Source organism: Hyla sarda, chromosome 4 (assembly GCF_029499605.1).
Source record: "Hyla sarda isolate aHylSar1 chromosome 4, aHylSar1.hap1, whole genome shotgun sequence".
Taxonomy (NCBI): Eukaryota; Metazoa; Chordata; class Amphibia; order Anura; family Hylidae; genus Hyla; species Hyla sarda.
In genome coordinates this window covers 343,512,498-343,797,060 of record NC_079192.1, presented here as the reverse complement: position 1 = coordinate 343,797,060, position 284,563 = coordinate 343,512,498, and the positions used below count along the sequence as shown (strand labels likewise).

The 284,563-nt window shown below is 43.4% G+C and overlaps 1 protein-coding gene across 5 annotated transcripts; it reads left to right on the top strand.

Moving 5' to 3' along the window:
* Positions 1-79,918: 79,918 nt before the first annotated feature.
* LOC130267178 (uncharacterized) lies at positions 79,919-250,164 on the top strand. 5 transcript variants are annotated; one of them, XR_008843085.1, is made up of 4 exons: positions 79,919-80,049; positions 139,304-139,520; positions 161,496-161,682; positions 249,483-250,164. XR_008843085.1 is itself a non-coding variant. In XM_056516529.1 (4 exons), the coding sequence occupies exons 2-4, from the start codon at positions 139,310-139,312 to the stop codon at positions 161,662-161,664; spliced, it is 426 nt and encodes a 141-aa protein (XP_056372504.1). In that variant the 5' UTR covers positions 79,919-80,049; positions 139,304-139,309; the 3' UTR covers positions 161,665-161,682. The 5 variants fall into 5 exon arrangements, 1 of the variants encoding a protein (XP_056372504.1); XR_008843086.1 differs by lacking the exon at positions 161,496-161,682 and adding an exon at positions 149,920-149,965; XM_056516529.1 differs by lacking the exon at positions 249,483-250,164 and adding an exon at positions 149,920-149,965.
* The last annotated feature ends 34,399 nt before the right edge of the window (positions 250,165-284,563 follow it).

Genomic DNA, 284,563 nt, shown 5'->3' with positions numbered 1-284,563 from the left:
CTAAAAACGCTACACTACACAACACAACACATAATAGAGTAAAACACTGCATATACACCCCCTTACACAGGGCAATGTTTCCAAAACGGAGCCTCCGGCTGTTGCAAAACAACAACTCCCAGCATTGCCGGACAGCCACTGACTGTCCAGGCATGCTGGGAGTTTTGCAGCAGCTGGAGGCACCCTGTTTGGGAAACACTGCCATAGGGTAATTTTAGTGAAGGAGGCAAGTGTAATTCTTGCATCAGGGTCTGTCCTTATGCAAATCCCTAATTTAGGCCTCAAATGTGCATGGCACTCTCTCTCACTCTGGAGCCCTGTCGTATTTCAAAGCAACAGTTTAGGGCCACATATGGGGTATTCCCGTACTCGGGAGAAATTTGGGGGCCTTTTTCTCCTTTTACCCATTATGAAAAGAAAAGTTGGGGTCCACACCAGCATGTTAGTGTAAAAAATAAAATTTTGTAGCCCCTTACTTTAAATTTTCACAAGAGGTAAAAGAAAAATAAGACCCCCAAAATCTGTAACGCAATTTCTCTTAAGTACAGATATACCACATATGTGAAGGTAAAGTGCTCCACGGGTGCACAACAGGACTCAGGAGTGAGAGCGCACTATGTACATTTGAGGCCTAAATTGGCGATTTGCACAGGGGTGGCTGATAATTACAGCTGTTCTGACTTAAACGCAAAAATAAAAGCACCCACATGTGACCCCATTTTGGAAACTACACCCCTCAAGGAACGTAACAAGGGGCGCAGTGAGCGTTTACACCCCACAGGTGTCTGGAAGATTTTTAGAAAAGTGGTCCGTGAAAATAAACGTTATTTTTCATTTGCACAGCCCACTGTTCCAAAGATCGGTCAGATGCCAGTGGGGTGTAAATGCTCACTGCACCCCTTATTACATTCTGTGAGGGGTGTAGTGTCTGAATTGAGGTCACAGGGGGGGGGGGGGGTTTCCACTGTTCTAGCAGCATGGGGGCTTTGTTGACGCACATGGCCCCCGACTTACTTTCCAACCAAATTCTCTCTCCAAAAGCACAATGGCGCTCCTTCCCTTGTGAGCCATGTTGTGCGCCTGGAACACTTTACGTCCACATATGTGGTATTTCCATGCTGGTGTTACCACACATTTTTTTTTTTGGGGGGGGGGGGGGCTTTTTCTCCCTTTAACCCTTGTGAAAATAATTTTTTTTCTGAAAAACAAACTTATTTTTTATTTTCAAGTCCAACTTTAGCGAAAATTCATCGAACACATGTGGGATGTAAAGGCTCACTGTACCCCTTGTTACTTTCCTTGAGGGATGTAGTTTCCAAAATAGTGTGCCATGTGTTTTTTTATATTTTTTTTGCTGTTCTGGCACTATGAGGGCTTCCTAAATGCGACATGCCCTCCCAAAACCATTTCAATTCGCCCTCCAAAAGCCCAATGTTACTCCTTCCTTTCTGAGCCCTGTAGTGCACCCACAGAGCACTTTACATCTACATATTAGGTATTTTCTTACTCAGGAGTAAATGTGCCCCAAAATTTGTAACCCCATTTCTATCATTACCCCTTGTGAAAATGGAAAAAAATGGGGCTACAAGAACTTGTTAGTGTAAAAAAATAAATAAAAAAAATTAGATTTTTAATTTCCTCCTCCACTTTGCAGCTATTCCTGTGAAACACCTAAAGAGTTAACAAACTTTCTGAATGTCATTTTGAATACTTTGAGGGGGTGCAGTTTTCATAATGGGGTCCATTATGGGGTATTTGTAACATAAAGACCCTCAAATTTACTTCAAAACTGAACTGGTCCCTGATAAATTCAGACTTTGAAATTTTCGTAAAAAATTGGAAGATTGCTGCTAAACTTTGAAGCCCTCTAATGGCATCATAAAGTTGACATGTTTTTACTTTTTGAAGACAACATAGTAGACATATTATATATGTGAATCAATATATAATGTATTTGGCATGCCCATTTTCCTTACAGATAGTTTTAAAGGTAAAAAAAAATGCTAAATTTGAAAATTTTTCATTAAATTTTTGAATTTTTCAGCAAGAAATTATGCAAGTATCGACGAAAATTTACCACTAATATAAAGTAGAATCTCTGAATCAAATTCATAAGTAAAAGCATCCCAGAGTTATTAATGCATAAAGTGAAAGAGGTCAGATTTGCAAAAAAAATGCTTCAAAATGGGCTTTGTCCCCAAGGGGTTAAGATTTCATGATCAATACCGATACTGGAGGTATAAAAGTTTGCTTTGAAAGATTTATCAGACCACCAATGGCACGATTGCAGGGGTCCAATATATCTAGATGGCGGCCAAAGCTCCACTCACCTGTTCCAGGGACGGCTCTGGTGGTTTTCTTCTAGGATTTGCCTATGCATAGCACTGAACAGTAATAGTAATCTAATAATTGCTAAAAAAAATAGTCACAATTAAAAAGTAAAAAAGAAAGGAAAAACACATTTAATGTGAAAAAACCTTATGCCAATAAAAAAAAAATCACATATTTTTCCCATTTTACTAATAAAAAATGTAATTAAATGTTTGGTATCACCCATGTGGAAATGTCTAAACTATTAAAATATGATCCCATATGGGGAACAGTGTAAACTTAAGTAATACCCCAAAAAATGCAATTTTGCTAAAAAAATATAAATCACGTGCGTGTGTGGGGTCATTTCTACGCATTGCACATTTTGGTAAAGATGACACGTTCTCTTTATTTTGTAGGTAAATATGATTACCATGATACCCAATTGATCTAAATTAATTTATGGTTCAACAGGGTGTAAATGAAAGCACTCATGATGTGTAAATGAAACCACATCATGATGCAGAAAATGTTCTTCAGACTTTATTCATGAGACTTGGTGCACAGAGGGGGTGAAGATGCAGGGTGGCAGGATGGTGAAGACAGGGGCTTGGGAAAGCACCGTTTGGTGTGTAACGTCGCCCCGGCGTCTTGCCTGCCTTCACCATCCTGCCGCCGTGCATCTTCACTCCTCCGTGCACCAAGTCTCATGAATAAAGTCTGAAGAACATTTTCTGCATCATGACGTGTTAAGTGCTTTCATTTACACTCTGTTGAACTTTAATTTTTTTTCTACTCGGATTTTATATGAATTAATTTATTTTACTACTTCAAAAATAAATCTGTGGGGAGATGTAGCTTAAGTTTGTCACAAAACCCACAATTACACCACAAACGTATTATACACCAGCCCACACCTAACTTACAAAACTGACTGTAGACAGAATTTTTAAAAAGTCACACATTTTTTGCACAACGTGTTAAAAGCTCTCATAAAAGTCACAGATTTCAGTCATTTAACTACTTAAATATTATACCCACCTATGCCCGATTGCCTGTTTTCCTCCTTATTCGGGTGGCAGACTTGGTGCACGGGCGGCACTCCGGGAGCATGCTGGCATCAAGGCTGCTGCTACCTTACGCTGCCCAGCTGTGAACAGGCTCCTGGATTGCCACCCATACATCAAGCCCTGCCCAAATATGAATGATAGCAGGCTACAGAACGGGGATTCCCTTTAAAGGGGTTGTGCGCTGCCCTGCAGTTCGGAGCTCCGCTCACAGCGTCCGGAAGTTCATTACTCCGAACGCTGTGTGCGGGCTTCCGTGTTCGCAGCAGCCGGGCGTGACGTCACACCCGGCCCCTTCGTGACATTTTGCCCGCCCCCTCGTGACGGTCGCGCCCCCTTCCTATAGACTTTCGTTGAGGGGGCGGGCGAGACGTCACAAAGGGGCCGGGTGTGACATCACACCCGGCGGCTGCGAACACGGAAGCCCGCACACAGCGTTCGGAGTAATGAACTTCCGGACGCTGTGAGCGGAGCTCCGAAATGCAGGGCAGCGCACAACCCCTTTAAGGGTGCATCACGTGCATATTTTCTGTTGAAGTCAATGGACAGCAAAATCTGCAGCAAAAATATGCACGTGTGAATTTACCCTAAAGCAGCTATCAATAGTAACCTGTAGCCTGTCTGATTGACACCACCGCAATGCGATCACAGGGTGCAGATTAGTTACTATGGCATCTGGAGGCCTTCTAAAGGCCTCAGTGTCTGCCATCTTTACCTTGGGCAGACTGTACTAGCATTTAACTAATATAAATGATCAATGTAATGCAATAGCATGAATTAGACATCTTATGATTGCCTAAAAAGCCCCTCTCCTGATATAAATTTGCATACCTCTCTTTTCCCATTTTTTTTAAATAAAAGAAAAAAGCTAAAGATTTTTGGCATTGCGGCATGCAACATTTTCAGAAGTATTTATATATAAAGTTATTCTGCATGCTGAAAGGCATAAACAAAAAAAAAACTTGAGTTGCTGATTTGTTACATAATGTATCAGAACAAAATAGATTGATCAAAAAGTCCCCTAAAATGGCAACAATAAAAATAACAGATCACAGCACAAAAATTACCCTCACGTAACCCCATAGACAGAAAAAATAGGGGTCAGAATAGGGTGATTTTAAAGGGGTCTTCTGGCCTTAGACATCTTATCCCCATCCAAAGGATAGGGGATACGATGTCTGATCACCGGGATCTCGTCAGATGCTGCTCCCAAGAGGTGATGTCACTGCCATGCCCCCTTGTGCCGTCATACCTCTCCCCTTCAATTCACGCCTGTGGGACGGTCGTGACATCATGTCTCGGGAGCAGCACCCGACACAGAATGCCAAGTGCTGCGCGGAGATCGCGGGGGGTCCCAGCGGGTATGGATAGGGAATAAGATGTCTAAGACCGAAATACCCCTTTAAAGGGGTACTCCGGTGGAAAACAATTTTTTTTTAAATCAACTGGTGCCAAAAAGTTTAACAGATTTGTAAATAACTTTTTATTTAAAATCCTTAATTCTTCCAGTACTTATCAGCTGCTGTATGCCATATGAAGTTCTGTACAGTAGTTATTTTCTGTCTGACCACTGTGCTCTCTGCTGACACCTCTGTCCATGTCAGGAACTGTCCAGAGCAGGAGCAAAATCCCCATAGCAAACCTCTCCTGCTCTGGACAGTTCCTGACATGAACAGAGGTGTCAGCATAGAGCACTGTAGTCAGACAGAAAATAACTTCCTGTGAAATATACAGCAGCTGATAAGTACTGGAAGGATTAAGATTTTTAAACAGAAGTAATTTACAAATATGTTTAACTTTCTGGCACCAGTTGATTTAAAAAAAAAATGTTTTCCACCAGAGTACCCTTTTAAGTATCTTAATTTAAAAAAAAATAGTATTCCTGTAAGTGTACTGGCCTACAAATATACATTTTATGGTAAATTGCACTGTTTAAAAATAGCACGCACCCCTCCCCACAGAAAGTGTCACGATTGCATGTTTTTATTTTTCAATTTCACCTCACAATTTATTTATTTTTGGCATGAATCTTATGGGGAATCAAAGGTGTCGTTACAAAGTACAATTGGTCCTGCAAAAAACAATGGGGGAGAGGGTAAATGAAAGGTGTCGTTACAGTATTAGTATTACTGTAGTGCTACAGGAGTCCTGGCTGGCTGTGGAGTAAAGTTTGAAAAACAGTACAGAACTGTGCAGAGAACCATGGTTGACTACGGTTTTGTGCACAGGAAAAAAATGCATAAAACTGTACAAATAAAAAAACTTACACAACTGGATACATCTAGTTGTGTAAGTTTTTGTATGGTAGGTCAATGTATATGGTTTACTATACGGTTATATTTGCGGTAGTCAAATAGAAAACGTATACGGCAACGGTATAGCAAAATCGTGATGTGAATGTACCCTTAGCAAGGGTGTCCTATTATGTGTCTTATCATTTTTATACCTATCTTATCCCTAATGATTTTATCTCCACCTGTATCATTTAGCCTTATTTATTATACCCCAAACTAATAGTGGGGAACATCTATTATATTGGCTTGCTATTATTGTTTTCTAATGTACCTATATCTACAATAATTATCTGGAGCCTGTGCAAGGGCCCTGTGCTTGACTTCAGTTATTCTATGTAATACATTGCATTTTATTTAATAAATACTCATATTTCATTGTACTGGATCTAACTATCTTCTTATCTTGTATACCTTTTTGAGGACTGGTCACATATCTAATTTTTGTACTAATTTCTGGCCTATTTGGGTGTTCACGATTATTTCTGTCTATTTATTAAAATATAATGTTAATGATCCTGTATGGTGAACGGCATAAAAAAGACAAAAGTCCAAAATTGGTCCTTTTTTGTTATATCACATCCCAGAAAAATGGAATAAACAGTGATAAAAAGTCAAATATACGCAAAAGGGGTACCAATAAAAACTACAGATCACATCCCAAAAAATAAGCCTTCATACAGCCCCGTATATGAGAAAATGAGAAAGTTATAGGGGTCAGAATAGATTGATAATAAACATACTAATTTTGTTAAAAAAACTATTTAAAAGTAGTACAGTAATAGAAAAGCACGCAAACATGGGATTAATTTAAATAGTATTGACCCACAGAATAAATTATACATTTCAGTTTTACTTAAAGTGTACTGCGTAAAAACTAAAACTCTCTATAAATTGCAAAAATACAAGATTGGAACAAAATACGGTTTGAAGAAAAAAGGAGAACCCTCGTCGGCGCTGCTCGGATGGTGCAATAATGTGGATGGTAACCAGAGTATTATGTAACAATATTTTATTGAAACACATACAAATGGGGGTACAGACTGGACAAGACGCGTTTTGGGAGTGCTTCCCTTTTTCAATTGTGGACATATGCAGTCTGATGTGACAGGGGATGTGGTACACATAAATACATTTACAATCTGGCACCAAAAACATTCCGGCACAGGTCAAAGGTTAAACATAAGAAAAAAGTTATGTTGCATATTCATTTTGAATAAAAAAGGTCATATTTAAAAAGCAATATAGAAAATATTGTGTTTAGTTTTTGTAAAATATTGGAATTCACTCTAGTCATTGTAAATCCACTTTACAAAGTCTAACAGTTATGTACTAGTCATGGTAGCCACGGACTCAGAACGAGGCTTGGGCTAGCTAGTGTTGATAGTGAGGCATGGTCTAAATGGCCGTGGTTCGTGTTTGCCGCTGTTTGCCTATGTGAAGTAGGCGGCCAATCAGAGTATAGATACACGATGACGTACTATACCGTCCTTATGGGTAAGTCGGGATTTGTACGTGCCGCTTATTTCAATGCAAAGTTGGCGACCAATCGGATTGTGAGATTAGGGTGACGTATTGTGTTGATGTTGTAAACGCTTCATTTAAGTCAATTATAGGTTTCTTAGGTGACGTGGGCAGGCAGTTTGACCAATCTGATCACTGCCTACCAGATAATGTAAAGTCTATGGAAGAAATTGCTGCGGGATGGAAGGTTTCTGATAGGTGGACGCTTGAACCAATGAGGGCGTTGCCTACTCCGTCTTGTATTTGCAGTAGAGGGCGGGTATGCTCAGCATTCCTGATAGACGCTTTAGCCAATCAGAAAGTCGCCTACTTTATCATATATTCCCAATGGGGGATACAGGGTATAATCAAAGTCCCTAATAGGTGGGTTGTAGATGTTTGTTCAGCCGATCACTCCGGCGCCTAAGGAAGAACGGATTGACGTAAGGGTGACACCGGCAAGGTAAGTGAATATATCCTGAGAATTTATGTGGGATTTTCAATACATTAAGTCCCTGAGGGATAAGGGTTTTAAGCTTAAAAATCCAGTAGTTCTCCCTCCTGCATAATTGGGTGTAGTGTCGGTGGCAAGTGATCGGTACATCGGATAAAGACTTCTTCACACAGATTATCCTCCATTGTGAATACATGATAAAGTAGTCGACTTTCTGATTGGCTAAAGCGTCTATCAGGAATGCTGAGCATACCTGCCCTCTACTGCAAATACAAGACGGAGTAGGCGACGCCCTCATTGGTTCAAGCGTCCACCTATCAGAAACCTTCCATCCCGCAGCAATTTCTTCCATAGACTTTACATTATCTGGTAGGCAGTGATCAGATTGGTCAAACTGCCTCCCCAAGTCACCTAAGAAACCTATGATTGGCTTAAATTATATGTTCGCTCACATTCATAATACTTGTGTTTACCGCCACACAACCACCCTTCAGCTCATCAATTGGTTGAACAGCCGGCTAACTTTGTCTCCCATTGGTTGAAAGCGCGCACCACGTGACTATATAAACAAAAGAAGCGTTTACAACATCAACACAATACGTCACCCTAATCTCACAATCCGATTGGTCGCCAACTTTGCATTGAAATAAGCGGCACGTACAAATCCCGACTTACCCATAAGGACGGTATAGTACGTTATCGTCATCTGATTGACCGCCTACTTCACATAGGCAAACAGCGGCAAACACGAACCACGGCCATTTAGACCATGCCTCACTATCAACACTAGCTAGCCCAAGCCTTGTTCTGAGTCCGTGGCTACCTTGACTAGTACATAACTGTTAGACTTTGTAAAGTGGATTTACAATGAATAGAGTGAATTCCAATATTTTACAAAAACTAATTACAATATTTTCTATATTGCTTTTTAAATATGACCATTTTTATTCAAAATGAATATGCAACATTACTTTTTTCTTATGTTTAACCTTTGACCTGTGCCGGAATGTTTTTGGCGCCAGATTGTAAATGTATTTATGTGTACCACATCCCCTGTCACATCAGACTGCATATGTCCACAATTGAAAAAGGGAGGGCTCACTCCCGAAACGCGTCTTGTCCTGTCTGTACCCCCATTTGTATGTGTTTCAATAAAATATTGTTACATAAGACTCTGGGTACCATCCACATTATTGCACCATCCGAGCAGCGCCGACAAAGAGGGTTCTCCTTTTTTCTTTAAACTGTATTGTTCCGCCGAGCGCTCCGGGTCCCTGCTCCTCCCCGGAGCGCTCGTGGCGTCTCTCTCTCTGCAGCGCCCCGGTCAGACCCTCTGACCGGGAGCGCTGCACTGACATTGCCGGCGGGGATGCGATTCGCATAGCGGGACGCGCCCGCTCGCGAATCGCATACCAATGATTGGTGCCTGGCCCAATCAGCCTAATTAGCTTCCACCTGCTCCCTGTCTATATTACCTCACTTCCCCTGCACTTCCTTGCCGGATCTTGTTGCCTTGTGCCAGTGAAAGTGTTTAGTGTTGCCTTGTGCCAGTGAAAGCGTTTAGTGTTGTCCAAAGCCTGTGTTCCAGATCTCCTGCTATCCTCTTTGACTACGAACCTTGCCGCCTGCCCCGACCTTCTGCTACGTCTGACCTTGCCTCTGCCTAGTCCTTCTGTCCCACGCCTTCTCAGCAGTCAGCGAGGTTGAGCTGTTGCCGGTGGATTCGACCTGGTTGCTAACGCCGCAGCAAGACCATCCCGCTTTGCGGCGGGCTCTGGTGAAAACCAGTAGCAACATAGAACCGGTCCACCGACACGGTCCACCCCAATCCCTCGCTGACACAGAGGATCCACATCCAGCCTGCCAAATCGTAACAGGATTACGATCCCGCTGAGGTGCCGCTGCCAAGTCTCGCTGACCTATCCACGGTGGTCGCCCAGCAATCGCAGCAAATTGCCCAACAAGGACAGCAGCTGTCGCAGTTGACCGCCACGTTACAGCAACTTCTGCCACTGCTACAGCAGCAACCATCTCCTCCGCCAGCTCCTGCACCTCCTCCGCAGCGACTGGCCGCTCCTAGCCTCCGCTTGTCCCTGCCGGACAAATTTGATGGGGACTCTAGAATCTGCCGTGGCTTTCTGTCTCAATGTTCCCTACATATGGAGATGTTGTCGGACCAATTTCCTACAGAACGGTCTAAGGTGGCGTTCGTAGTGAGTCTTCTTTCTGGAAAGGCCTTGTCTTGGGTCACACCGCCCTGGGACCGCAATAATCCTGCCACAGCCACAGTCCAGTCCTTCTTCGCTGAAGTCCGTAGTGTCTTCGAAGAACCAGCCCGAGCTTCTTCTGCCGAGACTGCCCTGCTGAACTTGGTCCAGGGTAATTCTTCAGTAGGCGAGTACGCCATCCAATTTCGTACTCTCGCTTCCGAATTATCTTGGAATAACGAGGCTCTCTGCGTGACCTTTTTAAAAAGGCCTATCCAGTAGCATCAAGGATGTGCTGGCTGCACGAGAGATTCCTGCCAACCTGCAAGAACTTATCCATTTGGCCACCCGCATTGACATGCGTTTTTCTGAGAGGCACCAGGAGCTCCGCCAGGAAAAAGACCTTGATCTCTGGGCACCTCTCCCACAGTATCCTTTGCAATCTACCTCTGTGCCTCCCGCCGAGGAGGCTATGCAAGTGGATCGGTCTCGCCTGACCCATGAAGAGAGGACTCGCCGTAAGGAAAAAAATCTATGTCTGTACTGCGCTAGTACCGAACATTTCTTGGTGGATTGCCCTATTCGTCCTCCACGTCTAGGAAACGCACGCACGCACCCAGCTCACGTGGGTGTGGCGTCCCTTGGTACGAAGTCTGCTTCTCCACGTCTCACTGTGCCAGTGCGGATTTCTCCTTCTGCCAACTCCTCCCTCTCAGCCGTGGCCTGCTTGGACTCTGGTGCTTCTGGAAATTTTATTCTGGACTCTTTGGTGAATAAGTTCTGCATCCCGCTGACCCTCTCGTCAAGCCCCTCTATATTTCTTCGGTCAACGGAGTGAAGTTGGACTGTACTGTGCGTTACCGCACAGAACCCCTCTTAATGTGCATTGGACCCCATCACGAAAAGATTGAATTTTTCGTCCTTCCCAACTGCACCTCTGAAGTCCTCCTCGGTCTGCCATGGCTCCAGCATCATTCTCCCACCCTTGACTGGACCACCGGGGAGATCAAGAATTGGGGTTCTGCTTGCCGTAAGAAATGCCTCACATCTGCTCCCAGTCCCGTCTGTCGGGCCTCAGTGTCTCCTCCTGTGCCTGGTCTCCCCAAGGCCTTTCTGGACTGTGCCATGCCTCCTCATAACCCCCGTCCTGGTGACACTCTGCCCCGTGACAAGCTTCACCCTCTGCCCCCCCTCCCCATTCCCACTTCTTCTGAACTACCTGCCACTGGTATAGCTACCCAGGACTTCTTTTTTCAGAAGGAGACTCAAGAGGCGTCCCCTATGTTCTCGTCTCTTTTGAAGGGACAAGGAGACAAAAAGAGGGGGAGACCTAAGGGGGGGGGTACTGTTACGCCGAGTGCTCCGGGTCCCTGCTCCTCCCCGGAGCGCTCGCGGCGTCTCTCTCTCTGCAGCGCCCCGGTCAGACCCTCTGACCGGGAGCACTGCACTGACATTGCCGGCGGGGATGCGATTCGCGAATCGCATCCCAAGTCACTTACCCGTCCCGGTCCCCGGCTGTCATGTTCTGGCGCACGCGGCTCCGCTCTCTAGGGCGCGCGCGCCAGTTCTCTAAGATTAAAAGGGCCAGTGCACCAATGATTGGTGCCTGGTAAAATCAGCCTAATTAGCTTCCACCTGCTCCCTGTCTATATTACCTCACTTCCCCTGCACTTCCTTGCCGGATCTTGTTGCCTTGTGCCAGTGAAAGCGTTTAGTGTTGCCTTGTGCCAGTGAAAGCGTTTAATGTTGTCCAAAGCCTGTGTTCCAGATCTCCTGCTATCCTTTTTGACTATGAACTTGACTTGCCGCCTGCCCCGACCTTCTGCTACGTCTGACCTTGCCTCTGCCTAGTCCTTCTGTCCCACGCCTTCTCAGCAGTCAGCGAGGTTGAGCCATTGCCGGTGGATACGACCTGGTTGCTACCGCCGCAGCAAGACCATCCCGCTTTGCGGTGGGCTCTGGTGAAAACCAGTAGCAACTTAGAACCGGTCCACCGACACGGTCCACGCCAATCCCTCGCTGACACAGAGGATCCACATCCAGCCTGCCGAATCGTAACACATATTTTGTTCCAAGATTTCTGCCGACCCCGCGAGGACATCGGCCGCAACCCGCAGGCTGCAGCTCCGGATTATCGTTCACTACCCCAACACGGAGGGATTACATGCATGAACCCAAGGTTCACTTAAGGTGAGCATATTACCTAACCATTCGCTTTAACAAGTATCATCGGAATTACATGAGGCGCTGTCCTCCCTTTTTTTGCTGTTCTAAAAATACAAGATGGCAGTGTAATTCACCTACCGTGTTTCCCCGAAAATAGTACCTACCCTGAAAATAGGCCCTAGCCGGATTATCGGGGTGGGCTGCAATATAAGCCGTACCCCGATAATAAGACCTAGACCAGTGGTCTCCAACCTGCGGACCTCCAGATGTTGCAAATGTTGCACATTTACACCCCCCCCCCATTATCATCATGTGATATGCGCAGCTCCCGCATATCACATGATGATAATGGGGGGGGGGGGTAAGTACCGTGGAACCGCCATGTTGTTCAATGTGCATACCATAGATAAATAAGCCCTACCCTGAAAATTAGCCCTAGTGTGTTTTTTGGGGCTAAAATTTATATAAGACCTGGTCCTATTTTCGGAGAAACACGGTATGTAAAAGATGTGAAAAATGCATGCTTCAGAAATAACCAGATACTTTCTCTAAGATATTGACAATAATTTACCACCAAACTAGTATCCCTAACTTCTAATGAAAGCAAGACTTTAGCAATATACACAAATATTTATTTATATAGTGCCAACAGATTCCGCAACACTTTACAATTTTGGAGGTACAAATAAAAACAAGTATCAGCATTTACAATATTACACACTAAATATTCAAACAGGAGGAGTGAGGACCCTGCTTGCGAGAGCTTACAGTCAATGAGGTATGGGATTGAGACAAAAGTGTTTTGTTGATTCAGTGGTACAGTCATGTTTTATAAATAGAGTAGGTAACATAAAGGTTGGTGAACTAGTTGCCAACTTATCTATGAATGTCTAAACTGCAGAGAGTGAAGGTGGTGGTAATGGGGGGGGGGATAGGGGGGTGTCTACAAGACCTAGGGGTCTCAATAGGGAGCAAAGTGATATTAGTGGAGACCAATTAGGGAATGCTATAGGCCTGCATGAAGAGATGTGTCTGTAGGGCAGGTTTTAAACTGGATGTTTGGTATAAGTCTCAGAATTTGGACTATCGCATTTCAAATAATTGGTGCAGCATAAGCAAAGTTTTAAAGATAGGAGTGAGTGGTTCAGATTATATAAGATGTTAGTGTTGGATCATTAGCAAAGTGGAGAGCATGTGTATCATGGTAGACAGAGATGAGGGAGGAGATGTAGGGAGGCGCAGCAATGTAGAGAGCTTTGTGGGTGAGAGTGAGGATTTTGTACTGTATTCTAGACTGAATAGGTAACCAGTATAGTGACTGACACAGAGAGAATGAGTCTGGCTGTGGCCTGGAGAGGGGAGAGTTTAGAGAAGGAAAGGCCTATTAGTTAAGAGTTGAAACAGTCACAGCACGAATAAATAAAAGCAACAATGAGAGTTTTAGCTGCTTCAATAGTAAGAAACGAGTGGATTTTGGAGATTTTTTTTTAAAGGGGGAAAAATGACAAGAATGTAAAAGTGATTGAATACAGGGAGTAAAAGACAGATCAGAGTAGAGTGTAGCATAACTCCGAGACAGGGGGCTTGCTTTCTGGGAGTTATGGTAGTACCATACACAGAGATGGAAATGTCAGGTTTAGGTAGACTACCCTGTAGAGAAAATACAAAAATTCCAGTTTTAGAAAGATGTAGTTTTAATTATGGGGACAACATGATGTTTGAGGCAGCAGAGAGAGAAAGTCACTGGTATTTTGTAGGAGTGCAGGGATGATATCACAGGAAAAGGTATTGAGCTGTGTGTAATCAGTATAGAGATGGTACTGGAAATCAAATCGTGCAGACAGAAAAGAGGCGAGGACCCAAGACTCCTATCTTCAGGTTGTGTGTGATATTGTAAATAAGTTCAATTGAAGTAAATGGAGCCAAGTTTTAATACCATACACATTAGTTCTGTTTGGAAAACTCCTTTAGGGTACATTGACACGTACAGGATCTGCTGCATATTTTTGCTGCATATTTGCTGCATCTGATTTTGCTACCCATTGAAGTTAATGGATAGCAAAATCAGTTGCAGAAAATATGCAGCAGATACTGTATGTACTGTACGAACATACCCATAACCCCTTAAGGACCAGGCCCATTTTGGCCTTAAGGACCAGAGCGATTTTTGCACATCTGACCATTGTCACTTAAAGCATTAATAACTCTGGGATGCTTTTACCTTTCATTCTGATTCCGAGAATGTTTTTTCGTGACATATTCTATTTTATGTTAGTGGTAAAATTTCATCGATACTTGCATCATCTCTTGGTGAAAAATTCCACAATTTGATGAAAAACTTGCATTTTTATAACTTTGAAGCTCTCTGCTTACCAGGAAAATAGACATTCCAAATAAATTATATATCGATTCACATATACAATATGTCTACTTTATGATTGCATCATAAAGTTGACATGTTTTTACTTTTGGAAGACATCAGAGGGCTTCAAAGTACAGCAGAAATTTTCCAATTTTTCACCAAATTTTCAAAATCTGAATTTTTCAGGGACCAGTTCAGGTTTGAAGTGAATTTGAAGGGCTTTCTTATTAGAAATACCCAATAAATGACCCCATTATAAAAACTGCACCCCTCAAAGTATTCAAAATTACATTCAGTAAGTGTGTTAACCCTTTAGGTGTTTCACAGGAATAGCAGCAAAGTGAAGGAGAAAATTCAAAATCTTCATTTTTTACACTCGCATGTTCTTGTAAACCCAGTTTTTGAATGTTTACAAGGGGTAAAAGGAGAGAAATCTTCCTAAAATGTGTAACCCAATTTCTCTCGAGTAAGGAAATACCTCATATGTGTATGTAAAGTGTTTGGCGGGCGCAGTAGAGGGCTCAGAAGGGAACAAGCGACACTGGGAATTTGGAGAGTGAGTTTTTTGCTGAAATGGTTTTTGGGGGGCATGTCCCATTTAGGAAGCCCCTATGGTGCCAGGACAGAAAAAAAAAACCTCACATGGCATACTATTTTGGAAACTACACCCTCAAGTAATGTAACAAGGGGTACAGTGAGCCTTAACACCCCACAGGTGTTTGACGACTTTTCGTTAAAGTTGGATGTGTAAATGAATTTTTTTTCACTAAAATGCTGCTTTCCCCCCAAATTTTACATTTTTACAAGGGGTAATAGGAGTAAATGACCCCCAAAATTTGTAACCCCATCCCATTATTGAAATACCCCATGTGTGGACGTCAAGTGCTCTGCTGGCACACTACAATGCTCAGAAGCGAAGAAGCGCCATTGAGCTTTCGGAGAGTGAATTTGTTTGGAATGTGAGTCAGGGGCCATGTGTGTTTACAACGCCTCCCCGTAGTGCAAGAACAGTGGACCCCCCCCCACATGTGACCCCATTTTGGAAACTACACCCCTCACAGAATTTAATAAGGGGGGCAGTGAGTATTTACACCCCACTGGTGCTTGACACGTCTTTGGAACAGTGGGCTGTGCAAATGAAAAATTAAATTTTTCATTTTCACGGACGACTGTTCCAAAAATCTGTCAGACACTTGTGGGGCGTAAATGCTCACTGTACCCCTTATTACATTACGTGAGGGGTGAAGTTTCCAAAATGGGGGTCACATGTGGGGGGGTCCATTGTTCTGGCACTATGGGGGCTTTGTAAACATACATGGCCTTCAATTTCAGACACATTCTCTCTCCAAAATCCCAATGGCACTCCTTCTCTTCTGAGCATTGTACTTCGCCTGCAGAGCACTTTACATCCACATATGGGGTATTTTCTTACTCAGAAGAAATGGGGTTACAAATTTTGGGGGGATTTTTTCCTATTTTCCCTTGTGAAAATGAAAAATTTAGGGTAACACCAACATTTTAGTGAAACAATTTTTTTTTTCATTTTCCCATCCAACTTTAATGAAAATTCTTCAAACACCTGTGGTGTGTTCACGCTCACTGTACCTCTTGTTATGTTCTGTGAGGGGTGTAGTTTCCAAAATGGGGTCACATGTGGGTATTTTTTTTTTTGCGTTTATGTCAGAACCACTGTAACTATCAGCCACCCCTGTGCAAATTACCAATTTAGGCCTCAAATGTACATAGTGCGCTCTCACTCCTGAGCCTTGTTGGGCGTCCGCAGAGCATTTTACACCCACATATGGGGTATTTCCGTACTCAGGAGAAATTGCGTTACAAATTTTGGGGGTCTTTTTTTTGCTTTTACCGCTTGTGAAAATATAAAATATGGGGCAACATCAGCATGTTAGTGTAATTTATTTTTACACTAACAGGCTGGTGTAGACCCCAACTTTTCCTTTTTATAAGAGGTAAAAGGAGAAAAAGCCCCCCAAAATACCCCAGAAATACAGAAATACCCCATATGTGGCCCTAAACTGTTTCCTTGAAATACAGCAGGGCTCTGAAGTGAGAGAGCGCCATGCACATTTGAGGACCAAATTAGGGTTTGCATAGGGGTGGACATAGGGGTATTCTACACCAGTGATTCCCAAACAGAGTGCCTCCATCTGTTGCTAAACTCCCAGCATGCCTGGACAGTCAGTGGCTGTCCGGAAATGCTGGGAGTTGTTGTTTTGCACCAGCTGGAGGTTCCGTTTTGGAAACACTGCCGTACAATACATTTTTCATTTTTACTGGGGGGGGGGGGGGCAGTGTAAGGGGGTGTATATGTAGTGTTTTACCCTTTATTTTGTGTTAGTGTAGTGTTTTTAGGGTACATTCACACTGGTGGGTTACGGTGAGTATCCCGCCAGGAGCTTGCGCTGCGGAGAAAAATTTGCCGCAGCCCAAACTTGAAGCAGGAAACTTACTGTAAGCCTGCCTGTGTGAATGTACCCTGTACGTTCACATGGGGGGGGGGGGGGGCAAACCTCCAGCTGTTTCAAAACTACAACTCCCAGCATGTACTGACATACTGTGCATGCTGGGAGTTGTACTTTTGCAACAGCTGGAGGCACACTGGTTGGAAAACCTTCAGTTAGGTTCTGTTACCTAAGTCAGTATTTTCCATCAGTGTGCCTCCAGCTGTTGCAAGACTACAACTCCCACTGTACTGATCACCAAAGGGCATGCTGGGAGATGTAGTTGTGCAACAGTTGGAGGTACGCAACTACAACTCCCAGCATGCCGAGACAGCTGTTTTCTGTTTGGGCATGCTGGGATTTGCAGTTTTGCAACATCTGGATGGCTATAGTTTAGAGACCACTTGCACAATGATCTCCAAACTGTGGTCCTCCAGATGTTGCAAAACTACAAATCACAGCATGCCCAGACAGCAAACTGCTGTGTGGGCATGCTAGGAGTTGTAGTTTTGCAAGATCTAGAGGGATACAGTTTAGAAACCACTGTATAGTGGTCTCAAACTGTAGCCCTCCAGCTGTTGCAAAACTACAACTCCCAGCATGCCCAAACAGCTGTCTGGGCATGCTGGGAGTTGTAGTTTTGCAACATCTGGAGGGCTACAGTATAGAGACCACTGTACAGTGGTCTCAGACTGTAGCCCTCCAGATGCTGCTAGGCAACTCCCCGGCTTCCGTACGATCCAGGGAGCCGCATAGCCGTCCTCTTCTGCTGCCACCGCCGATCGCGTCCCGCTGCCATCGCAGATGGGTAAGTGGACTTTGGCGGGGAAAGCGAAAGTTAACCCCCCCGCCCCGATCTGCTATTGGTCGTTGCTTTTGATGACCAATAGCAGGGATAGGAGGGGTGGTACCTTCAGGGGGATCGTGGGTGTCTTAGACAACCGCGATCCCCCTTATATTCTGGGTCACCATAGACCCGTATGATCCGGAATAGGCGCAAATCACAAGTGTGAATTAATTTGCGATTTGCTACGAGCACCGACATGGGGGGTCTGATGACCCCCCTGGGCATTTGCGCGGGGTGCCTGCTGATCGATATCAGCAGTCACCCCAGTCCGATCCCTGCCCGGCGCGCGGTGGGGAACGAAATTCTTCATGACATACGCGTACGTCCTTGGTCCTTAACAGGTTAAGATAGGTTGGTAATTAACTGTAGAGGGCAGGTGCAGAGATGTTTTTTCAGTAATGACAGAATGATTGAAGGAGGGCGGGAAATACCAGAAGAGAAGGAGATGTTAACATTTTTAACAAGTGACAGATGATAGCTGGAGAGAGAGACTGGAAGAGGTGTGAAGGAATTGGGCCCCTAGTGAAGGTAGTGTGGCAGAAGGAAGATAGGAGAATTGAGAATTCGTCCTTAGTTACTGGCTCAAAAATTGAGTGATGAAGAGGAAGTGTAGCAATGAATGGAATCAGAACTATTGGGGGACTAGAAGGTGATTTTGTGAGGGATGCCATCTATTTTAATTTTGGAATAAGAGGTCAGGTCTTCAGCTTTGAGGTCAGTGATAGTCATCTGCACTTTAGGCCTAAGAAGGGAGTTGAATTTGTTGAAGAGTCATTTGGGGTTGTTGGACTGAAAGATGAGGGAAGTAAAATAGGCTTGTTGAGCAAGGTGAACAGCAGAATAATAGGTTTTCAGCATGAATTTATACTGTAGATGGTATGCTGAAGTCTTATTTTTTCTCCACAGACATTCAGCAAACCTGGAGCACTGCAAAAAAAAAACAAGTTCTTTGCGTGTGCCAGGGTTGTTACTGTCTGTGTGGATTTTGGGGGGTGCTGCTTTGCCCAGGGTAGTTTTAAGGGTGTCATGGTAATACTGGGCTGCTAGGTTTGGCAGGAAAAGGAAGATATTGGGTCAGTTAAGACTGTAAAGTGTCTATAAATTGATGGCCAGAGAGCTCATAAGGAGAGTCAGTGAAGTTTGAGAACGAGCAAAGTCTTGAGAAGACCAGCGTATTCCCATTCTTGTGTGTGGGAAACTCAGTAAGCTGTAAAAGGCCAAAGGAGGAGGTTAACGATAGAAATTGGGAGGCAGATAAGGAGATTGGGTTGTCAGTACTGGGTCCGCTTCTTTTTAAAATGTTTATAAATGACCTTGTAGAGGGATTACAGAGTAGAATTTCAATATTTGCAGATCACACTAAACTGGAAAAGAGGATCACCACAGGGGAGGACAATATAATATTACAGAGGGTCCTGGGGAAGCTGGAGGCTTGGGCATAGACATGGGAAATTAAATTTAAAGTAGATAAATGTAAGGTTATGCATTTGGGTGCTAAATAATAACACAATAGGTAAAACTTCTACAGAAAAGTGCTTGGAGGTACTGATGGACAGTAAGCTTAACTTTAGTGACCAGTGCCAGGCGGCTGAGGCCAAGGCTAACAAAAGTCATGGGATTTATCAATAGAGGCATAGAAGCTTGTGACAAGGGCATATTTTTGCCTCTGAATAAAGCATTGGTCAGACCACATATGAAGTATTGTGTCCAATGCTGGGCACCTGTATATAAGAAGGGCATGGCAGAACTGGAGAGCATGCAGAGGAGGGCAACAAAGATAATAAATGGTATGGGAGGATTACAGTACCAAAACAGGTTATCAAGCTTGGGGTTATTTAGTTTAGAGAAAAGACGTCTTAGAGGTGATTTGATCACAATGAGTAAATGAATGGACAGTACAAAGATCTTTCTAGTGATCTTTATATACCGAGGCCAGTAAACATGACAAGGGGGATCCTCTACACATAGAGGAAAGAAGGTTTCAGCATCATCAGACAGGGATTATTTACTGTAAGTGCAGTGAAACTAAGGAACTCTCTGCCACATGATGTAGTGATGTCTGACTCAATAAACAAGTTCAACGGGGTCTGAATGTTTTTTTTTTTAAATATAATATTATGGATAGAATATGGATAGAATGTTGATCCAGGGATTTAATCTAATCACCATATTGTGGTCGGGAAGGAATTTTTCCTCTGTTATGGAGCGATTGGCATCAGCCTCATGGACTTCTTTTTTGCCTTCCTCTGGATTAACACAGTAGGGTTTTAGGTTCAACTCGATGGACTTTTTTTTCTCAAGCTATATTATTATGGCCAAAGGTCCCTCCTGCTGTATAATCCCTTTAAAACCAAGCATCAGAATAGGGAAGAAGGGGGATTTTGGTGACTTTGAACACGGCATGGTTGTTGGTGTCAAATGGGCTGGTCTGAGTATTTCAGAAACTGCTGATTTACTTGTCCGACGTATCGGGCTAAGTCCAACAAGGTTAAAAATTGACTAAATTTTCTCCAGCTCAAACATGGAGCAGAAAAAGCTACTACCAAAGTAAAAAAAGGAAAAATTGCTTACGTGAAAGAAACTTATCAACGGGCTGAAAGCAGTTGATAAATAAGTCACACATAAGCAAAAAAAAAGTGAGGAAAAAATTACTAAAAAAACGAATACATAAGCAAACATTGATAAATGTCCCTCTATATGAAGTGTAAACTGCTTCTTTCAAAGATCAACTTTATATCAAAAGAACAAAAATATAAAAGTGTTCAGGATAGTGCCTAAAAAGTAACTTTTATTTGGATGATTAAAAATCACCCAAAAATGTGTTTAATTCCAACACCATTAAAAATTGAACATATGTAGACCACCAGGAGCAGAAACCTTCTAGAAACAAAGGAGACGCTCAGCCTGTGCCACAGCTAATTAGTAACTGTTGGTTACCAAAACTAGCAGCGTGTCATACCACTAATATATTATGCCACTGACGCGTTTCTGCCATATATTTAAATGGCTTCCTCAGGGAGGCATACAATATGTACAGAATAGGTATGTCAGATTAATATAAAAATTTTATATGTATACAATTGGTGTATCAAATCAATCCAAAAATATTAAATAGGTCCTTGGCATAGGAAACAGGTCATCCATCTGCAAAAGGAATATTCTCCTATCCCTATATATCCTGTAGGGAAAAGCAGCAAATATACATAAATGGTAAAGCTCTGTCCCTATATTATATGCCAGGACTCTGTCCGTTGGTCCACGGATCCCTGGCTCCGTCCAGCTCTATTCACTCCGGTGTGTGAACTGTCGGCGTCGGTGGTATAATATATTAGTGGTATGACACGCTGCTAGTTTTGGTAACCAACAGTTACTAATTAGCTGTGGCACAGGTTGAGTGTCTCCTTTGTTTCTAGAAGGTTTCTGCTCCTGGTGGTCTACATATATTCAATTTTTAATGGTGTTGGAATTAAACACATTTTGGGGTGATTTTTAATGATCCAAATAAAAGTTACTTTTTAGGCACTACCCTGAACACTTTTATATTTTTGTTCTTTTGATATATTTGAATGCTGGGTAGATATACGCTTAATCGCGGTCTGATGTGGGACCTAACATATTTACGTCTGAGTGATTATTAAAGATCAACTTTAAAATACATTAAATTGAGTTACTTGGAATATGTTGACGTAAATTGCAGCATGTTCCCATTTCTACAATAACAAAAGGCCGATAATGAGAAAGTTCCAAAACAATCTAAAGGTTACGGCCAAGTCTCACAGTAAATGAGACAAGATTGCCGCTATTGTCTAACAAAGCCAAAATATGTGACTGTTGTTGACATACTGGTAGAGGTCACATGTCTCATTATATCTGTGTGATCACTGGTAATTTTCCTGGAGATGGTGATATTAAAGATAATGCATAGTGCCATCTGCAGGGGAATTGCACAGTGCTGTTGTCGTAGATTAACTCATCGTTCTTGTACATAATGTATATACCGAAGCATAGAGAAATAACTCAGACAGAGCCATTGTGCTTTAGCGTTCTGTGTGCTGTCCACTCACCTTTATTTCAAATCGTTCAAGCTTATATCACCTTTGTCATTAACATAAGTTCCCACCCTCCCTAGTGGGCTGTTCTAGCATATAGGGAGTGGGCAAATATCATGGGGAATTCAGACGATGGGAGGGGGAAATGAGAGAGACCAGATAGGGGAGGAGTGGACAAAATAACAGGAATGTGGGGGGTCTTTATCCTAATTGGGCATTTTACATATACAGTATATAAGATTTATATATACACACATATAAATCTATCACAGTCCCCCCTAAAAATGACCAATTTTCCCTTTCCCTAATTTCCATCATCCTAACTCATCTGCCCCAATGTGTTTTCTCGAACGTTTCACTGTACTTTAGACGACCCATGGCTTATCCATGGACCCCCTTAGCCTCAGACTTTACACATATGGATTTACTGTCCCTATGGGTCACTGGTGTTATAGATGGCATTGAAGCTCTGTAATGGGGTATAGGCTTCATCTGTAATCTCAAAGTCCACATTTGTCATCACTGGCATGGTATTCTTGTCGGTCGTCTCACACTTCTTCTTCTTTAGGCAAAACACAACACACAACAAAGCAAGATTATTAGAATTATGAGTATGATTATTTTACCGGTCCTATATTGGCTGAGATATACGCGCAACAAGTCTCCCAGACATCTCGTATACCCCCCTTTTTCCTTTTACACCATACATCATATCTAATGCCGTACCATTTTGGAATATGTTAGCGGATGTGGCTCTTAGTTGTTCGGCCTAACCTTGAAAAGCATTTACAAAGAAATGTATTAATCTTAGTTGGTTATAATAGATATAATTAATTTTACTCATGGAAATCTGGGATATTATTGACTCAACTCCGTCTTTTTATTTGACCTCTAGCTATAAAACTCATCTGGGAACCCCCTTGGGACTCCTTTAACCCCTTAACGACGCAGGACGTATATTTACGTCCTGCGCCGGCTCCCGCGATATGAAGCGGGATCGCGCCGCGATCCCGCATCATATCGCGTCGGTCCCGGCGCTAATCAACGGCCGGGACCCGCGGCTAATACCACACATCGCCGATCGCGGCGATGTGCGGTATTAACCCTTTAGAAGCGGCGGTCAAAGCTGACCGCCGCTTCTAAAGTGAAAGTGAAAGTGACCCGGCTGCTCAGTCGGGCTGTTCGGGACCGCCGCGGTGAAATCGCGGCGTCCCGAACAGCTGATCGGACACCGGGAGGGCTCTTACCTGCCTCCCCGGTGTCCGATCGACGAATGACTGCTCCGTGCCTGAGATCCAGGCAGGAGCAGTCAAGCGCCGATAATGCTGATCACAGGCGTGTTAATACACGCCAGTGATCAGCATAGGAGATCAGTGTGTGCAGTGTTATAGGTCCCTATGGGACCTATAACACTGCAAAAAAAATTAAAAAAAAAAGTGTTAATAAAGGTCATTTAACCCCTTCCCTAATAAAAGTTTGAATCACCCCCCTTTTCCCATAAAAAAAATAAAACAGTGTAAAAAAAATAAAAAATAAACATATGTGGTATCGTCGCGTGCGTAAATGTCCAAACTATAAAAATATATCATTAATTAAGCCGTACGGTCAATGGCGTACGCGCAAAAAAATTCCAAAGTCCAAAAAAGCGTATTTTGGTCACTTTTTATATCATTAAAAAATGAATAAAAAGTGATCAAAAAGTCCAATCAAAACAAAAATCATACCGATAAAAACTTCAGATCACGGCGCAAAAAATGAGTCCTCATACCGCCCCGTACGTGGAAAAATAAAAAAGTTATAGGGGTCAGAAGATGACATTTTTAAACGTATAAATTTTCCTGCATGTAGTTATGATTTTTTCCAGAAGTGCGACAAAATCAAACCTATATAAGTAGGGTATCATTTTAACCGTATGGACCTACAGAATAATGATAAGGTGTAATTTTTACCGAAATATGCACTGCGTAGAAACGAAAGCCCCCAAAAGTTACAAAATGGCGTTTTTTTTTCGATTTTGTCGCACAATGATTTTTTTTTCCGTTTCGCCGTGCATTTTTGGGTAAAATGACTAATGTCACTGCAAAGTAGAATTGGCGACGCAAAAAATAAGCCATAATATGGATTTTTAGGTGGAAAATTGAAAGGGTTATGATTTTTAAAAGCTAAGGAGGAAAAAACGAAAGTGCAAAAACGGAAAAACCCTGAGTCCTTAAGGGGTTAATATACACAAAGGGATCAAAACTCCCAGCAGGGGCTGTGCGTTTTCCTCTAAAGTGTGGTTTAGATTTCTTTGTAGGTTTGATAATGGAAGTGTGTATAGGCAGACGTGTCTTGACTAATGTGTGTTCCCCAGTTTAATTCCTTTCTAATTTAACTCTAAACTTCATATCCCCAAGTATCCCATACTTTACGATAGCTACATTTACTCATCCGGCTAGTTAGATCTATCCTTTCTATAATCTTACACCAAGTATTCCTTTCCTTTATAACATTATTACTCACTGAAATACTTGTTGCACCCCGCTATCCTAACAATCCTAACAATCCGTTGTAATTATCTTTCCCTTTGGAACAACCATGGTTATGTACAGACATAGATTTAACAGTTATTAGAGATACATCTATACGGGATCATCATATGCAATCTTCTCTTTCCTTACTTATTTCCTGCATAGGTTTTGAAGAAATAGGTGACAATTACAGAATCACAAAAGGTTCTTAATTGTATACTTTACTGTATCTATGGTTAGGGATCAGTACAATTAGACAAGGAGATACTGATATTTACCTACCCCAGGCAGTTAGATGAAGTCTACTCATATTCTCTGAAACAGGTAAGATGTTTATGGAGCGTGTTGGTCAGGTACCTGTTATTGTTTTTACCTAGGTCATATGTCAGATGTAAATGATGACGTTTGTACAAACCTTCTTTCTGCATTGTTGAATCCTGAGGCGACCCAATGTACTGACATTACTACGCACATAGCTCCCCTCTGCTTAGTGTATGGGGTCATATATGTTACCATGGGGTAGAAGACTGCTGGCATATACATTTTCTTACCAACTCTTTCCGGATGCCATCTTTGCCCTGTACCACCTCTTTCTTCTTCCATTGGTCTCTCTCAGCATGCATAGCTGGTTCCTGCAAGAGACCTAACCAGAAAATTCCACATTGCCCATCCACCTGTACACTTTGTACTATCATTGTGGGGTAAAAGGAGCGCTGCAGCTTTGGCAGCCTCCTTCACCATCCAGTCCCCTTGGCTTTTGGGGCTGTTTCCTTCATGTGTCTCTGATCTTTACGATGGCCATTTTCTCTGGCAGCTCTTGGACTTTGAACACTTGAATTACAAATTTACAGATTGGTTCGCTCAATGATTCAACAACACTCTTACGCCAATAGGCCCATACTTGTGGGCAGTAATTAAAGTGTACCCGTACTCATTGTGTCATGCCTTTAGATATCTTACACATCTCAGTGAATACCTTCAACTCTATTTCTCTGAACCACCAGCTCAGATCGAGTGGTTTATTGCAGTAGAACTTCATTCTGCGCGTGGTCACCATATATCCTGTCTTATGTATTACATCTTTACATTACTTAGAACAAACTTACATTTATGACTCAGCATTAACCATGGATTCTCTGATATCCTATCATGGCTCTTGAATTTTTTATTTATTTAATGATTATTTTATATTTATTGATTTATTTATTTAAATTATTATTATTTTTTTAAATTTATTAATTTTTTAATCTTATAAATTCAAGACAATCAGCATCTTCATATTACACTAAATATCATTATAAACGTTATTCACTTAAAATTGATATTATTCAAATAAATACAATGTAGAATGTATAGGTATATCACATTGTGTATGCATTATAACACATCCAAATTTAAACAGTAGATTTGTAGTTCTTTCAATTTAATGTGACAGTGTTTCCTTAGACCAAGGCTGCTCTGTCAATCTTCCTATAAGCCCCGCATTTCTCCTCCCACTCCTCTATGTCACTGGTCACCACCCCTTTGAGTCTGGCTTTTTGTCTTTCTTTCAGTCTCTTCATTCCTCAAAAATTCTTGACCAATCAGTGCCTACATGGAGACATACCATACACATGTAACATGTAACAATACCAACATTTACAAATATTCAACATACAACACACACACACACACAGGGCCCACATTCTCACCAAAAATAAAATGTAAAAGAATAAAAATATATACAGAGCTCTTTCAAAAATTGGGAAATAAATCATCTTCAATGCGCATTATTTATAATCAATAAACCATTAGTTGATTTTAAATGATTAAAGTAATATTCATTAATTAAACAGTGATCACTTTTTCATTTATTTTACGTTTTATTTTATTCTCCTTGGCCAAACTTCTCTCGTTACTCCTATAATATCAGATAGTCAATTGCATTTCCTTATAAATTTCCTTTTTTTTTTATCCATCTTGCATTCCTGCGAAAACAAACTTATTAAGAGATTAATAAAATATCATCAAGTAGTTTCATTGTGACATAATCATGTACATTCACAGTTTCACCTAAATCCACTCACTGATCATACTCCGTGTATTTCTAATTTATCATATATGTTTCAATTGACTAGGTGTGTTAAAAATGGCTGCAGGGGACTGGAGGTGAGAACTAATTGTATGAACTAAAATGGCTGCTGGGGGAGGAACTTCACTTTTTTTTTAAATGTATTTATTTATTTTTTTGGAGTGTAACATGGCTGCCCCCCATAGGAGTGAACACGTGGCAGAGACTAGCAGCCTCATGGAAAGAGAGAGAGGAAAAGAAGAAAGAGAAAGAAACATGGAAAATCTGGGTTATGATCTTAAGGTGTCACTCCATAAGGGATTCTTAGCTCCATAATAATAGTATTATACAGACCAATTTTCACAGTCCCTCCCCCCTGCTTAATACAAAGACTGTCTTAATTGAAAATATGATAATTTTCACCATCCTGTCACCAGTTTATAAACAAATGTATGTCTGTACATCGTTGTTAACTTCAATACCTAAATATTTGCATCATACTTTCAGTCCACACCTCATGCCTATCTATTTACTACACATTCTTTTGCCTATCTATATCCATTCAGAGAACTTCAACATAACTAAGTCAAACCACAATTGTTCTCACACTGTTATATATAACTGTATATTACACTGCTCTCTCTCTCTCTCTCTCTATATATATATATATATATATACCTTCTTATCCCATCAACCATCAATATATTTCAAACTTGCAACTGCCTTAATATCTTTAATTTATCAATTCCATTTTGAACTCACCACATGCTTTCCATCAAACTTCATTTCCTTCACTTACAATTCTGTGTAATTTCCTTCCCCCACTTCCTCTCCATATGCAATCCTATAAGTGAGATCAGGTTTCTCCTGCACATTCCAACCCTGCAGCTATATAGCCCCCTCTGTCTCCTAAAAACCAGAAACCAACAAGCTTAGGGTTTCCCCAGCTGTTGCAAACTAAAACCCTTTCAAAAAAACCTTAATTTTAGGAGATATCTTTAAAACACTAATATATTAGATTTGGAATCAGAAGGGAAGTTATTTCCCCCTCTTCGTCTGAATTAGCTAATTTCCATGGACACATTAAGACAAAACAAGACAAGACACATATCAATCAATTCAATCAGTTATAATGGGACAAGTTCCAGAAGTCTGCTATTGCCGGGAAAATCCCTTGTACCCCCAGTTCTAGACAAGCTCCAATTATGACGTTATACCAGGCGACCAGCACCATATCCGTCCTGGATCACTTATCTATTTATGACTCTTCTGTCCTAAGCATTCTGATGATGCCTTAACATCCCAATGATTATTTACGACAACGTACTCCGCAACTTAACTCCCCAATGAACAGTGCCAATTCTACTTGTTCACTCACACACACTTCATACACACTCGGGTAGTAAGATAGATACATTATGATATCTTATACATGGGTAATTGGCTGGACGAGAATTTATCTGTCTTTCTCTGTTAGGTCACATGCAAGTCAGCTAGATCAGCATGACAAAACAAAGGGGAGACATGGGTGCTTTTGGCTAAGTATAAGAAGTATGTCCTACCGTACGCCTGGAGTTGATCAAATCCCATCTGCGTCCGTCTTTGTTCCATCGTCTGGTCTGACTGCAACCTGCACATGAGGCCTATAATCCAGGCCCCACGTTGGGCGCCATCTGTTGTAGATTAACTCATCGTTCTTGTACATAATGTATATACCGAAGCATAGAGAAATAACTCAGACAGAGCCATTGTGCTTTAGCTTTCTTTATGCTGTCCACTCGCCTTTATTTCAAATCGTTCAAGCTTATATCACCTTTGTCATTAACATAACTTCCCACCCTCCCTAGTGGGCTGTTCTAGCATATAGGGAGTGGGCAAATATCATGGGGATGTGCCTTGTCCTCGTGTCTCTCAACTTCTTGTAACTTCTTCACAAGTCTCTTTTGTTCAGTATTCAGACAATGGGAGGGGGGATATGAGAGAGAGCAGATAGGGGAGGAGTGGACAAAATAACAGGAATGTGGGGTCTTTATCTTAATTGGGCATTTTACATATACAGTATATAAGATTTATATATACACACATATAAATCTATCACAATGTCAGGGGGAGGGGGGGGTGTCTCCCTCTTTCCTGGGGAGGCCATTTATCTCCATTGGTTAAGAAGTTCATACCACAGTGTTACTTGATTGACAGCGAGAGATCATAAAAGCACTTGGGAACAGGAAGTAGGACGGTTGATGGGAACAGAGGAGACCAGAGGATGCCATGAGGTAGTAAACCGTCTCCACCCACCCCAAGGGGGGCGCATGCCAAGATGAGGGCTCTGAGAGACCGTCCCAGGTGCTGCTGTGTGTCATGGATAGATACCCAGTAACTAAACAATAGCTACATATTATGTCTCTTTCTCTCTTCTTTGTTTTTATAAACAGTAGCTATTTTTGGACATGCAGCTGGTAATGACAAGTTAAAAGGGTATTCCAGGAATTTCTTTTTATTTGACTATGCTACAGGGGCTGTAAAGTTAGTGTAGTTCATAATATAGTGTATGTAACTGTGTGTGACGGTTTTCTCCCAATTCTTATGTGATTTTCACCCCAATATTTATTTTTAACAGCATTCAAAATGACTGTTGTCTTAGATTTTTCCCAGGTTGCAATGTGGCAGAGACCTGACCTCACTAGTCAGCTGATGACAGGGAGCCTGTCTGCTTCAATGGGTGGAGTGATCGCTTGGTGGGAGAGAGATCAATCTGCAACTAATGCAACAGCTGTAGGCACCCTGATTGAAAACCACAGGTCTTTTGAATGGATGCAGCTCATTTATATTTTAATGGGTGGGGTGGCTGATGTGTGGGAGGGAGAAAAATGGAATTATGGGATTTGTAGGCTAAAGAATAAAACAGGAAATACCAGTTCAGAAAAAGTTAGCCACAATATTCTGGTAATCTCACAACATAGCCATTTAGCCCCAAGACAAGCGCAGATCCTTCCTAAGCATGTCCATTACTGTTTGCTAGGTACGTATTAAAATCACCTTATGGTGGATAACCCCTTTAAATCTTAGATGTTTAGAATCATAGTTAAGATGTTGATGTCATTATGGCAACTGAGATAGTGAATAGATATATTAAAGGGGTTCTCCGGTGCTTACACATCATTTCCCCTCTCCAAAGGATAGGGGATAAGATGCCTGATTGCGGATAGCTGTCACACCCCCTCCCGTAGGCTTGCATTGAGGGGCGGAGCGTGACGGCCCAGTGGTCGCTGGTAATCAGAACCAGAGCGAACACGCTCCGGGGACTGATTACAAACGGGGTGCCGCGTGCAAGATCACGGGGATCCCCAGCGGCGGGACTCCCACGATCAGGCATCTTATCCCCTATCCTTTGGATAGGGGATAAGATGTGTAAGCACCGGAGAACCACTTTAAATCTCCATGTTGAGATTGTAGTAGGTTTAGTATACAGAGATCATCCAACTTTCTTCTGCAGAGAAAGGGGGCGTGGCCTATGCGTATCAACACATCAACATTAGTGCACATATAGCATAGTTGCCAATCCTTCGCTACCTATTTGTCATAAATAAAATATATCCATGGAGTTTCTCATAGGAGCTCCTGTCAAATTTAGTACCATTAGATTTATATATATTGTGCTGTATATAAATTGTTGTACCGGTTCTGTGTGGTTAGACAGATAGACTAGTGTTAAAAATTGTGCCACTTATATCCCCCAATAGTGTTAATGATTGTGTCATTTGTATTTCCTATATCTAAAGAGTAGGGGGGAATTGCCTGTTTTGTATTTGTTTTTGGTATAATATTCTCTTGGGGTGTGATGCCATAGATTTGATTTTATGTGGTGACCATCATAACCAAAAAATCTACATAGTTAATAATTAGAGATGAGCGAATTTTTGAAAAACTTGATTCGGCCAATTCGCCCAATTTTGCAAAAAAATTTTGTTCAGTCCAAATTTTTTTGTGGCTAATCGCTATTGAAAACAACTATTTCTGGCCTACAGAGAGCCTCAATAGGGATTTAGAACTCTTTGCCTTGCTGTAACACGCATAGGGTGTGTGCTGGGTTAGTGAAATAATACTGTTATTCAGTATTCAGTAGTGTCGCAATTAGAATCACTGTTGCAGAGTGGCACAATGGCTGGAGGTGGCATTAGTATAAGGAGGCCACATAGTGGCTGAATGATACAGCATGGAGGTGGCGGCAGCATGAGGAGAACATATAGTGGCTGAATGACACAGCGTGGAGGTGGCGGAAGACTGAGGAGACCATATAGCCTCAATAGGGGTGTAGAACACTTTCCCTTGTCCTAACACGCATAGGGAGTATGCTGTGTTAGTGAAATAATACTGTTATTCAGTATGACATGCAGATTACAGGCATCGCTAATAGAATCACTGCCACAGAGCGTCTGGATGTGGCAGCAGGGAGACCATATGACGTCAAAATTGAAGAGAATAAAGAGAATTTTAGTGTAATTTTCATTTAGTTTAAATTGAATTTATTTAATTTTATGAAATTTTTTGAGTACCCATTCTGGTGAGCATCAAGCTGGCGGTCCTCAGGCGAGATACCACCTGTTCCAGCCCCTCCCTCTCAGCACCCCGACTGTGAAAGTGCAAATGTTTCATTTAATCAGTTATGGCTCATTGTTATCGCTCTATCGATTTTTTTCAATTTAAATTTGTGTGGTTATAAAATACCAAATCAACAAGGAGTCACATGTCACATGGCAGAACAATGACAAAGCTTAGAGGTGGCAGCAGCATGAGGAGACCATAATCTGGCAGAATGACACAGCCTGGATTGGCGGCAGCAAGAGGAGATGATACAGTGGCTGAATGACAGCCTGGAGTTGGCGGCAGCATGAGACCATAGGGCCTCACGATCCCTAAGATAAAAAGATGAATTTTCAAATTTAAATTGAAGATTTATGGTAGCTAGTGCTACCTTAAACATGTTTAAGTAATGTACAAGCAGCATGAGGAGACCATATAGTGGCTGAATGACACAGCCTGAAGTTGGCAACAGAATAGGGCTTCACAATCCCTAAGATTAAAAGATGAATTTTCAAATTTAAATGGAAGATTTATGGTAGCTAGTACTACCTTAACATTTTTAAAGTAATCTACAAGCAGCAGGAGGAGACCATATAGTGTCTGAATGACACAGCCTGGAGGTGACGGCAGCATGATGAGACCATATGGTGGCTGAATGACACAGCCTGGAGCTGGCGGCAGAATGAGGAGACCATATAGTGGCTGAATGACACGGCCTGAAGTTGGCGACAGCATGGGGAGGAGACCATAGGGCCTCACAATCCCTAAGATAAAAAGATGAATTTTCAAATTGAAATTGAAGATTTATGGTAGCTAGTGCTACCATAAAAATGTTTAGGTAATGTCCCAGCAGCATAATTAGACCATATAGTGGCTGAATGACACAGCCTGGAGTTGGCGGCAACATGAGACCATAGGGCCTCACAATCCCTAAGATAAAATTTTAATTGAAGATTTATGGTAGCTAGTGCTACCTTAACCCCTTAAGGACACATGACGTACTGGAACGTCATGTGTCCGCTCCCGATCCATAACGCGGGGCCACGGCATGTCCCCGCATCATAGCCGGGACCCGTGGCTAATAGTGCGCGGCATTGATCGCTGTGCTGCGCGCTATTAACCCTCTAAAGTGAAACTGAAACCATGTTGGTTATCTCAGTAGGCTGTTCGGGATAGCCGCGGCGAAATCGCGGCATCCCGAACAGCTTACAGGACAGCAGGAGGGTCCCTACTTGCCTCTTCGCTGTCCGATCGCCGAATGACTGCTCAGTGCCTGAGATCCAGGCATGAGCAGTCAAGCGGCAGAATCATCGATCACTGGTTTCTTATGAGAAACCAGTGATCAATGTGAAAGATCAGTGTGTGCAGTGTTATAGGTCCCTATGGGACCTATAACCCTGCAAAAAAAGTGAAAAAAAAGTGAATAAATATAATTTAACCCCTTCCCTATTAAAAGTTTGAATCACCCCCCTTTTCCCATAAAAAAAAAAAAACACAGTGTAAATAAAAATAAACATATATGGTATCGGCGCGTGCGGAAATGTCCGAATTATTAAAATATATTTTTAATTAAACCGCACGGTCAATGGCGTGCGCGCAAAAAAATTCCAAAGTCCAAAATAGTGCATTTTTGGTCACTTTTTATATCATGAAAAAATGAATAAGAAGCGATCAATAAGTCCTATCAATGCAAATGGTACCGTTAAAAACTTCAGATCACGGCGCAAAAAATGAGCCCTCATACCGCCCCATACGGAAAAATAAAAAAGTTATAACGGTCAGAAAGTTACAAAACAGCGTTTTTTTCAATTTTGTCTCACAATGATATTTTTCCGTTTCACCGTAGATTCTTGGGCACAATGACTGACGTCATTACAAAGTAGAATTGGTGGCGCAAAAAATAAGCCATCATATGGATTTTTAGGTGCAAAATTTAAAGAGTTATGATTTTTTAAAGGCAAGGAGCAAAAAACGAAAATGTCATTCAGCCACTCTATGGTCTCCTCATGCTGCTTGTACATTACTTAAACATTTTTAACCCCTTAAGGACCGGGGGGTCCTTAAGGGGTTAAAAATGTTTAAGTAATGTACAAGCAGCATGAGGAGACCGTATAGTGGCTGAATGACACAGCCTGAAGTTGGCGACAGAATAGGGCTTCACAATCCCTAAGATTAAAAGATGAATTTTCAAATTTAAATGGAAGATTTATGGTAGCTAGTGCTACCTTAACATTTTTTAAGTAATGTACAAGTAGCATGAGGAGACCATATAGTGTCTGAATGACACAGCCTGGAGGTGGCGGCAGCATGAGGAGACCATATGGTGGCTGAATGACACAGCCTGGAGCTGACGGCAGAATTAGGAGACCATATAGTGGCTGAATGACACGGCCTGAAGTTGGCGGCAGCATGGGGAGGAGACCATAGGGCCTCACAATCCCTAAGATAAAAAGATGAATTTTCAAATTGAAATTGAAGATTTATGGTAGCTTGTGCAACCATAAAAATGTTTAGGTAATGTCCCAGCTGCATAATTAGACCATATAGTGGCTGAATGACACAGCCTGGAGTTGGCGGCAGCATGAGGAGACCATAGGGCCTCACAATCCCTAAGATAAAAAGATTAATTTTCTAATTTAAATTGAAGAATTATGGTAGCTAGTGCTACCGTAAAAATGTTTAAGTAATGTACAAGCAGCATGAGGAGACCATATAGTGGCTGAATGACACAGCCTGGAGTTTGCGACAGCATGAGAAGACAATAGGGCTTCCCAATCTCTAAGATTAAAAGATGAATTTTCAAATTTAAATTGAAGATTTATGGTAGCTAGTGCTATCTTAACATTTTTTAAGTAATGTACAAGCAGCATGAGGTGGCTGAATGACACAGCCTGTAGGTGGCGGCAGCATGGGGAGACCATATGGTGGCTGAATGACACAGCCTGGAGTTTGCGGCAGGATGAGGAGACCATATGTTGGCTGAATGACAAAGCCTGGAGTTTGCGGCAGCATGAGGAGACCATATTATTGCTGAATGACACAGCCTAGGGTTTGTGGCAGCATGAGGAGAGCATATGGTGGCTGAATGACACAGCCTGAAGTTTGAGGCAGCATGAGGAGAACATATGGTGGCTGAATGACACAGCCTGAAGGTGGCAGCAGCATGAGGAGACCGTATGGTGGCTGAATGGCACAGCCTGAAGTTTGTGGCAGCATGAGGAGAACATATGGTGGCTAAATGACACAGCCTGAAGGTGGCGGCAGCATGAGGAGACCACATGGTGGCTGAATAAGACAGCCTGGAGGTGGCAGCAACAGCATCAGGAGTCCTGAAAGTGACCCGGTGAAAGAGTGGTGCAGTGGATGGCAATACCAGTACCCGATACTGACCTGGAGTTTGCGACAGCATGAGGAGACCATATGGTGGCTGAATGACAAAGCCTGGAGTTTGCGGCAGCATGAGGAGACCATATTGTTGCTGAATGACACAGCCTAGGGTTTGTGGCAGCATGAGGAGACCATATGGTGGCTGAATGACAAAGCCTATAGTTTGCGGCAGCATGAAGAGACCATATTGTTGCTGAATGACACAGCCTAGGGTTTGTGGCAGCATGAGGAGAGCATATGGTGGCTGAAAGACACAGCCTGGAGTTTGAGGCAGCATGAGGAGAACATATGGTGGCTGAATGACACAGCCTGAAGGTGGCGGCAGCATGAGGAAACCATATGGTGGCTGAATGGCACAGCCTGAAGTTTGCGGCAGCATGAGGAGAACATATGGTGGCTGAATGACACAGCCTGAAGGTGGCGGCAGCATGAGGAGACCACATGGTGGCTGAATAAGACAGCCTGGAGGTGGCAGCAACAGCATCAGGAGTCCTGAAAGTGACCCGGTGAAAGAGTGGTGCAGTGGATGGCAATACCAGTACCCGATACTGACCTGGAGTTTGCGACAGCATGAGGAGACCATATAGTGGCTGAATGACACAGCCTGGAGTTTGAGGCAGCATGAGGAGAACATATGGTGGCTGAATGACACAGCCTTAAGGTGGCGGCAGCCTGAGAACATATGGTGGCAGAATGAGACAGCCTGGAGGTGGCAGCAGCAGCATCAGGAGTCCTGAAAGTGACCCGGTAACAGAGTGGTGCGGTGGGTGTCAATAACATTACCCGGTGATGAAGGTGGGTGAAGAAAGGTCTGATGCGGAGGAATGTTTGTAACTGGGGAGTAGCGCCTTAAATCTGTTTTACACTATCCATGTGTGAAGTGTTGGTGTGGTTAATCTACTCTGATACATCAGGCTTTGGTGGGTGGAAATCCTGGCTGATCCATGCCTGATTCATCTTCTCAAAGGTCAGTTTCTCCACATTATTCGTGGACAGACAAGTTCTCCTTGGGGTGACTATGGCCCCCGCGGCACTTAACACCCGCTCTGATGGAACACTACTGGCCGGGAAGGACAGCTTTTTCAGGGCAAACTCTACTAGTCCTGGTGACTAATAATGTGGCTTCCTCAAAGGGCCTGAGCAAACAGCAGGTGTCACTTATGAGCTGCCACTGGTTGACATTAAAGTAAACTGGGTAGTCCCTCTATCCGCTTGGATCATCAAGAAATCAGTGATGGCTTTTCTCTGTTCATATAGTTGGTCCAACATATGGAGGGTGGAATTCCAACGCGTGGCAACGTCGCAAATCAGACTATGTTGGGGGATACCATTCTGACACTGCAGCTCAAGGAGGGTGTGCTTTGCTGTGTACAAGTGGCTGAAGTGAATGCAAAGTTTTCTTCCCATTGTTAGGATGTCTTGCAAATGGGGGGAACACTTTAGGAACCGCTTGATAACCAGATTGAACATGTGTGTCATGCAGGGCGCATGGCTCAGCCTTCCTCGTCACAGCGCAGACAAGTTGTTCTTCCCGTTGTCAGTCACCATGGTTCCCATTTCCAGTTTTCGTGGAGTAAGCCATGCTCCGATTTCTTTATGAATAACTTTTAGCAGTTCCTCCCCTGTGTGACTCTGTTTGTGGCTGTGCAGGAACCACATTCACCCAGTAGGCTGTAAAGGACATGAATTGTTCCAGACCATAGTTACAGCTCCAGACGTCGGCACTGCCGTGCACTTTGATACACACCGACAGGCCCAAGGACTGGCCCACCTTTTCTTCTACACATCTTGCATGTGGCTATGTTAACCTCCTTCGGATACTTGATGAAAAACTGCCACACTGCCAATATCTGATTTTCCCACCAACAGACTGCACTAATTGACTGCTACTGCCGCCGTCTCCAGAAACCCCTGTTCCACTACCTCCCGGGAAGGTAGGCTGGTGCGAAGCAGGTGATCTCCCCGAGCACGTTTGGCTCCAGAATTTCCACTTTTGCCACCATGCTGACTGCCAACCATGCTACCACCTTGCTGGCTCAGCTGCTGCCTCACGGGCAACCTGCAACCCTCTTCTTCTTCTGATGATGAAGCCCCTTCTGCACCCAGCTTCCAATTGTGATCAGCTTCATCATCATCATCAAGTGTCTGCACAAAAGAGAATGAGGGAATAAAAGAAAAGAGGACAGCGCCTCGTGTGATACCGTAAATCAAGTGAACCCAAGTGGATCCCCCAACAGGGTGTGCTCTCACCTGGTGACCCTCTTGAGGGTTAAGCGTGTCTCTCCTTTTGAGGGGTATTTGTTGGTGTCCGTGCTGCAGTCGAAGGTGCCTAGACCGGTGTCCTGTGCAGGAACCCGTGAGGTGCTTGGATGAGGAAAGAGAAAAAGAAGGCCCTTGCATCCGGCGCTGTTCGGTCCAAAGATGGTTCAGGGAAGACGTAGGTTACATTAAAATAGTTTATTTAAATGTAATAATAAAACTATTTTAAAAAGCATGCAGGCAATGACGTGTTTTGGGATCAGCATATCCCTTCTTCAGATTGCAGATGTATATAGGAAAAATAAAAATGGACATTAAATAGACAGCAAATGGGCGCCAAAGAAGATATTCCAGGTCAGAGGGCGTGTATCTGACCCGTATCTGGATCGGAAACCACTGAAATGTCACTAGACTTTACCATTGTGGAGACACATTAAAAAACATAATATACAAGACATATTTTGTGGGAATAAAACAGATACATATATGAACACTGTGTCATGATTGATGAGTTAGCTTTTGTATACAATGTATATGGAATGGCGTCTGAAGCGCTGGGAACATATCCCAAAAGGGGGCTTGGAGCGCATAGGCCGGACAACATAACAGGTATTATTGAAACATGATTAGCTGAACGAAGGAGAATTAGAAGAACTCAGTGTTCAATAATATTGAATGATAAAGCAGAATCAGAGGTTCCCGGGACACGTTTAAATAAATTTGCAGGCCTGAGAAACCTATACAGCCAATAGAATTTGAAAGATGATGGGAGGGGGCATGACTGGGAAAAAAAACAGCGACCAATCGGATGTAAGAAAGGCATATACACAAACAGATACTTGGTTGAAATGTAAACACAGGTCACGTGTTAGGTATAAACCACTCCGGGAAGGAGTTTCTGTGATGAGTGAAAGGGATCAGCCAATCCAAGGGTAAGAGGAGGCACTGGCGACCAATCGGATTGTAGAATGTGTATATATAGTAATATAATAGTTTTAAGAGGGACTTGAGGGGCGGAGGGAACAGCCATGTTATCGGTAACAGAAGGGAAGAATGGAGGAGCTACCATATTAAGGTAGGTGGAGCGTGTGCATTAATGATGATTAGATTACATGCTCAATATACTCATTGAGACCTGACGGTTGTAAAGTTTGTAGACGGAAATCCAATAGTTCTCCCGTCGACGGAGACTAGTGAATCTTTGATTAGTGTCCTCCAGAATATGTTCGATTGGCGTAATCCGGAATTCAGAGAATTGGCAATCATGCACCGCCATAGCATGCCTTGACACACTGTGAAGAGTGTATCCATTTTTCACATTTGATCGATGTTTATTGAGTCGGCAGCGCAGGGATTGGATGGTACGTCCTATATATTGAGGAGAGCAGGAGCACTCCAAAAGATATATAGTGTATGATGTATTGCAGTTCATGAAAGTTTTATATTAAATGTTTCTTGTGTTATATTTGATTTGAATGTTTTCTTAGTATGATTAATTGATTGACAGCATTTACATCTTGCTGTGTTACATCTATAGCTTCCTACCACAGGTGGCATAGATGGAAATATGGGAATGGTAGTTTTCAGATTCTTCAAGTGGCTCGGAGCTAGAATATTTTTGAGTGATTTGTTTTTCCGGTAGGTGACATGGGGATTAGGGGGAATAACATCTTTCAGGTACGGGTCCAGTTTGAGGATGTCCCAATGTTTATTTAAAATCTTTTTGATGTTTTTATGATCGCTTGTAAAGGTGGTAATGAAATTACAGGAGAAACTGATGTTGTTTTCTTTTTCATCTTTAGTTGATGATGGAAGTAAACAGGTCTGTTGATCCAGGGCTTTTGCTTTTCGGAAACTGTTTTGGATCAAAGATGTTGGATAGCCCTTGGACTTAAATCTCTTAGTTAAGATTTTACTTTGTATGGTATAATCCGAGAGTTGTGTGCAGTTTCTCCTTATCCGTTTATATTGACCAAAGGGAATATTGTTTAACCACTTGTGAAAATGAGAGCTGCTGTAGTCCAGATAGCTGTTGCTATCAACGGGTTTGAAATACGTTTTGGTGTTTATGGAATTGTCTGGAGTGTGAAATACAATGATGTCCAAAAATTCTGCATTATTGGGATAGATGTTGTGGGTGAAATGAAGATTCCGGGTATTATTATTCAGATCCATGATGAAATTGTTGAGAGAGTTGAGGTTAGTGTCCCAGATAATAAATATATCGTCGATAAATCTTCTGTAAATTATGCAATGATGAAATAGAGGATGTGTGTAGACAACTTGATGTTCAAAATGGCTCATAAAGAGATTTGCGAGACTAGGTGCGAAACGCGTGCCCATCGCCGTGCCCCATTCCTGTTTGTAGATGCGATTATTGAATGAAAAATAGTTATGATGAAGTATGAACTTGATACCATCTAAAATAAAAAAAAAATTGTGCGGTAGGCATCTTGGGGTCTGAGTCCAGGAAGAAAGATACGGCTTGTATACCTTGATCATGATCTATTATTGTATATAAGGATGTTATGTCCATTGTTAAAAAACAATATGAATTTTTCCAGGGGATATTGATCACAGAATTTATGAAATCGGCAGTATCACGAAGGTATGCAGGTATAGCAATGACAAATTGCTGTAACAGGATATCTATATACTGGGAAAGATTGGATGTAAGAGAATTTATACCGGAAATAATAGGGCGTCCTGGGGGGTTTGCAGTATCCTTGTGGATTTTTGGCAAATAATAGAATAAGGGGGTGTCAGGTTGGGTAATGGTAATGAACTCGAATTCTTTTTATTTAGAACACCAGAATTGTAGCCTTGTAGGAGATATTCGTTAAACTCACTGCAGTATATGGAAGTGGGGTTATGAGGTAGCTGTATGTAAAAGGTGGTATCGGACAATAGACGGTTAGCTTCAAGGAGATAGTCTGATCAATCCAGTAGCACAATGCCACCCCCTTTGTCAGCCGCTTTAATTATAATTGAGTCATCTTTGGACAAGGTGGTTATGGCCTCTCGTTGCTTCTTAAAGAGATTGGATTTATATCTGCCTGTGGTTTTAGAACATATTTGTTTGAATTCGGAGATAACTGCTGCTGAGAAGGTATCCAGAAAGGAACCTCTATGATGAATTGGATGAAAAGTGGATGGTGGTTTTAAACCTGTAGATATAGGAGCCGGATCCAGGGTGGTAACATAGGGTTCTTTTGACATAATAGGTGGAGTGTCATTTTTGGCAATTATGTTAAAATGCCGTTTTAGGGTTAATTTTCTCATATAGTTGTTTAGATCAAGAAACAGATCAAAATCTTTAGATTTTGCTGTAGGACAAAATGATAAACCTTTTTTAAGTACACTCTCTTCAATCTCGGTCAAAACATGTTTAGAAAGATTAAAAATACGGATAGTGTTTAGTTCTGATGATCCGGCAGAGGTGTCCGATGATTTGATTTGTTTCTCTTTTCTCTGTCTTTGTTTCTGTCCTCCTCAACATCCTCTCTTTCTTTTCTTTTGGATGACAGAGGGGGTGCTAGATGGACTGTCTCTGAGGATTGGAGGAGCCCTTGGATCGGGAGTGATATCGACGGGGTGAAATTCATATTGGGAGGGAGCCCTAAAAAAGACAGATTGGCTCCAGAGTTGTTTAGAATCAGTGACGATTCTGGGGTAGTAGATTTGTACTGAATGACTGGTACAGGTTCAGTATACGGTGTGTAATAACATGTATTATGAGGGTTATTGGTAGGTGATGGAGATGCCAAACTGCCGGTGGGATGAACTGTAAGTATAGAATCACTGAGGGATATAGTGGATATATCAGAGATGGGCGATTGTTCGAATCGGCCAGATGGGATATTTGGTTTATTATTAGTATTGTTGAGCAGTTGAAGTAGTTCTTCTGGGACTATTATAGGATCGACGGGTTGGAAAACAGGTGAAGTGGGCTGAGGAACCGGATTATGACTTGGCATGGATAAAATGGGGATAGGGTTGTTGTAGGATTGATTGGGTATAGGTGGGTGCAATCTTGGTTTGGGTACCGGTTTATTTGGGGTGAGGGATGGGTTTGGAGAGTGTTTTAGGACGGGGTGCACAGTTTTTTGATGTGGTTTTATTGTGCGCTGGTCTGTTGGGAGCAGGTTTGGGTTTCTCCCAGAATCTTATATTGTTGGTTTTATAATCAGTTTGATCCCTGTTCAGTTTGTGTAGTTTGGTGGTTACTAGCTCTTTTTCATATTTATTGATCTTGTGTTGGATTGTTTGATTAGTTTTTTGATATTCAGAGGTGTATTGAAAAGGTGTTAAATCTACTGCTTAGTAAAAGGCAGTTATCCGTAACCCGACGTTGGTGTGTTTATTTACTCCCCGTGTCGGGCCCAGGAGAAGCTGTCTCTACCTCGGACCGTTTATAGGCTAATGGTGCCCTGGCATCACAAAGTGATCAGGTATTCCTTGCACCCCAGTGTCGCCACGGTACCAATTGCTTCCCTGTCAACAGGAAGAAATGTCACACTGGTTGTCTCCTCATAATCTGATATTGGGCAATGTGGTCGCTGACAATGGTAAGAATATTCTGGCTGCTCTACTGCTAAGTATCATGACACATTCTCTGTGTATGACACGTGCTAAAGCTGTACCGGCAGGAGAAAGTGGTGACTGATAACCTAATACAACAGATGGACAGCGATATGAGCCACTGTGACTTCAGCTCAGGTATTGGTAGCTGATCAGAGACATCTGATGCATGTTCAGGCCTCGAAGGGGCAGCAAGATTTCTAAACATGAACAGGGGAATGAATGATATGTTGCTAATATTCCTTTTGGAGCAAACACCCACTAGGATGATTGAGCAAGGGGTGAAAGAAGGTTCCCATCTGAGTTGCTGCAGATGTGCAGGAGGATGTCATGGAGGAGTTGGATAAGGATGAGGAAGTGGGATCTGAGGAGGATTTAGAGAATCTGTCGAAGCGATAGGGAATGAGGAACCAATTCAATATGACATTGATTATGATGACAGTGACTACTACGATCTTGGTGACAAACCATGGCAGTATGGGATGAAGGTGAAAAAAGCAGGGCACTTAAAAAAAGCTGCCTTCTGTGAGGGAAGATACACAGCCAGCTTGCCATGACTTTCCAGCAAAAACCTGCCTAATGGGGGGCCACTCTGCGGAGTCAATACTCCACTACTTCTGCCAGTGCTACCTCTTCAGGAGGCAGCAAAAACATGATGAATATATTGAAAAAACGTGAGCTGAAACCCTTTGCCTTTTTTACTACATGATGACTATGTTTTTACATCCAGTATGCCAACCTGACATAAATGATTACCAAAGGGATGTTCCCGACTACCTGAACAATCAAGGCGAATCCTACCTGAGCTGTACCCTTTCATTGGCAGACACTATCGGCACAGACCCCATGGACTTCTGGGTCACCAGAACTTGGCCAGTTTGCCATGTGTGATCTGTCGTTTCCAGCCTTCAGAGTAGCATCAGAGAGAGTATTAAGTGCTGTAGGTGACATTGTCACTCCTAAGCAAATAACATGGAATTAGGCATAGATCAATGAGGAATTGAAACCTCCTGTACCTGATGCCACTGATTAGATGCCATTGCTGCTGTCGAATGGTTACTACTACCACCATTGCTGTCACCTCACAAGTACTACCACTATCCCTACTGACAACTACTACAACTACCAGTCCAGCACCCCTGCTGCCGACTCACTACAACTACCACCAGTCCACCACCCCTGCTAGCACCCACTACTGGGCCTACATAAGCACAGATCCCCTCTCCTGTACTTTTACACTTTACTAATGCAACTACATTTACCACCACCCCTACTGCTACTACTACACAACTAGATGATCCCAAAAAAGGGATAATTTTTTGGGGCTTGTTATTTGTAGAAAAGACATTGCTTCTGCACATGTGATATGCAAAACCTGCTACTACTCCCAACAAGGAATCATTTTTGGGTGGCTTTCATAAAACCATTGCTTCTTTACTTGCCAGGACAAAAAACGGTTGTTACTCCCAACAAGGGATAATTTTTGGATGGCTTGTAAAAAGCAATAGCTTCTTCACTTTTCAGGACACCAATCCTTTTACTACTGCCAAAAAGTGATCATTTGTAGACCACTTGTAAAAAGCCATTGCTTCTTCACTTGAGAGGTGCAAAACCTGTTGCTATTCCCAAAAACTGAGAATTTTCGGATTGCTTGGAAAAAGCCAATGCTTCCTCACCAGATGCAAAACCAGTTGCTACTCTGAAAAATGGATAATTTTTAGACTGCTAGGGAAAAGCCACTGCTTGTATAGAAGTACAAATTACAAATATAGTTCCTGTGTGGACATTCTGATGTGTGAACATGGTCTAAGGTTGAATGTCCTGATTTATGCACTGAGAGCTGAGAAATAAATCAGATGCAACATGAGCCTCCTGTCATTTAAAACTAACAGCCCTTGTCTACACTGCTAAATATCTGCCTAGGGAAGTACCGGTCGGAAGATCTGTCTGGAGCAGACAGAAATCATTGACAGTAGAACCGCGCGGTTGTGCGCTATCTCCATAGAAGGCAGACCGACAGAATTCCACCAAAAGAATGAACATGCTTTTTTTCACAGTGTTTACTGAGAAGCAGAATTCTGTCAGCTAAATTTTAGCAGTGCTGACATGGCTTAAATCCTCCTAGTACGGTGAGCCTCCTAACATCTCCCTATGTATAAATTTACAAAGACCAGTATATGGTGGGTAGACCAACAATCATGAACTATAAGGACACCTAGGTGACCCAAAAAGACCCAGGATTTCCCATATACCAAAATAAAGTAGTGCTCAAAATTTATTAATACACGTGGATGTGCGCGAACACTTCAAATTTTCACCGCCGATGTGCTTGCGTAGTAGAACCTGCACACAGACTTAGTCTTAATCTATACAGCATTTCACCATTATCTGTATTGAATATCCACAAGAAGCAATACATACCAACTTAGTACAGTTTTATTGAATGTTGTCTAGATGATTTCACTGGTCCTCAATCCAAACTTATAATACTTTTCTAAATATACTTTTTTGCACTATGAATTATGATCTCATGCTGCTATTATTTTTTTAGGACTCTTTGTCCATAACAAGGTAAGTATCCTTCATATTTAAAGACCAATGCTATCAGGTCATACAATAAAATTGTTATATTGATCATAATGACATTAAAGTGAAGATGACATCAGTAGTGCAACCTGCTTATAAGCTAGTATGATCCTCATAATACCAGATCCTTTTTATGTCAATAAAGGAGTGATGCTTTTACATCTAGTAGATTATGGTCCATTTTCAGCCCCAGCATTTAAAAAGGCAATGTATTAACCCTTAAGGACCAAGGGCGTACAGGTAAGCCTTTGCTCCCTGGTACTTAAGGACCAAGGGCGTACCTGTACGCCCGTGGGAATTTCGGTCCCCGCCGCGCAACGGGCGGGACTGGGCCGGGATGACTGCTGATATCAATCAGCAGACACCCCGCGCAAATGCCCAGGGGGGTCATCAGACCCTCCCATGTCGGCGATCGCCGCAAATCGCAAGTGAATTCACACTTGCGATTTGCGGCTATTCCAGGTCATACAGATCTATAGTGACCCGGTGACCCGGAAATAAAGGGGATCGCGAATGTCCCAGTCACGCACGATCCCCTTGAAGCAATAGGAGTGAGGGGGCAGAGGTGCCACCCCTCCTATCTCTGCTATTGGTGGTCTAGATGCGACCACCAATAGCAGATCAGGGGCGGAGGGGTTTACTTTCGGTTTCCCCGTTCTGCCCACCCACAATAGGCGGGGCAGGACGGGGAAACCGACAGGGACCGGCGCCGAAGATTCACTTACCCATCGGCGACGGCAGCGAGCGACGATCAGCGGCAGCAGCGGGCGACGATCGGCAGAAGAAGAGGATGTCGACGCAGCTCCCTGGATCCGACGGAAGCCGGTGAGTTACTTAGCAACATCTGGAGGGCTACAGTCTGAGACCACTATAGTGGTCTCTAAACTGTAATCCTCCAGATGTTGCAAAACTACAACTCCCAGCATGCCCAGAGAGCTGTTTAGGCATGCTGGGAGTTGCAGTTTTGCAACAGCTGGAGGTCTACAGTTTGAGACCACTGCACAGTGATCTCTATACTGTGCACCTCCAGATCTTGCAAAACTACAACTCCCAGCGTGCCCACACAGCAGTTTGCTGTCTGGGCATGCTGGGAGTTGTAGTTTTGCAACATCTGGAGGTCCACAGTTTGGAGACCACTGTGCAGTGGTCTCTAAACTATAGCTCTCCAGATGTTGCAAAACTGCAACTCCCAGCATGCCTAAACAGCAAACAGTTGTAGTTGTGTACCTCCAGCTGTTGCATAACTACATCTCCCAGCATGCCTTTCGGCAATCAGTACATGCTGGGAGTTCAAGTTTTGCAACAGCTGGAGGCACACTGGTTGGAAAATACTGAGTTAGGTAACAGAACCTAACTGAAGGTTTTCCAACCAGTGTGCCTCCAGCTGTTGCAAAAGTACAACTCCCAGCATGCACGGTCTGTCAGTACATGCTGGGAGTTGTAGTTTTGAAACAGCTGGAGGTTTGCCCCCCCCATGTGAACGTACAGGGTACATTCACACGGGCGGGTTTACAGTTCGTTTTCTGCTTCAAGTATGAGCTGCGGCAAATTTTTCGCCGCAGCGCAAACTCCTAGCGGTAAATTCACTGTAAACATCCGCCAGTGTGAACGTACCCTAAAAACACTACACTACACTAACACATAATAAAGGGTAAAACACTACATATACACCCCCTTACACTGTCCACCCAATAAAAATAAAAAACGTATTGTACAGCAGTGTTTCCAAAACAGAGCCTCCAGCTGTTGCAAAACAACAACTCACAGCATTTCCGGACAGCCACTGACTGTCCAGGCATGCTGGGAGTTTAGCAACAGCTGGAGGCACCCTGTTTGTGAATCACTGGCGTAGAATACCCCTATGTCCACCCCTGTGCAATCCCTAATTTAGTCCTCAAATGCGCATGGCGCTCTTCACCTTGTCGTATTTCAAGGAAACAGTTTAGTGCCACATATGGGGTATCTCCGCACTCGGGAGAAATTGCACTACTAATTTTGGGGGCTTTTTTCCTTTTACCCCTTATGAAAAAGAAAAGTTGGGGTCTACACCAGCCTGTTAGTGTAAAAAAATAATTTTTTTTACACTAACATGCTGGTGTTGTCCTTTACTTTTTATTTTCATGAGAGGTAAAAGGAAAAAAATACCCCCAAAATTTGTAACGCAATTTCTCCTGAGTACGGAGATACCCCATATGTGGGCGTAAAATGCTCTGTGGACGCACAACAAGGCGCACCATGTACATTTGAGACCTAAATTGGTGATTTGCAAAGGGGTGGCTGATTTTACAGCGGTTCTGACATAAACCCCAAAAAATAAATACCCACATGTGACCCCATTTTGGAAACGACACCCCTCACGGAATGTAACAAGGGGTATAGTGAGCCTGAGCACCCCACAGGTGTTTGACACATTTTCATTAAAGTTGGATGGGAAAATGAAGAAAAAAATTTTTTTCACTAAAATGCTGGTGTCACCCTAAATTTTTCATTTTCACAAGGGAATATAAAAAAAGCCCCCCAAAATTTGTAACCCCATTTCTTCTGAGTAAGAACATACTCCATATGTAGATGTAAAGTGCTCTATGGGTGCACTACAATGCTCAGAAGAGAAGGAGCACGATTGGGATTTTGAAGAGAAAATTTGTCCGGAATTGAAGGCCACTTGTGTTTACAAAGCCCCCATGGTACCAGAACAATGGACCCCCCCACATGTGATCCCATTTTGGAAACTGCACCCCTCATGTAATGTAATAAGGGGTGCAGTGAGCATTTACGCCCCACAGGTGTCTGACAGATTTTTGGAACAGTGATCCGTGAAAATGAAAAATTTAATTTTCCATTTGCACAGCCCACTGTTCCAAAGATCTGTCAAACGCCAGTGGGGTGTAAATGCTCACTGCACCACTTATTAAATTCTGTGAGGGGTGTAATTTACAAAATAGGGTCACATGTGGGGGGGTCCACTGTTCTCTTTCCAAAAGCTCAATGGTGCGCCTCCTCTTCTGAGCATTGTAGTTCGCCCGTAGTGCACTTCAGGTCAACTTATGGGGTACCTCCATACTCAGAAGAGATGGGGTTACAAATCTTGGGGGGTGTTTTCTGCTATTAACCCTTGCAAAAATTAGAAATTTGGGGGGAAACACACATTTTAGTGAAAAAAATATATATTTTTTTTACATATGGAAAAGTCGTGAAACCCCTGTGGGGTGTTAAGGCTCACTTAATTCCTTGTTACGTTCCTCAAGGGGTCTAGTTTCCAAAATGGTATGTAATGTGTTTTTTTTTTTTGCTGTTCTGGCACCATAGGGGCTTCCTAAATGCGACATGATCCCCGAGCAAAATTTGCTCTCAAAAAGCCAAATATCACTCCTTCTCTTCTGAGCATTGTAGTTCGCCCGTAGTGCACTTCAGGCCAACTTATGGGGTACCTCCATACTCAGAAGAGATGGGGTTACAAATTTTGAGGGGTATTTTCTGCTATTAACCCTTGCAAAAATGTGAAATTTCGGGGGAAACACACATTTTAGTGAAAAAAAATATTTTTATGCAAAAGTCGTGAAACACCTGTGGGGTATTAAGGCTCACTTTATTCCTTGTTACGTTCCTCAAGGGGTCTAGTTTCCAAAATGGTATGCCATGTGTTTTTTTTTGGCTGTTCTGGCACCATAGGGGCTTCCTAAATGCAACATGCCCCCCAAAAAACCATTTCTGAAAAACGTACTCTCCAAAATCCCCTTGTCGCTCCTTCGCTTCTGAGCCCTCTACTGCGCCCGCCGAACAATTTACATAGACATATGAGGTATGTCCTTACTCGAGAGAAATTGGGCTACAAATATAAGTATACATTTTCTCCTTTTACCCCTTATAAAAATTCAAAAATTGGGTTTACAAGAACATGCGAGTGTAAAAAATGAAGATTGTGAATTTTCTCCTTCACTTTGCTGCTATTCCTGTGAAACACCTAAAGGGTTAAAACACTTACTAAATGTCATTTTGAATACTTTGGGGGGTGCAGTTTTTATAATGGGGTCATTTGTGGGGTATTTCTAATATGAAGACCCTTAAAATCCACTTCAAACTTGAACTGGTCCCTGAAAAATAGTGAGTTTGAAAATGATTCAAACATAAAGTAGACATATTGGAAATGTGAATAAAATTTTTTCATTTTGAATATCCATTTTCCTTACAAGCAGAGAGCTTCAAAGTTAGAAAAATGCAAAATTTTCATATTTTTCATAAAATTTTGGGATTTTTCACCAAGAAAGGATGCAAGTTACCACAAAATTTTACCACTATGTTAAAGTAGAATATGTCACGAAAAAACAATCTCGGAATCAGAATGATAACTAAAAGCATTCCAGAGTTATTATGTTTAAAGTGACAGTGGTCAGATGTGCAAAAAAACGCTCTGGTCCTAAGGTGTAAAATGGCCTGGTCCTTAAGGGGTTAATAAACACAATCTTAATAATTATTACTTGATTCACAGGCAGGATTAATTTGCATTTAAATGAATGCTGTCAATGTAAATCCCTGTATGTGTATGTAAAGTATACAGTGGTTTGTGTAAAATGCAAGGTGTGTGTGTGTGTGTGAAGTATACAGTGATGTGTGTGACCTGCATATGTGTGTGTGAAGTATATAGTGATGTGTGTGACCTGCATATGTGTGTGAAGTATACAGTGATGTGTGTGACCTGCATATGTGTGTGTGAAGTATACAGTGATATGTGTGACCTGCATGTGTGTTGTTTGAAGTATACAGTGATGTGTGTGACCTGCATATGTGTGTGAAGTATACAGTGATGTGTGTGACCTGCATATGTGTTTGAAGTATACAGTGATGTGTGTGACCTGCATATGTGTGTGAAGTATACAGTGATGTGTGTGACCTGCATATGTGTTTGAAGTATACATTCATGTGTGTGACCTGCATATGTGTGTGAAGTATACAGTGATGTGTGTGACCTGCATATGTGTGTGAAGTATACAGTGATGTGTGTGACCTGCAAATGTGTTTGAAGTATACAGTGCGTGACCTGCAGTGTATGTGTATATACAGGTTAGTGTGTACACTATGGGGGAGATTTATTAAAACCTGTGCTTCTTTAATTTTTGAAAAGGCCTCTGAAAAATGAAAGAAGCGATCTCATTGGTTGCTATGGCCAACTGGTCAACTATTCTTCTGCACAGGTTTTGATAAATCTCCACCTATATCTTATCATGAGCACAGGAAATTTTGGGACTGCACAACAGAGAAGTCAAGCTCCTTCCACCCATGTGAATGATCACATGGGAATTACATCACCGAAGGTCCTCTGCTCTGCTCTCCCATCTCATACACAGCCCGATGTGCAGCAGTTTCAATCCCTTCCCTGATACAAGGAGGAGGGGACAGGTAGCCATCACCCTTATTGCGGTGTTGGAGCCTGGTCACAGCTGTGACCTTTGTGACTTCTATAGCTACGCCACTGCCTATAGCAACCACTCAGATTGCTTCCTTATTTTTTAGAGGAGTTTCAAAAAAATTAAGCAATTTAAATGGAGACAAAGGATGAAGCGGCACTCCAGAGGATTACAATCCAAAAAAGTTAATTTATTCACCCATCAGTACAGATAAAGGGGTACTCCGGTGGAAACCTTTTTTTTTTTATATATCAACTGGTGCCAGGAAGTTAAACAGATTTGTAAATTACTTCTATTAAAAAATCTTAATCCTTCTAGTACTTAATAGCTGCTGAATACTACAGAGGAAATTGTTTTGACTTTGGAACACAGAGCTTTCTGCTGACACCATGACCACAGTGCTCTCTGCTGACATCTCTGTCCATTTTAACCCCTTAACCCCTTAAGGACCAAGGACGTACCGGTACGTCCTTGGTCCTGCTCTTCTGATATAACGCGGGGTTACACAGTAACCCCGCGTCATATCACGGCGGGCCCGGCGTCATAGTGAAGCCGGGACCCGCCTCTAATAGCGCGCAGCGCCGATCGCGGCGCCGCGCGCTATTAACCCTTTAGCCGCGTGCTCAGAGCTGAGCCGCGCGGCTAAAAGTGAAAGTGAAAGTTCCCGACTAGCTCAGTTGGGCTGTTCGGGATAACCGCGGCTAATCGCGGCATCCCGAACAGCTGACAGGACAGCGGAAGGGCCCCTTCCTGCCTCCTCACTGTCCGATCGCCGAATGACTGCTCAGTGCCTGAGATCCAGGCATGAGCAGTCATGCGGCAGAATCGTTGATCACTGGTTTCTTATGAGAAACCAGTGATCAACATAGAAGATCAGTGTGTGCAGTGTTATAGATCCCTATGGGACTTATAACACTGCAAAAAAAAAGTGAAAAAAAAAAGTGAATAAAGATCATTTAACTCCTCCCCTATTAAAAGTTTGAATCACCCCCCTTTTCCAATAAAAAAAAACACAGTGTAAATAAAAATAAACATATATGGTATCACCGCGTGCGGAAATGTCCAAATTATAAAAATATATCATTAATTAAACCGCTCGGTCAATGGCGTGCGCGCAAAAAAATTCCAAAGTCCAAAATAGTGCATTTTTGGTCACTTTTTATATCATTTAAAAATGATCAATAAGTCCTATCAATGCAAAAATGGTACCGTTAAAAACTTCAGATCACGGCGCAAAAAATGAGCCCTCATACCGCCCCATACACGGAAAAAAAAAAAAGTTATAGGGGTCAGAAGATGACAATTTTAAACGTATTAATTTTCCTGCATGTAGTTATGATTTTTTCCAGAAGTCCGACAAAATCAAACCTACATAAGTAGGGTATCATTTTAATCTTATGGACCTACAGAATACATATCAGGTGTCATTTGTACCAAAAAATGTACTACGTAGAAACGGAAGCCCCCAAAAGTTACAAAACAGCGTTTTTTTTTTCAATTTTGTCGCACAATGATTTTTTTTCCTGCTTCACCATAGATTTTTGGGCAAAATGACTGACGTCATTACAAAGTAGAATTGGTGGCGCAAAAAATAAGCCATCATATGGATTTTTAGGTGTAAATTTGAAAGAGTTATGATTTTTTAAAGGCAAGGAGCAAAAAACGAAAAATGCAAAAACGGAAAAACCCCCGGTCCTTAAGGGGTTAAGGACCCAGCCAATTTTCACTGTAGGACACGGACATTTTTTGCACATCTGACCACTGTCACTTTAAACATTAATAACTCTGGGATGCTTTTACCTTTCATTCTGATTCCGAGATAGTTTTTTCGTGACATATTCTACTTTATGTTAGTGGTAAAACTTTGTCGATACTTGCATAATTTCTTGGTGAAAAATTCCAAAATTTTATGAAAAAATTGACATTTTTGCATTTTTAACTTTGAAGCTCTCTGCTTATAAGGAAAATGAATATTCCAAATAAATTATATATTGATTCACATATACAACATGTCTACTTTATGAATGCATCATAAAGTTGACATGTTTTTACTTTTGGAAGACACCAGAGGGCTTCAAAGTATAGCAGCAATTTTCCAATTTTTCACAACATTTTCAAAATCAAAATTTTTCAGGGGCCAGTTCAGTTTTGAAGTGGATTTGAGGGGCCTTCATATTAGAAATACCCCACAAATGACCCCATTATAAAAACTACACCCCTCAAAGTATTCAAAATGATATTCAAATGGTTTGTTAACCCTTTAGGTGCTTCACAGGAATAGCAGCAAAGTGAAGGAGAAAATTAAAAGTCTTCATTTTTTAAACTGGCATGTTCTTGTAGACCCAGTTTTTGAATTTTTACAAGGGGTAAAAGGAAAGAAATCTTCCTAAAATGTGTAACCCAATTTCTCTCGAGTAAGGAAATACCTCAAATGTGTATGTTAAGTGTTCAGCGGGCGCAGTAGAGGGCTCAGAAGGGAATGAGCAACAGTGGGATTTTGGAGAGTGAGTTTTTCTGAAATGGTTTTTGGGGGGCATGTCACATTTAGGAAGCCGCTATGGTGCAAGAACAGCAAAAAAAAAAAAAACACATGGCATACCATTTTGGAAACTAGACCCCTCAAGGCATGTAACAAGGGGTCCAGTGAGTCTTAACACCCCACAGGTGTTTCACAACTTTTTGTTAAAGTTGGATGTGTAAATTATTATTTTTTTTTCCACTAAAATGCTAGTTTTCCCCTAAATTTTAAATTTTTACAAGGGATAATAGGAAAGAATGCCCCCCAAAATGTGTTACTCCATCTCTTCTGAGTATGGAAATACCTCATATGTGCACGTCAAGTGCTCTGTTGACGCACTACAATGCTCAGAAGAGAAGGAGTCACATTTGGCTTTTGCAAAGTAGATTTTGCTGAAATGGTTTTTTGGGGGGGAGGTCCCATTTAGAAAGCCCCTATGGTGCCAGGACAGCAAAAAAAAAACAAAAAAACACATGGCATACTATTTTGGAAACTACACCCCTCAAGGAACGTAACAAAGGGTACAGTGAGCCTTAACACCCCACAGGTGTTTGACGACTTTTCGTTCAAGTTGGACGTGTAAATTATATATTTTTTTTCACTAAAATGCTGGTTTCCCCCCAAATTTTACATTTTTACAAGGGGTAATAGGAGAAAATGACCCCCAATATTTATAAACCCATCACTTCTGAGTATGGAAATACCTCATATGTGCACGTCAAGTGCTCTGTTGGCGTACTACAATGCTCAGAAGAGAAGGAGTCACATTTGGCTTTTGCAAAGTAAATTTTGCTGAAATGTTTTTTTGGGGGGAGGTCCCATTTAGAAAGCCCCTATGGTGCCAGGACAGTAAAAAGTCCCCCACATGGCATACTATTTTGGAAACTACACCCCTCAAGGAACTTAACAAGGGGTACAGTGAGCCTTAACATCCCACAGGTGTTTGACGACTTTGGATGTGTAAATGTTTTTTTATCCTTATTTTCCACTAAAATGCTGGTCTTTCCCAAAATTTTAAATTTTTACAAGGGGTAATAAGAGAAATGCCCCCCAAAATATGTAACCCCATCTTTTCTGAGTATGGAAATACCCCATGTGTGGACGTCAAGTGCACTGCGGGCGGACTACAATGCTCAGAAGAGAAGGTGTCACATTTGCAAATTTAGCTGAAATGGGGGGGGGGGGGGGGCATATCGCATTTCGGAAGCCCCTATGGTGCCAGGACAGCAAAAAATCCCCCACATGGCATACTATTTTGGAAACTACACCCCTCAAGGAACGTAACAAGGGGTACAGTGAGCCTTAACACCCCACAGGTGTTTGACGACTTTGGATGTGTAAATGTTTTTTTATTCTTATTTTCCACTAAAATGCTGGTTTTTCCCAAAATGTTACATTTTTACAAGGGGTAATAAGAGAAATGCCCCCCAAAATGTGTAACCCCATCTTTTCTGAGTATGGAAATACCCCATGTGTGGACGTCAAGTGCACTGCGGGTGGACTACAATGCTCAGAAGAGAAGGAGTCACATTTGCAAATTTTGCTGAAATGGGGGGGCATATCTTATTTCGGAAGCCCCTATGGTGCCAGGACAACAAAAAAAAACCACATGGCATACTATTTTAGAAACTACACGCCTCAAGGAACGTAACAAGGGGTACAGTGAGCCTTAACACCCCACAGGTGTTTGATAAATATTCATGAAGTGGGATGTGAAAATAAAAAACTTTGCACAATGGCAGGTCATATGGTCACGGGCAGCTAAGTCCTCGACTTGTATCACACATAAAGCGAACCAGTACAAAAATCTTACTACATTGGTATCACACGCCTGAGCTGCTGCACCGCCTCTTCCCGCAGCTTTCACCCTCTTGTTGGAGGTGTAATAGAGATATTGGTTCTATACCACACATATTTTGGGACTGCCCACTTCTAAGACACTTTTGGCTGGAGGTGCAGTCACTAGTTAGGAGGGTTATAGGGTCCCACATCCCACTGTCAGCGGAGACATATCTTCTGAACACCCCCCCCCCCAGCGGAATCACTACCATTCAGTCTAAACTCTTCTTACATATACTCACTGCGGCCAAGTGTCTTGTGGCTCAGTGGTGGAGGAAAACTGATAGCCCCCCATTCCAGATACTACTAGATAAAATCGCAGATATACGGAGAATGGTAAATATGTCCGCCATGGTGGAAAACAGACTGGATGCTTTTGATACTTTGTGGCGCCGGTGGGATGAATATGTGGAGTCCCTGAGAGTGGTCTGAGGCAGTGGACAGACCCCGAGGAGCTGGAGACGAGCAAATACTTCTCTATTCTCTTTATCTTCCCTACTTATTCGTCCCTTTATCTTTACCTTCCATACTTACCTGTCTTTTTCTCTATTAACTTTCTACCTCTTATAAACTTTTTACCTCATGTTTTATTTTTTACATTATTTTACATCTTCTTCATTGCATATTGCCTGGATTATTGACCATAAGCTTAGGTGTAATGGATCCGGAGTCAAGAGATATTATTAGTATCCTCTAATAGCACTTCATATTATCCTCGCTTCATTCTTTATTATCTGTTAGATAACGGCTTTTATCTAAGCTTCATGTCTCTGATGTGGGGTCTTCCCCGGATACTCACAGAGCCGACCTGAAATAATCTGGACTTTACAACATCTTTACAGCCGGATCTATGTTATCATATTGTAACCTGGTCTTATTAATATGTAATGACTGTTTATTATTCTATGTACTTTTATTTTCTTATTCTCAAATATGTTTTAAAGAAAAATTCTTTAATAAAAAAACAGTTATAAAAAAAAAGAAAAATTGGATTTTTTTTTACACTAAAATGCTGGGGTTACCCCAAATTTTTCATTTTCACAAGTGGTAAAAGGAGAAAATGTAATTGTAAATGTGTAAATACATTTCTTAGGAGTAAGGACATACCTCATATCTTGGCGTAAATAGCATGCACACCGGTCTCACCGGAGATCAGTTAGGGTCCTTGAGCTTTGGCTTTCTCCTATGGAGCCAGAACAGTGGGACCCCCCCCCCTCAAGGGGCATTACATGGGGTAAATAACTAGGGTACACTAATAACTAAAATGGGGTACAGTGGGACATAAAATTATAAATTATGTTCCCAGAATGATGACCCAGAGCATAGCCAAAACTAAAAAATATGCCCACCCCAAACCCTGTGCTCTGAATCATCATTCTGGGAATGTGATGTGTGTGGCCGTCCCTAACCTGTTGCCTCAAATGCGCACCCCGCTCAGGTGGAGAGAGAGCGCTGCGCATTTGAGGCAACATAAAAAGTCCCCGATGATAGTGACTCAGTGACCCATGACCCATTTTTTGTAAAAAAATACCCCCAGAGGTCTTATCAGTTTTTTTTTTTTTTGTTTTTTTTACAGATGAGACATTATTTTGGGCAATTTAGTGGTTTATGGGGTTAAAACTTGGAATGTACTCTGGACTTGGTACATTGGGGTCAAATTATGGAAAATTAAAATGAGAAGGGAAAATGTAGTACTCCATGGAAGTGTGATACTCCCTGAAGCAATCCTTAATGCAGAGGCCCGGATGATCGGGGCAAATGTCACATTGAGTGGTGGCATCCTTCCATATCCCCCTCTTGTAACACACTATGCATCTTTTCTGGGTTCGTCCCTTCTTTCCAGTGTGGGGGACTTCACCTGGAAAGTGTTGGCCTGGGACGATCCTGGCACCTATTACTCCAGTTCCTTGGGAAGTCCGGCCTGCTCTTTCCCGGTCACCAAAGATCAGGACCTTTAGGACTTCTTCTTGGAACTGGAGGAATGTCCCTGTGTTGCCAGTGTGCTGGGACAGTACAAAAGCGTTGTACATGGCAACCTGTACCATGTAGACCGCAACTTTTTTGTACCATACCCGTGTTTTGCGCAAGGCCATGTATGGCTTGAGGACTTGATCAGAAAGATCAACTCCCCCCATATACCGATTGTAGTCCAGAATACAATCAGGCTTGAGGACCGTAGTTGTGGTACCTTGCACAGGGACAGGTGAGCTGCCGTTGCCATGAATAGTGGTCAGCATAAGGACATCCCTCTTATCCTTATACTTGACCAACAACAGGTTTTCATGGGCAAGGGCACGGGACTCACCCTTGGGAATAAGTGTCTGCTGAAAATTTAGAGGGAGGCCTCTCTGGTTTTTCCCCACGGTCCCACAAGCGGACGTCGATCTGGCGGCAAGGGATGTGAAGAGAGGGATGCTGGTATAAAAGTTATCCACGTACACGTGGTAACCCTTATCCAGCAATGGGTGCACAAGCTCCCAAACGAGTTTCCCGTAAACACCCAGAGTGGGGGAACAATCTGGGGGTTCAATACGGGAATCTCGTCCCTCATACACTCTAAACTTGTAAGTGTACCATATCGCGCCCGCTTCGAGGGAATATACTGGCGGAAGATGAGTCTCCCCTTAAAACTGATAAAAGACTCATCAACCGAGAGGTCCCTGAGCGGTACGTAGGCCTCCAAAAATTTGGCCCCAAAGTGATCGATGACCGGCCTCACTTTGTAAAGCCGGTCATGGGCAGGATCACTTCGGGGTGGACATGCCTCATTATCTGCATAATGAAGGCATTTCCGAATGGCCTCGAACCGCTTCCGTGTCATGGCCATACTGTAAAGCGGGGTCTGGTATAGGACGTCCCCGCTCCAGTAGTGCCTGACACTAGGCTTTTTGTCCAGGTCCATATGCAGCAAGAGGCCACAAAATGTCCTCATCTCTGCTGCATCAATGGCGCGCCATTCATTGGGCCTGGCCAAAAAAGAATCAGGGTGGTGGGCGATGAACTGCCTGGCGTACAGATTCGTCTGCTCCACCATTAGATTGACCAGGCCGTCACTGAAAAAATAACTGAAATAGTCCAATTTAGTGAACCCGGCCGTGTCAATACGGATTCTGGAGTCGCCAACAAACTCCGGAACCCGTGGCTGATAACCCTCTGGGGGTCTCCAGACAGGTTCACCGGAAGGGGGCTCCGGTAAACTTATCTGGGGGGTCGGACTCCTGGTACCAGCGGCATTGTCGCTTGTACTAGTGCCGGCCACTGGGCCACTATCATGAGGGGTGCGTGGCCTCGCCTGGCGGTGTCTCCGCTGCCGTACAGGGGACTCATCATCACTACTAGATGATGAGGAGGACGATTAAGAACACAGGAATGTTGGATCTTCATCGTCCTCACTGGCAAATTCGGAATCGGAGGCAAGAAAAGCGTATGCCTCCGCTGCCGAAAATGCCTGGCGAGCCATCGCCTTTTTCTACGGTGGCGGGGGTGGGGGGTGGGGTGGCGGTGTCGGGGGGGTGGGGGAGTGTTGGGGGGGGTGGGGAGTATGTACTGTGTGTGATTGGTGTAACTATAAACTGTATGGGGGGAAAAAAGCGCTGCGACCAAAAAAACGAATGGGGGGCCAAATGCAGCGCCCTGAACCCCTAATAGGGCCCGGGTCACACTGAAATATTGCGGCGGACCCCTGGGGACCTATTTGGGGGTCGGGGGGGGGATTTTTTTTTAAACTTTTTTAAACTTTTATTTTACTTTTTACCCTACCTTTCCCTGGGCTGTATTCTTTCCCTGATCTATGGGGGGCTTCTTTTCTTCTGTGGGGGCTCCGATCTCAGCAGAGGGGGGGTACAGGTCTTCCTCCAGCAGCTCTGACCGCTGACTGAACCCAGCCAACCGCGGGAGCTACAGGAGGATGCGGTTAACCCCTCCCCTGCCGGCTGCTATTGGCTGGATGATCGTCCAGCCAATAGCAGGGATCCTGGGGGGGTGACAAAATCGCCACCTCCCCATAGATACAGGAGGTGATCGGGGGTGTATTCAGCGGGTCGCAGGGTCACCGGAATCGCAGCGATTCACAAGTGTGAATTTGCTTGCGTTTTTTTTGCGATCGCCGATATGGGGGGGGGTCTAATGACCCCCCTGGGTGTTTGCACGGGATGCCTGCTGAATGATTTCAGCAGGCATCCCGGTCCGATCCCGGCCCGGCGTGGACCGGAATTGTCCATGACGTACGCGAACGTCAAGGGTCCTTAAGTACCAGGGTGTCATGACGTACGCGTACGTCAAGGGTCCTTAAGAACTGTACAGAGTAGAAGAAAATCCCCATAGCAAACATATGCTGCTCTGGACAATTCCTAAAATGGACAGAGATTTCAGCAGAGAGCACTGTGGTCATGATGTCAGAAGAGAGCTCTGAGTTCCAAAAAGAAAAGAATTTCCTCTTTAGTATTCAGCAGCTAATAAAGGATTAAGGATTAAGATTTTTTAATAGAAGTCATTTACTAATCTGTTTAACTTTCTGGAACCAGTTGATTTAAAAAAAAAAAAGAAATTTTTCCAACGGAGTACCCCCTTAACCCCTTAAGGACTCAGGGTTTTTCAGTTTTTGCACTTTCGTTTTTTCCTCCTTACCTTTTAAAAATCATAACCCTTTCAATTTTCCACATAAAAATCCATATTATGGCTTATTTTTTGTGTCACCAATTCTACTTTGCAGTGACATTAGTCATTTTACCCAAAAATTCACGGCGAAACGGAAAAAAAAAGTATTGTGCGACAAAATCGAAGAAAAAACGCAATTATTTTTACTTTTGGGGGCTTCCGTTTCTACGCAGTGCATATTTCGGTAAAAATGACACCTTATCATTATTCTGTAGGTCCATACGGTTAAATTGATACCCTACTTATATAGGTTTGATTTTGTAGTACTTGTAATCATAACTACATGCAGGAAAATTTATACGTTTAAAAATGTCATCTTCTGACCCCTATAACTTTTTTATTTTTCCACATACAGGGCGGTATAAGGACTCATTTTTTGCGCTGTGATCTGAAGTTTTTATCGGTATGATTTTTGTTTTGATCGGACTTTTTGATCACTTTTTATTCATGTTTTAATGGTATAAAAAGTGACCAAAAATACACTTTTTTTTACTTTGGAACTTTTTTGCGCGTACGACACTGACCGTGCGGTGGAATTAATGATATATTTTTATAGTTCGTACATTTACGCACGCGGCTATAGCACATATGTTTATTTATTTATTTTTTTACACTGTTTTATTTTTTTTATGGGAAAAGGGGGGTGATTCAAACTTTTATTAGGGAAGGGGTTAAATGACCTTTATTAACACTTTTTTTTAACTTTTTTTTGCAGTGTTATAGGTCCCATAGGGACCTATAACACTGCACACACTGATCTCTTGCACAGATTACTGGCGTGTATTAACACGCCTGTGATCAGTGTTATCGGCGCTTGGACATCGAGGAGGCAGGTAAGGGCCCTCCCGGTGTCCTGTAAGCTGTTCGGGATGCCGCGATTTCACCGCCGCGGTCCCGAACAGCCCTACTGAGCAGTCGGGTCACTTTCACTTTAGAAGCGGCGGTCAGCTGTGACCGCCGCTTCTAAAGGGTTAATACCGCACATCGCCGCGATCGGTGATGTGTGGTATTAGCCGCGGGTCCCGGCCGTTGATGAGTGCCGGGACCGACGCGATATGATGAGGGATCGCGGCGCGATCCCGCTTCATATCGCGGGAGCCGGCGCAGGACGTAAATATACGTCCTGCATCGTTAAGGGGTTAAACCCTTAACCCTTTAAGGACCCAGCCAATTTTCACTGTAGGACCCGGCCATTTTTTGCACATCTGACCACTTTCACTTTAAGCATTAATAACTCTGGGATGCTTTTACCTTTCATTCTGATTCCGAGATTTTTTTTTCGTGACATATTCTACTTTATGTTAGTGGTAACATTTTGTTGATACTTGCATCATTTCTTGGGGAAAAATTCCAAAATTTGATGAAAAAATTGAAAATTAAATTTTTTTTTTTTTTACTTTGAAGCTCTCTGCTTATAATGAAAATGAATATTCCAAATAAATTATATATTGATTCACATATACAATATGTCTACTTTATATTTTCATCATAAAGTTGACATGTTTTTACTTTTGGATGACATCTGAGGGCTTCAAAGCATAGCAGCAATTTTCCAATTTTTCACAAAATTTAAAAAATCAAAATTTTTCAGGGACCAGTTCTGTTTTGAAGTGGATTTGAAGGGCCTTCATATTAGAAATACCCCATTATACCCCATTATAAAAACTGTACCCCTTAAAGTATTCAAAATGACATTCAAAAGGTTTGTTAACCCTTTAGGTGTTTCACAGGAATAGCAGCAAATTGAAGGAGAAAATTCAAAATCTTCATTTTTTACACTTGCATGTTCTTGTAGACCCAGTTATTGAATTTTTACAAGGGATAAAAGGAGAGAAATCTTCCTAAAATGTGTAACCCAATTTCTCTCGAGTAAGAAAATACCTCATATGTGTATGCCAAGTGTTCGGCGGGCGCAGTAGAGGGCTCAGAAGGGAAGGAGCGACAGTGGGATTTTGGAGAGTGAGTTTTTCTGAAATGGTTTTTGGGGGGCATGTCACATTTAGGAAGCCCCTATGGTGCCAGAACAGCAGAAAAAAAAAAAACACATGGCATACTATTTTGGAAACTACACCCCTCAAGGCACGCAACAAGGTGTCCAGTGAACCTTAACACCCCACAGGTGTTTGACAACTTTTCGTTAAAGTTGGATGTCAAAATGATTTATTTATTTTATTCACTAAAATGCTAGTTTTCCCTCAAATACATTTTTTTTTTACAAGGGGTAATAGGACAAAATGCCCAATATTTGTAACCCCATCTCTTCTGAGTATGGAAATACCCCATGTGTGGATGTCAAGTGCTCTGCTGGAACACTACAAGGCTCAGAAGAGAAGGAGCGCCATTGAGCTTTTGGGAAAAAAAATTGTTTGGAATGGAAGTCAGGGGCCATGTGCATTTACAACGCCCCCCGTGGTGCCAGAACAGTGGACCCCCCCACATGTGACCCCATTTTGGAAACTACACCCCTCACAGAATTTACTAAGTGAGTATTTACACCCCACTGGCGTTTGACAGATCTTTGGAACATTTTTCATTTTTAGGGTGCGTTCCCACAGGGCGTATACGCAGCGTATTTGACGCTGCGCAAAATTTACGGCAGCCGCGGGAAATACGCTGCGTATTCCTTGCTCACTATACACACAGGGCTTTCCGGCGGCAGCCCAATGTGTATAGTGAGTTTGGGAGGCGGAGCCGCGCGTCACAGTAACGCCGGCACACGGCCCCGCCTCCAAAACTCACTATACACATAGGACTGCCGCCGGAAAGCCCTGTGTGTATAGTGAGCAAGGAATACGCAGCGTATTTCCCGCTGCTGCCATAAATTTTGCGCAGCGTCAAATACGCTGCGTATACGCCCTGTGGGAACGCACCCTTATGGACCACTGTTCCAAAAATCTGTCAGACACCTGTGGGGTGTAAATGCTCACTGTACTCCTTATTACATTACGTGAGGGGTGTAGTTTCCAAAATGGGATCACATGTGGGTATTTCTTTTTTTGCGTTTATGTCAGAACCGCTGAAAAATCAGCCACCCCTGTGCAAATCACCAATTTAGGCCTCAAATGTACATAGTGCACTCTCAATCCTGAGCCTTGTTGTGCGCCCGCAGAGCATTTTACGCCCACATATGGGGTATTTCCGTATTCAGGAGAAATTGTGTTACAAATTTTGGGGGTCTTTTTTTCCTTTTAATGAGTACGGAAATATCCCATATGTGGCCCTAAACTGTTTCCTTGAAATACGACAGGGCTCCGAAGTGAGAGAGCGCCATGCGCATTTGAGGACTAAATTAGGGATTGCATAGGGGTGGACATAGGGGTATTCTACGCCAGTGATTCCCAAACAGGGTGCCTCCAGCTGTTGCTAAATTCCCAGCATGCCTGGACAGTCAGTGGCTGTCCGGAAATGCTGGGAGTTGTTGTTTTCCAAAAGCTGGAGGCTCTGTTTTGGAAACACTGCCATACAATACGTTTTTTTGTTTTTTATTGGGGGGTGGGACAGTGTAAGGGGGTGTATATGTTGTGTTTTACCCTTTATTATGTGTTAGTGTAGTGTTTTTAGGGTACATTCGCACTGGCGGGTTACGGTGAGTTTCCCGCTAGGAGTCTGCGATGCGGTAAAAAATTTGCCGCAGCCCAAACTTGAAGCAGGAAAGTTACTGTAAACCTGCCTGTGTGAATGTACCCTGTACAATCCTCCAGCTGTTTCAAAACTACAACTCCCAGCATGCACTGACAGACCGTGCTTGCTGGGAGTTGTACTTTTGCAACAGCTGGAGGCACACTGGTTGGAAAACCTTCAGTTAGGTTCTGTTACCTAACTCAGTATTTTCCAACCAGTGTGCCTCCAGCTGTTGCAAAACTAGAACTCCCAGTATGTACTGATCGCCGAAGGGCATGCTGGGAGATGTAGTTATGCAATAGCTGGAGGTACACAACTACAATTCCCAGCATGCCGAGACAGCTGTTTGCTGTCTGTGCATGCTGGGATTTGCAGTGTTGCAACATCTGGAGGGCTACAGTTTTAGAAAACACTGCAAAGTGATCTCCAAACTGTGGTCCTCCAGCTTTTGCAAAACTACAAATCACAGCATGCCCAGACAGCAAACAGCTGTTTGGGCATGCTAGGAGTTGTAGTTTTGCAAGATCTGGAGGGATATAGTTTAGAGACCATTGTATAGTGGTCTCTAACTGTAGCCCTCCAGCTGTTGCAAAACTACATATTCCAGCATGCCCAAACAGCTGTCTGGGCATGCTGGGAGTTGTAGTTTTGCAACATCTGGAGGGCTACAGTTAGAGACCACCGTATAGTGGTCTCAAACTGTACCCTTCAGATGTTGCTAGGCAATTCACCGGCTTCCGTATGATCCAGCCGCACGACATCGCCGCCCGCCAAAAAAATTGTGGGGCAAAATTGGAAGAAAGAAGCCATTTTGTAACTTTTGTGGCTTCAGATTTTACACGGTACACGTTTCAGTAAAAAATGACACCATATCTTTATTCTGTAGGTCCATATGGTTACAAGGATACCTAATTATTATTTTTTTTATTATAACTACCGTATTTATCGGGGTATACCACGCACCGGCCTATAACATGCACCCTTATTTTACCAAGGATATTTGGTGTATACCCCGATAGACCCCCAGGAAAGGCAGGGGGAGAGAGGCCGTCGCTGCCCGCTTCTCTCCCCCTGCCTTTCCTGGGGTCTAGAGGCCTGCTGCCGGCCCTTCTCTCCCCTGGCTATCGGCACCGCTGCCCGTTCTGTCCCTCTGACTATCGGTGCCGGCACCCCATTGCCGGCGCCGATAGCCAGGGGGAGAGAAGCGGAGCCGACAGCAAGGGGGAGAGAAGGGGCAGCGGCACCCATTGCCGGCACCGCTGCCTCCCCCCATCCCCGGTTGCATAAGCGCTCCTTCAGGCCTCCGGCGTGCGTCCCCTGTGTCGTTGCTATGCGCTGCACGGCGCGGCGCATTACGTCAGTGCCGGAGGCCTGAAGCAGCGCGGACCCGACCCCGGCAACAGGTAATTATGCAACCGGGGATGGGGGGAGGCAACGGGGCAGCGGCGCCGGCAATGGGTGCCGCTGCCCCTTCTCTCCCCCTGGCTGTCGGTGCCGCTTCTCTCCCCCTGGCTATCGGCGCCGGCAATGGGGCGCCTGCACCGATAGTCAGGGGGACAGAACAGGCAGCGGCGCCGATAGCCAGGGGGAGAGAAGGGCCGGCAGCAGGGCTCTAGACCCCAGGAAAGGCAGGGGGAGAGAAGCGGGCAGCGACGGCCTCTCTCCCCCTGCCTTTCCTGGAGGTGTATCGGCGTATAACATGCACATAGACTTTAGGCTAAAAATGTTAGCCAAAAAAGTGTGTGTTATACGCCGATAAATACGGTACATGCACCAAAATAAGTATGTTTAAAATTCTAATTTTTGACCCCTATAACTTTTCCATTTGTACATATAATGGATGTATGAGGGTTCATTTTTTGCACCGTGATCTGGTTTTTTTCGGTACCATTTTTGTTTTGATGGGACTTTTTGAGTGCTTTTTATACATATTTTTAGGGTATACAAAGTGACCAAAATTATGCAATACTGGACTTTGGTATTTTTTTTACCTGTACGCCATCGACAGTGCGGTTTAATTAACGTTATATTTTTAGAGTTCGGACATTTCCGCACTGAACTGTATTAGAAATCTAAGGATTGCTATAAATGGTCCCCTATCGGGACAAAAAAAGTATACTAAAAAGTTTACAAAAATGTGTAAAAGCCCCTCCCCCAATAAAATTTGCACCAAATAGTGCTAAAAAATGTATAAACATATTATTATATTTTAAAATATAATGTTAAAAAAATAATGTTAATGATCCCGTATGGATAACGGCGTAAAAGTTATAATGTACTTTTTCATCACATTATATCCCCCCCCCAAAAAAAAATACATAAAGAGGGATTAAAAACTCACATATAAAGTGGTACCAATAATAACTACAGATTACAGCGCCTTCAAACAGCCGCTTCTATGGAAAAATGTGAAAGTTATAGGTGGTCAAAATAGGGCAATTTAAACCTTAAGGACCCAGCCTATTTTTACCTTAAGGACCCGGGCATGTTTTGCACATCTGACCACTGTCACTTTAAGCATTAATAACTCTGGGATGCTTTTACTTTTCATTCTGATTCTGAGATAGTTTTTTCGTTACATATTCTACGTCGCTGTCAGATACAGGCTATACCATAGGGACGGGCTGCACCTCAATGGGGAGGGTGCAGCTGTGCTTGGGGAGAAGATGGCTAGAAGGGAGGAGGAGTGTTTAAACTAGGGACTGGGGGGGGAGGGAACATACAACGTAGCGGGGGAAGATAGTGTAGATAGAGAGGGGTTACTTAGTAATATACCTGGGGGTCGAGCCGAGGGAGGGGTTAGAATAGTTAATAGGGATAGGCTTCATAGGAAGAAAAATTATACACTATTGTATTGCATGATGACTAATGCCAGAAGTCTGTCCAATAAAACAGAGGAACTGGAGGGTTTGATGTCTGGAGAAAAGTATGACATAGTGGGTATAACAGAGACTTGGTTGGACGATAGCGGTGACTGGGCGGTCAACATACAGGATTATAGTCTATTCAGGAAGGATCGGACAAAACGGAAAGGGAAATCATGTGAAATCAAGTCTGAAGGCCGAACTGTGGGAGGATATATGGGAGGGAAACGATAATGTGGAGTCATTATGGGTAGAAATATATGGAGATAAAAATAAAAAAATTCTGGTAGGGGTTTGTTATAAGCCGCCAAACATAACAGAAGAGGTAGAAGATCAATTACTGAAGCAAATAAACAAGACAGCAAATCAGAATGAGGTGATAATAATGGGGAACTTTAACTATCCTGATATAAACTGGGAGACTGAGACCTGTGAATCTCATAAAAGAAACAGGTTTCTGACTATAGCTAAAGACAATTATCTGTCCCAAATGGTACAGGGCCCGACCAGAGGGGGCACCCTACTAGACTTAATATTAACCAACAGACCTGATAGAGTAACTGATGTGCAAGTAGAAGGACACCTAGGAAATAGTAATCATTATATAATACATTATAACTTGTTCTTCAATAAGGGAAACTTTCGAGGGGCCACAAAACAAGGAACTTTAGGAAAGCAAAGTTTGATCAACTCAAAGAAACCCTTAACAATATAAAATGGGATAATGTTCTCAAAAATATGAATACTGATACTAAATGGGAGACTTTTAAGAATTTCTTAACTTCTCACTGTAAGATGTATATAACCTATGGGAATAAAAGAGTCAGAAATAAAAGAAAACCAATATTGATGAATAAAAATGTTAAGGGGGCAATAAATGACAAAAAGAAAGCATTTAAACTACTAAAACAGGATGGCAGTGAAGAAGCATTAAAAGCTATAGAGAAAAAGTTAAAATATGTAAAATACAGATAAAAGCCGCAAAAATAGACACAGAAAGACTCATTGCCAAAGAGAGTAAAACTAACCCCAACATGTTCTTTAACTATATAAATAGCATAAAGGTCAAAAATGAAAGTGCAGGCCCTTTACAAAAGCATGAGGAAGAAATTATAGACGGGGATCAGGAAAAAACAAATATAGTAAACAAATTCTTCTCCACTGTATTCACCGAGGAAAATAAAATGAAATACAGTGCCAGGTGAAATACAGTGGGATAAGGTAAACTCCCCAGTACAGGTCACCTTTCAAACCCAGGAAGAAGTACAGTGCCACCTAAAAAAAATCAAAATAGACAAATCACCAGGTCCAGATGGCATTCACCCCCGAGTTCTAAAGGAATTAAGTATTGTAATAGACAGACCTCTATTTTTAATATTCAGGGACTCTATAGTAACAGGTACTGTTCCCCAGGACTGGCACATGGCAAATGTGATGCCAATATTTAAAAAGGGAACAACAGGTGACCCCTGGAATTACAGACCTGTTAGTTTAACCTCTGTTGTATGTAAATTGTTTGAGGGTTTTCTAAGAGATGCTATTTTGGAGTATATTGATCAAAATAAATGTATGACATCATATCAGCATGGTTTTATGAGGGATCGGTCCTGTCAAACTAAGAATGTGTGTAAGTTGGTAAGTAACTGGCTCAGTGATAGGAAACAGAGGGTGGTTATTTTTTTTTTTTTTTTAAAACTTTATTTATAAATTTTCATATAACACAAACCAGTACAGTTAAGCACCTATTAAAGGAGCAGAACCAACAGAACAACAGTAAGGTCCTCAATATATAAAGTATAAAACAAGGAATGAGAGACCACCAATACAATCATAATCATAATACACATATCATAATACACATATCAGAGTGAGATACATCGTGCATATACGATTAGCTAATCTACGACCCTAATTGAGGTCGAACAACTGTCCGTCCACTGGGACAGAGTAGCTATACGGCTATTAGAAGCCCCACACCTCATCGCTATCAATCCCTCCAACACGAGGTTACTATGCACCTCCGCCAGAATGGCAGGAAGACCCGGCACCTCAGTCGACTTCCACCTCCGAGCAATGTGAGCCCTCACAACTGTCAGAATATGATATAAAATGGTCATATAATGCGGGGGAACTTGTTCTAGGGACAGGAATAGTAGTGCACTCTCTGGGCCCCATGAGAAGGGGCAATCCACTAGGTTGTCCAATAACTTCTTAATTTCGGTCCAAAGAGGTGCAATTAACGGGCAAGTCCACCACACGTGTAGCAAGGTACTACTTTCCCGGTTACATCGCCAACACACTGGGGAGGTGGTAGGGTATATTTTAGCCAGACGAACCGGCGTGTAGTACCATCGGTATAGGAGCTTCCTAGAAGCTTCGAAATGATTAACACATTTAGAATATTTTTTGTGCATGTCAAAGACAAAGCTCCACTGCTCAGCCGTGAATCTGCGTGCCAGGTCCTCCTCCCATCTGGACTTAAACGTAGTGTCCATTTCCCCCTCCTCCTCAGTCAAAGCTACATAAGCAAGGGAGATACCCCTAGTGAAGGAGTCCCTGCACAGGAAATGATGTTCATACGCAGTGCGAGGCCGAGAGCTATCCCAAGGGAGGGATCTCAAAAAATGTCTAAGCCTCAAATATTTGTAAAAGTCTTTCTGTGATATAGAGAACATGCGTACAATATCAGTGAAAGGCATCAACCCATTAGCATCGCTAATCAATGCCACAGTGAGGATGCCCGCATCTATCCAGGGCTTAAAATCTATATCTAGAATATAGTCTCCTATAGCAGCTAAAGGGATATCCTTCACCCTAGGTGGACAAAGACTTTTAATTCGCGCCACCTTACTCCACAACCTGATAGCAGCCGCAATAGTAGAGAAAGGAGAAGAGGGAGCAAAGGTAGGGTTAAAGCGCAATGCCCAGAGAAAGTTATTAAAATTAGAAACATTGAGGACAGCAGCTTCAATATCTACCCACAGGGGGGGAGCGTCCTGCCACCACCATTTTTTAAGCTGATCGAGTAGAACAGCGTGATAGTACATTTTAAGGTTCGGCACCCCCATACCCCCCTCATGCACAGGGCGATACAATATATTCGCACCAACCCTAGGATGCTTACCATCCCAAATAAATCGTAAGAGCATTCTCTGTAGTTGTGAGAGGAAGGAGGCGGGCACTATCATCGGCAGGCATCTAAAAAAATATAAAATTTTAGGGAGCAGCATCATCTTAGCAGTGGCAACACGTCCCGCCCATGAGACAGGAAGCCTGGAGAAGTGATCAATTTCTTTGGTAAGCAGGGACCGCACAACAGCAAAATTAGAAGCAATTGTCTTATCAGGCAACGCAGTAAGGACTATGCCTAGGTAAGGAATCTGGTCAGTGACCCATTGAAAGGGATATTTAGCTTGTAGTACTCGCTGTTGCTCAGTGGGTATCTGCAATGGTAAGATACACGACTTTGTGGGGTTAATCTTATAAAAGCTAACTCGACTAAAGGCATCAATAATGTCCATAACTGGGCCTAAAGAGCTCAGGGGGTTGGAGAGACTAATGATAACATCGTCGGCAAACAAGCCAATCCTGTGGTCTACTTTACCTATTTGAATGCCCGCAATGTCTGGGGAGTCCCTGATGGATTGAGCAAGCGGCTCCATAACTAAGGTAAATATAAGGGGGGATAGTGGGCACCCCTGTCTAGTCCCATTGCTAAGTGAGAAACTATTAGAAAGGGTACCCATCGTGTAAATTCTAGCAGATGGGAGCGTATATAGTGCCATAATGGCGGATTCCAAAGAGTGGGGAAAACCAAACTTACGCAGCACACTTCGCAAATATCCCCAGTGCACTCGATCGAACGCCTTCTCCGCATCAAGGGATAGCAAGAGAGAAGGCGTCCGATCGGAATGCGCTTTTGTGATGATGTCGAGAAAGCGTCTCGTACCATCCACCGTTTGACGACCCTTGACGAAGCCAACCTGGTCCCTGTGAATTAGGTCCGGCAAAACCCTATTCAACCTGGCAGCAAGAGCCAGGGCATACAATTTAATATCACTATTCAGGAGAGAGATTGGTCTGTAATTCAGGGTAGAGTCCAGTGGCTTACCAGGTTTAGGTATGGTAATGACCAGAGCATCCAACATCTCCTTAGGGGGCACACCGTTCTCCTTAATACGGTTAAACGCTCTGGTCAAAAAGGGAGCTACGGAAGGGCCAAATCGCTTATAAAATTCATTTGTAATACCATCAGGGCCAGGTGACTTCGAGGGCTTGAGGGAACGCACACATTCAAGAATTTCTTCTGTGGAGAAGGGAGAGCAAAGATCAGATGCTTGGTCCGCGGACAGAGAGGGAAGGGACATAGAGGACAGAAAAGAAGAGATAACTGCTTCATCAGGCTGTGGAGTAGCAATGTCATGTTGAAGATTGTACAATTTGCTATAAAAATCTGCAAAACAATTGGCTATACTTTGAGGATCAGTAACTATAGAACCATCAGATTTAGTAAGGAAGGGGATTCTCCCTTTGTCCTGACGTTTTTTAAGTTGTTTAGCCAGTATAGAGCCAGATCTATTACCCTGCCAATACCATGTCATTTTGAGCCTTCTCAGTGCCATCTCATAGCTGTGTAAGGAGAGGGAGTGTAGGGTAGCACTAACCTGAGAAATTTCTCCTACTAGTGATGGAGAGTACGAGGTCTTATTGCGCCTATGTAATTCCGCAAGGCGCTGTTGGAGTTCTAATGTTTTGGTCTGGCGGAGCTTCCTATCATAGGCTGTTTGGCTAATAAAGTGGCCCCTAATTGTAGCCTTAAACGCACACCAAAGCATGGGGTCTGTGACATCACCAGTATCATTAATGCGGAAGTAGGCATCAACCGCCAACTTGGTCGCTTCAGAGTATTCAGGATTATGGAGTATTAGTGGGTTAAGTCTCCAAATATAGGTCGGGCGGGTGCTATGCGATTCTTTAATGGTTACGCTTATGGGGGAATGGTCCGACCATTCTATGGGCATAATTTGGGCCTCTGAAACCAATGATAGGAGAGAGTGGGAGGTAAGGGCGTAATCTATTCTGGTGTATATCTTATGCACATGAGAAAAGAAGGTGAAGTCCCTTTCCGTGGGGTGGGATATACGCCAAACATCATATAGGTCATTTTGGGACACACTAGTGAAGAAACCTGTGGGTTCTTTTTTCAAACTGGGCGAAGTAGAATCTACACTAGGCCACATGGTCATATTAAAATCTCCTAGCAGTAGGCAGTGTCCCTTTCTCAAGGACTCCAATTTGCGCAAGAATGCCCTGAGGAAGGTACACTGTTTCGCATTAGGCGCATATAAGGAGCCTAAGGTATATTGAACATTGTTTAGTAAGCACACAATAATTATAAAACGACCTCCATCATCTATCACAGAGTGCTGGACAGTAACCGTCAGGGTGTTCTTAAATGCAATCGCCACTCCTCCCTTTTTGTGAACAGCATGCGCTTGATAGATATGTGGATATCTCTTATTTTGGAGTCTATGGGCATCTAGGGCTAATAAATGGGATTCTTGTATACAGAGGATATCGGCCTCCAGGCGTCTAGCCTCCCTCCACACCAGAGACCTTTTATACGGTGAGTTAAGACCCCGCACATTCATAGACACAACCTTAATAACCATAGTTAAAGTATACATCAACGCAAAGCAGAACCATTAGCACAGTAAACTGAAAAGGAGCAGGTACTCCCGTCGAAGAGGATACATCTACACTTAGCAGCTCGCAAGAGGAGCCTCTCATATCCATTATCAGAGAAAGTAAGTGATGGAGGACCAACGGGACAGAAAACAAGTAAACAGAACGAACAACAAAGAACAAATAAATTGAGCAAGCAGTAGTAAAGACCATGTGGTAGGTCTTAATGGGGGTAGGTAAGTACATTCGACTGCAGTTAGGCCAAATGTTTAAACATTCAGGAAAAGTATCCAGAGCACTAAGAGGATAAGTAACCCAAAAGATGGGGAAGGATACCCCAGTCGCAAGCCAGTGAGACAAGTCGGACAGGCCTGTCTAAAGGCAGAGGAACAGTTCATGTCTTGATTTTTTTCTTGCGGTGGGAGACAACCTTCCATTCCTCAGCTATCTTTACAGCATGTGGTATGTCCAGGGACCTCTGAGCAGTCAGATCAACAGGCAAGTTCCATTCCGCACACAGTTGCAAAAGGGTCTCCGGGGAAGAGACCACATGTTTGGACCCCTTATTGGTGATAATCAATTTCACAGGGAATCCCCATTTATAAGAGATCCCTTTTTCTCTGAGAGCTTTAGTCCCTGCACTGAACTCACGTCTCCTGGCTAGAGTGGCAGCAGATAGATCCGTGTAAAGTTGGAGTCCCGAATACCTATCTGGTAGGGAGGGCGAGGAGCGCGCCGCCAACATCAATTGCTCCTTAATATGGTAAAAGTGAAGGCGCAGAATCACATCCCTTGGTGTAGCAGCAGGTAGGGTTTTGGGCTTAGGGAGCCTGTGGACTCTGTCCATTAGCAGATCTAGAGTGGAAGCCTGAGGCAACAACAATGCAAAATAATCCGTTAGGAAGGTGTTGAGGTCCTCCGTTTTCACAGACTCCGGCACCCCTCTCACCCTCAAATTGTTTCGGCGAGACCTGTCCTCCATATCAGCTATCTTAAGTTGAAGAGCGGCAACCTCATCCTCCAGGCCATTAGCTAAGTCCACTACTTCATTATGAGAAGAGGTGAGTTCCGCCATCTTGTTCTCAATGTGCGATGTGCGGTGTCCAAGAGAGGAGATCTCATGCTGTATATTGGACACGGCTGCCTTAATGTCACCCTGAATGGAGGTATGTAACTCAGCGAGAAGCCCCCTCATAATAGGTTCAGTTAGGGCCGCCGACGGAGAGCTCCCATCAGGGCCTCCTGGGCCTCTAGTATGCAGGGTCCCCGCTCCCAGCGGCTTGGAGGAGATCGGGGAAAACGGTACCTGCGGGTCCTGCTGCACCGAAGGCGACCAGCCTGTCAGGAGAATCGGAGGAGTTGAAGGAGAAGCCTCCAGGGCGCAGCCCGTCTGAGAGGATGAAGACGCCGGTGAGGCACTTCCAGTAGCCGGAGACGCTGACCCGCACTGAGCCGCGCCATCTTGTGAGGCCTCTGCAGCAGGAAAGAACGCCGTGAGCTTCAGTGGGCTCTTTTTCCCTCGCCTCCGGGTCATCATCAGGTGCCCCGATAGTTCAGGTACCGGTGGGCACAATTGCCGTAGCGATATGCTCAGGATCAATGCTGTTTAGCCGCTATTAGGCCTGGGCTGCAGCGGAGCACAAGGTTTATGCGACCGCCGCCATGCACTGCAGGACACGCCCCCCCACAGAGGGTGGTTATTAATGGTACTTATTCTGATTGGGTGACTATTACTAGTGGGGTACCACAGGGGTCAGTTTTGGGTTCTGTTCTATTTAATATATTTATTAATGACCTTGTAGAGGGGTTGAATAGTTAAGTAGCAATCTTTGCAGATGATACTAAACTCTATAAAGTGGTCAACACAATAGAGGATAGTGCACTTTTACAAATGGATCTGGATAGTTTGGAGGTTTGGGCTGAGAAGTGGCAGATGAGGTTCAACACGGATAAATGTAAGGTAATGCACATGGGGAGGAAAAATCCGGGACGGGGTTATATATTAAATGGGAGAACACTTGGGACGAATGACGTGGAAAAGGACTTAGGAGTCTTAGTTAACAGTAAATTTAGCTGTAGTGACCAGTGTTGGGCATCAATAGGAGCATAGATGCCCACGACAAGGAAATAATTCTACCGCTGTACAAATCACTAGTCAGACCACACATAGAATACCGTGTGCAGTACTGGGCACCAGTGCACAAGAAAGATATAGTGGAGCTGGAGAGGGTTCAAAGACGGGCAATCAGAGTAATACGGGGAATGGGATGACTACAGTACCCAGAAAGATTATCAGAATTGGGGTTCTTTAGCTAAGAAAAAAGAAGGCTTAGGGGAGACCTAATAACTATGTATCAATATATCAGGGAGCAGTACAGAGATCTCTCCCATGATCTATTTATACCCAGGACTGTATCTATAACTAGGGGGCATCCTCTAGGTTTAGAGGAAAGATGGTTTCTACACCACCACAGATAGGGGCTCTTTACTGTAAGAGCAGTGAGACTGTGGAATTCTCTCCCGGAGGAGGTGGTCATGGTGAACGCTGTAAAAGAGTTCAAAAGGGGTCTGGATGCATTTTTCGAGAATAATAACATTGCTGGTTATGTATACTAGATATTTAGGGACAGCATGTTGATCCAGAGATTTATTCTGACTGCCATATTGAAGTCGGGAAGGAATTTTTACTTCTACTATGAGGGTTTTTTTTGCCTTCCCCTGGATCAACTCAGTAGGGACTCATTAAAGGACATGTCCGGTGCTCACTTTTCTTATTGTATCCGTTCCGGGCTGCAAAAGAAAAAGAAAATAAGCTTTCTCTTGCCTGCCTACGCTCCTCCGGTGCTCTGGTACAGGCGTTCGGTCCCCGGGCTGTATTCTTCTTACTTCCTGTTAGCCCGGCACGTCACACGGAGCTTCAGCCTATCACTGGCCGAGGCGGGACATCGCTGCGGCCGGTGATAGGTTGAAGCTCCGTGTGACGTGCCGGGCTAACAGGAAGTAAGGAGAATACAGCCCGGGGACCGAACACCTGTACTGAAGCACCGGGGGAGCCTAGGCAGGTAAGAGAAAATTTGTTTTCTTTTATTTTTCAGCCCGAAACGGATAAAATAAGAAAAGTGAGCACCGGACATCTCCTTTAAGGATATAGGTTGAACTTGATGGACTCTGGTCTTTTTTCAACCTTATGAACTATGTTACTATGTAATGTTAGTGATACATTTTTGTCAATACTTGCATCATTTGAAAATGTTGCATTTTTTTTTACTTTGAAAATAGACATAACAAATAAACTATAAATTGATTCACATATACAATATGTCTACTTTATATTTTCATCATAAAGTTGACATGATATTACTTTTGGAAGACATGAGAGGGCTTCAAAGTTCAGCAGCAATTTTCCACAAAATATTAAAAATCTGAATTTTTGAGTGACCAGTTCAGTTTCTAAGTAGATTTGAACGGCCTTCATATTAGAATTACCCAATAAATAACCCCATTATAAAAAGTACACCCCTCAAAGTATTCAAAATGATATTCAGAAAGTGTGTTAACCCTTTAGGTGTTTCACAGGAATAGCAGCAAAGTTAAGGAGAAAATTCAAAATCTTAATTTTTTTTACAATCGCATGTTCTTGTAGACCCCGTTTTTTAAATTTTACAAGGGGTAAAAGGAGAGAAATCTTCCTAAAATTTGTAACCCAATTTCTCTCGAGTAAGGAAATACCTCATATGTGTATGTCAAGTGTTCGGCAGGCACAGTAGAGGGCTTAGAAGGGAAGGAGCGACAATGGGATTTTGGAGAGTGAGTTTTTCTCAAATGGTTTTTGGGGGGCATGTCACATTTAGGAAGCCCCTATGGTGCCAGAAAAGAAAGAAAACCAGCATGGTATACTATTTTGAAAACTACAACCCTCAAGTAACCTAACAAGGGGTACAGTGAGCTTTAACACCCCACAGGTGTTTGACGACTTTTCGTTAAAGTCGGATGTGTAAATAAGAGGTAATAGGAGAAAATGACCCCCAAAATTTGTAACCCCATCTCTTCTGAGTATGGAATACCACATGTGTGGATGTCAAGTGCACTGCGGGCGAACTACAATGCTCAGAAGAGAAGTCACATTTGGCTTTTGGAAAGCAAATTTTGCAACTTCCGCGCGAGGGGGTACCCACGGACATACTTTCAGCCTTTGGGGGTACAGTCACCAAAAAGGTTGAGAACCACTGCACTAGAGGGCTCAGAAGGGAAGGAGCGATAATGGCATTTTTGAGAGAGTATTTTTCTGAAATGGTTTTTGGGGGGCATGTCGCATTTAGGAAGCCCCTATGGTGCCAGAACAGCAAAAAAAAAAAAAAAAAAAAAACACATGGCATACTATTTTTGAAACTACACCCCTCAAGGAATGTAACAAGTGGTAAAGTGAGCCTTAACACCCCACAGGTGTTTGACAAATTTCCACTAAAGTTGGATGTGAAAATGAAAAATTAGATTTTTTTCACTAAAATGCTGGTGTTACCCCAATTTTTCTGGTGTTACCCCAATTTTGCTGGTGTGACCCCATTTTGGAAAATACACCCCACACAGAATTTAATAAAGGGTGCAGTTAGCATTTACACCCAACTGGGATTTGACAGAGGGTTTGTTCCAAAAATCTGTCAGACACCTGTGGGGTGTAAATGCTCACTGCTCAAGTTATTAAATTCTGTGAGGAGTGCAGTTTCCAAAATGGGGTCACATGTGGGGGGTACATTGTTCTGGCACTATGTGGGCTTTGTAGACACACATGGCCTTCAATTTCAAACACATTCTCTCTCCAAAAGCCCAATGGCGCTCCTTCTCTTCTGAGCATTGTAGTTTGCCCGCAGAGCACTTTACATCCACATAATGGGGTATGTTCTTACAAATGGGGTTACAAATTTTGTGGATCTTTTTTCCTATTCTCCCTTGTGAAAATGAAAAAAGTAGGGTAACACCAGCATTTTAGTGAAAAAAATTATTTTTTTCATTTTCACATCCAACTTTAATGAAAATTTGTCAAACACCTGTGGGGTGTTTAGGCTCACTGTACCCCTTGTTACGTTCCGTGAAGGGTGTAGTTTCCAAAATGGGGTCATATGTGGGTATTTATTGTTTTGCGTTTATGTCAGAACCACTGTAAAATCAGCCACCCCTCTGCAGATCACCAATTTAGACCTCAAATGTACATGGTGCACTCTCACTTCTGAGCCATGTTGTGCACCCGCAGATCACTTTACAACCACATATGGGGTATTTCCGTACTCAGGAGAAATTGCGTTACAAATTTTGGGGCCTTTTTTTCCTTATACCGCTTGTGAAAATTAAAAGTATGGGGCAACACCAGCATGTTAGTGTAAATATTTTACACTAACATGCTGGTGTAGACCCCAACTTTACCTTTTCATAAGCGGTAAAAGAAGAAAAAGCCCCCCAAAATGTGTAACGCAATTTCTCCCGAGTACGGAAATACCCCATATGTGGCACTTAACCGTTGCCTTGAAATACGACAGGGCTCCAAAGCGAGAGAGCACCATGCTAATTTGAGGCTTATTTTTGGGATTTGCATCCGCCCCAAAATACCCTAAGGCAGTGTTTCCCAAACAGGGTGTCTTCAGTTGTTGCAAAACTCCCAGCATGCCTTGACAGCCAGTGGCGGTCTGGCAATACTGGGAGTTGTTGTTTTTCAACAGCTGGAGGCTCCGTTTTGGAAACAGTGCCGTACAAGATGTGTTTTTTTTTTTAATGGGGAGGGGGACTGTGTAAGGGGGTGTATATGTAGTGTTTTACCCTTTATTTTGTGTAGTGTAGTGTTTTTAGGGTACATTCACAAGGGTGGGGGTTTACAGTGAGTTTCTTGCTGGGAGTTTGAGCTGCGGCAGAAAATTTGCCGCATCTCAAATTTGCAGCAGAAAACTGGCTGTAAACCCGCCTGTTTGAATGTACCCTGTACATTCACATGGGGGGGGGGGGGGGGGGCAAACCTCCAGCTGTTGCAAATCTACAACTCCCAGAACGTACTGTCTCTCAGTGCATGCTGAGAGTTGTAGTTTTGCAACAGCTGGAGGCATACTGCTACAAGTCCCAGCATGCCCTTTGGTAGTCTGTGCATGCTGGGAGTTGTAGTTATGCAACAGCTGGATGCACACTTTTTCATAGAACAAATGTGCCTCCAGCTGTTGCATAACTGCAACCTCCAGTATGCACAGACTACCAAAGGGCATGCTGGGAGTTGTAGTTGGAACTCCTGCTGTTGCAAAACTACAACTCCCAGCATGCCCTTTGGCCGTGCATGCTGAGAGTTGTTGCTAAGCAACAGCAGGAGGTGAACAGGCCTCACCTCCTGCAGTATCCTGCCGTCGGGATCGCCACCGATCCTGCCGCCGGGACCGCCGCAGCTGCTCCTGAGGGGACCCCCGCCGGGCCAGGGAGAGGTAAGAGACCCCCGCCTGCCCCGATCGCTGCCCCGATCACGGCCCAGCAGGGCAGTGATTGGTCGGTCATAACAGAGTTATGGCTCTTACAAGGCGAGGAGGAAAATCGAAACTGCAAAAAAAAAAATAATAATTTAAATTAAAATTGTCCTTAAATGGGCACGGTCATTAAAACGATTTTTTTTTGCTATTGCACTCCTTATGGTAAATAAAAAATCTTTCTAATGTAATGTAAAAAAAGTTGTCTTTGTTTAATTTGTGTTTAAAAAAGCTGCCACTAGCTGCCCTACTTGTCACGAGCACATTTCCCTCTATCTCTGGCACAGACTTTGGACTCCTGCTGGCCTGGCAGAAGTCCAAATTCAGGAAATGCAGTCTGGAGTGCTGAGGGGGGTTTTATGCAGCCTTAGCCAATCATAGCTCATCTCACACACTGAATTGCTCTGGGCTGTGTGTAGCAGAGTGAGGGAGGAAGTTCTCCCCTGTATGGCTTCAGATGATGTCACGCCTGCTGGGGAATGCCCTTTCCCAGTCCGTGTATCTGACTGAGCCTTAGCAGAAAATAAAGAGCGATATCAAGGTATAGGTATAAAATTATAAAAATAAAGGCAAGGGAGGGGGGTTATCATGATGGGGCCAGTGAACTCAGAGGATTATAAAATGTAATCATGACAGGTACTCTTTAAGGCCAAAATGTGCTGTGTCCTTAAACCCTTAAAGGGGTACTCCGCCCCTAGACATCTTATCCCCTATTAAAAGGATAGGGGATAAGATGTCAGATCGCCGCAGTGCCGCTGCTGGGGAGCCCCGGGATCCCCGCTGTGGCACTGCGCTATCATTACAGCACAGAGCGAGTTTGCTCTGCACGTAATGACACGCAATACAGGGGCCGGAGCATCGTTACGTCACGGCTCCACCCCTCGTGACATCACAGTCCGCCCCTTTCAATACAAGTCTATAGGAGGGGGCGCGGCGGTCGCATTAAGGGGACGGGCCGTGAAGTCACGAGGGGCGGAGCCATGACGTCATGTGGGTCCGTCCCCTGTACCGCCCGTCATTACTCACAGAGCGAACTCGCTCTGTGCAGTAATGATAGCGCAGTGCCGCAGCAGGGATCCCGGTGCTCCCCAGCAGCAGCACCGCGGCGATCTGACATCTTATCCCCTATCCTTTGTATAGGGGATAAGATATCTAGAGGCGGAGTACCCCTTTAAGGACTCAGGGTTTTTTGTTTTTTTGCACTTTCTTTTCTTCCTCCTTACCTTAACCCCTTAACGACCACGGACGTAAATGTACGTTCTGGTTTGGCAGTACTTCCCGCACCAAGACGTACATTTACGTCTTGTGTATGACCGCAAGCATCGGAACGGTGCTCGCGTCATACACGGCAGGTTCTGGCAGCAAGCAGCAGCCGGGGACCCGCCGATAATGGCCGACATCCGCGATTGTGCGGATGTCCGCCATTAACCCCTCACATGCTGTGATCAATACAGATCACGGCATATGTGGCAGTGCGGTATTTTGAATGGATGATCGGATCGCCGCGGCGATCCGATCATCCAGCATGGCGATCCGATCATCCGGCCTCGGCAATCCGATCATCCAGCATGGCGGCCGGAGGTCCCCTCACCTGGCTCCGGCCGTCTCCCGGGGTCTTCTGCTCTGGTCTGAGATCGAGCAGATCAGAGCAGAAGATCACCGATAATACTGATCGATGCTATGTCCTATGCATAGCACTGAACAGTATTAGCAATCAAATAATTGCTATATATAGTCCCCTATGGGGACATAAAAAGTGTAAAAACAAAAAGTTGAAAAATGTAAAAATAAAAAGTAAAAAAATGTGAAAAATCCCGCCCCCAATAAAAATTTAAATTGTCAGTTTTTCCCATTTTACCCCCAAAAAGCATAATAAAAAAATAAAATAAACATATTTGGTATTGCCGCGTGCGTAAATGTCAGAACTATCAAAATATAATGTTAATGATCCCGTACGGTGAATGGCGTAAACGTAAAAAAAAAATATTCCAAAAATGCAGCTTTTTGACACATTTTATTTAAAAAAAAATGTTATAAAAAATTATCTAAAGGTTTTATATATGCAAATGTGGTATCGATAAAAAGTACAGATTACGATGCAAAAAAAATGAGCCTTCATACCGCCCTATATACAGAAAAATGAAAAAGTTATAGGTGGTCAAAATAGGGCGATTTGAGATTACTGATTTCGTACAAAAAGTTTAAGATTTTTTTTAAGCGGTACAAAAATATAAAAGTATCTAGCCATGGGTATCATTTTAATCGTATTGACCCACAGAATAAAGAACACATGTCATATTTACCGTTAAGTGTACAGTGTACAAACAAAACCCTCCAAACCCTTTAATCTAAATTTCCTCCCTAAAAATTTTTTTGGGGGGGTTTGCCGTACATCTTATGGTAAAATAAGAGGTTTTATTACAAAGTACAATTGGTCATGCAGAAAACAAGCCCTTATGTGGGTCTGTAGATGGAAATATAAAAGAGTTATGGATTTTAGAAGGCGAGGAGGAAAAAACAAAAACCCCAAAATAAAATTGGCCTGGTCCTTAAGGTGAAAATGGGCTTGGTCCTTAAGGAGTTAAAAAAAATCATAATTCTTAAAATTTTGCACCTAAAAATCCATATTATATCAGCTGCACAAATTCTGAAGTGTGAATTTGTGAACGGAAACCCATTCACTACACTATACATTTTAGCAAGTGGAATTTCCGCCTGCAATTTCAAAGCGGAATTGCAGGTGGAAATTCTGTAGTCTGAACCTAGCCTTACACCGTGTGAACATGGCCTAACAAAGAACAATTGTTCTTGCATTACGCAAGCCTTATATGGCCCTGTGGATGGGAAACTGAAACGAGTTCTAACCTTTAAAATGCGAGGAAGAAAACATGAAAATGAGCCGCGACATGAAATGGTTAACAAAAGTACATTCCCAACATATCAGAATTTTTATTTATTTTTTATTACTAATACAAATCCCCCCAAAAACTTAGAAAATATATATAATTTTTTCCCATGGTTTATATACAAGAACATAGTGAGTAAAATGAAACCTGTATCCCAATCTATGTATAGGCGTTCGTTCACACTCTGGTGACATAGCACCCTGTATTCTCATCCAGCGATGCCGCATCACGTGCTCAGAGACTTCAACAGCAGCACTGACTAGGGAGGAAACGCTGAAGCTGGTCATGTGACTGGACCATACCATGTGACTCATTCGTCATCAAACCTGTCAAGAACGACTTCAGTCTGGACGTAACCATCTTTTCAGGGCGCTTGCATGTTTGCAGCCTAGCTGGTATGTAATGCGCGGCCGGGGGGAGGACTTTGTGGTTCCTTGGTGTGGAGTTTGCATTGTGCTTTCGAGACATTTTGTCTTATATGCTGCAGATCTATGTACTGTTCAGCAGATGTCTTTTTGATGTTTAACCCCTTGCGTTCAGGTTCTAAATTACTATCTAGCAAGGTCACGCTAGTTTGTCTAGTCCAGTGTTTTCCAGTGTGCCTCCAGTTGTTGCAAAACTACAACTTCCAGCATGCCTGGACAGCCAAAGGCTGTCCAGGCATGCTGGGAGTTATAGTTTTGCAACAGCTGGAGGCACACTGTTTGGAAAACACTGGTTTAGTCATTCTCCATTAGCACCTAGTCTCTGTTCAGTGGAAATCCGCTATTCACTATCACATGTCTACTCTCTTATGACACCTAATGGTTTGTCACTGAACTGTAAGAGTACAGTGATCCCTCAACTTACAATGGCCTCAACATACAATAGTTTCAAGATACAATGGTCTGTTTGGAACCGTTGTAACTGGGAACCAGACTCAACATACAATGCTACACACAGTCCAGATCTGTGAAACATGTCAATGGCTGGAAGAACTGACCAATCAGAATGGGCATCTACTGGTAAAACACCTATATTACTGAAGTGTATGGACTGAATTCCTGTCTGGTAGCGCCACCTACAGTAAGGGGGGGATACAACATGTTCTGTACTACTCTTGAAAAGGTACTCCGGCGCTAAGACATCTTATCCCCTATTCAAAGATTGGGGATAAGATGCCTGATCGCTGGGGACCCCCGTGATCTTTCGCTCCGGGTCTGTTGACTGGCGATCACAGGGCAGGGGTGTTGTGACATCACGGCCCCGTCCCTGTGTGATGTCACGCTCCGCCCCCTTAATGCAAGCCTATGGGAGGGGGGCATGACAGCTGTCACGCCCCCTCCCATAGGCTTGTATCGAGGGGGCGGAGCGTGACGTCACAATACTCAGGCCCCGTGATCGGCAGTCATCAGACCCGGAGCGAACATGCTCCGAGGGCTGATGGTAATGGGGTGCTACGTGAAAAATCACGGGGGTCCCCAGCGGCGGGATCCCCGCGATCAGGCATCTTATCCAAAGGATAGGGGGTGAAATGCAAAAGGATTTTTAAATGCAAAAAAATGTGCAAATGCACATTTCTTGCGCAAATATACACCTCCTCGGCGGACACATACCAAAGTGTTCTAAAGCATCTGAGGATTATATTAACTATTTTGGGGCAGTTAGGACTACTACTCCCATCATGGACAGACTCTGCCGATGATGGGAGTTATAGTCCAGGGGCTGAGGAGCAGATCGCACTGGGTCATTCTCCAGAGACCCACTGCGATCCGCATTTATTAACTGTAAAAGCAGGCGGCACATGCGACTACACTGCACTGCCCGCCGTCTCCTGTATACTGTATCACATTTCGTAATCCCCACCCACGGGAGCTCTGATTGGTGAATGTGCAAGTTCCATCCCTCAGCACTGCAGTACTACAACTACTCCCATCATGGGACAGACTCCCATGATGGGAGTAGTAGTCCAGGTGCTGAGGGGCAGATCGCATCGGGTCATTCTCCAGAGACCCACTGTAAAAGCTGGCGGAACATGCGACTACACTGCTCTGGCTCCTGTATACATCTCTCATAATTCATAATCCCCGCCGCTGGGAGACAGGAGTTCTGATTGGTGAATAGCTTTTCACCAATCAGAGCTCCCGTCTCCCGGAGGCGGGGTTTATGAAATATGAGAGATGTATACAGGAGCCTTGAGCAGGTGGGCAGCACAGTGAACCGCGTGTGCCGCCAGCTTGTTAACCTAATAAATGCGGATCGCAGCAGAATGATCTGCACCTAAGCCCCTGGACTATAACTCCCATCATGGACGGAGTCTGTCCATGATGGGAATGGTATTCCTAAAAGTGCCACAGCCAGGGGATGTGAAAGTGCCATCCCTCAGCGCTGCGGTACTACAACTACTCCCATCATGGGACAGACTCAATGCCATGATGGGAGTAGTAGTGCAGGGGCTGAGGGGCAGATCGCACCGGGTCATTCTCCAGAGACCCGCTGCAATCTGCATTTATTAACTGTAAAAGCCGGCGGAACATGCGGCTACACTGTGCTGGCCTCTGGCTCCTGTATACATCTCTCATAATTCATAATTCCCGCCACCGGGAGACAGGAGCTCTGATTGGTGAATAACTTTTCATCAATCAGAGCTCCCGTCTCCCGTCGGCGGCCATTATGAAATATGAGAGATGTATAGAGGAGCTAGTGGGCAGCGCAGTGTAGTCGCGTGTGCCGCCAGGTTGTTAACATAGCTCCATGATGGGAGTAGTAGTCCTAAAAGTCCCGCAGCCGGGGGATGTGCAAGTGCCATCCCTCAGTGTTGGGGTACTACAACTACTCCCATCATGGGACAGACTCTGTCCCATGGTGGGAGTAGTAGTCCAAGGGCAGAGGGACAGATCGAGCTACACAGTCCAGGCCTTACTCTGTTCTCATTATGCGTTTTGTATAATAGGAACAGAGCTTTTCTGGCAGTGTGTTCCCAAACATGGAGACTCCAGCTGTTGCTTAACTACAGCCCCCATGATGGGAGTTGTAGTTTAGCAACAATTGGAGGCTCCCTGTTTATGAGCACGCTGCATCCCAGGGAAGAGTGCAAAAAATGTACTAACCCATATTTCTTTTTTTTCTTTTTGACATCAGATTCAGTGGACTGTGACGATGACCAGCGTTTTTTTTTTTTTTTAATTTCAATAAAAGGGTTAACGAGGGCTGTGGGGGATTCCTTTTTTTTAAATTTTTTTTTTTTTTAATACATTTTTTTTCCATTGTGTTGTGTTTTTTATAATTGAATTTTCAGCCTTAGTAGTGGAAGCTGCCTTATAGACGAAATCCATTACTATGCCATGACTTAGTGTTAGCCCCGAAATCAGCTATCGCTAACCTCTAATTACTACCCTGGTACCCACTGCCACAGGGGTGCTGCGAACAGCCGGTACCAAGAGGCCCGGAGCATCAAAAATGGCGCTCCTGGGCCTAGGCGGTAACAGGCTGGCGTTATTTAGACTAGGGAGGTCCAGTAACAATGGTCCTCGCCCACCCTGCTTCTTTGGCATCTGGCTGATACTGAAATAAATTTAAAAAAGTGTGTGGTTCCCCCATTTTTTCATTATCAGCCAGATACCAACCAAGCAGCAACAGCCTGATGTTACCAAGGTGGGCAAGGACCATTGTTACTGGCCCTCCCCAGCCTAAATAACACCAGCCTGTTACCGCCTAGGCCCAGGAGCACCATTTTTGACGCTCTGGGCCTGTTGGTACCGGCTCTTCCCGGCACCCCTGTGCTGGTGGGTAACGGTGAGCAATAATTGGGGGTTAGTGCTAGCTGATTTTGGGGCTAATGCTAAGCCCTGGCTTAGTACTGGATTCTGTGTACAAGATGGTTTCCACTACTAAGCCTGAAAATTCAATTATAAAAAAACACAACACATTGAAAAAAATTTTTTATTAAAAAAAAGACACTCCCCCACAGCCCTCGTTAACCCTTTTATTGACATTTAAAAAACGCTGTTCATCATCGCAATCTGCCAAACCTGACGTAGTCCTCCGCATTCACGTATCTAAAATAAGAAGAAAACAAAAACAATAAAACTGCAACAATTTCTGTGATTTCTACACTATCAAAAAGCTGGTGTGAATTCTTTTATGTAAATTGGACTCTCACCCCTTCGAAAATATCATGTAAAGCAGGCAATATACGTAGACACGCCCACTTTTACAAAACTGACAAGAAAAGTGTAAACTGCAGCACAAAGCTCTATGAAAATGTGGTCGATACTTTTCGTGCCAAAATGAATATATTTTATTTTTTTTTGGTGCTAAATTCTTCGAGAATCTCCCCCTCTGTGTACTTTATAAAGATTTATGATTTTACTATTGTGCAGTTTTGTTCAGCGCACACTGCTGCTCCAGCAATTCTAGCTATGTGAGCAGTGTACTGCAGGAAAATGCCACTGCTCTGTGAAGTGTACGGTAGAGCGAGGGGGGGGGGGGGGCATTTCTATATTTGCACAAAATGTATCAAATGAGTGCACACCTTTAGAAAATCTTAAGCAAGAGTGTAAATTAGACAAGCAAGTGTAAAGGGGTAGATCTGTGTCTACAATAGAAACCTAATGTTAAATGTCCCCCATTGCGTGTACTGTACAGGACCCTGAAGAAGCTTCTGTCCTCTACATAGACATTGATTTACAGCTTCCAGCTGCTCTTTCTTACTTTTCTTATAATTAAACCATAAAAAATTTTTTGTTAAAAAATAAATAATAATTGTTTGTGCACGTTGCCATATTCTGAGAGCTGTAACTTTTTTTTAAATTTTTTCACTAATAGCGTTATATTAGGACTTGATTTTTCCGGGATGAGTTGACACAGTTTGACGTACCCTTTTGGGGTACATATTATATTTTGATACGTTTTTATTTCATTTTTATCGAGGTCATATTACCAAAAAATTTTAGTTTTGGCGACTTTTTTTTATTAAAAAAATGTACGTTATAGACTGGTACAAATGACATGGACATTTTATTCTTCAGGTCAGTATGATTATGGCATTACCTAATTTATATACTTTTTAATGGTTTATTACATTTACACTATAATATTTATTTTTGTTTAACCCCTTGGGGACGGAGCCCATTATAACCCTAAGGACGCAAGCATTTTTTGCACATCTGACCACTGTCACTTTATGTATTAATAACTCTTGGATGCTTTTACTTATACATTTGATTACGAGAGAGTTTTTTTTCGTGACATATTCTACTTTATGTTAGTAGTAAATTTACGTCAATACTTGCATCATTTCTTGGTGAAAAATGGTAAAATTTCAGGAAAAATTTGAAAATTTTGTATTTTTCTAACTTTGAAGCACTCTGCTAGTAAGGAAAAGGGACATGTCAAATAAATTACATATTGATTCACATATACAATATGTGTACTTTATGTTTGCATCATAAAGTTGACATGTTTTTACTTTTTGAAGACATTAGAGCAGTGATTCCCAACCGCGGTGCCGCGGCACACATGTGCCGCAGGATTTTGCCGTGATTTTTAAAAATTTTTTACTATTATTAATTTTTAAATGTCCCGCCCCGGCCTGACGGCGCAGGGGGGAAGGGAAGTCTGCGTGCGCACTGCGCACACAGCGTCCCCCTGCGTCTGCCGCGTGACCCGTGTTCCCCTCCTTCCCCCTCTGTTCCCTGTGTCCCCCTCCTTCACTCTCCGTCTCCTGCGTCCCCCCTCTCCCTTGCGGCGCAGTGAGCCGGATATGGTGCCCTGGGGCGGAACGAGCTGCACCAGCGCCGGACTCCCGTGCCTCCTGTGGAACTGCAAGCTGCGCGGGCCGGCTTGCTTAAGGTACCGTACCCTTTCCACCCCTCTGTTCACCTTCTCAACCCTGTCTAAATCCCCCCACCGTTACCCAGGTCCACCCTCTACCCCCCCCCCCCCGACCCCGTCACTCATGTCCACCCCCCCTGTCAGCCATGTCTGCCTTGTTTACCTCCCTGTCCATCTCTATCACCCATGTAATCCCTCCCTGTCACCCATGTAATCCCCCCTGTCACCCATGTCCACCCTCCCTGTCCATGTCCACCCTCCCTGTCACCCATGTCCACCCCCCCCCCTGTCACCCATGTCCACCCCCCCCCGTCAGCCATGTCCGCCTGGTCCACCTCCCTGTCCATCTCTATCACCCATGTCCACCCCCCCCCCCTGTCACCCATGTCCACCCCCCCTGTCACCCATGTAATCCCCCCCCCTGTCACCCATGTAATCCCCCCCGTGTCACCCATGTCCACCCCCTCAGTCACCCATGTCCACCCCCTCAGTCACCCATGTCCACCCCCCTGTCAGCCATGTCCGCCTTGTCCACCTCCCTGTCCATCTCTATCACCCATGTCCACCCCCCCTGTCACCCATGTAATCCCTCCCTGTCACCCATGTCCACCCCCCCTGTCACCCATGTCCACCCCCCCGGTCACCCATGTCCACCCCCCCGGTCACCCATGTCCACCCCCCCCGTCACCTATTTCCACCCCCCCCCCTGTCACCTATGTCCACCCCCCCCCTGTCACCTATGTCCACCCCCCCCTGTCACCTATGTCCACCTCCCCTTGTCACCCATGTCCACCCCCCCCTGTCACCCATGTCCACCCCCCCTGTCACCCATGTCCACCCCCCCCTGTCACCCATGTCCCACCCCCCCTGTCACCCATGTCCACCTCCCCTGTCACCCATGTCCACCTCCCCTGTCACCCATGTCCACCCCCCCCTGTCACCCATGTCCACCCCCCCCTGTCACCCATGTCCACCCTCCCCGTCACCCATGTCCACCCTCCCCGTCACCCATGTCCACCCCCCCCGTCACCCATGTAATCCCTCCCCCGTCACCCATGTAATCCCTCCCCCGTCACCCATGTAATCCCTCCCCCCGTCACCCATGTAATCCCCCCCCCGTCACCCATGTCCACCCCCCGTCACCCATGTCCACCCTCCTGTTCACCCATCTGTCCCTTTGTTACCCCAGTCCACCCCTCTCTGTCACTCCTGTCCCTCTTTAACCCCCTTGTCCACCCCTCTGACCCCCTGTCTCCTCTCTCCACCCTCCTGTCACCCATGTCCACCCCCTGTCCACCCCCTCTGTCACCCCTATGCCCCCGTCACCCATGTTCACTCTTCTACACCCATCTATCACCCTTGTACACCTCTCTGCACCCCTCTGTCACCCATTTACACTTCTCTACAACCCTCTGTCACCCATGTACACTCCTCTGTACCCCTCTGTCACCCATGTACACTCCTCTGTACCCCTCTGTCACCCATGTACACTCCTCTGTACCCCTCTGCCACCCATGTACACTCCTCTACACACCTGTCACCCATGTACACCCCTCTGTCACCCATGTACACTCCTCTATACCCCTCTGTCACCCATGTACACTCCTCTACACCCCTCTGTCACCAATGTACACTCCTCTCTACCCCTCTGTCACCCATGTACACTCCTCTCTAACCCTCTGTCACCCATGTACACCCATCTATCACACATGTACACTCCTCTGTCACCCATGTACACTCCTCTCTACCCCTCTGTCACCCATATACACTCCTCTCTACCCCTCTGTCAGCCATGTACACCCCTCTATACCCCTCTGTCACCCATGTACACTCCTCTACACCCCTCTGTCACCAATGTACACTCCTCTCTACCCCTCTGTCACCCATGTACACTCCTCTCTACCCCTCTGTCACCCATGTACACCCATCTATCACACATGTACACTCCTCTGTCACCCATGTAGACTTCTCTACACCCCTCTGTCACCCATGTACACCCATCTATCACACATGTACACTCCTCTGTCACCCATGTACACTCCTCTCTACCCCTCTGTCACCCATGTACACTCCTCTCTACCCCTCTGTCACCCACGTACACTCCTCTACACCCCTGCCACCCATGTACGCTCCTATACACCCCTTTGTACATTCCTCTACACCCCTTTCACCCATGTATGCTCCTCTACACCCCTGTCACCCATGTACACTCCTCTACACCCCTGTCACCCATGTACACTCTTCTGCATCCCTCTGTCACCCATGTACACTCCTCTATACCCCTCTGTCACTCATGTACACTTCTCTACACCCCTCTGTCACCCATGTACACTCCTCTACACCCATCTGTCACTCATGTACACCCATCTGTCACCCATGTACACTCCTCTACACCCCTCTTTCACCCATGTACACTCCTCTACACCCTTCTGTCACCCATGTACACCCATCTGTCACCCATGTACACTCCTCTACACCCCTCTGTCACCCATGTACACCCATCTGTCACCCATGTACACTCCTCTATACCCCTCTGTCACTCATGTACACTCCTCTATACCCCTCTGTCACCCATGTACACTCCTCTACACCCCTCTGTCACCCATGTACACCCATCTATCACCCATGTACACTCCTCTACACCCCTCTGTCACCCATGTACACCCATCTATCACACATGTACACTCCTCTGTCACCCATGTACACTCCTCAACACCCTCTGTCACCCATGTACACTCCTCTCTACCCCTCTGTCACCCATGTACACTCCTCTCTACCCCTCTGTCACCCATGTACACTCCTCTACACCCCTGTCACCCATGTATGCTCCTATACACCCCTTTGTACATTCCTCTACACCCCTTTCACCCATGTATGCTCCTCTACACCCCTGTCACCCATGTACACTCCTCTACACCCCTGTCACCCATGTACACTCCTCTACACTCCTGTCACCCATGTACACTCTTCTGCACCCTTTTGTCACCCATGTACACTCCTCTATACCCCTCTGTCACTCATGTACACTCCTCTACACCCCTCTGTCACCCATGTACACTCCTCTACACCCTTCTGTCACCCATGTACACCCATCTGTCACCCATGTACACTCCTCTACACCCCTCTGTCACCCATGTACACCCATCTGTCACCCATGTACACTCCTCTATACCCCTCTGTCACCCATGTACACTCCTCTACACCCCTCTGTCACCCATGTACACCCATCTGTCACCCATGTACACTCCTCTACACCCCTCTGTCACCCATGTACACCCCTCTGTCACCCATGTACACCCATCTGTCACTCATGTACACTCCTCTAAACCCCTCTGTACACTCCTCTACACCCCTGTCACCCATGTATGCTCCTCTACACCCCTGTCACCCATGTATGCTCCTCTACACCCCTGTCACCCATGTATGCTCCTCTACACCCCTGTCACCCATGTATGCTCCTCTACACCCCTGTCACCCATGTATGCTCCTCTACACCCCTGTCACCCATGTATGCTCCTCTACACCCCTGTCACCCATGTATGCTCCTCTACACCCCTGTCACCCATGTATGCTCCTCTACACCCCTGTCACCCATGTATGCTCCTCTACACCCCTGTCACCCATGTTTGCTCCTCTACACCCCTGTCACCCATGTATGCTCCTCTACACTCCTGTCACCCATGTATGCTCCTCTACACCCCTGTCACCCATGTATGCTCCTCTACACCCCTGTCACCCATGTATGCTCCTCTACACCCCTGTCACCCATGTATGCTCCTCTACACCCCTGTCACCCATGTATGCTCCTCTACACCCCTGTCACCCATGTACGCTCTTCTACACCCCTGTCACCCATGTACGCTCCTCTACACCAATGTCACCCATGTACGCTCTTCTATACCCCTGTCACCCATGTACGCTCCTCTACACCACTGTCACCCATGTACGCTTCTCTACACCCCTCTCTACACCCCTCTGTACACTCCTCTAAACCCCTCTGTCACCCATGTCCACCCCTCTACACCCCTCTGTCACCCATGTAAAAAAAAAAGAAAAAAAAGCTTGGCGCCTAATAGGTTTGTTTTGCAGGTTTAACGGTGAAGAATTGTGTGTGTGTGTGTGGAAGAAATCGTGATGATGGCCCAGACCAGATGGAGAAGAGAAGGCAACGATGCAAATTAGAGAAGACGTCATTGGTGAGTTGCTGTATAAAGCAGGACTTTAAACTACATACCCACTGATAAATAGATATAGTGCATTGCGTTTTTTACTGTTTTTTCCTTTTTTTTTTCTTGCTCGTCAACCTCGGTAGCGGTGCCCCGTGGAAAAAAAAATTTCCAACGTGTGCCCCGACCCGAAAAAGGTTGGGAAACACTGCATTAGAGGGCTTCAAAGTATAGCAGCAATATTCCAATTTTTCCTGAAAATTTCAAAATCAGAATTTTTCAGGGACCAGTTAAGTTTAGAAGTGAATTTGAGGGTCTTTATGTTGGAAATCCCCTATATTGTACCCCATTAGGAAAACTGCAGACCTCATAGTATTCAAAATGACATTCATTCAGTTTGTTAACCCTTTAGGTGTTTCACAGGAATAGCAGCAAAATGGAAGATAAAAATCTAAATCTCAATTTTTTACACTAAAATGTTATTGTAGCCCCATTTTTTTCATTTTTACAAGGGGTAAAAGGTAAAAAGGCCCCTCAAAACTTGTCATTTATTTTCTCTCGAGTAAGGAAATACCTCATATGTGGCTGTAAAGTGCTCTGTGGGTGCACTAGAGCCTGGGTTCTCAACCTGCGGTACTCATACCTCTAGGGGTACGCCAGGGGTTGTTTGGGGGTATGCGAAGCGCTGACAAATTCCGGCCATGCATTGGCCAGTATTTGTCAGCGCACAGCCACGGCAGCTCACTGTACAGTTGCTACTGTACGTGAGCTGCGTGGTTGCCAAGGAGACGTGTGACCTTCCCTGACGTTGCGCTGAGTTGCCGCACAACGCAGGAGGACGTCACACGTCAGTGAGGCCCCGCCAAACAGGACATGCTGTGTGAAGGAGCAGGCAACGGGACCGCAGGACGCCAGGTAAAAAAAAAAGTTAAAAACAACTGTATGGAACTGAGGGGGGGGGGGGGGGGGGGGAGGGGCGACTGTATGGGACGGAGGGTGAATGTATATGATGGAGCACAAGGCATTAAGATGGAGGGGGAGAGGGATAATGGTGGAGGGGGGATGTGGAGTAATAAAGCACAAGGCACTAAAATGTAATGCCTTGTGCTTTAGTACTCCTCACCCCCACCCCCTCTTCCATTATCCCTCTCCCCTTCCATCTTAATCTCTTGGGCCTTTTCCCTCCATCTTAATCCCCTTGTGCTATTATTCCCCCCTCCTTCTGATCCCCTTTTGCCATATTGGATAATAATGGCAAAAGGGGATTAAGAAGGTGGGGGAAAAATGGCAAAAGGGGATTAGAGGGAGGGGGAAAAATGGCAAAAGGGGATCAAAGGGAGGGGGGGAATAATGACACAAGGGGATTAATATGGAGAGGAGGGGGGGGGGGTGATTATCCCCCCTCCATCTGAATCCCCTTGTGCTATTATTCCCCCTCCATCTAAATCCTCTTGTGCCATTATTCCCCCTCCCTCTGATCCCCTTTTGCCATTTTCCCCCCTCCAACTTAATCCCCTTGTGCCATTATTATCCGATATGGCAAAAGGGGATCAGAGGAAGGGGGGAATGGCGCAAGGGGATTAAGATGGAGGAGGGAAATGGCGCAAGAGGATCAGAGGGAGGGAGGAATAATGGCACAAGAGATTAAGATGGACGGGGGGTTGATTATCCCCCCTCCATCTTAATCCCCTTGTGCCATTATTCTCCCTCCATCTTAATCCCCTTGTGCTATTATTCCCCGCTCCCTCTGATCCCCTCTTGCCATATTGGATAATAATGGCACAAGGGGAGTAAGATGGAGGGGGAATAATAGCACAAGGGGACTAAGAGGGACGGGGGTGGGGAATAGTGGCACAAGGGGATTAAGATGGAGGGGGATAATAGCACAAGGGGATTAAGATGGAGGGGGAATAATAGCACAAGGGGATTAAGCAGGAGGGGGAATAATAGCACAAGGGGATTAAGATGGGGGGGAATGCATTAGTATGAAGGTAAGAACAAGCCTTTTGTCCATGGGTACCCGCAGACATACTTTCAGCCTTTGGGGGGTACAGTTGTAAAAAAGGTTGAGAACCACTGCACTAGAGGGCTCAGAAGGGAAGGAGCGACAATGGCATTTTGGACAGCTTATTTTTCTGAAATGGTTTTTGGGGGGCATGTCCCATTTAGGAAGCCCCCATGATGCCAGAACAGTAAAAAAAAGTCCCTCAAGGAACATAACAAGGGCTATAGTGAGCCTTAACACCCCACAGATGATTGACAAACTTTCCTTAAAGTGGGACGTGAAAATGAAAATTTTGATTTTTAACACTAAAATGCTGGTGTTACCCCAAACTTTTCATTTTCACAAGGAGTAATCGGAGATAATGTCCCCCAAAATTAGTAACCCCATTTCTCTCGAGTAAGGAAATACCCTGTGTGGATGTAAAGTGCTCTGTGGGTGCACTGCAGGGCTCAGAAGGGAAGGAGCGACATTGGGCTTTTGGAGGGCGAATTTTGCTGAAATGTTTTTTTGGGGGCATGTCACCCCCATGATGCCAGAACAGTAAAAAAAAAACAACCACATGGCATACTATTTTGGAAACTGCACCCTCAAGGAACATAACAAGGGGTTCAGTGAGCCTTAACACCCCACAGGTAATTGACGAACGTTCGTTAAATTGGGACGTACATTTTTTTTTATTTCAATAAAATGCTGGTGTTACCCCAAATTTCTCATTTTCAAAAGGGGTAATAGGAGATAAAGCCCCCCAAAAATGTGTAACCCCATTTCTTCTGAGTATGGAAATACCCCATATGTGGATGTAAAGTGCTATGTGGGTGAACTACAATGCTCAGAAGAAAAGGAGCGCCATTGGGCTTTTGGAGAGAGAATTTGGTTGGAATGGAAGTCTAGGGCCATGTGCGTTTACAAAGCCCCCATGGTGCCAGAACAGTGGACATGTGACCCCATTTTGAAACTACACCCCTCACAGCATTTAATAAGGGGTGCAGTGAGCATTTACACCCCACTGGCATTTGACAGATCTTTGGAACAGTTGGCTGTGCAAAAGAAAAATGTAATCTTTCATTTTTATACTCACTGGAACCCTTATTGCATTCCGTGAGGGGTGTAGTTTCCAAAATGGAGTCACATGTGGGGGGGGGGGGGGGGTCCACTGTTCTGGCACCATGGGGGCTTTGTAAACGCACATGGCCTTCAATTCCAGCCTAATTCTCTCTTCAAAAGCCCAATGGCGCTCCTTCTCTTCTGAGTATTGTAGTTCGCCCACAGAGCACTTTCCATCCACATAGGGGTATGTTCTTACTCAGAAGAAATGGGGTTACAAATTTTGGGAGACTTTTTTTCCTATTGCCCCTTGTGAAATTGAAAAATATGGGGTAACACCAGCATTTCAGGGGGAAAAAACACATTTTTAATTTTCATGTCCAAGTTTAACAAAAATTTGTCGAAGACCTGTGGGGTGCTAAGGCTCACTATACCCCTTGTTACGTTCCGTGAGGGGCGTAGTTTCCAAAATGGGGTCACATGTGGGTGTTTTTTATTTTTATTTATTTTTGCGTTTATGTCAGAACCACTGTAACAATCAGCCACCCCTGTGCAAATCACCAATTCAGGCCTCAAATGTACATGGTGCTCTCTCACTCCTGAGCCATGTAATTTTTATTTTTTTATACTAACATACTGGTGTAGCCCCCAACTTTACCTTTTCATAAGGGGTAAAATTTGGAACGCAATTTCTCCTGAGTACGGAAATACCACATATATAGCCCTAAACTGTTGCCTTGAAATACGACAGGGCTCTGAAGTGAGAGAGCGCCATGCGCATTTGAGGCCTAAATGGGGAATTTGCAATAGTGGCGGACCTGGATACAAGGATGGGGCTTGTCTCCACCAAAACCCTACAGCAGTGTTTCCCAAACAGGATGCCTCCAGCTGTTGCAAGACTCCCAGCCAGCCAGGACAGTCAATGGCTGTCCGGCAATACTGGGACTTGTTGTTTTGCGACAGCTGGAGGCTCCGTTTAGGAAACACTGTCGTATGAGATGTTTATGGGGTGTATATTTACTGTTTTACTTTGTATTATGTGGTAGTGTAGTGTAGTGTTTTTAGGGTACACTCGCACTGGCGGGGGTTCACAGTGAGTTTTCTGCTGGGAGTTTGAGCTGTGGCGGAAAATTTGCCACAGCTCAAATTTGTAGAAGGAGCCCCAAACCTTCAGCTGTTGCGAAACTACAACTCCCAGCATGGACTGACAGACCGTGCATGCTGGGAGTTGTAGTTTTGCAACAGCTGTAGGCACACTGGTGAGGAACCACGGAGCTAGAAAACATATACAGTTCCATGCAAGAGAAAACGCAACACAATTCTTTAAGATTTTATAATGCTTCTTTAGTAATTTCTTAGTATCAAAAAATGACAATGGAGAATATGTCAAAAAAGTTGATAATCACCCAGGTGCACCAAACTACCGGACGTGCTAAACACTAGGAAAAGCTTCAGGATTCCTTCATCCCATTACAGGTTCCTTTCGGCTCATACTCCTTCCTCTCCCCAGTGGCCCCATCTTTGGTTATATTTTCATGGCTATATTTGAAGAGTTGTTTGTAGGTTCCTTCCCGCAAAGTGGACACGTCGTCACATGGCTCAGGTATGTTGATGACGTGTTCATGCTGTGGGATGGAACACGCAAAGAGTTGGATACATTTGTGTCACTATTAAATCAGTGTCACGAATTGATTGAATTTACCCTGGAGGCTGATCTCCACAAGATTCATTATTTAGATGTCGAAATCTACAAAGAAGGGACTAGGTTACAAACTACCCTATATAGGAAAGATGCAGATAGAAATAACTTACTGTTAAGAGATAGCTTCCACGCACCACAAACTTTGAAAGGGATACCAAAAAGTCAATTCGTCAGGGCTAGACGTATATGCAGTACTGATGAAGAATATGAGAGGAACAAAGAGAAGTTTGTTCAGAAATTTACAGAAAGAGGTTATCAAGAGAAAGAGGGGGGAAGAGTTGGAGAGGAGGTACAGAGAATTCCTAGGGATGATATACGCAGAAAGAAAAAGAAAAACCATAAAAATAAAAAACAAAGAAGATTTGGTGTATATGGGTACCTATGATAAACATGCCCAACTAATTAAAAATACTATAAAGAAATATTGGGGACTGTTGAGAGCAGATGTTAAATTCGGTAAAATGATTGGCGACCCTCCCCGGTTCGTCTATAGAAAAGGCAAATCTTTAGCCAACTGTCTGATCAGAGCCGACTTGAAGAAAAAGAAAAAATCCAAACAGGCTTTTATTCAGTCAAAAAAGATGGGGACTTTCGCCTGTCTTTCATGTTCAAATTGTTCTAGCATCATTAAAAGCGACCACATACTTCATCCTCTATATGGGACAAAAATTCCCATTGGAGGATGGTATGGTTGTGACACTAAACAGGTAGTGTACCTACTTAAGTGTTCTTGTGGGAGAATATATGTCGGCCAGACCATGAGAAATGTAAAATTCCTGATTGCGGAACATCGTTGTGCAATCCGGAATGCACTCAGTTAAAAGGTACAGGAGAGTAATAAATATGGAGAAACGGGAGTCGCCAGACATTTTGCCGAACAAAGACACGGAGTCAGTGAACTCAGTTGAATGGTTATTGAAGAAATACAAGGAACATCAGAAACTGAAATTAAATTATTAATTAAATGTGAAGATTATTAAAATGTTTTTGGATTGAAAAACTTGAAGCATTGAGCCCGAAAGGGTTAAACGAATCTTATAACTTTGGTGTATCTCTGTGAGGTACCATCTTAAATACTGTTCCTAGTTTTATATAAATTTGCATGTACGATTTTAATTTGATTTTTCTCGTTTTTAGAGTTGAACTCTCACGTGAATTAATTGCTTATTTAATGTGGTGGAGGGTGCACGGTAGGGATACTTGAAAAAGGAGGAGGCGCCTCCGAAACGTCGTGAAAGTGTCGGCGCAAGCTTCACCTGTTCCCCTTCGTGAGAGGAAGGAGTATGAGCCGAAAGGAACCCGTAATGGGATGAAGGAATCCTGAAGCTTTTCCTAGTGTTTAGCGCGTCCGGTAGTTTGGTGCACCTGGGTGATTATCAACTTTTTTGACATATTCTCCATTGTCATTTTTTGATACTAAGAAATTACTAAAGAAGCATTATAAAATCTTAAAGAATTGTGTTGCGTTTTCTCTTGCATGGAACTGTATATGATTCAGTGAGTTAGGAGTCCTCACTCAAAAACGCTCAAGACTTACCCAGTGTGAATAGGTGGCAAAACATTTTTCATTTATGCTAGAAAACATACTCTAGCTTAGTGATTACAACCCGTGTGCCTCCAGCTGTTGCAAAACTACAACTCCCAGCATGTACGGTCTGTCAGTGTATTCTGGGAGTTGTAGTTTTGCAACAGCTGGAGGCACACGGGTTGGAATCACTGAGTTAGGAAACACACTCTAGCACAGTGTTTCCCAACCAGTGTGCCTCCAACTGTTGCAAAACTACAACTCCCAGCATGCACTGACAGCCAAAAGGCATGCTAGGAGTTGTAGTTATGCAACAATTGGGGAAGAACAGTTTGGAGATCGCTAAGTAGTGGTCTCCAAACTGTAGCCCTCCATATATTGCAAAACTTCAACTCCAAACATGCCCAGACTGTCCAGGCATGCTGGGAGTTGTAGTTTTGCAACTTCTGGAGGGCCACAGTTTGGAGACCACTGTGTAGTGGTCTTTAAACTGTGGTCCTCCAGATGTTGCAAAACTACAACTTTCGGCATGCACTGACTGTCTGGGAATGCTGGGCATTGTAGGTTTGCAACCTCTGGAGGGCTACAGTTTGGAGACCATATAGTGGTCTCCAAACTGTGCCACTTCAGATGTAGCAAAAACTACAACTCCCAGCATGCCCAGCCTGTCAGAGCAAGCTATAAGTTGTAGTTTTGCAACATCTGGAGGACCACAGTTTGGAGACCACTACACAGTGGTCTCCAAACTGTGGCCCTCCAGATGTTGCAAAACTACAACTCCCAGCATGCCCAGACAGCCTTTGGCTGTTTGGGCATGTTGGGAGTTGTAGTTTTGCTACTTTTAGAAGGCCACAGTGAAGATCACTTACCAGCGATCTTCTCTGCAGCCTCCTCTACCACCACACTTTCCGGCATGCCTCCTCCTGCTGCCGCAGCTCCCATGCCGCCGCCGCCACTGATCAGATGCCGCTGGCCATGTCCCCCCCTGCTCTGCCTGGACTTCGATTGGTGGGCAGAGCGGGGGAAATGAACATTAACCCCCCCTCGCCCCCAACTGCCATTGGACGGTCAGACCTGATCGACCAATGGCAGGGGATAGGAGGAGGTGGCACCCTTGCCACCTCGCTCCTATCCTTTAGAATGGTCGGAGCTGTCTGTGACAGCTCTGATCACTCTTATTTTCCTGGGCGATCGGGTCACCCCCAGTCATTTGCACGGGATGCCTGCTGATCAATATCAGCAGTCATCCCGGTCTGATCACCGCCCGGCGCCCTCAATCCTTAAGTACATTTATACTGCACTGTATTTTGCCTATGTCTGTCAGTGTTACACTGACAATCCTCTATTGTCAGGTCTCCGTTTGCCATGGCTACCATTGGCGCCTTAAGATCGCATTGCGAGGTGCCGATAAGGAACAGAGGGACCGCAGCATCTATAGGGTTAACTCCGTTTCGAAGTACAGCTCCAATCCTGAGTGCTGCAGCTGGTCTCCTCTTACGGGGTCACTCCTCTCCTCCAATTGCTTCACTGACTGTAGTACTGGAGGATGCTTGAAGGAGGAGACCCCGCAAAAGTCATTTGCAGTTGCTGGCCGGGGACCGCTACAATTAGTCCCTGGCCGGTTTCAGTGATGCTTGGCCAGAAGGCAGACCAGAGAATATCGCTGGTGCTGGCTGGGAGCTGGTAGGGGAGCTCCAGTGGCCATTCTGACTCATCAGGGTGCAGGAAAGGCTACTGCTATCTACATGGGGGGGCTACTACTACCACCACCTACAAGGGGGGCTACTACTACTAGAGATGAGCGAACTTTTCAAAAATTCGATTCGGCCGATTCGCCGAATTTTCCCGAAATGTTTGATTCGATCCGAATTTGTTCGCGGTGAATCGATATTAAAAAAGGCTATTTTTAGCCTTCATACAGCCTCTATAGGTAACAGCAACCTCCAAATACTCCCAAAGGACTTCAATAGGCGCAGAAAGGATGAAGGTAATAGATGTATAGATGATAGCATTTATTTGCAGAACAACGCGTTTCAACGCCAGGACGGGCGTCTTTCTCAAGTTCATGAACTTGAGAAAGACGCCCGTCCTGGCTTTGAAACGCGTTGTTCTGCAAATAAATGCTATCATCTATACATCTATTACCTTCATCCTTTCTGCGCCTATTGAAGTCCTTTGGGAGTATTCGGAGGTTGCTGTTACCATTACACCTATGTGGTGGCGGGACTGGCTGCATTTTGGAAACTCTTAACAGTGTTGTGCCTGGTATACTAGCACAACCTACCGGGTAAGCGCTTCCAGTAAACTACTGTGAAATTCAACTTGCCCGGTTAATGCACTATGGATCGCTTCTTTTTCTTTTGTAACAGCCTCTATAGGGGTATAGAACACTTTGCTGTGTCCTAAAACGCATATGGAGTGTGCTGGGGTAGTGAAATAGTACTGTTATTCAGAATAGCATGCAGATTACCGTCATCGCTCTTAGAATCACTGCCGCACAGCAGCACAATGACAGAGCCTTGTGGTGGCATCAGTGTCAGGAGACCATATAGTGACTGAATGACATAGCGTGGAGGTGTTGGCAGCATGAGGACACCATATAGTGGCTGAATGACACAGCGTGGACATGTTGGCAGCAAGAGGAGAACATTTAGTGGCTGAATGGCACAGCGTGGAGTTGGCTGATGCACTAGTACACTACACACCAGGGCTTCACAATCCCCCCCCAAAAAAACAACACAATATATGACATTTTTGACAAAAATTTCTCATAGGTAGCACCCGCTATTAGAGATGAGCGAACTTACAGTAAATTCGATTCGTCACGAACTTCTCGGCCCTGCAGTTGATGGCTTTTCCTGCATAAATTAGTTCAGCTTTCCGGTGCTCCGGTGGGCTGGAAAAGGTGGATACAGTCCTAGGAGACTCTTTCCTAGGACTGTATCCACCTTTTACAGCCCACCGGAGCGCTGGAAAGCTGAACTAATTAATGCAGGAAAAGTCAGCAACCGCCGAGCCGAGAAGTTCGTGACGAATCGAATTTACTGTAAGTTCGCTCATCTCTACCCGCTATCCATAAATTTGAAATTTCCAGACCCAGGCCCCACATCTGCGGCATCAGGAACCCATATATTGCCTGAAGGACACAGCCTGGAGTTGGCTGATGCACCAGTACACACCCGGTCTTCACAATCCCCTCCAAAAAACAACAACATTTTAGAAATTTTTGAAAGAAATACCTTTGTCTAAGAACAAGCGCATATCCAACAGTTCACAAGACTCTATAATGCAGGACGGTGGACCACCCAAATAGATTCTTCTCAAAAATAATAAACCACACAATGTTTTTTTTACAAAAACTAATTCAATATGTGTGTAAGCGCATCTGTCTCCAAAAGATCAGTTCACCAAAGGACTTTTTTCGCCCAAAATGATGAAGCAGAGTTAATCCCTGTCCGTATTTATTTTATTTTTTTTATTTTCCTAAAAAAATCACACGCAACAAGTGTTCCGTTGTGTAACGATTAGCATTCTGGAAAATGCAATTTTATTACTGATAAAATTATCAGTAAATAAAAATAAAAAAAACACGGTAACTTCCGGTTCCGGCGCCATGCAGTGAAGACGCACGGAGAGCTAGCTCCCGCTCCGCACACGGTTCCACGGCTCTATTTACCCGCAAACACCGAGGCTGCAACCTCTTTTGCTAAGACTACGGGTGGCTAGCTCTATGGACAAGTTCCTGATGCCTATGGGGCGCACAGATTCAAAGAAAAGGAGACAGAAACCCGGGGGCTCCCGCGGCAGCACGCGCAACATGGCGGAGTCTCCCTCCTCCAGCCGCGCTACCTCCCCGTCCCCTTCTGAAACGGGGTCTATGGATGGGGGCGAAGAATATGACCTCCCACAGCTGGACTATAACAGATTGGCGACTGAGGTGCTAAATCGATTGCCCCTAAAGTGCAGGAAGCCATCATTGCCACTATCCAGACGACGCTGGCTCAATTGCAACAGCAAGCCGCACAGCATGAGACCCACATGGCGCAGATTGAGGACCGGGTGTGCACGTCTGAGGATGCTACCTCTAATGTGGTGAGCCGAATTCTCACTCTTGAGACTGAATGTAAAAGACTTAGTGACAAGGTCTAGGATCTGGAAAACAGGTCCAGACGGAGCAACCTGCGGATAGTAGGGCTTCCTGAGACGGTCCCATCCAGAGACCTGGGCTATATCTGCGAAATTGCTTTACCGAAGGCTCTGGGCTTGCCGCGGCCTCTAATAGCGCCGCCTCTAATAGCACGCAGCGCCGATCGCGGCTAAAAGTGAAAGTTGCCGGCTAGCTCAGTCGGGGCATCCCGAACAGCTGACAGGACAGCGGGAGGGCCCCTACCTGCCTCCTCGCTGTCCGATCGCCGAATGACTGCTCAGTGCCTGAGATCCAGGCATGAGCAGTCATGCGGCAGAATCATCGATCACTGGTTTCCTATGAGAAACCAGTGATCAATGATAAAGATCAGTGTGTGCAGTGTTATAGGTCCCTATGGGACCTATAACACTGCAAAAAAAAAGTGAAAAAAAAAAAGTGAATAAAGATCATTTAACTCCTCCCCTATTAAAAGTTTGAATCACCCCCCTTTTCCAATAAAAAAAAAAAACACAGTGTAAATAAAAATAAACATATATGGTATCACCGCGTGCAGAAATGTCCGAATTATAAAAATATATCATTAATTAAACTGCTCGGTCAGTGGCGTGCACGCAAAAAAATTCCAAAGTCCAAAATAGTGCATTTTTGGTCACTTTTTATATAATTTAAAAATGAATAAAAAGCGATCAATAAGTCCTATCAATGCAAAAATGGTACCATTAAAAACTTCAGATCACGGCACAAAAAATGAGCCCTCATACTGCCCCATACACGGAAAAATAAAAAAGTTATAGGGGTCAGAAGATGACAATTTTAAAGATATTAATTTTCCTGCATGTAGTTATGATTTTTTCCAGAAGTCTGACAAAATCAAACCTATATGAGTAGGATATCATTTTAATTGTATGGACCTACAGAATAAAGATAAGGTGTCATTTTTACCGAAAAATGTACTACGTAGAAACGGAAGCCCCCAAAAGTTACAAAACAGCGTTTTTTTTTTTCAATTTTGTCGCACAATGATTTTTTTTTTCCGTTTCACCGTAGATTTTTGGGCAAAATAACTGACGTCATTACAAAGTATAATTGGTGGCGCAAAAAATAAGCCATCATATGGATTTTTAGGTGCAAAATTGAAAGAGTTATGATTTTTTAAAGGCAAGGAGCAAAAAACGAAAATGCAAAAAGGGGTTAAGGTCCAAGGCCAGAGGCACCAGGGAGGCTAGTAGTTCCTGAAAGACACAATGAGTCTGGAGCATGCATTTGCAGTACCCAAGAGGTTTTCATAACCCCTTACATTTAAAGATCAATGTTTACATTTGCATTAAGCATGTATTTAGCTATTGCTAAACTTCAAAAAATGATAGGCCCAAGGAGAGAAGCTTCAGTTTTCCCCATATTAGGAGCATAGTTGTCCCCCAGATTAGGCAGCATAGATGTCGCCCAGATTAGGCAGCATGCATGTCCCCCAGATAAGGAGCATAGTTGTCCCCCAAATTAGGCAGCATAGATGTCCCCCAGATTAGGAGCATACTTGTCCCCCAGAGTGGGCAGCATAGATGTCCCCTGGATTAGGAGCATACTTGTCCCCCAGATTAGGCAGCATAGATGTCCCCCAGATTAGGCAGCATAGATGTCACCCAGATTAGGCAGCATAGATGTCACCCAGATTAGACAGCATAGATGTCCCCCAGATTAGGAGCATACTTGTCCCCCAGAGTAGGCAGCATAGATGTCCCCCGGATTAGGAGCATACTTGTCCCCCGGATCAGGAGCATACTTGTCCCCCAGATTAGGCAGCATAGATGTTCCCTGAGATTAGGCAGCATAGATGTCCCCCAGATTAGGCAGCATAGATGTCCCCCAGATTAGGCAGCATAGATGTCACCCAGATTAGGCAGCATAGGTGTCCCCCAGATTAGGAGCATAGATGTCCCCCAGATTAGGAGGCATAGATGTCACCCAGACTAGGCAGCATAGATGTCCCCCAGATTAGGAGCATACTTGTCCCCCAGAGTAGGCAGCATAGATGTCCCCCAGATTAGGAGCATACTTGTCCCCCAGATTAGGCAGCATAGATGTCGTCCAGATTAGGATCTTAGTTGTCCCCCAGATAAGGAGCATAGTTGTCCCCCAGATTAGGCAGCATAGATGTCACCCAGATTAGGCAGCATAGATGTCTCCCAGATTAGGCAGCATAGATGTCTCCCAGATTAGGCAGCATAGATGTCTCCCAGATTAGGCAGCATAGATGTCTCCCAGATTAGGCAGCATAGATGTCCCCCAGATTAGGCAGCATAGTTGTCCCCCAATCAGCGCAGGCCGGTCAGAGCCAATCAAAGGGCCGTATGTGGCAAGCGGCCCGTACAATGCCCAGGTCTGCCCCAGAGTGTTTCATAACCAACCACAATAGAGAAAATTTTGTTGTAGGAGCATGGTCAATCTACTCAGACCCATCTGTCATTGGTAGCTGGAAATCCTGGCTGATCCATCCCTGATTCATCTTGACAAACGTCAGTCTCTCCACATTTTTAGTGGACAGACGAGTTCGCCTTGGAGTGACTATGGCCCCGGCTGCACTAAACACCGCTCTGACCGGGCACTACTGGCCGGGCAGGACAGCTTTTCCAGGGCAAACTCCGCTAGTTGCGGCCATAAATCGAGTTTGGCTGCCCAGAAGTCCAGCGGATCCTCAACGGTTGTTGGCAGGGTCATGTCGAGGTAAGCCACCACCTGCTGGTTCAGGTCCTGCTCCATGTCCACCTGCTGCTGATGAGTAGCTTCACTATGCTGCTGAAGGAAGCTACTCATCAGCGACTGTAGACTCAGGCTGCTGCTGATTCAGCCGGTACTGCTCCTGCCACCCCTCCCCTCCCCAGCAGCCGTGGCAGTGGAAGGTGAGCGCAGAGGGCCCCCCGAGTCAGACCTGCGAGAGGATGGACGATGTGGCAGATAGGCATCGGCCAACCGACTACATAGAAGCTTCCTGAAGTAGGTCAGTTTGTCCTCCCTCTCAGTGGGTGTAAAAAAGGCCCCCATTCTGGGTCGGTAGTGAGGGTCTAATAAGGTGGAGATCCAGAAGTCATCGCGCTGACGAATTTTAACAATTCGGGGGTCACTACGCAAGCAACTCAGCATGCATCGTGCCATTTGGGACAGTGACTCGCTGGGACTACCTGCCTCCATCTCCACTGCATACTGCCACGGTGTGTCTGGGTCCTCTGTCTCGCCTCCCTCGTAATAACCCTCCAGCTCCTCTGGCTGCTCCTGCTCCTCCTCTCCTGTCCAATGACCAGAAACACCGGCCATCTCATCCACCGTAAACTGTGCTCCGCTCTGCCCCTCATCATCCTCCTCCAGTTTATCCCCCACAGGACTCATGTAGCCTTCTGATGTAGGCGCAACGTCTCAATTGCCGTGACCAGCCATGTTTTCAATCATTTTTTGGAGTAAATGTAGGAGTGGAGTTACGTCGTTCATGGCGTAATTCGAGCGACTAACAAAAAATGTGGCTTCCTCAAAGGGCCTCAGCAAACGGCCAGTGTCACGTATGAGCTGCCACTCGTTCACATTGAAGTTACACAGGGGAGTACTTCTATCTGCTTGTATCATCAAAAAATCCGTGATGGCTTTTCTTTGTTCGTATAGTCTGTCCAACATATGGAGGGTGTAATTCCAACGTATGGCAACGTCACAAATGAGACTGTTGTGGGATACTGTTCTGACGCTGCAGCTCAAGCAAAGTGTGCTTGGCGGTGTACGAGTGGCTGAAGTCTTGTAAATGGGGTGAAGACTTGAAGAACTTCTTGACAACCAGATTCAACACGTGTGCCATGCAGGGTGAATGGTTCACACTTCCTTGTCGCAGCACGGCCACAATGTTCTTCCCATTGTCGGTCACCATGGTTCCCATTTCCAGATTTTGTGGGGTAAGCCATACTCGGATTTCTTCCCTAATGAACTTTAGTAGTTCCTCCCCTGTGTGACTCCGTTCACCAAGGCAAACCATGTGAAGGATGGCTTGACACAGCTGTGCCCTACACACGTGGTACGATGAAGGGCCACCAAGATTTGGACGTGCAGTGGAGGCCGAGGACACGGGGAAGGAGGAGGCGCACACTGTAAAAGGACCAACTGCCTGGGAGCGAGATCATGGAGGAAGAAGCGGTGTGACCTGTCCAAGTTGCTGTTGTGGCTGTGCAGGAACATTTACCCAGTGGGCCGTAAAAGACATGTATTGTCCCTGCCCGTAGTTACAGCTCCACACGTCGGCGCTGCCGTGCACTTTTGAACACACCGACAGGCTCAAGGACTGGCCCACCATCTCTTGTACAAACTTATGCAGGGCTGGTACTGCCTTCTTTGCAAAGAAATGACGGCTTGGGACTCTCCACCTCGGCTCGGCACAAGCCATCAATTCCCTGAAAGCTGCAGAGTCCACCAGTCTGAAAGGGAGGGACTGCAACACCAGCAACTTGGACAGGAGCACATTCAACTTCTGCACCATTGGATGAGTGGGCGCATACTGTTGTCTCTTGGACATGGCTTCGCCGATCGATTGTTGGCGGAATGGCTGACTACGAGCGGAAGAAGCAGGAGCGCAAGAAGGAGGGTTTTGACACAATGCTCCCTTCGGCTGAGGTGGTGGAGCCTTGGCTGGATGACGGAGGGAGCGGATGGCCACTGGGTGATGCGGCAGGCTGGACCACTATATCGGAGCCACAGTTATCCCAGGCCGCTTTATGGTGGCGAATCATGTGTTGACGCAGGGCCGTGGTGCCGAGATTGGGACCCTGGCCACGCTTCACTTTCTGCCGACAGATTTTGCATGTGACTACGCTAAGGTCCTCCGGATTGTTTATGAAGAACAACCACACCGCAAAGTAGCTGATTTTCCCACCCGCAGTCCGCACTATTTCACTGCTATTGGCGCCATCTCCAGGAACCCCTCTTCCACTACCTCCCTGAATGGTAGCTTGCTGCAAAACAGGTGGTCTCCCCCTGGCACGTTTGGCTCCTGAATTTCCACTACTGCCACCACCACGCTGATTGCCAACCGTGCTACCACCTTGCTGCCTCATAGACAAAGAGCAAATCTCTTCTCCTGATGATGATGAAGCCCCGGCTTCTGCACACGGCTCCCAATTGCGATCGGCTTCATCATCATCATCAAAAGATGTGTGCACGTCACTGATGTCCTCCTCGTGTTCCACAACAGTGTCTGCCTCAGGACCCTGAACAATTGAAACACCGCCTCCCACGTCACTCTCCGCATCACATCAGACGCATGTCTCCTCACATTCTTGGCTGCCCATTAGCTGCTGACTGTCCTCTATTACATCGTCCTCACTAAATAGTGGAGCTGAACCCAAAGCATGAGATACTTCTTTGGGAGAGGGAACAGCATAGGACAAAGGCAATGGGATTTCGGGGTTGTGTCTGAGGAACCCACCGACTCTTGACTGGGCTTGTCAGATGTCGCTTGCAGGGCCGGATCATCATTGGCGCTCATGGTGCACCTGCTTCAGGCCCGCAGTGGGCCCCCAGGGCCGCCATCAGGGCAGTACAGGCAGTACTGCTGTCAGGGCCCCGGACCAAGTGCACTGTGTACTGGGGGACCACTGCTGCCGACTCTGTCACTCTCCTCCCGCACTGCATGTTAGTAAAAAGAACAAGCATCTTGCAAAGCAGTAGGGCTTGTTCTTTTTACAGAGCTAAAATCATGGGAGGCCATCCCCTCCTCCTACCTGAACTTTGCAGGGCCTACCTGCTCCCAGGCTCAGCAGTACCCCACACATGTGCAAGAAGATGTACGGGCCTCTCTCCTGGGCCCCTCCCCCCGCTGCTCAGTAAATTCCCCGTCCTCCTGCTGTACACAGCTCGGCAGTCGGGGAATAGGAGGAGGGGGAGGCTGCAAGCTGCACAGTGCTACAGCTGGGAGCAGAAGTCAGGCTTGGGGGCTACACAAAATGTGGACTCCCTGGAGCTGTTCAGTACTGCCTAAAAAGTAAGTGTGCTTTTGTGTATGTGTGTATATGTCCTGTGCCTGATTGTGTATATGTCCTGTGTCTGATTGTGTATATGTCCTGTGTCTGATTGTGTATATGTCCTGTGCCTGAATGTGTTAATGTCCTGGGCCTGATTGTGTATATGTCTGTTAATATTATGAATGTATATATGCAATGTGCAGGTGTTTTGTATCTGTGCAATGTGTGTGTATCCATAGTGTGGAGCACTATATGGGTATTTGGGGGCTCTCTTCAGGAGACTGGGAAAGCTGGGTGACTGGTAGTGCACAGTGCATTGCTCACACTACTTCCTCAGCTTTATGTACTCTTTGTCACCCAGCTTTCCCAGTCTCCTAAAGGGAATATCAGTCTGGTGAAGCAGCCACATTGGAGAGGAGACATGGAGTGAAGTAACAATGTCCCACTAGTACTTCCCCAGCTTTATAACACTCCTGAATGGCAGAATACTAGTATGACATCTGGTACTTCATGTTTCCAATATGGCTGCTTCACCAGACATATACGTCATGTCCATTTACATGCTAAAATCTGGCCATATTTTGACTTGTAATGCTGCACATATTTGGGAGAGATGGATCAAGACTTGCACAGAGGAAAAGTTGAACAGTTGCCCATAGCAACCAATAAGATTACTTTAATTTTTGAAAAGGCCTCTGAAAGCGATCTGATTGGTTGCTATGGGCAGCTGCTCTACTTTTCCTCAGCACAGGTCTTGATGAATCTCCCCCCTTGTGCTGTAAATGGCCAAAGATATGACCCAAATTCAAAGTTTTTTTTTATACTTTTGCTTTTGGTTAGGGGGGGGGGGGGGGGGGGGCTGGGGGTGGCCAGACACTATGGCTGTATGGGGCCCTGAAATTCCTGATGGCAGCCCTGGGAGCCCCCATCACATTCTGGACATCCCTGTGTCCCGAAAAATCTTTTCAGGACACAATAGTGCCCCAGTTACCGGGAGGTAGGGCACTCAGGGACGTCACTGATGTCCCGTGCGTGCGCCCATAGAAGAGCGGAGCAGAGCATCGAGGAGGACACGCGCATGGTAAGTCACCACTCACCAGTGGCACGTCATCTTCACTGCTCCGACCACCGCTCCTCTCCGGTCCCAGGACCTACTGCTATGGCCCATAGGCCCTAGCAGTAGATCGTGCCACCAGACCGGAGGAGCGATGGTCGGAACACTGGGGCAGTAAACAGGCATACAGCCTCCAGCCATACTCTGTATATGGCTGAAGGCTGTATGTCTGTGGGGGAACTGTTCTGCACCTAATGTGGGGGAACTGTACTGCACCTAATGTGGGGGAACTGTACTGCACCTAATGTGTGGGAACTATACTGCACCTAATGTGGGGGAACTATACTGCACCTAATGTGAGGAACTGTACTGCACCTAATGTGGGGGAATTGTACTGCACCTAATGTGGGGGACTCTACTGCACCTAATGTGGGGAACTCTACTGCACCTAATGTGGGGGAACTCTACTGCACCTAATGTGGGGGAACTCTACTGCACCTAATGTGGGGGAACTCTACTGTACCTAATGTGGGGGGAACTGTACTGCACCTAATGTGGGGGAACTGTACTGCACCTAATGGGGGGGAACTATACTGCACCTAATGGGGGGAGGGAACTGTAGCCCTAATGGGGGGGGGGGACTGTACTGTACCCCTAATGGGGGGGGGACTGTACTGCACCCCTAATGGGCGGGAACTGTACTGCACCCCTAATGGGTGGAACTGTACTGCACCCTTAATGGGGGGGCTGTACTGCACCCCTAATGGGGGGGGGGACTGTGCTGCACCCCTAATGGGGGGGGGGGACTGTACTGCACCCCTAATGGGGGGGGGACTGTACTGCACCCCTAATGGGGGGGGACTGTACTGCACCCCTGATGGGGGGGGACTGTACTGCACCTAATGGGGGGGGGACAGTACTGCACATAATGGGGGGAACTGTACTGCACCTAATGGGGGAAGGGATCTGTACCCATAATGATCATAATGAATTGCTCCATCTTCCAGGCAGCCTTAATCTGGCCCTGGTCGCTTGTGATGATGGGGATGAGTGTGCAAACCAATTGACGAGGAGAGATGGGTCGATGACACGACCGCTGGGTGTTAACGGGAGCTTAGGCCTATTGCTGCGACTCCTGCTGCCACTCGTCCCAAGTCTGCTGCCAACTCTGCCTGACGTATGTAGGCCTCTGCCCCTTCTCTGTGCACGTCCTGGCACTTCCCTGCCTGACATACTTAGTGCGTTTATGAGGGTATAGAACAACAGCAGGCAATTACTTACGGCTGTCCTTTCAAAGTATATAGGCCCTAGACAGAATAACAGTTACTTAAATAGTACACTCCTTTGTTGTATGTATGCCCTTTGCAATGATGAGCGCACTGGTATGCGTATTTCTACGCAGAAAAAAACACATTTTTTTTTAAATACACCAGCAGGTGTATACTAATGTGTGGAATAGCACTGAATTTAGCACAGAGACAGAATAACAGGTAGTAAATAGTACACTACTTGGTTCTATGTGTGCCCTTTGCAATGATGAGCTCACTGTTAAGCGTATTTATACGCAGAAAAAAACTATTTTTTTTGTTGTATACACCAGCCGGTGTATACTAATGTGTGGAATAGCACTGAATTTATCACAGAGACAGAAATACAGGTACTAAATAGTACACTGCTTGCTTGTATGTATGCCCTTTGCAATGATGAGCGCACTGTTAAGCGTATTTGTACGCAGGGAAAACTTTTTCTTTTCTTTAATACACCGACAGGTGTATAATGTGTGGTAAAACACTGAATTTAGCACAGACACAGAAAAAAAGGTGGTATATGGTACGCTATTTGCTTGTATGTAGGCCCTTTGCAATGATAAGGGCACTGTTAAGCATATTTGTACGCAGGAAAACCTTTTTTTTTTTTCTTTCATACACCGGCAGGTGTATAACGTGTGGTATAACACTTAATTTAGCACAGAGACAGAAAAAAAGGTAGTATATGGTACGCTACTTGCTTGTATTTAGGCCCTTTGCAATGATAAGGCCACTGTTAAGCGTATTTGTACGCAGGAAAAACTTTCTTTTCTTTCATACACCGGCAGGTGTATAACGTGTGGTATAACACTTAATTTAGCTCAGAGACAGAAAAAAAGGTGGTATATGGTACACTATTTGCTTGTATGTAATAGGGATCGACCGATATTGTTTTTTATGGGCCGATACCGATAACTTATACCGATATTCCTGTATAAGTTATTGGCTATTTATCCCCCTGCGACACCGCTGCAATTCATTGATTTAAAGCGGGCGCTTTAAATCAATGCACTGCAGTGGCTTTTGCGGTGCCATAGGCCACCGCCCGCTTCTCTCCCCCTACCTGTCAAGGTGGTCTGGGCCATCCATCCTTCCTGTAGTGTCCGGCGGCATTCCGGGTGGAGGGTGAACTGGTCCGGGCTGTCCTTCTTCTCCGCGGGTCATCTTCTCCACTCCGGGCAGGCTCCGGCCTAGTAACGCAGCATAGACGACGCTTCGCAGTGACGCCCGTGCGCAGCGACGCACCTGACGTCACGGACGTAGCGGCGTCTATGCAGCGTACTAGGCCGGAGTCTGTCCGGAGTGGAGAAGATGACCCCCGGAGAAGGACAGCCCGGACCGGTTCACCGTTTTTTTTTTTCTTCAATACACCGGCAGGTGTATAACATGTGGTATAACACTGAATTTAGCACAGAGACAGAAAATAAGGTAGTATATGGCACGCTATTTGCTTGCATGTAGGCCCTTTGCAATGATAAGGCCACTGAAAAAGCGTATTTGTATGCAGGATAACCTTTTTCTTTTCTTTCATACACCGGCAGGTGTATAACGTGTGGTATAACACTGAATTTAGCACAGAGACAGAGTAACAGGTGAAAAATGGTAAAAAGGCACTAAAGTCCACACTAATATGACTTATTTCTGAACAGCAGCAGGACCCAACTGGGCAGCACCACATAATTTTTTTTTTTTACAGGGATTAAACCCTAAATTGCACTCTGTCGCACAATTGTGAGAATCAGATGTGTGGAGCAACAGAAAAAAGTCAATTGGGCTGAAAAAAGAGGAGATTAGATGCTCCATACAGGTAAAACAGCTGTGAGATCTATGACGCAGGTGACTGCTATGCAGCACCTCTATGCCTGCTATATGGAGTAAGGAGAATACGAGGTTTTGCTAGAATCGTTCTCGGTCAGAACTGCAGCAACACTGTGCCCTGTATCTTTCCCTAATGCTGATGTCACCGCTACTCGTAGCGGTCGGATGCTGTATAACGCCGTTGTATGCGATCAGCACACAGACGTGCAGTCACTTCCTTTCCCTAGGGAAGATGGCCGCCGATTTTATAGGGCTGTGACATCACAGGGGTCAGTGAACACTGATAGGCTGCATCTGACATGTGATTCAGGGTCAGCCCGCCTACCTTGATTCCCGCGCCAGCTTCCTGCCCTCCCATGGTGCCTTGCCCCATGTACTGACATGTGGAGCCCCCATCTTAGGTCTAAAACAGCCTAGAACGCAGGAAAATGGAGTTTAATAAAGCGATTCGTGCGATCGAATCGCGACGAAGTTCGTATTCGATCAGAATCGAATTTTTCCTCAAATTCGTAACAAATTCGGGTTCGTCAGATTCGATTCGCTCATCTCTAACTACTACCTACAGAGGGGCTGTTACCAACTAGCTACAACTAGCTGCTAGATGGGCTCACTAAACTGGGACATCACCCGATGGTGCTGTGAAAGTTTGAAATCATCAGGTACATATACGTGATCCTTATACAGGGCTGTATGAGGGCTCATTTCTTACACCGTGATCTGTAGTTTTTATTGTTCCCAATTTTGCGTATATGTAACTTTTTGATCACTTTTGATTATATTTTTTGCGATGTGATGGGTCTAAAAAGCAGCAGTTTTTGACTTTTTTTTGTGTTTACACAGTTCGTGATACAGGATCATTACCATTATATTGTAAAATTTTGTACCAATCTTTACTTTTTATTTAATGTTTTTTTATGTAAGTTTTCAGTGTTTAACACCTGATTGCTATTACTGTTGAGTGCTACTCATATGCATAGCACTGATCAGAAATATTGAAGATCTTTTCCTCTGGTCTGCCAGAAGAGAATATCGCTGGTGCCTGCTGGGAGCTGGTAGGTGGAGCTCCAGTGGCCATCCTGACTCATCAGGGTCCAGGAAAGGCTACTGCTATCTACATGGGGGCTACTACTACCACCTACAAGGGGTCTACTACTACCTACAGAGGGGCTGTTACCAACTAGCTACAACTAGCTGCTAGATGGGTGGGGGCAAGCAGAGAGGTACTCAGTGATGAGGAGGGAGGACAAGCAACCATCACTGCTGGGGCTTTTGGAGACTGGGAATGTTGGGTGACAGGCAGTTTCCTAGCTTTATGTACTGCACGGCACCTGGCTTTCCCAGTCTCCTGATGAAAATATATGTCTGGTGCAGCAGCCAGTTTTGTCCTATGAGACTGCAGCATAAAAACAAAGAGGACTGCAATGGAGCAGTTATTGTGAGCACTGGAGGAGAGCTAGTTTTGCTGAAGGGGTTCTTGAACTTTGTTTGCTCCTGTGCAACAATATTCGTAGTCAAATAGCTGGTGTGGTGTATGTAAACAAACACATATGTGGTAAATGTCCAAATCATTAAGATGTGATGTTAATTAAACCACACGGTCAGTGACGTAAACGTAAGATAATATCATAATCCAGAATTGCATATTTTTGGTCACTTTGTATACCGTGAAAAATTCATAAAAAGTGATCAAAAAGTCCCATTAAAACAAAAATGGTACCATTGTAATCATATGGACCTACGGAATAAAGGTAATGTGTCACTTTTACTGAAAAGAAGCCCCCAAAAGTTACAAAAATTGCATTTTTCAGTCCACAAATTTATTTATTTTTGCTGTAGATTTTGTTGTGAAGTGGTGCAAAAAACAAGACCTCATGTGGGTCTGTGGGTGAGAAATGTAAAGCATTATAACTATTTGAAGCTGAGGAGGAAAAAATGAAAAGTTTGAAAATGAAAAATTCTGCCCGCCGTGTGTCACCAGTGGTCCCGCCTCAGCGGTTTTCTATGTTAGTTTGTTGTCCTGTATGTGTCCCCCACTTTCTTTAGTCTTCCGTATGTTTTGTGTATCTCCATTCTTTTCCCCCTTTCTTCTAAGGCCCTCTTTTCAAGGTTACCTCTTCTTTTCATTTACATCGTTCTGATTCTGTTCCTATTCTCGATCCCTTGCTAACTGCTGGGCCCCTTTTTACCTAGTCAGGTCCTTCTGGTTTAAGTCAATTGGCAAGGTAATTCAGAATATTTCGACAATCACGTGTTAAATTTGTTGTATACTCTTTGCCTGGGCTTTAACCCCCGCCCTGCATTGTTGGGATAGGGGAGATACGAGAAACTTTCTCATATGCTTTCGTTCACTGGAACGTATTTGTCTTGTTCTTTTGTTACCCGTGTTATTTTTCATCCCCTCTGTCTGATGATATTTCGGTCCACAAGACCGTATTGTGCTAAGTATTTCCTGTATTGGTGTACCCACCACATCTACCTTAATAAACTTTTTTGTTGAATTGTAAAAAAGAAAATTAAAAATTCCTGTGTTCTCAAGGGTTTAAGGACAAGCACCTTAAATAGGCAATCTCATTAAAACGAATTTTTGCTATTTCACTCCTTATGGTAAATAAAAAATCTTTCTAATGTACTTTGTTTAAAAAAAAATGTTTTCTTTGTTTAAAAAAAGCTTCCACTAGATGTCTTCCTGCTTGTCAAGAGCACATTTTCCCCCCATCTTTTGCACAGACGTTGGACTCCTGTTGGCCTGGCAGAAGTCCAAAATCAGGAAATGCTGAGGGGTGTGTGTTCAACCTTATCCGAGCTCACCTCAGACACTGAACTGCTCTGGGCTGTTTGTAGCAGAGTGAGGGAGGAAGTTCTCCCCTGTATGGCTTCAGATGTCACGCCTGCTGGGGAACGCCCCTTCCCAGTGTGAATCTGAGACTGAGCAGAAAATACATAGCAATATCAAGGTAGAAAACTAACAAATACTGAAAATAGTACTGTACTCTGCAGTGAACTGGGAGGATTATAACATGTAACAAGACCATGAGAGGTACTCTTTAAATGTACGGTGCTGCAGTGACTAACTTCGCACACAACGTTGTACATTTAGGCCAGGTTCAAACTACAGAATTCTGACTGGCAATTCTGATGCATAAAGGTTCACATGCAGACGAATGGCTTTTCCATTAACTCATTCACACTGCGGAATTTTATGGTCAAAATTTCCAACAGAAAATTCTGATCGAAAAATTCTGCCAGGACATTGAACCTGCTTAATGTTCTGGCGGAATCTGCAGATATTGGCCCTCATTTACTATCACCAAACCGACAGCATTTGTCGGGTTTATGTTGTCGCACATTGTCTGCGCCATGGCGCAGACAATGTGCGCCATGTTGCGACACTAATTCCCGAACCACCCGACTCGGCTTGCTGAAAAGCCGAAAAAGGGGCGTTTCCCGACCAAAACCTTACTTTCACACAGATTTACCAATTTTTCCGACAACATTACTCGGGTTTTGTCCTTTTTTTTTTCCCGACAGCTGCAAGCTGTTGTAAAAAACATGTTGACGTTTGTACAAAGTAGTTTTTTATGTTAAGAGATATATATATTTGCCCACCGCACAGCGCAAACATATGCCCCCAGCAGCGCATGTATATACAGTACATATGCCCCCGTCACAGCGCAATCATATGCCCCCAGCAGCGCATGTATATACAGTATATATGCCCCCCGCACAGCGCAAACATATGCCCCCGGCGCATCTATATACATATGCCTCAAGCACTTTCAAGGACAAACATTTTATTAGCAGAGCATCACTCTGGTAAGCCGCTGCACGATGCTCTGCTAATGCTCTGCTTGTCAATCATAGTGCTTCAGAGGCATATGTGTATAGAAGTGAAGTGGGGAGCAGACATATAGCCGTATCTGGTTCCCACTTCGCTTCTATACACAGTCCTCAGCAAACACCTCAGCTGCCCCATCGCCTCCCCATCCCGGGTGTTATAATTACGTGTTCCCCTGGGCCGCGCTTCTTCTGGCTCCGGCGCTGTCACTGTGCGCACTTACGGTGACGTCGCGTTTGGTGACGTCACTCGTCATTGCGCATCGCAGCGCACAGCCACAGCGCCGGAGCCAGAAGAAGCGCGGGCCCGGGAACAGGTAATTATAACACCGGGGATGGGGGAGGCGATGGGGCAGCTGAGGTGTTTGCTGAGGATTGTGTATAGAAGCGAAGTGGGGACCAGATACGGCAATATGTCTGCTCCCCACTTCACTTCTATACAAATATGCCTCTGAAGCGCTATGATTGACAAGCGGAGCATTAGCAGAGCATCGTGCAGCGGCTTCCCAGAGTGATGCTCTGCTAATAAAATGCTTGTCCTTGATAGCGCTTGAGGCATATGTATATAGATGCACCGGGGGCATATGTTTGCACTGTGCGGGGGGCATATATACTGTATATACATGCGCTGCTGGGGGCATATGTTTGCGCTGTGCGGGGGGCATATATACTGTATATACATGTGTTGCTGGGGGCATATGTTTGCGCTGTGCGGGGGGCATATATATATATATATATATATATATATATATATATATATATATATATACATGCACTGCTGGGATCATATGATTGTGCTGTGCCGGGGGCATATATAAAATTTACCGTGCAACACAATTTCTAACCCGTGCGACACAATCCGTGCGACACATTAGTAAATCAGGGAGAAAAATACAGGGATCAAATGAAGAAACACTCAGAGATAAACCCGACACTCTTAGTAAATGAGGGCCATTGCCATCTATCTGAAATGTCAGGCTGGATTTTTTCAGACGTAAATTCCGACCAGAATGCAGAGGAGTTCCAGCTACTATGAGTCGTCGGGGGCTCACCAGTAATGGTTAACATAAGCGATCCCGCTGCTGTTTGCCATTAACCCTATAGATGCCATGATCAATGCTGATCATGGCATCTATAGTGAAAGAAGAGGTTCCATTTCAACAGGCAGAATGACCGATCTTCTTGTGCAGTCTGGAGAGCCAGGCTGTACAAGAAAATCGCTAATAGTAGAGCTGGGCTGTATGACCAAATATGTGTATCACGGTATTTTTGTAACTTATGGCGGTTCCACGGTATATAACGGTATTTCTTTCACCCCCCCCCCAAATCATGTTACCCGCGAGCGCTGTTCTGCTCCCCCCAAATCATGTTACCCGCCAGCGCTATTCTGCTCCCCCCCAAATCATGTTACCCACCAGCGCTGTTCTGCTCCCCCCCAAATCATGTTACCCGCCAGCGCAATAGCTCCCCCCCAAATCATGTTACCTGCCAGTGCTGTTCTGCTCCCCCCCCCCCCAAAATCACCCCCCCAGCGCTGGAACTCTATACTGTACGCCAGTGGTTTCCAACCTGCGGACCTTCAGATGTTGAAAAACTACAACGGCTGTCCGGGCATGCTGGGAGTTGTAGTTTTGCAACAGCTGGAGGTCCGCAGGTTTGAAACCACTGCTGTATGCTGTATCCCTGGCTGCAAAAGATAAACAAAATAAACTTTAACTTACCTACATCGGCCTTACTCTGGGGATGAGAACGTCTGAGAGCCGTCAGCCTATCACCGGCCGCAGCAATGTCCCGCCCTGGCCAGTGATAGGCTGAGCCCACTGTCATGTAAGAAGCCGGCTTCTTACATGACAGTGGGCTCAGCCTATCACTAGCCGGGGCGGGACATCGCTGTGACCGGTGATAGGCTGACGGCTTTCAGACGTTCCCGTCCCCAGGAACAGTGTGAGGCCGACGTAGGTAAGTTAAAGTTTATTTTGTTTATCTTTTGCAGCCCGGGCATAGGGATACAGCGTGTAGCAGTGGTCTCCAACCTGCGGGCCTCCAGCTGTTGCAAAACTACAACTCCCAGCATGCCAGAACAGCCGTTGGCTGTCCGGGCATGCTGGGAGTTGTAGTTTTGCAACATCTGGAGGTCCGCAGGTTGGAGACCACTAGCGTACAGTATAGAGTTCCAGCGCCGGCGGCCCCCAACAAAGAGGAGGAGGGCAGTGCTTGGGGGTGACATATGTGAGTAGTACCCCGGTGGGCTGATCATTGGGGGGGGGGGAGCAGAACAGCGCTGGTGGGTAACATGATTTGGGGAGAGCAGAACAGCGCTGGCGGGTAACATGATTTGGTGGGGGGGAGCAGAGCAGCACTGGCGGGTAACATGATTAGTTCCCCGATGTGGGGACAGCGCAGCAGCGCTGGGCTGATAATTCATTCATTCCCAAGGGGGAGGGACCAAACCGGTATTGCGGTATGGGAAAAATTAATATCGTGCAGCACGAAAATTTCGGTATTCGGTATGAACCGGTATACCGCCCAGCCCTAGCTAATAGTACTGACCGGTACTATGATATTGCTATTAATAGTTCCCTATAGAGACTTAAGATGTGTAAAATAAGTTTCCAAAAATATAGAAAAACACTCCCCCTAATAAAAATATAAATCACTCTCTTTTCTAATAAAAAAAATGATAAAAAATGAAAAAAAAAAATACATATATGGTATCGCCACTTGCATAAAATTTCCAAACTATTATAATATGTTTATTATCCTGCACAGTGAACAGTGTAAACTTAACCTGTCCAGGACACAGGGTGTACAGGTATGCCCTTGTGCCCGAGTCCTTACGGACGCAGGGCTTACATGTACGCCCTGGTTCTGTTACCTGCATTTAAAATACGCTCACTGGTTGAGCGTGTATTAAACCCGGTGGGTCCTGACTGCTATCAGCAGCCAAGACCCAGGGTTAATGCCGGTGCAGTGCGGTAGATTGTGATTTGCCATAGATTGTGATGGAGTGACTCAGCAGTTTTCCCTGCTCGAGCGCTCCGCCTCCATTACATTCTATCTGCTGACACTCGCACACCACCCCCCAACCATTGGTTACTGCGGGGGCTGGGGGGGGTGTGCGCGAGTGTCACGTGACATTTAATCATCAGGCATCGCAGCTCACGGCAGTCTCACTTGGGCTATCACAAGGAGAGGATCTCTCCCTGTGATAGCCCGAAGCTGCACGGAGCTCTCATGGCCTCTGTGGCCCGATTCCGAGAGCGGAATGGAGCCACAGAAGTCAATCCATTTACTGTGTCCTCCCTGTCAGCTTGTGTGCCCCCTCACCCGCCAGCGCGATCACTATGCACCGCTAACGGGACCCCTGTGCCCGCTAGCAGTGTTATGTGTGTCCCCGCCAGCGCAATGTTCACCGCTAACTACTTGCGTATTTAGCGTACCTTAGTTTTACCGCAGTTTTAGTGTATTTAGCGTAGTGTAGTGTTAGCGCAGTTTTAGTGTATTTAGCTTAGTGTAGTGTTAGCGCAGTTTTAGCGTATTTAGCGTAGCTTAGTTTAAGCGCAGTTTTAGTGTATTTAGCGTAGTGTATTGTTATCGTAGTTTTAGCGTAGCTTAGTGTTAGCGCAGTTTTAGTGTATTTAGCGTAGCTTAGTTTTAGCACAGTTTTAGTGTATTTAGTGTAGTGTTAGCACAGTTTTAATGTATTTAGTGTAGTGTAGCGTTAGCACAGTTTTAGCGTATTTAGCGTAGCGTATTGTTAGCGTAGTCTTAGATTAGTGAGCGCAGCGTAGTCCTAGAATAGTTAGCGCAGCGTAGTATTAGTCCAGTTCTAGCATAGTTGGCGTAGTTGTACACGGGTAGTGTAGCTAACTTAGTTTTACAGGCAGATAAAGCATAGTTTAGATAGTTTAGCGTGGGGTGTAGCTTAGCTTAGTAATAAAGTAAAGTGGCTACAACTCCCAACATGCCCAGACAGCCAAAGGCCGTCCGGGCAGGATGGAAGTTGTAGTTTTGCAAAAGTAGCAGAGGCAGTTGCGCTCTGCTATGTTAATGCAGTATACGGCCACCTGTATAGATGGCTGTATACGGTGATCACAAGGCCACTTACCCACCTCCGTTCCTGCTCCGTCTCTGGACGTGTAGCAACGCAGGAAGATGACGGAGCTGGAACGGGGTGGTAAGTTAGGCTCTCCAGGTACTAATCCATTTTTTGTGTGTTTTTCTTCTCATTTCAGATACGTGAATGCGGAGGACTACATAGGAATCGGTGGACTACGACGATGACCTGCATTTTTTCTTTTCTTTTAATAAAATGGTTAACGAGGGCTGTGGGGGAGTGTTTTTCCTAATAAAAATGTTTTAACTTGTGTGTGCTTTTTTTAAATTACTTTACAGGCTTAGTAATCGAAGCCGTCTTGTAGACGGAGTCCATTACTAAGTCGGGGCTTAGCGTTAGCCCCAAAAACAGCTAGTGCTTACCCCCAATTATTACCCCGGTATCCACCGCCACAGAGGTACCGGGAAGAGCCGATACCAACAGGCCCAGAGCGCCATATATGGCGCTCTTGGGCCTAGGCGGTAACAGGCTGGCGTTATTTAGGCTGGGGAGGGCCAGTAACGATGGTCCTCGCCCACCTTGGTAATGTCAGGCTGTTGCTGTTTGGTTGGTATTTGCCTGAAATTGAAAAGACGGGGAACCCCCCCCCCCCTTTTTTTTTTTTTTACTTGTGTGGTTCCCCGTCTTTTCATTTTCAGCCAAATACCAACCAAACAGCAACAGCCTGACGTTACCAGGGTGGGGGAGGACCATCGTTACTGGCCCTCCCCAGCCTAAATAACGCCAGCCTGTTACCGTCTAGGCCCAAGAGCGCCATATTTGGTGCTCTGGGCCTGTTGGTATTGGCTCTTCCTGGTACCCCTGTGGCTGTGGGTACCGGGGTAATAATTGGGGGTTAGTGCTAGCTGTTTTTGGGGCTAACGCTAAGCCCCGACTTAGTAACGGACTCCCGTCTACAAGACGGCTTCTACTACTAAGCCTGTAAAGTATTTTAAAAAAAGCACACACAAGTTAAAACATTTTTATTAGGAAAAACACTCCCCCACAGCCCTCATTAATCATTTTAGTAAAAGAAAAGAAAAAATGCAGTTCATCGTCGTAATCCACCGATTCCGATGTAGTCCTCCGCCTTCACGTATCTGAAATGAGAAGAAAAACACAAAAAAAAAATGCATTAGTACCTGGAGAGCCTAACTTACCACCCCCGTTCCAGCTCCATCATCCTCCTGCGTTGCTACACGTCCAGTGATGGAGCAGGAACGGAGGTGGGTAAGTGGCCTTGTGATCACCGTATACAGCCATCTATATACTGCATTGTATACTGCATTAACGTAGCAGAGCACAACTGCCTCTGCTACTTTTGCAAAACTACAACTTCCATCCTGCCCGGACGGCCTTTGGCTGTCTGGGCATGCTGGGAATTGTAGCCACTTTACTTTATTACTAAGCTATGCTACACCCCACGCTAAATTATCTAAACTACACTTCATCTGCCTGTAAAACTAATTTAGCTACACTACAACCGTGTACAACTACGCCAACTATGCTAGAACTGGACTAACACTACGCTGCGCTAACTACTCTAAGACTACACTGCGCTCACTACTCGAAGACTACGCTAACAATACGCTATGCTAAATATGCTAAAACTGTGCTAACGCTACACTACACTAAATACATTAAAACTGCGCTAACACTACACTAAAACTGCTAAAACTAAACTACGCTAAATACACTAAAACTGCGCTAACACTAAGCTACGCTAAAACTACGCTAACACTACGCTAAATACACTAAAACTGCGCTTAAACTAAGCTACGCTAATACGCTAAAACTGCGATAACACTACACTAGGCTAAATACACTAAAACTGCGCTAACACTAAGGTACGCTAAATACGCTAAAACTGCACTAACACTACACTACGCTAAATACACTAATACTGTGCTTAAACTAAGCTACGCTAAATACGCTAAAACTGCGCTAACACTACACTACGCTAAATACGCTAAAACTGCGCTAACACTACACTACACTAAATACGCTAAAACTGCGCTAACACTAAGCTACACTAAAACTACGCTAACACTACTCTACGCTAACTACACTAAAACTACGCTAACACTACATTACACTAAAAGTGCGCTAACACTACACTACGCTAAATGTAAAACTGCGCTAACACTAAACTAAAGCTACGCTAAAATTGAGCTAACACTACGCTACGCTAACTACGCTTAAATCGCGCTAACACTACTTTATACCTGTGTAAAACTACAACTCCCAGCACCTTTAGCTGTCTAGGCATGCTGGGAGTTGTGGTCCTTTCACTGCACTACAACTCCCAGCATCACTGCGCAGCCTTAAGCTGTCTGGGCATGCTGGGAGTTGTGGTCCCATCAGCTAAACTACAACTCCCAGCATGCCCGGACAGCCTTCAGCAGGCGGGGACACATAGCACTGCTAGCGGGCACAGGGGTCCCGTTAGCAGTGAACATTGCGTAGGCGGGGACACATAACACTGCTAGCGGGCACAGGGGTCCCGTTAGCAGTGAACATTGCTCACGCAGGCGGGGACACAACACTGCTAGCGGGCACGGGGGTCCCGTTAGCGGTGAACATTGCACTGGTGGGTGACACTGACTGTCAGCTTGTGCGAGGGGCACACAAGCTGACAGGCGCAGTGGGGAGGACACAGTAAATGGATTGACTTCTGTGGCTCCATTCCGCTCTCGTAATCGGGCTACAAAGGCCATGAGAGCTCCGTGCAGCTTCGGGCTATCACAGGGAGAGATCCTCTCCCTGTGATAGCCCAAATGAGACTGCCGTGTGCTGCGATGCCTGATGATTAAATATGTCATGTGACACTCGCACCCCCCCCCCAGCCCCTGCAGTAACCAATGGTTGGGGGGTGGTGTGCGAGTGTCAGCCTATAGAATGTAATGGAGGCGGAGCGCTCGAGCAGGGAAAACTGCTGAGTCACTCCATCACAATCTATGGCAAATCACAATCTACGGCACTGCATCTGGCATCACTGATCGGGCTGAAGCCCGGCATTAACCTTTTAGACACTGCAATCCAAGTTCATTGCAGCATCTAAAATGAAACTGAAAGTATCCCGGCAGCTCAGTGGAGCGGCGGTTGGAATGGCGGGTCCTTACCTGCCTCCTCCCCATCCAATCGGTCCTCTGTTGCTCCAAGCCTGCCATGCACCGATAACACTGATCAATGCTATGTGATGGCATAGCATTGAACAATGTATGTAATCAAAAGATTGCATGGTGTAGCCCGCTATGCGGCCTAAAAAAATAAAAAAAATTATAAATGTGAATAAGCCCATCCCCTAATAAAAGTTTGAATCCCTCCAATTTCCAATTTTTTTAAAAATAAAATGATGTAATAAAAAAAAAAATGATATGTGGTACTGCCACTTGCGTAAATGTCTGAACTATTAAAATGTGAGGTTAGCTAAACCGCATGGTCGATAGAGTACACGTAAAAAAATACCAAAGTCTAAAATTGTGTATTTTTGGACACTACATATACCATACAAATATTAAAGGGGTACTCCAGTGGAAAACATTTTATTTATTTTTTTTAATCAATTGGTGCCAGAAAGTTAAACAGAGTTGTAAATTACTTTTTTATTTTTATTTTTTATTATTAAATCTTTAAGTTTTTTCATACATATAAACAAAAAGAAAAAACTATATACTACAACTCCTACACCAGGTGCATAACATTCAATACAATCATACATACATTCATACTAAACCATACATACATAGACCCCATCACCAAAAATATATTTCTAACAAGAGGATAATGTAACACAAAGTTAATACACACACAAAAAATATACTAAAATAAGATATCTATTCCTCTATCCATTTTAGTCCATTTACTCCATCTATCAAATTGCATCTCACGTACTCCTAGACGCTTACTTATGTGCCCTTCCATCATAAGATTGTGATAGACAGTCATTTTAACAGCTGATAGATCTGGTATGTCAGCAGATTTCCACCGCTGGGCGATGAAAATTCTGGCTACCTTGAGGACATAGTATATAATAGTATATTAGTGGCATATCGGTATTTTGTCTAGGGTTAAAAAAAAGTAATGCCACTTCCGGTTTCCACATAAGAGAAAAGGGAAGTGAATGACCTAAATAACCCTTAACACTAGACCAAAAGGGGTGGATAAGTTCACAGTCCTACCAAATGTGCAGTAATGTACCAATAGCATTGCGTTATCTCCAACAATACTTTGAGGATGAGGGATATAGTTTGGCTAGCCTATCAGGCTTATAATACCACCTGTAGAGCAGGTGAAGATTCAAAGTGATTAACACATCTAGACATCTTCCTATGTATATCAAAAATAAACCTCCACTTCTCCTCTGTAAATTTTTTGCCTACATTTCCTTGGTACGCGGGCTTATTAAGCTGCACCAACTCCCAATAGGCAATAGAAATTCTTTTAGTGAACACCTTATTATTTAAAAGAAACCTTTCATACCTCGTTCTACTTTCATCCTGGGGCCATTTAAGAGAACCCAAATAGTGACGTATTCTTAGATATTTGTAGAATTCCTTATGGGGAAGTGAGTACGTAGTCGCTATAGAAGAGAATGAAAGTAGACCCGAGGAATCAATTAATTGGGAAATATTGGTTATATCTAATTTTATCCATAAGGTATAATCCAGGGATAAGAAGGATATCTGATATCCGCAATGGAGTTAAACTGGATAAAAAAGCTGAAGATGGCGCTGCTCGTTCATGTCAATTCACAGGAGTCCAAATGTATGGAGTATAAAAATGTTATTGACACAAAATACAATATGGACAGGATATTAACAAAGTACAAGGCTCTTTCCGGAGTAAATTCTCCCTTTGTCAATTGTAAAAAATGGCTGTCTGATCTCCGCAATGGACACAAGATCTCAGTACACTCCAGTTTACGCCATATTCTTATTGCTGCTTTAACGGAAGAGTACATAGATGTAATTGAGTAACCATGATTGAAAGGCAGGGTCCAGAGGAAGTTTCATTAAGATGAAAAGCCCAAAAGATCAGATTCTATATCCACCTAGTGTGGGGATTCATCTTGCCACCACCATTTTTTCAACTGATCTAATATAACTGCATAATAATATAGACGCAGACAAGGAACCCCCATTCCCCCATCTCTGACTGAGTAGTATAATAACTGGGCATTAAATCGTTTATCCTTCCATAGAAATTGTAATTTTGGGTAGCAAGACCATCTTTATTACTGCTATGTGACCAGCCCATGACACCGGATGTGTAGAAAAATCAGAGATGTCCTTAACTATTTGTGATTTAAGAAGAGAGAAGTTTACTAGAGCCGTTTTAGAGGGAGAAGCAGTTAGTACAATCCCCAGATAAGAGATCTGGTCCTCCGACCAAAGAAATGGAAAGCCAGTACAGATAAAGCCCTGTACATCAGCAGAAAGAGTAAAGGCAAGGAGAGTTGACTTGGTGGGGTTTATCTTATAGTAACTAGCTTTTACCAAAATCCGACATTCTTATGTATTGAGCAAAGAGCTCCATCAGTAATGTAAAAAGTAAAGGAGAGAGGGGGCATCCCTGTCGGGTACCGTTACTAAGGATGAATTTTTGAGAAACTGCCCCTGTACTAAATACTCTTGCAGTAGGATGGGAATAGAGCGCCATAATAGCCTGTTCAAGTTTGGACGGAAATTGGAATTTATGTAGGATCTGGCGCAGGTAGCCCCAGTGTACCCGATCGCACGCCTTCTCCGCATCCAAAGAAAGAAGCAGAGAAGGCGTTCTGTTAGCACTGATGAGGTCTGGTGCCATCAAGTGTCTGGCGGCCTTCAACAAAGCCAACTTGATCTTTAAAGCGGTACTCCGCCCCTAGACATCTTACGCCCTATCCAAAGGATAGGGGATAAGATGTCAGATCGCCGGGGTCCCACTGCTGGGGACCCCCGGGATCTCTGCTGCGGCACCCCGCTATCATTACTGCACAGAGCAGACTCGCCCTCGGGACGTCACGGCCCCTTAATTCAAGTGTATGGGAGGGGGCGTGATGGCCGCCATGCCCCCTCCCATAGACTTGTATTGAGGGGGCGGGCTTTTACAGCACGAGGGGGCGGAGCCGTGGCATAACGATGCTCCGGCCCCTGTATTGCCCGTCATTATGCACGGAGCGAGTCTGCTCTGGGCAGTAATGATAGCGAGGTGCCGCAGCCGAGATCCCGGGGGTCCCCAGCATCGGGACCCCGGCGATCTATGGATAGGGAATAAGATGTCTAGGGGCAGAGTACCCCTTTAAAGACCAGAGTGGGTAGAATTTTATTAAGACGGGCCGCCAGTACCATAGCATAGAGCTTTATATCACTATTGAGTAATGAAATAGGCCTGAAATTTACTGTATTGTTTGTTGGTTTACCTGCTTTGGGAATGGTGACCACCAGAGTAGGGATCGACTGATTATCGGTTTGGCCACTATTATCGACCAATATTCACGATTTTGGGCATTATCGGTAACGGCAATTACCTTGCCGATAATCCGATAATGCCCTGCCCCCCGCACCGCCCGAACTGCATCGCGCTGCACAACCCACCGCGCCGCGACTGTCCCCCCCAACGAACCACCCCACCGCGTCTCACCCCCCACCGCACTGCCCCATTGCCTCCCCCATCCCCGGTTTTATAATTACCTGTTCCCGGTGTTACGCTGTGCGCAATGCCGAGTGACGTGACGCGATACAACGTCACCGTCAGTGCGCACAGTGACAGCTCAGGAGGACGCCAATGGAGCCAAATGTGGAGTGGACCCCTAGAACAGGTAATTATAAAACCGGGGATGGGGCCGGCGCGGTGGTGGTGGGGAAGGGGGCGGTGAAATTTATCATTTCTACAAAGGGTAATGGGAGAAAAATCCCCCCAAAATTTGTAACGCAGTTTCTCCCGAGTACGGAGATACCCCATATGTGGCCCTAAACTGTTGCCTTGAAATACGACAGGGCTCTGAAGGGAGAGAGCTCCATGCGCATTTGAGGCCTGAATAAGGAATTTGCAGTAGGGGTGGACCCGGTTACAAGGATGGGGCTTGTCTCCACCAAAACCCTACAGCAGTGTTTCCCAAACAGGGTGCCTCCAGCTGTTGCAAGACTCCCAGCCTGCCAGGACAGTCTATGGCTGTCCGGCAACACTGGGAGTTGTGGTTTTGGAACAGCTGAAGGCGCCGTTTAGGAAACACTGTCATATGAGACGTTTTTCATTTTTATTGGGGGGGGGGGGGGGCGACGTGTAAGGGGGTGTATGTGTAGTGTTTTACTTTTTATTATTTGTTAGTGTAGTGTAGTGTTTTTAGGGTACATTCACACAGGCAGGGGTTCACAGTAAGTTTCCTTGAAGGAAACCCACTGTAAACCCGCCCGTGTGAATGTACTCCCTACATTCACATGGGGGGGGGGGGGCGCCCCAAACCTTCAGCTGTGGCAAAAGGACAACTCCCAGAAGGCACTGACGGACCGTACATGCTGGGAGTTGTAGTTTTACAGCACCTGTAGGCACACTGGTCACTGGTGGGGAACCACTGAGTTAGAATACAGACTCTAGCTCTGTGATTCCAACCCATGTGCCTCCAGCTGTTGCAAGACTTCAACTCCCAGCATGTACAGTCTGTCAGTGCACTCTGGGAGTTGTAGTTTTGTAACAGCTGGAGGCACACGGGTTGGAATCACTGAGTTAGGAAACAGACTCTAGCTCAGTGTTTCCCAACCAGTGTGCCTACAGCTGTTGCAAAACTACAATTCCCAGCACGGCCAGATAATCATGGATGTTGGGCGTGTAGTTCTGCAATATCTGGCCCTTCAGATGTTGCAGAACTACAACTCCCAGCATGCCTGGACAGTCTGGGCATGCTAGGAGTTGTAGTTATGCAACAACTGGGGAAGAACAGTGGCCTCCAAACTGTAGCCCTCCAGATGTTGCAAAACTACAACTCCAAGCATTCCCAGACTGTCCAGGCATGCTGGGAGTTGTAGTTCTGCAACATCTGAAGGGCCAGATATTGCAGAACTACACGCCCAGCATCCCTGACTGTCTGGGCATGCTGGGAATTGTAGTTTTGCAACATCTGGAGGGCTACAGTTTGGAGACCACCATATAGTGGTCTCCAAACTGTGCCACTTCAGATGTTGCAAAACTACAACTCCCAGCATGCCCAGACAGTCAGTGCATGCTGAAAGTTGTAGTTTTGCAACATCTGGAGGACCACAGTTTAGAGACCACTACACAGTGGTCTCCAAACTGTGACCCTCCAGATGTTGCAAAACTACAACTCCCAGCATGCCCAGACAGCCTTTGGCTGTCTGGGCATGCTGGGAGTTTTAGTTTTGCAGCTTTTAGAAGGCCACAGTGAAGATCACTTATCGCGATCTTCACTGCAGCCTTCTCAGCCGCACTTTCCGGCCTCCGCTCCTCCTGCTCGTGCCACTGGTTCCTGAGCCGCCTCCGACGCCTCCTCCGGTCCGGGTAAGCCGGGCCATGCCCTCCCCCTCTCCACCCGTGTTCCCCCGCTCTGTACCGACTTCCGATCGGTGGCAAGAGCGGGGGAAATGAACTCTAACCCCCCTGCCCTCTCCTGCCATTGGTGGTCAGCCTGACCGACCAATGGCAGGGGATGGGAGGGGGTGGCAACACTGCCACCTCGCTCCTATCCTTTAGGCTGGTCGGAGCTGTCTCTGACAGCTCCGATCAGTCTTATTTTCCGGGAGGTCTGAATTGACCTGCGATTTGCTGCGATCGCCGATATGGGGAGGTCTCACGACCCCCCTAGGCATTGCCACGGGATACCTGCTGATAGATATCAGCAGTCATCCCGGTCCGGTTACCGCCTGGCGAGCGGCAGTGATTGGAAATGCCGAGGGCTATGGATACGCGTGACAGGACGCGAGGGCGTATGCAAACGCCTTTCGTCCCCAAGGAGTTAAAATCTCCCATCACTATAACATGACCCTCAACTACTTTTGGTATTTTGCCGAGTAGACATTTAATGAAGGTACATTGACTCCTATTAGGGGCATATACTTCGACAAGAGTACAATTCACATCTGAGTCCGACTATTTCCTCAGATATCAACAAGTTCTTTTTATGACGGGATGACATTAACGCTTAAGGATGTTGTTTTTCAATATACAATAATACACAGGTAATATAACATTTTGCAGATTTATTGGTTATAAGGTTATAAACATAAATGAGTAATAAACACAATGATATATGCAAATGAATATCAATTAGATATATTAGTAAACATTACAAGCTTGTTAATTGACTACATATAGTAGAACAATACATGTGAGTAGTAAGTAACTTGTTACAATAAAACAAAATCTATCATATAATTAAATGGTTAAAGGGGTACTCCGCCCCTAGACATCTTATCCCCTATCCAAAGGATAGGGGATAAGATGTCAGATTGCAGGGGTCCCGCCGCTGAGGACCCCCGGGATCTCGGCTGCAGGACCCACCTTTTGCAGCTTCTGCAAACGCTGGAGGCTTCGGCTCCCAACCACGGTGATGTGAGATCGTGACGTCACGACTCAGCCCCCGTGTGACGTCACGCCCCGCCCCCTCCCAGCTCTGCCACTGCTACAGCTGTCATGCCCCCTCCCATAGGCTTGCATTGAGGGGGCGGAGCGTGATGTCACACGGGGAAGAGCCCGTGACGTCACAATGCTCCGGCCCCGTGATCAACAGCAATCAGACCCGGAGCGAACACGCTCTGGGGACTAATTTTAACGGGGGGGGGGGGGGGGGGCGGCGTGCAAGTTCAAGGGGGTCCCCAGTGGCGGGACCCCCGCAATCAGGCATCTTATCCCCTATCCTTTGGATAGGGGATATGATGTTGAAGCACCAGAGTACCCCTTTAATACCTCACTCTGTCCAGAGGAACCTCATTATATAAAGATTGGCATACTAATTATAGACATATCAATATGGAATGCTAATTACACTCCCCGCCCCCTTCTAACCAACTACAAATCACATGACTCCATGAATGGGCAAATCCATCTAAGGATATAAACATGGAAGAACTATGATATACTTCCATCCCATTCTGGACTATTTTCTATACATGATCTTATATCGCTAGACTATATTGTAGGATGAAGAACTTGAAACAAGTTTCCTGTGTGGGAAATATACTTCACACCTAGCTTGGCGAGTAGGAGTTCTATCAATATGTCTAAGCAATAATTTAATGCTTTGATAGATTGAGTCCTGATTCTTCTGAAGGTAGAATGAAGTCTCAAAATATCCTAAAACTATAATCTCAATATGGAGATAATTATTTAAATTTATTGGCCAAACTAAATTGTATAATTCCATCCACATTATCCAAATTAGTCTTAATTAAATGGAATACCATTTTTGTGTCTCTTACCAAATCTATGTAATAACCTCGCTTCTGCTCTGAGGAACACTGAACGATCCATCTCATCATCATGGATAGCCATTGGTCTGATACTGTGTGATCAGTCTGTCTTTTCTGGGATCTCACATGGCTTTTCCACCCTATTGGACCTCTTTCCTGTGTCTTTGTGTGTTCTTTACAGCACAGTCCACAGTCTAAAGTCCCTAACATCTGGTTTGCCAGACTTTTTAATTAGTTAGACACACCCACCTAAATTGAAATTCCCCAATGAATGTAGGTTGGATGTGTACATATGGTAATGACTATGACATCAGTATATTACAGAATGCATTGAGAATATCACCCATAATGCCTTTCCTGTCGGTGTAATGTCAACTACCCATACGCTAGGGGGTGCTATTGCATAAGCAATTAGCATCATTACCATTAAGGGTTAACTGTCCAATGTTGGTTTCAAACCCACATTCCACACTTGACATATGGAGCCATAATTAACAATTCATCTATAAGTAATTAAAACCTGGATTCTCATAGACATCTTGGAGCCTACCTAGACATCCAAATTTATTAGAGAGATAAGAATATCATGGAGGTCTCTTCCACACAGACATGTGCATCTCTCTGTCTTATCTAAACAGCCATAAATATCTGAAGAGACAACAAGTATTTTACTCCCAGACTGACACTTGAATAGGAGAACTTTAGAATACACTGTGGTCTGTTTAGAACATACACAAAATGTCCGACATCATGCTATTAACATATTAAACATAGTGATTCATGAGGCGTATACTTAGCATGACAATGTACAACATAAACAAAGTTTTTGTATCTGACAGTGCCCATTTAAATGGCCCCTTTTTTCCACTTTACCCCAAAAAGTGTAAAAAAAAGTATTTGGTATATCGCCACATGCGTGAATGTATGAACTGTCTAAACATAATGTTAATAATCCCTTACCGTGAATGGCGTAAATGTTTATGAAAAAAAAAGTCAAAAATTGCTGCTTTTTTGTCACATCACATTCCAAAACAAAATAATAAAAAGGGATTAAACTACAGATCATGGCGCATATAGCCTCGTATACGGAAAAATTTGAAAGTTATAGGTGGTGAAATATATTATTATAGTTATAGGTTATTTTAACCCTTTAAGGACCCAGCCATTTTACACCTCAGGACCCGGCCATTTTTTGCACATCTGACCACTGTCACTTTAAACATTAATAACTCTGGAATGCTTTTAGTTATCATTCTGATTCCGAGATTGTTTTTTCGTGACATATTCTACTTTAACACAGTGGTAACATTTTGTGGTATCTTGCATCCTTTCTTGGTGAAAAATCCCAAAATTTTATGAAAAATTTGAAAATTTTGCATTTTTCTAACTTTGAAGCTCTCTGCTTGTAAGGAAAATGGATATTCCAAATAATTTTTTTTTTATTCACATATACAATATGTCTATTTTATGTTTGCATCATAAAATTGACGAGTTTTTACTTTTGGAAGACACCAGAGGGCTTCAAAGTTCAGCAGCAATTTTCCAATTTTTCACAAAATTTCCAAACTCACAATTTTTCATGGACCAGTTCAGGTTTGAAGTGGATTTGAAGGGTCTTCATATTAGAAATACCCCACAAATGACCCCATTATAAAAACTGCACCCCCCAAAGTATTCAAAATGACATTCAGTCCGCGTTTTAACCCTTTAGGTGTTTCACAGGAATAGCAGCAAAGTGAAGGAGAAAATTCACAATCTCCATTTTTTACACTTGCAAATTTTTGAATTTTTACAAGGGGTAAAAGGAGAAAATGTATACTTATATTTGTAGCCCAATTTCTCTCGAGTAAGCACATACCTCATATGTCTATGTAAAGTGTTCGGCGGGCGCAGTAGAGGGCTCAGAAGCGAAGGAGCGACAAGGGGATTTTGGAGAGTACGTTTTTTTTAAATGGTTTTTGGGGGGCATGTTGCATTTAGGAAGCCCCTATGGTGCCAGAACAGCAAAAATCCCCCACATGGCATACCATTTTGGAAACTAGACCCCTTGAGGTACGTAACAAGGAATAAAGTGAGCCTTAATACCCCACAGGAGTTTCACGACTTTTGCATATGTAAAAAAATAAAAAGAAAATTTCACTAAAATGTGTGTTTCCCCCCAAATTTCACATTTTTGCAAGGGTTAATAGCAGAAAATACCCCCCAAACATTGTAACCCCATCTCTTCTGAGTATGACGGTACCCCATAAGTTGACCTGAGGTGTACTATGGGTGAACTACAATGCTCAGAAGAGAAGGAGTCATATTTGGCTTTTTGAGAGCAAATTTTGCTCGGGGGCATGTCGCATTTAGGAAGCCCCTATGGTGCCAGGACAGCAAAAATCCCCCACATGGCATACCATTTTGGAAACTAGACCCCTTGAGGTACGTAACAAGGAATAAAGTGAGCCTTAATACCCCGCAGGAGTTTCACTACTTTTGCATATGTAAAAAAATAAAAATAAAATTTCACTAAAAGGTGTGTTTCCCCCCCAAATTTCACATTTTTGCAAGGGTTAATAGCAGAAAATACCCCCCAAAATTTGTAACCCCATCTCTTCTGAGTATGGAGGTACCCCATAACTTGACCTGAAGTGCACTACGGGCGAACTACAATGCTCAGAAGAGAAGGAGTCATATTTGGCTTTTTGAGAGCAAATTTTGCTCGGGGGGCATGTCGCATTTAGGAAGCCCATATGGTGCCAGGACAGCAAAATAACCCCCACATGGCATACCATTTTGGAAACTAGACCCCTTGAGGAACGTAAGAAGGCGTAAAGTGAACATTTACCCCCCACTGGTGTCTGTCATATCTTTGGAACAGTGGGCTGTACAACATTTTTAATTTGCACAGCCCACTCTTCCAAAGATCTGTCAGACACCAGTGGGGTGTAAATTCTCACTGCACCCCTCATTACATTCTGTGAGGGTTGTAGTTTCCGAAATGGGGTCACATGTGGGGTTTTGTTTTTTTTGCGTTTGTCAAAACCGCTGTAACAATCAGCCACCCCTGTGCAAATCACCTCAAATGTACATGGTGCACTCTCCCTTCTGGGCCTTGTTGTGCGCCCCCAGAGCACTTTACGCCTACATATGGGGTATCTCCGTACTCGGGAGAAATTGCGTTACAAATTTTGGGGGGCTTTTTTCCCCTTTACCTCTTGTCAAAATGAAAAGTATAGGGCAACACCAGCATGTTAGTGTAAAAAGTTTATTTTTTTTACACTAACATGCTGGTGTAGACCCCAACTTCCCCTTTTCATAAGGGGTGAAAGGAGAAAAAGACCCACAAGATTTGTTAGTCAATTTCTCCCGAGTACGGCGATACTCCATATGTGACCCTAAACTGTTGCCTTGAAATACGACAGGGCTCCAGAGTGAGAGCGCCATGTGCATTTGAGGCCTGAATTAGGGATTTGCATAGGGGTGGACATAGGGGAATTCTACGCCAGTGATTCCCAAACAGGGTGCCTCCAGCTGTTGCAAAACTCCCAGCATGCCTGGACAGTCAACGGCTGTCCGGCAATACTGGGAGTTGTTGTTTTGCAACAGCTGGAGGCTCCATTTTGGAAACAGTGGCGTACCAGGCGTTTTTCATTTTTATTGGGGAGGGAGGGGGGCTGTGTAGGGGTATGTGTATATGTAGTGTTTTTTACTTTTTATTTAATTTTTTGTTAGTGTAGTGTAGTGTTTTTAGGGTACAGTCACACGGGCCGGGGATTACAGAGAGTTTGAGCTGCCGCGCAAAATTTGCTGCATTGCAAACTTGCAGCCCGATACTCACTGTAAGGGGGGGGGACCTCCAGCTGTTGCAAAACTACTACTCCCAGCATGCCTGATAATGTTTGGGAGTTGTGGTTTTGCAACAGCTGGAGGCACACGGGTTGGGAAACACTGAGTTAGGAAACAATGTTTCCCAACCAGTGTGCCTCCAGCTGTTGCAAAACCACAACTCCCAAACATTCTCAGGCATGCTGGGAGTAGTAGTTCGGCAACATCTTTAGAGCCAGATGTTGCCGAACTACAACTCCCAGCATGCTTGGAGTTGTAGTTTTGCAACATCTGGAGGACTACAGTTTGCAGACCACTAATACAGTGGTTCCCAATCTGTGCCTTTCCAGATGTTGCAAAACTACAACCCCCAGTATGCCAAAACTGTCCAGGCATGCTGGGAGTTGTAGTTCTGCAACATCTGAAGGGCCAGATGTTACAGCACTACAACTCCCAGCATGCCTGGACAGTAAGGGCATGCTGAGAATGTGTAGTTTTGCAACATCTGGAAGGGCACAGTGGTCTCCAAACTGTGGACCTCCAGATGTTGCAAAACTGCAACTCCCAGCATGCCCAGACGCCAAGGGCTGTCTGGGCATGCTGGGAGTTGTAGTTTACAGGGTCCTATTACAGCAATGCATGTCGCTTTACGGCGACGTGCATTGCTGTAAAGGGCCCGACCGCGGCTGAAGATCTACTCACCTGTCGCCGCCGCCGCCATCTTCCTCGCCGGGATCCGGGTCTTCATGGACGAGGTAAGTACCGGGGCCGGTCCCCAGCACTCCCCCGTCCCCCGCAGCGTCCTCCGGTCTTCCTCCCGTCCTCTCCGGACTTTCAGGGGCCGGGCAGGACGGGAGGAAGTAACCGCCCCCCCTCCTGCGATTGGTCGGTTAACTAACCGACAGATCGCAGGGAATAGGAGGAGGTGGCAGGCTTGCCACCTCGCTCCTATACGTTAGCATGGTCCTGGCTGTCTGTGACAGCCGGGATCATGCGAAATTACCGGGCGGTCGGGTCCCAGAGACCCGATCAGCCCGGTATCGCCGCAGATCGCAAGGGCGATTTCCCTTGCGATTTGCGGCGATCGCCGACATGGGGGGCCTACATGGCCCCCCTCGGCGTTTGCCCTGGATGCCTGCTGAAGGATTTCAGCAGGCATCCAGTTCCGATCTCTGCCCGGCGCGCGGCAGAGACGGGAAAACGCCAGGACGTACGGGGACGTCCTGGGTCCTTAAGGCCCAGGGTGCGGGGACGTCCCCGTACGTCCTGGGTCCTTAAGAGGTTAAACATACTAATTTTGTTAAAATAGTTTTGCGTTTTTTTTCCCTTTTTTTAAAGCAGTACAATAATAGAAAAGTTGTAAACATGGGCATCATTTTAATCCTATTGATCCACGAAATAAAGAAAACATGTCATTTTTTCCTTAAAGTATACAGCGCGAAAATGAAACCTTCCAAAATTACGGTTTTCTTTTTCATTTCCATACCCAAATTATATATTTTTTGTTGTGCCATACATTTTATCTCATTACAAAGGACAATTGGTCGTGTGAAAAATTATCCCTCGTATGGGTCTGTGGATGGAAATATAAAAGATTTTTAGGAGGAGGGAAAAAAACGAAAATGCAAACATATAATTAGCTGTGTCCTTAAGGGGTTTAAACATGGGTATCATATTGACCCACATAATAAGGTTCACATGTCAGTTTTTCCACAAAGTACACTGCGTAAAATTGAAACCCACAAAAGTTGCAAAATAACATTTTTGTTTATATATATTTTTTTTCAGTTTCTTATTGAAAATGTTTTCTTTTTTTCTTCTTTGCCATCCATTTTCTGGTAAAATGAAAGATGTCATTGCAAAGTTGAATTGGTCCTATAGAAAATAAGCCATCATATGGCTCAATGGATGGAAAAATTTGAGTTATGAATTTCAAAACAAGAGGAGGGAAAACAAAAACTCAAAAATGAAAGCAAACTGTGTCCTCAAGACCATAATGGGCTGTGTCTTTAACCACTTAGGGACCCAGGGCGTACAGGTACGCCCCAACGCCCTGGCACTTAAGGATCCAGGGGGGCATACCTGTACACCCATGGACCGGGATGACTGCTGATATCTATCAGCAGGCACCCCGTGCAAACCCTGAGACCCCCCCCCCCGTGTCAGTGATCGCCGCAAATCGCCGGTCAATTCATTTGCACTAATATATGTACTTGTTTTTATATTATATTTTATATTTATATTTTCATATGTTTGATTCAGTATTTTAGTGTGATCACTAGTATGCACTTTTATTACTATTTTGCACCATAAATTTGTATTTTTGCACTAATTTAATCTATACACTTTATATTTATATAATATAATCATGTTATATGTTTCTACGCATTTTATTTTTATAATTTTCACTAATTAAATAACTAATTAATTATTTTTCACTATTTATTTCAATATATATATATATATATATATATATATATATATATATATATATGCACACTTTTCCACTATCATGTATTTCTCTTTTCTTCACTATATATACATATAGCTTATAGTATATCACTATGTACTATATCTCATTATTTTGTGTTTTTTATGACTCATTTTTTTTTACTAATCACTATTTCATTTCATTATATATATATATATACTCTTCTATACTATTATGTATTCTTTTATTATTCATTATATACACATATAGTTTATAATGTATTTTATCATGTATTTACATTTTCCACTATGTTTTCTTCTTTCTCTTTTTTTCTCTATGTTATTAATTATGTATTAAGGGGAATAGGGCCGGCCGCGGGTAGGGGTTTTGTTTTGCTTAGTTTATTTTATACTTTATATTGGTATTTTTGTGTATTTTTTCTCTGGTTTTCATGCATGTAGCACTTTACCAATATAAAACAGACAAGTCCCGATTTTGTGCCGGTGCGCATGCGCGGGTTATCCGGCCTCCGGCCTTCCTTGCGGGCGTCATTGCGGGGGCCGTGTCATGTGACCGATCAGCTGTTTGTTGGTCGGGCCACCTGACCGGCACTCCGTGACGCGATGCCGGAAGTGAGCGGAGTACGGAAGAGACGGCGATACATGCGCCGCAAACGGCTGGGCGTCTGCAGATGCAAACAATAAGGTAATGATAGCTGGCCTTTCATTGGTACACACTGATATAAATACTGTGATCATTCTGGAGGACAACACTCCTCGACAAAGGTTTGTCCGAAACGCTGCGTTGGGGTGGTGACACCCTGCTCCCCGGGACCGTGCATTGTTTAAGTATGTATTTACTACTATAGGGCTGTTTTTCTTTTTCTTTGTTGCTCTCCATTATACTTATTATGTGTCATTACTTTCAGTGAACGGGGTACAGTGTGACACCTTGGTGTTTTTTGTTTTCTATCCCCCATTGAGTGTGTTATGCCTCCAATGTGTTTTTAAGTATATGGGATTTAATAAACTTTGGATTTTGTATATTTCTATAAAGTGACTCCATTTTCTTTTGTTGTGCTAATATGTATGGGAGTTCATACTAGCTGTTGTGATTTGGGTTTATTTGCACCCTGAGTGCGTTACTATTAGCAATTGGATTATCTTACAATTTTTAAGGCAATATATTTTGATGTTTACAGTAACCCAATTTTTGGTGTTTTTTGTATTTATAAATATATAATTTATAGTACGCTACTAATCAGGAAGACTTAAATTAAGTTTCCTCGTGGCAATTATTATGTCATGTGGAGGAGCAGAGAAATCCCATTAGATATGATCATTGCATTGATCCACATAAGACGCGCCCCGTTCATCTGCAGTAGAAGGAGGTGTGGCTTATAAACTACTATTACATCTCATAATTGAGGTTATATATAAGCCAGGTCTGCTCATATACATAACATAATTCTGCCCACATTAAAAATGAGGTAACTTAATCAAATAAGAAACCTGTGTATCTTACCGAGAGTACTTCTGGATGAAAGAAAGATGGCTATCCGGGGTCCATGGAAACGCCTGAAGTCATAACCGGTTATCAGAGAAGAATGGGCTTATGGCATCTAGCTCTCTCCCTGGTTCTTCATGGCTCTGCCCCTTCAGGTAGACTCTAGGAACTTCTGTGATGAGGATGGGCCCCGCTATCTGTGTCCTCTTCTCTGTTCTAGTCCTCCCTCAGTTTTTAACCTGTTTCCTATCTTAAGGATCCACCCAACAAATATCATATTATCCAATGATGACTGGTGGGTGTGTGTATGGAGATCAGGGCTAGTCACATGTCTAGTTAAATGACATCACAGCTAAACATGAATTTACTATAATTGTGTCATAGATGCAAAGGATTATTTTGTGGCCACCTTATCACCTGTATACACATAATCTATGACAAGACAATGTTGATACTTCTCAGGCATCTCAAATAGATGACCAGAGATACAGATAAATAGAATGCAAATATAACCCACTGTTAAACACCCACACACCTGTATCTGGGTGTACTGAGAAGACCCCCATTGGAGTCAAGATAATAGACAATGAGTTTCACTCTCCAGGATTTTCCTTGGAGACTTGTTTTAGGCAGATAACACCTTTACAAACATTCTGTGATCTTTCAATGAACTCTGTTTAGGCCTTCTTAGAATTCATACAACATGGTGGACACTTTGCCATGTTATTATTCTATTAAACGTAGTGATTCATTATTATTATTATTTTTTGGCCTACAAGCGGTAAAAGGAAAAAAATACCCTCAATATTTTTAATGCAATTTCTCCTGAGTACGGAAATACCCCATATGTGGGTGTAAAGTGATCTGCGGGCGCACAACATGGCTCAGAAGTGAGTGCACACCATGTACATTTGAGGTCTAAATTGGTGATTTGCACAAGGGTCGCTGATCTTACAGTGGTTCTGACATAACAATGCCCCCATAGTGCCAGAACAGTGGAAACTACACCCCTCACAGAATTTAATAAGGGATACAGTGAGCATTTACACCCCACAGGTGTCTGACAGATTTTTTGGAACAGTGGTCCTTGAAAATGAAAAATAAAATTTTCCATTTGCACAGCCCACTGTTCCAAAGATTTGTCAAATGCCAGTGGAGTGTAAATGCTCACTGCACCCCTTATTAAATTCTGTGAGAGGTGTAGTTTCCAAAATGGGGTCACATGTGGGGGGGGTCGTCCACTGTTCTGGCACCACGGGGGGCTTTGTAAACACACATGGCCCCGACTTCCATTCCAAACAAATTCTCTTTCCAAAAGCTCAATGGCGCTCCTTCTTTTCTGAGCATTGTAGTTTTCCTGCAGAGCATTTTACATCCATATATGGGGTATTTCCATACTTAGAAGAAATGGGGTTACAAATTTTGGGAGGCTTTTTCTCCTATTACCCCTTGTGAAAATGAAAAAATCCAATTTTTCATTTTCACGTCCAACTTTAGCGGAAATTTTTCAAACACCTGTGGGGTGTTAAGGCTCACTGTACCCCTTGTTACGTTCCTTGAGGGGTGTAGTTTCCAAAATAGTATGCCATGTGTGTTTTTTTTTTTTTTTTGCTGTTCTGGCACCAAAGGGTCTTCCTAAATGCGACATACCCCCCCCAAAACCATTTCAGCAAAATTTTCTTTCCAAAAGCCAAAATGTGACTCCTTCTCTTCTGAGCATTGTAGTGCGCCCGTAGTGCACTTGACGTCCTCACATGGGGTATTTCCATACTCAGAAGAGGTGGGGTTACAAATTTTGGGGGGCATTTTCTCCTATTGCTCCTTGTAAAAATGTAAAATTTGGGGGAAAACCAGCTTTTTAGTGAAAAAAAAAATGTCATTTACACATCCGACTTTAACGAAAAGTCGTCAAACACCTGTGGGGTGTTAAGGCTCAATGTACCCCTTGTTACGTTCCTTGAAGGGTAGTTTCCAAAATAGTATTTTTTTTTTTGCTGTTCTGCCACCATAGGGGCTTCCTAAATGTGACATGCCCCACAAAAACCATTTCAGAAGAACGAACTCTCCAAAATGTCATTGTCGCTCCTTCCCTTCTGAGCACTCTACTTCGCCCACCGAACACTTTACATCCACATATGAGGTACTTCCTTACTCGAGAGAAATTGGTTCACAAATTTTGGGGGTCTTTTTCTCCTTTTACCCCTTGTAAAATTTAAAAAACTTGGTCTACAAGAACATGCGAGTGTAAAAAATTAAGATTTTTAATTTTCTCCTTCACTTTGCTGCTATTCCTGTGAAACACTTAAAGGGTGAACACAATTTCTGAATGTCATTTTGGATACTTTGAGGGGTGCAGTTTTTTATAATGGGGTCATTTATGGGGTATTTCTAATATGAAGGCCCTTCAAATCCACTTCAAAACTGAACTGGTCCCAGCAAAATTCAGTTTTAGAAATTTTTGGGAAAAATTGGAAAATTGCTGCTGAACTTTGAAGCCCTCTGCTGTCTTCCAAAAGTAAAAACATGTTAACTTTATGATGAAAATATAAAGTAGACATATTTTATATGTGAATCAATATATAATGTATTTGTTATGTCTTTTTTGCTTATAAGCAGAGAGTTTCAAAGTTAATAAAATGCTAAAGTTTAAAATTTTTCAGCAAATTTTGGAATTTTTCACCAAGAAATTATGCAAGTATCGACAAAAATTTACCACTGACATAAAGTAGAATATGTCATGAAAAAACAATCTTGGAATCAGAATGAAAAGTAAAAGCATCCCAGAGTTATTAATGCTTAAAGTGACAGTGGTCAGATGTTCAAAAAATGCTCGGGTCCTTAAGGGGTTAAGTGCTGTATAGTACCGTTTTTTTACGTTACAGTTTTGTACATGAGACTAAATAAAATGTTTGTTCTGTTAGAGATGTGGGCTTTATCAGTAATTTCTCAAAGGTAAAACCCTTGTTTGCTAATTGCTGATTTTCTGTTTTATGCTTACAGTTCACAATGAATTATGAAAATCCTCCACCCTACTCGGGGGTTAATCCACCTCAACCTTACCCACCATTTGGACAGCCACAAGGTGGCCCAGCTCTGTATCCTGGTTATCCACCCAATCCAGCAGGATATCAGCCAGGGTATCAAGGATACCCTCAGTATGAATGGCAAGGTGGTCAACCTCCAGCACCAGTATATATGGAAGTTCCTAAAAATACAGGTATATACTTGGTTATATTGACTTGATATACTGTTGTTTGCTTTTAGTAACTGAAAGGGGTATCTCATAACACTAATTGTGTTTATTTAAGAATATGGTGGTCCAACCTATAAAACCCCTACTTATTCTAATTTTTTTTTAAAGAGCCCTCTTTGCCCAGTGATGTCCCCAGATACCCCAGTGCAGGCAACTACAGCACACGGACCTCCCTTCCATCTCCTGCCCATTGCCCTGGCTCTCCTCATGCACTGAGCAACCACTGCTTGTGTATCTCCACCTCTCCCATAGACAGTGCATCACAGGGGGGCAGGAGATCACAGGGGGCTCATGGGTAAATCTGAAGAAATGGAGTTAAATTTTATTACGTGAAGTCACAATTGTTATCAATCACAATTCAACTAAAAGAAGGCAAAATTGTAACAATTGTCTTTTATTGAGGACATTGGGTAAACATAGCACATAGCAAAAAGAATAAGTAAGTGGACCTATAAACACATAGCAAAAAGAATATGTAAGTGGACCTATAAACATATAGCAAAAAGAATATGTAAGTGGATCTATAAAGTTAAAGCCGATATTTGAACTCCAAAAATTTTAAGCCATTATGCCCGGGCGCAGAGAATATAAAATAACAAAGTGGGTTCATCAACGACTGGTCCTTCAGTGACTCGGTATCTCGCTCTGCTCCTCTGCCATCTTCTTCCTGGTCGGGCCGTAGTCAGCGTGTCACACTGAAACTCAGCTAATCGCTGGCCACACAGATGTCCCGTCTCGGACGGCGATAGGCTGAGTGGCAGTGTGTTGCTTTGCACCCTGGCGACCAGTGCTGTGGCTCAATGCATTAATTACACTGCTGCTCAACCTTTTTGCCAGTCGAGGCAGGACATCGCTGCGGCCACGGATTAGCTAAGCTTCAGTGTGTGGCACTTACCATGGCCAACGCAGAAGACAACGGCAGAGAAGCAAATGAGATACCAGGACACTAATGGAGCTCCGGCAGATGAGTCCCCTTTGTTATATTATGTGCTGGGCACCTGGGCATAATGGCTTAACATTTTTCTAGTTGAAGTATCTTCTTTAATAACCTGTAGATCTCCATTTTGCCTCTCGAGCAATCATTTCTTTTGTTCGACTTTAAAAACTTGCACTGGAGCCTCACCTCATAGTTTTTGCCTTGAAGCTTATGTACACTGTATGGGCAAGAAGAGAGAGAGTGAGGATAGGAGGTAGTGAGCTAGGTCAGCAGAATAATAGATTAGGTCTTGCTACAATGGTGCTGGTGGAAGGGAGGTTGGAATGGCTAATATAAACTGCAAAACATGCTTGTTACTACAGTTTAGATGGATTTTCACTCGCTTATAAACATTTAGGTAGACAGCATGACTGTTAATAGTATTAAAGAATTGACAGGTCCTACAAAAAAAAAAAAGAAAGAATGCTTAAATAGGGTGTTGAGAGTAAAAAAGACCTAGACATGCAATTTCAGGGGTGTTTTTTTTTGGCTTGTTGGACAACCACTCTAAGATTATGTTCACACAATATTATAATTGTATTTTCAGGTTCAAGAGTGTGACTGTCTCATTCTGCTTTTAACCCCTTAAGGACACAGCTCATTATGGTCATTATTAAGGATTGGAGCATATTTGGGAACATCTGACCACTATCACTTTAATCATTAACCCCTTAAGGACTCAGGGTTTTTCCGTTTTTGCACTTTCGTTTTTTCCTCCTTACCTTTTAAAAATCATAACCCTTTCAATTTTCCACCTAAAAATCCATATTATGGCTTATTTTTTGCGTCGCCAATTCTACTTTGCAGTGACATTAGTCATTTTACCCAAAAATGCACGGCGAAACGGAAAAAAAAATCATTGTGCGACAAAATCGAAAAAAAACGCCATTTTGTAACTTTTGGGGGCTTTCGTTTCTACGCAGTGCATATTTCGGTAAAAATTACACCTTATCATTATTCTGTAGGTCCATACGGTTAAAATGATACCCTACTTATATAGGTTTGATTTTGTCGCACTTCTGGAAAAAATCATAACTACATGCAGGAAAATTTATACGTTTAAAAATGTCATCTTCTGACTCCTATAACTTTTTTATTTTTCCACGTATGGGGTGGTATGAGGACTCATTTTTTGCGCCGTGATCTGAAGTTTTTATCGGTATGATTTTTGTTTTGATCGGACTTTTTGATCACGTTTTATTCATTTTTTAATGATATAAAAAGTGACCAAAATACGCTTTTTTGGACTTTGGAATTTTTTTGCGCGTACGCCATTGACCGTACGGCTTAATTAATGATATATTTTTATAGTTCGGACATTTACGCACGCGGCGATACCACATATGTTTATTTTTTATTTTTTTTACACTGTTTTATTTTTTTTATGGGAAAAGGGGGGTGATTCAAACTTTTATTAGGGAAGGGGTTAAATGACCTTTATTAACACTTTTTTTTTACATTTTTTTTGCAGTGTTATAGGTCCCATAGGGACCTATAACACTGCACACACTGATCTCTAATGCTGATCACTGGCGTGCATTAACACGCCTGTGATCAGCATTATCGGAGCTTGACTGCTCCTGCCTGGATCTCAGGCACGGAGCAGTCATTCGTCGATCGGACACCGGGGAGGCAGGTAAGAGCCCTCCCGGTGTCCGATCAGCTGTTCGGGATGCCGCGATTTCACCGCGGCGGTCCCGAACAGCCCGACTGAGCAGCCGGGTCACTTTCACTTTCACTTTAGAAGCGGCGGTCAGCTTTGACCGCCGCTTCTAAAGGGTTAATACCGCACATCGCCGCGATCGGCGATGTGTGGTATTAGCCGCGGGTCCCGGCCGTTGATTAGCGCCGGGACCGACGCGATATGATGCGGGATCGCGGCGCGATCCCGCTTCATATCGCGGGAGCCGGCGCAGGACGTAAATATACGTCCTGCGTCGTTAAGGGGTTAAAGGGGTTATCCAGGAAAAAACTTTTTTTTATACATATATCAACTGGCTCTAGAAAGTTAAACAGATTTGTAAATTACTTCTATTAAAAAAATCTTAATCCTTTCAGTACTTATGAGCTTCTGAAGTTAAGGTTGTTCTTTTCTGTCTAAGTCCTCTCTGATGACACCTGTCTCGGGAAACGCCCAGTTTAGAAGCAAATCCCCATAGCAAACCTCTTCTAAACTGGGTGTTTCCTGAGACAGGTGTCATCAGAGAGCACTTAGACAGAAAAGAACAATCTTAACTTCAGAAGCTCATAAGTACTGAAAGGATTAAGATTTTTTAATAGAAGTAATTTACAAATATGTTTAACTTTCTTAAGCCAGTTGATATATATAAAAAAGTTTTTTCCTGGATAACCCCTTTAACCCCTTAAGGACTCAGCCCATTTTGGCCTAAAGGACTCAGACAATTTAATTTTTACGTTTTCATTTTTTCCTCCTCGCCTTCTAAAAATCATAACTCTTTTATATTTTCATCCACAGACTAGTATGAGGGCTTGTTTTTTGCGCGACCAGTTGTCCTTTGTAATGACATCACTCATTATATCATAAAATGTATGGCGCAACCAAAAAACACTATTTTTGTGGGGAAATTAAAACGAAAAACGCAATTTTGCTTTTTTTGTAAGGTTTTGTTTTCACGCCGTACAATTTGTGGTAAAAATGACGTGTGTTCTTTATTCTGAGGGTCAATACGATTAAAATGATACCCATTATTATATATTTTTATATTATTGTTGCGCTTAAAAAAAATCACAAACTTTTTAACCAAATTAGTACGTTTACAATCCCTTTATTTTGATGACCTCTAACTTTTTTATTTTTCCGTATAAGTGGCGGTATGGGGGCTAATTTTTTGCGCCATGATCTGTACTTTTTTTTGATACCACATTTGCATATAAAAAACTTTTAATAAATTTTTTATAATTTTTTTTTTAATAAAATGTATTAAAAAAGTAGGAATTTTGGACTTTTTTTTTTTTTTCGTTCACGCCGTTCACCGTACGGGATCATTAACATTTTATTTTAATAGTTCGGACATTTACGCATGCGGCGATACCAAATATGTCTATAAAAAATTTTTTTACGCTTTTTGGGGGTAAAATAGGAAAAAATGGACGCTTTACTTTTTTATTGGGGGAGGGGATTTTTAACTTTTTTTTAACTTTTACTTTTACATTTTTTTTTTACACTTGAATAGTCCCCATAGGGGACTATTCATAGCAATACCATGATTGCTAATACTGATCTGTTCTATGTATAGGACATAGAACAGATCAGTATTATCGGTCATCTCCTGCTCTGGTCTGCTCGATCACAGACCAGAGCAGGAGACGCCGGGAGCCGGACGGAGGAAGGAGAGGGGACCTCCGTGCGGCGTTCTGATTGATCGGATCCCCGCAGCAGCGCTGCGGGCGATCCGATCGTTCATTTAAATCGCGAACTGCCGCAGATGCCGGGATCTGTATTGATCCCGGCACCTGAGGGGTTAATGGCGGACGCCCGCGAGATCGCGGGCGTCGGCCATTGCCGGCGGGTCCCTGGCTGCGATCAGCAGCCGGGATCAGCCGCGCATGACACGGGCATCGCTCCGATGCCCGCGGTTAAGCACAGGACGTAAATGTACGTCCTGGTGCGTTAAGTACCACCTCACCAGGACGTACATTTACGTCCTGCGTCCATAAGGGGTTAATAACTCTTGAATGCTTTTCCTAATCATCCTGATTCCGAGATAGTTTTTCGTGACATATTCTACTTTAACATAGTGGTATATTTTCGTCGATACTTGCATCATTTCTTGGTGAAAAATGTGAAAATTTCATGAAAAATTTGAAAATTTGGCATTTTTGAACTCTCAGGCCGATAGCCGATAACTTATACCGATATTCCGGTATAAGTTATCGGCTATTTCCCCCCCCCCCAAATATCCGTGGTAAAATGTGTGTGTGCGGATAAACCCTGATAAACTGTTTCTGGCCCTGCAGAAGCCGCTGCAGATCAATGATTTAAAGGGGGCGCTTTAAATAAATGAACTGCAGTGACTTTTGCGGGGCCAGAGACCGCCGCCGCCACCCGCTTCTCTCCCACTACCGGTCCTGGGGTTCTGAATCCAACCACCGCCACTGCCCCCCCCCTGCCTATCCTCTGGCCATAGACCACCGCCGCCCACTTCTCTCCCCCTGCCGGTCCTGAGTCCAACCACCGCCGCTGCCCCATTGCCTCCCCCAACCCCGGTTTTATAATTACCTGTTCCCGGGGTCCGCACTACTTCTGGCTCCGGCAGCGTCCTGAGCTGTCACTGTGCGCACTCATGGTGACGTTACGTTGAGTACGTCATTCGTCATTGCGCAGTGCATATAGCGGCGGCGGTCTCTGGCCAGAGAATAGGCGGGGGGAGGGGGGTTAGCAGCAGTGGTTGGATTCAGGACCCCAGGACAGGCAGGGGGAGAGAAGCGGGCGGTGGCGGGCTCTGGCACTGCAAAAGCCGCTGCAGATACAGATAACTTCCACAATCGTGAATATCGTCCGATAATATCGGCAAAAACGATTATTGGTCGATTCCTACTGTGGAGTCCCACCTTGTATGTATTGCCTATCACTAGTCTTACTGCTGCTATTTTTCTGCACTGGCACTTTGTTTTTCTCATATGTTGCACTGTGTGTAGCTTTTTGCATACTGCACTTTGATTATTTTTTAAGTGTGAGTTTAGCACACATGATTGGCAATTGTTAGCCTAAGTCATTTTGCCCCTTCTTCTACATCACTTTATTGCACCTTATTTCACTCCTTTTTCCTCTCATGCAGCAGCGACCTTATTTATTTTATTTTTTTTACTATTTTTATCATATTTTATTCTGTCCTTGTGTGCAATATATTTTGGTAATGATGAATTGATTCAATAAAATGAATATATTTTTCACATGAATTTTACTCATTTACTCTATCTCAGATTTTATTTGTGGTTATTTGCATCCACATGTAGTGCGTTTATAGGTACCGTGTGTGTGTGTGTGTGTGTGTATATATTTATATATATATATATATATATATATATATATATATATATATATATTATGTTATATTTATTTAACTTTGAAGCTCTCTGTTTGTAAGGAAAATAGACATACCAAATAAATGATATGTTGATTCACGTATACAATATTTCTACTTTATGTTTGCATCATAAAGTTGACTTGTTTTTACTTTTGGAAGACATCAGAGGGCTACAAAGTTCAACAGCAATTTTCCAATTTTTCACAAAATCTTTAAAATCTGAATTTTTCAGGGACCAGTTCAGATTTGAAGTGGATTTTAGGGTGCCTTCATATTAGAAATACCCCATAAATGACCCCATTATAAAAACTGCACCTCTCAAAGTATTCAAAATGACATTCAGGAAGTTTGTTAACCCTTTAGGTGTGTTACAGGAATAGCAGCAAAGTGATGGAGAGAATTCAAAATCTTCATTTTTTACACTCGCATATTCTTGTAGACCCATTTTTTTTTAAGTTTTTTTACAAGGGGTAAAAGGAAAAAAAGGCCCCCAAAATGTGCAACCTTTTTCTCTCAAGTAAGGAAATACCTCATATGTGGATGTAAAGTGCTCTGTGGTTACACTAAAGGGCTCAGAAGGTAAGGAGCGAGAATGGGATTTTGGAGAGTGAATTTTGGTGAAATGGTGTTTGGGGGGGCATGTCGCATTTAGGAAGCCCCTATGGTGCCAGAACAGCAAAAAAAAAAACAAAAAAACACATGGCACACTATTTGGGAAACAACACCCCTCAAGGAATGTAACAAGCAGCACAGTGAGCCTTTACACCCCACAGGTGTTTGACAAATTTCCACTAAAATTGGACGTGAAAATGAAAAGATTTTTTTCACAAAAATGCTGTTGTTCCCCCAAATTTTTCATTTTTACAAGGGGTAATAGGAGAAAAAAGCCTTCCAAAATTTGTAACCCCATTTCTTCTGGGTATGGAAATACACCATATGTGGATGTAAAGTGCTCTGCAGGCGAATTACAGTGCTCAGAAGAGAAGGAGCACCATTGAGCTTTTGGAGAGAGAATTAGTTTGGAATGGAAGTCGGGAGCCATGTGCATTTACAAAGTCCCCATGGTGCCAGAACAGTGGACGACCCCCCACATGTGACCCCATTTTGGAAACTACACCCCTCACTGAATTTAATAAGGGGTGCAGTGAGCATTTACACCACACTGGCGATTGACAGATCTTTGGAATAGTGGGCTGTGCAAATGAAAAATTACATTTTTCATTTTCACGAACCACTGTTCCAAAAATCTGTAATACACCTGTGGGGGGTAAATGCTCACTGCACACCTTATTACATTCCATGAGGGGTGTAGTTTCCAAAATGGAGTCACATGTGGGGGGGTCCACTGTTCTGGCACCATGGGGGCTTTGTAAACACGCAAAGCCCAATGGAGCTCCTTCGCTTCTGAGCATTGTAGTGCACCTGCAGATCACTTTACATCCACATATGGGCTATTTCCATACTCAGAAGGAATGGGGTTACAAATTTTGGGGGGCTTTTTTCCCACTATTTTCCCATGTGAAAATGAGAAATGTAGGGTAACACCAACATTTTAGTGAAAAAAATGTTTTTTCATTTTCACATGCAAATTTAACAAAAATTTCTCAATCACCTGTGAGGTGTTAAGGCTCACTATACCCCTTGTTATGTTCCGTGAGGGGTGTAGTTTTCAAAATGTTGTCACATGTGGGCATTTATGTTTTTGCATTTGTCAGAATCGCTGTAAAATCAGCCACCCCTATGCAAATCACCAATTTAGGCCTCAAATGTACATGTGCGCTCTCATTCCTGAGCCCTGTTGTGCGCTCGCAGAGCATTTTACGTCCACATATGGGATATTTCCTAACTCTGGAGAAATTGCGTTACAAATTTTGGAGGTCTTTTTATCCTTTTACCTTTTGTGAAAATGAAAAGTATGGGGCAACACTACAATAACATGCTGGTGTAGACCCCAACTTTCGCTTTTCATAAGGGGTAAAAGCCCACCAAAATTTGTTAGGCAATTTCTTCCGAGTACGGAAATACCCCATATGTGGCACTAAACTGTTGCCTTGAAATACGACAGGGTTCCGAAGTGAGAGAGCACCATGCGCATTTGAGGCCTAAATTAGGGATTTGCATGGAGACTCCGATACTAAAAATACCTCTGATACCAAAAATGTACATATCATGTTTGTGTCTATGATCTATATTTCTCTCAGACTTAGCTTCATTTCTGAATTACCTTAATGTTGTCGACCAGAATCAGGGGGGGCGGGTCCCTTTCTTCTCCTCCTCCCCCTCACTCTTCTCAGTCACTGGTCTGGGGAGTGAGCATCCGTAACACTTTCCTTTCTGGTTTTATGCTATACACACACTGTGTGCTAACAGCTTTTGCAAAACTACAGCTCCCAGCATGCTCACACATCCTTTGAGTTGTAGTTTTGCAACAGCTGGAGGCATATGATTGGTAAAACTCAGATTTACAGCAGTGTTTCTGCAGGCTGTGTTACTCCTACTGTTGCAAAACTACAACTCCCAGCATGCCCACACTTCATTTGTGCAGCCATGCTGGGAGTTTGTTTTACAACAGCTGGAGACCTATGATTGTAGTCCCCCTGTATTAGATACATATACACACAAATTGACTTCATTTATTCATACACATGCACATTACCTAGACAACACAGATTTACACACATACATATATATCCACACACACATATATACATGCTGAGACACTTACTTTTTAAACAAAAAATCCTCCATTCAGTCCCCATCTTCAGTCACCATCTTCTTTCATCATCTGCTCATGCAGTGTATTCACGCCCTTCCTCCCTCCTCCTCACACAGGAGACTGTGAAGTAAACACAGACAGTGAGGGATCCAATCACAGCAGCTTTAGGTCTACAGACCTGTCAATCATGAAGTGGGTCCATGATGTAGGTGATGACGAGTGGACACAGCCAGGCTGGAATGTATCCCAGAAGGCAGGGAGGCAATTCTTTGACTGGCTTTTTCAGTATGAAATACTGAAAGTTTTTTTTTTTTTTTATGAAAGCAATTGTAAAACCTATTGGTTTTGCATGCTTTACAACATATCAAAAGTTTTTATATCTGACAGTGCCCATTTTACTCAGTGTTTCGCAACCAGTGTGCCTCCAGCTGTTGCAAAACTACAACTCCCAGCATGTACGGTCTATCAGTGCATGCTGGGAGTTGTAATTTGCAACAGCTGGAGGTGCACTGGTTGCGAAACACTGAGTTAGGTAACAAACTCTCAGTGGTTTGCAACCAGTGTGCCTCCAGCTGTTGCAAAGCTACAACTCTCAGCATGCACAGCCGAAGGGCATGCTGGGGCTTGTAGTTATGCAACAGCTGGAGGCACACAACTACAACTCCCAGTGTGCCCTTTGGCTGTCCGTGCATGCTGGGGGTTGTAGTTTTGCAACTGCTGGGGCACACTTTTTTTTATAGAAACTACTACCCCCAGCATGCACAAACTACCAAAGGGCATGCTGGGAGTTGTAGTTGTGCCTTCTGCTGTTGCATAACAACAACTCCCAGCATGCCCTTTTGTGCATGCTGGGAGCTGTTGCTAAGCAACAACAGGATGCACAGTCTTACCTCCTGCTGCTGCACTCTGGCCTCCTTTGCCTGTCCCCACTGCCGCTGACTGCGCTCCTGGGGCCCCGATCACACCGCTGATGCCGGGGATCGAGGACCCCTGGTCCAGGTAACAACTCCTGCCACCCGCTCTCCAGAATAGGGGCGGAGCGGGTGCCGTTAGGGACACCCCCACAGCAGGAGTCCTGATTCCGGCCAACAAATCAGGATGATCATGAGGTGGCACTATTGCCACCTCACTCCTGCTGCTAAAGGGTGATAGGTGCCGTCTTGAACGGCACCTATCACCCTTTTTTTCCGGGTCACCGGGGACCTGATTGACCCGGAATCACCGCAAATCGCCAATCTGAATTGATGTCTCAGGACCCCCTCAGGGGTTTGCACGAAGTGCCTGATAAATGATTTCAGCAGGCATCCCGTTACGTTCACAGTCGGATTACCGGCGGTGAGTGGAAACATCCAGGGCATACAGGTCCTTAAGTACCAAGACCTCAGGGTGTATCTGTACGCCCTGTGTCCTGGAGGGGTTAAATATAACATATTGATTGCAAAGCCTGTATAATAGTGTTTAAAGGGGTATTCCAGTTTTTTTTTTTTTGCCTATGCTACAGGGGCTGTTAAGTTAGTATATTTCATAATATAGTGTCTGTAGTGTTTGTTTCATGGTGGTCTCGCAATTTTGCTGTGATTTTCACCCCAATATTTATTTTTAACAGCATACAAAATTTCTCAGGTTTTCCCAGGTTGCGGTGTGGCCAAGACATGACATCACTAATCAGGTGTGTAAAGGGGGCCTCTCCTGCTTCAATGGGTGGAGCGACCGCTGGGTGGCAGAGAGATCATTCTGCAACTAATTGTATTTTTGCAACAGCTGTAAGAAAACACTGGTCTTTTGAATGGAATGCAGCTTGTTTGTGTTTGAATTGATGGGGTGGATGATGTATGGGAGGAAGGAAAGTGACCTCACATTTACAAACAAGGAACTATGGGACATGTAGTTTGAGAGAACAAACTCCAACTGGAAATACCCAGTTCACAAAAAGATAGCTAAAGCGTTATGGTAATCTCACAACATTTTGCCCCAAGACAAGCACAAATCCTTCCTTAGGCTGTCCATTACTGTCTGGCAGGTAAGTACCAAAATCTCCTTATGGTGGATAACCCCTTTAATGTTGTGTCCCCTCAAAATAACAGAGCTTGTGGATGTTATAGACCTGGCACTCCCCTGCTTCCTTTTGAGGATGACACACAGATGCTCAATAGGGTTTAGGTCTGGAAACATGCTTGGCCAGTCCATTATTTTTACACTCATCTTCTTTAGAAAGGTGGTGATCTTCTTGGAGGTGAGTTTGTGGCCATGATCATGCTAGAATACTGCCCTGCGGCCCAGTCTCTGAAAGGAGAGGGATTTTGTTCTGCTTCAGTATGTCACAGTATATGTTGACATTCATGGTTTACTCAATTCCAGAAGCACTCATGCAGCCCCAGACCATGACATTTCCACCCCCATGCTTGACTGTAGGTAAGACACGCTTAGTTCATAAGTTCATAAGGTTAAAAAAAGACAAGAGTCCATCAAGTTTATCCTATATCCCTAATGAGTTCCTGCTGAGTTGACCCAGAGGAAGGCAAAAAACCCTCATACTAGAGGTAAAAAAAATCCTTCCCAACTCCCAGATTTGGCATTCAGAATAAATAATCAGATAAACATTCTGTTCCTATAAATCTAGAATCCATATTCTGTAATGTTATTACTCTCTAGAAATGCATCCAGGCCCCTTTAGAACTCTTTCCTGCCATGTGCATAACCTTACATTTATCAGTGTTGAACTTCATCTGCCACTTCCCATCGTAAACCTCCAACCTATCCAGATCTATTTGGAACAGTGCACTGTCCTCTATTGTGATAACCACTTTACAGAGTTTAGTATCATCTGCAAAGATTTCTACTTTACTATACAATCCCCCAACAAGGTAATTAATATATCAAATAGAATAGAACCCAAAACTGACCCCTGTGGTACCCCACTAGTAACAGTCACCCAATCAGAATAAGTACCATTAAAGGGGTACTCCGCCCCTAGACATCTTATCCCCTATCCAAAGGATAGACCCGGGATCACCCGCTGCGGCACTGCGCTATCATTACAGCACAGAGCGAGTTCGCTCTGCACATAATGACGGGCAATACAGGGGCTGGAGCATCGTTATGTCATGGCTCTGCCCCTCGTGACATCTCGGCTCGCCCCTTTCAATACAAGTCTATGGGAGGGGGCGTGGCGGTCGTCACGCCCCCTCCCATAGACTTGAATTAAGGGGACGGGCCGTGATGTCACGAGGGGCGGAGCCATGACATCACGCTGCTCCGTCCCCTGTATCGCCCGTCATTACGCACAGAGCGAACTCGCTCTGTGCTGTAATGATAGCGGGGTGCCGCAGCGGGGATCCCGGGGCTTCCCAGCAGCGGGACCGTGGCGATCTGACATCTTATCCCCTATCCTTTGGATAGGGGATAAGATGTCTAGGGGCGGAGTACCCCTTTAATAACCACCCTCTGTTTCCTATCACTGAGGCAGTTACTTACCCATTTGCACACATTTTCCCCCAGCCCAAGCATTCTCATTTTATGTACCAATCTTTTATGTGGCACCGAACCAAATGCTGTGGAAAAATCAAAATATACAACATCCAGCGATTCCCTCTGGTCCAGTCTGGAGCTCACCTCTTCATAAAAGCTGATCAGGTTAGTGTGAGAGGACCAAACCCTCATTAAGCCATGCTGATATGGAGTCATCCATTTATTTTTATTAAGATACTCCAAAATAGAATTTCTTAGAAATCCCTAAAACAACTTACATACAACGGATGTTAAAGGGGTACTCCACCTCTAGACATCTTATCCCCTATCCAAAGGCCATCACGCCCCCTCCCATAGACTTGCATTGAGGGGACGGGGCGTGACGTCACATGGGGCGGAGTCGTGACGTCACAGACTTCCGTTCCGGTGGTCAGGACCCAGACCCTCCAGCGCTTCCGGAGCAGAAACAGGTGGGTGCCGCATGTTATATTGTGGGAGTCCCCAGCGGGGGGACCCCCGCGATCAGACATCTTATCCCCTATCCAAAGGATGTCTAGGGGTGGAGTACCCCTTTAAACTAACAGGTCTTTAATTCCCAGGTCACTTTTTGACCCCTTTCCCAGGTCACTTTTTGACCCCTTTGCTATGCGCCAGTCCTGGGGAACTGTCACTGTCACTATAGAGTCCTTGAATATTAGAAATAGGGGTCTGTCTATTATTTTACTTAAAGGGGAACTCCGGTGGAAACAAGTGGAAAAAGGATGTTTCCAAATCGACTGGTGCCAGAAAGTTAAACAGATTAGTAAATTACTTCTATTTCAAAATCTTAATCCTTCCAGTACTTATTAGCTGCTGTATACTACAGAGGAAATTGTGCAGTTCTTTCCAGACTAACAGTGCTCTCTGCTGACACCTCTGTTCATGTCAGAAACTGTCCAGATTAGAAGCATATCCCCATAGAAAACCTCTCCTGCTCTGGACAGTTCCTGACACGGACAGAGGTGTCAGTAGAGACCACTGTGGTCAAACTGGAAAGCCCTTCACAAATTTCTCTGTAGTATACAGCAGCTGATAAGTACTGGAAGGGTTAAGATTTTTTTAATAGAAGTCATTTACAAATCTGTTTAACTTTCTGGCACCAGTTGATTTGAAAACATTTCCTTTCCACCGGAGTTCCCCTTTAACTCCCTTAGAACACGGGTGGGAATGCCATCTGGTCTATTTTGATTTTTTGTAGGCGGCCCTGCACTTCTTCCTGGGTTAGACCGGTGACCTGTACTAGGGCGTTTATCTTATCTCGCTGTATTTTACCTGGCATTTCATTTTCCTCTGTGAACACAGTGGAGAAGAATGTGTTTAATGTATTTGCTTTTTCCTGATCCCTATAATTTCTTCCTCACTTTAATGTTAACCTTTTTGCTATTAATATAGTTTTACTCTCCTTGGCAACAAGTCTTTCTGTCTCCACTCTTGCGGCTTTTGTTTTTTACATAGGCTTTTGTTTTTTACATATTCTACATTTTTCTCTATAGCTTTTTAATGCTTCTTCTCTGCCGTCCTGTTTTAGCTGCATAAATGTTTTTTTTTTTTTTTTTTTTTGTAATTTCCCCCTTTTATTGCCCTCTTAACATTTGTATTCATCCACATTGTTTTTCTCCTATTCCTGACCCTTTTATTCTCGTAAGGTATGTACCTATCACAGTGAGAATTTAAAATATTTTAAAAGTCTCCTATTTAGTGTCAGTATTCTTGCTTTTGAGGACATTATCCCAATTTATATTGTTAAGGGCCTCTCTTGGTTGATCAAACTTTGCCTTCTTAATGGGGTACTCCGGCGCTAAGACATCTTATCCCCTATCCAAAGGATAGGGGATAAGATGCCTGATCGCGGGGGTCCCGCCGCTGGGGACCCCCGTGATCTTGCATTCAGCACCCCATTACAATCAGTCACCGGAGCATGTTCGCTCCGGGTCTGATTACTGGTGATCACGGGGCCCCAGAGCATTGTGATGTCATGGCCCCACCCCCGTGTGACGTCACGCTCTGTCCCCTCAATGCAAGCCTATGGGAGGGTGCTGCGTGAAAAATCACGGGGATCCCCAGTGGCAGGAGCCCCACGATCAGGCATCTTAGTTGTCTTAGTGCCGGAGTACCCCTTTAAAGTTAATTGTTTTTGTGGCCCCCTGAGAGTTATAATGTATTATATTATCCAAAATGTGCAATATGTAGCAAAGAACAAGGCTGCACTCAACAGATCCTCTCGGCGTACTTTTATTCTTCCGACTCTGAACTTTACAAAGCTGTGGGTGCAACAGACAGGTGCGTGTAACAGCGACACGTGTTTCACGCGAAATGCGCTTCTTCTGGCTCTCATGGTAAAGTGTTGGAGTAGTGGGGAGGAAAAAACCTTGGGTACAACTAGTGTGAAAATCTGGGAAATTTACACCCACTATCTAACTATCATTGGGACATAGACGGAACTTGCAAATGACACCCAGATTAACAATTACTGCAGCTAAATGTCACAATTTCTTCTGAGCAATAAGGTACACTTTTTATTGTAGGTACGACTACTTCTATTCTTTTCTATTCTTCCTACTAGTTTAAGTTTACGAAATAACAAACTATTTACAAAAAGACCGACATATCTGTTTTATCATTGAGGCCCGCATTCGTCCGCAAGATCCATTTTGCCTCTTGCTGTAGCAATATTTTCTGTCTGACACCTCCATTATAAGGGGTTGACACCAATTCTAGACCTGAAAACTTCAATACTTTAGCATCATCATTGTGGTTCATCTTTACATGCTCACTTAGCCTAGGTGATCCAATGCCCGTGCAGATGGAGCGTAAATGCTCTCGTATTCTAGCATTAAGGCACCTTATTGTTTTGCCTATATAAAAAGAATCCACACGAGCATTGGATCACATAAACCACAAATTTGCTTTTACAAGTTATGACATTTTTTACAGAACAATCTATGCCCCCGATTTTCAAATATTTTGCCTGTGAGTTAAATTCACAAAAAGCGCATTGCCCACAACGATAATTTCCTTGCAAGAGTTGCTCACTTAACCAATTGCTCTTAACTTTTTCTCTGAATTGGTTTGAACCTAATTCATTGGCTAATGCTTTATTACGCCTATATGAGAATAGTGGGCCATTTTTTGCTTGTTCCGCTAAATCTGAATCTGCTTCTATGACTCCCCAAAATGTTCTAATGGCATTCTGTATCTTGAAGTCCATATCTGAATGTTTGAAAGAGAATACAAATCTCTTTTTTGCAGTTTGCGGTTTCTTTTTTGCCAAAAAGATCCTTTCTTGAGATATATTTTGCTCTTTCAAACCCTGTCAGTATGGATTTCTTGGGATACCCCCTCTCTTCAAGTCTGATGATTAAATTGTTAGCTTGTTCATCACATTTTTCCTTAGTATTATTTATCCTTCTCAACCTTATAAACTGCCCATAAGGTATAGCATTCTTGATGTGCGGGGGATGATAGCTTTTATAGTGCAAAAGTGCATTTGTGGCAGAAGGTTTATCTGAGGAATAGTATGCCACGATGATGAAAAAATTTGATTAAAAAAATGGTAGCAACACAGGCGGAAATAAAAGATAAAAAAAAGAGACAAATTTATAAGAGACAAATTAGATTATGAGAATGGAAGAATATTCGAGTGGAGCGCAAAGAGAGTACAACGGTGTAAGTTCTGGTTCAGTAGAAAGAATTACCACGACTACGGAACAACGGACTCTGACTCAAGTCTATCTGATGGAGCAAGAGCCCCTCAAAATAAGAATAATCCAAAAGAAGTGGCCCCTTTAGAAGAAAAGTCCGCCGGGGAGGGCGGAAGAAAAGACAACCGCGACAATAATGCGCAGAAAACAGGTCACATGGAAGGACTAGTCATGAATAGCGCAGTACAATGTAGTAACTCAGTAATTAATTTGTCAGATCAATCAATTCCTCTAGAATATTTAAATTTATTGTCCAAGGGTCTGAATTATTGTCTGCATGAAAATTTTGATGAAGTAGAATTCCAAATAGATATATTTAAAGCATTACGTAAAATGAATTTGAGTAAGCATTTTTGTAAATCGGTCCGCCCCAACCAAAAGCAGGAGAAATACCCTTGAAAATAGGTCCCTTAGGCTTTAGAGCCGTTGCAAAATTTGAGGAAAGTATTGTGGAGGGGGTGGAACTACTTGTAGGGCTTACAGAAATTGGGGAAGGTGAGATGAGGAATGAGGACCCCAACGAGTCTTATTTTTCAGGGGGAATCAGGTCTACTTTTTGTCCCCCTGTGCAACCTGGTGGAGCAATCAATAGATTTGCCACATTGGTCACACAGGAGGTCAAATCAATTATCTATCCCAAAATAGGTGAGAATCTGACTAAGATAGAAGAACGAGCATTAAGGTAGCTTAAGAACCAGAAACATTTGATTTATCGTAAGGCAGACAAGGGAGGCAACCTAGTCATATTGTCAGATCAGCAATATAAGGAGAAAGCAGAGAGACTTCTCTCTGACAAGAGGGTGTACTCTCCATTAAGGAAGATCCTACCCAGAAATACCAGACCAAATTACAATCATTATTACGTAAATATGTTGAGAGAGGAGTGATTTCAATACAAACAGCAGAGAAATGATACCCAAAATTTCCAAAAAAGCCGCACTGGTACTATATCCCTAAGATACACAAGTCACCGACCCGACCCCCTGGAAGTCCTATCGCCTCTGGGATCGGGTTGGTGACTGAGGGACTTTCTAAATACGTTGACTGGTTATTACACCCCCTTTTACAAGACCTACCTACGTATTTGAAAGACACTGGAGAATTTTTGTCGACAATTGAAAAAATTCCCTGGTTTGGAAATTGTAGCCTTGCCTCTGTTGACGTGGAGTCCCTCTACACCGGGATCCCCCAAGACCTGGGTGTCCGGGTGGTGGAGGGGCTCCTCATCGACATGGGCAAGGATAAAGACATGGTGGAATTCATTGGGGACTCTTTGCATTTCATATTACAACATAATGCTTTCCGATTCAATAATAAATGATACCAGCAGGTATCTGGTACAGCAATTGGTATGCCCGTTGCATGTACCTTTGCAAATTTGTTTTTGACAGCATTTGAAAAATTCATTAATAATATTTTAAGATTCATGGATGACATATTTGTTGTCTGGAGCGGAGATCACCAGCAATTTGAGTAATTTTTAATATACTTAAATGATAATGAATTCAATATGGCGTTTACTTCAATTTTTGGAGGCACTAATTTGGACTTTCTTGACGTGCGGGTGGAAATAAAAAAATGGAGAAATAGTTACATCCAACTTCAAAAAACCTTCTGCCACAAATGCACTTTTGCACTATAAAAGCTATCATCCCCCGCACGTCAAGAATGCCATACCTTATGGCCAGTTTATAAGGTTAAGAAGGATAAATAATACTGAGGAAAAATGTATTGAACAAGCTAACGATTTAATCATCAGACTTGAAGAGAGGGGGTATCCCAAGAAATCCATACTGACAGCGTTTGAAAGAGCAAAAAATATCTCAAGAAAGGATCTTTTTGGAAAAAAGAAACAGTAAACTGCACAAAAGAGATTTGTATTCTCTTTCAAACATTCAGATATGGACTTCAAGATACAGAATGCCATTAGAACATTTTGAGGAGTCATAGAAGCAGATTCAGCGGAACAAGCAAAAAATGGCCCACTATTCTCAAATTATCGTTGTGGGCAATGCGCTTTTTGTGAATTTAACTCACAGGCAAAATATTTGAAAATCGGGGGCATAGATTGTTCTGTAAAAAATGTCATAACTTGTAAAAGCAAATTTGTGGTTTATGTGATCCAATGCCTGTGTGGATTTTTTTATATAGGCAAAACAATAAGGTGCCTTAATGTTAGGATATGAAAGCATTTTCGCTCCATCCGCACGGACATTGGATCACCTAGGCAAATTGAGCATGTAAAGATGAACCACAATGGTGATGCTAAAGTATTGAAGTTTTCAGGTCTAGAATTGGTGTCAACCCCTTATAATGGAGGTGACAGACAGAAAATATTGCTACAGCAAGAGGCAAAATGGATCTTGCGGACAAATGCGGAGGGTCCATTGGGCCTCAATGATAAAACAGATATGTCGGTCTTTTTGTAAATAGTCTGTTATTTTGTAAAATTAAACTAGTAGGAGAAATAGAAAGGAATAGAAGTAGTCTTACCTACAATAAAAAGTGTACCTTATTACTCAGAAGAAATTGTGACGTTTAGCTGCAGTAATTGTTAATCTGGGTGTCATTTGCAAGTTCCGTCTATGTCCCAATGATAGTTAGATAGTGGGTGTAAATTTCCCAGATCTTCATACTAATTGTACCCAAAGTTTTTTCCTCCCCACTATCCCAACACTTTACCCTTATCCTGAAGCGGAATTGGGTCTGTAGCAGTACCAGAGAGATGGCGTCCTGGTTGCCATGACTCCTGGTCATGCGGAATGCACCTTAGTGACGCCGGCGCTGCCCATTGGTTGGAATGAGTTCTGACCTGTGGGTTGGGCTGAGCCCACGTGGGTCGGCCTGTGTGACGCGGGGAAGAGGCGTAACAGGAACGCCGGATCTCTGAAGATTGGATGGTTCCCAGAACGAACAGGTATCCGTGAAGATTGGATTTGAAACACTGGTGAGTTAGTTGTTGATTGAGAAGGGGAGGCAGATCGTATATAAGACGGAAGTTGCAGGTGACACTGAGAGCCAGAAGAAACGCATTTTGCGTGAAACACGTGTCAATCTTACACACACCTGTCTGTTGCACCCGCACCCTTGTAAAGTAAGTGGGAAGAATAAAAGTACGCTGAGAGGATCTGGTGAGTGCAGCCTTGTTATTTGCTACATATTGCACATTTTGGACTGTGTCATTTATTTGGCTTTGCACCGCCAGCCAGCGTACATACAGCCCATACACATGTGGATTCCATCCTCCAATACAGGACACTCAGTCACTAAGTGCCAGCCCTATCTCTCTCCATGTTTGAATGTATTATATTATGATCACTATGTCTATCTACCTGCACATTAGTTACTTTTTCAGGTCTGTTGGTTAATATTAAGTCCAGTAGGGCCCTGCATCATTTGGGACAAAAAATTGTCTTTAGCTATAGTCAGAAACCTGTTTTCTTTGAGATTTACCTGTCTCAGTCTCCCAGTTTACATCAGGCATTAGTCAACATGCATTTCAAAGGTGTGTATTTTTTTTCCTATGAAGCCTATCCCTATTAACTATTCTAACCCCTCCCTCCGCTTCACCCCAGATACATTGATAAGTCCCAGCTCTCTATCAACACTATCTTCCCCCTCTATGTTGTAGATTCCCTTCCCCCATTCCCTAGATTCCCTCCCCTCCATTCCTTACCTGGTTGCCACCACACACGCTTGACACCATCTGAACCAAATTAGTTTATCTTAGTCTCATCGGACCACAGGGCATGATTCAAGGAATCTGTATACTTAGTCTGCTTGTCTTCAGCTAACTGTTTCTGGACTTTCTTGTGCATCATTTGCATTCTGGGACAACAGCCATGCAATCCAATTTGATGCAGTGTGCAACGTATGGTCTGAGCACTGACAGACTGACCCCTACCCCTTTTACCTCTGCAGCAATGCTGGCAACACTCTGTTTTTTCCCAAAGATAACCTCTGGATATCTCCCTGAGCACGTGCACTTAATTTCTTTGGTCGATCCACGGTGAGGACTGTTCTGAGTGGAACCTGTCCTGTTAAACTAGGGGCTCCAGTCCGAATAGAGCGCACATGCTCTCGGAAATGGACTTGGAGTGTCCTGATGGTCTTGCCCACGTAGAACTTGCCACAGGGTCATATTAGAGCATACACGACATATGTAGATCTACATGTTATGAGTTATGTGATTGTGTGGCATAGACCCCCTAGCTTCACAATATTACATGAAAACGGGTGTACACTGGGGGCAGGACCGGCAAGGGTAAATGCCCTTCAGGGAATGACTGGTCAGCGACATCGTCCCTGATCTACATATGTCGTGTATGCTCTAATATGCTCCTGTGTCAAGTTCTACGTGGGCAAGACCATCAGGCAACTCAAAGTCCGTTTCTGAGAGCATGTGTGCTCTATTTGGACTGGGACTAGAGCCCCTAGATTCATTGCCCACATGAACCAAGTACACGGCGGAGTCCACACTGATTTAAAATTTCTAGGATTAGAAAAAATTCTAACTCTCCAGAATGGAGGTGACCAAGAAAGAGTCCTCCTCCAAAGGGAAGCCCGTTGGATTGCGCGGCTTAATGCCACTGGCAACATCGGGTTAAATGATCATAATGAATATAGATATTTTCTGTAACCCCTTAAGGACCAAGCCCATTTTCACCTTAAGGACCAGGCCAGTTTTATTTTAGCGTTTTCGTTTTTTCCTCCTCGCCTTCTAAAATCCATAACTCTTTTATATTTCCATTTATATTTATAAATTTTTTTATTGAGGAAATTTTAATGAAAACCACAGATTTGCACATTTTGGAGGGTTTTGTTTTCGCACTGTACACTTTACTGTAGAAATTACGTTTTCTTTATTCTTTGGGTCAATACGATTAAAATGATACCCATGGCTAGATACTTTTATATTTTTCTACCGCTTAAAAAAAATCTAAAACTTTTTGTACAAAATCAGTAATCTAAAATTGCCCTATTTTGACCACCAATAACTTTTTCATTTTTCTGTATATAGGGCGGTATGAGGGCTAATTTTTTTTCGCCGCCATCTGTTCTTTTTATTGATATCACATTTGCATATCTGAAACTTTTAGATAATTTTTTATTAATATTTTTTAGAATAAAATGTGACAAAAAAGCTGCATTTTTGGACTTTTTATTTTTTACGTTTATGCCGTTCATCATACGGGATCATTAACATTATACTTTACGCACGCGGCAATACCAAAAATGTTTATTAAAAACTAATTTTCATGCTTTTTGGGGGTAAAATGGGAAAAACTGACAATTTTCATTTTTATTTGGGGAGGGGATTTTTCGCTTTTTTTATTTATGAATTTTTTTAAAATTTTCTACTTTTTTTTTAACACTTTTTATGTCCCCATCGGGGACTATCTTTAGCCATCATTTGATTGCTAATACTGTTCAGTGCTATGCATAGGACATAGCACTGATCAGTATTATCGGCTATCTCCTGCTCTGGTCTGCTTGATCTCAGACCAGAGCAGGAGACTCCGGGAGACGGACGGAGGCAGGTGAGGGGACCTCCGTCCGCCATTACATATGACCGGATCACCGCGGCAGCGGTGGGGGCGATCCGATCATCTATTTTAACGTGCGCATTGCCGCAGATGCCGTGATCTGTACTGATCACGGCATCTGAGGGGTTAATGGCGGACATCGGCTGTTCCCGGCTGCTGATAGTAGCCGGAACCTGCCGTGTATGATACAAGCACCGCTCCGATGCTCGCGGTCATACACAGGATGTAAATGTACATCCTGGTGCGTGAAGTACCGCCAAGCCAGGACGTACATTTATGTCCGTGGTCGTTAAGGGGTTAAATAATATTCATTACTTTGCTTGTATGTAATGTTTGTCATTGCTGTATACTCACTGTGCTTGATGTTCGTCTTGTTTTTCTTTTTTGATCTCCATAATTGGTCACATGACCGCCCACACGGTTACATGATTATGTTTTGTATCAGGTTTCCATGTGACTGCAGTGCGCCGCCCCTATTAATAGGGACGCGACGCACACAGACGCTATTCCGGCTAGAGGAAGTGCGCGAGCCGCACAAAACAACTTGTTCCAGCAGCCCCGTTCTCCACTACAGCTCCCCCGCCTGTAGCCTGTACCCTGCCTCCACTGCTTGAATAAAGATTACCTGCTTGGTGAGTGTCTCCTCTCTTGCTTCTTTCACTTGATGGATGTTTGTCTTCTGTTTGACTGAGCACCACCGTTGCAGGCTTTGCTGTCAGTAGGTCCTGCAGTGTCTTTCCGTGCTTCCCTCTGGGCTTAGTCTCATATGTGCCGGCTTCTCTTCTCTGCTGCGAACAATGGTATCTTTTGATAGTCTAGCTGATATCCTGCAGGAAGTGAAGTTCTGAGTGCGAGTAAAGGTATTACTTTTGTTTTTCCTAGAGAACCCCTTTCAAACCTTGTATGAATTGTCAGGTGTTTTTTCATTTGGATGCAATACAATTCAGTGAGAGAAAAAAAAAACTGACTAAAATTTACGTGCACAAAGCTTAAAACTATTTTAGTAATTAAAAAACATATGGCAACACATTTCTTTTCTCTGCCCTCACATTCTATTTTATCAAAATTCAATTACAATGCCCTCTATCATATCATTAACCCATAGAGGACACTGGAAGTACCTGTATGCGTGCCTGGGACTTGGTGCACCAGGACATACATGTATCCTTTAACCGTGCGGTGATGGGGCCAGGATGGCTGCTATTATCTGACTGCAGCCATCCGTGCACATCAGTTCTAATCACAGTGCTTCCTAGCCAATCCGTCCTTCAGTAGCCCGAAAGATGAGGGTGATTAGTGTCTCAGAAAGCACCAATCACTCTTGTTCATTAGGTGCAAGGTGCCAGCTCCAGGATCAACAAGATTGGTCAGTCCATCCAACCAATCACTGCCACCAGCAGGAGGTTTAACCTCCTCTTGCTTCACTCTGCCTTCCCACACCAGAGAGAGCCGAGCGGAGCCCCATCCATACTGGGACCTGTGGTGCATCATGCACCATCCTGTGCCATCCGACCTCTTCATAGCCTAGGGACAACGTATATCTGGCAGGAAAAGTTAGGAGTGTTTTTAAAAACAAAAAAGGGGGTGGGGAGGGTTTGCTGCAGTGTGCCCCCAGTAGCGGTCCAATGTTCCACCTTCCACTATGTGACCTAAGTGCATAAGTTTACATTTATCCACATTAATCTTCATTTGCCCTGTCTGTGCCCAAGCCTCCAGCTTCCCCAGATCCCTCTGTAATATTATGTTATACTCCTCCGTGGTGATCACCTTATCCCATTTAATGTCATTTTCAAATCTTTAAATTCTACTCTGTAATCCATTTACTAGGTCATTATAATAAACATATTGACAAGAAGTGGACCCAGTACTGACCCCTGCAATAACTCACTGTAACTGTTACCCAACAAGAGTAAGTTGATGCCCATGCCATGCTTCCTTTCACCAAGCCAGTTGCTAACCCATTTACAAATATCCTCCCCTAGTCCAAGCATCCTCAATTTATGTACTAATCTTTTGTGTGGCACAATATAAAGTGCCTTAGAAAAATCCAGATATACAACCTCTACAGCTTCGCCCTGGTCCAATCTATAACTGACCTCCTCATAGAAGCTGATCTGATAATCTGACAGGACACATCCAGCATAAACTGAAATAAAGTAGAATAATGGCGCTCGAGGTCCTATTAATATATGCACACTGATGATATTATAATAGCTGTAGTTTAATTAATATGGTTGAATTGTAAATAGAAAGCATGTAAAATACGATAAGAATATAAAAATACAAAATAAAATGCTCAAATAGTACACTCGCAGGGCCCTTATGGACGAACAACTTAACCCCTACAGGACCCATGAAGTAACATTACGTCACGACACCTTGGGTCTTAAGGATCCCCGCCGGGCGGGGATCGGACCGGGATGCCTGCTGAAATCATTCAGCAGGCATCTTGTGCAAATGCCCATGATCGGATCCCCCCCCCCCCCCCGTGTCGGTGATCGCTGCAAATCGCATGTGAACTCACACATGCGATTTGCGGCTATTCCGGTGATGCGGGTCACGACCCGGAGATACAAGGGGATCAGGGGTGTAGGACCCACTGTATATATGGGGAGGTGGCGATTTCGTCACCCCCCCAGGATCGCTGCTATTGGCTCGACGATCGTCCAGCCAATAGGAGCTGGCAGGGGAGGGGTTAACAGCATCTTCCCGCAGCTCCCGCTGCTGTCTGAGTTCAGTCAGCGGTCAGAGCTGCTGGAGGAAGCCAGGGACCCCCCCTCTGCCAAGATCGGAGCCCCCTCAGGAGATAAGAAGCCCCCATAGATCAGGGAAATAATCCAGCCCAGGGAAAGGTAGGGCAAAAAGTTTAAAAAAAAAGTAAAAAATCCCCCCCCCCGACCCACTAATAGGTCCCCAAGGGTCTTCTGCAGTTTTTCAGTGTGACCTGGGCCCTATTAGGGGTTCAGGGTGCTGCATTTGCCCCCCCCCCCCCCATTTTTTTTGGGCTGCAGCATTCCCCCCCCCCCCCCATATTACGGTGTGTGATTTCTAATCACACACCGTTATACATAGTAACACCACACACACAGTACATACTCCCCCCACCCACCACCGTAGAAAAAAGGCGATGGCTCGCCGGGCATTTTCGGCGGCAGAAGCATACGCCTTACTTGCCCCTGACTCTGAATCTGCCATTGAGGACGATGAAGATCCAACATTCCTGAGTTCTTCATCGTGCTCCTCATCATCTAGCAGTGATGAGCCCCCCAGAAGGCGGCGGAGATGCTGCCAGGCGAGGCCACGCACCCCCGATGATAGTGGCCCAGTGGCTGACACTAGTCCGACCCCCCAGACAAGTTTACCAGAGCCCCCTTCCAGTGAACCTGTCTGGAGACGCACAGAGGGTTATCAGCCACGGATTCTGGAGTTTGTTGGCGACTCCGGAATCCGGATTGACAATTCTGGATTCACTGAAATTGATTATTTCAGTTATTTTTTCAGAGACAGTTTTGTCAATCACATGGTGGAGCAGACGAATCTGTACGCCAGGCAGTTCATCGCCCACCACTCTGATTCTTTTTTGGCCAGAGCCAATGAATGGTGCGCCATTGATGCATCAGAAATGAGGACATTTTGGGGCCTCATGCTGCATATGGGCCTGGTCAAAAAGCCAAGTGTCAGACAGTACTGGAGCGGGGATGTACTATACCATACCCCACTTTACAGAACGGTCATGACACGGAAGTGGTTCGAGACCATTTGGAAATACCTTCATTATGCAGATAATGAGGCATGTCCACCCCGAAGTGATCCCACCTATGACCGGCTTTACGAAGTGAGGCCAGTCATCGATCACATTGGGGCCAAATTTTTGGAGGCCTACGTACCGAATCGGGCGCGGTATGGCGTGAAGCTCTATAAACTTTGTGAGAGTACCTCCGGGTACACTTACAAGTTTAGAGTGTATGAGGGATGAGATTCCCGTATTGAACCTCCAGATTGTTCCCCCACTCTGGGTGTTAGCGGGAAAATCGTTTGGGAGCTTGTGCACCCATTGCTGGATAAGGGTTACCATGTGTACCTGTACAACTTTTATACCAGCATCCCTCTGTTCACATCCCTTGCCGCCAGATCCACGTCCACTTGTGGGGCCATGCGGAAAAACCAGAGAGGCCTCCCTTTAAATTTTGTTAAGACGCCTATCCCCAAGGGTGAGTCCCGTGCCCTGACCCATGAAAACCTGTTGCTGGTCAAGTATAAGAGGGATGTCCTTATGCTGACCACTATTTATGGTAACGGCAGCTCACCTGTCCCTGTGCGAGGTACCACAACAACGGTCCTCAAGCCGGATTGTATTCTGGACTACAATCGGTATATGGGGGGGAGTTGATCTTTCTGATCAAGTCCTCAAGCCATATAACGCCATGCGGAAAACACGGGTATGGTACAAAAAAGTTGCAGTCTACATGGTACAGGTTGCCATGTACAACTCTTTTGTACTGTCCCAGTACGCTGGCAACACAGGGACATTCCTCCAGTTCCAAGAAGAACTCCTAAAGGTCCTGATCTTTGGCGACCGGGAAAGAGCAGGCCGGACTTCCCAAGGAATTGGAAATATAGGTGCCAGGATCGTCCCAGGCCAACACTTTCCAGGTGAGGTCCCCCACATTGGAAAGAAGGGACGAGCCCAGAAAAGATGCAGAGTGTGTTACAAGAGGGGGATTTGGAAAGATACCATCATTCAATGTGACACTTGCCCCGATCATCTGGGCCTCTGCATTAAGGATTGCTTCAGGGAGTATCACACTTCCATGGAGTACTAAATTTTCCCTCTTCATTTTAACTTTCCACAATTTGACCCCAGTGTACCAAGTCCAGAGTACATTCCAAGTTTTAACCTCATAAAACCACTAAATTGCCCAAAAGAATGTTTCATAAAAAAACAACAACAAAAAAAACTGATAAGACCTCTGGGGGTATTAAAAAAAAAAAAAAAAAAGGGTCATGAGTCACTGAGTCACTATCGTCGGGGAATTTTTATGTTGCCTCAAATGCGCAGCGCTCTCTCTCCACCTGAGCGGGGTGCGCATTTGAGGCAACAGGTTAGGGACGGCCACACACATCACATTCCCAGAATGATGATTCAGAGCATAGGGTTTGGGGTGGGCATATTTTTTAGTTTTGGCTCTGCTCTGATTCATCATTCTGGGAACATAACCTTTTTTTATAATTTTATGTCCCACTGTACACCATTTTAGTTATTTAGTGTACCCCAGTTATTTACCCCATGTAATGCCCCTTGAGGGGTGTCCCAATGTTCTGGCTATATAGGAGAAATACAAAGCTCAAGGACCCTGACTGATCTCCGGCACCTCTCAGACCAGTGTGCATGCTGTTTACGCCAAGACATGAGGTATGTGCTTACTCCAAAAATGACATTTTCTCCTAATACCACTTGTGAAAATCAAATTTTTACTTTTCACATCCCACTTAAACATTTATCAAACACCTGTGGGGTGTTAAGGCTCACTGTACCCCTTGTTACGTTCCTTGCGGGGTGTACCGTATTTATCGGGGTATACCACGCACCGGCCTATAACACGCACCCTCATTTTACCAAGGATATTTGGGTAAAAAAAGTTTTTTACCCAAATATCCAGGGTAAAATGAGGGTGCGTGTGTGTGCATGCATATACCCCGATACACCCCCAGGAAAGGCAGGGGGAGAGTTTTTTGTCTTGGTTATGGTAGGACATATTCGCCGTCTGAGGTCTGTGCTGCGATCCCTGTCTCGGCTGTTTTTAGGTGCTATCATGGTATACATTTAAGAGACCTAAGTTATATGCTACATTTTTATATATATTTTCTCGGTTTTGACCACTTAGGTCGTTGATGATTTACAGGGTTTTTCCCTTACATTTGCATGCGATATGATTGACACCATTTAAAGTCAAAACTGGGGTCCCTTATGTGGCTTGTGCTAGTATTTATGGTTTGCGGAATACATGCTTACCCGCAGGTTCTCATGTGTATGTATACTTAAACATGAGAACACGAGAACACGATTTCATGGCAGCCTCAGTATATGCTCATATATATTCTTTCTATCAGTGGTCTCGTGCACATTGTACGTTCTGTGCGTCTATGCCTATATTTATTCATTTTGTATTTATTGTTTACTCACACCTTTATACAAATTTTTCATTTATTTATTTATTATTTTTTTAATTATTTTTTTGATTTTTGTGTTTGGACAGCTATACGGTCCATAGTGGTTGCGCAGTAGACATCTAGTATTTAACCCGCCTAATCTAAAAATATGTTTCTTATTACTTTCGCAGCATTTACTGTCATATTTTGCTATGGGGTAAATTCCCATGTATATCATTACACTTATATGCGTTTTTTGTATATATAGGTTGGGGTTCACAATATGCGTTTTATTTACTTCTATATTTTTTCTTAGTGTGCTCGGGGTTTTTCCAATGCTGACTATGTTATGTCAGTCCAGCCACCCGGGTATGCTCCATGAGAGGCCATTATACAATAACACTGCACTGTTTGCATGCATTAAACGTCATCATACGTACACTCATATGACAAACAGGTCACTCATGGGTTAATCAGCCATCTTTTTTAACTTAATTAGATCTTACCTGGCCGCACCCTCCTTTCTTTCTAGCTACCTTCCATTTGCCATGTCACATCCTGTTTGACGGAGGCGGGGAGTTTTTCCACGGTGGGACCCGACCATATGCCATTGGGTATTTAAACCCCCGTGTGACAAGGTACCAACGCCATGACTAAGAGCAACTGCTCGAAACGCATCGGCGTTTCACCCCCCTTTTTATTTTTAAGTGACATGTCACTTGCCACCTTGTGGCGAATTTCCATGTTTTAATTAGTTGCCATTAAAGGTTAAGTTTTACTGGATACCTCCACCCAGGAGCTGGACCCCCTCCACTCTTTCTCTCAGTTTCAGGGGGAGAGAGGCCGTCACTGCCCGCTTCTCTCCCCCTGCCTTTCCTGGGGTCTAGAGCCGTGCTGCCGCCGCTTCTCTCCCGCTGGCTATCGGCACCGCTGCCCGTTCTCTCTCCCAGACTATCGGTGCCGGTGTGCGTCCCTTGCTATGCACTGCACGGCGCAATGGCGAGTGACGTCTTTGCGCTGCGCCGTGCAGCGCATAGCAACGACGCAGGGGACGCACACCGGAGGCCTGAAGCAGCGCGGACCCGACCCCGGCAACAGGTAATTATGCAACCGGGGATGGGGGGAGGCAACGGGGCAGCGGCGCCGGCAATGGGTGCTGCTGCCCCTTCTCTCCCCCTGGCTGTCGGCACCGCTGCCCCATTGCCGGCGCCGCTTCTCTCCCCCTGGCTATCGGCGCCGGCATTGGGGCGCCAGCACCGTTAGTCAGGGGGAGAGAACGAGCAGCGGCACCGATAGCCAGGGGGAGAGAAGGGCCGGCAGCAGGGCTCTAGACCCCAGGACAGGCAGGGGCAGAGAAGCCGGCAGCCCTGGCGATCTCTGCACCTGCACAGCTGCTGCAGTTCATTGATTTAAAGCACCCGCTTTACACTTTACACATCCAACTTTAACGAAAAGTCGTCAAACACCTGTCTCCAAAAGCGCACTGTCGCTCCTTCCCTTCTGAGCCCTTTAGTGCACCCGCCGAACACTTGACATACACATATGAAGTATTTCCTCACTCGAGAGAAATTGGGTTACATATTTTAAGAAGATTTCTCTCCTTTTACCCCTTGTAAAAATTCAAAAACTGGGTCTACAAGAACAGGCCAGTGTAAAAAATTAAGATTTAGAATTTTCTCCTTCAATTTGCTGCTATTCCTGTGAAACACCCAAAGGGTTAACAAACCATTTGAATGTCATTTTGAATACTTTCTGGGGTGCAGTTTTTATAATGGGGTCATTTGTGGGCTATTTCTAATAAGAAGGTCCTTCGAATCAACTTCAAAACAGAAGTGGTCCCTGAAAAATTTCGATTTAGAAAATTTTGTGAAAAATTGGAAAATTGCTGCTATACTTAGAAGCCCTCTGATGTCTACATCAATATACTTGATAATTATGCAGTAAGCTAAAATAAAAGCTATAGTTTCCAGGATTCCATTTTGACTCCTTTTTGAATATCAGTATCACATTTGCTAAGCTCCAGTCCTGTAGAACATTACCTGTCATTGGTATAGTCTTTAGATATAAGGAATAAGGGTCTTTCTTGAGTTTTATATTCCTTCATAACCCTACAAGCATATCAGTAGAATAATTGCTATTTTTATTTCTCACACATTGTATTACATCCGTTCCTGTAAAATCGATTTATGAAACACCTGTGCAGTGTAAATCACCACTTTAGACCCCAAATGTGCATGGTGCTCCCTCACTCCTGAGCACTGTTGCATTTTAGTATAAAAAAATCTATTTAGCGTTTTTATGACCCAGTTTAAATGTTGTTACATTTTTTGAGAGGTTAAGTTTCCAAAATGGTGTCACATTTGTGAGGTTTCTGCTGTTCTGGCTGGCACATTGAGTTCTTTGTAAATGCAACATGGCCTTTGACTTCTATTCCAGCCAAATCTTCCCTACAATAGCCTAATGTCTCTCCTTTCCTTCTGAGCCCTGCTCCTTCCCACAGAGTACTTTACATTCACATATGGGGTATTTTTATACTCTGGAAAATATTTTTTGTGTTATTTTTTATCCTTTTACCTCTTGTGAAAATTAAAAATTGAGGGTTACACTAGCATTTTAGTGTAAAAATAAAAATAAAGTAAATGTTCATTTTCACGGCCCAATTTTCAAAAATTGTGTCAAAAACCAGCTAAATGTAAATGCCCACTGCACCCCTTAATACATTTCTTGAGGGAATGGAGTCATATCCGGAGGTGGGGGAAGGATATGGGGGGATTCCACTGTTCTGGGCACTATGGGGGTTTTGTAAATGCAACATGACCCCCCCCCCCCCCCCAAAAAAAAAAAAAAAATTCCAGCCAAATTCTCCCTTCAACAGCCAAATGGCGCTACTTTTCTTCTGAGCCCTGCTGTGTGCCCGCAGAGCACTTTACCTCCACATGTCAATACATGGGAAAAATTAGGTTAGAAATTATGTGGGGAAAAAATAGGGGTTACACCAGCATTGTAGTGTTACAATTTAAATATTTCCTTTTAATGGCCCAATGTTTAAAAATAATGCTTACTGCACTCCTTGTTACATTCCTTGAGGGGTGTAATTTCCAAAATGGGTCACTTTATGGGGAATTTCTCATGTTTTAGCACTCCAAATCCTCTTCAAACAGGAAATGGTACTGGGAAAAATATCCAGATCAAAAGGAGGCATAACAATCCACTAGATGCTCCTTTATGTCTGAGGCCTATGGTTAACTCTAGGGCCTATGGTTGACTCTGATTGCACTAGGGCCACTTATATTTGTTAAGGATCATGAGTGTATATACATGTCCAATGGCCCTTAACCGGGTATGACGTGGGCTCCTGACTCGAGCCCGCATCATACCGGCCAGCCCCCAGCTGATTCCTGTAGCTGGGGGCCGGCGTTAATAGCCGACATGCGGGTGGCGATTAACCCTTTAGATCGCCGCTGTCAAAGTTGACAAAGTGTCTAAAGGTTCCTGTATTCAGTCCCTGGTGGTCCAGTGGAGTGGATCGCCCCCCTGCAGCGCGGGGGGAGGGGGGGGCAGCAGCGTAGCCTGAGGGCTTACCTCTCCTTCCGTGTCGGCACCGGCTCTCTGAATGATACAGCCTGGCAGGGCCAGGCTTTATCATTCGAGCGCAGAGCACACAGTTGAATGGGATTGTATGTAATCCCATTGATCTGTATGAGGAATCAAATGATTCCTCCTAAAAGTCCCCTAAGGGGACTAAAAGTGTAAAAAGAAAAAGTTTTAAAAAAAAGTTTAAAAATACATACATTAACCCTTTCCTTATTAAAAGTTAAAATCACCACCTTTTCCCAAATTCCATATAAAAAATATATTAACATAATAAAAATAAACATATCTGATATCGCCGCGTGCGTAAATGTCCGAACTATAAAAATATATGGTAAATTGAACCGCATGGTTAATGGCATACGCGCAAAAAAATTCCAAAGTCCAAAATAGCGTATTTTTGGTCACTTTTCATACCATAAAAAAGGAATAAAATGCGATCAAAAAGTCCGATCAAAACAAAAATGGTACAGTTTAAAACTTCAGATCACGGCGCAAAAAATTAGCCATCATACCACCCTGTACGCGGAAAAATAAAAAAGTTATAGGGGTCAGAAGAGGACAATTTTAAATGGATAAATTTTCCTGCATGCAGTTATGATTTTTTCCAAAAGTACGACAAAATCTAACCTATATAGGTAGGGTATCATTTTAATCGTATGGACCTACGGAATAAAGATAAAGTGTCTGTTTTACCGATAAATGTACGGCGTAGAAACAGAAGCCCCCAAAATTTACAAAATGGTGTTTTTTCTTCAATTTTGTCGCACAATGATTTTTTTTCCCATTTTGCCATAGATTTTTGGGTAAAATGACTGATGTCGTTACAAAGTAGAATTGGTGGCGCAAACAATAATCCCTCATATGGATTTTTAGGTGCAAAATTGAAAGTGTTATGATTTTTAAAAGGTAAGGACTAAAAAAATGAAAGTGCAAAAACAGAAAAACACTTGGTCCTTAACCCCTTAAGGACCCGGGCGTTTTCCGTTTTTGCATTTTCGTTTTTTCCTCCTTACCTTTAAAAAATCATGACTCTTTAAATTTTGCACCTAAAAATCCATATGATGGCTTATTTTTTGCGCCACCAATTCTACTTTGTAATGACGTCAGTCATTTTAGCCAAAAATCTACAGCGAAACGAAAAAAAAAATCATTGTGAGACCAAATTGAAAAAAAAACAAAACGCCGTTTTGTAACTTTTGGGGGCTTCCGTTTCTACGTAGTAAATTTTTCAGTAAAAATTACACCTTATCTTTATTCTGTAGGTCCATGCGATTAAAATGATACCTTACTTATATAGGTTTGATTTTGTCTTACTTGTGGAAAAAAATCTTATCTACATGCAGGAAAATTAATACGTTTAAAATTGTCATCTTCTGACCCCTATAACTTTGTTATTTTTCCGTGTATGGGGCGGTATGAGGGCTCATTTTTTGCGCCTTGATCTGAAGTTTTTAGCGTTTTTTTTGCATTGATAGGACTTATTGATCACTTTATTCATTTTTTCATGATATAAAAAGTGACCACAAATGCACTATTTTGGAATTTTTTTTGCGTGTACGCCATTGACCGTGCGGTTTAATTAACGATATATTTTTATAATTCGGACATTTCCGCACGCAGCGATACCATATATGTTTATTTTTATTTAACCTGTTTTTTTTTTTTATGGGAAAAGGGGTGTGATTCAAACTTTTAAAAGGGAAGGTGTTAAATTATCTTTATTCACTTTTTTTTACTTTTTTTTTTGCAGTGTTATAGCTCCCATAGGGACCTATAACACTGCACACACTGATCTTTTACATTGATCAGTGGTTTCTCATAAGAAACCACTGATCGATGATTCTGCCGCTTGACTGCTCATGCCTGGATCTCAGGCACTGAGCAGTCATTTGGTGATCGGACAGCGAGGAGTCAGGTAGGGCTCCGGCTTTCTTGTAAGCTGTTCAGGATGCCGCGGCTATCCCGATCAGCTCCCTGAGCTAACCGGCATGCTTTCACTTTCACTTTAGACGCGGCGTTCAACTTTGAACGCAGCGTCTTAAGGGTTAATAGCGTGCGGCACCACGCTCAATGCCACGCGCTATTAGCCACGGTCCCGGCCGGGCCCGACGCCGTGGCCCCATGTTATAGATCGGGAGCGGACTGATGACGTACCAGTACGTCATGGGTCCTTAAGAGGTTAAGGGGTTAAATCCATTGAGTTAGGACAATAAAAACTGATCTCCATTTTTGTGTTAATATCTGGCGTGTTAGGAAGAAAATTGGATAAACTTGGAATATCTGCAAAGAAAATGGAGATTTTGACATGGTGCACCTTCACTCTGCTGCCATTCCTGTGAAACTCCTAAAGTGTTAAAGGGATATTCCATGAAAAAAGGGATATTCCATTTTTTTCATGTTAACTGGCTACAGAAAGTTAAGCAGATTTGTAAATTACTTCTATTAACCCCTTCCCGACCTATGACATACCTGTACGTCATGGGTGGCAAGGTGTTCCCGACCCATGACATACAGGTACGTCATGAACATTTTTGCCGCTACTCGCGGCATCTCGCAGCGCCCGGAGAGATGGTGGCTATCACTGATAGCCAGCCATCTTACCATGCGACCACGGGGGGTTTCATCCCCCACCCCCCCCAGCGATCGCTGCTATCAGCTGGTCAAATCTGACTAGCTGATAACAGCGTTTCGCTATCAGAATACTTAGCAGCGCGGTGTGTGAGTCCGGATCACGGGGATCGGGACACACACCGCTCTGCTAAGTGTCCCTTACCCGTCCCCCGGCGTCACTTACCCGTCCGAGCTGTGTCCCGAGCGGTCCCGGCGTGCGACGTCCTCCATGCGGTCCCGGCGGCGCTGCGTCCCGGAGGTGAGTTTCCGGCAGCAGTTCGGTATCTTCATTGGCAGCAGTGAGATCGCCGTAAAGCGATCTCACTGCTGCCTCTGGGAGTTTCAAAACTGCAACTCCCAGCATGCCCAGACAGCCTTTGGCTTTCTGGGCATGCTGGGAGTTGTAGTTTTGCAACATCTGGAGGTCCTCAGTTTGGAGACCACTGTATAATGGTCTCCAATCTGTGCTCTTCCAGATGTTGCAAAACTACAACTCCCAGCATGCCCAGACTGCCCAAGCATGCTGGAAGTTGTAGTTCGGCAACATCTGATCCTTCAGATATTGCCGAACTACAACTTCCAGCATGCCTGGGCAGTCTGGGCATGCTGGGAGTTGTAGTTTTGCAACAACTGGAGGCACACTAGTTGGGAAACATTGTCCGTTTCCTACCTCAGTGCCTCCAGCTGTTGCAATTGTTGCAAAACTATAACTCCCAGCATGCACTGACAGACCATGCATGCTGGGAGTTGTAGTTTTGCAACAGCTGGAGGCACACTGGTTTGGAAACACTAAGTTTGGTTGCAAAACAATTTAAAGTTTATTACTTAACTTAGTGTTTCCAAACCAGTGTTCCTCCAGCTGTTGCAAAACTACAACTCCCAGCATGTACGGACAGCCAAAGGGCATGCTCGGAGTTTGCAACAGCTGGATGTTTGCCCCTCCCCCCAATGTGAATGTACAGGGTACACTCACATGGGCGGAGGTTTACAGTGAGTGCTGCAAGTTTGAGATGGCGCAAATTTTGCGCTGCAGCTCAAACTTCCAGCGGCAAACTTGCTGTGAACCTCTGCCCATGTGACTGTACCCTAAAAACACTACACTACACTAACACTAACCTAAAATAAAAAGTAAAAAACACTACATATACACATATCCCTACACAGCCCCCCCTCCCCAAAAAAATTTAAAACGTCTGGTACGCTACTGTTTCCAAAACGGAGCCTCCAGCTGTTGCAAAATAATAACTCCCAGTATTGCCGGACAGCCATTGACTGTCCAGGCATGCTGGGAGTTTTGCACCCTGTTTGGGAATCACTGGCGTAGAATACCCCTATGTCCACCCCTATGCAAATCCCTAATTCAGGCCTCAAATGCGCATGGCGCTCTCTCACTTTGGAGCCCTGTCGTATTTCAGGGCAACAGTTTTGGGACACATATGGGGTATCGCCGTACTCGGGAGAAATTGACTTAAAAATTTTTTTTTTCTTCTTTAACCCCTTATGAAAAGGTGAAGTTGGGGTCTACACCAGCATGTTAGTGTAAAAAAATAAATTTTTTACACTGACATGCTGGTGTTGCCCTATACTTTTCATTTTCACAAGAGGTAAAAGGGAAAAAAGACCCTCTATATTTGTAATGCAATTTCTCCCGACTACGGAGATACCCCATATGTGGGCGCAAAGTGCTCTGGGGGCGCACAACAAGGCCCAGAAGGGAGAGTGCACCATGTACATTTGAGGCGATTTGCACAGGGGTGGCTGATTGTTACAGCAGTTCTGAAAAACGCAAAACAATAAATATCCATATGTGACCCCATTTTGGAAACTACACCCCTCACGGAATGTAATAAGGGGTGCAGTGAGCATTTACACCCCACTGGTGTATGACAGATTTTTGGAACAGTGGTCTGTGAAAATGAAAAATAAAATTTTTGATTTGCACAGTCCACTGTTTCAAATATCTGTCAAACGCCAGTGGGGTGTAAATGCTCACTGCACCCCTTATTAAATTCCATGAGGGGTATAGTTTCCAAAATGGGGTCACATGTGGGGGGGGGGGTCCACTGTTCTGGCACCATAGGGGCTTCCTAAATGGGACATGCCCCCCAAAAACCCTTTCAGAAAAACTCACTCTCCAAAATCCCATTGTCGCTCCTTCCCTTCTGAGCCCTCTACTGCACCCGCCGAACACTTTACATACGCATATGAGGTATTTCCTTACTCGAGAGAAATTGGGTTACAAATTTTAGGGTGATTTCTCTCCTTTTACCCCTTGTAAAAATCCAAAAATTGGGTCTACAAGGAAATGCGAGTGTAAAAAATGAAGATTTAGAATTTTCTCCTTCACTTTGCTGCTATTCCTGTGAAACACCTAAAGGGTTAAAACACTTACTGAATGTCATTTTGAATACTTTGGGGGGTGCAGTTTTTATAATGGGGTCATTTATGGGGTATTTCTAATATGAAGACCCTTCAAATCCACTTCCAACCTGAACTGGGCCCTGAAAAATTACGATTTGGAAAATCTTGAGAAAAATTGGAAAATTGCTGCGGAACTTTGAAGCCCTCTGGTGTCTTTCAAAAGTAAAAACTTGTAAAATTTTTTATGCAAACACAAAGTAGACATATTGTATATGTGAATCAATATGTAATTTATTTGGAATATCCATTTTCCTTTCAAGCAGAGACTTTCAAAGTTAGAAAAATGCTAAATTTTCTAAATTTTCATGACATTTTTAGATTTTTTTTACCAAGAAAGGATGCAAATATCAGTGAAATTTTACCAATAACATAAAGTAGAATATGTCACGAAAAAACAATCTCGGAATCAGAATGATAAGTAAAAGCATTCCAGAGTTATTAATGTTTAAAGTGACAGTGGTCAGATTTTCAAAAAATGCCCAGGTCATGAAGGTGAAAATGGGCTGGGTCATGAAGGGGTTAAATAATCTTAATCCTTCCAGTACTTATCAGCTGCTGAACTTGAGTTGTTCTTTTCTGTCTGACAACAGTGCTCTCTGCTGACACCTCTGTCTGTTTTAGGAACTGTCCAGAGTAACAGCAAATCCCCAAAGCAAACCTCTCACTCTCACAGTTCCCGAGACAAACAGAGATGTCAGCAGAGAACACTGTTGTCAGACAGAAAATAACAACTTAACTTCAGTTTAACTAACTTTCTGAATGTAATTTTTAATTCTTTGAGGAGTGCAGTTATATGGGGGATTTATATGGGATTTCTAACATAAAGACCCCTTAGATTCACTTCAATACTGAACTGGTCCCTGAAAAAATCAGATTTTTCCATTTTTGTAAAAGCATTTCTGTAAGCCTCCTAATATCTTCAAAAATTAAAATCATGTCTACTTTATGGTGGCAATATAAGGTAGACCTGTTGTATATGTAAGTCAATGTGTAATTTACTTAGCATGACCCTTTTCCTTTCAAGCAGATAATTTCAAATTTAGAAAAATAACAATAAAAAAAAAATTCAGACTAGTGAGCTAAATTAAGTGTAATAAAAATAAATAAATAAAGGTGCTAGACACATAAAAATTAGATTTGCATGGTCAGGAATAGGTACTGGGTGATATATAAAAAAAAAATTTTTTTTTGTTGGATCTGACAGGTTCGCATTAAGCCAAAACGGGCTTTGTCCTTAGGGGGTTAAATTCTGTCAACTGACAATAAGACGTTTTTTTTCTGGTCCTTCACTAATAACAAAAAAATAAAATTTAGAGGCAATTTTTAAGATTCTAGGATGCACAACATTTTCTGAAGCATATTAAGGGTATTATATAAAGTACAATGTAAAGAATAGAATTTATTACAAAGCAATATTGACAAAACAGCCTTTTAAGCTGTACTATTTCCAAGTCATTTAAAAGTGTAATCAGAACTCTGAAATGTAATATAACTCCTTTTTGTATACCTGTGTATCTACCCTTCAGATGTACTGAGTGTGTTTCAAAACATATTTAACTAGTATGTTTGTACCATGCGTGCATGCACAGAAATAATATAGCAGTTCAGGTTTATTTTACAGACTAGTCCAATTGGATAAGAATGGACTATTCATTTCAAATTGCTGGCAATACCACAGTTACAATAGGATACTTCAAAGAATTACGATCAGTAGAACTAGTAAGCTGTATCTGTGCAAAAAACAGCAGAGCTTCTCATAGGACAGTACGTTTGATACAGTGAAAATTCACAATGTACTAAGTCAAAATGAGAGTCTGTTTTGCTCACCTTTTAAGGTTGTGTGATAGACACAACCACCTCTTATAGCATGAAAATATGATGCAGCCACCCGGGTATCGGCGATACGGAGACCCACGCCGATCATGGAATGCAGTGTTAGAAGAAAACTTAAAATAGGATCAATCCGCATTCAAAGAATTCACAGTAAACATGTAAAAGTGAAACTGTACGTTTATTCAGCCAACAAACAGACGCGTTTCGAGACTAGCACTGTCTCTCTCTCAATGTTAAAATGGCATATGCAGGTTAAAAGATCTACAGGGTATTTATAACAAAAAATCCCTAAAAGCAAATGATTAACAGGTGTGAGGATTTGACTCTTCCAGCTGAAGGGCGCATACTGATGACGTGTTGTATACCTTTTGACTGACACCTTCACTTCCAGTGTCCATAAGTATTAAGTGAATGTTTAAAAGACCATAGTTCTTTAATTAAAACTTTTCATAGATTTTATGTTCAAACGGATTCTGAGAGTGAATGCCCTCAATTTGACACTTCATATGACCAGTGGGGATCCCACCTCAACGGAGAATTTCAGTCCATTTATTATATTGCTGATGGATCGTATAGTCAATGCGCTTGTCAGCCCGCACACATCCGCAGATGTACGGGGGCTTAGTCATGAATTTGAATAAAGGTGCGGGGGACTATTGCGCTGTGAGAGCATGGAAAGTTCACGCATTGCGTCTATTAGCAATAAACAGCAGATCGTGGAAACACACAGTACGAGACTGCAGTGCTGTGGAAACAGAGTGAACTGCGCATGTGCCAGCTGTAGATGTATGTCAGATGTGATGTTTGGTGTGTTACGAATTAGGGGTGACTGCAGCGCTGCAGAAAGGGAGTATTTTGCACATGCGCCGACTTTCAGTCTAAAAACAGTTTCAGTATTCTTCAATAATACTAGTGACTGCACTGTATTCCTCTTCATAAAGCAAATCCGTACTGAGGGGGTTAAGTGTCCTATTCTATGTATCCATGTTAAAAAAGTAGTGAATACTAAATGAAGGAATTAATTCATACGTTGGTATTAAATATCAATGAATAGAAGGATGGGTTTGTATGTTATCCATAAGGGTAAAATGTTCGTGGATGGGGGGGAAGTGGGGGAGGTGGAAGGGCGGTGGTGACGTATTGTTGGACGCTAAAGTACTGTAATGATAAGTCTTGAGTCACAAAAGGGACCTGGATGTATCTAGAAGTCTTCGATCCCCTTGTTTAAACCATGGGGGTAGAGAGTGTCCATTTTATAAATCCAAAAGGATTCACGTCTTCTCAGGCTCTCAAAACGATTTTGAGCATCTTCGGGTATTTGTTCTAGGGCTGTAACTGTAAAGGCTGTGAAGGCACTGTTATGATTTTCCATCGAGTGACGTGACACACTGCGTTTTTCAAATCTATGGAGTACATTATAGCAATGATTGTTCATTCTAGTTTTTAACTGCTGGACTGTTCTCCCAATATTAATTACATATGTAGATGTACAGTCCAATCTAGCCTTTATGGGGAAAGTCTCCTTGGTGTTGTTGCTGGTAAACATTGTGGTTCCGTGATGTTAACGCATAGTTTGCAGGTCTTGATTTCACATCTGTAACAACCTGTTGTTTTTCCGGAGGTTTTTAAAAGGTTTCTATTTTTCTCTCTTAGACGACTTGGGGCTACCTTACTCTTAATGGTTCTAGCTCGTCTGTAGGTGAAGGTTGGTTTGTCCGGGAGGAGTTTGTTTAGAATTGGATCCAGTAGAAGTATGTTATACTACTACTGGATCCAATCCTAAACAAACTCAAGGAGACTTTCCCCATAAAGGCTAGATTGGACTGTACATCTACATATGTAATTTATCTTATAGAATGCGATTGCAAACTGCAATATATTGGCAGAACAGTCCAACAGTTAAAAACTAGACTGAACAATCACCCCTATAATGTACTCCATAGGTTTGCAAAACACAGCATGTCACATCACGCGATGGAAAATCATAACAGTGCCTTCACAGCCTTTACAGTTACAGCCCTAGAACAAATACCCAAAGATGCTCAAGATAGTTTTGAGAGCCTGAGAAGACATGAATCCTTATGTATTTATAAGATGGACACTCTCTACCCCCATGGTTTGAACGAGGGGATCGAAAATATATAGATACATTCAGGTCCCTTGAGTGACTTAAGACTTATCATTACAGTACTTTAGCGTCACACAATACTTCACCACCGCCCTCCAGGTGTCAGTCAAAAGGTATACAACACGTCATCAGTATGCGCCCTTCTTCTGGAAGAGTCAAATCCCTCACACCTGTTAATCATTTGCTTTTAGTAATTTTTTTGTTATAAATACACTGTAGATCTTTTAACCTGCATATGCCATTTTAACATTGAGAAAGAGACAGCGCTAGTCTCGAAACGTGTCTGTTGGCTGATTAAACATACAGTTTCACTATTACATGTGTACTGTGAATTCCTTCAACGCGGATTTTGCCACTAATGCCCGGATCCTTTTTTAAGTTTTCTTCTACCACCGCGATCAGTAGAACTAACAATCAGTTGTGCTTCCCTTTGCTGTTACCGCAAGTATAACTCATAAAACTTTTCCATTGTGCATCCTATAAAGAAATAATTTCATCATATTTATGTCACATTTTAAAGGGGTACTTTGGAAAAAAACTTTTTTTTTTTAAATGATTTGGTGCCAGAAAGTTAAACAGATTTGTAAATTACTTCCATTTAGAAATCTTAATCATTCCAGCACTTATTAGCAGCTGTATGCTACAGAGGAAATTCTATTATTTTTGCATTTCTTTTTTGTCTTGTCCACAGTGCTCTCTGCTGTCACCTCTGTCCGTGTCAGGAACTGTCCAGAACAGCATAGGTTTGCTATGGGGATTTTCTCCAGCTCTGGACAGTTCCTGATGCGGGCATCAGATGTCAGCAGAGAGCACTGTGGACAAGACAAAAAAGAAATTAAAAAATAATAGAATTTCCTCTGTAGCATAGAGCTGCTAATAAGTACTGAAAGGATTAAGATTTTTAAACAGAAGTCATTTACAAATCTGTTTAACTTTCTGGCACCAGTTGATTTAAAAAAAAATATATATATGTTTTCCACCCGAGTACCCATTTAACAAGAAATATGTCACTATTGTCTGAATAAAAAAACTAAAATAAATGGATGGTTTGGTAAACTACTCACTGTCTTATCCCCTTAAGGACGCTGCCCTTTTTCACCTTAAGGACTGAGCCCTTTTTTTGCAATTCTGACCACCGTCACTTTACGAATTAAAAATTCGAAAATGCTTTTACCGAATATTCTGATTCTGAGATAGTTTTTTTGTAACATATTCTACTTTATTTTGGTGGTAAATTTTCGGCGTTACTTGCATCCTTTTTTGGTGAAAAATCCCAAAATGTATTGAAAATTTTGAAGATTTAGCATTTTTCTAACTTTGAAGCTCTCTACTTGTAAGGAAAATGGATATTCCCAATAAATTTTATTTTTATTCACAAATACAATATGTCCACTTTATGTTGGCATCATAAAATGGACATATTTTTGCTTTTTGAAAAAATTATAGGGCTTCAAAGTAGAGCAGCAATTTTCAAAAATTTCATGAAAATTGCAAAATCTGAAGGGACAGATGTTACAGAACTACAACTCCCAGCATGCCTGGGCAGTCCAGGCATGCTGAGAGTTGTAGTTTGGCAACATCTGGAGGGCTACCGTTTGGACACCATTGTAACAGTGGTCTCCAAACTGTGACCCTCCAGATGTGGCAAAACTACAACTCCCAGCATGCCCAGAAAGCCTTTGGCTGTGAGTTGCAGTTTGTCCTTCCTAGTGGTTGCCACAGTAAAGATCACTTTACTTTCACTTTCATTCCCCCCCCCCCCCCACCCCAACGTGGTTTCCCTACCTGCTCCTGTCTCCAGCGACAATCGGGGGTCCCCAGTCATCTTCTCCTCCAGGTACCGGCCTCCATCTTCTCCCCACGTTCCCATCAACATCCAGGGGTGGGCAGAACGGGGGGTTGCCATGGCAACCCACTGTCCTGCGCTGCCATTGGTCAGAATCAGTTCTGACCAATGGCAGGGGATAGGAGGAGACAGCACTGCGACCTCCCTCCTAGCCCTCAGGATGATCCGGGCTGTCGCTGACAGCTCCGTTCATCCCTATTTTCCTGGTGATCGGGTCACCAGAGACCCGATCAGCCCTGAATAGCAGAAAATCGCATGTCTGAATTGACATGCGATTTTCTGCGATCGCCCACATGGGGGGTCTCAGGACCCCCCTGGGCGATGTACCGGGATGCCTGCTGAATAATTTCAGCAGGCATCCCGGTCCGGTCCCCAACCGGCTAGCGGCAGGGACCAGAATTCCCACGGGCATATGCATATGCCCCACGTCCTTAAGGACTTGGGATGCAGGGCGTATGCATACGCCCAGTGTCCTGAAGAGGTTAAATATTTATCTTCCTTTCTGTGTGCACTGTTAACATGGCAAAGATAATGTGCCTAATATTGTATTCATATCTTGTCAAAGCAGGGAGGAGTTATGTGTAGGGAATTAAAGGGGTAAGAAAGTTAAACAGATTTGTAAATTACTTCTATTAAAAAAATCTTAATCCTTCCAGTACTTGTCAGTACATAACTGATGTATGCTCCAGTGGAAGTTCTTTTTTTTAATTTTTTTTTATTGCTTTTCTGTCTAACTACAGTGCTCTCTGCTGACACCTCTGTCCATGTCAGGAACTGTCCAGAGCAGGATAGGTTTGCTATGAGGATTTGCTCCAGCTCTGGACAATTCCTGACATGGACAGAGGTGTCAATAGAGAGCACTGTGGTCAGACAGAAAAGAAATTCAAAAAGAAAAGAACTTCCTCTAGTGTACAGCAGCTGATAAGTACTGGAAGGATTAAGATGTTTAAATAGAATTAATGTACAAATCTGTCTAACTTTCTGGCACCAGTTGATAAAAAAAAAAAAAAAAATAGTTTTCTACCAGAGTACCCCTTTAACCCCTTAAGGACCCAGGCTTTTTCCATTTTTTACTTTTCAATTTTTCCTCCTTAACTTTAAAAAATCATAACTCTTTAAAATTTTCACCTAAAATTCTATCTGATGGCATATTTTTTGCGTCACTAATTCTACTTTGTAATGACTTTAGTCATTTTACCCAAAAATCTACAGCGAAACGGGAAAAAAATCAATGCGACAAAATTGATGAAAAAACACTATTTTGTATGTTTTGGGGCTTCCGTTTTTACGCAGTACATTTTTCGGCAAAAATTACACCTTATCTTTATTCTGTAGGTCCATACAGTTAAAATGATACCCTACTTATATAGGTTTGATTTTGTATCACTTCAGAAAAAAATCATGAATACATGCAGGAAAATGTATACATTTAAAATGGTCATCTTCTGACCCCTATAACTTTTTTATTTTTCTGTATTCAGGGCGCTATGAGGGCTCATTTTTTGCGCCGTGATTTGAAGTTTTTAGAGGTACCATTTTTGTTCTGATCAGACTTTTTGATCACTTTATTCACTTTTTTGTGGTATAAAAAGTGATGAAAAAAGCGCTATTTAGGACTTTGGAATTTTTTTGCGCGTACGCCATTGAATGTGCGGTTTAAAAAGTGGTATATTTTTATAATTCGGACATTTCCGCACGTGTCGATACCACATATGTTTATTTTTATTTACACTGTGTTTTTTTTTATTCTTGGAAATGCCGGGTGATTCAAACTTTTATTACGGGAAGGGATAATTGAAAGGGTTAATGATTTTTTTACACTTTTCTTATGCAATATTATAGCTCCTATAGGGGGCTATAACATTGCATTAACTGATCTTTAACACTGATTGATGCATCTCCATAGGAATGGATCAATCAGTGTTTTCGGCGATTGAATGCTCAAGCCTGGATCTCAGGCTTGAAGCATCCATTCGGCAATCGGACAGCGCAGGAGAAGGTAAGAAGACCTCCTCCTGTGCTACAGCTGTTCGGGATTCCGCGATTATACCGCGGCGATCCCGAACAGCTCCCTGAGCTAGCTGGGCACTTTTACTTTCGTTTTTAGCACCGCGATCAGTCCAGCGCTATTAGAGGTGGGTCCCGGCTTCACTATGTCGCCGGGCCCGCTGCGATATGATGCGGGGTCACTGTGTGACCCCGCGTTATATTGCAGAATCGGGACCCAGGACGTACCCATTCGTCCTGGGTCCATAAGAGGTTAAAGCTGCACAGCTCCCCAATGAGCTGGTAAACTTGTAGTATACCTCTTACATTACTAATGAAATTAGCTCTCAAGAGGTTCTTCTATATGAAATGAATTATTGCTGCTGAGATTAGGAAAGCTCAGTGATGATATGTTGTTGGACTTCTGCTTAAACTGGGAATGCTGCTTTACAACTCTGTGGGGATCTGTTCTGAGACTGGGCAAGCTGGGTTAAGGTCTAGTAATAATATGTGGTACATACTATATTTTTTCTCCTTTTATATTTTCCTTTTGTAATTGCTCCTCTCTGTTAAAAAACGTGTCTAGGTCATATTTGTTTAAACAAAAAGAGAACTGACATTATTTATTTCCAGTCCTCCACCTTCCCTCTGTATTTAGGAGCTTTAGGCCATGCTCACATGGCAGAATGTCTGTGCAGCTTTGCTTTTGAGGATTGTGAGCTGGCATTATAACCTTTTTAACTAATTTTTTGCACAACAACTAATTGGAATGGGATTTCCGTTATCGATTCTAATCAATAATGTCTAAACAACAACAAAGACGTGGTCTCAAATGGCAGGATGTGCTCATCCCCAAATGCAGTTGTGTATTTATGCTGGGGGAGCAGATCCTGCCCTTGTGGTCTGTTGCTAGGGGCAATCCCCAGCATAAAAATGCATACAATGGGGGATGCCTGCAGCAGACTACAAGTGCCACAATGGCATCCTACACCAGATAAGCAGTGTATATGTGTAACGATTTGAATAATACAATAGAAGAATTTAGGTTCACTACTGTGGTAGATGTAAACAATGACCTTGTCTAACCCTCAAAACTGAGGTTAAAATTTAAGGACATACCTGAGCACGCACACCAACGCCGAGGTTTCTCAAGTGGCATGGGACCTAACACTAGCCTACCTGTGCATGATAAGCAAAACCAGGGGCCAGTGGGCAATTACAGCAGCATTAGGTCTGACTCACAGCCTGCTCCCAGGTTACCTCCAGTGTGGCTGGGCACACATACAATGGGAGGAGGAAGGCAGACTATAAGCCCCACCCAAGTTGGCTGATATGTTGCCAGCCTCACAGGTGGACCTTAATGCTGCCTTAGTAGTGATCAAGGCGCATTAAATGTGGAGTTTATACACCTCCAAGTATAAGATTTAAACAACAACAAAGACGTGGTCTCAAATTGCAGGAGGTGCTCAACCCCAAAATGCAGTTGTGCATTTATGCTGGGGAAGCAGATCCTGCCCTTGTGGTCTGTTGCTAGGGGCAATCCCCAGCATAAAAATGCATACAATGGGGGATGCCTGCAGCAGACTACAAGTGCCACAATGGCATCCTACACCAGATAAACAGTGGGGATGTGTAACAATTAGAATAATACAATACAAGAATTTAGGTTCACTACTGTGGTAGATGTAAACAATGACATTGGCTAACCCTCAAAACTGATATTAAAATTGAGACATTAGCCAGCATATCCTTATATGAAGGACATATCTGAGCCCGCACACACACGCCAAGGTTTCTCAAGTGGCACGGGACCTACCACTAACCTACCTGTGCATGATAAGCAAAACCAGCAGTATTAGGTCCGACTTACAGCCTGCTCCCAGGTTAACTCCAGTGTGGCTGGGCACATATACAATCAATAACGTCGATAATCATAGCAGCGCTAGACATGATAATTGCGAGAACAATTGATGGAAGTAAAAAAAAAATCACAGAAAAATATAACCATCACAAATATATAAGAAACTACAAAACAACATCCAAAGACATAAATAACCAAACCAATAACCAAGGTGGGGTTATCTCAAAATCACAACTGAACAAAAAAAAATAACAAATCTGCAATAAAAAAAATTATCCTAACAGCAATAGTAAACACAATATCATCAAACAGCCTAAAAAACATAATACAGTTATGAAGAGCCATCAGTATAGGTAGCCAGTCTGAACCAAGTTTTTTCAAACAAAAGTCCATACTTCCTCTAGAACATCTTTACTTTAGTGGTTTGCTAGAGAGATCACTACCAGAGATCCCTCCCAGAGTTTCCCCTAATAACTTAAGCCTGAGTATTTTATAAATGGAATTACATGCAGACCAGTTAAAACACACATGGCACTCCTGTTTCCTCTGGTTTAGATTGGCAGTCAGACCCACAGGACTGATGGCGACAGCAGACTGTTGTACTCAGCTTTGAACGTCAATCCCATAGCCCTATCATAGTAACATAGTTCATAAGGTTGAAAAAAGACTAGAGTCCACCAAGTTCAACCTATATCCCGAATGAGTCCCAACTGAGTTGATCCAGAGGAAGGCAAAAAGGTAAAAATTCCTTCCCGACTCCAAATATGGCAGAATAAATCCCTGGATCAACGTTCTGTCCCTATAAATCTAGTATACATAACCAGCAATGTTATTACTCTCCAAAAATTCATCCAGACCCCTTTTGAACTCTTTTACAGAGTTCACCATGACCACCTCTTCTGGCAGAAAGTCCCATAGTCTCACTGCTCTACCAGTAAAGAACCCCCAGTCTGTAGAAACCTTCTTTCCTCAAGATGTAGAGGATGCTCCCTTGTTATGAATACAGTCCTTGGTATAAATAGATCATTGGAGAGATCTCTGTACGGTCCCCTGGTATATTTATACATAGTTTTTAGGTCACCCCTAAGCCTTCTTTTTTTCTAAACTAAATAACCCCAATTCTGATAATCTGTGTACTGTAGTCCTCCCATTCCCTGTATTACCCTGGTTGCCCGTATTAGAACCCTCTCCAGCTCCACTATATCTTTCTTGTACACTGGTGCCCAGTACTGTACACAGTATTCTATGTGTGGTCTAACTAGTGAATTGTACAGCGGTAGAATTATTTACTTTTCAATGGCATCTAAGCCCCTACTGATGCACCCCATGATTTTATTTGCCTTGGCAGCAGCTGCCCGATAATGTTCACTACAGCTAAATTTTAACTAAGACTCCTATGTCCTTTTCCATGTCAGTCGTCCCAAGTGTTCTCCCGTTGAATACATAATCCCAGCCCGGATTTTTCCTCCCCATGTGCATTACCTTAGATTTATCAGTGTTGAACCTCATCTGCCACTTCCCAGCCCAAACCTCCAACCTGTCCAGATCCATTTGTAACAGTTCACTGTCCTCTATTGTGTTAACCACTTTACAGAGTTTAGTATCATCTGCAAAGATTGCTACTTTACTATTCAACCCCTCTACCCAACTAGTAACAGTCATCCAATCAGAATAAGTATCATTAATAACCACCCTCTGTTTCCTATCGATGAGCCACATTCTCCCCCAGCCCACTGACACATTCTCCCCCAGCCCAATCCTTCTGATTTTATGTACCAATCTTTTATATGGCACCGTATCAAATGCTTTGGAAAAATCCAGATATACGACATCCAGCAATTCCCCCTGGTCCAGTCTGGAGCTCACCTCCTCATAAAAGCTGATCAGGTTAGTTTGACAGGACCGATCCCTCATAAACCCATGCTGATATGGGGGTCATACATTTGTTATTATCAAGATACTCCAAAATAGCATGTCTTAGAAAACCCTCAAACAATTTACATACAGCGGAGGTTAAACTAACAGGTCTATAATTCCAGGGGACAACTTTTGACCCCTTTTTAAATATTGGCACCATATTTGCTATGCGCCAGTCCTGGGGAACAGACCCTGTCACTATAGAGTCCTTGAATATTAAAAATAGGCGTCTGTCTATTACATTACTTAATTCCTTTAGAACACGGGGGTGAATGCCATCTGGACCTGGTAATTTGTCTGTTTTGATTTTTTGTATGCGGCACAGTACTTCTTCCTGGATTAGACAGGTGACCTGTAGTGGGGAGTTTACCTAATCTCGCTGTATTTCACCTGGCATTTCATTTTCCTCAATGAATACAGTGGAGAAGAATTTGTTTAATATATTTGCTTTTTCCTGATCCCCGTCTATAATTTCTTCCTCATCATATTTTAAAGGGCCTACACTTAAAGGGGTATTCCAGGCTAAAACTTTTTTTATATATATCAACTGGCTTCGGAAAGTTAAACAGATTTGTAAATTACTTCTATAAAAAAATCTTAATCCTTCCAATAGTTAATAGCTTCTGAAGTTGAGTTGTTTTCTGTCTAACTGCTCTCTGATGACTCATGTCCCGGGGCTGTGCAGTTCCTATGGGGATATTCTCCCATCATGCACAGCTCCCGGGACGTGACATCATAATTGAGCAGTTAGACAGAAAACTTCAGAAGCTAATAACTATTGGAAGGATTAAGATTTTTTAATAGAAGCAATATACAAATCTTTTTAACTTTCCGGAGTCAGTTGAGCCGTCCTGTTTTAGTAGTTTAAATGCTTTATTTTTGTCATTTATTGCCCCTTAACATTTTTATTCATCCACATTGGTTTTCTTTTATTGAGAATTTAAAATATTCTTAAAAGTCTCCCATTAAGTGTCAGTATTTTTGTTTTTGAGGACATTATCCCATTTTATATTGTTAAAGGAGAACTACGGGATTGAAAATGTTATCCCCTATCCTAAGGATAGGGGATAAGTTTCAGATCGCGGGGGGTCCGACCGCTGGGGCCCCCCACGATCTCCCGTACGGGGCCGCGGCTCTCTGCATAGAGAGCGTGTGTCGACCACCGCACGAGGTGGCGGCTGACACGCTCCCTCCATACACTGCTATGGGAGAGCCGAAGCGCTGCCTTCGGCAATTTCCGGCTCTCTCATAGCAGTGTATGGAGGGGGCGTGTCGGACGCTGCTTCGTGCGGTGGTCAACGCGCCCTCTCTAACCAGAGAGCCGGGGCCCTGTACGGGAGACCGCGGGGGGGGCCCCAGTGGTCGGACCCCCCGCAATCTGAAACTTATCCCCTATCCTTAGGATAGGGGATACATTTTTCAATCCTGTAGTTCTCCTTTAAGGGCTTCTCTGAGTTGATAAAACTTTGCCTTCCTAAAGTTCATGGTTTTTGTGGCCCCTCACAAGGTTCCCTTATTGCAGAACAAGTTATAATGAATTATATTATGATCATTATTCCCTTCTACCTGCACATTAGTTACTCCGTCAGGTCTGTTGGTTAATATTTAGTCTAGTAGGGCACCCCCTCTGGTCAGGCCCTGCACCATTTGGGACAGATAATTGTCTTTAGCTATAGTCAGAAACCTGTTTCCTTTATGAGATTCACAGGTCTCAGTGTCCCAGTTTATATCAAGATAGTTAATGTCCCCCATTATTATCACATCATTTTTATTTGCTGCCTTGTTTATTTGACTCAGTAATTGATCTTCTGCCTCTTCCATTATGTTTGGTGGCTTATAGCAAACCCGAATTCAGAATCAGAATTTTTTAATATTTATCTCCATATATTTCTACCCATAATGACTCCCCATTATCGTTTCCCTCACATATATCCTCCTGCAGTGCGGCCTTCAGACTGGACTTTACGTAATGACAAACTCCTCCCCCTTTCTGTTTTGTCCGATCCTTCCTGATTACACTATAACCCTGTTTGTTGACCGCCCAGTCACAGCTATCGTCCAACCAAGTCTCTGTTATACCCACTATGTCATAATCCTCCTCAGACATTTTCAACTCCAGTTCGTCAGTTTTATTGGTCAGACTTCTGGCATTAGGCACATATGTGCTATGTGTTGTATGTTTTTTTTTTCCTATGATGCCTATCCCTTTTGACTATTCTAACCCCTCCCTCTGCTCCACCTACAGGTTCATTAATAAGTCCCCCTCTCTATCTACACTATCTTCCCCCTCTATGTTGTAGGTTTCCTCCCCCCCCCAGTCCCTAGTTTAAACATTCCTCCACCCTTCTAGCCATCTTCTCACCAAGCACAGCTGCACCCTCTCCATTGAGGTGCAGCCCGTCCCTACGGTAGAGCCGTTATCCGACAGCTATGTCAGCCCAGTTCTCCATGAACCTAAACCTCTCCTTCCTACACCAGCTTCTGAGCCACTTGTTTATCTCCCTATCTTAGAATCAAACTAGAGAAAGGGGACCCCTGCTTTTGTGATCAGCAGTAAAACCTCAGATATCATATGTCACCCATCCTCTACCTGACTTTATGGCCTTTCTGACACAGCCCCAATGTTCAAATCTCTCAGGTAATTTTATGTGGGAATAAGTGTTTAAAGGGATACTCTGGTGGAAAACTAACTTTTTGGCACCAGTTGATTAGAAAAAGTTTAACAGATTTGTAAATTACTATATAAAAATCTTAATCCTTCCAGTACTTATGAGCTGCTGTATGTTCCAGATGAAGTTGTATAGTTCTTTTCTGTCTGACCACAGTGCTTTTTGCTGACACTTCTGTCCATGTCAGAAACTGTCCAGAGCAGGAGAGGTTTGCTATTGGGATTTGTTCCTGCTCTGGACTGTTCCTGACATGGACAGAGGTGTCAGCAGAGAGCACTGTTTTCAGACAGAAAAGAACTATACATCTTCCTCTGTAGTATACAGCAGCTCATAAGTATTGGAAGGATTAAAAATAAGTCATTTACAAATCTGATTAGCAAATCTGTTGGGGAGGAAATGTGTAAATCAACTGTAAATCAACTGTCTCAGTGATAGGAAGCAGAGGGTATGTGTCAATGAAACTTACTCTGGTTAGGTGATTGTTGCAAGTGGGGTACCGCAGGGGTCACTACTGGGTCTACTTCTTTTCAGTATGTTTATAAATAACCCTGTCGAGAGATTACAGAGTAGAATTTTTAATATTTACTGATGACACTTAACTCAGTTAGGTAATAATCACAAAGGAGAATAAAATAATATTACAGAGGAAGCTGGAGGCTTGTGCACAGACATGGCAAATAAAGTTTAATATTGATAAACACTTGGGCCATAAAAACAACATGTACAACTATGCTAAATAATAAAACTTTAGGTCAAACTTTTACCGAAAAATACTTTTGGGTACTGGTGGACAGTAAGCTCAACGTTAGTGATCAGTGCCAGGTAGCTACTTACAGGGCTAACAAAGTAATGAGATGTATCAAGAAAGGCATAGAGGCTTGTGACAGGAACATAGTTTTGCCTCTGTATAAATCGTTAGTCAGACCACATATGGAGTATTGTGTCCAATTTTGGGTACCTGTGTATATATAAGAAGGGCATGGTTGAACTGGAGATGGTGCAAAGGAGGGCAATAGAGATGAGCGAACTTACAGTAAATTCAATTCATCACGAACTTCTCGGCTCGGCAGTTGATTACTTTTCCTGCATAAATTAGTTCAGCTTTCAGGTGCTCCGGTGGGCTGGAAAAGGTGGATACAGTCCTAGGAGACTCTTTCCTAGGAATGTATCCACCTTTTCCAGCCCACCGGAGCACCTGAAGGCTGAACTAATTTACGCAGCATAAGGCATCAACTGCTTAGCCGAGAAGTTCGTGACAAATCTATTTTACTGTAAGTTCGCTCATCTCTAGAGGGCAACAAAGATAATTATTGTTATGGGAGGATTTTACAAATATATGAATGGACAGTACATAGATCTTTCTAGTGATCTTTATATACCTAGGCCAATAATCATGACGAGAGGCCATTTTCTACGTTTAGAGCCGAGAAGATTTCATCATCACAGATGGGTACTTTTTTTATTGGCAAACAAAGAGACGATGATACGGCACTTCCGTAGAAAGTTTACAGCTTTATTAACCGGTATATTCACACAGGACACAGGTACAACGGTTATGGCATCAGACGCGTTTCAAGGGAATGCGCGCTCCGGTGATGTCCGTTCATTCTCACCTGCGTATTTAACCTGTTAAGAACGTAGGGCGTACCTTTACTCCCTACGCCCGGTTCCAGTGTTTGACCCCGCATCACACCGGGTCGGTCCCGGCTGCTAATGATAGCTGGGACCCTGGGCTAATAGCGTGCGGCACCGATCGTTGTGCCGTGCACTATTAACCCTTCAGACGCAGCGATCAAGGTTGACCGCCGCATCTGAAAGTGAAAGTAAATGCTTCCCGGCAGCTCAGTCAGGCTGATCGGGACATTGTGATAAAATTGCGATGTCCCGATCAGCTAAGACGCGATCGGATTGCTCCGTCGTGTCCGATCGGCGTTTGATTGCTCCAAGCCTGAGCTACAGGCTTGAGCAATCGAGCCCCTATCTCACTGATCCATGCAAAGCTACGGAAATGTCCGAACTATAAAAATATATCGTTAATTAAACCGCACGGTCAATTGCATACGCGCAAAAAATGACATTTGTTAAATGACATTTGCCCCGATCAGCTAGGACGCGATCGGAGACCCCCTTACCTTGCTCCGTCGCGTCTGATCGGCGTTTGATTGCTCCAAGCCTGAGCTACAGGCTTAAGCAATCGAGCCCCTATCTCACTGATCCATGCAAAGCTATGGCTTTGCAGGGATCAGAGTAAAAGACCAGTGTGTGCAGTGCTCTAGCTCCCTATGGGAGCTAGAGCACTGCAAAAAAAAAAGTTAACAAATGTCATTTAACCCCTTCCTTAATAAAAGTTTGAATCACCCCCCTTTTCCCATAAAAAAAAACCCAGTGTAAATAAAAATAAACATATGTGGTATCACCGCGTACGGAAATGTCCGAACTATAAAAATATATCGTTAATTAAACCGCACGGTCACTTTTTATATCATGAAAAAATGAATAAAAAGCGATCAAAAAGTCCGATCAATACAAAAATGGTACCGATACAAACTTCAGAACACGGCGCAAAACACGGAAAATACGCGGAAAAATAAAAAAGTCATGTAGTTACGATTTTTTTCCGAAGTACGACAAAATCCTACCTATATAAGTAGGGTATTATTTTAACCGCATGGACCTACAGAATAAAGATAAGGTGTCATTTTTACCGAAATATGCACTGCGTAGAAACGGAAGCCCCCAAAAGTTACAAAATGACATTTCTCTTTAATTTTGTCGCACAATGAATTTTTTTTCCGTTTCACCGTGGGTTTTTTGGTAAAATGACTAATGTCACTGCAAAGTAGAATTGGTGGCGAAAAAAATAAGCCATCATATGGAATTTTATGTGCAAAATTGAAAGTGATAAGATTTTTAGAAGGTGATGAGGAAATAATTTTAATGCAAAAACTGAAAAACCCAGCGTCCTTAAAGGGGTATTCCGCCCCTAGACATTTTATCCCCTATCCAAAGGATAGGGGATAAGATGTCAGATCGCCGCGGTGCCGCTGCTGGGGACCCCTGGGATCCCCGCTGCGGCACCGCGCTATCATTACAGCACAGAGCGAGTTCGCTCTGCACGTAATGATGAGCGGTACAGGGGCCGGAGCATCGTTACGTCACGGCTCCGCCCCTTGTGATGTCACGGCCCGCCCCTTTCAATACAAGTCTATGGGAGGGGGCGTGGCAGTCGTCACGCCCCCTCCCATAGACTTGCATTAAGTGGAAGGGGAGCGGTATGCGCGGCCATCACAGATCCGGTGTTCACCTATACAGGGTGCCTCCAGTTGTTTTTCCACTACAACTCCCAGCATGCCCTGACAGCCAATAGATGTCAGGGCAAGCTGGGAGTTGGAGTGGGGAAACAGCTGGAGGCGCCCTCTATAGGTGAACTACGGGCGGAAGTGTCGGCCCCAGCAGGCATCAGTGACGTGGTGCCTGTTGTGGAAGTCTGCCTGGTAGTGAGCTACCAGGCAGACAAAAAGGCATTTTTAATATGTAAAAAAAAAAAAATTAAAGGCACGGAGGGGGTTAGGGATGGATGGGTAATAGGCAGGGACAGAAAAAAGAAAAAAAGTGATGGTGGGAGCTACCCTTTAACCCCTTAAGGACTCAGCCCATTTTGGCCTTAAGGACAATTTAATTTTTACGTTTTCATTTTTTCCTCCTCGCCTTCTAAAAATCATAACTCTTTTATATTTTCATCGCCAGACTAGTATGAGGGCTTGTTTTCTGCATGACCAGTTGTCCTTTGTAATGACATCACTCATTATATCATAAAATGTATGGCGCAACCAAAAAACACTATTTTTGTGGGGAAATTAAAAAGAAAAACGCAATTTTGCTAATTTTGGAAGGTTTCGTTTTCACGCTGTACAATTTACGGTAAAAATGACGTGTGTTCTTTATTCTGAGGGTCAATACGATTAAAATGATACCTATAACATTTTTATTTTTCCGTATAAGCGGCGGTATGAGGGCTCATCTTTTGCGCCATAATCTGTACTTTTTTTTTGATACCACATTTGCATATAAAAAACTTTTTATAAATGTTTTATAATTTTTTTATAAAATGTATAAAAAAAGTAGCAATTTTGGACTTTTTTTTTTTTTTTTACGTTCACGCCGTTCACCGTACGGGATCATTAACATTTTATTTTAATAGTTCGGACATTTACGCACGCGGTGATACCAAATATGTCTATTAAATTTATTTTTTAAGCTTTTTGGGGGTAAAATAGGAAAAAACGGACGTTTTACTTTTTTATTGGGGGAGGGGATTTTTAACTTTTTTTTTTAACTTTAACTTTTACATTTTTTTTACACTTGAATAGTCCCCATAGGGGACTATTCATAGCAATACCATGATTGCTAATACTGATCTGTTCTATGTGTAGGACATAGAACAGATCCGTGTTATCGGTCATCTTCTGCTCTGGTCTGCTCGATCTCAGACCAGAGCAGAAGATGCCGGGAGCCCGACAGAGGCAGGTGAGGGGACCTCCATGCGGCGTTCTGAATGATCGGATCCCCGCAGCAGAGCTGCGGGCGACCCGATCATTCATTGAAATCGCGTACTGCCGCAGATGCCGGGATGTGTATTGATCCCGGCATCTGAGGGGTTAATGGCGGACGCCTCGCGAGATCGCGGGCGTCGGCCATTGCCGGCGGGTCCCTGGCTGCGATCAGCAGCCGGGATCAGCCGCACATGACACGGGCATCTCTCCGATGCCCGCGGTTATGCACAGGACGTAAATGTACGTCCTGCGTCGTTAAGGGGTTAAGCACCCAATTATTGGGTGGAGTCTATAGCTTACTCCCATCATAAGTTTGGCAACGGAAAATGAACGGTAACAATAAAATAACAGACATATGAACAAATTAAAATGTATAATACAACATATGTACAATCCTTGAAAGTACAAAATAACACGTTAAAACAAGTGAAGAAAGCAAACCTCAGTAAAGAAAGAGCAATTCCCTCTGATTTAGATTGGCATTCAGACCCATGGGATTGATGGAGATAGCAGATTGTTGTACTCAGCTATGAACATCAATCCCAAAGCCCTATCTTAGATTCAACATATAAAACAATATATGTACAATCCTTGCCTGTACAAAATAACACATCAAAACAAGGGGATAAAGCACACCGCAGTAATGAAAGAGCAATTCCCATTGGATGTTAATGCAGAAGGGTGCTCTAGTACCGCCAAAAAGCTTCTCTGGCAGCCAATTTACTATGCACATTCCCCTTCTGAGGGCCAGCTCATACATGTTCTATTCCATAAATTCTGAAACTCTGCATATTTTCATTATGTACCATTTGAAAGTGCTTAGATAATATGCAGTAATATGCAGAGTTTAGGAATTCATGGAATAGAACATGTATTAGCTGGCCTTTGGAAGGGTAATGTGCATAGTAAATTGCCTGCCAGAGAAGCTTTTTGGCAAATTACACTTGGTACTAGAATACCCACCTGCATGAATATCCGAAGGAAATTGCTTTCATTACTGAGGTTTGCTTTCTCCTCTTGTTTTGATGAGTTATTTTGTACTTGCACGGATTGTAAATATATTGTATTATACAGTTTTACTTGTTCATATGTCTGTTCATTCTCCGTTGCAGAACTTATTCTGTGGGTCGGTACGATTATGGTGATACCCAGTTTCTTTTTACTTTTTTACAACAAAATCCTTTTTTTTTTCCTTTTTTGTATTGCCATGCAATTTTTTTATTTTTCGTCCACCACCATTGTGTGAAAGGGCTTATTTTTTGCAGGAGGAGCTCTACTTTTTATTGGTACCATTTTTGAGATTTACACTACCTTTCCTTTTGATCTTTTTTACTTCACGTTTTGCACCAAAATCAGCGATTTTTGCACGTTTTTCTTTCCTTTTTTTTACGGTGTTCACCGTGGGGGATAAATAATATATTATCGTTTTATCGTAAGTCTTTACAAACTATTATGTATAGGTTTGAGCATTTTTTTGGGGGGGGGGCGGGGGATAATATGGGGATTTTTTTTATTTATTTTTTTACACTTTATCAATTTAATGAAAAAACTTTAATTTTTAATTTTTTACACTTTATCAATTTAATGAAAAAACTTTAATTTTTAATTTTACCAGTTATGCTATGCTGCAGTAGATCTGTACTGAAGCACAGTATAACTGTCAGTATCACACTGACTTGCAGCCTGGACCTCACAGACTCTCATACTAGGCAGACAGGAGGCTATCATCAGCAGAAGCTGGCCTCCTGCTGCCATGGCAACCAATGAGATCGTACGATCGCATTGCAGGATCTCCGTTGGTGAACAGGGGGAGCCCCCTCCCCTTTCAATCCCCATAGATTCACTGATCGGGAAGGATCATGGCATCTATGGGGTTAATGTTGATGAGACTTGCACGATCCTGGTCTTGGCAGCTGCTCTGGGTGCCCGGCTGTGATTGACAGCCGGGTCCCACCGACGATCTCCTGCAGCACATCGCGCTGAGCTGGATATCACCAGGATGTATGCATACATTCAGTTGCGCGAACATGTCAGCAACTGGGACGTATGCATTTTTCCTGAGGCAGGAAAAGGTTATTAAAGCTGGAAACATTCTACTGAAGTGCTGGATCATCGTTTTTGTTTGCTATTGTGCGGGATCGTGCATGACCACTATGGAGGGTGAGCTGGACTTTTTGCTCCTGTGTGCACATTGAATGTATTTTTTTACTGTAAGAGCAGTGAGTCTATTCAATGTTCTGCTACATGATGTAGTGATGTCTACTCAATAAACAAGTTCAAGTGGGGCCTGGATGTTTTTTGGGAAAAATATATTACAAGTTAGGCATACTAGATTTATGAGGATACAACATTTTATCCAGGGACTTATTCTGATTGTCATGTTGGCATGGGGCAATTGGCATCAGCTTCATGGAGGTTTTTTGCCTTCCTCTGGATCAACACAGTAGGACTTTAGGCTAAACTTGATTGACTCTCTTGCTTGACTTGATTGTCTTTTTTTCCCCAACCTAACCTACTACAGTCATGGCACCCCTGAATTGGGGTGGCACCCCTGTACATGTTGGCACCCCTGAAATTGTTCAAGAAAATTAAGTATTTCTCACAGAAAAAGATTGCAGTAACACATGAAAGGGTACAGAGACGCGCGACTAAACTAATATGGGGCATGGAACATCTTAGTTATGAGGAGTGATTAAAGGAGTTACAATTGTTTAGTCTTGAGAAGAGACGTTTAAGGGGGGATATGATAAAAGTATATAAGTATATTAATGGCCCATACAAAAAATATTGAGAAAAACTGTTCCAGGTTAAACCCCCCAAAGGACGAGGGGGCACTCCCTCCGTCTGGAGAAGAAAAGGTTTAGTCTCAAGGGGTGACACGCCTTCTTTACCATAAGAACTGTGAACTTATGGTACAGTGTACCTCGGGAACTGGTCACAGCAGGAAAATGTAACAGCTTTAAAACAGGGTTAGATACATTCCGGGAACAAAATAACATTAATGCTTATGAAGAAATATAAAATCCCAACCCTTCCCCAATATCGCGCCACACCCCTACCCTTCAATTCCCTGGTTGAACTTGATGGACGTATGTCTTTTTTCAACCGTACTAACAATGTAACTATGTTTTGCTATACACATGTTTATTCCCTTTGTGTGTATTGGAACTAAACCAAAAAAGGGAGGAAAAAAAAGCAAATTGGACATAATGTCACACCAAACTCAAAAAATGGGCTGGACAAAATTATTGGCACACTTTCAAAATTGGGGATAAATAAGATGGTTTCAAGCATTTGATGCTCCTTTAAACTCACCTGGGGCAAGTAACAAGTGTGGACAATATAAAAATCACACCTGAAAGCATATAAAAAGGAGAGAAGTTCACTTAGTCTTTGCATTGTGTGTCCGTGTGTGCCACAATAAGCATGGACAACAGAAAGAGGAGAAGAGAACAAAATTGTGGAAAAACATCAACAATCTCAAGGTTACAATTCCATCTCCAGAGATCTAGATTTGCATTTGTCCACAGTGTGCAACATTATCAAGAAGTTTGCAACCCATGGCACTGTAGCTAATCTCTCTGAGTGTGAGTGTGAACGGTAGAGAAAAATTGATGAAAGGTGTCAACGCCGGATAGTCCGGATGGTGGATAAGCAGCCCCAAACAAGGTCCAAAAAATATTCAAGCTGTCTTGCAGGCTCAGGGAGCATCAGTGTCAGAGTGAACTATCCGTCCACATTTAAATGAAATGCTATGGCAGGAGAACCAGGAGGACCCCTCTGCTGACACAGAGACATAAAAAAGCAAGACTACATTTTGCCAAAATGAACTTGAGTAGGCCAAAATCCTTATGGAAAAACATCTTGTGGACAGATGAGTCCCAGATAGAGCTTTTTGGTAAAGCACATCATTCTACCGTTTACTGAAAAGGAAATGAGGCCTACAAAGAAAAGAACACAATACCTACAGTGAAATATGGTGGAGGTTCAATGATGTTTTGGGATTGTTTTGCTGCCTCTGGCACTGGGTGCCTTGAATGTGTGCAAGGCATCGTGAAATCTGAGGATTACCAAAAGATTTTGGGTCGCACTGTACATACCAGTGTCAGAAAGATGGGTTTGCGTCCGAGATCTTAGGTCTTCCAGCAGGACAATGACCCCAAACATACATCATAAAGCACCCAGAAATGGATAGCAACAAAGCGCTGGAGAGTTCTGAAGTGGCCAGCAATGAGTCCAGATCTAAATCCCATTGGGAGAGATCTTAAAATTGTTGTTGGGAAAGGCGCCTTTCTAATAAGAGAGACATGGAGAAGTTTGCAAAGAAAGAGTGATTCCGGCTGAGAGGTGTAAGAAGCTTATTGATGGTATAGGAAGTGACTGGTTTCCTTTTTTTCCAAAGGGTGTGCAACCAAATATTAAGTTAAGGGTGCCAATAATTTTGTCCAGACCATTTTTGGAGTTTGGTGTGACATTATGTCCAATTTGCTTTTTTTCTCTTCCCTTTTTTGGTTTAGTTCCAGTACACACAAAGGGAATAAACATGTGTATAGCAAAACATGTGTTACTATAATCCTTTTCTGTGAGAAATACTTCCTTTTCTTAAAAAAAGGCAGGGGTCTCAACATTTACGGCCATGACTGTGTGTAACTAAGTGATTCTGAATGTGTATTTTCACAACACAGTATACTTAATGTTTCTTGGTGACAAATGTAATCATTAAATGGGCACTGTCATTGGCAAAAACTTTTTATATATTGTATGTGTATATTTTTGGGTGAAAAAAATGCGGTCTTGTCCGTGCAGCTATTGCCTGTGTGTCACTGTACAGAGACAAAATACAATCAGTGTGGGCAGGCAAAACAGGGCTCTGTTGAGTAAGGTTCTGAGACACGTTCCTGGCTTGCACAGCATGCTGATTGACAAGTCAGGAACCTGCACAGAGCCCTTCTTGTCCATACCTCAAAACGTGGATACAATGACAAAAAATAAATAAGTGAATATGTGCTGTGTAATACAGCCTGGACATACAACCGGATCTACAGTTGTATGCAAAAGTTTAGGCACTTCTGAGAATTTCCATTATTTTCATTTATAAATATTTGGGTGTTTGGACCAGCTATTTAATTTTGAAATAACAAATATCTGAAAAATAAAATTTATATTTCAGTAGTGAAATGAGGTTTATAGTAGGGATCGACCGATATCGTTTTTTTTAGGGCCGATAATCGGTGGAGGTTAGGGCCGATAGCCGATAACTTATACCGATATTCCGGTATAAGTTATCGGCTATTTATCCCGCCGCGACACCGCTGCAGATCATTGATTTAAAGCGGGCGCTTTAAATCAATGAACTGCAGTGGCTTTTGCGGTGCCATAGACCGCTGCCGCCCCCCGCTTCTCTCTCCCTGCCTGTCCGGTGGTCCTGAGTCCTATCAACGCCACCCCCCACGGCTGTACCGCTCCCCCCACCGCCGCACTGCTCCGCGCCCCCTACCGCCCCACCGCACCGTATCGCACCCCCTACCGCACCGCCATGGCCCCATTGCCTCCCCCATCCCCGGTTTTATAATTACCTGTTCCCGGGGTCCACTCTACATCTGGCTCTGTCACTCTGTGCACACTAACGGTGATGTCGCGTCATGTCACGTCACTCATCATTGCGCACAGCGTAACGCAGGACGCAGCAGGAGCCAGAAGTAGCGTGGACCTCGGGCCCCGGGAACAGGTAATTATAAAACCGGGGATGGGGGAGGCAATGGGGCCGGAGCAGTGCGGCGGGTCGGGGGGGGGGGGCATTATTGGCTTATCGGCAAGGTAATTGCCGATACCGATAATGCCCAAAATCGGGATTCGGGCCAAATCAATAATCGGTCGATCCCTAGTTTATAGGATTAACAGAAAATGTGAAATCTACTTCAAAACAAACGTAGACAAGTGTGTAAATTTGGGCACCCTTGTCATTTTGTTTATTTGAATACCTGTATATACCTAGCACTGATTAATTGGAACACACAGTTGGTTTTGTGACTCAATAAGCCTTGAACTTCAAAGACTGGTGCATCCAATCATGAGAAAAGGTATTTAAAGGGGTACTCCAGTGGAAAAACTCTTTTTTTTTCTTTTTTTAAATCAACTGGTGCCAGAAAGTTAAACATATTTGTAAATTACTTCTATTAAAAAATCTTAATCCTTCCTGTATTTATTAGCTGCTGAATACTACAGAGGAAATTCTTTTCTTTTTGGAATGCTCTCTGATGACATCACGAACACACTGCTCTCTGCTGACGTTATTATAATAATAAGTCTTTATTTATTGTTGTCCTTAGTGGGATTTGAACCCAAGGCCCCAGCACTGCAAGGCAGCAGTGCTAACCACTAAGCCACCATGCTGCCCTTAGCATACATCTGCTATGTACGGTTGCTAAAATGGACAGAGATGTCAGCAGAGAGCACTGTGGTCGTGATGTCATCAGTGTTCCAAAATGAAAGGAATTTCCTCTGTAGCATACAGCAGCTAACAAGTACTGGAAGGATTAAGATTTTTTAATAGAAGTAATTTACAAATATGAAGAAAAAATAAAGGGAAGTCCGGCACTGCTTAACTGACTGGCTTGGTAGGGCTGTAGAGGGTATAAGGTCCGAGAGAACAATGGATGGAGATAAAGTAGTGCTCTGACTGTAATAGATAAGTGCAGTAATCCAACGGTATAAAGGTGTAGAAACACAATCGGCACTCACCAGTCTTCTCCAAAAATGAATCTTTTATTGCAAAATACTCACATAGAACATAACAGGTGGGGGAGAGGGATACGGTGCAGGGGGGTAAAAACCTCCGGCGACAGACTCTGTTTCACCCGCTATGCAGGCTTCATCTGGCCATGACAGGGAGGACTGACTGCCGGTTCTTATACAGGTAGGTGGGTGGTCCCAATTACTCAAGACTGCCTCATTGTACTGACGTGCAGGGAGGGACTAACTTAGTCTCTCACAATTGGCTGTAATTTACCATCTTGGATACAGGTCAGTAGAAACCGGCATCACATTTAAAATACATATACACACGTGAAAAACTAAACTAGTGTATAAATTACAATAGTGTATTTTAAAAACAGGCCGCATAATCTACTTTTTCGTTTAGACCAAGGGGGCCGGCTGCAGATGTGTGGATGATCCAGAACATTTCCCTTTGGAGTAAGTACCTATCTAAGTTAACTCCTGGCTTGGGTTTAACCCTCTATATGCCCGCAAATTTTAAGTGGTCTGTTTTGCCCCCATGAGCTTCTATCACATGGGCAATTAACCGAGGTGCTCCTTTTAAAGTACGGAGAGAATACCAATGCTCTCTTATCCTTGCGTTTAACTGTCTAATGGTTTTGCCGATATAATAGAACCCGCAGGGGCAACAAACCACATACACTACGAATTTCGTTCTACACGTAATTAAGTCGGACACTGTGTGTGTAACGGAGCCCATTCGGATAGGTCCACTTATACACCCCTTAAAACCGATCCCACCCCAGGATACTTTCCAATCTCATCTCTTTTTTACATAAAGCAGTAGAGAAGGGAGTACTTTCTAAAAGAAAAACGCTGAACGTCTCATTCCTGAGTCACCCAAAGCCGCCTCTTGGTACCACTTGCCCAAAGTACACACCTACACAACCTATCGTCTTGGGGGTGGGGTCTGTCACGGAGCATCTGTCACACTATTTAGAGTGGCTATTGAGTCCCATGTTAGCCAGCATACCTGCTTATATAAAAGACACCTTGCACCTGTTACAGTTGATGGAGAACTTGAGGTGGGAGCCTTCATGGCATTTGTGTTCAATAGATGTTGTCAGCCTGTACACCCGTATCCCTCATGATACGGGTGTACAGGCTGTCAGAGCCAGTCTGGAAAGGTCCAGTAAACCGTTGGATTTCATTGATTTTCTTACAGATGCACTTTCTTTTGTATTAACTAATAGCACATATAGGTTTGGTGAGCAATGGTATAGGCAGGACACCGGGACCCCGATGGGGACCCCGGTGTCCTGGACCTATGCCAATCTCTTTCTAGCAGAGTTCGAGAGTGAGTATATTTACTCCTCCACCAATCCTTATATTAGTTGTATTAAGTTATATTCCAGATATAGAAAAAATAGTGTAGCTCACACAGAAATGAAGAAGATAGCTATACCTGAGGTTAACTGGTGTTACCCTCACCCAGGGGCCTATGGAGATATATATAGGTATAGTTGATAGAACAACTAAGGACCAGTCCTCAAGGTATATCAGGAATAGGAAATAAAAAATATAATTAGAGTATGATCCAGATGATAATAATAGTGGTAATGTATTAATAGGTCACAGATGTATAATATTCACTAATAATCGCTGTCCCTGCAGGGCCCTTGCAAGGGACATAGAAATCAGTGCATAGAACTCAGTGTGGACATATGAAATAAATAATAGATAAAAACAAATATACTCATAAAAAGAATAAAATATGATGGGAACTTGCATCCATAAGAAAAGTTCAATGTTCCAGTGGCTAGGTATAATGTGCTAGCAACAGTTCAATGTTCTCGTAATACAGTTCGGTAGATACGAGGTCTGGTGCACGGCACCACTCACCACTCCTGAAGCCGTCAGTAAGGCTAGTTGAACGGGCTGATGCGGAGATGTCAGGTCTCCATAGGTGCCCGGTGTCTTTGATAGCAGTGCAAGTCTCCTTCTCCTGCGGTCTTCGGCTGGCACGGGTGGCACCGGCCTCTCAGGTATGCCGTGGATCGTTGGTTAGTCCAGGGAGACAGCAGCAATGGCGGTGTATTAGCAGCAAATGGCGGTATGGTAGCAGCGGTGGAAGTAGGTGCTGCGTGCCTCGTGTGAACTAGGCGCTGTGCGCGCGTAGTGAAGCAGTGGTCCCGATAACAGGGACTTCCAGCAGTTGCAAATGAAAATTGGAATATTGAAGATGTATTCACATAGATTTAGGCAGATGCAAGTCTGTAATTAATTCTAGACGCGTTTCAAGGCTCCGGGCCTTTTCCTCAGTAGAAATATAAGTATACAGTACGTGTCAGGAACGTTTTATATAGTATGGCTTGCGATTAAAGGAAGACTTGGAAAGCCTGGAGATTTCAGGATAACAGTAAGATAGGGTACTGGATCATATGAAAAATAGAGATAGAAAGAAGATAAGTAAATAATAGAATAAATGAAAAGATGAAAGAATAAATGAATTAAATGGGTATCGCATGAAAGAGGTTAATCTGTGCATGAGGACAAAACAAATGGGGTAAAATATGATTGTCCCATATGGACTATCAGATGGTATTCAAACAGATATATATAAAATATATATATTATATGAATTTATTTTGGATTTAAATTTATAGATATTATAAGAGGTGATTAAAAAAGAATGTGTCATGATAAAAATAGAATGTATGATTAAAAATATAAATAAAATATTATTATGAAAAAATGGAGGTCAGAGGTATATATGAATATTGATATGGAATAATCATAACGTATAAAAAGATAAGAGGGTGTCGATATAAATATATGGAGAACATATGTAGATATATATAAATAAATATATTCACCCAAGTACACATATAGAAATAAGTAAATATGTATGAATTCATAGAAAATATATAAAATGATTTAAAAGGTACCTAGAATAATAAAAATGGTTAGAACAAGGTATAGAGCTGGAGAAGGAAAAAATTGGAGAAGGAAAAATTCATAGCAATAAACGACTCAGAGGTGTAGTTAATCTTGGATAGGCTGAACCGCAGGAACTGTCGCAGAGTCGATATGCGACCAGTCGGCGACAGGTCATGAGGAAGAGCCCGATCTCAAGTAATGATAGGAATCCAAAAATCTCCAGCTCAGCATTGAGACCCTTTGGAATCAATGTATCAAACTCGAAGATCTTGCATGATTCGGCCTTGGACATATGAGTAATGTAATCGCCACCTCTCCAACAATTTTTAACCTTTAAAAGAGCTGTAAAAAAGAGTTGGGAAGGATCTTGGGCATGATATTCAGTAAATTGTAGGGACAGTGGGTGTGTTTTGTTCCCCTTTTTAATATTATAAATATGCTCAGAAATACGAATTTTGAGTTGTCGTTTAGTTCGTCCAATGTACTGTTTGCCACAGGTACATTGTATTAGGTAAATAATACCCTTGCTGTTGCAAGTTAGACAGTCTGTGATTTTGTGGGTAAATTGGTTCGTGTTTGAGGAGATTTCTGTAATTTTCTACGGTGAATTAGTGATTTTACAACCCGAGCAGGACCCGCATTTGTGAAATCCTTTGGTTTGGAGCCAAGTGGAGGACAGTGTTGAGGGGGGTTGGCGAATGGTGGGGGCGACTTGTATGCCTAGATTAGGGGCCTTTGTGTACACTATAAGTGGATGTGTAGGGATAGTATGTCCGATGGTTTTATCATTTTTTAGATAATGCCAGTTGGTTCTAATAATTTTCTCAATTTCTTTATAATTTTTATTAAACGGCAGAATCAATTTGGGGACATCGTCCTCAGGTGGGAGGGCAATTTGTTTGGAGTTGAAAAACGATGATCTATCTAAAATCCGAATGTCATTAAGTGCTTTCTCTAAAATGGTCTTAGGGTAATTTTTATCCAGGAACTTGTTAGTCAGGACTTGGGCCTCTTCTTCAAATTTACTATCAGATGTACAATTCCTTTTTAATCTTTGGTATTGTCCTTTTGGAACATTTAAAAGCCATCTAGGCAAATGACAACTGTTAAAAAGGGTAAAACTATTTTTAGCCACAGGCTTATATACCATAAGCCTGTGGCTAAAAATAGTTTTACCCTTTTTAACATACTAATTTGGTAGTCTCAATGGTAATTAAAAGATCTAAAAATTCTAAAGTGCCTGTGCTGATATATGGTGTAAATTTGAGATTTAAAATATTAGTATTGATCTACTGGATAAAATTAATTAAAAGTTCTATTGGACCCTTCCAGATAAAAACAATGACATCAATGTATCGTCGCCAGAGCACGAGATCCGCGCCTATCCTGGGGGCGATGACACCTTCCTCCCAGGCTGCCATAAACAGGTTGGTGTAACTAGGCGCGAATCTCGTGCCCATGGCGGTAACTGTTTGTAAATAAAATTCGGCGTTAAAATAAAAATAATTATGGGTTAGGATATAGTGTATGGATTGTAGAATGAACTCAATTTGTTCTGATTGCATGGAACCTTTATTTAGAAAGTGTTTGACTGCATTCAACCCATGTTGATGGTTGATTATAGTATACAGTGAACTGACCTCAAGAGAGGCCAGCAAGTAGTGAGGTTCCCACTTAATGTTCTCAAGTATTTGGATTGCCTGTGTGGTGTCTTTTAAATAAAAATGATTATTATTTTTATTTATTTTTTTGTATAAAGGGTTGGAAGTGACGATATATTAATTGGGAAAGATTCGAGGTAATAGACTGAATTTCCGATACTATCGGACGTCCAGGTGGGTTAGTGGGGTCTTTGTGTAATTTAGGAAGACAATAGAATACTGGTAGTTTGCCTTGTGTGCCGAGGACAAACTCATGTTCTTTAGGGAGTAATATACCTGATACTTGAGATCGGGCTCTTCCTCATGACCTGTCACCGACTGGTCACATATCGACTCTGCGACAGTTCCTGCGGTTCAGCCTATCCAAGATTAACTACACCTCTGCGTCGTTTATTGCTATTAATTTTTCCTTCTCCAATTTTTTCCTTCTCCAGCTCTATACCTTGTTCTAACCATTTTTATTATTCTAGGTACCTTTTAAATCATTTTATATATTTTCTATGGATTCATACATATTTACCGTATATACTCGAGTATAAGCCGAGTTTTTCAGCACGATTTTTTGTGCTGAAAACGCCCCCCTCGGCTTATACTCGAGTGAACTCTCCACCTGTCAATCCCTTCTCAGTGGTCTTCAACCTTCGGACCTCCAGATGTTGCAAAACTACAACTTCCAGCATGCCCGGACAGCCATCGGCTGTCCAGGCATCCTGGGAGTTGTAGTTTTGCAACATCTGGAGGTCCGCAGGTTGAAGACCACTGATGAAGGGATTGACAGGCGGTGATGATGAGGGGGGGGGGGGTGATGATGACGGAGGTGTTAATGATGGGGGTCTGGATGATGACAGGCGGTGATGATGAGGGGGGGGGTGATGACAGGGGGGGATGATGACATGGGGGGATGATGTATTTCCCACCCTAGGCTTATAGTCGAGTCAATAACTTTTCCTGGGTTTTTGGGGTGAAATTAGGGGCCTCGGCTTTTATTCGGGTCGGCTTATACTCGAGTATATACGGTACTTATTTCTATATGTGTACTTGGGTGAATATATTTATTTATATATATCGACATATGTTCTCCAAATATTTATATCGACACCCTATTATCTTTTTATACGTTATGATTATTCCATATCAATATTCATATATATATACCTCTTACCTCCATTTTTTCATAATAATATTTTATTTTTATTTTTATATTTTTAATCATACATACTATTTTTATCACCACACATTCTTTTTTAATCACCTCTTATAATTTCTATAAATTTAAATCCAAAATATATTCATATAATATATATATTTTATATATATATCTGTTTGAATACCATCTGATAGTCCATATGGGACAATTATATTTTACCCCATTTGTTTTGTCCTCATGCACAGATTAACCTCTTTCATACGATACCCATTTAATTCATTTATTCTTTCATCTTTTCATTTATTCTATTATTTCCTTATCTTCTTTCTATCTCTCTATCTCTATTTTTCATATGATCCAGTACCCTATCTTACTTTTATCCTAAAATCGCCAGGTTTTCCAAGTCTTCCTTTAATCACAGGCCATACTATATAAAACGTTCCTGACACGTACTGTATACTTATATTTCTACTGAGGAAAAGGCCCGAAGCCTTGAAACGCGTCTAGAATTAATTACAGACTTGCATCTGCCTAAATCTATGTGAATACATCTTCAATATTCCAATTTTCATTTGCAACTGCTGGAAGTCCCCGGTATCAGGATCACTGCTTCACTACGCGCGCACTGCGCCTAGTTCACACGAGGCACGCCGCACCTACTTCCACCGCTGCTACCATACCGCCATTTGCTGCTAATACACCGCCATTGCTGCTGTCTCCCTGGACTAACCAACGATCCACGGCAAACCTGAGAGGCCGGTGCCACCCGTGCCAGCCGAAGACCGCAGGAGAAGGAGACTTGGGCTGCTATCAAAGACACCGGGCACCTATGGAGACCTGACATCTCCGCATCAGCCCGTTTACCTAGCCTTACTGATGGCTTCAGGAGTGGCGAGTGGTGCCGTGCACCAGACCTCGTATCTACCTCATTAAATTATTTGAACTTTCATTCATAGCAGGAATCTATAATTGTGATACAGGTTGCAACACTGTACCACCAACGATTGTTACTCTACATTGTACTTAAGTATCGCTATTAATTGAACTTTGTTGCCAGCACACTATATCTAGTTACTGGAACTGTATTACGAGAACATTGAACTGTTGCTAGCAAATTATACGTAGCCACTGGCACATTGAACTTTTCTTATGGATGCAAGTTCCCATCATATTTTATTCTTTTTATGAGTATATTTGTTTTTATCTATTATTTATTTCATATGTCCACACTGAGTTCTATGCACTGATTTCTATGTCCCTTGCAAGGGCCCGGCAGGGACAGCGATTATTAGTGAATATTATAAATCTGTGACCTATTAATAAATTACCACTATTATTATCATCTGGATCATACTCTAAATACATTTCTTATTCCTGATATACCTTGAGGACTGGTCCTTAGTTGTTCTATCAACTATACCTATATCTATTCCAGATATGTTGATGATGTGTTGTTGGCCTGGCAGGAACTGAGGACCAGTTCATGGACTTTGTCACATATCTTAATGCGGCGAATTCCATGAACTTGTCCTTCACTTCCTTTTTCGGTGGATCGTCCATAGAATTTTTGGACGTTAGATTAAAAATTGAAAATGATACGGTTGTCAGTGAGGGATATAGAAAAGAACAGTCTAGGAACACCCTTCTTCACTATTATAGCTCGCATCCGAGCTCAGTGAAGAAGGGTGGCCCTTTTGGCCAGTTTATCCGTTTGAGGCGTAATAACACCTCAGAGGATTCATATGACGTCAAAGCTGAGGATTTACAAAATAGGTTAATGGAGAGACGGTACCCGTTACAATTGATTAAAGAAGGGAGGAATAGAGCTAAAAGAATGAGTAGAGAGTTTTTACTGAAAAACAAAGAGAAGAAAAAATTTGATCCTGGGAAAAAGAGGTTCACTTTCACTTTCCAGAACTCCCCCCTCAACCATGTTTTGGAGCGTGCAATTATTCATAATTGGCACATAGTAGAGAGCGATCTTGAACTTAAAGAAGTGGCTGTATTTCTTTTAGGAAGAACAGAACATTAGGTGATTCTTTGAAAAAACGCGACACTGGGAGGAGTGAACGTGAGCACAATTGGTTAGAAAAATTTACCCTGAAAGGGAATTATTCTTGTAAGTCCTGCAATTTTTGCAGGTATAATTCTGAATTAAAAACTATCCGAATGGGCTCCGTTACACAAACAGTGTCCGACTTAATTACGTGTAGAACGAAATTCGTAGTGTATGTGGTTTTTTGCCCCTGCGGGTTCTATAATATCGGCAAAACCATTAGACAGTTAAACGCAAGGATAAGAGAGCATTGATATTATCTCTGTACTTTAAAAGGAGCACCTCGGTTAATTGCCCATGTGATGGAAGCTGATGGGGGCAAAACAGACCACTTAAAATTTGCGGGCATAGAGAGGGTTGAACCCAAGCCAGGAGTTAACTTAGATAGGTACTTACTCCAAAGGGAGACGTTCTGGATCATCCACACATCTGCAGCCGTGTGTATATGTATTTTAAATGTGATGCCGGATTCTACTGACCAGTATCCAAGATGGCGAATTACAGCCAATGGTGAGAGACTAAGTTAGTCCCTCCCTGCACGTCAGTACAATGAGGCAGTCCTGAGTAATTGGGACCACCCACCTACCTGTATAAGAACCGGCAGTCAGTCCTCCCTGTCATGGCCAGATGAAGCCCGCATAGCGGGTGAAACAGAGTCTGTCGCCGGAGGTTTTTACCCCCCTGCACCGTATCCCTCTCCCCCACCTGTTATGTTCTATGTGAGTATTTTGCGATAAAGGATTCATTTTTGGAGAAGACTGGTGAGTGCCGATTGTGTTTCTACACCTTTATACCGTTTAATTTACAAATATGTTTAACTTTCTGGCACCAGTTGATTTAAAAAAATTGTTTTTCCACCGGAGTACCCCTTTAAGGTAGCCAATTGCAATTTGTTGTTCTCTTTGGCTCTCCTTTGAATAGTGGCAACATTGGGGCCTCAAAACAGCTCTTAAATGGCCTGAAAGCAAAGATTGTTCAACATTATGGTTTAGGGGAATGCTACAAAAAAGATAACGCAGAGATTTAAGCTGTCAGTGTCCACTGTGAGGAACATAGTGAGGAAATTGAAGACTACAGGCACAGTGGACTTGTTAAGGTCAGAAGTGGCACGCCAAGTAAAATGTCAGAGAGGCAAAAGAATGTGAAATTGGTCAAAAACAGTCCACAGACCTACTTGTCATCTTGCTGTAGATGGTGTCACTGTGCTTCGTTCAACAATTCAGCGCACTTTGCACAAGGTGGACTGTATGTTAGAGTGTTGTGGAAGAAGCCTTTTCTGTTCACACGTCACAAACAGAGTCGGAAACACACATTTGAGCAAGCCAGCAGAAGAAGGTACTGTGGACTGAAAGTCTTATTAAAGTTGAGGGTAACATGGTTTCCACTCAATATCAGCAGATACTTGAGAATACTGTGGAGGAATCAATCACTAAGTTGAAATTACGCCAAGGCTGGATACAAATGTCTGCTCAAAATTTACTCTGGCATTTACGAAGAGGAACTAGTACAATGTTCTGGAATGGTGACCCCAGTGCCTAGACCTGAATATCATGAAACATCTGTGGTATCATTTTTACGCGGGCTGTCCATGCTCGGCAACCATCAAACCTAACTGAACTGGAGATGTTTTGCAAGGAGGAATGGTCCAAAATACCTTCAACCAGAATACTCATTACAGTCTAGAGGCCATTATTTTTGCTAAAGGAGGCTCAACTCAATATTGATGGGATTTTTATGTTGGGGTGCCCAAATTTATTAACCTGTCTACTTTTGTTTGAATGCAGATTGCACATTTTCTTTTTTTTTTTTTTTCTCTTTTTTTTTTTTTTTTTCAATTCTTTATTTTCGAATATTGCAATACAACAGAACATACAAATGTAATATGAAGTACATTACATAATGCTAATCAAGAAGAAAGAAAAAGAGAGAAAAGCAAGATAAAGGGGTTGTGTGGGCTAGGCCCCAGGTAACATTTAAAAAGACCATTGGGCTCCTGTGTTGATGTATCATTGTAAAATCAATAAGACAAATCTATCAAGAGAAGTATTGGCCAACATCTACTTAAGACATACATAAAACAGAAGGCCAGTCATGCCTATAAGCATCCTATAAGTCTGAGGTGTTGTCACCTAGGAGCCCAGTTAATTAGGTGGAACTGTAATAGGAGTATGGTACTGAACATAGTAGGGTCAATGAACATGAGCACAATGTGTCAGAGCATTGACGGAGAAGAAAGAAAGAGGAGAAATGAAAAGGCGTAGGAATTCTCCAAGGTGGGAGGCAGAAGAAAGAGAAAATAGGGAGAAAGAGAGACGAGTGGAGGATAAAGAATAGATATAAGGTTTTTGGTCGTGGGTGAGGAGGTGGAGAGGGGGGAAGGGTGGGCTGGGAAAGAGGGGGGGGAGTTGTCTATGGGGTCATTTGCTGGAACCCAGTTGCTATGTCTGATGCGAGAGAGGGAGAGCAGTGTCAGCATCACGAAAGCCCAGCCAAGGAGCCCATATACTCCAGTATCTGTCATGTGAGCGATCACTCCAACTGGAGAGCTCCTCCATTCTACACAACTGGGAGACCTTAGAGATCCATTGTTGAACTGTAGGAGGTGTTTCATCTAACCAATGTAGTGGAACTAATGCCTTGGCTGCAGTTAGCAAGTGTGCAATCAGAGACCTCTTCGACAAGGTGCAATCCCTAGTCGATAAGCCCAAGAGAACCACCTCTGGTGAGAGAGGGACATGCCGTCCCATCACCTTATCTATGATGAGATTCACTTCACTCCAGTAAGACGTTATCCTGGGGCATGACCACCAAATGTGAGACAAAGAGCCCACGCCCCCATGGCATCTCCAGCACGCAGGGGAAGCACTCAGACCCCAATGATATAATAACTCGGGCGTCCTATACCATCTGGCTACTAGTTTATAATGACCTTCTTGTAGCTTGACGCACCTAGAGAAGCCATGGGAGCCTGTTAGAATGGATTTCCTCTCTTGGTCCGTGAACTTGCGCCCCAACTCTTCCTCCCAGGATCTCAAGTACAACGGGTCAGAAGTTTGCCTCTCATCTCTCAAACAGGCATTAAATGTGGAAAATTTTGGCTTGCAGTTCGGTGAGAGTTGCATCAACTTATCTATCCAGGTCGGGTTTTCACCAATGACATACACCTTTAGAAATGCAACACACATCTCCCTGAGCATATGAAGATGTAGAAAGTTAGTTTTAAGGTGTGGGACTATTGTGGATAGTGTCTCAACTGTGGGTGGTTGATTTCGGGCACATAGGGTTTTGATAGGGACGTGTTGAAAATGGGACCACAAGTCGTCCGCCTCTTGCATGTCAGGTTGAACTGCATAAGGAATCAGAGAACTTGGAAAGCATGGAGAAATCAGTGTTTTTCCGTGGTTTCCTTGTGTTGTGCCTTTATCATAAGCTCTTTTGATAGTGAGTGTACCTTTCAACAGGGGATTATTAACATGTGAGAGGGAGCGGCGTGTAGGCAGCCAGACATGACGGTCCACCCCAAAGCCTCGGGAAGTCATTTGGGAGCATTCAAGTTCTGAGCTACCCAGTAGGCTAGTTCCAGTAGTGATCTCAACCCATCTATGAATATGGTTAGCTGTATAAAGCATAGAAATGTCTGGCATACCTATGCCACCGCTCCTCTTAGATCTAGTGAGAAGGGAATGTGCTAAACGTGGGCGCTTCCCTGACCAAAGGAAAGCCCCAAAGAGCCGTTTCCACTGCAGGAGATACCATTTAGGTAGCTCTATGGGTACCATGCGCAGTAAGTAGAGTATGGACGGTACAATGTATGTCTGTAGGAGGTTGCGTCGCCCCACCCATGAAAGGAAGGGTAACTTGTAGGAGTCAATTTTATTCTTCATTTTAGTCAGTAAGGGTACATAGTTAAGGTCAAACAAGTTGCTCAGCAATGAGGGAAGGGCTATGCCCAGGTATGTGATGTGTTTAGATGGCCATCTATAAGACGAGGAAAATTGTAGACTCGAGGCTATACGAGGGGGTATCGTGATGTTCAGTATCTCCGACTTACTATAATTTACTTTGAAATTGGATAGGGTTCCATACTCTTCAATAACGCATTGGACACGAGGCAGGGCTTCAGTAGGATTAGTGATCATTATGAGCAGATCGTCAGCGAATGCTGCCGTAAGATGAGGCCTATCCCCTATTTGCAATCCCCTAATCGCCTCATCCTGCCTCAAGGCCTGGAGAAGAGTCTCCATCACGAGGACGTACAGTGACGGTGATAGGGGGCATCCTTGTCGCGTCCCATTACATATGGGGAAAGGTTCAGAAAGAGTGCCATTGACCCTAACCCGTGCGCTGGGTTCACTATATAGGGACATGATAGCTCGGATGAAGCGATCAGGGATGCGATATTTGGTTAACACCTTGGTCATGTAGTCCCACGCTACCCTATCAAACGCCTTCTCGGCATCTGTGCCGAGAAGGAGTAGAGGGATCTTTTTTTGTGTGGCATAGTGAATAGCGTGCCTGACTCGTAATGCGTTATGCTTCCCCTCCCTGCCCTTCACAAAACCAGTCTGGTCCACATGAATGAGGCCAGGGAGGAGAGGGCGAAGTCTCATGGACAACAGCTTAGCCCAGATCTTTAGGTCCATATTCAAAAGTGAAATGGGCCTATAACTTGAGCACATTAGAGGGTCTTTACCTTCTTTTGGTAGAATAGTGATGTGTGCCTCTAGGGATTGGGGCGGCAAATGGGTGCCTCCAAGTAACGCGTTGCACCACTGAGTAAGCCAAGGCAGCAAAACTGTGCCCAACTTTTTATAGTATTGTAAGCTCAGGCCATCTGGTCCCGGGCTCTTCCCTATGGGGAAGGACTTTTTTACTGCCTCAACCTCCTCAGCAGTGCAAGGCTCCAGCAATGTTTCCCCTTCCAGTGTGGTGAGGGTAGGTAAATTCAATCGGTCCAAGAAAGTTTGGATTGCCTGCGTGCGTGGCAATGGCGTGGGGTTAGTTGGGTGTATGTTATAAAGAGAATAGTAGAAGTCCCGGAAAGCCGTTGCTACAGGGCCAGTGTCTACGTGTTGGGTACCATCCGGCTCCACAATCCTGTCAATGTGCGTTTTCTCTCTACGTTTTTTGATCATGGCCAACATAAGTCGTCCCCCTTTATTCCCATGTAAAAACAATTTTTGTTGAAAACGTATGACCTGGTCGCCATGCTGTTTTGATAATATGTCTTTTAGTTGTTCCCTAAGGGAAGCCAAAGTCGTGTAGTTTCCGTCAACATCGGAATTCCCAGTTAACTGAGAGGAAGACTTTTCCATATCAGCAATGTCTGCCAATAATTGAGTGATTCACGCCGTCCTTTCTCTCTTTACCTTGGAGCCCAGTGATATGAGGAGACCCCTTACATAGGCCTTATGGGCCTCCCAAGTGATTGTGGGGGAGACATCTTGTGTGGTATTTATGTCAAAGTATTCAGCTATTTGAGACGAGAGCTTAGCAAGTTCTTTGTCGTCAGATAGCAACGACTCATTCAGTCGCCATGTCCTAGCCCTATTGGGTATGTGCGGTAGGGCGAGATTTGCTTGTACTGGGGCGTGGTCAGATAACGTCCGCGATCCTATGTCGGACGAGTGGATCGTGGGAAGCAGGCTATGATGACAAAAGATGTAGTCCAGTCGGTGAGAGGACTTATGGGGCGCAGAGTAGAATGAGTATGTCCGTTCCGTCGGATGCATCGCTCGCCACACGTCAGTCAGTTCCATGTCATGTAATCGGTTGCGAAGTGTGCGGATAGCAAGGTTTGAGGTGTAAGTTTTAGTAGACGAGGTGTCAAGAGATGGGTCTAATGGGAGGTTTAAGTCCGCACCAAGTATTATGGGGCCTTCAGCAAAGGACCTCAACTTATCAAGGGTTTTTAACAGCCAGGGGACCTGTTTTTTGTTAGGGGTGTACAATGAGGCTAAGGTGTATGTCATGGATCCAACCTTACCTTTAACAAATAAGGACCTGCCATCTCCTCCATCATGGACAGCGATTAGAGTGAATGGGACATCCTTCTGTATTGCAATAGTGACCCCACGGGAGGAAGAGTTGGAGCTGCAACTGTGGAACCAATGCAAGAAGTTATTAATGGGTAGTTTAGGGACCCTTCCCTGTTTGAAATGAGTCTCCTGTAAAAAAAAAGGAAGTCAACCCCTTCTCTAGCTAGCAACGTGAAGACAGATTGCACATTTTCTGTTAACCTCCCTGGCGGTATGATTCTTTCTGGAAATTTGTACCAAAAGCGGTACAATTTTTTGCACTGAATCTCACATCTCCCCCCGCCCATTTCACATCTCCCCCATCACATTCCCCCTCCCTTGTCACATTCCCCCTCTCCCTTGTCACATCCCCCCGTCACATTCTCCCCCCTCCTTGTCACATTCTTCCCCCCTTGTCACATTCTTCCCCCCTTGTCACATTCCCCCCTTGTCACATTCCCTCCCTTGTCACATTCCCCCCTTGTCACATTCCCTCCCTTGTCACATTCCCCCCTGTCACATTCCCCCCCTTGTCACATTCCCCCCCTTGTCACATTCCCCCCTGTCACATTCCCCCCCTTGTCACATTCCCCCCTGTCACATCCCCCCCCCCTTGTCACATTCCCCCCCTTGTCACATTCCCCCCTGTCACATTCCCCCCTGTCACATTCCCCCCCCTTCATGTCACATTCCCCCCCCCTTGTCACATTCCCCCCCCTTGTCACATCCCCCCCTCTGTCACATCCCCCCCTCTGTCACATTCCCCCCTTTGTCACATTCTTCCTATCCCCCCCCCCTTCTCACCTTATCCTGCAGCAGCATACACTAGGTTTGCCGGGCAGATTTCAAACCTAGTGTATTTGCTGCAGAACAAGCCCTTTCCCCTTCAGCCAATCACAGGCTTTACACCACTGCGGCCTGTGATTGGCTGAAAAGTGAAAGGTCCTGTAAGATGAATAGAGCAGGGACCAGAGCGCACGGAGGGGAACGACATCTTCAGGGACCGGGACTAGGTGAGCAAAAGGTTTTTTTATTTTACTACTTTTTCCTTTTACATTTAGCTCAGTGTTTTTCTGACAGGGTACCTCCAGCTGTTGTGAAACTACTGCTCCCAGCATGCCCGGACAGCCTTTGGCTGTTCGGGCATGCTGAGAGTTGTAGTTTTGCAACAGCTGGAGGCCCCCTGGTAGGGAAACACTGACTTTTAGTATTTTTCTTTACCTGCTTTGGCCTGCCCCCGCAACGGGAGCCGACCAGAGCAGATAATCGCAAGTTTTCCCGGGGGCCGCATCGCTATATCGCATTGCTTTTGCGATATATCGTGCAGCCCGGCCGGGAACTCTGTAATTCTACCCCGAGCGTGACTCGGGGTTACCGATCCTGGCAGGGAAAATTAACCCCGAGTCACGCTCGGGAATACCGCTCAGGAGGTTAATCTAATAAACCTCATTTCACAACTGAAATATTACTGTGTCTTTCAGATCTTTGATAGCTCAAAATTAAATTGCCGATTCAAACATCCAATCATTTATAAATAAAAAAAATTATGGAAATTGTCAGGGCTGCCTAAACTTTTGCATATGACTGTCATATCACGTATACAATAAATAATACAGTATTTGTACATAGCATGACAGTGCAGTATTCAGTACAGGTTCCCTACGCTATAAATCATACTACATGCTACATTCTTGCATACATTTTATAAAAAACTATGAAAAAAAACCAAGTATATACAATATCAAACAACAAAGCGTAGGGTACAGTGATAGAGGGATAGGGTGGGGAGATCACAGACCAGAAGCTTTATTGAAAGACAAAGGCACACAAGGGAGGTGGGGGAAGGGTGTAAATCCTCTTCTTCCTCAACATTTGGACTGTCACTGATGAAATAGTTTCTGAACTGGCTGAGGACCAGCCTGCGGCATCCCTGGACGGACTTCCTCTCAAAGTTTAAAATAATGCTTGTCCTTATAACAGTTCATACGGCGCCAGGCCTCCTGGATAGCCCCAAAAGTGCGATCTCCAGAAAATAGTCCATAAAGCACCAAAATATGCATTAGCCTACTCCTGGGAACAGAGTCTTTGAGTTTATATTCCAAGGCATTTAGCAGGGTTAGCAGATATAGATAAGGGTTACCTGTCAGGGATCCCCTTTTCTTGGAATTCCGACTTATGGCCGTAGCGCTTCATCAAAGGATATGTATGATTGTGAAGTATGTTTTTATTCACACATACATATAGACAAGTGCATGCAAAGGACAACACTTTCAAAGGGAACCCCTGTCTTCTTCAAGCCCAAGTTATATAAACATGAAAAGACAATATATTTATTGTCGTATAATTTATACACGAATAAGATAAAGTAATAAACTTTATCTCTCAAAACTAAAAATGAGGATCTTGAATAAAAAAATTTAAACAAGTGAGATCCTCAGAGGCCGACACAATAAATACCTCTATTATTCGTTAATATTATCGTTAAAATATAGAAACATAAAATACGATAAAATATGCAGATCAATATGATGTCATTATACCATACGAAGTCACAATAATACCTAAATTTGCCCACTAGATGGGATTATACCGCCCTAGTTCACAATGGTATTCAAAATTGACCACAGGATGGCAGCATATATATCAACGGTATATAGCATATATGCGGTTGGTCTACATAAGAAATGAGTGTATGAAATACAAGATATGTTAATACATACAACAGTGATTTTCTTAGAGATGTTATGAATGAAACTTTGCCTTGATAAATGATAACATATAAATTATTGATGGCTATGCAGAGGGGAATGTCCCTATTAATTCTATAATTTGGGACTATTTATTTTGGAAAATAAATCACAAATATAATTAAAATTATTCTGTTCAGATAGATGTTAGTGTCTGCAGATTCACTGGACAGTAATCTATAAATTCATCCAAAATTTGTGGATGGGAAGATATAAATTACCTTAAGTACAAACTATCCCTGCTATAGACATTAATGGTTTCTCCCAAGTTTAAAATAATGAATAGAATCTCAGTCCCATCTATTCTTACAATTATGAATCTATCAGATAAGGAATAACTGTAGACTCCATTCATGGGATGAAATCAGACAACCAAATTACATACATACTAACTTATAGATGCAGGAAAACTAAATAGGTTATAAATGGTATACTGACCACATAACATAAACATGCCACTAATAATAATCACAATAAGAATGATAGATAAAGCATACCTAATTACTATTAAGAATATAAGGAAAAGTATTTTCATATATATATACGTCAAAGAGGGAAGACAGCACTAGTCCCTGCTCTTATGCCCGTGACCATCCGGATCACCAGTCCAGATACAGAACATCCAAATGGTATAGGTCACAGCAAAAAGTATGCAGACTCCCAATTTCAAAAAGGCTGTGGTCTTTATTTAGGTCATCAGCAGTGCAACGTTTTGGCTATAGTGTAGCCTTTATCAAGCATGGTTGATAAAGGCTACACTATAGCCGAAACGTTGCACTGCTGATGACCTAAATAAAGACCACAGCCTTTTTGAAATTGGGAGTCTGCATACTTTTTGCTGTGATCTATACCATTTGGATATATATATATATATATATATATATAAATACTCTCTAGTTAAAAGTGACCTGAATTCCAATGCCCTTATCTGAGACATAAAGTAGTTTATATAAACACAGACAAGGGATGTTTCACACATGTTTGCAGACATCATGTGACATTCTGGAATTTAACACTGAGAATCAACTTTACACAACATGGAGTTTTTGGCTTGAACAATAAAAAATGGATGCCATACAGTATGATTGTTTAAAATAATTCTGGCCCATATGTTCTGACATAATCCCCCTATTCCAATATCATGATTCCTAAAGAAAATAATTATATTGGAATATAAGAAGAGGGCCTTCAATCCAATGTAGGTGGAATCGAAGATCCAGGACTTAACTGATGATGTTCGGACCATAACTGAGATAAAGTAGTCTTAACAAAAGATATCCAGCGTACAAACTTGATAGTTAAATAACTTAACCATCCAAGAATAAAGGCTGTTAAGACACCCCAAACATAGTCTAGCCTCCATGTCCAAATAGAAGGTTTTAAAATGGCCTTGTCCATTGAGGTATATTGCAAAGTATCTACTGTCACATTTCCTTTCCGGATAACCATCTGTATTGTATGATTAGGCTTATGTTCCAGCAGAAACTTTAAATCGGGATTTATTGTTATGTCCTGATCCTGAAAAACGTCAATACTCTCCACCTCCCCTTCAACTTCCTCTATCTCTACAGGATATAAGGTACGACCTCCGATAGTAATCCTGGAGTTCCAAGGAACCTTAATAAGGGATACAGGGGAGGGCAAAGCTATGACCTTCATCATAACTTGGTCCTTATAGAAAACAGACATATTATGCAGAGGGGTACTAACCAACCACTTATCTTGTATAAGGATGGCATTTACCACATCACCCTCATTGTTCTTAGACATTGTCACGCAACATTTTTCTGAACCATATCTCTTATACTCTATTCCACATAAAGCATTTGTTGCATCATATATATAAACGGATTGCCTTCACATTGAAAATTATTGTCCCGAAATGTCACACAATTATCCAAAATTGGTACCGAAAGCCAGTCCGGTTTCCACGGTTGATACGCTTCAACATCAGGAGTCTGTATCTTAACGCGGATATTATCTTTCCATGTACCCACATTATGGACCGTTTTTATCTGAAAAACGTTATTAGCTGTAACATAAGGAATGGATAAAAGAAAATAAATCTCCATCTTTTCTGGGCCAATAAACAAGGGTACAGCACTCCCCATATTGAAGGCTAGAGTAAGTTGCATATCCTCCACATTGCTTTCGTCAACCTGTTGCAACATCTTGCGGATTATATCATAAGACACAAAATACAAAGGAATGCGTGCTTCTCTGAGGTCGTCCATACCACTTTGAACTTCATCATGGAATACTTGTGAGTGTGAGTCTATAGGTTCCTTTATCAAAATGAGTTCATGTTTAAACAATTCGTAAATTTGTACAATGGGTGATCAACTGCGAATGTAAATTAGTAGTTACAATAGTGTCCTCTACAACAGTAATCAAGTCCGACAGGTGTTGTTTTTGGTTTTCCATTTTGGCATGTATAGCCATAAGATTTATTTTCAATTAAGCAATTTCGAGTTCAAGCACCTTGATTGACACAGAATTGCCAGCCGACACACTGGTTGATACAACAGTACCAACCACAGCGAAAATGATGGCAGTGATCATTGCGGAAATGAAACGTTTTGGCCGTTTACTCAGAGAAAAAGTATCTCTTGTCAAGGTCTTCCGGGTCTGCTCCAATATCTGCTTGATCCTTCCTCGAGAATGAGCAAGATGCATTTGATACCACATCCTGATCTCCGGTGACTTGATCTCAGACACGTTAAACTGCTTCTCAATGGCGATACTTGGGTCTAGACTGACATAGACTTTCTGGGAGATGATCCTCTTATCTGTCAATATAAACCCTGTAGTGTTCTGAAGCATGATCTCAGATGACGGTCCTGGCACGGCGATCGGCTCTGTCCGGCACTCTTTGTAGAGACCCAGGACAAAATACACGACTGCTAGGACTCGGGATGTCATCTTAGTTCACCTACACACCACCTCTGTTTTAGGTTTCGCCTGTGACTGAAACATTGAGCAACAACCATAAATATACATATAATATGAATATTTTCCATTCCTCTAGTCCTTTTGATCTAGCGACTATACACACTTCCATCCTTAACACAATGCAAGAAACTAGCAAAAAAATCTATGTTTGCATTTCACAATATCTCTAAACAGAGCAAATGTCTGGTGAGAAATGAGTATGAGAAATAAGTAAAGAGGAAGCAATCCAGGAGAGGTTAGTACAATTGTTCATGTATACAATACCAATCCTCAATTTTCTGTTTTTAGCTGGACCTCTTCATCTCTATTATACATCATCCTCCTGTCTTCCTTCTATCCTGCGTAACTGAGATCTAGGTTGACAAACACGCAATTGATTAATATGCACCCATTTGTCAATAAAATCATCCCCCCTTAGGAATTTTAATCTTATAGACCAAAGATGATATTTTGTCGATAATGGTATATGGTCCCTGCCATGAAGGTAAGAATGTTCTCTTTCACCTGGTCGCGAGCAAAATTGTACAGATAGACATTATCTGAGATTTCATACTCCTTTTGAATAGTCTTTAAGTCATAATAGGTCTTCGTACTAGTTGCCGCTTTTTCCAGATTCCTTTGCGCAAAAGCGAAAGCCTGTTGAAGATGCTTCCGAAGATCCTCAATATACTGATGAGTTGTTGAAGCATTAATCAAATTGGAATCTGTTGTCCGGTATAGTAGGTGCTGGGGTAAAACCATTTTCCTTCCTGTTATCATCTCGAAAGGAGAAAGCTTAGTTGCTGTGCTTGGTGTGGCCCGAATGGCCATAAGAACCAAAGGCAACTTGACATCCCAGTCCTTACCGGATTCACTGACACACTTTTTGAGAATGTTTACAATGGATTGGTTATAACATTCTACTCCACCACTAGAGGCCGGTCTGTAAGCGATGTGTAGCTTCCTTTTGACACCTAATATTTCCCACATTTTGGTCATCACTTCACTGGTAAAATGACTTCCACGATCGGATTCAATGCATAGAGGAAGACCAAATCTGGAAAATACATGGTTAATGAGTAACGTGGCACACACACTTGAACTACATGTCCTACAAGGTAAACATTCGACCCATTTGGTGAAAAGACAGGTAACAGTCAGCATATATCTGTTTCCCTTTGACGAAGGAGTTACCGGTCCGATGAAATCAATCTGGATGTCTGACCAGGGTAGCGACATCCCCCCTTTCATCAATGGTGCCCGGTAAGTGGGAGCTTGCGGTTGAAATTGAGGACATATTAAACATCCTTGACAATATGTTTGAACATACCTCAACATATGAGGCCAATAAGCATAATCCCGTAACAGTTCATAGGTTACCTTTTCACCTCGATGACCAGCAGTTGGAGCATCATGGGCATGCTGAAGCATCAAACCATGGAATGTGGTAGGGACTACCCATTGCGATAATCCATTCTTTGTAGTTCTCACCAACAATCCATCCTGTAACGAAAACTGTGACTTACCTTTCATTAAAATTCGTAAGTCTTCTTTCCCTTCCCAATCCTTTTCAGAGATGGGATTCTTCTGGGGGTCTTCAACATAGTTATAAAAGATCCCAAGGATGGGATCCCCCTTTTGGCTCACGATCAGATCTTCACTGGGAGAATCCAGGCTCCATTGTGCCACATTGGCCTCGGCTTCCCTTTTAGCCTGTTGTCTGGTTAAAGCATTTACCTGGATAGGTCCCATGAGATATCGACCTCCGAATATTCTCCCTCAATGGCTCCTTGCTTGGCTAGGGAATCTGCCAAGTCATTACCTTCCTTATCCACACCAGGGCTTTTTGAATGGCCTTTAATCTTTTTCCAATAAAGGGTTAATCCGTGTGCACGAACCATCTCGTCGATCCTGCAAAACATCTTACCATGCTGGACGGGCTTGTTGTTACTTCGCATCATATTGGATCTTTTCCATCCAGGGAAATACTCTACAAAGCTATTACGAATATAGTTAGAATCCGTGACAATAACAAATTCCTTCATACCATATTCTATGGCCATCTGAACTGCTTTGAACACAGCTGTGAGCTCTGCAACCTGGCTACTTTTTGAACCAATACTGTACCCCATGGATACATCTGGGAACGTGTTACAACAAACCATGCCAATACCAGCAACTAATTTTCGCTCATCTCCTATCACAGCGTGGTAGGAGCAACCGTCCACGTACACAGATGGTAAAGATTTACAATATTCCTCTTCAAATGACTTATAAGGAGATAATAATTGTTCATCCAGGAAATCTCCCACCGTTTCACAGCTATGTTTAGGAGCGGTACAATCATGGAGCTCAGTTAACCCTTGGGCAACTGGATTTCCCTTGTTTTGCTTATATCTGACCTCTAGAGGCCATCCCATCAATGACAAATTCCATGCGGTTATCCTGCTATTAGAAAGATTACCATCCCTTATCCTGTCATTTTGCCAATATTGTATAGGTTGATGTGCCGTTTCCACAATGATTTTCTCACCTTGGATGAGGCTCCGAAAATTTAGCAAAGCCCATACGGTTGATAATATTGTTTTTTTGCAATCATTGAAGTTTACTTCCACTGAGGATAAGGATTTGCTGGCATAAGCGATGGTCTTATTCAGATTCTCCTGCTTTTGATAGAGAACTGCACTCATGCTTTTGTCGGTAAAACCTGTTTCAAGATAGAAAGGTTTCCCACCTTCTGGGTATGCTAGGCATGGGGCCTGGGTGAGTCTCGTCTTGAGTTCATTCACGGTTTGATCGTGAGTTCCACCCCATTCCCATCTTGCTCCTTTCTTCAATAACTGCAATAGAGGTTTTGAAATCTCTGCTTAGTTATCAATGAACTTACATGAATAGTTCATCATACCCAGGAAGGATCTCAGCTCTTTAAGGTTTGCAGGTGTCTTTGTACTGAGCACTGCTTCCACCTTCTTTTTCTGTGGATTGATTCCATCAGCGGTGATTTCATGACCTAGGAAATTGACCTTGGTACGACACAATTGAGCCTTCTGTAAAGTTTCACACCAGCTTTTCTTAATTGGGTTAGTACATGCTTTCATTCCACAATGTGTTCCTCAAAAGTTGTACTTTTAATCAGGATGTCATCAGGGCCGTTTGAAGGAATTTGGAGGCCCCAAGCAAAATGGACATGGAGGCCCCCCCCCCCCCCTTGATGTTCACGCACGTCACGCTCTAGGGCCGGTGTCACGACGTAGTAATGCCACCCTTGAATGCTGGGAGCGCGACGTGAGCGAACGTCTATACGAGGCCCCCACATTAGGTTCAGCACAGTTCCCCCACGTTAGGTGTGGCACAGTTCCCCCCCCCCCACGTTAGGTGCGGCACAGTTCCCCCCCATGTTAGGTGCGGCACAGTTCCCCCCACGTTAGGTGTGGCACAGTTCCCCCCACTTTAGGTGCGGCAGAGTTCCCCCCACATTAGGTGCAGCAGAGTTCCCCCCACATTAGGTGCAGCAGAGTTCCCCCCACATTAGGTGCAGCAGAGTTCCCCCCACATTAGGTGCAGCAGAGTTCCCCCCACATTAGGTGCAGCAGAGTTCCCCCCTCATTAGGTGCAGCAGAGTTCCCCCCTCATTAGGTGCAGCAGAGTTCCCCCCTCATTAGGTGCAGCAGAGTTCCCCCCACATTAGGTGCAGCAGTGTTCCCCCACATTAGGTGCAGCAGTGTTCCCCCACATTAGGTGCAGTATAGTTCCCCCACATTAGGCAGTATAGTTCCCCACATTAGGTGCAGTATAATTCCCCACATTAGGTGCAGTATAGTTCTCCCCACATTAAGTGCAGTATAGTTCTCCCCACATTAGATGCAGTATAGTTCTCCACATTAGGTGCAGTATAGTTCCCAACATTAGGTGCAGTATAGTTCTCCACATTAGTATAGTCCCCCACATTAGGTGCAGTATAGTTCTCCACATTAGGTTGGCAGTATAGTTTACCCCACATTAGGTGCAGTATAGTCCCCCCACATTAGGTGTAGTATGTTCCCCCACAGACATACAGCCTCCAGCCATACAGTCTATGGCTGGAGGCTTTATGCCTGTTTACTGCCCTACTTCGGTGTTCTGACCACTGCTCCTTTTGTCTGGCCACCATAGCAGTAGGCCCCGGGCTGGAGGAGCGGTGGTCGGAGCACTGAAGCTGATGGCCAGCACATGTCCTGTTCGCTGCTCCGCTCCTCCGCATTGCATTCCAATGGGCGCATGCACGGGACGGGGCAATTGCCCCGTCCCCCCCCCTGGATCTGCCACTGCATGCATTATATACACACACAACACACTGTATACATTACCTACTGTACATGCATGTTTCATACACACACACCATACTGTATACATTACAGACTGTACATGCATGCTTCATACACACACAGATACTGTACAAATTACATACTGTACATGCATGCTTCATACACACAACACACTGTACACATTACATACTGTACATGCATGCTTCATGAACACACAACACACTGTACACATTATATACTGTACATGCATGTTTCATACACACAACACACTGTACACATTACATACTGTACATGCATCCTACAAACAACAAACTGTACACACTACATACTGTACATGCATGCTTCATACACACAACACACTGTACACATTACATACTGTACATGCATCATACACACATACTGTACACATTACATTCTGTACATGCATCATACATAGTGTTGCTCACGAATATTCGCAATTCGAATTTTATTCGCGAATATCGCATATTCGCGAATATAGCGCTATATATTCGTAATTACGAATATTCGTTTTTTGTTTGTTTTTTTTTCACAGTAAACATCACAGTGATCCTCCCTCTCTGCTTCCAGCTTATGTGGTGTAAGAAGGCTCTAATACCACTGTGTGAGACTGGTGTGCGAATTTTCGCATATGCGAAAATTTGCATATGCGAATTTTCGCATATGCGAATTTTCGCATATGTTTATTTTTGTATATACAAATTTTCGCATACATTAATTTTTGCACACGCGAATATTCGCATATGCGAAAATAAACCGAGAATATTACGAATATGCGAATATTCGCGAATATGACGAATATTCGTCCATATATTCGCGAATATTCGCGAATTCGAATATGGCCTATGCCGCTCAACACTAATCATACACACACACTGTACACATTACATACTGTACATGCATCATACACACACACACACACTGTACACATTACATACTATACATGCATCATACACACACTGTACACATTACATACTATACATGCATCATACACACACACTGTACACATTACATACTATACATGCTTCATACACACACAGATAGAATAGATCAGTGTTTCCCAACCAGGATGCCTACAGAGGTTGCAAAACTACAACTCCCAGCATGTCCAGACAGCCTTTTGGCTGTCTGGGCATGCTGGGAGTTGTAGTTTTGCAACAACTGGAGGCACCCTGGTTGGGAAACACTGGTATAGATACACACATGCACTTTACATATAGTCATCCACAGTAGTAACACACTCACAGGCACAGTACATAGACATACACATATGTACACATATATATATCCACACACACACATGCTTATACACACATATATATATATATCCACACACACACGCTTATACACAAATACATGAAGGGACACCTACGTTAATCAGGCCCCATGTTGAACAGCCTCTGCGGTCTCCTTTCCTCACAGCTCTCTCCTCCCCTCTCCTCCTCCTGCTCAGACGCTGAAGGATGAGAGAAGAGTACGGGCTGAGGGAAAATACCAAGTGCAGCGGGGGTGGGGGGAGCGTGATTGTGGTGAGGTGAGAAGAACTCCAAAGCTGCAAATTAGTTTATTTTAAAAACATGTCAGACATTCGGGGACCCTCTTGTTTGGGTTCCTGGGGCCTGGAGCACAAACTCCAAGAGCAGGATTGTTAATCACTACAGGACTTGCAAGCACTGGCTGTGCTCGGGGGCCCCCAGCCAGCTCAGGGCCCCAAGCAATTGCTTGGTTTGCCTGTCTTGTAGCGACGGGCCTGGATGTCATCCACATAGGATAAGGTACCACGTTCAGTGGCATCAGGCATCGCCTTATGCATGAAAATAGTGAACTCATGGCCTGAGTTAATGTAACCAAAAGGCAACCGGGTCCAAGCATATTGTTGCTTCCCAAATGTAAAGGCCAATTTATATTGGTCCCTCTCATCCACCTTAATTGTCCAATATCCCTGCGCACAATCAAGGGCAGTGAAAATTTTGGACCCCTGTATCTGTGCCAAACACTGGTCTATATATGGTACAGGCCAGCCGGACATATATACTCTCTTATTTAACTGCCTTAAATGGGCACTCTCATTAAAACTAATTTTTGCTATTGCACTCCTTATGGAAAATGAAAAATATTTCTAATATACTTTGTTTAAAAAAATGAAGTTTTCTATGTTTTATTTGTGCTTAAAAAAGCTCAAGAGCACATTTTCCCCCAACTCATACACAGACTTTGGACTTTGGACCAAAGTCCGAACACAGGAAGTGCCGCCTGGAGTGCTGAGGGGGGGGGGGGGGTGTCCAGCCAACAGCATATGGCAGTTATGTGTGAGAGGAGCTATGATTGGATGATGCTGGACACCCCCCCCCCCCCCCTCAGCACTCCAGGCGGCACTTCCTGTGTTCGGACTTTGGTCCAAAGTCTGTGTATGAGTTGGGGGAAAATGTGCTCTTGAGCTTTTTTAAGCAAAAATAAAACATAGAAAACTTTATTTTTTTTAAAACAAAATATATTAGAAATATTTTTCATTTACCATAAGGAGTGCAATAGCAAAAATTATTTTTAATGAGAGTGACCCTTTAAGTCGAAAACGGAAGATGTCCAGCACCAGGAAGGCAGGTAAAAACTAATTTATTGAGGTACAAAAGTGACAAACAGCATATCAAGGAGCGTAGAGCCTACGCGTTTCAGGCTAAAGAGCCCTTAGTCATGGCATAAAAACTTTACAGAGCATTGGCTAAGCATATGGATACATACAGCCGATACTCCCCTGGTTTGAAAGAATTTATTTTAATGGCCACGGAATTTTTGTTGAAAAATAATTACTTTATGTTTGATGGCCGATTCTTTCTTCAAACCAGGGGAGCATCGATGGGGGCTAAATACTCCCCATCTTTTGCCAATATTTTTATGAGTCAGTGGGAAGAGGAGGTGATTTTCTCAAACAGTAATCCATACCAAAAACAGATAAAATGGATGGGGAGATATATAGACGATCTCATTTTTGTGTGGGAAGGTTCGGAATTGGAGTTTAAAGAGTTTGTACAATACATTAATAATAACAATCTGAACCTTTCCTTCACCTACAATTTTTCACAGGAAAGCATACCCTTCCTGGATGTATGTTTTTCTGTGGATAATAATAGGATTGTGGCGGCCCCCTATAGAAAGGAGAACACAGGGAATTCTATCCTACAAGCCACATCATGCCATCCCCAACATGTTCTCCGCAACATCCCCTACGGGGAATGGTGCAGACTAAGACGCAATTGTAGCAAACAAGAAACATTTATACATGAATCGGACCTGCTCTTTAATAGATTACGGGAAAGAGGATATCACCCGGAGACACTCAATAAGGCTAGAAATAGAGCGGCCAAACTAGATAGACAGGATCTTATTGCACATGGTACTAAAGACAAGGAATTTACAACGAGACAGGACAGGGCTCATCCCCCTTTCTTCATCACACAGTACAGCAAACAATTTCATAAAATTAGGAACATCATTGAAAAGAATTTACCTATACTGCATCAAGACACTGTTTTATATAATCTTTTACAGGACAACTTCAAAATGGTGTCCAAAAGAGGTCCCTCTTTGGGATCTATTCTATCACCCAGTATGTTTTGTGGTGCTGACAACAAACATACTGGTACGAATTGGTTGCTTCATGCAGGTAACTGGAAGTGTGGGCATAATGTCTGTATCACTTGCAGTTACATGCAGGTCAACAAGGAATTTAAATCATATTCAAATACTAAAACTTTTGTTTTGAAGGATTATGTTAATTGCAATACAAAAAATGTAGTTTATCTAGCGTCCTGCACATCATGCCAATGCCAGTATGTAGGTTGCACCATGAACTCCCTGAAGACTAGGATTCGCAGGCACATATCTGATGCAAAGAATACTTTGTCTTTTAATAGTAATATTTCTGCGTTGTCCAGGCATTTCAGGGATGTTCATGGAGGCAACATGAGTACATTACAAATCATGGGCATAGAAAAAGTTAGGAAACCGAGACGGGGTGGGGATTTAAGGAGGATGGTTCTCAACAGGGAATCGTTCTGGATATTCATGCTAGGCACGAGAGAACCACAAGGGTTAAATTTGAGACAAGACCTTATACTAACGTTTTAATAATAGAAGTAACTAGTAAATATGGTCTATCTATTTAGCCAGACTACAACTTTGCTTACGATAATATAAGTATTAGTGCAACTGAATCTTGTGGCTGTCTTGTATACTCGTGTATTGAACACCATGTCTATCTATGTATAACAGTCTTAGTGTTTTGTGATCAACTCCATGCCGCATTTTTTAGATGATCCACTACTTTGCTGCTCAGATCATGTGATTCTAATGTATTTTATTATAAAAGAACACAGTGCTGTAAAGTTTTTATGCCATGACTAAGGGCTCTTTAGCCTGAAACGCGTAGGCTCTACGCTCCTTGATATGCTGTTTGTCACTTTTGTACCTCAATAAATTAGTTTTTACCTGCCTTCCTGGTGCTGGACATCTTCCGTTTTCTACTAATTGCACGTGGAAGGGAACGCCACCCTGACGGTCTGCAGCACGGAAGCCAGGATACGGGGATAGAGCAGCACCTTTGCACTGTTGTCTATGACCCTTTAAGTCAGTACATAAGCGAAATTGACCATTTGGTTTCAAGACCGCAAGGACTGGACTGTTATACGAACTGTGCACATGACGTATAATACCCCTTTTCTCCAAGTTCTTGATGATTTCCGATAGCGACTCGTAAGCTGCCAGCGGAAGTCGATATTGTTTGACATATACAGGAGGTGTATTGGGATCTGTCTGGATTCTCGCAACATGTAGGTCAGTTACCCCACAGTCATAAGAATCCTTAGCAAACATATCCTGGAAATCTGCGAAGAGCCCTTTTAGCTGTTGGCGCTTCAAATCATCGGAGCATGCATCAGCTATAGAGACTTGCTCTTCCACCCGTTCCTGAAATTCAGGGAAGATTTCAGTTTGACTTAACTCATAAGTTTCTTCAAGCTTAGTTGTTAAGTCGCCTTTAGGTTCACTTACCTTTTCCTGCTGCTGTTGGTATGACTCATACTCCTTCTCATTGATCTCATGGTTAAAAACCAGGGATGACTCTTCAATATGACAATTACCTTCTTCAGAACTGAAAGACTAAACAGAATGAATGTTGAATAACCCTTCTGGGGTAGAGGAAAAAGTTTGTTCCACCATCTGTTCTTCTGTCATGTACTCATCAGGAATAAGTCCAACGACATAATTTTGGAATCCAAAGGTAAAATATTCTGACTCCAAAGCTAGACCAATTGTAGTACCCTTTGGTATTGATATGTTATGAGGAGCCATGTTATACACAACCACATACAAAGGATATTGTTGAATATTTACCATGGGATTATGTGGTACATTAAGACCAAGTTGCTGCATCCTATTGGACAAACAAATCAAAGCATCAGCATTCTTTAACTTCTGCCCCTTCTTTACCTGTATGCGAAGAAAAATCTGATTGCGCCCTTCAGGGATCTTTACCTCATCATCAACCATTATAATCACAGCATAAGGCATTTGTTGTCCCCATTTTAGGGTCTGTTCCTCATCCAGGAATCCTTCTGGATCCCCCGGTAACCTGGACCACAAGCTACCATTGATCAGGTCGATCTGTACGGCAAATCAGTGTAAGAGGTCATTACCCACACACATCTGGTATTTCGACTCTCTCAGCACCAGAAAAGAGTGCTCTGCCGTTTTGTTACCTATAGAAATAGATAACAAACATCTTGCAACAACATTATGACTCATAGAGTCACCATCCAGATCATGTACCCATTGTTCCTGCGGAGAAAGACATCTCATCATTTTAGGACTGGACATCTGTTTTAAAGGGGTATTTCGCCCCTAGACATCTTATCCCCTATCCAAAGGATAGGGGATAAGATGTCAGATCGCCGTGGTCCCCCTGCTGGGGACCCCCAGGATCCCCGCTGCGGCACCGCGCTATCATTACAGCACAGAGCGAGTTCACTCTGTGCGTAATAACGGGCGATACGGGGGCGGAGACGTCATGGCGCCACCCCTCGTGACATCACGGCCCATCCCCTTAATGCAAGTCTATGGGAGGGGGCGTGACGACCGCCACGCCCCCTCCCATAGACTTGTATTGAAAGGGGCGGACCGTGACATCACAAGGGGCGGAGCCGTGACGTAAAGATGCTCCGGCCCCTGCACCACCCATCATTACGTGCAGAGCGAACTCGCTCTGTGCTGTAATAATAGCGCGGTGCCGCAGCGGGGATCCCGGGGGTCCCCAGCAGCGGGACCGCGGCCATCTGACATCTTATCCCCTATCCTTTGGATAGGGGATAAGATGTCTAGGGGCGGAATACCCCTTTAATAGGCTGAGGCTGATTTAGCTATCTTCGGACTTCAGATCCAACTTGGCATACTTCATCCTAGCTATATTGTTAACCTGAATAGGAATCATTAGGTTACCATTAACCTTTTCAATTGTACACAAGGATTGTGCATGCCTATTTAATTCCACAGTTCCGGAGCATATCCTGTCAAGAGAAATGGTTAGGACATCACTATTCAGAGTTATCTTTTTAATTCTGTCCTTCTGGACCGTAATGATGTGAACATTGACATTAGGGGATGTCACTGGATTACCATTTTGCAGGATTGTCACATCCGGTCTTTGACTGTTCCTAAAATGAATCTCAATAGTCAGGCCTTTCTTCCACAACATGACAGCTATGTCTAGATCGTTCCTTGCAAGAATGATCATAGGCAATTGGTGCTCTTACTTGGACCCATATCGCTTCATTAATGAAATCTACTATGGAACTCAAGCGTTTTAGCAGATCAATTCCAATGATCAGCCAATCATATGGAAGATCTACAATGATCACGGGATGTCTAATTGTCTTTTTGCCCAGACTAAACTTTAACCAAGCTGTTCCTAAAACATCAAGAGAATCACCACCGACGCTAATCAGAGAACCAGTAAACGGTTTTAACCGTGGTTTCTCTGTGGCTAAATACATAATCTGATGGAAATTCCTCTGTGAAAGTAAGGTGGCCTGAGACCCAGTGTCAATTAGCCCCTTAATTGGACATGTGAACACATCTTGCAAATATGTATCTGCAAAATATCGGCCATCAATTATCTCTAACATACACAAAAAGTTGGGATGGGCAGACATTTGACCTCTCGGCTCCAGCATTGTGACCTGTGGAATAACTTTGTTAGTCTCACTCACTTTGACCCCCCCCCCCCCCCTTTCTGGAAGGAGCAACTTGGATCACATTACAGCTGGCAGCTGGCAACTTGCAGGTTAACCCCGTTGATGCTGGATCACTTTCAATTGTAGGCACATCAGTGTATGACTTGGCTTGATCTGGTCGAACAATAAAAGACAATTTAGATAACTCCCCCTCATAGGAGGGTGATGGGATAAGACATTGCGGCATCCCATCTTTGGTCCCAACGTTAGGGTCAAGAATACTGGAAGGCAAAATAGGGTTAGAAATTAGATTGCATCCTGAAACTCCCTGCTCAGATGCCTTATTGAGACCTTGTATCTGACCCTGCTTCTTAAAACTTATGAAGCCGTATTGGGACTGGCAGCCTTTCCCAAAAAAGGATTGTTCCTGCATTCAGCTACCCCCTGGGACAATTGACTTACTAATTCTGTCAACCTGGCCATCTGATCCGACAGCTTATCAAACCGGTCATTTCCTTTGTTCTTACCATTTTCTTGGACTGTATTTTTTGAAGAGGTAGATACCTGATCCCTTTGAGCATTGGAAGTAGATGACCCTCCCTTCCCATCCTGCTTGGGTTTATTAAACCACTTCTTGTAATTACCCCTATAATTATTTTGGGCAGGATTGTTATCCACCTTCTTACCATTGGAATCCCCCTTTGACCCATTAGATTTTTCCTGTTTACTACTTTCCTGTTTCTGCTGGGCCTGTTTATCTGCTCCATTAGAATCAGGATACCTACGGGGCTGTGATTCAAACTGCCAGTTGTTATTTGTCCTGGTTTCTGCTACGTGATGCTCTTGGGGTTTTCTAAACCTCCTATCACCAGGGACTTGGCTCTCACTGATATTGTACAATGCAGTAGCATTGGACACTAGGTTTTCTAGAGAAGCTTTAGGGTTAAAAATCCTTGGCTAAATTTAACCTAATGTGTACTGGCATTGCATCAAAGAAGAGTTGTTTAAACTCTTCTGTTTCCCAAACTGGAGACCTATATGCTAAACCATAGGCATTTTTCAATATCGATAAGAACTCTCGTGGACTTTGGTTGTTTTTGCATTGGAGTTCATAAATATCACGCCTGTCAGAACTTACAGTACGATGTGGCCCAAATTCTAATTTGACCTCATGCAGAACATCCTGCCATCTACGCATGCCCCTTTCAGTAAAAGATGTAAAAAAAATGGCGGTATTTATTTTCAAAGGCCCAGGGACGGAATCTAATTCTATCTGAATCTGAGTACAGTTTCAGTAAATCCATGGTACTTTGATACAAGTCTAAATGGTCAGCAATCTCTGCTGATCCCTTTTTAGTAAATTTTGGTACCGCGGTATTCAAGAATTTAATAATGCTGGATGACGGTAATTCCCTGTTTGGTGATGGTTGGCTGTTCCTTTTAGTAGCCAGACCGTAGGCGTATTGCCGCTTTGGATTATCTCTGCCTTTCTGGGACATTTCAACTCGTCGTGGCAAATAATACTCAGCTTCCCTATCACTCTCACTGTCATCCTCCCTACTCCTATTACAATCAGACACATCCGTCCTCTCACCACACTCAACATCCTCAGACACAGATGATTTAACCCTATCAATCCTCTCTGTAAATGTGCCATGGGTTTTAGAGCATTGTGGATAACCTGCAGCCTGGAATGCAGCCATAGCTTTGCTAATTTGGTGTATTTGGGCTTGCATCACCTTCATATCCAAGCGGTAACTCTCTAGCAGGTCATGACTAGTACCTAGATCCGGTTTAGTCTCTTGTGTGTCGGAGGGTGGGTTTTCTATATGTTGATCTGTGTGAATTGGAAGATTTAGGAACGGATTACTACTGGACAAACCACCATCCTCACGGGTTACCGTGGATTTAGGTCTGACACCAGACAAGTCATAACTTATTGGTCGGGTATTTAGTTCCATCTGTAGACATTGTACCTGCGTTTTAAGTGACTGTTATTCCTGTTCAAGTGTAGTATTGTCAAACTGAAGTCGGTCATTGCAATTTTTTAACCCCTTAAGGACCGAGGGTTTTTCCATTTTTGCATTTTCGTTTTTTCCTCCTTGCCTTTAAAAAATCATAACTCTTTCAATTTTGCACCTAAAAATCCATATGATGGCTTATTTTTTGCGCCACCAATTCTACTTTGTAATGACATCAGTCAATTTGCCCAAAAATCTACAGCGAAACGGAAAACAAAATCATTGTGAGACAAAATTGAAAAAAAAACCGCTGTTTTGTAACTTTTGGGGGCTTCCGTTTCTACGTAGTACATTTTTCGGTAAAAATGACACCTTATCTTTATTCTGTAGGTCCATACGATTAAAATATAGGAATAGGGAGAAAAATTGGGATGAGATCCGGCGCCTCCTCCGATGTAATAAGGATATAACAAAACTGCCTATATTTAAAAAAGGCTGTTTTATTGGAGGGTGCAACTTAAAAGTTTCGAACCCGAACCGGGTTCTTCGTCAGGCAATGGGATAAAAAACATACAAGGCGCCAGTTTTAAATACACAGATCAGCTGAGTGCTACCGGGTCAGCGGGTCACGGTCAGCATGAAGGTTAAACAAAGACATTTTATATTACAGTAAAAATGAATAAAATACAATAAAATTGAAACAAAATATATGATGCTGATATGTTATGAAATAGAACAAACACCTAGGAGAGTGTAACCTAGGTATTCGTTGTTTGACATAAGGCTGCGGCTTCCCGGCATCATGTCACGTCCTCGGGAATCCGTGTCCCGTTTCTGAGATTCTGATTAGATGTGTGGACATTATTTCAAATAATTTTCAAATCTTGCATAAGTGTGGTGTATTGATGTATGTTCTTTACAGCTTCGGGGTGTTATTAGTTTTTAACTTTTTTAGTTTTAACTTGGCAGCGCTGGAGGGCTTTTTTGCGCATGATGGTTGTTATATCCATGGACCGGTATCCATGTGGACAGCGCAGGTGAGTATTTTTGCGTAACTGATGCAGCTGTTATTACATGGTTATCCTTCTGAGATTGTCTAATTCTGGGTTTATAGTTAGGTAGTTAGGTATGGAGCATTTTTTATGCATGCTTTATTACTGTTCCGGTCCTTCCAGGGTTAAACTGCGCTGGAGACCCATATTTGTCATCCAAGGCAGAGGTGGAGGAGTTAGGAGAATTAGATTATAGTTTCAACAATTTCATTAAGACCTCGCGGGAAGATGGTTTCTAGTTTATACATCCAAAAAAAACTCCCGTTTTTTGAGTGTCTCAAAATGATTAGAACATGTTTCAGATATGACATCAATCAGAGTTATCTTGATTGGTTCTGTTATGGTTGGGTGAGCCATAGAGCAATGTCTAGAGAGGCCGTGCAGTTGGAATTTATTCTTTATGTTCTGTCTATGTTTATTCATTCTGCAGTGCAACGGTTGTATTGTTCGACCCACATACTGCAACCCACACATGCAGTCGATGAGGTAGATGATATACATTGATTGACAGGTAAGTCTGTGCTTGAGTACGTGTTCCTCTTTTGTTGTATTGGATGTAATTATTTTCACATTATGTTGTATTTCCTTGCAACATTTGCATCTTTTTTGCCCACATCTGAAGCTTCCAACCGGTAGACTATTTTTTAGATTATTTACTTTATGTTGCCGTATTTGACTTGGGGCCAGGAGGTTTTTTAGAGTGGGGGCTCGTCGGAAAGTAATTCTTGTTTTTTCCGGGATCTTGCCTCTCAAATGTATGTCATTTAGTAGAATATGCCAGTTCTTTTTTAGCGCTGTCTGGATCTTATTAGCAGAATCACTGTATGTGGTGATAAAATTGGTTTTTTGTATTTCTGCATGTTTTTCTGGTTTCTCCATATTAGTTGGCTTTGTAGGGATCAGACAGTCAGATTGTGATTTATTAGATGCCTTTTTTAAGGCTTGCTTGATGATAGGCTTTGGATATTTCTTTTCTTTAAATCTGCTTTCAAGAATTTTTGCTTCTTGCATGAACGTGAGGTCCTCTGTACAATTTTTCCTGATGCGTTGAAACTGGCTGTATGGTACATTTTTGAGCCACTGTCTGTAGTGTCCACTGTTAAAGTCCAAATAACTATTAACATCGACTGTTTTGAAGAATGTAGAAGTGATAATTTTATTCTCAATGTGAGAGATGGTCAGGTCTAGAAAATTAATTCTTTCTGTAGAGGCGTCCATTGTGAATTTTATACCCCAATGGTTATTGTTAATGGTTGTAAGGAGAATGTCGGTGGGATCTTCAGGCCCGTCCCAGATAAAAAAAACAGGTCGTCAATGTACCTACGGTACATGATGATGTGGGACATGAGGACAGGATTACTAGTGATGAACTGGGATTCGAAGGCGCCCATGAACAGATTTGCATAGGCTGGTGCGACCTTCGAACCCATCGCGGTCCCTTTGTGCTGTTGGTACGTTGTTTTATTATATGAAACAACAACATCGGAATCTTTTTTAGAGATGTGCCCCATGAAGCAACTACAAATTCCACAGATGTTTCAGAAAAAGAGGAACAAAAGAAAAATAGAAGACACAGAGGAAAACGCGGAGGAAAGCACAAGAGAAGAAATGGAAACGAGAAAAGCACCAAGGAAGGAAACGATGGAACAATAAAAATCTTTAATTTATCTTAACATCAACTGTCAACAGCCGAGATATCCCTATTGGAAAAAGGACTCTCATTTTGTCCATCCAATAAAGGGGATGAATTCCAACTGTTTCTGGATCTTAACAGGTTCATCAGAAAGCTGACACTACAAAGATTCTTTGCAATTAAGGAACAAGGACTTCATGCAGGGCAGGACCCCAGAAGAAGCACCGATACTGACAATGTAATTAATGATGGTATCATACACCAAGCGGTAAAAGTGCCATCCACCTTCTATCCCACGCATGCGAGGGGCCCCAACATAGATGTGTTCCATGAGCTAGTCTCCCTGGAACTCAAAAAATCTATAGGACATACCAAAAGGAAAAACCTGACAAATGAAGAGTTTAAGGCTCTTAAAGGATTACAAAAAACACCAATATAGTAATCCGTAATGCTGACAAGGGAGGGGGACTGGTTATATTGGAACATGACTACTATGAAAAGGAAGCACTGAGGATCCTTTCGGACAAAGAATTCTACATGGAGATCCGATACAACCCCTTCCCACTTGTGGAGAAACAACTACACGCATTAATTCAAGAAGGCACTGAGAGCAATATCTTGGACAAAAATGAAGAAAGATACCTTAAAGCCTGTAATGCAAACAAACCATATTTCTACTTTCTACCAAAAATCCATAAATCATTAACCAATCCACCTGGGCATCCCATCATATCCAGCATCAATTCATCCAACAGCAATTTAGCACATTACATCGATCTGTTCTTACAACCATACGTAACAGCACTTCCCAGCTATCTACGTGATTCCACGCAGCTGATACAAGCACTACTCAATATTAAATGGAAATCTGGTTATCATTTGGTCACAAGTGATGTAACATCTCTCTATACAAACATACCACACAAACTGGGACTCAACTGCGTTAAAAAATTCCTAGATGAGGATACTACGCTACAAACCCAACAAAAGAACTTTCTCATCAAAGGTCTCAATTTTATTCTTCATAATAATTACTTCTCATATAATAAAACAATGTACCAACAGCACAAAGGGACCGCGATGGGTTCGAAGGTCGCACCAGCCTATGCAAATCTGTTCATGGGCGCCTTCAAATCCCAGTTCATCACTAGTAATCCTGTCCTCATGTCCCACATCATCATGTACCGTAGGTACATTGACAACCTGTTTTTTATCTGGGATGGGCCTGAAGATCCCACCGACATTCTCCTTACAACCATTAACAATAACCATTGGGGTATAAAATTCACAATGGAAGCCTCTACAGAAAGAATTAATTTTCTAGACCTGACCATCTCTCACATTGAGAATAAAATTATCACTTCTACATTCTTCAAAACAGTCGATGTTAATAGTTATTTGGACTTTAACAGTGGACACTACAGACAGTGGCTCAAAAATGTACCATATAGCCAGTTTCAACGCATCAGGAAAAATTGTACAGAGGACCTCACGTTCATGCAAGAAGCAAAAATTCTTGAAAGCAGATGTAAAGAAAAGAAATATCCAAAGCCTGTCATCAAGCAAGCCTTAAAAAAGGCATCTAGTAAATCACAATCTGACTGTCTGATCCCTACAAAGCCAACTAATATGGAGAAACCAGAAAAACATGCGGAAATACAAAAAAACAATTTTATCACCACATACAGTGATTCTGCTAATAAGATCCAGACAGCGCTAAAAAAGAACTGGCATATTCTACTAAATGACATACATTTGAGAGGCAAGATCCCGGAAAAACCAAGAATTACTTTCCGACGAGCCCCCACTCTAAAAAACCTCCTGGCCCCAAGTCAAATACGGCAACATTAAGTGATAATCTAAAAAATAGTCTACCGGTTGGAAGCTTCAGATGTGGGCAAAAAAGATGCAAATGTTGCAAGGAAATACAACATAATGTGAAAATAATTACATCCAATACAACAAAAGAGGAACACGTACTCAAGCACAGACTTACCTGTCAGTCAATGTATATCATCTACCTCATCGACTGCATGTGTGGGTTGCAGTATGTGGGTCAAACAATACAACCGTTGCACTGCAGAATGAATAAACATAGACAGAACATAAAGAATAAATTCCAACTGCACGGCCTCTCTAGACATTGCTCTATGGCTCATCCAACCATAACAGAACCAATCAAGATAACTCCGATTGATGTCATATCTGAAACATGTTCTAATCGTTTTGAGACACTCAAAAAACGGGAGGTTTTTTGGATGTATAAACTAGAAACCATCTTCCCGCGAGGTCTTAATGAAATTGTTGAAACTATAATCTAATTCTCCTTACTCCTCCACCTCCGCCTTGGATGACAAATATGGGTCTCCAGCGCAGTTTAACCCTGGAAGGACCGGAACAGTAATAAAGCATGCATAAAAAATGCTCCATACCTAACTACCTAACTATAAACCCAGAAATAGACAATCTCAGAAGGATAACCATGTAATAACAGCCGCATCAGTTACGCAAAAATGCTCACCTGCGCTGTCCACATGGATACCGGTCCATGGATATAACAACCATCATGCGCAAAAAAGCCCTCCAGCGCTGCCAAGTTAAAACTAAAAAAGTTAAAAACTAATAACACCCCGAAGCTGTAAAGAACATACATCAATACACCACACTTATGCAAGATTTGAAAATTATTTGAAATAATGTCCACACATTTAATCAGAATCTCAGAAACGGGACACGGATTCCCGAGGACGTGACATGATGCCGGGAAGCCGCAGTCTTATGTCAAACAACGAATACCTAGGTTACACTCTCCTAGGTGTTTGTTCTATTTCATAACATATCAGCATCATATATTTTGTTTCAATTTTATTGTATTTTATTCATTTTTACTGTAATATAAAATGTCTTTGTTTAACCTTCATGCTGACCGTGACCTGCTGACCCGGTAGCACTCAGCTGATCTGTGTATTTAAAACTGGCGCCTTGTATGTTTTTTAGCCCATTGCCTGACGAAGAACCCGGTTCGGGATCGAAACTTTTAAGTTGCACCCTCCAATAAAACAGCCTTTTTTTAAATATAGGCAGTTTTGTTATATCCTTATTACATCGGAGGAGGCGCCGGATCTCATCCCAATTTTTCTCCCTATTCCTATACGTTAGAACCGGACTTGCCAGTCACGGTTAGGGATGCAGAGGCAGCCACCTACCTAACGCCACCGTACGCTTTGATCTCGAACCAGGGATACCAACGGCTTCTTGCTATCTGAAGGCTTACAAAGGTGTTGTGCCCGCAGCACAACTAACCACGGTAAGGTGCATCTAACTCGCACGGACCCGTTTCTGCCTCAAACAGTATCACACTAGGAGCGCGCCTCTCCTTTTTCCTTTTATTTTCAGCATACGATTAAAATGATATCCTACTTATATAGGTTTGTCGTACTTCTGGAAAAAATCATAACTACATGCAGGAAAATGAATATGTTTAAAATTGTCATCTTCTGACCCCTATAACTTTTTTATTTTTCCGCGTATGGGGCGGTATGAGGACTAATTTTTTGTGCCGTGATCTGATAGGACTTATTGATTCATTTTTTTTTCATTTTTATTCATTTTTTCATTATATAAAAAGTGACCAAAAATGCACTATTTTTTGCACGTACGCCATTGACCGTGCGGTTTAATTAACTATACATTTTTATAATTCGGACATTTCCGCACGCGGCAATACATAGTTACATAGTTAGTACGGTCGAAAAAAGACATATGTCCATCAAGTTCAACCAGGGAATTAAGGGGTAGGGGTGTGGCGCGATATTGGGGAAGGGATGGGATTTTATATTTCTTCATAAACATTAATGTTATTTTGTTCCAGGAATGTATCTAATCCTGTTTTAAAGCTGTTAATTGTTCCTGCTGTGACCAGTTCCTGAGGCAGACCGTTCCATAAATTCACAGTCCTCATGGTAAAGAAGGCGTGTCGCCCCTTTAGACTAAACTTTTTCTTCTCCAGACGGAGGGAGTGCCCCCTCGTCCTTTGGGGGGGTTTAACCTGGAACAGTTTTTCTCCATATTTTTTGTATGGGCCATTAATATACTTATATACGTTTATGATATCCCCCCTTAAACGTCTCTTCTCAAGACTAAACAATTGTAACTCCTTTAATCGCTTCTCATAGCTAAGATGATCCATGCCCCATATTAGTTTAGTCGCGCGTCTCTGCACCCTTTCCAACTCCGCAGTGTCCCTTTTATGGACAGGTGCCCAAAACTGAACAGCATATTCCAGGTGAGGCCGTACCAATGCTTTATAAAGGGGGAGTATTATGTCCCTGTCCCTCGAGTCCATGCCTCTTTTGATACATGACAATATCCTGCCGGCTTTGGAAGCAGCAGCCTGACATTGCATGCTATTCTGTAGTCTGTGATCTACAAGTACACCCAGATCCTTCTCTACCAGTGACTCTGACAGTTTAATCCCCCCTAAGACATACGATGCATGCAGGTTATTAGTACCCAGATGCATGACTTTACATTTATCCACATTGAACCTCATTTGCCAAGTGGATGCCCAGACACTTAGTCTATCCAAGTCATCTTGTAACTTATGCACATCCTCTATAGACTGTACCGTGCTACAAAGCTTGGTGTCATCTGCAAAGATAGAAACAGAGCTGTTAATACCATCCTCTATATCATTGATAAATAAATTAAACAACAGCGGGCCCAGTACTGAACCTTGGGGTACACCACTAATAACCGGGGACCAATCAGAGTACGAATCATTGACCACCACTCTCTGGGTACGATCCATGAGCCAGTGTTCAATCCAGTTACAAACTAAAATTTCCAAACCCAAAGACCTTAACTTACCTGTCAGACGTCTATGAGGGACAGTATCAAATGCTTTAGCAAAATCCAGAAACACTATATCCACAGCCATTCCTCTGTCAAGGCTTCTACTCACCTCTTCATAAAAGCAAATTAGATTGGTTTGACAACTTCTATCCTTAGTAAACCCATGCTGACTATCACTTATAATACTATTATCCCCTATGTATTCCTGTATGTAATCCCTTATAAGTCCTTCAAACAATTTACCCACAATGCACGTTAAACTTACCGGTCTATAGTTTCCTGGGGAAGACCTAGAGCCCTTTTTGAAGATTGGCACCACATTCGCCTTGCGCCAGTCCCTTGGCACAATACCAGACACCAGAGAATCTCTAAATATCATGAACAGGGGTACAGATATTACTGAACTTATCTCTCTAAGAACTCTTGGGTGCAATCCATCTGGCCCTGGAGATTTGCTTACATTTATATCACTTAACTTACCGTGTACCATCTCTACATTAAGCCAGTTCAGTACATTACATGATGTGTTACCAGCACTGACCTGGCCAATGTCAGCACCTTTTTCCATAGTGTATACAGAACTAAAGAACCCATTCAGTAGCTCCGCTTTCTCTTGATCACCTATGACAACCTCCCCATTATCATTACTAAGGGATCCTACATGCTCTGTCCTTGGTTTTTTTGCATTTATATATCAAAAAAAATATTTAGGATTAGTTTTGCTTTCTTTGGCCACCTGTCTCTCGTTTATTTTTATTTTTATTTACACTGTTTTTTTTTTTTATGGGAAAAGGGGGGGGGGGATTCAAACTTTTAATAGGGAAGGGGTTAAATGATCTTCACTTTTTTTTCCCACTTTTTTTTTGCAGTGTTATAGCTCCAATAGGGACCTATAATACTGCACACACTGATCTATTACATTGATCACTGGTTTCTCATAGGAAACCAGTGATCGATGATTCTGCCGCTTCACTGCTCATGCCTGGATCTCAGGAACTGAGCAGTCATTCGGGGATCGGACAGCGAGGAGGCAGGTATGGATCCTCTAGCTGTCCTGTAAGCTGTTCGGGATGCCGCGATTTCGCCGCGGCTATCCCGAACAGCTCCCTGAGCTAAACGGCATGTTTTCACTTTCACGCCGCATCTAAAGGGTTAATAGCGCAGTCCCGGCCCGTGGTACGTCATGTGTCCTTAAGGAGTTAAGTCAGTGACCGTCCCTTTTGTTGACTCTAAGTCCATATTTAGCTGATCAATAAGTTGTAATTGACATATGTGTTAGTTTTGTTTTCTTAACCGATTACTGGCTACAAACGTAGTGTAAAGAAGTAGTGGAGATAGGTGCACAATAAGACTGTCTCTACGTTTGCCTTTGTCAGAGAGTGCTACATGTGTTGTATATTTTTGGATCCCAGTGCCTGGTGCCCACACATCATCACACTCTGACTCAGCACATGCCTTTAAGTTAGCTACCCATGCATCTACATCATATTTCAAATCCAACCTCTCATTTACATATTGAGTAACATCATAAATAAATTTTTCAGGAGTGGAAAGCGTTTTTAATGGAGTAGCTAAAGCCTCTCCTAAGCTCAAATCACTATCGGTTACACTCATCTTAGTACCTATACTGTCTACACCGAAAAACAAAGTATAATCAACAAATTGCAATCACAGGAGTATTAATGCAAGATTAATTCCTATTACATACCAAATCTCAGCAGTGCCTCCATGTGTCGTATAATTTATACACGAAGAAGATAAAGTAATAATCTTTACCTCTCAAAAATAAAAATGAGGATCGTGAATAAAAAAATTTAAGCAAGTGAGATCCTCAGAGGCCGACACAATAAATACCTCTATTATTCGTTAATATTTGGAAGATAGGAATATCGTTGCACAAATAAGATCTCAACAATAAAATATGTAAAAATAGATATACAATTTATTAATTAAAATATAGAAATATAAAATATGATAAAATATGCAGATCAATATGATGTCATTATACCATACTAAGTCACAATAATACCTATATTTGCCCACTAGATGGGATTATACCGCCCTAGTTCACAATGGTATTCAAAATTGAATACAAGATGGCAGCATATATATCAACGGTATATAGCATATATGCGGTTGGTCTACATAAGAAATGAGTATATGAAATACAAGATATGTTAATACATGCAACAGTGATTTTCCCGCTTAGAGATATTATGAATGAAACTTTGCCTTGATAAATGATAACATATAAATTATTGATGGCTATGCAGAGGGGAATGTCCCTATTCATTCTATAATTTGGGACTATTTATTTTGGAAAATGTGAATCACAAATATAATTAAAATTATTCTGTTCAGATAGATGTTAGTGTCTACAGATTCACTAAAGTTGTACCTGGACAGAAATCTATAAATTCATCCAAAATTTGTGGATGGGAAGATATAAATTACCTTAAGTACAAACTCTCCCTGCTATAGAATAGCCAACAATAATCAAAAAGATATTACAGTTCTTTTATAGTTACCACAAAGTTGAAATGCCAGTGGGTATATGCAGATTGGAAAAGATGAGTCTGTTCACTCAGCAGAAAGATAATCCAGGAATCTCTCCAAAAAGAAGGAACAAAGAATTGTCCACTCTCCCTTTACACTTCAGTTTAAAACAAAGTTTCTTATCTTGATCAGATATTAAACCAATTAATCACTTCTCTAGAACAAAAACGTGCTAGGCCCTTGTCTCGCCCAGATGTAACTATTTCACTGACCAGAGAGGGCACTCTTGTCCATGAGTTGCAAAAACATTCTCCTAAAAATTAGCAGACATTACTTAAAATATAGATATATCATGTCAAGTCATCTCTCCAACTAATGGCCAATAAATATAATTAGCTGGATTAGATTTCGACATGTAGTATACACACACAGCAGACATTTCGGGATTTCCCAAGTCTTCAATCTGAATATGACATTAATGGTCTCTCCCAAGTTTAAAATAATGAATAGAATCTCAGTCCCGCCTATTCTTACAATTATAAATCTATCAGATAAGGAATAACTGTAGAATCCATTCATGGGACGAAATCAGACCACCAAATTACATACAAACTAACTTATAGATGCAGGAAAACTAAATAGATTATAAATGGTATACTGACCACATAACATAAACATGCCACTAATAATAATCACAATAAGAATGATAGATAAAGCATACCTAATTACTATTAAGAATATAAGGAAAAGTATTTTCATATATATATATATATATATATATATATATATATATATATATACTCCTGATTTAAAAGTGACCTGAATTCCAATGCCCTTATCTGAGCCATAAAGTAGTTTATATAAACACAGACAAGGGATGTTTCACACTTGCAGACATCATGTGACATTCTGGAATTTAACACTGAGAATCAACTTTACACAACATGGAGTTTTTGGCTTGAACAATTAAAAATGGATGCCATACAGTATGATTATTTAAAATAATTCTGGCCCATATGTTCTGACATTATACACATAGAAATTCAAATAATGGCAGGATTTGAAGTAACTGGGGCTTAACCATGATGTTAGCCCTTGTGTAGTAAAAGCAAAGAAAAAGAATGCACCGCTTCGGTGCTACCACTATGGATCAGAGGTCAGATCAGCTATGGTATCGATATGTTTTATTGACATATCTATAAAAAAAAACAACAATAAAATGGGAGCAAGACTCGTTTCCGGAGCATATTCTCCCTTTATCAGTTGTAACTTTTGCTATTGATAAAGGGAGAATATGCTCCTGCTCCCATTTTATTGTTTTTTATAGATGTGTTAATAAAACATATTGATACCATAGCTGATCTGTCCTCTGATCCATAGTGGTAGTGCCGAAGCAGTGCATTCTTTTTCTTTGCTTTTACTAAATTTGACTACTGGCTCCACTGGCTTTTGGAAACTAGGTGCAATATTGCTGCCTTGCAACACTGGATCACCATTGTACCCCAGGCACTTTGGGGTGATATCCATGAACCAAAGTCTCATTTCAGGTGAGAGTGCAAGGCTACACAGTTTGATCCTCTAATACCATCGCGTGATGTCCCCCCCCCCAATGCAAGTCTATGGGAGGGGGCATGGTGGCCATCACACCCCCTCCCATAGACTATCATTGAGGGGGCGGGGCGTGATGTTACGAGGGGCGGGGCCGTGACATCACAATACTCTGTCCCCTGCATCGCCCATCATCAGCCACAGAGTGATCCTCGCTCTGTGCAGCTGAGAAATGGGGTGCTGCAGGAGAGATCGCGTGGTCCCCAGCGGAGGGACCCCTGCGATCAGACTTCTTATCCCCTATCCTTTGAATAGGGGATAAGATGTCTAGGACAGAATACCCTTTAAGGGTCCCATGACTTTGTTGGATTGGCTGGTGTGTAACTATAACACACAAAAAGATCAGATCATTCAAACCAATCAGCCCATGTTGGTCTATGGGAAACACTGAAGGTGAAACATTTAAGCTAAACAGCATTCTCTCTGGCTGTGAGGTGTATGGGAGACCTCACTGCAAGTTCAAATCTCCCGAATTGTAACACTTTAATAATGTGGTTGCTATTTAATTAAAATTGACAGAAGTAGGTTAAAGGGGTACTCGACTCTAAACATCTTATTCCCTATCAAAAGGATAGCGTATAAGATGTTAGACTGCGGGGATAATGCCGCTGGGGACCCCTGCAATCTCTCATGCATCACCCCCATTTTTCAGCTGCACAGAGCAAGGATAGTGGCGCCCATCACACCCCCTCCCATAGACTTGCATTGAGGGGGCTGGGTGTGACGTCACGAGGGGGCAGAGCCATGACGTCATGATACTCCATCCCCTGCACCGCCAATCATCAGACACAGAGCGATACTCGCTCTGTGCAGCTGAAAAACGGGGGTGCTGCAGGAGAGATGACAGGGGTCCCCAGTGGCGGGATCCCCACGATCTGAGATCTTATCACCTATCCTTTTGATAGGGGATAAGGTGTTTAGCGCCAGAGTACCCCTTTAAGTAGGATGCCCATATTGGGAGAACTAGGTTAAAAGGCAATTAACAACATGAATGGAAGGGACATTGATGTGTAGTGTGAATGAACCTACAGCCTGACGATATTTCACCTGTGCCTGTAGATAACAGCAGAGTACATTTAAATGAATTGATGGTTACTAATGTATATACGATAACAGTAGATACGATAACAGTATGTATTACAAGAGGGGGGCAGTGCTTGGTTTGGGAGCAGGGGCACCTGTGTTTTAGTGGAATTATCAGTAGCCTAGTCTAAATAGAAATTGCCGGTTACTGAAATTCTATAGACTTAGACATATATTGAATAGGAATTTAAATGGTGATAAAGTAATGGCCAGTGTAGGAGCGCAAGCCTAGCTGTGGGCAGGTAGGGATGGTATGAGGGTGGCGGGCTAGGAATTATCTGATAAGTTTAGTGGCTTTATTAAGCCCTTGGGGCTGGAGTGTTCCCAAGCAGAATATCCAGAACATTTCTCTTAACCATAGGTTTAACCCCTTAAGGCCATGTGCCGTAAATGTGCGGCGCTGCATAGCACCTCTTAGCGCACAGCTAAGTTACAAATTTTTTTTGTTGAAAAATCCCATCCCCCAATAAAGTTTTTAATCACCCTTTTTCCCCATATTAATACATAAAAGCGTAAAAAAATGATAAATAATAAACATATTTGGTATTGTTGTGTGCGTAAATTTCCGAACTATAAAAATATAATGGTTAATGATGCCCTACGACGAACGGCGTAGACGTTTAAAATTTTTTTTTTAAAAATGTCAGCTTTTTTGTCACATCAAACTGCAAAACAATTTAATAAAAAGCGATCAAAAAGTCACATATATGCAAATCTGGACCAAAACAAACTATAGATCATGGAGCAAAAAATTAGCCCTCACAATTCCCTGAATACGGTAAAATAAGGAAGTTAGAGGTGGTCAAAAAAGTTTGAGATTTTTTAAAAGCAGTACAATAATAGAAATGTATGTAACCATTTTAACCCCTTAACGACGCAGGAAGTTTATTTACGTCCTGCGCCAGCTCCCGCGATATGAAGCATCACATTGCGTCGGTGCCGGCGCTCATCAAAGGCCGGGACCCGCGGCTAATACCACACATCGCCGATCACGGCAATGTGTGGTATTAACCCTTTAGAAACGGCGGTCAAAGCTGACCGCCGCTTCTAAAGCGAAAGTATCCCGGCTAGTCAGTCGGGCTGTTCGGGACCTCCGCGATGAAATCGCGGCATCCCGAACAGCTTACAGGACACCGGGAGGGCCCTTACCTGCCTCCTCGGTGTCCGATTGACGAATGACTGCTCCGTGCCTGAGATCCAGGCAGGAGCAGTCAAGCACCGATAACACTGATCACAGGCGTGTTAATACACCCCAGTGATCAGCATAGGAGATCAGTGTCCCTATGGGACCTATAACACTGCAAAAAAAAAGTTTTAAAAAAGTGTTAATAAAGGTCATTTAACCCCTTCCCTTTTCCCATAAAAAAATAAAACAGTGTAAATAAAAAAAATAAACATATGTGGTATCGCCTCATGCGTAAATGTAAATTAAACCGCACGATCAATGGCGCATGCGCAAAAAAATTCCAAAATCCCAAAAAGCGTATTTTGGTCACTTTTTATACCATTAAAAAATGAATAAAACGTGATCAAAAAGTCCAATCAAAACAAAAATCATACCGTTAAAAACTTCAGATCACGGTGCAAAAAATGAGCCCTCATACCGCCCTGTACGTGGAAAAATAAAAAAGTTATAGGGGTCAGAAGATGACATTTTTAAACGTATAAATTTTCCTGCATGTAGTTATGATTTTTGCAGAAGTACGACAAAATATGACACGACAAAACCTATATAAGTAGGGTACAGAATAATGATAAGTTGTCATTTTTACCGAAATATGCACTACGTAGAAACGGAAGCCCCCAAAAATGACAAAATGGCGTTTTTTCTTCGATTTTGTCGCACAATGATTTTTTTTTCCGTTTCACCGTGAATTTTTGGGTAAAATGACTAATGTCACTGGAAAGTAGAATTGGTGACGCAAAAAATAAGCCATAATATGGATTTTTAGGTGGAAAATTGAGAGGGTTATGATTTTTAAAAGGTAAAGAGGAAAAAAACGAAAGTGCAAAAACGGAAAAACAGTGAGTCCTTAAGGGGTTAATCATAGTGACCCAGAGAATAAAGAAAACATGTATATATTACCGTAAAGTGCGAAAACAAAGCCCCCCAAATGTGCAAAATTATGATTTTTGTTTAAATTTCCTTACACAAAAAATAATTGCACCTCAGTTTATCAGGAGCCATGAGTCTCTTGATAAATCCTGTGCAATATTACACTGTTGGAGGTTTATTTATGACCAATGTGTGAAACGCTGTTCTTAGTAAATTCCTAACTGTGTTTAATCATTGTAGCTATACATATAATTATTATTATATGTATATATATTAAATTGAAGTACTCTAAAATTAAAATAACTAAATTAAAGTGTCATGGCTTAAAGACCAGACTAACTGTTTCTTTTTCTTTCTTAGTTTATGTTGTAGAAGAAAGAAGGGATGATTCTGGAGAAAGTGCCTGTTTAACCGCTTGTTGGACTGCTCTTTGTTGTTGCTGCCTTTGGGATATGTTAACATGAATATGTATATGTATTTTAATAAATGTATAGATTCAAAAAGCCTATACTTTTGTCATTTCATAACATGCATCTATTTAACTTTAACTTAAGTTTATTTTATTCATGTAAGTGCAAACAACTGCCACATTTTCTTTCAAGTTGTGGCAATATATTAAATCAACAATTTAACTACAGTTTCTTGTTCTGTTTTTTACTTTTTTCATTCTTTTTAATGTTTTTAAATTGTATTATGCTTTAAAGAGTCCATTTTTCTTAAAGAATAAAAGTAGTAAACCACTACAGCATGGACGGAAGACTAGACAATTGTTAGCACATACTTTTACAATTCTTGCATCTTATAAGTTATTGCTCATCAAAGAAAAAGAAATAGTTTCTAAAGAAACACATAAGGCAAAACTAAAGCATTGCTAATACGCTGGGAGAATGTCCTTATGTAGTTTTGCCCCTATTTTATTTTTGCACTTATGGATATGTATATTAGGAATGTATGAAATCTGTGCCGTAGTTTTTTGTTTTCTTTTCCAATTTCCAATCAATATTGTTACTATGCAACTATTAAAGAAAGATTGCATGGAAAATTGTGTTAGTTTTCTTCATTTCCTAGTTTTAGTATCAAAGTTAAAACAGGTATGTTGTTGATTTCTTGATCCCTTCCTGACCCCCTCCCCCAATGTTTTTACTTAAATGAAATCGCAAACTATGCATTGTTTTGAAGTTGCTTTTTAAACACTTTCATTTTCTTCTGATATGTAATGTGACAACAAATTAGTTAAGTTTTTTTCTTTCATGGCATTCACTGTGTTGACTAAAAAGAACAAACAAACAAAAAAACCAACATATTTTATTTAGTTTAGAATTTTTAGTGCCCCCCAGCAGCATTCAAATAATTATATACACTAAATCTCATAAATGAGGACCCCAACTCTGTAGGAATGAAATTCTGCTACAATGTAATGTTGGGAGTGCACAGCCTGTATAACCATGTGTAATGTTGCTTTCCCATCAAAATAACAACACACAGCCATTAATGTCTTAACCTTGGCAACAAAAGTGAGGACACCCCTAAGTGGAAATGTCCAAATTGGGCTCAAAGTGTCAATATTTTGTGTGGTCACCATCATTTTCCAGCACTGCCTTAAAGGGGTACTCCACCAGAAAACAATATGTCTAATTGCGGGGTTCCCGCCACTGGAGACACAACCTGGAATGTGTTATCAGAATGTGTCATTGTTTTAACCAAGTTTTATGTTAAATATACATTTTTTTTTGTGATGCTTCTTCTACTCTAAGCCAAAAGCTAAACTTAGACTTCCCTTTCTGTCTTTGATGATAATCAGGAGGCTGTTGGCAAGGGGTCGGTATTGCATTTACAGTAAAAGTAGTAGATAGAAATGACAATTAAAGATCAGTATTCCCTTTAGAATGACCTCTGGGTCAGAGCATGCTTACAAACTAGGGCTGCACAATTTGGGAAAATTGTCCCATTGCGATTATGGAGGTAAATATAGTGATTGCGATATAATAAACAAATGGTAAAATCCCCCAATTAATTCCATGTCAAATCCCCTCATATAGCCAACGCCCCTCCCAGTTTCATGTTCATTGAATGAATATAAAATTGAGGGAATTGTATATGAAATTGGGAGAAATTAGCCTAATTCCTCTTCCACATTTTATGTGCCTGGCCTGGTATAGTATAGTCTGCACACTCCACGGTGTTGTTGCGTTGCTCTGTCTACAACAGAATTTTGCATTGCAATTTGCGCCAGAATTGAAAAAAACCAGACAAACTCTCAATTTTCTTGAGAATGCCCCCAACATTTTTTGAAAAATCCCAACATATTTACTAAGGTTTTCAGAGAAAATGGCCCAGATTTGTCAAACTGTGAAAGTGGAATGATTTTTCCACAGCAGCCAATCACAGCTCAGCTAACGAGCTCTGGTAAAGTGAAAGCTGACCTGTGATTGGTTGCTGGGGGAAAATCACTCCACTTTTTCTCTCACACAGTTTGATAAATCTGGGTCAATGTGGTGGATTTGAGCTGAGGAAAACCCTATAGCTCAGAGCATGTGTAAAAAAAAGCAAAGTGTAGGGAAACCTTAGTAAATACTGTGGAAAAAACATCTGTTGGGAAAAAAAACCTACAAAGAAAACTACACTCCACTCTTTGTAAATCAAATTATCTTTATTCTGAAGGTCCATACGATTATGATACCTAATTTATATAGGTTATGTTCTACGCTTTAAAGAATTAAAACTTTTTGTACAATAATGAGTAAAATTTTCCTCTTCTAACCCCCATGAGGGAGATTTATCAAGGGATTAAAAGTTTTTTTTTTCTTACAAGAGTCGCACAAAAAGTCATACGTGCCTAAGCTATTTTTTGTGTGACTTTTGTGGGTAAGCATAAAGTATTGCTGTAGATTTTATCAGTGCTCTTGTAGCTATCTTACTCCCATCCAAATCCGTATACAGAATGTATATACCGAAGTATAGTGACGTAAATCAAACAGAGCCATGTCGGTTTCAAATGCTTCTCCACTGAGCTTTATTTCAAATCCTTCAAGCTTATATCACCTTTGTCATTAACATAAGTTCCCACCCTCACTAGTGGGACGTTCTAGCATATAGGGAGTGAGCAAATAGCATGGGGGATGTGCCTTGTCCTCGTGGCTCTCAAATTTGTCTACACGATGGTGGGGGCCGAGATAGGAGAGAGCATATGGGGGGGGGGAGGAGTGGACAAGTAACAGAAGTATGGAGTCTTCATCTTAAATGGGCATTTTACATATACAGTATATAAAATGTATATATACACACCTACATCTATCACAAACCCCCCTAAAATGACCATTTTCCCTTTCCCTAATTTCCATCATCCTATCTCATCTGCCCCAGTGTGTTTTCTCAAACGTTTCACTGTACTTTAGACAACCCATGGCTTATCCATGGACCCCCTTAGCCTCAGACCTTACCCATATGGAGTCAGATGCTGTCCCTATGTGTCACTGGTGTTATAGATGGCATTGAAGCTCTGTAATGGGGTATAGGCTTCATCTGTAATCTCAAAGTCCTTATTTGTCATCACTGGTGTGGCATTCTCGACAGTTGTCTCACACTTCTTCTTTAGGCAAGGCAAAACACAACATACAACAAAGCAAGATTATTAGAATTATAAGTATTTTTTTTTACTGGTCCTATATTGGCTGAGATATATGTGTAACAAGTCTCCCCAAACATTTTACATACCCCCTTTTTCCTCTTAAACCATACATCGTATCTAATGCCGTACCATTTTGGAATATTATAGCGGATGTGACTCTTATGCTCTTTTCACACTAGTGATGCATGCAGTAATTTTTCCGCCACGATGTCCCGTCACTGTATAACGTCCGTAATGAATTACGGGCATAACGGGTGCAAACGGGCAGTTACAAAATCCCATAGGCTGCAATGCGATTTAGTCTCGGCCATCAGGGGTTTTGTAATGGCAGGTTCTTGCCGAAAATCATGACAGAACATGCAACGGAACTTCAATAACGGAAAACTCACTAGTGTAAAAAGAGCCTTAGTTGTTCGGCCTGACCTTAACCCCTTAAGGACCAGGCCATTTTACACCTTAGGACCAGAGCGTTTTTTGCACATCTGACCACTGTCACTTTAACCCCTTAAGGACCAAGGACGTACGGGGACATCCTTGTACCCTGGGCTTTAAGGACAAAGGACATCCCCCTACGTCTGGCGTTTTCCGATCCCTGCCGCACGCCGGGCAGAGATCGGAACGGCATGCCTGCTGAAATCATTCAGCAGGCATGCCGTGCAAATGCCGAGGGGGGTCCCAGGACCCCTGCATGTCAGCGATCGCCAGAGATCGCTTGCGATATCACGCAAGCGATCTTTGGCGATTCGGGTCACTTGTGACCCAATGACCCGGGAATAAATGGTGATCGGCGGTTTACAATTCATAATACTGTCACCACCCCAGCAACGCTGCTATTGGCCGGCGATCGTCCGGCCAATAGCAGAGCGGCAGAGTAGGGGTTAACGGCTCCTTCCCGCTGCTGGACCCGCTGTTTTCGTTCAGTCAGCGGGTGCAGCTGGGAGAAGAAGCCGTGGATCCCCCCTCGGAGCTCCGGAGCCCCCTCAGGAGCCTTAGAATAGGGTAAGCTTATTGCAGGGACAGGTAGGAGTTCAATAAGTTAAAAAGTGACATAAAAGTAAAAAATAAAAGAAGTTTTAAAAAAAAAGTACCCCCCCCCCCTCTGACCCCCTAATAGGTCCCCAGGGTCCTATTAGGATCTGATCCCTGACCCAGGATCCTATTAGGGGTTCAGGGAGCTGCGTGCGCCATCCCCCTTTCTTTTTTTAGCCGCAGCTTTTTTTTTAATTAAAAAAATCCCCCCCTGACCCCCCAATAGGTCCCCCAGGGTCCTATTAGGGTCTGATTCCTTACCCAGGGTCCTATTAGGGGTTCAGGGAGCTGCGTTTGACACCCCTTTTTTTTTGGCCGCAGCTTTTTTTTTTTCTATTACTGTAATACACTTTTTACACCAAGCACCACACTGTACATACTTCCCTGCCCCCCCCCCCCCGCACACTGAGTTTGTTGGCGACTCAGGAATCCGGATTGACACGGCTGGCTTGGCTCACTGATCTGGACTCTTTAAAGTTTTTTTTCAGTGACAGCCTGGTCAATCACATGGTGGAGCAAACGAACTTGTATGCCCAGCAGTTCATTGCCCACCACCCCGATTCACTTTTGGCCAGGTCCAATGAATGGCGCGCCATTGATGCAGCGGAAATGAGGACATTTTGGGGCCTCTCGCTGCATATGGGCCTGGTCAAAAAACCAATTGCTCTTCACTTTACCAGACCCCGCTTTACAGTATGGCGATGACACGGAGGCGGTACGAGGCGATTCGGAAATGCCTGCATTATACAGATAATGCAGCATGTCCGCCCCGAGGTGATCCCGCCTATGACCGGCTTTACAAAGTGAGGCCGGTCATCGATCACTTTGGGGCCAAATTGTTGGGACCTCAGGGACCTTTCGGTAGATGAGTCTCTCATCAGTTTTAAGGGGAGACTCATCTTCTGCCAGTATATTCCCTCGAAGCGGTCACGGTATGGCGTGAAGCTCTATAAACTCTGCGAGAGTACCTCCGGGTACGCTTGCAGGTTTAGAGTGTATGAGGGACGAGATTCCCGCATTGAACCCCCAGATTGTTCCCCCACTCTGGGTGTTAGCGGGAAAATCGTTTGGGACCTTGTGCACCCATTGCTGGATAAGGGTTTCCACGTATACGGGGATAACTTTTATACCAGCATCCCTCTGTTCAAATCCCTTTCCGCCAGATCCACGTCCGCTTGTGGGACCGTGCGGAAGAACCATAGAGGCCTCCCTCTAAATTTGGTCCAGACGCCTATCCCCAAGGGTGAGTCCTGTGCCATGACCCATGATAACCTGTTGTTGGTGAAGTATAAGGATAAGAGGGATGTCCTTATACTCACCACTATTCATGGGAATGGCAGCACCTCTGTCCCTGTGCGAGGTACCGTGGGACCGGTCCTCAAGCCTGATTGTATTCTGGACTACAATCAGTATATGGGGGGAGTTGATCTCTCAGATCAAGTCCTCAAGCCATACAATGCCATGTGGAAAACACGGGCATGGTACAAAAAAGTTGCGATCTACTTGGTACAGGTTGCCATGTACAACGCTTTTGTACTATCCCAGTAAGCTGGCAACACAGGGACATTCCTCCAGTACCAAGAAGAAGTCCTAAGGTTCCTGATCTTTGCTGACTGGGAAAGATCAGGCCGGACTTCAGAAGGGTCTGGAGTTATAGGCGCCAGGATTGTCCCAGGCCAGCACTTTCCAGATGTGATCCCCCCCACTGGAAAGAAGGGACGAACCCAGAAAAAATGCATAGTGTATTACAGGAGGGGGACTCGGAGGTACACCAGGTACCAATGTGACACTTGCCCAGATAATCCGGGCCTCTGCATAGACTGCTTCAGGGAGTATCACACTTCCATGGAGCCCTAAATTTTCCCTTTTTATTTGGATTTTCCATAATTTCACCAATGTACCAAGTCCAGAGTACATTCCAAAATATAACCCCCATAAATCACGAAAGTGCCCAAAAAAACCTTAAAAAAAACAAATACCTGATAAGACCTCTGGGGGTGTTTTGTCAAAAATGGGTCAAAGGTCACTGAGTCACTATCATCTGGGACTTTTTTTATTTTGCCTCAAATGCGCAGCGCTCTCTCTCCACCTGAGCGGGTGCACATTTGTAGGCAACAGGTTAGGGACGGCCGCACACATCACATTCCCCGAATGATGATTCAGAGCATAGGGTTTGGGGCGGGCATATTTTTTTTTGTTTTGGCTATGCTCTGGGTCATCATTCTGGGAACATATCCTGTTTTGTTATGTTTTATAATTTTCTGGCCCACTGTATCCCATATTATGGGCCTCTGTACCCCACCTGTCTACCCCAGTTACGGCCCGTTGTCCCCCATAGTGTTCCCCTATTTTAGGGCTCAGTGCTCCCCCCATTAACGCTCCTTGAGGGGGGGTCCCACATCCTGGCTCCACATCAAGCTCAAGGTCCCTGACTGCGCTTCCACTCAAGCAAGACCTGCTGTGCACCCGCCAAGCCTAAATCATCAAAAAATAAGGTATGTCCTTACACCAAAGAAATGTATTTCCAAATTGTGGGGTGTATTTTCTGCTATTAACCCTTGTAAAAATGTCAAATTTGGGGTGAAACACACATTTTAGTGAATTTTTTTTTTACACATGCAAAAGTTGTGAAACCCCTGTGGGGTATTAAGGCTTACTTTACCCCTTGTTACATTCCGCAAGGGGTCTAGTTTCCAAAATGGTATGCCATGTGTGGGGTATTTTCCTGTCCTGGCACCATAGGGGCTTCCTAAATGCGACATTTCCCCCCCATTTCAGCAAAGTTTGCAAATGTGACTCTTTCTCTTCTGAGCATTGTGGCGCTCCTGCAGTGCACTTGACGTCCACTTATGGGGTACCTCCATACTCAGGAGAGATGGGGTTACAAATTTTGGGGGTCTTTTCTACTATTAACCCTTGCAAAAATGTGAAATTTGATGGGAAACCCACATTTTAGTGAAAAAATATATATATTTTTTTACATATGCAAAAGTCGTGAAACCCCTGTGGGGTATTAAGGTTCACTTTACCTCTTGTTACATTCCCCAATGGGTCTAGTTTCCAAAATATAATGCCATGTGTGTTTTTTTTTCTGTCCTGGCACCATAGGGGCTTGCTAAATGCGGCATGCCCCCAGAGCAAAATTTGCTTCCAAAAAGCCAAATGTGACTTCTCCTCTTCTGAGACCTGTAGTGCGCCAGCAGAGCCCTTTTCACCCCCACATGGGGTGTTTTCTGAATCGGGAGAAATTGTGCATCACATTTTGGGGGGTATTTTCTGCTTTAACCCTTTGTAAAAATGTAACATTTTTGGGAAAACAAGCATTTGTAAATTTTTTTTTTTTTTTACATTTGCAAAAGTCATGAAACACCTGTGGGGTATTAAGGCTCACTTAATTCCTTGTTACGTTCCCCGAGGGGTCTAGTTTCCAAAATGGTATGCCATGTGTTTTTTTTTTTTTGCTGTTTTGGCACCCTAGGGACTTCCTAAAGGTGACATGCCCCCAAAAACCATTTCAGAAAAATGTTCTCTCCAAAATCCCCTTGTCGCTCCTTCCCTTCTGAGCCCTCTACTGCGCCCACCGAACAATTTACATAGACATATGAGGTATGTGCTTACTCGAGAGAAATTGGGCTACAAATACCAGTAAAAATTTTCTCCTTTTACCCCTTGTAAAAATTCAAAAAAATGGGTCTACAAGAACATGCGAGTGTAAAAAAAATTAAGATTGTGAATTTTCTCCTTCACTTTGCTGCTATTCCTGTGAAACACCTAAAGGGTTAAAACACTGACTGAATGTCATTTTGAATACTTTTGGGGGTGCAGTTTTTTATAATGGGGTCATTTATGGGATATTTCTAATATGAAGGCCCTTCAAATCCACTTCAAAACTGAACTGGTCACTGAAAAATGAGTGAGTTTGAAAATTTTGTGAAAAATTTGAAAATTGCTGCTGAACTTTGAAGCTCTCTGGTGTCTTCCAAAAGTAAAATCTCATCAATTTTATGATGCAAACATAAAAAAGACATATTGTATATGTGATCCAAACATTTTTTTATTTTGAATATCCATTTTCCTTACAAGCAGAGAGCTTCAAAGTTAGAAAAATGCTAAATTTTCATTTTTTTCATCACATTTTGGGATTTTTCACCATGAAAAGGATGCAAGTTGCCACAAAATTTTACCACTATGTTAAAGCAGAATATGTCACGAAAAAACAAGCTCGGAATCAGAATGATAACTAAAAGCATTCCAGAGTTATTAATGTTTAAATTGACAGTGGTCAGATGTGCAAAAAACGCTCTGGTCCTAAGGTGTAAAATGGCCTGGTCCTTAAGGGGTTAAACATTAATAACTCTGGAATGCTTTTAGTTATCATTCTGATACCGAGATTGTTTTTTCGTGACATATTTTACTTTAACATGGTGGTAAATTTTTGTGGTAACTTGCATCCTTTCTTGGTTAAAAATCACAAAATTTGTGGAAAAAATAGAAAATTTAGAATTTTTCTTACTTTGAAGCTCTCTGTATGTAAGGAAAATGGATATTCCAAATAAAAAAAAATTTGATTCACATATACAATATGTCTACTTTATGTTTGCATCATAAAATGTACATGTTTTTACTTTTGGAAGACACCAAAGGGCTTCAAAGTTCAGCAGCAATTTTCCAATTTTTCACAAAATTTTCAAACTCACTATTTTTCAGGGACCAGTTCAGGTTTGAAGTGGATTTGAAGGGTCTTCATATTAGAAATACCCCATAAAAGACCCCATTATAAAAACTGCACCCCCAAAGTATTCAAAATGACATTCAGTAAGTGTTTTAACCCTTTAGGTGTTTCACAGGAATAGTAGCAAAGTGAAGGAGAAAATTCACAATCTTCATCTTTTACACTTGCATGTTCTTGTAGACCCAATTTTTGAATTTTTACAAGGGGTAAAAGGAGAAAATGTATACTTGTATTTGTAGACCAATTTCTCTTAAGTAAGCACATACCTCATATGTCTATGTAAAGTGTTCGGCGGGCGCAGTAGAGGGCTCAGAAGCGAAGGAGCGACAAGGTGATTTTGGAGAGTACTTTTTCTGAAATGGTTTTTGGGGGGCATGTTGCATTTAGAAAGCCCCTATGGTGCAAGAACAGCAAAAAAAAAAAAAAACACATGGCATACCATTTTGGAAACTAGATCCCTTGAGGAACGTAACAAGGAATTAAGTGAGCCTTAATACCCCACAGGGGTTTCATGACTTTTGCATATGTAAAAAAAAAAAATTCACCAAAATGTGTGTTTCCCCCCAAATTTCACATTTTTGCAAGGGTTAATAGCAGAAAATACCCCCCACAATTTGTAACACCACCTCTTTTGAGTATGGAGGTACCCCATAAGTTTATCTGAAGTGCACTACGGGCGAACTACAATGCTCAGAAGAGAAGGAGTCATATTTGGCTTTTTGAGAGCAAATTTTGGTCGGGGGGCATGTCGCATTTTAGGAAGCCCCTATGGAGCCAGAACAGCAAAAAAAACACATGGCATACCATTTTGGAAACTAGACCCCTTGAGGAACGTAACAAGGCATAAAGTGATACTTAATACCCCACAGGGGTTTCATGACTTTTGCATATGTAAAAAAAAAAATTTTTTTCACTAAAATATGTGTTTCCCCCCAAATTTCCCATTTTTGCAAGGGTTAATAGCAGAAAATACCCCCCACAATTTGTAACACCACCTCTTCTGAGTATGGAGGTACCCTATAAGTTGATCTGAAGTGCACTACGGGCGAACTACAATGCTCAGAAGAGAAGGAGTCATATTTGGCTTTTTGAGAGCAAATTTTGGTCGGGGGGCATGTCGCATTTTAGGAAGCCCCTATGGAGCCAGAACAGCAAAAAAAAAACACATGGCATACCATTTTGGAAACTAGACCCCTTGAGGAGCGTAACAAGGAATAAAGTGAGCCTTAATACCCCACAGGGTTTTCACGACTTTTTCATATGTAAAATGTGTGTTTCCCCCCCAAATTTCACATTTTGCATATGTAAAATGTGTGTTTCCCCCCCAAATTTCACATTTTTTGCAAGGGATAATTGCAGAAAATACCCCCCAAAATTTGTAACCCCATTTCTTCTGAGTATGGAAATACCTCATGTGTGGACGTCAAGTGCCCTGCGGTCGAAGTACAATGCTCAGAAGAGGAGGAGCGCCATTGAGCTTTTGACAAGTGAATTTGGTTGGAATGGTAGTCAGGGGCCATGTGCGTTTACAAAGCCCTCCGTGGTGCCAGAACAGTAGACCCCCCCACATGTGACCCCATTTTGGAAACTACACCCCTCACAGAATTTAATAAGGGGTGCAGTGAGTATTTACACCCCACTGGCATTTGACAGATCTTTGGAACAGTGGGCTGAGCAAATGAAAAATAAAAATTTTCATTTTCACGGACCACTGTTCCAAAAATCTGTCAGACACCTGTGGGGTGTAAATGCTCACTGTACCCCTTATTACATTACATGAGGGGTGTAGTTTCCAAAATGGGGTCACATGTTGGGGGGTCCATTGTTCTGGCACTATGGGGGCTTTATAAACACACGTGGCCTCCAATTCCAGACACATTTTCTCTTCAAAATCCCAATGGCGCTCCCTCTCTTCTGAGCATTGTAGATCGCCCGCTGAGCACTTTACATCCACATTTGTGGTATTTTCTTACTCAGAAGAAATGGGGTTACAAATTTTGGGGGGGCTTTTTTCCTATTTTGCCTTGTGAAAATGAAAAATTTAGGGTAACACCAGCATTTTAGTGAAAAAAAAGTTTTTTTTTTCATTTTCCCATCCAACTTTAGCGAAAATTTGCCAAAAACCTGTGGGGTGTTAAGGCTCAATATAAAAGTGAGAGAGCGCCATGTGCATTTGAGGACTAAATTAGGGATTGCATAGGGGTGGACATAGAGGTATTCTATGCCAGTGATTCCCAAACAGGGTGCCTCGCGCTGTTGCTAAACTCCCAGCATGCCTGGACAGTCAGTGGCTGTCCAGAGATGCTGGGAGTTGTTGTTTTGCAACAGCTGGAGGCTCCGTTTTGGAAACACTGCCGTACAATACGTTTTCAATTTTTATTGGGGGGACAGTGTAAGGGGGTGTATATGTAGTGTTTTACCCTTTATTTTGTGGTAGTGTAGTGTAGTGTAGTGTTTTTAGGGTACATTCACACTGGCGGAGGTTTACAGTGAGTTCCTTGCTAGGAGTTTGCGCTGCGGCGAAAAATTTGCTGCAGCTCATACTTGAAGCAGAAAACTTACTGTAAGCCTGCCCGTGTGAATGTACCCTGTACGTTCACATGGGGGGGGGGGGGGGGGGCAAACCTCCAGCTGTTTCAAAACTACAACTCCCAGCATGTACTGACAGACCATGCAGGCTGGGAGTTGTACTTTTGCAACAGCTGGAGGCACACTGATTGAAAAACCTTAAGTTAGGTTCTTTTATCTATCTCAATATTTTCCAACCAGTGTGCCTCCAGCTGTTGCAAAACTACAACTCCCAGCATGTACTGATCACCAAAGGGCATTCTGGGAGATGTAGTTATGCAACAGCTGGAGGGATCGCAACTACAACTCCCAGCATGCTGAGAGAGCTGTTTGCTGTTTGTGCATGCTGGGATTTGCAGTTTTGCAACATCTGGAGAGCTACAGTATAGAGACCACTGCAAACTGTGGCCCTCCAGGTGCTGCAAAACTACAAATCCCAGCTTGCCCAGACAGCAAACATTTGTGTGGGCATGCTAGGAGTTGTAGTTTTACAAGATCTGGAGGGCTATAGTTCAGAGACTACCATATAGTGGTCTCAAACTGTAGCCCTCCAGCTGTTGCAAAACTACAACTCCCAGCATGCCAAAACAGCTGTCTGGGCATGCTGGGAGTTGTAGTTTTGCAACATCTGGAGTGCTACAGTGTAGAGACCACTATATAGTGGTCTCGGACTGCAGCCCTCCAGATGTTGCTAGGCAACTTACCGGCTTCCGTCGGATCCAGGGAGCCTGCTGCACGACATCGCCGCCCGCCGATCTCCGACGCCAATTGTCACCCGCAGCCTCCACAGATCGGTAAGTGGACTCCGGCGCCGGTCCTCTGTCGTTTCCCCGTCCTGCTTCGCCTATTGTGGGTGGGCAGGACGGGGAAAACGAAAGTTAACCCCCCCGCCCCCGATCTGCTATTGGTGGTCGCGTCTAGGCCACCAATAGCAGGGATAGGAGGGGTGGCACACCTGCCACCTCACTCCTATCTCTTCAGGGGGATTGTGGGTGTCTTAGACACCCGCGATCCCCCTTATATTCCGGGTCACCATAGACCCGTAATGACCCGGAATCGCGCAAATCGTAAGTGTGAATTCATTTGCGATTTGCACCGATCGCCGACATGGGGGGGTCTGATGACCCCCCTGGGCATTTGCGCGGGGTGACTGCTGATAGATATCAGCAGTCAACCCGGTCCGGTCCCCGCCCGGCACGCGGCGGGGACCGAAGTTCCCACAGACGTGTGAGTACGGGCCTGGTCCTTAAGACCCAGGGTGCAGGGACATACTCATATGTGCTTGGTCCTTAAGGGGTTAAAGAGCATTTACAAAGAAATTTGTTAATCTTTGTTGGTTATAATAGATATAATTAATTTTACTCATTGGAAATCTGGGATATTATTGACTCAACTCTGGCTTTTTACTTGACCTATAGCTATAAAACTCATCTGGGTCCCCGCTTGGGACTCCTTAACATCAATATACACAAAGGGATCAAAACTCCCAGCAGGGGCTGCACGTTTATCTCTAAAGTGTGGTTTACATTTCTTTGTAGGTTCGGTAATGGGAGTGTGTATATCCAGACGTGTCTTGACTTCATATCCCCAAGTATCCCATACTTTACGATAGTTATCATTTACTTATCCCGCTATTTGTACATGTTCACCTACTGATTCTCCTCATACAACGTCACTTCCTAACAATCCATTGTGATTATCTTTCCCTTTGGAACAACCATGGTTATGCACAGACATAGATTTAACAGTTATCAGAGATACATCTACACGGGATCATCATATGCAATCGTCTCTTTCCTCACTTATTTCCTGCATAGGTTTTGAAGAAATGAGTGACAATTACAGAATCTGAACTCGGTACAGTTTTACAAAAGGTTCTTAATTGTATACTTTACTGTATCTATGGTTAGGTTTCAGTACAATTAGACAAGGAGATACTGATATTGACCTACCCCAGGCAGTTAGATGAAGTCTACTCATATTCTCTGAAACAGGTAAGATGTTTATAGAGCATGCTGGTCAGGTACCTTTATTGTTTTTTACCTATGTCATATGTCAGATGTAAATTATGACGTCTGTACAAACCTTCTTTCTGCATTGTTGAATCCTGAGGCGACCCAATGTATGGACATTACTACACACTTAGCTCCCCTTTGCTTAGTGTTTGGGGTCATATATGTTACCATGGGGTACAAGACTGCTGGCACAGCAGTTTTACCAACTCTCATTTTCTTACCAACTCTCTCCGGATGCCGTATTTGCCCTGTACCACCTCTTTCTTTTTCCATTGGTCTCTCTCAGCATGCATAGCTGGTTCCTGCAAGAGACCTAACAAGAAAATTCCACATTGCCCATCCACCTGTACACTTTGTACCATCATGTGGGGGAACAGGAGCACTGCAGCCTTGGCAGCCTCCTTTACCATTCAGTTCCCTTGGCTTCTGGGGCTGTTTCCTTCATGTGTCTCTGATCTTTACGATGGCCACTTTCACTGGCCGCTCTCGGATTTGAACACTTGAATTACAAACTACAGATTGGTTCGCTCAAGGATTCATAACACTTTCACTTCAATAGGCCCATACTTGTGGGCGGTAATTAAAGGGTACCCGTACTCATTGTGTCATACCTTTAGATATCTTACACATCTCAGTGAATACCTTCAACTCTACTTATCTGAACCACCAGCTCAGATCGAGTGGTTTATTGCAGTAGAACTTCATGCTGCGTCTGGTCACCATATATCCTGTCTTATGTATTACATCTTTACATTACTTGGAACAAGCTTACATTTATAACTCAGCATCAACCATGGATTCTCTGATATCCTATCATGGCTCTTGAATTTTTTACCTTATAAGTTTAAGACAATCAGCATCTTCGTATTACACTAAATATCATTATAAAGTTATCCACTTAACCCCTTAAGGACATAGGGTGTATCCATATGCCCCCGTTTCCAAGTCCTTAAAGACCGAGGGCGTGTGGATACGCCCTGAGCATTTCCGGCCCCCACCGCTAGCCGGAGGGGAGCCGGAGCCGGATGCCTGCTGAAATCGTTCAGCAGGCATCCCGGCATATCGCCCAGGGGGGTCATTATGCCCCCCCATGTCGGCGATTGCCGCAGATCGCTGGACAATTCAGTCCAGTGATCTGCGGCAGATTCCGGGTCAATCGGGTCTCCAGTGACCCGATGACCCGGAATTACTGGCTGAACAGCCATTGCCAGCAGGGGTGAGGTGGCACTGGTGCCACCTCACGATCTCCCTGATTCGTCGGCCGGATTACCGGCCGACCAATCAGGGCGCCTGCTGCGGGTGTCACTCCCGCAACCCGCTCTGCCCCTCTTCCGGAGGACTTGAGCGGGTGCGGGAAGACGACCCCCGGTGCTGGGGACCCTGTTGGGATCGGGGCCCCAGGAGCGACGGCCGCGGCGGAGACGACGAGGGACTGACCTGTGCTGCTGGATCGTTGGAGGTGAGTGACAGCCTCCTGCTGTTGCTTAGCAACAGCTCCCAGCATGCAACAAGGGCATGCTGGGAGCTGTAGTTATGCAACAGCAGGAGGCAGACCACCACAACTCCCAGCATGCCCTTATGGGCATGCTGGGACTTGTAGTTTTGCAACAGCTGAAGGCACATTCTTTCTATGGAAAAGTGTACCTTCAGCTGTTGTGTAACTACAACTCCCAGCTTGCACAATCAGCTAAAGTGCATGCTGGGAGTTGTAGTGGTGCATCTGGTGGTTGCATAACTACAACTCCCAGCATGCCCGTTGGCTGTCGGCGACTGCTGAGAGTTGTAGTTTTGCAACAGCTGAAGGCACACTGAGTTAAGTAGTAAACCAGTGTGTCTCCAGCTGTTGCATAACTACAATCCCCAGCATCCCCAGCCAATGTAGTATGCCTCCGGCTGTTGCATAACTACAAGACCCAGCATGCCCTTCCGCTGTCCGTACATGCTGGGGGTTGTAGCTTTTGCAACAGCTGAAGGCACACTGGTTGCAAAACACTGAGTTTGTTACCAAACTCGGTGTTTCACAACCTGTGTGTCTCCAGCTGTTGCAAAACTACAACTCCCAGCATGCACTGATAGACCGTACATGCTGGGAGTTGTAGTTTTGCAACAGCTGGATGTTTCCCCCCCCAATGTGAATGTACAGGGTACACTCACATGGGCGGAGGATTACAGTAAGTATCCGGCTGCAAGTTTGAGCTGCGTCAAATTTTCTGCCGCAGCTCAAACTGCCAGCGAGAAACTACTGTGAACCCCCGCTCGTGTGACTGTACCCTAAAAACACTACACTACACTACCACAAAATAAAATAAAAAGTAAAAAACACTATATATACACATACCCCTACACAGCCCCCCTCCCCTCCTCAATAAAAATGAAAAACGTCTGGTACGCCACTGTTTCCAGAACGGAGCCTCCAGCTGTTGCAAAACAACTACTCCCAGTATTGCCAGATAGCCACTGACTGTCCAGGCATGCTGGGAGTTTTACAACAGCTGGAGGCCCCCTGTTTGGGAATCACTGGCGTAGAATACCCCTATGTCCACCCCTATGCAATCCCTAATTTAGGCCTCAAATGCGCATTGCACTCTCACTTTGGAGCCCTGTCGTATTTCAAGGCAACAGTTTAGGGCCACATATGGGGTATCGCCGTACTCGGGAGAAATTGGGCTTCAAATTTTGTGGGGTATTTTTTGCTATTACCCTTTTTAAAAATGTAAAATTTTTGGGAAAACAAGCATTTTAGGTAAAAAAATAATTTTTTTTTTACATATACAAAAGTCATAAAACACCTGTGGGGTATAAAGGTTCACTTAACCCCTTGTTACGTTCCCCGAGGGGTCTAGTTTCCAAAATGGTATGCCATGTGTTTTTTTTTGCTGTCCTGGCACCATAGGGGCTTCCTAAATGCGGCATGCCCCCAGAGCAAAATTTGCTTTCAAAAAGCCAAACGTGACTTCTTCTCTTCTGAGACCTGTAGTGCGCCAGCAGAGCACTTTTCACCCCCATATGGGGTGTTTTCTGAATCGGGAGAAATTGGGCTTCAAATTTTGTGGGGTGTTTTCTGCTATTACCCTTTTTAAAAATGTAAAAATTTTGGGAAACCAAGCATTTTAGGTAAAAAAAAATAAAAAATGTTCACATATGCAAAAGTCGTGAAACACCTGTAGGGTATTAAGGTTCACATTACCCCTTGTTACGTTCCCCGAGGGGTCTAGTTTCCAAAATGGTATGCCATGTGTTTTTTTTTGCTGTTCTGGCACCATAGGGGCTTCCTAAATGCGACATGCCCCCATAGCAAAATTTGCTTTCAAAAAGCCCAATGTGACTCCTTCTCTTCTGAGACCTGTAGTGCGCCAGCAGAGCAATTTTCACCCCCATATGGGGTGTTTTCTGAATCGGGAGAAATTGGGTTTCAAATTTTGGGGGGTATTTTCTGCTATTACACTTTTTAAAAATGTAAAATTTTTGGGAAACCAAGCATTTTAGGTAAAAAAAATATATTTTTTTTTACATATGCTAAAGCCGTGAAACACCTGTGGGGTATTAAGGTTCACTTTACCCCTTGTTACGTTCCCTGAGGAGTCTAGTTTCCAAAATGGTATGCCGTGTGTTTTTTTTGCTGTTCTGGCACCATAGGGGCTTCCTAAAGGTGACATGCCCCCCAAAAACCATTTGACGCTCCTTCCCTTCTGAGCCCTCTACTGCGCCCGCTGAACAATTAACAGACATATGAGGTATGTGCTTAATCGAGAGAAATTGGGTTTCAAATACAAGTAAAAATTTTCTCCTTTTTACCCCTTTCAAAAATTCAAAAATTGGGTCTACAAGAAAATGCGAGTGTAAAAAATGAAGATTTTGAATTTTCTCCTTCACTTTGCTGCTATTCCTGTGAAACACCTAAAGGGTTAATACACTTACTGAATGTCATTTTGAATACTTTGGGGGGGGTGTAGTTTTTATAATGGGGTCTTTTATGGGGCATTTCTAATATGAAGGCCCTTCAAATCCACTTCAAACGTGAACTGGTCCATGAAAAATAGCGAGTTTGAAAATTTTGTGAAAAATGTCAAAATTGCTGCTGAACTTTGAAGCCCTCTGGTGTCTTCCAAAAGTAAAAACTCATAAATTTTATGATGCAAACATAAAGTAGACATATTGTATATGTGAACTCCCCAAAAATATATTTTAAATATCCATTTTCCTTACAAGCAGAGAGCTTCAAAGTTAGAAAAATGCAAAATTTTCATTTTTTTCATCAAATTTGGTGATTTTTCACCAAGAAAGGATGCAAGTTACCATAAAATTTTACCACTAAGTTAAAGTAGAATATGTCACGAAAAAACAATCTCGGAATCAGAATGATAACTAAAAGCATTCCAGAGTTATTAATGTTTAAAGTGACAGTGGTCAGAATTGCAAAAAACGCTCCGGTCCTTAAGGTGAAAAAGGGCTCGGTCCTTAAGGGGTTAAAATTGATGTTATTCAAATAAATACAATGTAGAATGTATAGGTATATCACATTGTGTATTTAGGTACTATAACACATTCAAGGTTAAACAGTAGAGATGTAGTTTCCTCAATCTAATGTGACTGTGTTTCAGTAGACCAACGCTGTTTTGTCAATCTTTCTATAAGCCCCGCCTTTCTCCTCCCACTCCTCTATGTCACTGGTCACCACCCCTTTTAAGTCTGGCTTTTTGTCCTCCTTTCGGTTTGGTCATTCCTCAATAACTTTTTGAGCAACCAGTGTCTACATGGAGACATACAATACACATGTAACGTAAAAATACCAACATTTACAAATACCGAACATACATCACACATAGGGCCCACATTCTCACCAAAAACAAAATGTAAAAGAACAAAAATATACAGAGCTCTTTTAAAAATTTGGGAAAGAAAATCATCTTCAACGCGCACTATTTATAATCAATGAACCATTGGCTGATTTTAAATGCTTATGGTAATATTCATTAATTAAATAGTGATCACTTTTTATTTATTTTACGTTTTATTTTATTCTCCTTGGCCACACTTCTCTCGTTAGTCCTATAATATAATCAAACAATTAATTGCATTTCCTTATACATTTATTTTCCTTTTTTTTTTTATCCATCTTGCACTCCTGCGAAAACAAACTTATTAAGAGATAAAATGGCTGCTGGGGGAGGAACTTCACTTATGGGGGTGGTAACATGGCTGCCCCCCATAGGAGTAAGCATGTGGCAGAGACTAGCAGCCTCATGGGAGAGAGAGAGAGGGAGAGAGAGGGAGAGAGAGGGGGAGAGAGAGAGCGAGAGAGAGGGAGAGAGAGGGGGAGAGAGGGGGAGAGAGAGAGAGAGAGAGAGAGCGATCGATCGATCGATCCCAACAATGTCTGGGGCTGTGATCCCAGGGTATCACTCCATAAGGGACTCCTAGCTCCACAATGACAGCACCATGCAGACAGCCCAATTTTCACACTCCCTCCGCCCCCCCCTCAATTAATCTACATTCATGGCATCCCCCCCACCCTAATACAAAGGCTCTCTTCATTGAATATATGATAATTCTCTCTATCATATTACTAGTTTATAAAAAAATGTATGTCTGTACATCGGTGTTAATTTCATTACCTAAATATTTTCATCATACTTCTGCCTATCTATATCCATTCAGATGACTACAATATAACTAAGTTACTGAACTCACCACGTTTTCCATCAAAACTTCCCCTTTTTTCCTCTTCTTTCTGTCACCAACTCACTCTATCAGTGAGGTCAGGTTACATCTAAAAATTCTACAGCCCCCCTCCTTTCTTTTTCAGCACAGTCTTACAACTGTGTAGCTTCAGCCCCCTCTGTCTCATCCAGAAACCCACAAGCCTTGGTGGGCCTCCAGCTGTTGCCAACTAAAACCCTCTCATAACCCTCCTGTACTTTTAGGAGATATCTTTAAAACACTAATACATTAGATCTAGTATTAGAAGGGAAGTTCCCTCCCCCCTCTTCGTCTGAATTAGCCAATTTAACAACAATCCATGGACACATTAAAATCGAAACATAACACATATTCAATCAGTTATAATGGGACAGGTCCCAGGAATATTGCAGAAAGTCCCCCTATCCTAGGCTCCCATCCAGTGTCTATTTACAACAACATCTGGCTTCCGCGCCACTCTGTTCAAGACTTGCCGCCTAATTATGATAGCCTTGTTCTTGCTATGCTATGTCTACTCATCCCAGACACGCAACTGGCTACTTATTACAATTTACTTTGCAATTCATTCCCCGATTATGACCCAGTCCCTCCCGCTAGGATCCTGAGTACTCACTCACATTTTATACACACTCGGGCAGTAGATAGCTACTATTATGACAGGTACATGGGTAATTGGCTCTGGGCGAGAATTATTACCTGTCTCTCTCTGGTAGGTCACGTGTAAGTCGACTAGATCAGCAAGACAAAACAAAGGGGAGACATGGGTACTTTTGGCTAGGTACAAGTATGTCCTACCGTACCCCTGGAGTTGATCAAATCCCGTCTGCGTCCGCCTTTGTTCAATCCGTCTGGTCTGGGTATCGCGACGTGCACATGAGGCCTATAGCCCAGGCCCCACAGGTTGGGCGACATCTGCTGTAGATTTTATCAGTGCTCTTGTAGCTATCTTACTCCCGGCCAAATCCGTATACAGAATTTATATACCGAAGTATAGCGAAGTAAATCAAACAGAGCCATGTTGGTTTCAAATGCTTCTCCACTGAGCTATATTTCAAATCCTTCAAGCTTATATCACCTTTGTCATTAGCATAAGTTCCCACCCTCATTAGTGGGATGTTCTAGCATATAGGGAGTGAGCAAATAGCATGGGGGATGTGCCTTTTCCTCGTGGCTCTCAAATTCCTCTACACGATGGTGGGGGCCGAGATAGGAGAGAGCAGATGGGGGGGGGAGGAGGAGTGAACAAGTAACAGAAGTATGGAGTCTTCATCTTAAATGGGCATTTTACATATACAGTATATAAAATGTATATATACACACCTACATCTATCACAGTATCAATCTGCCTCACCTAAGCAATTTTCAGTTTTCCCTTTGCAGTGGTTGCAAAATTATCAAGTGCAAATGTCGCATGTAAGCACAAAAAGGCACAAACCCCCTTAAAAAAAAAAGTTAAAAAATAAAATAAAAAGTCATAAGTGTAAGCCAGGTCAGACCTGGCTTATAAACTTGCCTTTGACAGATATTTTTTTAAAAGTGGCACAAAAAGTCGCAAGTGCGACTTTTTGTGAAACTTTTTGTAAAGTTCTGCTCCCCAGCCACCCGCCCGCAACTACCATCCACCTGCAAGCTGTTGGAACTACAACTCCCAGCATGTCCTTACCGTAAGAGCATGCTGGGAGTTGCAGCAAGCGGGCGGGTTGGTCGATGCGAGCGGGTGGCCGGGGAGTGGAGCTTTACAAAAAGTCGCAGTTGCGACTTTTCGCACAACTTTTGGTAAAGCTCCCGGCCACCTGCCCGCTAGCTATTGCAGGACATTAACTCCCAGCATGCCCTTACTGTGAAGACATGCTGGGAGTTGTAGTTGTAGTTCCAACAGCTAAGTAGGTGGCAGGGAAGCAGAGCTGGCCTGCTGAAAGGAATATGAAACTACAACATTCCTGGGTGGAGCCGTGGTTGACCCGGACTGACTGATCAATCACAGCTGCCGGCTGAAAATAGGAATTTACAGTGCCATAACTTCATTTTCCCCACTGGGAAGCCACAGAGTGCAATTACGCCCGCTTTCCTTGCTTGCTTGTCACCCGTCATGGCCGCATGAATACATCTCCCAGCATGCCCTTACAGTAAGGACATGCTGCGGGTTATAGTCATGCAGCGCATGCGGATGGGAGATGTGCAAGTGGGTGACAAGCTTCCATGGCTTGCTTGTCACCAGCCTGCACATCTCCCATCACCGCGCACAGCATGACTACAACTTCCAGCATGCTCTCACAGTAAGAGCATGCTGGGAGTTGTAGTTGTGTAGTGTGGGCAAGTGGGAGATGTGCGGGCTTCCCTTAGCTGTTCCTAAACAACAGCAACCATCATGGAAGATGTAGTTAAGGAACAGGGTGCCTTTGGCTGTTGCTAAACTACAACTCCCATCATAGGAGTTGTAGTTTAGAAACAGCGAGCCTCCAGCTGTTGTTAAACTGGAGGCTCACTGTTGCTAAATAGCAACTCCCATTAATGCCAGACAGCCAAAGGCTGTCTGGAAATTATGGGGGTTGTAGTTTAGCAACAACTGGAGGCTCCCTGTTTATAAACTCCACTTTAAGGGCTTTCTCCCCAGGGGAGAGTGCCATAAATGTACTAACCCATTTTCCATGTTTTTTTTTCCTTCTCATTTCAGATCCGTGTATCCTGTGGACTACTTTGGATTCGGTGGACTATGTCGATGACCAGCATTTTTTTTGTTTAATGCTATTAACCCCTTAAGGGCATACCTGTAGGCCCTGAGTCCGCTCCTTTTCTGTAACGCGGGGCCACGTCATAGCAGGTTGGGCCCGACCTCTAACAATGGCCGGAGCCTTGGCTAATAGCACGCGGCACTTATCGCGGTGCCGCACACTATTAACCCTTTAGACGTGGCGTTCAAAGTTGATTGCCGCATCTAAAGTGAAAGTAAGGCATTGCCAGTTAGCTCAGTGGGCTGTTCAAGACCGCCGCGGCATCCTGAACAGCTGGCAGACACAAGGAGGGTCCTCACCTGCCTCCTGCGTCACCGATCGCCGAATGACTGCTCAGAGCCTGAGATCCAGGCATGAGCAGTCAAGAGAAAGAATCATTGATCAATGTTATCCTATGAGATAACAAAGATCGATGTAAAAGATCAGTGTGTGCAGTTTTATAGCCCCCTATGGCGGCTATAACACTGCAAAAAAAGTAAAAAAAATTAAAGTTAATAAAGATCATTTAACCCCTTCCCTAATAAATGTTTGAATCACCCCCCATTTCCCATTTTAAAAAAAAACAGTGTAAATAAAAATAAACATATGTGGTATCGACACGTGCAGAAATGCCCAAACTATAAAAATGTATCATTAATTAAACCAAACGTTCAATGGCGTACACGTAAAAAAAATTCCAAATTCCAAAATAGTGTATTTTTGGTCACTTTTTATATCATGAAAAATGAATAAAAAGCAGTCAAAAACTCCCATCAATACAAAAATGGTACAGCTAAAAACTTCAGATCACAGCGCAAAAAAGGAGCCCTCATACCATCCTGTACGCAGTAATATAAAAAAGTGATATGTCAGAATATGACAATTTTAAACTTATAAATTTTTGTGCATGTAGTTATGATTTTTTCCAGAAGTACTACAAAATCAAACCTATATAAGTAGGGTATCATTTTAATCGTATGGACCTACAGAATAAAGAGGTTTCATTTTTACCGAAAAATTTACTGCATAGAAACGGAAGCCCCCAAAAGTTACTAAATAGTCATTTAAATAGCTTTTTCTTCAATTTTGTCACACAATGATTTTTTTTTCCATTTCGCCGTGGATTTTTGGGTAAAATAACTGATGTCATTACAAAGTAGAATTGGTGGTGCAAAAACTAAGCCATCATATGTATTTTGTGGTGCAAAATTGAAAGAATTATGAGTCCTTAAGCGGTTAAAATGGGGTACTCCACTGGAAAACTTTTTTTTTAAATCAACTGGTGCCAGAAACTTAAACAGATTTGTAAATTACTTCTATTTAAAAATCTTGACCCTTCCAGTACTTATCATCTGCTCTATGCTCCAGAGGAAGTTATTTTCTTTTTTCTGTCTATTTAGGAAAGTTCATGACATGGACAGAGGTGTCAGCAGAGAGCACTGTGGTCAGACAGAAAAGAAATTCAAAAAGAAAATAACTTCCTGTGTAGTATACAGCAGCGATAAAGTACTGGAAGGATTAAGATTTTAAAATAGAAGTAGTTTACAAATATGTTCAACTTTCTGGCACCAGTTGCTAAAAAAAAATGTTTTCCAGGGGAGTAAGATATATGCATACACCCTGCATCCTTTTTCCTTAAGGACTCAGGGCGTATCTATAAGCCCTGGTCCAGTTTAACGGGTTTAAACTGTTCTCGCCGGCGGAGAACAGGTTAAACTTAGTGGTCCCAGTTGCCATGGGCAGCCAGGACCCACAGCTAATGCCAGGCAAGGACACTGCCATGGGGACAATTATTGAACACTGGTCAATGTTGTGCCATAGGCATATCTCCATTACTACAGGCTGCTGAGGCTGCTTGCATTATTGGAGCGCTGATCGGACGAGCCAGAGGCAGGTAGGGACCCTCTGCCTGTCCTCTCAGCTGATCGGCACCCAGCTGAATTTTGCCACGGGTGTCCTAATCAGCTCCACTGAGCTTACTGGCAGTTGCTTTGGCATTTTAGACAATGCAATCAAAGTTGAGGTCAAAGAGTTAATCACTGATCACCCAGATCAGTGATGTATGGCATTAGCCACTATGAAGCGAGCTCAGCTCCTGAGCTTGCTTCATAGGCCCGCCACACTGCTGCATCATTTATAACGGCGCCCAGTCGTGAAGCGGTTAAGTCACCTCCTCTCAGCGCCAGGCTTTTCTGGGAGAAGAAACAGGGCTGCACACTAAAGGGGCAGAGCCGGGTCCCGCTGCACTGGAGCTAAGCTTACCGCCAGAGCCAGGCTTTGCTCATGTGTTTCACCTGATTATCCATGCCCCCTATATGGATTAGGTACTATTTGTGCCCTTCACATGCTGCATTGGAGGGAACATGCTCCATTAGGATGATATACTAAATTGTCTGTGTTTGGATTAGTCTTATCTACATTGGATGGCACAGATAGTATCTAATCCATACAGGGGCACATCCAGTATATAATCTAGTGTGAGGGAAGTCAACTTGTTATATGTTTTTATATTACTCTTTTTATATTTTATATGCCATTTGTATATCATCAGCCATGTTGTCTATATTCTTTCATAATGGACTAATCATGAACCTCACTAGCAATTATAGCCAGGAAGCCTGTGATTCAAGGTTACAATTGCTGAGCTTGCAAGATGCTTCAAGGCTGTTTAGTTTGAAGAGACACACACATACATCTCCTCCTTCCTGCTTATGAGATAAGACATATGCTTTGAATTGCATATAATCTGGCAGTGTGCCATCCTTTTTTGTGTGCTATGAGAAACTTGGTCTCTAAGTAACATAGTAACATAGTTCATGAAGTTGAAAAAAGACCAGAGTCCATCAAGTTCAACCTATATCCCTAATGAGTCCCTACTGAGTTGATCCAGAGGTAGGCAAAAAACCCTCATACTAGAGGTAAAAATCCCTTCCCGACTCCAAATATGGCAGTCAGAATAAATCCCTGGGTCAACGTTCTGTCCCTATAAATCTAGTGTACATAACCAACAATGTTATTACTCTCCAAGAATGCATCCAGACCCGTTTTGAACTCTTTTGCAGAGTTCACCATGACCACCTCCTCAGGCAGAGAATTCCACAGTCTCACTGTTCTTACAGTAAAGAACCCCCGTCTGTGCTGGTGTAGAAACCTTCTTTCCTCTAAACGTAGAGGATGCCCCCTTGTTATAGATACAAACCTGGGTATAAATAGATCATGGGAGAGATCACTGTACTGCCCCCTGATATATTTATACATAGTTATTAGGTCTCCCCTAAGCCTTCTTTTTTCTAAACTAAATAACCCTAATTCTGATAATCTTTCTGGGTACTGTAGTCCTCCCATTCCCCGTATTACCCTGGTTGCCCGTCTTTGAACTCTCTCCAGCTCCACTATATCTTTCTTGTACACTGGTGCCCAGTACTGTACACAGTATTCTATGTGCGGTCTGACTAGTGATCTGTAGAGTGGTAGAATTATTTCCTTGTCGTGGGCATCTATACCCCTATTGATGCACCCCATGATTTTATTAGCCTTGGCAGCAGCTGCCTGACACTGGTCACTACAGCTAAATTTACTGTTAACTAAGACTCCTAAGTCCTTTTCCATGTCAGTCGTCCCAAGTGTTCTCCCATTTAATACATAACCCCAGCCCGGATTTTTCCTCCCCATGTGCATTACCTTACATTTATCAGTGTTGAACCTCATCTGCCACTTCTCAGCCCAAACCCCCAAACTATCCAGATCCATTTGTAACAGTCCTCTATAGTGTTTACCGCTTTACATAGTTTGGAATCATCTGCAAACATTGTTACTTTACTATTCAACCACTCTACAAGGTCATTAATAAATATATTAAACAGAACAGGACCCAAGACGGACCCCTGTGGTACCCCACTAGTAACAGTCACCCAATCAGAATAAGTACCATTAATAACCACCCTCTGTTTCCTATCAGTGAGCCAGTAACTTAACCACTTACACACATTCTCCCCCTGCCCCATCCTTCTCATTTTATGCACCAACCTTTTATGAGGCACTCTATCAAATGCTTTGGAAAAATCCAGATATACGACATCCAGCGATTGCCCATGGTCCAGTCTGGAGCTCACCTCCTCATAAAAGCTGATCAGGTTAGTTTGACAGGACCGATCCCTCATAAAGCCATGCTGATATGGGGTCATACGTTTTTTATTTTTTTATTTTTATTAAGATAATCCTAAATAGTATCTCTTAGAAAACCATCAAACAATTTACATACAACAGAGGTTAAACTAACAAGCCTATAATTCCCTGGGTCACCTTTTGTTCCCTTTTTAAATATTGGTACCACATTTGCTATGTGCCAGTCCTGGGGAACAGTCCCTGTTACTATAGAGTCCCGGAATTTTTAAAATAGGGGTCTGGCTATAACATTACTTAATTCCTTTAGAACACGGGGGTGAATGCCATCTGGACCTGGTGATTTGTCTGTTTTGATTTTTAGTAGGCGGCGCTGTACTTCTTCCTGGGTTAGACAGGTGACCTGTAGTGGGGAGCTTACCTTATCACACTGTATTTCACCTGGCATTTCATTTTCCTTGGTGAACACAATGGAGAAGAATTTGTTTAATATACTTGCTTTTTCCTGATCCCCGTTTATAATTTCTTCCTCATCTTTTTAAGGGGCCCACACTTTCATTTTTGACCTTTTTGCTATTTCTATAGTTAAAGAACATTTTGGGGTTAGTTTTACTCTCTTTGGCAATGAGTCTTTCTGTCTTTTGCGGCTTTTATCTGTTTTTTACATATTTTACTTTTTTCTCTATAGCTTTTTAATGCTTCTTCACTGCTGTCCTGTTTATGTATTTTAAATGCTTTACTTTTGTCCTCTATTGCCCCTCTAATGTTTTTATTCATCTATATTGGTTTTCTTTTATTTCTGACCCTTTTATTCCCATAAGGTATATATTTATTACAGTGATAATATAAGATATCTTTAAAAGTCTCCCATTAAGTGTCAGTATTCTTGTTTTTGAGGACATTATGCCAATTTATATTGTTAAGGGCTTCACTGAGTTGATCAAACTTCGCCTTCCTAAAGTTCATTGTTTTTGTGGCCCCTCGAGGGATTCCCTTATTGAAGAATAAGCTATAATGTATTATATTATGATTACTATTGTCACGATTCGGCTGGCAAGAGGTGGATCCTCTGTGCCAGAGAGGGAATGGCGTGGACCGTGCTAGTGGACCGGTTCTAAGTTACTACTGGTTTTCACCAGAGCCCGCCGCAAAGCGGGATGGTCTTGCAGCGGCGGTAGTAACCAGGTCGTATCCACTAGCAACGGCTCAACCTCTCTGACTGCTGAAGATAGGCGTGGTACAAGGGAGTAGGCAAGAGCAAGGTCGGACGTAGCAGAAGGTCGGGGCAGGCAGCAAGGATCGTAGTCAGGGGCAACGGCAGGAGGTCTGGAACACAGGCTAGGAACACACAAGGAAACGCTTTCACTGGCACGATGGCAACAAGATCCGGCGAGGGAGTGCAGGGGAAGTGAGGTATACATAGGGAGTGCACAGGTGAACACACTAATTAGAACCACTGCGCCAATCAGTGGCGCAGTGGCCCTTTAAATCGCAGAGACCCGGCGCGCGCGCGCCCTAGGGAGCGGGGCCGCGCGCGCCGGGACAGGACCGACGGAGAGCGAGTCAGGTACGGGAGCCGGGGTGCGCATCGCGAGCGGGCGCCACCCGCATCGCGAATCGCATCCCGGCTGGAGGCGGTATCGCAGCGCACCCGGTCAGTGGATCCGACCGGGGCGCTGCCGTAGCGAGGATGTTGCGAGCGCTCCGGGGAGGAGCGGGGACCCGGGGCGCTCGGCGTAACAGTACCCCCCCTTGGGTCTCCCCCTCTTCTTGGAACCTGAGAACCTGAGGACCAGACTTTTATCCAGGATATTGTCCTCAGGTTCCCAGGATCTCTCTTCAGGACCACAGCCCTCCCAGTCAACCCAAAAAAAAGTTTTTCCTCTGACCTTTTTGGAGGCCAGTATCTCCTTTACAGAAAAGATGTCAGAAGAACCGGAAACAGGAGTGGGAGTAACAAGTTTGGGAGAGAAACGGTTGATGATGAGTGGTTTAAGAAGAGAGACATGAAAGGCATTAGGAATACGAAGAGAAGGAGGAAGAAGAAGTTTGTAAGAGACAGGATTAATTTGGCACAAGATTTTGAAAGGACCAAGATAGCGTGGTCCCAATTTGTAGCTGGGGACACGGAAGCGGACATATTTAGCGGAGAGCCATACCTTGTCTCCGGGAGAGAAGATGGGAGGAGCTCTTCTTTTCTTATCGGCAAACTTTTTCATGCGTGAAGAAGCCTGTAAGAGAGAATTTTGGGTCTCTTTCCATATGGTGGAAAGATCACGAGTTATTTCATCCACAGCGGGCAAGCCAGAAGGTAAGGGAGTAGGGAGGGGGGAAGAGGGTGACGGCCGTACACCACGAAAAATGGGGATTTGGAAGAAGATTCAAAGACTCTGAAGTTGTACGAGAATTCGGCCCATGGTAGAAGATCCGCCCAGTCATCCTGGCGGGAGGAAACAAAATGCCGTAAATAGTCACCCAGGACTTGGTTAATTCTTTCTACTTGCCCATTGGATTGAGGATGATAAGCAGAAGAAAAGTTTAATTTAATCTTGAGTTGTTTACAGAGAGCCCTCCAGAATTTTGACACGAATTGGACGCCTCTATCCGAGACGATCTGCGTAGGTAAACCGTGAAGACGAAAAATGTGTACAAAAAATTGTTTTGCCAACTGAGGTGCTGAAGGAAGACCAGGAAGAGGAATAAAATGTGCCATCTTGGAAAATCGATCAACGACCACCCAAACAACAGTGTTGCCACGGGATGGGGGTAAGTCAGTAATAAAGTCCATACCAATCAGAGACCAAGGCTGTTCGGGGACAGGCAGAGGATGAAGGAGACCAGCAGGCTTCTGGCGAGGAGTCTTATCTCGGGCACAGACAGTGCAGGCCCGCACAAAATCAACAACATCCGTCTCCAGAGTCGGCCACCAATAAAAACGAGAGATGAGTTGCAAGGATTTTTTGATGCCCGCATGGCCTGCGAGGTGGGAGGAGTGACCCCATTTGAGGATTCCGAGGCATTGGCGTGGAGAGACGAAGGTCTTCCCTGGAGGAGTTTGCCTGATGGAGGCTGGAGAAGTGGAGATCAGGCAGTCAGGAGGAATGATGTGTTGCGGAGAGAGCTCTACTTCCGAGGCATCCGAGGAACGAGAGAGAGCATCGGCCCTAATGTTCTTGTCGGCAGGGCGAAAATGAATTTCAAAATTAAACCAGGCAAAGAACAGAGACCACCTGGCCTGGCGAGGATTCAGCCGTTGGGCAGACTGGAGATAGGAGAGATTCTTGTGATCGGTGTAAATAATAACTGGAAATTTTGATCCCTCCAGCAGATGCCTCCATTCCTCAAGTGCTAACTTAATGGCCAGTAACTCTCGATCCCCGATGGAGTAGTTCCTCTCCGCTGGAGAGAAGGTCCTAGAAAAAAAACCACAAGTAACAGCATGCCCGGAAGAATTTTTTTGTAGAAGCTCCCACAGAGGAGGCATCAACCTCCAATAGGAAGGGTTTAGATGGGTCAGGTCTGGAGAGCACGGGGGCAGAAGAAAAGGCAGACTTGAGCCGTTTAAAAGCGTCTTCCGCTTGAGGAGGCCATGACTTAGGATTGGCATTCTTCTTGGTTAAAGCCACGATAGGAGCCACAATGGTGGAAAAATGTGGAATAAATTGTCTGTAATAATTGGCGAACCCCAAAAAACGTTGGATAGCACGGAGTCCGGAGGGGCGTGGCCAATCTAAGACGGCAGAGAGTTTATCTGGGTCCATTTGTAGCCCCTGGCCAGAGACCAAGTATCCTAGGAAAGGAAGAGATTGACATTCAAACAGACATTTCTCCATTTTGGCATAAAGTTGATTGTCTCGAAGTCTCTGAAGAACCATGCGGACATGCTGGCGGTGTTCTTCTAAGTTGGCAGAAAAAATCAGAATATCGTCCAGATACACAACAATACAGGAATATAAGAGATCACGAAAAATTTCATTAACAAAGTCTTGGAAGACGGCAGGGGCGTTGCACAGGCCAAAGGGCATGACCAGATACTCAAAGTGTCCATCTCTAGTGTTAAATGCAGTTTTCCATTCGTCCCCCTCCCTGATGCGGATGAGATTATAAGCACCTCTTAAGTCCAGTTTGGTAAAGATGTGGGCACCTTGAAGACGATCAAAGAGTTCAGAGATAAGAGGAAGGGGGTAGCGGTTCTTTACCGTGATTTTATTAAGTCCGCGGTAGTCAATGCAAGGACGTAGGGAGCCATCTTTTTTGGACACAAAGAAAAATCCAGCTCCGGCAGGAGAGGAGGATTTGCGGATAAACCCCTTTTTTAAATTTTCCTGGATGTATTCGGACATAGCAAGAGTCTCTGGGGCGGACAGAGGATAAATTCTACCCCGGGGAGGAGTAGTGCCCGGGAGGAGGTCAATAGGACAGTCATAAGGCCTGTGAGGAGGTAAAGTCTCAGCTTGTTTTTTTCAAAATACGTCAGCATAGTCCATATAGGCCTTAGGGAGGCCGGTTACAGGGGGAATCACAGGGTCACGGCAGGGAGTACTGGGAACCGGTTTAAGACAGTCCTTGGAACAAGAGGTACCCCAGCTCTTGATTTCCCCTGTGGACCAATCAAGGGTTGGGGAATGGCGTTGAAGCCATGGTAGTCCAAGGAGAATTTCGGAAGTGCAATTGGGGAGGACCAAAAATTCAATTTTTTCGTGATGAGGACCGATGCACATTAGGAGGGGCTCCGTGCGGAAACGTATGGTACAGTCCAATCTTTCATTGTTAACACAATTGATGTAGAGGGGTCTGGCGAGACTGGTCACCGGGATGTTGAACCTGTTGGTGAGAGAGGCCAAAATAAAATTTCCTGCAGATCCGGAATCCAAGAAGGCCATAGTAGAGAAGGAGAAGGTAGAGGCAGATATCCGCACAGGCACAGTAAGACGTGGAGAAGCAGAGTTGACATCAAGGACTGTCTCACCTTTGTGCGGAGTCAGCGTACGTCTTTCCAGGCGGGGAGGACGGATAGGACAATCCTTCAGGAAGTGTTCGGTACCGGCACAGTACAGGCAGAGATTCTCCATGCGGCGTCGTGTCCTCTCTTGAGGTGTCAGGCGAGACCAGTCAACTTGCATAGCCTCCACGGCGGGAGGCACAGGAACGGATAGCAGAGGACCAGAGGAGAGAGGAGCCGGGGAGAAAAAACGCCTCGTGCGAACAAAGTCCATATCCTGGCGGAGCTCCTGACGCCTTTCGGAAAAACGCATGTCAATGCGAGTGGCTAGATGAATGAGTTCATGTAGGTTAGCAGGAATTTCTCGTGCGGCCAGAACATCTTTAATGTTGCTGGATAGGCCTTTTTTAAAGGTCGCGCAGAGGGCCTCATTATTCCAGGATAGTTCGGAAGCCAGAGTACGGAATTGTATGGCGTACTCGCCAACGGAAGAATTACCCTGGACCAGGTTCAGTAGGGCAGTCTCAGCAGAAGAGGCTCGGGCAGGTTCCTCAAAGACACTTCGAATTTCCGAGAAGAAGGAGTGTACAGAGGCAGTGACGGGGTCATTGCGGTCCCAGAGCGGTGTGGCCCATGACAGAGCTTTCCCAGACAGAAGGCTGACTACGAAAGCCACCTTAGACCTTTCAGTAGGAAACTGGTCCGACATCATCTCTAAGTGCAGGGAACATTGTGAAAGAAAGCCACGGCAAAACTTAGAGTCCCCATCAAATTTATCCGGCAGGGATAGTCGTAGGCCGGAGGCGGCCACTCGCTGCGGAGGAGGTGCAGGAGCTGGCGGAGGAGATGATTGCTGAAGCTGTGGTAGTAGCTGCTGTAGCATCACGGTCAGTTGAGACAGCTGATGGCCTTGTTGCGCTATCTGTTGTGACTGCTGGGCGACCACCGTGGTGAGGTCGGCGACAACTGGCAAAGGAACTTCAGCGGGATCCATGGCCGGATCTACTGTCACGATTCGGCTGGCAAGAGGTGGATCCTCTGTGCCAGAGAGGGAATGGCGTGGACCGTGCTAGTGGACCGGTTCTAAGTTACTACTGGTTTTCACCAGAGCCCGCCGCAAAGCGGGATGGTCTTGCAGCGGCGGTAGTAACCAGGTCGTATCCACTAGCAACGGCTCAACCTCTCTGACTGCTGAAGATAGGCGCGGTACAAGGGAGTAGGCAAGAGCAAGGTCGGACGTAGCAGAAGGTCGGGGCAGGCAGCAAGGATCGTAGTCAGGGGCAACGGCAGGAGGTCTGGAACACAGGCTAGAAACACACAAGGAAACGCTTTCACTGGCACGATGGCAACAAGATCCGGAGTGCAGGGGAAGTGAGGTATACATAGGGAGTGCACAGGTGAACACACTAATTAGAACCACTGCGCCAATCAGTGGCGCAGTGGCCCTTTAAATCGCAGAGACCCGGTGCGCGCGCGCCCTAGGGAGCGGGGCCGCGCGCGCCGGGACAGGACCGACGGAGAGCGAGTCAGGTACGGGAGCCGGGGTGCGCATCGCGAGCGGGCGCCACCCGCATCGCGAATCGCATCCCGGCTGGAGGCGGTATCGCAGCGCACCCGGTCAGTGGATCCGACCGGGGCGCTGCCGTAGCGAGGATGTTGCGAGCGCTCCGGGGAGGAGCGGGGACCCGGGGCACTCGGCGTAACAACTATTGTAACGCCGAGCGCTCCGAGTCCTGTATCCATCCCAGAGCGCTCGTGGTGTCTGTTCTCCTGCAGCGCTCCGGTCTCTCACTCTGACCGGGGGCGCCGCTACAGTGCTGCCGACTGGGATGCGATCCGCATGGAGGCTCTAGTCCGATTGCGGATCGCATCCCATTCTGATTACCTGCCCCGTCCTCTGTCTCTGCCCCGGCGTGTGCGGTCCCGCTCTCTAGGGCGGGTCTCTCAGATTTGAAGGGCCAGTGCACCATTAATTGGTGTCTGGCCCAATCTGTTCCTAATCAGTCCTAATTACTGTGAATACTATTTAAACTCACTCCCCCTTCCTGATCTTGTTGCCTAGTGCCTTGTGAAAGCGTTTAGTGTGTGCCATAACCTGTGCATCCAGACCTACTGCTGTTGCCCCTGACTACGTACAATTGCCGCCTGTCCTGACCTTCTGCTACGTCTGACCTAGCCTCTGTCTAGTCCTTCTGTACCACGCCTATCTCAGCTGTCAGTGAGGTCAAGTCGCTATCGGGGGGATACGACCTGGGAGTTAGCGCCGCAGCAAGCCCATCCCGCCTTGCGGCGGGCTCTGGTGAAAACCAGTAACTCCTTAGAACCGGTCCCCCGGTACGGCCCACGTCATCGAATCACTGACCAGAGGATCCACTACCTGCGTACCAGTCCGGATCGTGACAACTATTTCCCAGGTGTCCTTTTACCTGCACAATAGTTACTGTGTCAGGTCTGTTGGTTAATATTAAGTCTAGTAGGGTGCCCCCTACTCTGGTCGGGCTCTGCACCATTTGATAAAGATAATTGTCTTTAGTTATAGTCAGAAAACTGTTTCCTTTATGAAATTCACAGGTCTCAGTCTAGTTAGACTAGTTAAAGTCCCCCCATTATTATCACATCATTTTGATTTGCTGCCTTGTTTATTTTCCTCAGTAATTGATCTTCTGCCTCTTCCATTATGTTTGGTGGCTTATAACAAACCCCTATCAGAATTGTTTTTTTAATCTCCATATATTTCTACCCATACTGCCTCCACATTATCGTCTCCCTCCCATATATCCTCCCGCAGTGCGGCCTTCAGACTTTATTTCACATACTGACAAACTCCTCCCCCTTTCCATTTTGTCCGATCCTTCCTGAATAGACTATAACCCTGCATGTTGACTGCCCAGTCACAGCTATCATCCAACCAAGTCTCTGTTATACCCACTATGTCATAATTTTCCTCAGACATCAACCACTCCAGTTCGTCAGTTTTATTGGACAGACTTCTGGCATTAGTCATCATGCAATTCAATGGTGTATGTTTTTTCTTCCTATGAAGCCTATTCCTATTAACTATTCTAACCCCCCCTCCGCTCCACCCCCAGGTACATTACTAAGTCTCCCCTCTCTATCTACACTGTCTTCCCCCTCTATGTTATAGGTTCCCTCCCCCCAGTCCCTAGTTTAAACACTCCTCCACCCTTCTAGCCATCTTCTCCCCGAGCAGAGCTGCACCCTCCCCATTGAGGTGCAGCCTGTCCCTACAGTAGAGCCAGTAACCGACATCGAAGTCAGCCCAGTTCTCCATGAACCCAAACCCCTCCTTCCTACACCAGCTTCTGAGCCACTTGTTTACCTCCCTGATCTCCCGCTGCCTCTCTGGTGTGGCTCATGGTACAGGTAATATTTCAGAAAATATTACCTTGGAGGTCCTTGCCTTAAGCTTGCAGCCTAAGTCCCTGAAATCATTTTTTAGGACACTCCACCTACCTCTTACTTTGTCATTGGTGCCAATATGTACCATGACTGCTGGGTCCTCTCCAGCCCCACCCAGTAACCTGTCAATCCGATCCGCGATGTGCCGAACTGCGACTGGAAGACAACACACTGTTCGGCGATCCCGGTCTTTGTGACAGATTGCCCTGTCTGTTCCCCTGATAATTGAGTCCCCCACTACCAGTACCTCTCTAGCCTGCCCTGCATTCCTCCTTCCCTCCTTCCTGGAGCAGACACCCCCTGGCGGTCAGAGGCAGAGTCCTGCTGCAGTACTGCTAGCTCTGAAATGGCAGTAAACTCAGAAGATTGTGTATACAGCATATGGGCCTGTGTCGAATATTTCCAATTTGGCCTCAAGCAACATATTAAATGTAAACCATTGACTCACCCATGAGGCTTCTTGAGACGCTCTCTGCTCTTCCATAACTGCAGGTGGGTGCTATATCTCCAGGGGTTCCCTCCTCCATGGTCCTCACTGAACCTGGTAGTGTTAAGATGGCGGCGTGAGGGTTCC

What these genes read in the sequence shown, in the direction of transcription:
- LOC130267178 (XM_056516529.1), top strand. Translation starts at nt 139,310, where the DNA reads ATGAATTATGAAAATCCTCCACCCTACTCGGGGGTTAATCCACCTCAA. An exon ending in GGAAGTTCCTAAAAATACAG is followed by an intron (nt 139,521 to 149,919) that starts GTATATACTTGG and finishes AAAATTTCTCAG; the next exon opens with GTTTTCCCAGGTTGCGGTGT. An exon ending in GACATGACATCACTAATCAG is followed by an intron (nt 149,966 to 161,495) that starts GTGTGTAAAGGG and finishes GTTTTGTATCAG; the next exon opens with GTTTCCATGTGACTGCAGTG.